This window comes from Oryctolagus cuniculus, chromosome 6 (assembly GCF_051225735.1).
Source record: "Oryctolagus cuniculus isolate XC-2025 breed Fujian yellow rabbit chromosome 6, ASM5122573v1, whole genome shotgun sequence".
NCBI lineage: Eukaryota > Metazoa > Chordata > Mammalia > Lagomorpha > Leporidae > Oryctolagus > Oryctolagus cuniculus.
In genome coordinates, this window is record NC_142872.1 from 29,229,013 (window position 1) to 29,472,583 (window position 243,571).

Sequence of the window (243,571 nt, forward strand, 5' to 3'; positions counted from 1 at the left end):
GCAAACTCTGCTGCTCCTTTTTTTAGACAAGCCCTTCGCAAAAGGAGGGGAGGAGGAGAGGGGACAATGCCTTCCTGCGGCTTTTCAAGGTACAGGATGGGAATAAATGGCTTTAAAACAGGTGTTGGGTTTTTTCTCCCGAATTAAATGAGGCAGAATTACACACGCCTCAGCCCCAGGCAACCGCACCAAAGAGGTTTTAAGACGTTGTCTTCTGTTCTTACCATGAAACTGAGCCCCTGAAGGCTCCAAACGCAACGAAATAGCTCTGGGGCTCAGAACAAACGGGTAAGCTCGCACTCGGACCCGGCCCGGCTCAACTAGCTCCCACCCAGCAAGAGCCGCTAGCTGCCCACCCGGCTCAAGGAGGCCCCGCGGCGCCTCAGGCCTCCGGGAAAACATTCCCCAGTCCTCCAGCGCCTCTTTGCTCCCGCAAACATTCAAGCCTCACTCGATATTCCTGTCCACAGTCCCTTCGGCCTCCAAAGAGAAGCCTCTGCCTGCTCAAGACCCTCTTTTACCTTCTTCAACTCCAGATCCACGGGGGCCGCCATCTTGATGCACCCCTCTGCGCCTGCGCATTGGAAGAAGGCCGGAAAGGGGTGGGGGAAGGGCGTGCGTTTTGATGGGTCGCCCTCCTAATGCGCCTGCGCCTGCGTGCCGCTAATCGGGTTTGTTTCCCTGTTGCGGAGCGGGTTACTCTAAATATTCAAGATTCCGATTCAATTTGTCTTCCCTTGCTGACCTATCAGGTCTGGCTTGTTCCTCCACATCTTCCAGACACAGCCCAACGTGTAGATTTCGCTTGTGGCTTTGAACAGTTTGATAGTTTTTCTACTCAATTGAGAAGTGCGTGGATCAGGTCAAACCCTCATCAGTTGTTCAGTCCTACAGCTCGTCCTGTGCTGTCAGAGATGAGTAAGAAGGGACCCCAGACCTCAGGCCTAACCATATGGAGAAGACTATTAGAAGGCTTGGGTTTTCCACCAAAGAACTCATTTCTACTGAATGCTCCCAAAGACTTTCTAGATTAGAGATTCTCGAGGGAGGTGATATGTTTGATTTTTGGAAAAATTTTTGGAAAAATGTTTAGTACAGTGGCTAAGACATCAGCATCTCATACTGGAGTGTATGGGTTTGAATCCTGATTAGGCTTCCAATTCTAGTTTCCTGCTAATGAACACCCTGAAAGGCCTTAGTAATGGATCGAGTAATAGGGTTCCTGCCACCCATATGGCAGACCTGAATTGGCCAGCTTTGTTCTGGCCAATCCTGGCACTTGAGGACTTTTGTAGAATGAATCAGTGGAAGGAATCAAGATTTCTCTCTCTCTCTCCCTCTCTCTCTCTCTCTCTCTCTCTCTCTTTCCCTTTCAAATAATAGTAATAAATGTTAAATAATATAGATTCTTAGGTCTCATTCCAAGCTTATTCAGAATCTTTGAGGGCTTAAAAATTTGCAATTATCCTAACTCCCCATGACCTGGTGGCGCAAAAGTTGTCTACAGAACACATTTGGAGAACCTCTGCTATAAAAGGACCTAGCATTTGAAACAGGCAATTGGGTTTGAGTCCCGGCTGCTCCACTTGTGATCCACCTTTCTGCTGTGGCCTGGGAAAGCAGTAGAAGATGGCTTAACTCCTTGGGCCCCTGCACCCGTGTGGAGACCCAGGGGAGGCTCCCGGCTCCTGGCTTCAGATTTGCTCAGCTCTGGCCGTTGCGGTCATTTCCGGAGTGAACCAGCACATGGAAGACCTCTCTGGCTCTACCTCTCTCTGTAACTCTGTCTTTCAAATTAAAAAATAATAATTCTTTAAAAAAAAAAAGAAAGAAAGAAAGGGACCAGCGCCGCGGCTCACTAGGCTAATCCTCCACCTAGTGGCGCCGGCACAATGGGTTCTAGTCCCGGTCGGGGCGCCGGATTCTGTCCCAGTTGCCCCTCTTCCAGGCCAGCTCTCTGCTGTGGCCAGGGAGTGCAGTGGAGGATGGCCCAAGTCCTTGGGCCCTGCACCCCATGGGAGACCAGGAGAAGTACCTGGCTCCTGCCTTCAGATCAGCATGGTGCGCTGGCCGCAGCGCACCGGCCATGGCGGCCATTGGAGGGTGAACCAGCGGCAAAGGAAGACCTTTCTCTCTCTCTCTCACTGTCCACTCTGCCTGTAAAAAAAAAAAAAAAAAAAAAAAAAAAAAAACCAGAAAAGAAAAGAAAAGAAAAGAAAAGAAAGAAAAAGAAACAGGCAGTTGAATAGTAATTGAATTTGGGTAATGGAAAAGAATTTGGCTATTCTAAAAACTTTAGGTATGTGAAAGCCTAACTATTTGGAAACAGCCAGATCTGGATTCAAGGCTTAGTCTACCTTCAGCCTGGATCTAGTTCCATGTAGAAGCTTTGTGGTTTTGAGCAGTTCACTCATTCCTGATGAGTTTCTGTCTTGTATTTAAAAAAAAATTTTTTTTGACAGGCAGAGTGGACAGTGAGAGAGAGAGACAGAGAGAAAGGTCTTCCTTTTGCCGTTGGTTCACCCTCCAATGGCCTCCGCGGCGGCGTGCTGCAGCTGGCGCACCGCGCTGATCCGATGGCAGGAGCCAGGCACTTATCCTGGTCTCCCATGGGGTGCAGGGCCCAAGCACCTGGGCCATCCTCCACTGCACTCCCTGGCCACAGCAGAGAGCTGGCCTGGAAGAGGGGCAACTGGAACAGAATCCGGCGCCCCAACCGGGACTAGAACCTGGTGTGCCGGCGCCGCTAGGCGGAGGATTAGCCTAGTGAGCTGCGGTGCCAGCTCTCGAATTTAATTCTGAGAATATGAATATTGACCTAACAAGATCACTATTTGGAATTAATGACATCATGAGAAAATGCTTCAAGCATTGAACTATGCACTCATTAGGTACTCAAATGATTGACATTGTCCTGTTTGTCTTTCAAAATCAGTAAATGGGGGCCTGCGCTGTGGCTGTGGCATAGCCACCTGCAGTGCTGGGATTCCATACGGGCACTGGTTCAAGTCCTGGCTGCTCTGCTTCCTATCCAGCTCTCTGCTTTGGCCTGGGAAAGCAGTAGAGGATGGGCTAAGCACTTGGGCCCCTGAACCCACATGGGAAATCCAGAAGAAGCTCCTGGCTTCATATTGGCCCAGCTCGGGCTGTTGCAGCTATTTGGGGAGTGACCAGCGGATGGAAGACCACCACCCCCTCCCACTTCTCCCTCTCTGTAACTCTGCCTTTCAAATAAATAAATAAATCTTTTTAAAAAAATCCAGCATATGGGTATCCATTCCCATCACACAGGCCAGAGATAATCTCTTCTCTGAACTCCACTCAGAACACTTGCTTCTCTCTCAAAGTACCTAACACTTACTACCTTTTCATTTTATTTTACATTTTTCTTATTAGACTGTAAGTTCCTTGAAATCAAGAACAGTGGAGGGAGAGAGTATCATTATATTCCTAGAATTGGCTTTATGAACCATAAAAATGTTTTAATTTAAAAAAAAAAAAAAAGGACTATGGAACAATGGTTGCCCCACTGCTGATACCCAGAACACCTATCACAATGCATTACAGGGAAAGAGTATAATAGCTTATACTGGGGGCCAGCATTGTTGTACAGCAAAGTTGCTGCCTGGGACACCAGCTTCCCATATGAGCACTGGAATGAATCCGGCTGCTTCACCTCTGATCCAGCTCCCTGCTGGTGCAGCTGGGAAAACAATGGAAGATGGCCCAGGTACTGAACCTCTGCTATCTACATGGGAGACCGCATAGAATTCCTGGCTCCTAGTTTCGGCCTGACCCAGTGCTGGCCACTGGGACCATTTTGGGAGTAAATTAGTGGATAGAAAGATGCAAGACCTCTCTCTCTCTCTCTCTCTCTCTTTCTGTTACTCTGCCTTTCAAAGGAGTAAATAAATCTTAAAAAAAAAAAAAAAAAAAAAAAACACCTGATGTGAATAAGTTCTTCAGAAGAAAGCTGCCATCCCTCCCTCATTTGAAAAAGGAAAGAAAAAAGGCCTGACCCATGGCTTTAGAGTCATTGGGACTTCTTGGAAATTCATTGTAAATGATCACTAAATAGTGGCTGAACACTGAAATTCAAAGCAAGTCTCAGCTACCTTCCTGTATATTGCTTGTGAGATTTTGTTTTAAACTCTGCTCTCAGAAATGTGGGAAGTATAAAAGGAGCCCGGGGCTAAGCTGTCCAACAACCTGAGTCAGTGCTGACTGCAACTACTTAAGCTCAGGGTCAGCTCAGGCCTCCTCACCACTTTTTGGTCTTTGCTTCCCTTTGCATGTCACTCCTTCCTCCTGCATTTAATTTCCTTGTTGCTGATCATTTGCGAGGGCCTGGATTCTAGTCCTGGCTCTGCTCTCCATTCTAGCCTTCTCCTGATGCAGACTCTCGGAGGCAGCAGGTGATGGCTCAAGTACTTAAGACCTGACACCCACGTGGGAGAATTGCATTGAGTCCCTAGCTCCTGCCTTCCACCTGACGCAGCCCCAGTCCTGGCAGACATGGGGAGAGTGAACCAGCCTGTGGGAGCACTTTCTCCCTCTCTCTCCCTCTCTCTATCTCTCTCTCTGTAAAAAAAAAAAATAAAATAAAAAAATAAATTTAAAAAATTTTAAAGTAATCTATCTTCTGCATGTTTTAAGACATTCACTTTGAATTCTACCATTCTATGCTGGAGTGTGTATTTTTCCTTCTTTAATCTGAGGCTTTGTGTCAGTTATGGAAAATGTTCAATGGAAGTTGGTACTCACTTCTTGTTATAGAAGTCCTAGTAGAATGTGTTACTCATTCTCTATTTTGTACTTACTATCTGTCTATTTTCCTATGCTAAATCCTAGGTTTCTATGACTCTTCTCCCATATATTTATGTATTGTCTCTTCAACTATGACTAGTTTACAGTTTAACCATAAGTTGAATTATTTCAATAACTATGATATTTGATGCTTTTTAAAAAATGTTGGGGCCGGCGCTGTGGCGCAGCAGGTTAACACCCTGACCTGAGGCGCTGGCATCCCATATGGGCGCTGATTCTAGTCCTGGCTGCTCCTCTTCTGATCAGCTCTCTGCTATGGCCTGAGATAGCAGTAGAAGATGGCCCAAGCCCTTGAGCCCTGCCCCCACGTGGGAGACCCAGAGGAAGCTCCTGGCTCCTGGGTTCTGATTGGTGAAGCTCCGGCCATTGCAGCTATCTGGGGAGTGAATCAGAGGATGGAAGACCTCTCTCTCTGTCTCTACCTCTCTCTGTAACTCTGTCTTTCAAATAAATAAAATAAATCTTAAAAAAAAAAAAAATGTGGCCGGCGCCGCGGCTCACTAGGCTAATCCTCCGCCTAGCGGCGCCGGCACACCGGGTTCTAGTCCCGGTCGAGGCGCCGGATTCTGTCCCGGTTGCCCCTCTTCCAGGCCAGCCCTCTGCTGTGGCCAGGGAGTGCAGTGGAGGATGGCCCAGGTGCTTGGGCCCTGCACCCCATGGGAGACCAGGAAAAGCACCTGGCTCCTGGCTCCTGCCATCGGATCAGCACGTTGCGCCGGCCGCAGCGCGCCGGCCGCGGCGGCCATTGGAGGGTGAACCAACGGCAAAGGAAGACCTTTCTCTCTGTCTCTCTCTCTCACTGTCCGCTCTGTCAAAAAAAAAAAAAAAAAAAAGTGACTGGCACTGCAGCTCACTAGGCTAATCCTCCACCTTGCGACGCCAGCACACCGGGTTCTAGTCCCGGTCAGGGCGCCAGATTCTGTCCCGGTTGCCCCTCTTCCAGGCCAGCTCTCTGCTGTGGCCAGGGAGTGCAGTGGAGGATGGCTCAGGTACTTGGGCCCTGCACCCCATGGGAGACCAGGATAAGTACCTGACTCCTGCCATCGGATCAGCGCGGTGCGCCGGCCACGCACGGTCGTGGTGGCCATCGGAGGGTGAACCAATGGCAAAGGAAGACCTTTCTCTCTGTCTCTCTCTCTCACTGTCCCCTTTGCCTGTCAAAAAAAAAAAAAAAAAAAGTCCCTGATATTTGTTTGTTTAATTGATTTAGTTTTCCTAAGAGACAAATAAACGAACGAGAGCTCCCATCCTCTGGTTTGCTCCCCTGGTGCCCTCAGCAGGTGGGGCAGGGGGAGAACCAGGTCTGGAACCGATGCACTCCCATATGCGAGGCAGGTGTTCCAAGCAGCAGCTTAACTGATGTACCAAATGCTCATCCCCTAGAGTCTTTACGTCTTTAAATTCCATTTGGTCATTTTTCAAATCCATCTGCTCTTTTCTTTCTCATAATGACTTTTTTTAAGCATTTATTTATTTGACAGAGTTACAAAAAGATAGAGAGAGACAGACAGAGATCTTCCATCCACTGGTTCACTCCCCCCAAAATGGCCACAACAGCCAGGACTGGGCCAGGCTGAAGCAGGAGCCCAAACACTTGGACCATCTTCTGCTGCTTTTCCCAGGTCATTAGCAGGGAGCTGGGTTGGAAATGGAGCAGTCAGGGCACAAACCAGCAGCAATATGGGACACTGGCATCACAGGCCACTCTTTCTTAATTAATATTGAACATAGTTAGAGCATAGTAAGCATAAGCATTTTTTAAACATTTATTTATTTATTTGAAAGAGTTATACAGAGAGAGGAGCAGCAAAGAGAGATCTTCCATCCACTGGTTCACTCCCCAGTTGGCCACTCTGATCTGAAGCCAGCAACCAGGAGCTTCTTCCGGGTCTTCCCATGTGGGTGCAGGGGCCCAAGCACTTGGGCCATCTTCTACCGCCCTCCCAGGCCATAGCATAAGTATTTTAAACTTTCTCTACAATGTCATCATGTGAAGGTTTTTGGATATGAATTCTTCTATAGGAGGTATCTGCTGGATCTCTCCTCTGAAACTTCCCTACGGGTGGCTTCACATTCACGTCTTCCAAAGCTCTGAGATTTATGGGTTCCAGACCAGTTTTATCTTAATTAGTGACTCCACAATAGTGAAGCCTATTTGGAGAGGAATAAAACTTGTCCTGAGCATAAAGTTGGCAGTATAAATGCATTTTTAGGGCTGGAAGTTGTTAGGCTATGTTAGGCTCCCTTTCACTTGGATCTTCAGAATAAATGAGCTATTTCCTTTCTCTCACAGGCACTTCTAAAATGACAGGAAGAAACCATGACTGAAAGAGTTTGCAGTCCTTGGACAGCTGCCCAAAGAATAATCACGATATGCTTGTTTCTATTACTCTTGAAAAAGCAGACTTTGCACTCAAGGCTTCACTAATACACAGATGTACTTTTTTTTTTTTTTTTTTTTTTTTTTTACAGGCAGAGTTAGAGAGTGAGACAGAGAGAAAGGTCTTCCTTCCGTTGGTTCACCCTCAAAATGGCCACTACGGCCCGTGCACTGCGGCCAGCACGCTGCACCAATCCAAAGCCAGGAGCCAGGTGCCTCCTCCTGGTCTCCCATGGGGTGCAGGGCCCAAGCACTTGGGCCATCCTCCACTGCCCTCCCGGGCCACAGCAGAGAGCTAGCCTGGAAGAGGAGCAACCGGGACAGAATCTGGTGCCCCAACCGGGACTAGAACCCGGGGTGCCGGCGCCACAGGTTAGCCTAGTGAGCCATGGCGCCGGCCCACAGAGAGAGAGAGAGAGAGAGAGAGAGAGAGAGAGATGGATCTTCCATGTGCTTCACTCTGTAAATGATTACAACGGCCAGGCTGCACCAGGCCAAAGCCAGGGGCCAGAAGCTCACCGTGCTGCCCTCCCAGGATGTGCTTTAGCAGGAAGTTGCATTGGAAGCAGAGGCAGGAACCAAATCCAGGAATTGCAGGAACTGCAATATGAGATGTGAGTGCCCAAGAGGTGGCTTAACTCACTGTACCACATTGCCCACCCCAATAAAGCTGTGTTTAAAAAGAAAAAAGACTCCTAGGTTTTAAATCTCAACAAATTAGTTGAATGTTAACTTTTGCTGAGAAGGAAAAGAAATTGCTATCATGTAACCTGTATGCAGTCTCAAGGCTGCTGTGCAGAAACACTAAGAATAATCCTTCCCCTTGTGAACAGACGTGTAAGTTATAATAGATATATAGCAGGTTCAGCTGCTCTAACAGAGATCCAAAATAGTAATGGCTGACCCAAGATAGAAGCTTGTTTCTCTCTACCACAGTCACCCAGGCAGAAGCAGTGTAAGGGCAAGTGGGGGAGTCCCCTAGTGCCGGAGTTCCCAGGCCCCTGCTCTCTTATCCTTCTGATCCAAGATCATTCATCACTACCATATGCAAAGTCCAGTTTGAAGAAAGGGGAAACGAAAAGGAAAGCTCATCCTTGCCCTCTAAGGGCTGGTCCCAGAGGTTGCCGGCATGGCTCTGTTCCCAGCACATCAGCCCGAACAGAATCGCGTGGCCATTTCTGGATGCAAGAGAAGTAGAGCAATTTTGTTATTGTTGTTGGCAACTGTGTGACTAATTGAACACAAAGAACTCTATTATCATGAAAGAGGAACAAAAGAAAGACATTTAGGGGAAATTGTCAGTTTGCGATGTAAGTTTTTCAGCTTATACAGCCGTTTCCCATTCATCATAACATTCAAATTCATGCTTCCCGAGTATATAGACCCTGAGCGGCTCATACCGCTTGAGAAGTTTTGTGGAATGGTTAACACTATGGACTTGGGAATCTGACCTCACAGTTTTGAACCAGATTCTACCATTTACTAGCCATGAGATCCGGGAAAAGTCGTTTCACTTCTCGGAGTTTCAACTCTTCGACTGTAGAGCAGTCACTGAGAGCCGATGTGGGGGGTGACCAGATGAGGGGTGGCTCAGCGCTTTGGCAAAATAGTAGATATCACCATGGCTGCGCCATGCAGAAGATGAGAAGCCAGCTTAGACACCAAGGGGCCAGGAGGAAGATGGTCCAGGATGAGAACAGCTCATCTGCTTTTCAAAATTTGCGCCCTGTCTTGAGCTTAAGATATCTCTGAGTTATGCCTTATGCTGCTTGTGCATCATTTAAATCACTAGAGACATTGCCGGCGCCGCGGCTCACTAGGCTAATCCTCCACCTAGCGGTGCCGGCACACCGGGTTCTAGTCCCGGTCGGGGCACCGGATTCTGTCCCGGTTGCCCCTCTTCCAGGCCAGCCCTCTGCTGTGGCCAGGGAGTGCAGTGGAGGATGGCCCAGGTGCTTGGGCCCTGCACCCCATGGGAGACCAGGAAAAGCACCTGGCTCCTGCCATCGGATCAGCGCGGTGCGCCGGCCGCAGCGCACCAGCCGCGGCGGCCATTGGAGGGTAAACCAACGGCAAAGGAAGACCTTTCTCTCTGTCTCTCTCTCTCACTGTCCACTCTGCCTGTCAAAAAAAAAAAATCACTAGAGACACACCTTCTTTGCAAATATTTCTTTATGAAGGTGATAACCATTAGGGTTTGCCCAAATCTGTCCTGGTTTTTGCACTAAAAGTGCTGCGCCTCAGGAAACCCTTCAGTCATGGACAGACCAGGACAGTTGGTCATTGAACCATTAGACAGTCAAGGGGGAATAATAGTTAAAATCAAGTTTTTGCGGCTGGCACTATGGCATAGCCAATAAAATGACCACCTGTGAGACCAGTATCCCATATGGGTGACAATTTGAGTCCTGGCTGTTTCACTTCCGATCCAGCTCCCTGCTAATGGCCTGGAAAGAGCAACTGAAAATGGCCCAAGTGTTTGGGCCCCTGCCATCCACAAGGGAGACCTGGAAGAAGCCCCTGGCTCTTGGCTCCTGGCTTCAGCCTGCCCAAGCCCTGACTGTTGTAGCCATCTGGGGAGTGAACCAGCAAATGGAAGATCCTCTTTCTATGTCTCTTTCTCCCACCCCATAACTATTTCAGAACAAATAAATCAATCTTTTTTTAAAAAAATCAAATTTTGAAGTTGCCTGGGTTCAAATCCTAATTCCATCAAATGTGAGGATCAGTTACTTTACCTCTAAGTACTCCAGTACTAAGTACCCCACATGAAAAATCAGGAGAAGTCATTGCAGTCACTAACCCACCGGGTCATTGTGAGAATTACATGAACTGATGAAAGTGCTGAGTATTTAGGGTGGTGCTTAGTGCACTGTGCTTGCTATGAACATTGTGAAATTAGAGCTGCTATAAACATGGGCCTCCCGGTTTGTTTTGCTCCAGTTGCTGCACATCCCCTCGCTACATCACTGTACCCTGGATATCTTTGTATCTTCCAAGCTTTCCATCGCCCCATCCCAGCCTGCTAAGGAAAAGCGGTTCTGTGACGCTGGAGACTCTTCCAACCCATGCGCAGCCTCTGAGAGGACTCAGCTGAATTAAACAGAACTTAAGGTTTTCAAGACTCTCTTCCAATGGGCCACCCTCTGAAATCCTTAAGAATGGGGCCGTCTGCAGCTGTTTCCTTTGAAGATGAATTCTGGACAATGGGAGAAGGATGGTGTGAGCTGGGGGCATTTGTAAGGCTGGTCTAGTAGCTCTGTGAGGGCCTCAGTGATGGGGATGCGGAAAGGACTTTCCCAGGTGACACTTTGCCATGAGACTTGAGCTAGCCCTTCGAGTTAATGAGGTAAGTTCAAGGCTGGGACCTTCCACGGCCGGAAAGGGATTTCACTGCGCCTACAGAGTCAAACAGTCATAGGAAACTCTGCAAGTAGAGGAAGTGAGTCGTTGTTAGCGGGAACTGATGCTGACTTTTCCCAGGCATCTTGCCACAGCTGATTCAACCTGATTATGAACAAATCTCAAGAAAGGTAATATTTTCAATTAATCCTGATGATTTAAGCCTGGGTAAAAGATGAAGCTATCAAGTTGTTTGTCCCATCGCTCACCAGAGAAAGTGACGGTGTGGGGCCTGCCAGAGGTGAGAGCCAAGAATGCACACTTTGCCCAAGAAGAGGAAATGAATGAAACTAGGGAAACCAAAAGTCAAGTGAGGAACCCATGCTTTCATCACCCCAGCTCAGCAAGCAGGAAAACTTCACAGCCCTTTAGAATGACAAGGGGAAGGCAATGGCGTTGAGTGGAAGTTTGGACAAAACTCCAGACATTTTATGAACAGGCACCAAAAAAATACTATCACAGAGAATGTGTCTCCACTTTTAGAGCCATATCTAGGGCAAGATAATTAAGACTTTTCCCCAAGGCACCCACTTTAACAGCTCCAAAGATTTTTTTAATTAAAATCTTTTAAAAATTTATTTATTTGAAAGGCAGAGTTAGAGAGAGGGAGAGACAGAGAGAGATCTTCCATCTGCTGGCTCACTCCCTAAATGGCCACAAGAGCTGGGGCTGAGCCAGGCTGAAGCCAGGAACCAGGAGCTTTAACCAGGTCTCCTACATGAGTGGCAGGAGCCCAAACACTTGGCACTGCTTTCCCAGGTGCATTAACAAGGAGCTGAATCAGAAGTGGAGCGGCTGGAACACAAATCAGCACCTATACTGTGGCACTTAACTGGCTACGCCACAACACTGGCCCCCATTTTTAAATGAAGGTTTTAAAAATTATAAGAAGCGGCCGGCGCCGCGGCTCAATAGGCTAATCCTCCACCTAGCGGTGCCGGCACACCGGGTTCTAGTCCCGGTCGGGGCGCCGGATTCTGTCCTGGTTGCCCCTCTTCCAGGCCAGCTCTCTGCTGTGGCCAGGGAGTGCAGTGGAGGATGGCCCAAGTGCTTGGGCCCTGCACCCCATGGAAGACCAGGAGAAGCACCTGGCTCTTGCCTTCGGATCAGCGCGGTGCACTGGCCGCAGTGCGCCGGCTGCAGCGGCCATTGGAGGGTGAACCAACGGCAAAAGGAAGACCTTTCTCTCTGTCTCTCTCTCTCACTGTCCACTCTGCCTGTCAAAAAAAAAATTATAAGAAGCTTAAAAAGTAATATTGTTGCTTTTATAAATTAGAAGAACTTGAGTGAATGTAGCACCTACTAAGAAAGGAACTCACTTGAAAAAGGAAGCCATGGCAAGAGCATTTGTTCTAACAGTTAAAATGCCCACATTCTGTATTGGAGTTTCCAGGTTCAATATGTGGTTTCATTCACAATTCCATCTTCCTGCTGATGTAAATCCTGATAAGCAGGTGGGCGGCTCAAGTATTGTGATCCTAGCCACCCATGTGGGAGATCTGGATTGAGTTTTTGGCTCCCAGCTTGGGCCTGGCACAGCCCTGGTCACTGAGGATAATAAAGGATTGAACCAGCAAATGAGCGTGTTCTCTCTCTCTCTCCCTCTCTCCTTTCCATAAAGCCACAAATCACACACCTTGTTATTTACTCTCAAATGTAACTACAAGCAACAAGCTTATATTTGACCAGTTTAACCTCCATAGTGGAACAAAATAACACCTCTTTTCTTCACAGTTCTGGAAAGTATCCCAAGATTGGATTTACCTGGCTTAGCTTGGGTCATGTGCCTAGCTTCAGAACAATCACAATGGCGAGAGACATGGAACGATCTGATTGTTCAGGTGTAGGTCATAGCCATTCCTGGAGTGTTAGGAATATCATCCCCATCCAAAAAACACATGGACTGAGGGTGAGAAAGATTTCTGGGGCCAGCACTGTGGCACAGCAGGTTAAGCCACCGTCTGGAGCGCCAGCATCCCTTATGAGCACTAGTTTGAGTCCTGGCTGCTACACTTCTGATCCAGCTTCCTGCTAAAGCACCTGGGAAAGCAATGGAAGATGTCCCAAGTAGTTGGGCCCTTGCACCCACATGGGGAACCCAGAAGAAACTCCTGGCTCCTGGTTTCAGCCTGGCCCAGCCCTGGGTCGTTACAGCCATCTGGAGAGTGAACCAGTAGATGAAAGTTCTCTCTCTCTCTCTCTCTCTCCCTCTCCCTCTCTCTTTCGTGTGTATGTATGTGTGTCCTCTCTGTCTGTAACTCTGCTTTCCAAATAAATAAATCAGTCTTTTTTAAAATGTGTTTTCTTTGGGACAGGCATTGTGGCACAGCAGGTTAAGCCACTGCTTGGGATACCTTGCATCCCTTATCAGAGTGCCAGTTTGAGTTCCAGTGTTCCTGCTCATGTGCCTGGGAAAGCAGTAGATAATGGCACAGGTGTTTGGGTCTCTGTCACCCCATGGGAGATTTGGATGGAGTTCCTGGGTCGCAGCCCAGCCCTGGGGCCAAGACTTTTGATGTTGAGTGCATTTGGGAGATGAACCAGTAGACGCAATGTGGAAGACTGATCTCTCTCTCTCTGCTTTTTAAATAATTAAATAAGTCTTTCCTTTTGGAAAAAAAAAAAAGTCTTCTTTCTTTAAGAATAAGTATAACTATCAAAACAAGTAGTAATGGATGTTGTAAGGGGGAAAAATATAGATGTCTGCTACAACTTGGCTGTCAACATTTTAATTTTTCAAATTTCTCTCCTAGTGAACAGGTTGATTTATTTTCAATGGCTACACAGACTACATGATGTTGACCTCCTATTATTCCTCAGATACTGATGATCAGAGATCTTATAGCAATAGCCTCGCTTTTCAGTGGAGCCCTTGGGTCCTACTAGCCTTCTAGCCATGGAGGGTCCCATCCCGGACTTAATCTTGTTCAGTTTCTCTAGCTCAGAGACACTGAGAGCTGCCTCTGTTTTGTAAAGACAAATTGTTACAGACGCTGCTGGGGGGAGGTGGAAGTTACCACTTCCTTTTGTCCTCTCAGCTAAGGTCAAATGCCTGCGTGTGGGTTTGGGAAGATGCAAACCTCGGCTGGCTGTGGATGAGTGGCACTCATGACATCATCAGTCTTTGTCTTTCTGACCACAGTGCATAACAGAGAACAGCAAGGTCACTACAAGCAGTGCTTATGCTGGGACAGTAGAAGCTGAATGCAGAAGGCCAGGTGGAATCGAGGGGAGAAAATTCTTCACGAGACCCTGTTAGTCCGTATGTGTCCCAGTATCTCCACTGTGTTCTGCCATGTAAGGACAGGACAGTGTATGAAATTTCCAGAAAAAAAAAAATGAAAGAACAGGAAGGAAACTTTGAGTTCCTCTTGTATGCACCTTCACTTTATAGTTAAAAAATAAGTAAGGTTTGCCGAGGAGAAGTGATTTTCCATAGTCATAGCAAATTCGTATCCAAGCCACCTAGGAGTAGCTTGGATTAGATTGGAGTAAATTGGATTAGAACCTAGGAGTCTTGGATTCTCTTCTAGAGTTCCTTGCATCCTACCCGGTGCATCTCTTGGGGAATTCTAGCAAGATTACTGAATCTCAAACAGGACAAGACATTGGAATTGAACGTACCGTTCGTTTTAGGAATACAGGAGTCCTATTTGTGGTTGTTTACCTTTGCACTTAAACCTGTGGGTCTTGGAAAGGGCCTCGAAGAGAAAACGAGGAAGAAAAAGCTGTGGAGCTCTGCTTCCCGGAGGCAGGATAAACTTGCCGCTCTCACGCTTGGCTTACCCACTAGAAATTGAGTGCTCTATCGATGCGCTGGGCTAGCCAGGATGTACTTGGCAGTCAAGGTCAAATGTGCAACTGCTGAGCGTTCTCCTGGACCAGGATCAACACAGTCTCCCTCAGCATCCCAAAGGGTCCACAGCCCTCAAAAAGTTAAAAACCACTACTCGAGGTTTTTGGTTGAGAAGTTTTAAGGCCCCCCACAACTCCTATCAGAGCTCCTGGGCTCAAGTCTCGGCTCCTGAGTACAGCTTCCTGCCAAAGCAGACGCTGGGAGGTGGCCACAGAGAAAACAGTGGGATTCAGAAGGTTGTGGTCCTGTGCCTTTGGTGGTGACATGGCTCTTCCAGCTCTTTCAGCTCTTCCAGACTTGCTCAGTCCAGGCTTTGTTCTCTAACTCTCCCCTCCAGCCACTGTCAGGTTCCATGAATCCCCTGTCCTCGGGGCAGTAGAGCACCTGTGTAAATGTATCGCTTCTCAACATTTCTGTAGTTTCTGAACAAAAAACTATTCATCCATTGAATGCGTTCATTTATATGAACCACAAGCATCTAAGTGCTTACAGGATGCTAGGTATTGTTCCAGCAGAGAACAAAGTACTCTCTCTGTCCTCACCATCCGTACAGGCCAGCGCAGGTGCTGGGTCCTTTCAGAAGCTGAGAATTGGATTATAAAGAACTCTTTTCCTTTGTTTCTGCAGCTCCAGCACCCTGGCCTCCCTTGGGTTCCCAGAACACACCACGCATTTTCTTGCCTCTAAGCTTTGTATATTCCAGAGCATTCTTCCCTGCATGCTGCTTGATCACCTACAACTTAACCTGTGGTCTCAGCTTCAGTGCCTTCTCATGAAGAGGCCTTTAACTGAATCTTCAATTTAAAGTAAAGCCTCCTGTTATCCTCTCCTGGAATACTTTCTATCTGTGACATTTATGTTTTTAATAGTTTATTTATTTATGTCATTATTTTAAAACTCTGCTTTGAAAAAAAAAAAAAGGTAAACATACATACAATAGATTGCAGTTAAGTTGCTGCTTGGGATACCCACTCGCCATATGGGAATGCCAAGCTCTGGGCCCAGCTCTGCTTCTGACCCGACATCCTGGGAATGCAACAGTTAATGGCTCAAGTACTCGGGTCTCTGCTGCTCCTGAGGGACTCAGATCAAATGCTGGACTACTGTCTCTGGCTTGGCCAGCCCTGTCTCTTGGGGCCATATGGGCAGTGAATCAGTGGATGGAAGATCTCTCTCTCTTTCTCTTTATTTTTCAAATAAAATGAAAATAAATACTTCTCTTTGAGGATTTGCAGTTCATAGAAAAAACAGTTTTGAAAATAACCATATAGGGACTGGTATTGTGGAGCAGCAGGTCAAGCCGACGCCTGCCATGCCAGCTTCCCGAGTGAGCAATGGCTTGAGCTCTGGTTGCTCTACTTCTGATCCAGCTCCCGGCTAAGCACCTGAGAAAGCAGCAGAAGAGCCCAGGTGCTTGGGCCCCTGCCATCCCATGGGATGTGCACCACAAGAATCCAAGTGCTCATGGAGTTCCAGGCTCCTAGCTTCAGCCTGACCCAGCCCTGGCCTTTGTGGCCATTTGGGGAGTGAATCAGCGGATGGAGGATCTCTCTCTGGCTCTCCCTCTTTGCCTGTAACTCTGCCTTTGAAATAATTAATTAATTAAATAAAATCTTTTTTTTTAAAGAACCATATACAAAATGCAAAGATTAAAAATGGGGAACCAGGAAAAGAAAATTCGCTTCCTGCTCCTGGCCCTCTGCTTCTTAGCTCTCCTTCCCAGAGGGGAATGCTTATCATTTAAATATCTTTCCAGAGATAGTCTGTGTGTTTTCATGGTCTTCGTGGTTGTTAAGTGGCTACCGTTCTACTAGACAGAGGGTAGTACCAGGTCTGTTCTCTCCCCTATCCCTAGACTTAGCACATGATCAGCAGTTGGTAGGTACTGGTGGAATGAATGAATGAAAGGGTGTTAAGAAAACAAGACAAAACAAAACAAGGGGCCGGCGCTGTGGCATAGCGAGCGGTTAAGCCACTGCCTGCAGTGCTGGCATCCCATATGGGTGCCAGTTGGAGTCCAGGCTGATCCAGCTCTCTACTGTGGCCTGGGAAAGCAGTAGAAGATGGCCCAAGTCCTTGGGCTCCTACACCCGCCTGGGAGACCCAAAGGAAGCTCCTGGCTCCTGGCTTCAGATCGGTTCAGCTGCAACTGTTGCAGCTGTCTGGGGAGTGGACCAGAGGTGGAAGACCTCTCTCTCCCTCTTTCTCTCTCTCTCCCCTTCTGCCTCTCTGCAATGCTGCCATTCAAATAAATAAATAAATCTTTTTTAAAAAAATTCCCTTCCTTTGAAACAAACAAACAAAAAAAGGATTGGGTCAACATCTAATCTGTGGGGTGTTGTACAGCCCCCACACCCCACTCAGGGCTGAGGGGCAGTACATTTGGTGACTTTCCTCTGCCCCCATCAATCTGTGCCTCTGCCTGAACAATGCCTCACACTGCACTGACACTACGGTCCTCTTGCCTGTGTATCTCCTCCCCATTCCCGCTTCCGTAGGCTGCGAGCTCCTGGGTGAAGGGACCACATTTGGGTTTTCTAGAATGCTGGGCTGGGCATCTCAGAGCCCCACATAGAAGGACCCCTCTTCACTGGCTGTTTTTCTTGTCTAACCGCTGGCTCCTTTGCAATTCTATTCTCAAACTCGGCCAGTCTATAGCTGCCAGAGCGGTTCATCAGAGTTGTCGTTTTCCAATAAAGACTAACACTGCCCTCAAAATCTCTCCTCTGGGGGGCTGCACCACACTTGAGCCTTTCTGCGGCTCCTCTTTCAGCGTTCAGTAGCCTCACCTGAAACCGGCCGCAAGAATGCCAGCCTCCTGGGGCTGTTGTGACTCCGCGATGTCTTCCGTATGCTGAGCCAGTTGTTCACGTCGCCATGTCCGTCAGCAAAAAGGAGCGTCTCAGTGTCTGTTTCTACTCCCAAGACGTACAGTCAGATGGACTGGACCTTTAGTTCTGACCGCTGTTCACATGTTACTGAGACAATGAGGCGAGAATCCAGCAGAAAGTCTTGTCCCTTAGGCCCCACCCGGTCGAGTCCCTGCCCACCCCTCTGTCTCTTCTTGCAGTGCCTTCTCCATCCAAGCTGCAGCCAACTGAACTTGCTTTGTGCTCTGTGCAGCCTTTTAGGACAGGCCTTTGCATAGGCTTCTCCGTGTGTTCATCACCTACCTGCCCTGTAGCTCTAAGCTGAAAAGTCTCTTCAGACCACGTTACTGTGCAACAGGCCCACCTTCCAGAGCCACACCCTTCCTGTTGCCCAGCGCCGGTCATCTACATGTTCCCCCGAAGGACTTCACACCTCTGGCCATTTTTCCAGCAATTCCTTCTAGACTTCCTGCCATATGCGAGGCATTGTTCTAAGTGCCGGGGATGGGCAGCATAGGACACAGAGTCAATGATGAAACTCACATCCCAGGGGGAGAGCAGATCATAAGTCAGTTGAGAAGCCTCCGCCTTGTTCGTTGCTGCATTTCCAGAATCTGCTATTGCACCCAGCACACAGCAGGCACTCACTAAATGCTTGTGGAGGAGAAGGAAAATGAAGAGGCGGTGAATAGCAGCCAGTGGCAGGAAGAGGCAAGGGTGCCTGGGCCAGAGCCCATGTGACGACTACTGTGGAGCCCCTCTGCCCTGATGGTCTGCTCAACTTGCAGGAGGGACTAAAATGGCCTGGCCTCCCCTGCCGGTTTCTGAGAAGAAAGGGGAAGAGGGAGGTGAGGAAAGAAGGGCAGGAAATGGCTGTCTCGGCACTTCTGCCTGCCCCATGCTCAGGCATCTAAAAATGGGGACAAGTGAACTGGTGCAAGTTCCACCCTTGCCCAGTGATTTTTTATGCCCTCCTGTGCCTTCCTGTGCCAGAATCTGGCTAGCGCTTTGCCAGATCCTTTTCTTCTTCTTCATGGACACCCAGCGAGGCTACACTTTCCCACTTCTCTGGGGGTTCGGTGTAACCACATCATGCGACTGCGAGAGGAATGGAAGCGACAGAATTTCCCATAAGTCCGAGCTGCCGAGCTCTCTCCCCATCACGGTGAACTTGGAAACCACGGATCAGAGATGGCAGAGGCGCAACATGAAAGGACCTGGGTCCCTGAACAGCTCCTTGGAGAAGAGCCCCCAGTTTAACAACTAATTGGACACCCATCTTGGACTTCACCCGGGTGAGAAATAAACAACTCCAATATGCTGGGGATTTTCAGTTAAAGCAGCTGGTGAAGTCTTTTCTTTCTTTTTTTTTTTTATTATTATTATTTTTTTTTTTTGACAGGCAGAGTGGACAGTGAGAGAGAGAGACAGAGAGAAAGGTCTTCCTTTGCCGTTGGTTCACCCTCCAATGGCTGCCACGGCCGGCGCGCTGTGGCCGGTGCACCGCGTTGATCCGATGGCAGGAGCCAGGAGCCAGGTGCTTTTCCTGGTCTCCCATGGGGTGCAGGGCCCAAGCACCTGGGCCATCCTCCACTGCACTCCCTGGCCACAGCAGAGAGCTGGCCTGGAAGAGGGGCAACCGGGACAGAATCCGGTGCCCCAACCGGGACTAGAACCCGGTGTGCCGGCGCCGCTAGGCGGAGGATTAGCCTAGTGAGCCGCGGCGCCGGCCTTCTTCTTTTTTTTTTTTTTTTAAGATTTATTTATATATTTGAGAGGCAGAGTTTCAGAGAGACAGAGGCAGAGAGAGAGAGAGGTCTTCCATCTGCTGGTTCACTCCCCAGATGGCTGCAATGGCCAGGGTTGCACCGATGCAAAGCCAGGATCCAGGAGCCTCTTCCGGGTCTCCCACGTGGGTGCAGGGGCCCAAAGACTTGCCCATCTTCCACTGCTTTCCCAGGCCATAGCAGAGAGCTGGATTGGAAGTGGAGCAGCAGGGACATGAGCCAGTGACCATATGGGACACCAGCACTGCAGGCAGCAGCTTTACCTGTTTTTTTGTTTTGTTTTGTTTTGTTTTGACAGGTAGAGTGGACAGTGAGAGAGAGAGACAGAGAGAAAGTCTTCCTTTGCCGTTGGTTCACCCTCCAATGGCCACTGTGGACAGCATGCTGCGGCCAGCGCACCGCGCTGATCCGATGGCAGGAGCCAGGTACTTATCCTGGTCTCCCATGGGGTGCAGGGCCCAAGCACTTGGGCCATCCTCCACTGCACTCCTGGGCCACAGCAGAGAGCTGGCCTGGAAGAGGGGCAACCGGGACAGAATCCAGTGCCCCGACCAGGACTAGAACCCGGTGTGCTGGCGCCGCAAGGCGGAGGATTAGCCTAGTGAGCCGCGGTACCGGCAGCTTTACCTGTTATGTCACAGCGCCGGCCCCACCAACGTAGTCTTGACCATTCACTTCCTTACTGTCTCCAGCCCAAGGACATCTTACCAGCCCAGAGCCTTCCCCAGGGCTCCAGACACAGCCCTCACAAGTACATGCTGGACACCGTCTACTGATGTGATGGATACCACTCCAAAATGAACGACCTTGCTACTCTCACCCCTAGCAGCTGTCCCTTCTCCAGGATGGCCCACCTCAGTGGGATGGCCCCGATTTCTACCTATGCATGCAAGCCTAAAACAGCCCTTTCTGCTCTCTTCCCCCATGCTCATCCCTCCTAAACCTCCCACACTTTTTCCTGCACTTTTCCCCATCGCTCTGACCATTCCTCCAATCCATTCTCCAGCCACAGTCATCTACCGAAAAATAGACCCGGTCCGCCACTCCCTATCCACCTTACCCTTTAACACCCTAGCTCGCTCTGCATCGCCCTGGGGACCCAGTCTATGCTCCTTGGCACCATCCTGAAGGCCCTTCATCATCTGGCCGGGCCTCCCTCTGCAGCCGCTTCTGCCGACCCTGACCCGGTGGTCTACCCAGCAGGCACATCAAATTCATTTCAGTTCTTCATTGACATCATTCTCCCTCTCCACTCCAGCTGGTTCCGCTGCCCAGAGGACTCTTCTTTTCCTCCCTCTTCACCTGGACCATAGCGCTGCCATTCTCAGGCCTCAGCTCGAATTTCAGTTCCTCTGAGAAGCGGCCTCCCTCACCCATCACCCAGCATAGCTCACTGCTTATTGTGACCTTGTGTTGAGCCGCCTACCTTGCCTGTTAGAGCACAGGTTCTCAGAGAGCAGGACCTGGTCCTGTTCACCGGGTGTTCCCAGCCTCTAGCACAGAGAGGAAATCACTAGATGTCTGTTAAATGACTACATGGGGGCACTGAGCTAGTTTGGCTGCCAGTTTGGAGTCACAGCATGGCCTCTCTCAGGCTTAGCGGTGTTCTTGGAAACTCTGCATCTGAGTCAGGGCCATTCGCTTCCACTTCATGAGGAGCAGGTGATGTGCCACAGGGAGGCAGAGAGGTGAGCCAGTCGCCGGGCTCCGGCTGTGGCCACGCTGCCTCCCCAGCCCCCTCCGACTTTTCTTGTTTCTGAGCACCAGGCGGAAACCTAACGTCATGACACATTGGGGGATTTCTTTCTTCCCCTGCATTTTTCTGATGTGACTCCAGCCTGGGGGGTTGGGGGAGCACAGGCTCAGGAGGGGGGAGGCGGGTGGTGGGGAGTTAGCGGCCACATTCCTGGGCAGCCTCCGTTTGCATAGCTCAGAGAAGGAAGAAAGAAGTGAGCAAGCTTTGGCAGACGCCCTGGGCATTCAGCTCCCGTTCCAGCAGCTGCAGAGGCCTGGCTGAACACAGGCTGTGCCAAGGCTGGGGAGGCAGGCCCTCTTCGTAGGCCCAGGCTGCCAAGATGAGATGGAGGGGGTCAGGACCTCTGCCTAACATGGGGGTTCACAGAAAGAGTCCCCTTTTTTCTGCCCAGCCTGGCAGCCTGTTGGCCGTGAGTCATTATGGGTATGTATGGGGGTCAGGGGGTGAGGGCAACAGTGGCAAGGGCCCCGGGCAGATCCTGCCAGACTGGGGGCCTAATGTGGGCATCAGATATCCAGGGGCTATCTCAATCTCTGCTCTGCTTCACCCTGCAGATATTGGAAGGGGCAGCCCCTGGGTAGCTGTCCCCACCCAGCTGCCAGGGCCACTGCCATCACATTCCAGGGCAGGCTGAGAGCCACAGAGCGTGGCTTGGGAAGGAGCGTGAGGCCCTGCTCACCATGGAAACCAGGCTTCCTAGGGAAAGGTCACATATTTGATGCGGCTGTCATCCGGGCACCTTAAAGGCGGCACTGTTCCTGCCTTCCCAAGGACACTGCCAGCACAGAAGTCCTCAGACAATGGGGAGGCAGCTGACCTGTTTGCCTGGCTTTAGGCAGGCCCCTGTCAGTTACCCCTTCTCACTAAAGCCCGGGGATATACCTACTTACATAGCCTGATCCCAGCTTGGGTCCGCGGGGACAGCCCTTCAAGCCAAGCCTTGAGTCTGGCAAGGACATGGCTATTTCACAAATCTAGGGGGAAAAGCTACAAACAAGATCCATGGGGTAAAAACCGACAGGAAGTTATAAGTCAGAGCTTGTTAATAAAGGTAATAATGATTATGCATTGAGTACCTACTCTCATCAGGCTCTGTGATAAATGATTTACCTACACTGTAATCCCCACAAAAACCCAACAATAAAAACCTGAGGCTTGGAGGGTTGTTAAATAACTTGCCCAAGATTATCACACAACCAGCAAATGGCATGATTGGGATTTGAAGCCAGATTTCTCTGGTCCAGAAGCTGAACTCTTAATCTTTATTCTGTTTTCGCACATTCATTTCTTCCTGCAGTAATTTATTTATTCAATCATCTGTTCATGCAGTGAATCATTAATCTTTTAGTGAGAGTTTCTTGTGTGCTACATACAGACTGGACCGAGTGCAGGAACACAGAGCTGCGAGGACATAGCCCCTGACCTCCGAGAGTTCACAGCGGCAGAAGCAGCTGAGCGGACAGAGACAAAGTGCGGGGTGATGAAAGCCATGGGAGAGGAGCACGGAAGCTGCGGTGGGAGGAGGACCAATTTTCCCTGCATTGTCCAAGGCCTGGTGCAGTGGGAGCACAGGGGAGTGACTAAGCCAGCCGGAACTAAGGGTGGGCGGCAGACTTTCTCCAGAAGGTGTCCCAGCACACACCTGGGAAAGGATGTGTGACTGCAGGGTTGAGCTTGGGTCAGACTTCTCGGGCCCAGAGTCTCAGGACCTTGAGCCGCATCTACTGGGCAGGAGAGAACAATTCTCCCCAGGAGAGAACCTGAGCAGACCTCCCTTAACCAAGCACAGTGTTTCCCAGGGCTTCAGTATTACCAGCGAAAGAGAGGTCAGGCCATCCTAGGGAGCCAGGTGCACGGATGAGAGCCTGGTTTCCACAGCTGCCCTTAACCTAGACGCCAGAGGCCCGAAGCAAGAGCGGGTAGCTTATTCCTTCTTTTGCACACACTATGAAGCCTGCCCACTATCAAAAGCTGGAGTGCAGTAGGAAGAAAACTTGCCCCTCATTCTAGGGAAACCAGCTCAGTGACTTGTCTTCTAGGTTGGGCACGGAAGTAAGGGTTGGGGAAAAGGGTGACTTAATTCCTCCCGTCTGTCTGGTTCCTACACCCACATCATATGCCTTTGGGAAGCCTCCCACACAAATTATGATCCACTAGCTACAGCACTCTGGTCCTGAAAGGAGCCCTTTTCCTTAGATGCCCTACTGGTTAGTAATAGCCAGGATGCCGGGAGGGAAGAAGAGGGCGAGGGAGGAAGGGGTATTCTCTGCAGAGCGAGAGGGCAGCTGGCTTCCTTTGCTGCTGTGTGGGTGGCAGTGAGCTAAGCGGTCCCTGTTCTCTTCTCCATCAATCAAGGGGGCAATCAAGAAAACAAATCTGCGAATTAAGAAGTTCAAAAAGGAAAACCAAGCCACAACAACCTCCAAATTACACTAATCTGATGGCGACTCAACTCTCCAGAAACCAGTACCGGGAAGAGGCAGTGCTAGCTACCTCGTGCACTCTGCGATGAGGTTGGCCTCCACAAAGCTACATTGCTCAGCACCTTGGGTCCTGGGGGCCTGGCCTAGCCTGGGTGCCTCTCCCAGCCAGGAGGAAAGTACAGAGCCTTGTCCTCTCCTGTCTGGAGAATGGTGGCCAGGAAAGGAGCTCATGGTCGTTGATGAGCCAGGACTCTCCTGGGCAAGGCTGGCCTCAAGCAGAATGGCATAGGCTGTCGGCATTCTCCTGCCAAATTGCTTTCCTCTGCTAAGCTCCAGGGCCCTCGCTCACCAACACTACGGATAGTAACACTACCTCCCTCCCTCCCTGAAGAAGATCCCATAAAAGGGAAACACAGTTTTGAGCTGTTGAGCAGCAGACAAGGGCCAGTGTCCCTATCCTTTCCTGCGTTAAGGGAAAATCTACCACCCTTGCCTCTTTTCTCCTCTGTGCCTGCCCCTTCCTCCCCCTGTCCTCTCTGTGGTGCCGTCCCCACTTGCACACAGATTCAACAGAACCCCGAGGAGGACCTGGCATCCAAGGCCCCTGTGAACTTGTTCCTGCCCCCATTGCTTTGCATTTTGATGACCAGAGCCATTGTTTACCCAACGCCCCAGACTGAGATCAGGAAGCCATCCTTGATTCCTGCCTTTCCCACGACACCCACATGCAACCCTCCAGCGCGTCTTACAGGTGACTCCTCCAAAACCCGTCCTGAATGTGACCGGCCCTCGCCGCCTCCTCTGCTGCCACCCTGGTCCCAGCCACCACTGCTTCACCCCTAGAAAACTGCAGTCTCTTAGCTGCTCCTCTTCTTCCACTTTGCCCCTGAGAACCTTGTCTCTGCCCAGCAGGGTCTCATTTCTGACACATAAATCAGACCACGCCACTCCCCCATGCAAAATACTTCATGGGCTCCTGAGTACTCCACAGCCCACCGGGCTCCCTGGGACCTGGCCCCTGCCTCCCTCCTCGGCCTCCAAGGACTGTGCTGCTGCAGCAGGGACCCCTTTCTGATACTGAGCTGATTTTTGCATCAGGACCTTGTTGTGCCTGATCCCTTCTTGTCTCAGATCAGAGGTGACCTCCTCCGAGAGAGCTCCCTCCAGCCGCCTGTGCCAGTGAACTCTGTTTGCAACCACCCTTCAGCACTTCACTGTGATGTGATGTCGTGCAGAGGGGAGTGTTACTTCTTTGTGAAATTATGTCCCACTTCTTCCTTCTTTTTTTTTTTTTTAAGATCCATTTATTTATTTGAAAGTCAGAATTACAAAGAGAGAGAGGGAGAGACAGAGAGAGAGAGAGAATCTTCCAACTGCTGGTTTATTCCTCAAATGGCTGCAATGGCCGAGGTTGGCCCAGGCCAAAGTCAAGAGGCAGGGGTTTCATCCAGGTCTCCTGCATGGGTGCAGGGGCCCAAGCACTTGGGCCAACTTCCACTGCCCTCCCAGACACACTAGCAGGGAGCTGGATTGGAAGTGGAGCACCTGGGGCTGGAACCAGCACCCACATGGAATGTGAGAGCTGCAGATGGGCATCTCTACCCACTACGCCACAGCATCGCCCCATCCCTCTTTCTTTCTTTAACCTCGGATGGTTGGTCCATGTGTCAGTGCTGTCCACTGAGAGGCGACTGGTCCTCCAGCGACAAGAATAGTACTTGGTGCATTGTAAGTGCCCAATTGTTTCAAATGAATAAAGGAAATGTCATTGCTCCAGAATTACTTCTCCTCCTTTTCTCCCTGTACCCTCACTCAGCCCAAACACCCTCTGTCAGTGTGGATCTCATTTGGAAGGTGATAGGGAGGCCTCCACAAATATTTGCTAAATGAATGACGCTGAAATGGATTACACCACCAAAGAATGCCAGCCTCTTCAGGCATAGCTATTCCCAGGAGTATTAGCATTCTCCAACAGGAAGCTTGAATTTCAGGCATTGTTGACAAAGGCAAGAATCTCAGGCCAGCAGAGTTGAAGTGATATATTTGGACAGAGTTGCTGCCCCACGGCTTCTTAAGCCCACAGCCACTTACTCAGAGCCTTCAGTGATCCTACGAAGCCAAAGCTGACATTGAAATGTGAAGTGCTGATTGAAAAGCCAAATTTGTTTCTAAGGAGAGAAATGCGGACTGAGAATCAGTGGCCTGGGTTTCAATCCTACATGCGCTGCTAATTTAATTTTCGCAGCTCTTCAAGGTACATATTTTTAGTATCTCTACTTTACAGACAAGGAGATAGTGGTTCAGAGAGGTTCTGCTCCACACATAAAGGTGATTCCCTAACAAAGAGTGGCACCTGCCCTCAGACCAGAGTTGGGATCAGCAGCCTACATTGCTGTTCCCTCCGCTGCCCCCCATCAGGTGCCTCAGCCACTTTCTGTGAATCTGTGAACTGGGGGCAGGGGAAGAAACTTTTGAGCTCCAAGGTGTTGCTCCGTCAGGTCCTTTTCATGTAATTTCTTCACGTATGGCTTCTGGATATCGGAAGAAGAGAAAAGTCAGACACAGAAATTTCATGTGGGGGTGTAGCTGAGTGGTTAGCATGCAGGCTTGGAAGCTAGGTTGTCCCGAGCTCCTTTAACAGCTCTGCGCCTCCGTGGGAGCCCCTCCCTTCCAGGCTGGGGTGAGAGTGCCCGGTGCCCCTTAGTGAGCACTCTCTGAAGGCGAAATGCTTATTCCCCTAATCATGATTCCTATGAACACGATGAAGACCACAGACAGCAGAGCTCTGCAGTCAGATCTCAGGGGCCAGATCTCTTCTGACAGCCAGTGATGTGAAGCGGATACAGCTTCGAAAGCCCCCAGGGCCACTGTCTCACCCAAGAAGATGAAGTCCCCGGAGGGCCTGTGACGCCGCCTGGGAGGGCAGCTCCCGGCAGTACCACTACCACGGGTGGGAGGAGGGGTAGCTGCAAAGCAGGAAGCCCTGAGCCTGCAGGAAGCATTGGCTGGAGAAACAAAGTCTGCGGAAAAGCCTAGCCCGGGGCAGAGGCTTGAGACTGGAGCCTGGAAGCAGGAAAGGGGGTCCCTGGGAGACATCAAAGAACTCACCACTCCGGTTATTTCTCACATCCTTACTAGGTCTCTGACTGCTAGAACCTGTCTGTAAATGTTAAATACCTGGAATCACCCAGAATGTGCTCTTGTGTCTGGCTCCGTTCACTCAACCACGTTGTGAGACTCACCCTAATTGCTACTCAGTGTTTCACGCTGTAGGTATTCCATAACTTACTGATTCATTTCATCATCAAATGCTGATGAGTACTGGGGTAATTTCCAGATATTAGTTGTTGTCAGTAAAGCTATGTTCACTCTTGCACGTGGCTTTCAGTGACCATTTGTATTCACCATGTACATCCCTAGGAGTGGAATTGCTGGCTGTGCATATGCTTATTTTTGGTAGTAATTGTGGCCCAGAGTTTTAAAGGCATATTCAAAGTACATCCAAGACCTCTGTGTGGGCTCCTGGAGAAACTTCATAGAGTATGACAACTCTCCAAGGTGAGAGGACAAGGAGGGGGAACTCCAGTGACGCTTGCCTGCTAATGGCCCTCTCTGCCTCCCATCCACCTAGAACACCATGTCACATGATATGGCCCAAATTCCACTGTCATGCTGTCATTCCCTTCCACCCTCCCCAAAGGAGGCCCATTTTGTTAAACGCAGCCACACTCTCAGGGCAGCACTGGATTGCTTGTCTGTCTACTTGGTGGTCTTAGGCTAGATTTATTTCTGAAATTCATTCATCCAACTAAATATTGAGTGCTGGGGCTGGCGCTGTGGCACAGCAGGTTAAAGCCCTGGCCTGCAGTGCCGGCATCCCATATGGGCACGGGTTTGAGACCCGGATGCTCTACTTCTGATCCAGCTCTCTGCTATGGCCTGAGAAAGCAGTAGGAGATGGCCCAAGTGCTTGGGCCCCTGCACCCACGAGGGAGACCCTGGTTTCAGATCAGCCCTTCTTGGGCCATTGAGGTCCCTTGGGGAGTGAACCAGTGGATGGAAACCTCTCTCTCTGGTTCTACTTTGTCTTTCAGATATATAAAACAATAAAAGACTATTGAGTGCCTACAACTTACTTGTCTTGTTTCAGAATCTGGTATGGGAGCAATGTTGCTAACCTTCTAATAAGAGGAAACACACAACAAACAGGAATGTGTTAGAGCTGCTAAGGTTTGTGGCGGTACATAAAGCAATGGAAGGGGAATGAGAGCCGGGTGGGGGAGGTGTGTGCTATGGTCTAACAGGGTTATCTGGGAAGGCCTGCAGAGTAGATGAGAACAAAGTTACCTTTTGAAATGATCAGTCCAGCTATTACATGAGAAAAAGGCTCCACTGAAGTAAGGGGGGACCAGAGACTGGAGGCCATTGCAAGAGTGCCGGCCTGAGAGGATGCTGCACTGCGCTGGCTGATGGCACTGGCAGTGATTCATGGTTGCACACCGCATACCTTCAACAGGTGGGGCTAACAAGATTTGCTGATGGGTCGGCTGTGCAGCAAGAGAGCCAAAAACCTCTTGTTCTTGCCAAGAGCAATATGTGCATGCTTGCACGGTCGGCACGTGTCTAGGTCCCGAGTTCAGGTTTGGCCACTTAAATAGGTCGATGTCTTTCCTGGTTGCAGCTAGCCAGACTTCCTATGTGAAAAATCTATCTTTTCTTGTCTCACAGGTGATATGATGCAAGTATTGAGACAGACTACCAGGCCAGCGCCGCAGCTCCACTAGGCTAATCCTCTGCCTGCAGTACCAGTACCCCGGGTTCTAGTCCCAGTCGGGGTGCTGGATTCTGTCCCGGTTGCTCCTCTTCCAGTCTAGCTCTCTGCTGTGGCCCGGGAAGGCAGTAGAGGATGGCCCAAGTGCTTGGGCCCTGCACCTGCATGGGAGACCAGGAGAAGCACCTGGCTCCTGGCTTTGGATCAGCGCGGTGCGCCGGCTGCAGTGCACAGGCCATAGCAGCCATTTGGGAGGGTGAACCAACAGAAAGAAGAGCTTTCTCTCTGTCTCTCTCTAACTCTGCCTGTCAAAAAAAAAAAAAAAAAAAAAAAAAAAAAAAAAAGAGAGAGAGAGAGAGAGACAACCAGTCCCAGTCCTGTCACTCACAGTATAACCTCAGGCAAGTTAAATAACCTGAGTCTGGAAAAATGAGACAGTAAGAGTCCCTCCATCACAGAATTGTTGGGAATACTAAGTATATGGGGGCTAGCAGCCCTGGCATCTCATATGGACACCGGTTTGAGTCCCAGCTGCTCCACTTCCAATCCAGTTCCCTGCTAATGCATCTGGGAAAGCAGCAGAGGATGGTGCAAGTCCTTGGGCCCCTGTACCCATGTGAGAGACCTGGAAGAAGCTCCTGGCTCCTGACCGGCTCAGCTCCAGCCATTGCAGCCATTTGGGGAGTGAACCAGCAAATGAAAGACCTCGCTTTCTCTCTCTTTCAAATAAATAAAATAAATCTTTGAAAAAAAAAAAAAAAGTATACACCCATCTGGGTTTAAGTCCAAAACTCAGAGCCTAACACACCAAAGGAGGGCTTAGAAAATAACCTATGTTAAATCAGTTTCCCATTAAAACAAGCAGAGGCCATGGAGTAAGGGTTATCTTTATTTGGATTGCAAAGTATAAATACGAACCATGTTTGGAAATACAGCTTGTAACAGTTCAGAAATGGCACCAGAAACTTCCAGAGGAACCATGACAGCATACCTTTGTAGTTTTGGTGAGCTAGGTGGGGTGACACAAAAGCCTTCCCCACCTCTAACCTTCTCTGTAGCAAGTGGCAGGTAATCCATGACCGGGAACAGTCAACTGCAACGTTCCCTGTTCCTCCTCGCCTGTTTCTGCTGCACTGACCCCTGCGTGGAGTAGCACCAGAAGAATGGCAAGAGTTGAGAGAAATGTCTTGACACAGGGTCGGGCCAGTTCCCGCTCTGTGGGGTGGGAGCCGTGGGGTGAGGGAAAGCTGTAGGCATGGAAGCCCAACCTCTTGAGAGATTTGGCCGAGAGAGGACACAGGAAACACCGCTATCTGTTATGCTTTGACATCAGCACCTTGGGCTTTCAAAACACAAATGGTAGACAAAGTTGCCTAGGCAAGGCTGCAGTCCGACTCACAGAGCGGCTCTGGCCAAGTTAACCCCTACATCCTGACCGTACACAATGCCCCTGTGGCTCGCCGACCCTGGACGATCTTCCAAAATGTGCACAGATGCGGAGTTACTACAGATGGGTCACAGAGCAGTTTCAGGACAGGGGGTATGTGGCGCTGAGCTGATGGTGGGGATGCGAGGTGGAGGGCCAGGACATTGCCGAAGTAACAGTCTAGGCACTTGAAATATTATTGTTAGATCGTTAAAAACTAAATAAATTAACATACATAGAATAAAATAAATATATAATTTAAGAGGCATTTTACAAACAAACAAATAAAAATAGTTGTTATTTTTCCATCTGGGTGTAAGTCCCAAAACTCAGAGTTCTTGGGCTTGTGGTTTTCACAGTTAGCTCATCAATTCCAGCGCTGAAGGATCCCAAAGATCAGTCCCCTCGTAGCTACTTGAGTAGCCTTCCCAGTCTTTGCTGCTTCTCTTCCGGTCCACACACATCTCTCCTTCTTCCTCTCCTTTTTCTCTAAGATCCTGGAGCATATGGAATTTAACTGGCATTTTAATCCAGAACATGAGTGTCCAAACAAAGATACAAGGGGATGCAGGGCTTGGTGGAAGGGAATCAGAAAGGCATGTAGGTCCCTTGCTTTTGCTTTCTTCTGATTCAGATCCCACTGGTTATGTTCTGTTTGGCACATGAAGGTTCTGGTCTTTTGGCAAAGCAATGATGGGAGGCCCAATCGAGACAGCAAGCGGGGACAAAGGAGTCCTCCCGGCGAGATGTGAAGGCCTTTCCCTCTGCAGAGTCCGCGACTGACCCACGCTTCTCAGACGTAGCCGTCCCCGCGATTCCTAAAGCACCAGAGGAAGGAGTTAACGCTGGGCAGAGTGAGTCTCAGGGGAGGTGGGAGGAGCATCTGGGAAGGAGTGGGAGGGGGCACGAGTGGGAGGGGCTTTCCTTTCAGGTATCTTTCTGGGAAACTCTAGCAACTTCCATCCTAAGTGGAGATGAAGCACCAACAATCTTTCCTTTTCTAAAAATGTTCATTCATTTATTCATTTACTTGAGAGACCATGAGAAAGCAGACAGAGCTCTCTTCTGCTGGTCTGTCTCCCAATGTCCACAATGGCCTGGGCTGTGCCAGGCTGAAGCTGGGATCTCAGCCCAGGCCTGCCAGGTGGATGGCAGGGACTCAACTATTCCAGCCACCATCACCCACTGCCTCCCAGGGTGTGCATTAGCAGGAAACTGGGATCAGGAATGCAGCCCGGACTTGAACTCAGGCTGCTCTAAGCAGCATCTTAACCACTGTTCCAAATTCCTGCCCCACAACAGTCTGGGAAAACCACGCTGCCGTGGGACCCTCCCTCCACAGCAATCTGCTCCCCTGACTCCTACGTCAAGAGAACTCAGCACTCACTGGGAACGACCCAGGAAAGCAGTGCCAGCGCCAGGGAGAAGGCGGCCGTTACCTTGAGCACAGGTCTTTCTCAGTGGGAATTCGTCATGCCCAGCTTCACCTTCTCTTCATTCTCCACATCGTAACCTCCTCTCCTATGGTACCTGCGGAAGATGTGTTTTGTGAGCAAGCCCTGCCTGCCATGCAAGGAGGCAGACGCCAGAGCCAGTCCTTCCAAAGAACTCGGCCACACTAGTTCCCTCCACTACTCGGAAAACCCCAGGGCACACGGCAGCCCCACGCACCTGTGGCCAAAGGCCCTGCGGCCCTGAGGGATGCCTGCCTCTCACAGCAGGCTACAACATACAGGGAGCTCCCATCTTATCTGTTTGCTGCTCACAACATCTTTATGAGCTAGGTGCACGGAGATTACCATCACCAAAAGATGACACTCCTCAGAGAGCCAGGGCCTCACAAGCAATAAACTACACTGCTTGCAAACAGGCAGATGGACTCGATGGGGCTCCTCCAACCGAGAATACCCCTGCATCGGAGGTCCTGCTGTCTCAGAACTGGAAGGACACACCAACAGCTCCACCCATGCCCTGACTACCAAAACACACACCAGTGCTTTCCAAGAACAGAGCCAAGATAAAGCAGCGTGTGAAGAGGTGGCCTCATGGCTGGCCAGCTGGGCCACTCAGGGAGGGAAACAGAGGCCTTCGGGGAGCAGAACCTGCTGTGGCCTGGCAAGTTTCACCCTGGGCTCCGGACACTGGCTTCACGCATGCCAGAGAAACCAGACTTTCGGAGAACTTGAACCCAGGAGTTAGTCCAGGATTTAGGGAGAGGGGAGAGGGCTTAGGAGAAGGAGGAGGGGGAATGGAAGTGATGTGCAGAAACAGCCCGTGGCAGCCGCGGCACTCACCTAAACATGAGAAGCCCCACGATGACAAGCAGACAGACGGATGACAGCACCACGGCCACCACAGCCAGGATAGTTGTGTGGTCATAGGTGTACAGGCGATTTTCCACCGGGAGGCTCAGCCCATGGCACCTCTCTCCGTGGTAACCCGGGTGGCAGCTAGATCAAGACAGAACAAGGAGGAGGTGGGGTTAGCCATGGCCCACCCACAAAAGTCACAGCAGCCTTGGGCCCGTCACTCTCCGACCAGGACCCTCCCCCCCCAGCCTTCTCCTTCCAAAGGAGACTCTGGAGCCCCCTGAACGCGCGGTGGCTCTCCTCCCTCGTCTCCGGCCCCTGCTTCTGCGGCCCAGGAGTCCTGCTCCAGGCAGGGAAAAAGCGAGGGAGGCTGAGAAGGTCTCAGCTAGATGTGTTCCACGTGTGCCTGATTTCTTACACGTGGGCCATGGTGTTCTGTTGCAATAGCCGTGGGCTGACTGGGCTGATTGAGGGGAATCTGTGCTGCTCTCTGCAGTGAGGCCCCTCAACATTCTGACCAGAAATAAACCCAGCCGTGCCCACCAGGGCTCCTCGCGTTCAGTCCCTCCCCACCACTGCTCAGCCTATTAATAGGCTCTGTTCCTTTGCCAGGAGTTTTTCTCAAGTTTCCTTCATTTAACTCCCAGCTCCCCCCAGGGGTCAGTGCTCAACCTACGGGGTTCTCCTTGGCCCGTGGCCCCTGAACAGCGATCTACCAAGCCCCCTTCAGCACTGAACACAGCAAGCAAACCTGGATCACACGTCTTCCTGCCCAGCTGCCCTGCCAGAGCTTAGAGCCATGTCAGAAACCAGCTCTTGGCTCTCCTCACTGCAGAAATAAACCACATGGCAACTGCCTCCCCAAACACAAAGCACTTCCTTGGAGCTCTTCGGATATTCACCTCCCTTCCCTACCTGAGCGCCCCAGATCCTCTGTTGGAGGCAGGAGCCCCATCTTACAGAAAGGGGGAGTTTTCTGAAGGTCACACAGCAGAGCAGAAACGTGCTCATGAACTGGGATTTGGAGCTTAGTGTGCTGCCCGCGTGGGGACTTCAGGGCAGCAGTTGCTGCAGGAAACACTGAGAACCTATTGGGAGCTGCGCCTTCTCTGGGAAGCAGGCTGTGCCCTGGGTGCTCCAAGGGAGGACTCCCTTCTTCCTGCTGAGAGGACACCAAGGAAGCTCCAAGGAGCAGACCCAGGCGGGCAGAAAGGTCAGGCAAGGCACCCCTGCCCCAGCAACCCCTGGATGCTTTGAGGAACCTCACTGCAGGACAAGTGAAGGTCAGGTGCGCGGTTCCTCGCCCAGCCTCTCCCTGCAGCTGTGCCATCAGCCCAGGTGCACGCAAACCAACCCTCATCCTGCCAGCATGCGAGGGGGCAGAAGCGCCCCTGGGAAGTGACCTGTACACAGTAGTTTATAGTTAACAAACATGGGCCTTAAGCACTAGCTCAGCTGACCCTCCTAACAATCTGGTAGGCGGGTACCACCTCGTTCTACAGACTGCAAGGCTAAGATGAAGGGTCACAGAAGTTAAATAATCTACCAAAAGCTTCACAATTAGGAAGCAGCAGGGCCAAGACTAAAACCTGTCCTGGCAGATTCCAAATTCATGGTTGTTCCCACTCCAAACAGTGCAGGGAGCGCTAAGGAAATCAGAGGCAGCATCTGGTCTGACCTTGCTCTCTGACTGTAGTATCATTATTATTTATTTACAGCCTAAATAACAAGTAATAACAAACAGCACACAGTAAGGCTTGCCAGGAGCCAAGAATTCCCTGTGAACTGCCTCACAGGATAATTTCATTTAGTCTTGAAACTGTCTCTGTGAAGGTCAAGTTACTATCCCCATTCTAGAGACAAAGAGACTGAGGCTTAGCTTCTGTTCAGTAACTTGCCCAAAGTTACAAAGCTGGCGCCCCACAGTCTGGATGACTTCAGAGACTGCTGTCCCAGGGGAGGGAAGCTGAAGTCCAGGCTGTTTTTCTTGTCCAGTCCATCACCCAAACCCCACAGGTAGTTACTCAGATGATAGAAATAAAGCTTGGCCTCACAGGCCCACAATTCAGTTACATAATCGCTCCACCCCCACCCTGAGTCAAAAGGATAATAATGTAAACATCCTAATATTACCCCTCCCCCTCCCCTCACTTACTTCTCCTGGCTCCCCCCTCCCTCCCGAAACAGAGGGGGATGGGTACATTCCAAGCATCCCGGGGTGGGGACAAGATCCTGTGCCTTCCCCAGAGCTAGCCTCCCATCAAAATAGGACACATTCCTCCTGCCCCGGTCTGTGACCCATTTCAGGATGTGAATTACAACAGAAACAAGGACCCACTAGGTTCCAGAGACTTCTTCAAACTCCACCCCTCCCCTGGGCGGTGGAGGGGGCACCACTTGATGGGGGAGACTCAGAGAACTTGACTTCCAGGCTGGTTCTGCTGCTATTTCCAGCCAGGTGATCTTGGGCCAGTCACTTTATCTTTCTCAACTTTGGTGTCTGCGTGTAAAACACAGACAAGAAATGCCTACCTGGCTAGAGGACTGTGAGAAGATCAAACAAGATAATGTACCTGAAAGCAATTAACAAAAGGCACAGTCCTGACATGTGAGCTGTTACACCACTGGAGTGCCGAAGGCACTGCCCATATCCTGAGAAACGGGCCACTGATGTCAGTGGCGCCAAAGAGAAGAGCGGGCTTCCTTTGCGGTCTCTGGGCAGTGGAACCCCAGGCCCGTCTCTCCTCCAGCCCTGAGTCCTTCTCAGGCCCACTGTCCCCAGGTTTCCTCCAGCCACAGGAAGCTCAGCAGCCAATTTCTGGGTCAGCAGCCCCGGGAAACTACTCTTTGAGGGCAACTTTTGGCTGGTGACACAAAAGGGTTTTCCTGTTCTTGGTAGCTGCTAGGAAAGGCAGCCAGCTAGCCTCAGGCTCACCACGGCAGCCTGGACACACCCTGGCTGGTGGTTCCCGGGTCTGGAGGAGCCACAAAGGGACCCAGATGTAGGTGTACAGATGTCACAGTGCCCCCAGCGAGGAGCTCCAAATCTTCCTGCCCTGGAGACAGGCGACAGGCAGAGCACGCAGAGAATCCAAGCCTGGAAAATCTGCCTTGGAAGCTGACACAAAGTCTTCAAGTGCAACTGCTATGCTCTCAGGCTAGGAAAAGCCTCAGAGCTCTCTAGGACAACAAGCTGCCCTCTACAAAATTCTGCTCAAACTCTGCCCGGACAGGGCTAGGGAAGAAGCATGAAAGCCAACAGCCAGTGCAACCTGGGGACGTGGAGAGCATGCTGGACTGGGAATCCGGCACCTGGGATCCTGTCCTGTTTCCACTCATTTATTTAGTAACTGACCTCAGGCAAATGACTTCCTCCTTCCTGGCTGCAGTTTCGTCATTTTTCAAGTAGAGAAAGCCAGTCCTTCCTAACCAGCAAAGGGATCCCAAAAATCCCAGCAGCCGCTATCTCCCCAATCTCTCAAATCCTCTCTGGCACCAAAAAGGTGCTCAACACACCTGCTGGGCTCAATGCACAGTGAATGTAAACAATGAAGCTCTCAGAGCAGAGAAGGAATCATCAGGCCTTCTGTCATCACTGCCCTTAGGGCACCTTATCCGGTTCTCTGAGCCCAGCTTGGCAGGACAGCAGCCTCCCAAGGCTTCTTCTCAGCTGCACAGTGGAAGCCCCATAGCCACCCACCAGAACGCCCTGGACCAGCTTGGCCCAGGCAGGCTCCTGGCCTTGATCCATCTTGACTAGGCTCAGAGTCACTCTCTCCACCCTGTGCTAATGATGCCATTTTACAAATTTAAGACAACATTTCCTGCCCTGTCCCAGGAGTTTGGGACGGATAACATGGGGTCTCTCCAGGTCACTTTTAACCCCTTCTAATCCCAAGCTCCTGGTAAGGATGTTATAGAAAAGGACACACAAATGAGTGGATGTGGTGGGAAGGGGCAGCTCTGCTACGTGCGATCAGATGGGGCCAGGGAGCTTACAAAAGCCGGGGGATCTGCACCACAAGAATACCAGGCAGCCAGCCTTTTTGACAGGCTGGGAGACAGTGTGCATACAACAGCCTCCTGGTCCTGTCCAAAGGCCCCCAGGTCACAAGGCCCCCAGAGCCTGCCCTGCTCCAGGGAAGGGAGTAGATGTTTGCAGCCTGATGCGGGGTGTTGGCCTCAGGCACAGAGGCGACATTATGCCTGCTAGTGCTGTCATCCCTGAGGGGTTGCCAAGGCAGCCGTTTGCTGGGTTCAGCTTAGAAGGGAGGCGAAGGAACCCACGGCCCCTCTGCCCACACGCCTGCCCAGGGAAGGAGTTCTGCTGCTGACCAACGGCTGACGCCTGCTGGGTTAGAGTCCATTTCCTATTAATGCTGCACAAAGGAAATGTTCACCCACCCTCTTGGCCGAAGGCCAACACCCTCCGTGCCGCCCCCGCCCCCCGGCCCTTGGTAAGGAAGAAGGGAGGAGGAACTTCAACTGCCCCATGATAGTTCCTCTCTGCATGGTCATGCCGGCCTGTAGAGTTCATCCACATCTGTTCACACACACAGTGCACGTCTAAGCGCACCGCACACCTGCCACCTGCCTGCAGGAGCCGCGCTCCACGTGGGATGCCCACTCTGCTGTGTTTCCTACTGACCTCTCCCTCCCAGAGTAGGGCATGAGGTGGGGATAAAGGACCTGCCTTCAGGTGCCAGCTCTCCCTAGCCACACACTCATTTCTGGGCAAGCAGGAAGTGTCCCCAAGGATTAAAGAGAGCGTCACAAACCCACACCACAGGAAATTGCATCCTCTTCGGTGGTGGGGAGGGGGCCCTTCCGCTGACTAAAAATATTTTCCCTCCTCCCAACTTCCGCTCCGAGGTTAAGAAGAAACTGGGTGAGATTGTGAATTCAAGGAACAGTGACAACGAGGAACAGGCACGTGGCTGACCTAGAGGGTGCTGATGAGCGTCACCCTGGGCAGGGGACACTTACATGCAGGACGGGGCTCGGAGCTCCTTCAGATATTTGCATTCTCCGTGGATGCAGAAGTCCTTGTATTTCCGAAGACATGGGTCTCTCTTCTTCCCTAACCCCTTGCCTTTCTTCTTTCTTTTCCCACGTTCCTCCTTGCTCGGTGTGGCCAGAGCTTGTGGCTTGGAGGAGAAAGCAGCTGCAAGAAAAAGGCAGCCTGTTAAGCCTTTCTCTTCGGGGGCAAGATCAGGACAGTATCGTGCGAGGTGGGAGTGCACGCCTGCTGATGGCACCTAACGTCGGAGGCCGTGGAGGCTCCCTTTGCTCGGTGCCTCCCGAGGACTGAAGAAAGACTGGGCAGAAGCCCCAGACACAGGGAACCCTGGGAGGGAGCAGAGGCTAGGGTGGGTCCCAGGGAAGCATTTCACAAACTCAGCTCAAGAACCTCATGTGGACACTGTGGAGCGACAGCAGCTCACCCCCACCCACCACCTTCCACTCCCAACTCTGGCCGCCCTGTGCCCACTTCATTCTGTGTTGGCCTGAAGTTAGCTTGTTTCCTAATGCAGCACTCAGCGACCCACTTGCAGGAAGACAGTGTCACAGATACAGACTGCATCTGGGGAAGATATTTGGAGGTTTTTGGGGTGAGAAACTGCTAAAGTAAGAACAGTGTCCATGTCTTCATGGGCACAAGTCCTCTGGGGCTCCGTCAGCACCAGGATGCCATGAGCCCACGGTACAGCCTGGCTTGGAGACAGTAAGCAGGCCATCCTGGACAGGACCTTGCTGTAAGCAGAATATTAACCTTGCTCTGTGCCCTTTACAGCTCACCTACTTTCTCAAAGATCCATTTACATCTAGCCCCAAATGTCCTACTTAGAACCCTCTGGGAAGGGGGACACAATGTGTATAAGGGGTCAAGAGACAGAAAATAAGGAACTAGAAAGAACTAGAATGATAATGACTGCTCCAGCCCACCCCCCACCCCCAACCACCACCACCAATTTTTCCAGGCTTCAATGAGAAATACAACCTCACCCAGACATCCAGCTGGGACTGGCCATGGGCCACGCCCAGGGATAAGACACCAGCCCTGCCTACCCATTCCCAGCAGGGAAACCGTGCCCACATTCATGGTTACGGCCATGCATCTAGCAGAAGAGTAAGCATGATCGTTAGACTGGACTCTAGCATCCTCAAGCTGGAAGGGACTTCGAAGAATATCATGGCCTTCTGCTTTCAGATGAAAATGCTGAGGTCCCAAAAGGTTGAATGACTTGCCCGAGGTCACGCAGGACTGGGGTTGAACTGTGGTCTCTGGACTTCACATCCAGTGTTCTTTCCCAGTAGGCTGAGTTGCCTGCCACGCTCCCACCAGTCTAGAGCATCTTAGATGTTGAGCCAGGAATGAACGGGCTCTGAAGTCAGCAGACGTGTGCTACGGTTTCAGCCATACAACCCCGGGCAAGTGGCTTGATGTGTCTGTAACTCGGGGTTCTTGGTCAAATATTGCAGAAGGTTGCAACGAGTGTTAAGCCAACCAAGCTAACACCTCGTGCCTAGAACATGACGCGTTTGTTAAATGGTAGCAGCTACTTATTTTAGCCTGGCTCTTCAGATCTGCAAACTGTCCCTTCCCAGCAAGACCAAGAGAAGGCAGAGGAGCAGGTGCAGGTGCTCCAGTCCCTGGTTTGCTCTAACCCACTCCTGGATCCCTTCAGAGCTCAGAAGATGAGGCAGGTAGTGAGAGAAACACAGTGAGCAGGGCTTGCAGGGGAGCAAGCACAGAGGGCCAAGCCAATCAGAAAGTGGAGATAGAGTGGCAGGGTGACAGCCAGGCTTCTCCTGGGGAGAGGGAGCAGTGAGTCAGGTCGGCAGAGGTATGAGGAGCAGCCGTGTGGGTGGGAGGTGAGTCACAGCCCAGCCCTGCCCAGCCTAGAAGAGGGCCAGGAGAATCCAGAGCCATGGGTGACCCCAGAGCGCCAGTGTGAGAGTGGGAGCCCAGGCCCAGCGTGGGGGCACACTCCGATTTCTACAAGGCAGAAAGAGCGTGCAAAGGAAGCTCCGGGTGAGGAGGGAGGTCAGCAGCTGAGGAGCAGGCAGGGCTGGAACAGGTGGGACGCTTTCCAACCAAATATGGTCATTCCGGGGCTCCAGGCCCGGGCCCTGCTCCACCCTGCGGAATCACTGCAGGTGGCTGGCCAGGGAAGCTGGCAGGCTCTGTACTCTGCTCTGGGCCTGTGCCCAGTGACAGCCACATAGGCTGGTTGCAGGATCTCCACGTGGCCCTTCTGTAGGGACTCACAGCAGTCAGAAGTTTCCAGGCTTTGGGTAGCCCTCACAGACACCCAGCATTTCAACAGCTCCCTAGGGACCCCCGTGCCCATCACCCATAGCCTCCCCCAGAGGTGCTGGCCTCACCTACAGGGGCCGAGAGCGCCTCATCGCCTTCTGTGTTCCCAGCTTGGATGGAGGACCTACCTAGGCAGAGGGGACCCACACTGCACATTGGCCCTGTGCCTGGGCACCTCCAGGGGTGTTATCTTAAAGTGGCATTGGGACTCGCACCCATTTCACACAGGAACCCTAGGGACAGCAACTCAGCCATTCCTAGTTCCCACCATCCAATTTCCCTCAGAGCACAAGTTGCCTGTTTCAGTTTGTCCCAAGGTAGGGAGCCACCTAGCAGGTGAGACCCAAGGACAAGACAGAGTGAGACCTGAACCCCAGGATACACCCAGTCCTCCCGTCAGGCTGATCAGCCTTTCCTCGGGGGTCCTCCTTGCATACCCTCGACCCACAGAGGGAATTTCGGATCAGCCCAAGCCGGTCAGAGGACAGCAGCCTCCACACCTACCTCTGTACAGATCTGCCTCTTCCAAGTCCGGTACTTCCGGGCCGAAGCCACCTCCTGGGGTTAGCAGCTGGTCCTGGTCCGTAGCTCCAGTGGGAGGGTCTGGGTTGCTGGTTCCAGTCGCCAACCCTCTCCGAAGCCGTTCCAAGCTGTCACCAGTCACCAACGCGGAGAGCACTGCAAGCAAGGGGCGAGGCTGCATCAGACCCCTACCCCAGACTCAGGGCCACCACGCACCGACGCCCACGCCCGCTCGCTAGCCCGCCAGGGCGCACGGGCCCCACCAAGTGGCCCGCGCCGGGGGCGCTGCAGCGACCTTCCTCCGTGCACCCAGCACAGCGCCCCCCTCCCCCACCCCGACCTCCGGGGGCGTCAGCAGCCGTCTCACCTGCAGCCAGAAAGAGCTTCAGCACCATCGACGGCAGCAGCTTCATGGTCGCGGACCGAGTGGAGGCGGCGAGGCAGCAATCACTTTGAAGGCGGCGGCCAAGGGGCCAGCAGGGGAGCCAGGCGAAGGGGCGCAGGAGATTCGCGGGGTACAGTCTGCCGCCCACCTCTGGGTGCACACCCGGCTGGGGACCCGCGCGCAGCTACCGGCTGCTGTGCGTCTGTCCGCTCGCTCCGTCCGTACGCCCGAGCCGCTGCACCTAGGTCAGGCCGAGCACCCGCGTGCGGCGCGCAGCTCCCTCGGCAGACTGAGCGCTCCCGGCGCGCGGCCGGGAATAAGGCTCGGGGAGGCAACCCAAGCTCCGCCCCGCCCGGCGCCGCCCCCTCCCCCTCCCTCGCCGGGAAGCGCGCCCGGCTCGCGGCGCCCGACGCGCAGCCCCCGACCCTGCGGGCGCGGCGGAGGCAGGGAGCGAAGGAGGAGGAGGCGGCGGCGGCGCTCACATTTTTGGGGACCAGGCCAGGGCCGGCGCGGCCTGACTGTGAGTAGGGCTGTTGGCCGGCAGGTGGCGGGAATCAATACCTACCTTTCCCCAAAAGCCTGTCGCTCTGCAGCCTTGTGACTGCTGAGCTGAGCTCTTGTTCCGGGTCTGCTCCCTTGGGCGGTCCTTACTCTCTACCAGGGGTCTCTACACGTGTCACCTTCCGAGATTCAGAAGCCCATTTTTGGGTCTACTAACACAGCAGATAGTAAATAATTATCTGCTTCTCATTTAAACATTAGGTGCCTGAACGCCAGCAGGTTTCAAGCTGGGGCGAGCCACAAAGTTGCAGGTGCTTGGTGTCAATCCAGCAAAACCCAAGGAGGTGTGAAGATTCTCTCGGAGCTGGAGTGGCTTCCCCTCACCTGTTCCCTGGGTCACAGCAGCAGGCTCAGGAAAGCCAGCTTCAAACTTTTTCTCGCGGTTTCCCCATACTTCTGCATCCCCACCCCCACCCACTCCTTTGAAAGTTCCCCTGGGACCGGGGCCTGGCTAACCTAGACTGCTGTGTTCAACAGGTGCCAGGATTTTGATGTGTTTCTCTTCCAGCCCTTATATTTTTACAGGGGTTTTCTGGAGTCACTTGTCCTGACCCAAAGAAATGACTCTCTCAGTAGATATTTCAGCTCCCAGGGACATGCTGGGAGGGAGTTGTTTGACACAGGGCTGGGTTGGCATTCGGAGCTCTCAGCTTGTGCCAGATGGAGCCCTGGCCTGATTCAGCCCTGTGTAGGGATAAAAACAGGCCTGCTATTTATATGCAGTCGATCCCACTCTCCCTCCCCCACCCCCATCTTTACAGGGGTCACTCTGGCTCTGCCCTCTTCCCTTGCCCCAGCAACCCTCCACCGTCCTAGGATTCCCCGGTGCACTGGAATCACTACAGACTTGGCTTTTGCATCCTGCCCTTGCTGCTTCCTCAATGACCTTGGATAAGATATGGAATGTCACTGAGCCTCGGTTTCCACATTTCTCAAATGGGGACAATAGCAATGATGATAAACGTGTGGAGAGCTTTTGGAGGACTCCCCCCACCTGCTGTTCATAAAGGAGTCTGTGCATACTGCCAACTGTCATCGCTGATCATTCCACTGGGACCCCTCTTTCTCTCCCTTCTCCTAGACTCCTTGCCTACCCTAGGCCAGGCCTGAGGCTGCACGCTGTAGCTGGGTTGATTTCCGACAGAAGCTCGCCTGTCACCTAGTTGGCCCATAGCCCATCCTCTGGTGATCACTATGAGGCCTAGGACCTCAGTGGATGATCAGCACCCAGGCCACACCTTTGTTCTCCTTCAGCAGCCGTCTGACCTCCTGCTCCCCCCAAACAAAGCCGCCACAGGGTCAAGGCTGTCCCCAGGGAAGGGTGGACGGAAACACTTCCTGACACATGGCCAATTCACCCCCCCTTTCTCCCTCCACCCGCTGTTCACACCCTCCTCTCCTGTTCCAGCCTGCCTCTCCCTTCGCATGCATTTTCCTTCCGCCTTCTCACCCCCACATCAGCCTCAGTCTCAGCCCAGTTCATGGGGCAACTCCAAGCTTTCATCACACCTGGGAGCCTCACCCCAGTTAGGTTTGTGTTAACCAGGTTTTACAGGAAGGGCCTGGGGAAAAAAAAAAAAAAGACATAAGGCCTGAATTGGATTTGGGATAGTCACTTCCCCTCTTGGAACCTTGACCAAAAAAAGGAATCACAGTTCATGCTGGGGCAAACTCATGAACTCACGCATTCCACAAACATTCGCTGAACACTTTTCAAGCACAAGGGATGCAGCAGTGAGCAGAACACCCAAGCACACGCTGCCCTGGAGCTTGCTCTTGGTGGTCGGGGGCAACACACACACATTAAGGAAGTGAGTGAGGATCAAGTGGTACGTGCTGGATGACAGCTGAAGTGCAGTGTTGTGCTGTGACGTGAATGTCCCGGTGCCCGGGGTGGCGCGTCCCTCTCCACGCTTGTTTGAGCATAGCCTCCTCCCAGCAGATGACAGGGAAGATGCGGCCGAAATGAGAAGGAACCATGCTGGATGTCCATGCTGGGCAAACAGTGCAGAGACTGAGGTGGAAATACGCTTGGATCATTCAAGGGACACAAGAAGGCCAGGAAAGGAGGGCTATGAGATGGCATTGGAACAAAGACCCAGGACAGGGAAGAGAAGACAGGATCCGCCTGAGGAGATGCTGGATTTAATTCCCCATCATCGTGGGAATCCAGTGTGATGTCAGTGGGAAGGCACAGGGAGGCAGGATTCATCCACTTCCACCCCTCCTTCAACCCGTGTCTCCCCACCTGCTGTCTTGCTATCAAGACCAGAGGCATAGTGCTAAGAAAGCAGAGTTCCAATGGGCTTTCCTTCAGCCTCTATTGATCATGGACAAACTGAGACTTGGAGACTCACTGGCCTGGGCTCCCAGTGAGACAGAAGGGGGCAAATCCAGAGCACAAAACCTCTTTCTTGGTCTGCTGGGTTCCCAGGTCTCTGGAAAGGCAGTCTCCATTGGATGCTGAGTGCTCGGATTCATTATAGTCAGGCCACAGAGTCCTTGATCTGGGGAGAGCACTCACAAGCCAGTGGGGAGGACCTTGGAGAAAGGGGTGCTGGTAGGGACAAGAAAGCTGAGACAGCGCTGTGTGTAGCAGGTTAAGGTACCCCCTGTGACGCCGGCATCCCATATGAGCACTGGTTCCAGTTCTGACTGCTCCACTTCCAGTCCAGCTCCCTGTAATGTGCCTGGGAAAGCAGTGGAGGATGGCCCAAGTGCTTGGGCCCCTGTCATCCAGATGGGAGACCCAGATGGAATTTGCGATGTGGCCATCTGGGGAGTGAATCAGTGGATAGAAGACCTCTCTCCGTCCATGTCTCTGTAACACTGCCTATGTCTCTGTAATGATGCCTTTTTTAAAAAAGATTTTAATTTATTTGACAGATAGAGTTACAGACAGTGAGAGAGAGAGAGACAGAGAGAAAGGTCTTCCTTCCGTTAGTTCACTCCCCAAATGGCTGCCACGGCTGGCGCTGCACTGATCTGAAGCCAGGAGCCAGGTGCTTCCTTCAGGTCTCCCATGCGGGTGCAGAAGCCCAAGCACTTGGGCCATCTTCCACTGCCTTCCCAAGCCACAGCAGAGAGCTGGACCGGAAGAGGAGCAACCAGGACTAGAACCGGCGCCCATGTGGGATGCCAGCGCCGCAGGCGGAGAATTAACCTAGTGCACCACAGTGCCAGCCCCAACAATGCCTTTCAAACAAATAAATAAATCTTGGGGGGAAAAAAGGTAGGGAGAAATGGAGATTTAGAGAGGAATCAATCTTAGTTCCTTGCCCAGGATGACTGAAGCATCTACACTAGTATATTGGCTCCCCAAAACTGGCTGTGCATCAGAATTACCTGGAAATTTATTAATAAAAAGACCTGGGGCTGACACTGTGGCATAGGTTAAGCTGCCATCAGCAGTGCTGGCATCCCATATAGGTGCTGTTTTGAGCTCTGGCTGCTCCACTTCCAATCAAGCTCCCTGCTAATGTGCCTGGGAAAGCAGCAGGGGATGCCCTAAGTACTTGGGCCCCTGCACCCAAAAGAAATTCATGGCTTCTGGCTTTGGCCAGCCCTGGCCATTGAGGCCATCTGGGGAGTGAACAAGCAGATGGAAAGATTCCCTCTCTCTCACTCTCTATCCTTCTCTCTATATATTTTTGACTTTCAAATAAATAAATAAAAAGGCCCTAGTCCTCCTAAACAAAAATCTAGAGTGGGGCCAGCATTGTTGTATAGTGGGTTAAGCTGCTGCTTGAGAAGCAGGTCTCTCATATTGGTGCCAGTTCATATTCCTGCTGCTCCACCTCCAGCCCAGCTTCCTGCTAATGCATCTGGGAAAGCAGTGGAGGGTGGACCAAGTGCTTGGGCCCCTGTACTCACATAGGAGATCTGGCTCCTGGCTCCTGGCTTCAGCCTGGCCTGACTGTGGCCATTTCAGCCATCTGGGAAGTAAACCAGCAGATGGGAAATTCTCTCTCTCTCTTTCTCTCTCTCTCTCTCAAATAAATAAATAAATAAATAAATAAATAAATAAATAAATAAATCTTTCCAAGTAGTTATACTTTAGGCAGGTCATTCTGCCCTCAGCCAGGTTTACAAGCAGTGCTCAACATAATTAGTCAGGATAACATGTCAGCCATCTGAACCGAATCTGCACCTCTGAGGCTGAGGCAGAGGCAGAGGCACTTTAAGTGATGACAGCTCCCCTGTGCTCAGCACTTCACATGCATTATCTCACTTGATCCTCACAGCAACCCTCAGAGTAGACACTGTCCTGATCATCATCCGCATTTTAGAGACTGAAGCTAAAGGAGGTAAGTAACAGCTCAGGTTCACCCAGTCAGCGAATATCTCACCTCTCTTTGAAGCCCTCTCTTTTACCTGGGTTTCAGCTCAAAACTCCCTGAGCAAACGAATGAGACAGCAACAGACAGTACCATGGGCTTTACTGAGGTTCTGTCTCTCATCTGTCCTGGGGTGCTGGTGATGATTTCTGCCTCACGAGGCTGGAAGAAGGATTAAGTACAGGCTGGTGGGCAGCTACTGAAATGGGTTCACTCTCGGAAGTCAGATAGTTATGGGTGTGAATGTTGGTTCTGTTAATTTTTGGCTCTCTACCTTTAAACATGTTATTCCGTTGCTCTGACTTACAGCTGAAGTGCTGAATAATAGTTCCAGGGTACCAATCTCTTTGTGATTAGTTGAGAATAATCAACGTTTGATGAGCATAAGTAGGAACATAAAATGACTGAACAGGTGTTAAACTGTAAATCTAAAGACATGGGTTGAGTCCTTTTATGAGCAGATCTTGCGGTGAAATATTATTCGCATTGAATTGCAAATTCACAGGAGCAGCTTCAGTTCTGTTAGGGCTTCTCTGGAAAATGGGGATAATCATAGTAGCTATTATCATAGGGCTCATTGGAGATTAAGTCAGATCATGTGTATATAGCAGATTATAGTACCTGGCACATAGTAGGTGCTTACTTAGTGTCACCTGATACATGAACAAATGCTTGCTTGCTTTTTTTTTTCCAAGTAGAAATTTGAATAAAATGTTGCTTTAAGGTGGGCAAGCTGTCCTCAGATCCCCTGTTGGGAGATAGTCCCCAAGTCTACCCAGAATTCAGAAATCTCAACCCAAGAAAACAATCCGGGCATGGAGCTCAGAGAATCACATGTCCCTTAAGCAAGAGAATTCACTTGCTGCTTTCTTCGACTTGGACAGGAAATGAGTCAGAAGCAGCCTCAGAGCTGTGCTGGGTTGGGGACAGGGCTATAGGAGAGAGCATCAGTTGACCACGAGCCCAGGATTACCCAGACTCGAAAGATCAGGCTGAGGGGTCATTGCTTCTTGCACCAGGCTGGCTTTTTTCACCCCATCTTATGCAGTTGATAAGGCAATTTTGGGGGTACAACTGGGCTGGAACACAGGCCTGCTGTTTGGAGTCCCTTTGCCCCTCCTTATGCTGGTTGGGGACACTTGCAGGTGGTGTGCTCTGTGCGCACACCTGAGGATGGGTGGGCTCTCATGCCTGAATGGGACCAGATTCCGAATGGGAATGGAAAAGGTAGGGAAAGGCTTTAGGGGAGAGAATCCCTGTAATTCCTGGGAGATGTTGGAGAAGGGACATGCATGACATGCTGGATCCAAGCCAGCGTTCTCCACTTCTGGGCCCGTTCCTGTGGCTCTGAGCGGTTGAAATCTCCAGGTCCAGGACTCGGCCTCTAGCACAGATGGCTCTTTGCCTGCAGGGAGGGAGCAAGTGACTCCTGCATCACACAGCCCACCTCCCTCTTCAAGCTTCAGATTCCTCATGGGAGAAAACGAGGCACTGACACAACTGTTCCGTATTCGGGTGCTGGCCAGTGATCTCCACCATGAATGGTCTGCCGTCAGGCTATTCTCAAAAGCCTTGCTGAAACAATTCCATGACAGTGGACCGTGCCGATCACAGGCGGCGTGATAACCTTTCTGTTTGTGCCTCAGCGGCTTCATCTGTACGTGGGGTGAACATCAGTCTATCTAAGGGGGCTCTTATTACAAGTGAAGGAGACTGCATCTCCGAAGTGTTTAGCAAAATGAAAAATTCAATGTGAATGTCAGTACTCTTGCTATCTTCTCCAGTGCTTAATCTTGAAATGTGATCACGTAACACTCTGTAACAGGAATGTGTAAGTTTGATTCTTTTAGAAATGTGGTCATAGAGTTGCAATTTAACGTTTCCCATTTGCTCTTTTTTTCTGAGGGTTGCTCTAAGTTAACCCAGTGGTTTGCAAGGAAGAGATGTTGCCCTCTAGGGGACACTCTAGGCAACTGCGGGAGAGGTTTGGGATGTCACAGACTGGGGGGTCATCCTCAGGCATTTGGGAGAAAAGGAGGTCAGGTTCATACCGCTAAGAATTCCCCCAAACTCCACACTGCTTTTGAGTGTCATGCCAGCCAGGCTCTTTTACTGGTGAAAATTCGATTATGATTACTTGAGCTGAGAACCATCTCTAATTTACACAAAAAAATAGTTTTTGCATGGATTTTTTCAGGAATAAAATTAGATTTTGGGGCCAGCATTGTGGTACAGCAGGTTAAGCCTCTGGCTGTGATACCAGCATCCCACATGAGTGCCAGTTAGAGTCCCAGCTGCTTTGCTTCGGTTCCAGCTCCCTCCAAAAGCACCTGGAAAAACAGTGGAAGAGGGGCCAAGTGCTTAGGTCCCCGCCACCCACATGGGAGACCCACTGTGTTGTCTGCACCCAGCAGAGCAGGGGCAACAAAGCTCAGGCTGAGACATTACTCTGAACACTCCTCCCCACCCCAACGCTTTTTAAAATACTTTTAGTTTCTAATTACAATTTTTTTAAAAAAAATTTATTTATTTGAAAGGCAGAGTTACAGAGAGGCCTTCCATCCACTGGTTCACTCCCCAAATGGACACAATGATCAGAGATGCACCAATATGAAGGCAGAAGCTGAGAGCTTCTTCCAGGACCCAAGGACTTGGGCCATCTTCTCCTGCTTTCCTAGGCCATAGCAGAGAGCTGGATGGGAAGTGGAGCAACCGGGACTTGAACCAGCACCCATATGGGATGCCCGCACTGTTGGCAGCAGCTTTACCTGCTATGCCACAGCGCCGGCTCTAAGACTTTTAGTTTCATTTAGCTTTCTTTTCTCTCTTCTCCTTTCTTTGTTTCCTTCTTCTTTTTTTTTTTTTTTTTTTTTTTGAAGAAGGGAGATGGTTTCCCTTTTTTTTATTTTTATTTTTATTTTTTGACAGGCAGAGTGGACAGTGAGAGAGAGAGACAGAGAGAAAGGTCTTCCTTTGCCGTTGGTTCAGCGCCGGCGCACCGCGCTGATCTGATGGCAGGAGCCAGGTGCTTTTCCTGGTCTTCCATGGGGTGCAGGGCCCAAGCACCTGGGCCATCCTCCACTGCACTCCCTGGCCATAGCAGAGAGCTGGCCTGGAAGAGGGGCAACCGGGACAGAATCCGGCGCCCCGACCGGGACTAGAACCCGGTGTGCCGGTGCCGCTAGGTGGAGGATTAGCCTAGTGAGCCGCGGCGCCGGCCTCTTTGTTTCCTTCTTAAAGATTGATTTATTTGAAAGAGCAACAGAGAGATCTTCCATTCGCTTATTCACTCCTCAAATGGCTGCAAAAGTCAGGCCAGGACAAAATCAAGAGCCAGGAACTCTTTCTGGGTCTCCTTTGTGGGAGGCAGGATTCCAAGCATTCGAGCCATCTTCTGCCATTTCCTGGAAACATTAGCAGGGAGTTGGATCAGAATCAGAGCAGTCGGGGCTCAACCAGCAGTCCAGTTTGGGATGCAGGGCATCACAAGTTGTGGCTTAACCTGCTGCACCACAATCCCCTCGTGAATTAGCTTTCTCACCATGTGCTTGTGTCTTCAACGCTTTCACTTGATTTTCTACTCCTTGATATTGGCATTCCTTTATATATATATATATATATATATATATATATAGATTGTTTGAAAGGCAGCTTTAGAGATGTGTGCATGTGCACGCATGTGCGCACACACACACATACACACACACAGATCTTCCATCTGCTGGTTCACTCCCCGAATGCCTCCAACAGCCAGGGCTGAGCCAGGCTGAAGCCAGGAGCCTGGAACTCCATCCAAGTCTCCCACATGGATGTAAAGGGCTCAAGCACTTGGTCCATCTGCCACTGCATTAGCAGGTGCATTAGCAGGGAGCTGGATTGGAATCAGAGAAGTTGGGACTTCATACTGTGCTCTGATATGGGATGCCAGCATTGTGGGAGGCAGCTTATCCCATGGTTCCACAGTGCAGCTCTCCAAGCAAAGCATTTTTGGTCGTGGATACATTTAGCACACATGAAAACACACAGGCCCCTACTGATAGGATTTTTTGTTTTAGAGGATCTCATAAGAGCTTTAGCTGCCAAACCTTTCCAGGTCTGCCCAGGCACACACCATACACAGAGTCCAGTGCTTTCCTTCTTGTAAAAAGGTAAAGAATTCTCTAACTAGGGAGCCTGGCTCTGTTTGAGGCTGTATTGTTGTGTTAGACACTGGACCATTTTGAGAGCTTCCAGATGTTGTCCTGAGACCGAGCCCTTTTGGGGTCCCTATTCCCCAGTGGTGTTTTGGGCAAGACACCTCTCTGGGCCTCAGTCTGTCATTCAGGAGTGGAAAGGATCCGGGTGGTTCTGTGGCGCAGCGGGTTAAAGCCCCAGCCTGTAATGCCGACATCCCACATGGGCGCCAGTTTGAGTCCCTGCTGCTCCTCTTCCCTGCTAATGTGCCTGGGAAAGTAGTAGAAGATGGCTCAAGTTCTTGGGCCCCTGCACCCACGTGGGAAACCCAGAAGAAGCTCAGATCAGCACAGCTCAGTTGTTGTGGCCATTTGGGAGTGAACTAGTGGATAGTAGACCTCTCTCTCTCTCTCTGTCTCTCCCTTTCTCTCTGTCTCTCCCTTTCTTTAACTCTTTCAAACAAATAAAATAAATCTTAAAAATAAAAAAAAAAGAAGTGAAAAAGGATCCGTAGCACAGGGCTACTGTGAAGAGTCGCTGAGATAACCCTCGAAGGGTCTAAGGCAGTGCTCAGAACAAAGCAGGGGCTTGGCCGGCAGCCGGGGCTCACCTGGGTCCACCCGGGATTGTCAGCCAATTGCACCTGTCAGCCTCCCTCACAGGGAGCCCCTGCAGGCTGGGGAGCACCCTGAACCTCAGCTCCTCCCTCACAAGCTTGCTGCCAGGCAAACTGCCTCGAGGGTATGAGCCTCGGGTGTTTGCTAGGAAAGTGGGGCTAATGAAATCCGCCTCAAATTTTGAACAAAATTATGAACTGGCTATTTTTAGGTAAGGACACTATGAAAGATATTTTATGTTATTTTTACTCTGATGGACATTTTTCTAACAGGCATTTTAAAGGTATTTAAAATAACTTAAAAACATGCTTTTTTTTTAAAATAGCTTAAATTTATTGACTTCTCACTGCAATTTAGGTATTACTCTGAGCACTTTACAAAAGTTGTTTGTAATTCTCATGACAGTTATCTGAGGAAGGTAAGTGATGTCACCCCACTTATAAATGAGAAAACTGGGGCCGGCACTGTGACACAGCTGGTAAAGCCGCCACCTGCAGTGCCAGCATCCCGAATGGGCTCTGGTTCAAGTCCCAGCTGCTCCACTTCCGATCCAGCTCTCTGCTGTTGCCTAGGAAAGCAGTAAATGTCCCAGGTCCTTGGGCCCCTGCACCCACGTGGGAGACCCGGAAAAAGCTCCTGGCTCCTGGCTTTGGATCAGCACAGCTCGGGCCGTTGAGACCATCTAGGGAGTGAACCAGGGAATAGAAGACCTCTGTCTCTGCCTCTGCCTCTTTGTAACTCTGCTTTTCAAATAAATCATAAAAAAAAAGAAAAGAAAAGAAAACTAAGGCTTAATGAGATTGAACAATTTCCCCAGCCTGTTATCTATACATATAATAAATTTGGATGTGTGAATCTGAGTAATGTCTGTCATTTAGTTAACTTTAAAAAAAAAAAAGATTTATTTATTCGAGAGGCAAAGTTACAGAGAGAGGGAAAGACAGAGAGAAAAGTCTTCCATCTTCTGGAAAAGTCTTCCATCCTCTGGTTCACTCCCCAAATGGCCACAATGGCCAAAGCTGAGCTCATTCGAAGTCAGGAGCCAGGAACTTCTTTCAGATTTCCCACATGGGTGCAGGAGCCCAAGGGACCATCTTCCTCTGCTTTCCCAGGCCATAGCAGAGAGCTGGATCAGAAGAGGAGCAGCTGGGACACTAACCGGTGCCCAAATGGGGTGAGGGAGCAGCAGAGAGAGGCCTAGCCTACTATGCCAAAGTGTCAGGACCCCATTTAGTTAACCTTTTATTTTATTTATTTACTTATTATTTGAAATGAAGAGTTACAGAGAGGCAGAGAGAGAGGTGTTCTATCCACTGGTACACTCCTCCAGATGGCCGCAAGGGCGGAAGCTGCGCTGATCCGAAGCCAGGAGCCAGGAGCTTCTTCCGGGTTTCCCACGTGGGTGCAGGGGCCCAAGGACTTAAGTCATCCTCCACTGGTTTCCCAGGCCAGCTGGATGGGAAGTGGAGCAGCCGGGACTCAAACAGGAGCCCATTCGGGATGCCGGCACTACAGGCGGAGGATTAGCCTACTGCGCCAAGGCGGCGGCCGTCCCCCCCCCCCCCCTTTTGAAGGCCTCTTGGGTGCAGTAGCTCCTCCTCTTCCCGCTCCGGGAGGGAGCAGCCTCCTTTCTCCTGTGTGGGTTACTAAACGCATTGTTTCATGGGATGAAGCTTAGGAAGAGAGTGCTGCTGCTTGTTCCCTTTTGCTTATGAGAAAACTCAGCTTTGGCAAAGGATAATTCTTCTGCCCTTGGCTGGAGAGTAACCCAAGCCAGGCCTGACCCGCGGCCGGCCGGTTCCCAGCCACGCTGCACAAAGGTGTGCTTGGAACCTGGGGCATCGTCCACCCCAACCGGCTGGGGCAGGGAGCGGGGAAAGGCCTTGCAGCAGCACACGCAGTAATCCCGTGGCCAAACCGGGCTGAGACCCGGGCGTTGCGCCCACCTGCCGCGTCTTTCTGGGCCCTGACTGACAGACCACTGTGCCGCTGGCACCGGCATGCCCAGCTCAGGGAAGGTGGAGCCGCAGAGAGGCCAGGCGCAGACCCCTGCTCCTCGGCAGGTCGGGCTGGGGGAGGGAGCACAGGTGAGGGAGCACAGGTGAGGGCGCGGGGGGTGGGGGATCGAGTGGGGGGAGGGGCTACCCGTGCTGAGCCCCTCAGGCTGTGTGAGTCACTTTTCCTAAGATCAGAGCGCATTCTTGTCGGCAATGGTCACGAGGGGTTCCCCGGCCCTTTCATGCCCTGGACCGGTTTCTGTTTCTCCTGGGACGGAAACAACGCCTCCCTCAGACTCAGCGCCCTCCCCAAAGGGTGACAAGGTGACTCACTTCTCCAACTCCGACCCTGGGCCGGACCCGGTGGGGAGGGCCAGTCTGGGACCCATTTCTTAGGGGTGGTCGTGGGGGTTGACCCACATTCAGATGAGTCTGATTGGCCCTCCCTTCCCTATCCTGCTGCCCTTCCACACGCACCCCGCCCCTCCCTGCATCTCGGGACCAGTCCGCGGTGCGCCAGGGCAAGGGGAAGGACCAAGGAAGAACCCCTTCTGTCCCTGTCGCCATCTCGGTGCCAGGGTCTAAGGGAGCGGCTCCAGCGATCCGGTCGTGGAGGGCAGCGCCCTCGTGTGGCCCCCACGAGAAGCGCGGCTCCTTTCCCAGATGCTTTCTTTGTATGCGCTCATCGAACAAGTATTTATTGAGTGAGAGACACTGCGTGCCAGGCGCAGCTCCAGGCCAAGGCAGATAAGATACCTGAGCAGGACATCCCAGTGCCAGTGTGTGAAGGGCCAGGCAATAAATGACAAACAAATAAAACGAACCAGTTGCTAGTAGTGATAACTGCTAGAAAGACAAACAGAAATGTGCTGGAGGGAAACAGACGGAAAAGGCAGGGCTCCTTGAGTAGGTGACTTCTGACATCAGACGTGGTGACAGGGTTCCGGTCCTGGGAGAAAACGGGGAGCAGCTTTCTTTGCAGAGAGAGTGGCTACTGCAAAGACCATTGGCCAGCACAGCCTTTGCCCTGTGCGGCTGGAAAGGATTGAGCAGGGGGGAAAGGTTTGGGATAGTTCAGAGAGGTGTTCGGGCCAGGCGTGGCGCTGAGTTTGATTTTTCTTCCAGGTCAAATGAGCATATAGTGAGTTTTGAACAAAGTAACGTGGCTCAATTGTCTTTTTTTTTTTTTTTTTTTTTTTTAGTTTTCTTTTTATTTGGAAGGCTGAGTGATGGGGAGAGAGAAGAGAAATCTTCCATTCATTTCCCAGATGCCTGTAACAGTCAGGGCTGGGCCAAGCCAAAGCCAGAAGCCAGAAGCCAGAAGCCAGGAACTCAATCCAGGTCTCCTAGTTGGGTGGCAGGGACCCAAGCACTTGAGTCATGACCTCATTACTTGAGTCATTCCAGGAAGCTGGAATCAGAAATGGAGGCAGACCTCAAACCCAGCCTCTCTAATAAAGGGTGCAAGCGTCCCGAGTGGAGACCTGACCACCGTGCTGAAGGCCCACCCCTCAATTGCCTTTTTGAAGGACCTGTAAGGCTGCCATGTGGGGGCTGGACTTGAAGCAAGGGAGTAAGAGTGAAGGCAGGGAGGTTCCTGCAGATAACTGGGGGGTTGTGGAAGCCATTCAGGGGAGCTGTGCTGGTGGCCTTGAGGACGGCAGATCCGGTTGGATTCTGGGTTTATGTTAAAGGTAGAGCCAACAGAACTGGAACTTGCTAAGGGACCACATTCTCCTTTGCTCGTTTAGTTCCAGAAAGTCCTGCACACACACACACACACACACACACACACACACACTGCTTCTTCCACCCTCACTGGGGGTTCAGTTAGAAGGCAGACCCCTGGCCAGTGCCGTGGCTCACTAGGCTAATCCTCCACCTGCAGCGCGGGTACTCCAGGTTCTATTCCTGGTTGGGGCGCCGGTTCTGTCCCGGTTGCTCCTCTTCCAGTCCAGCTCTCTGCTGTGGCCCGGGAGGGCAGTGGAGGATGGCCCAAGTGCTTGGGCCCTGCACCTGCATGGGAGACCAGGAGGAAGCACCTGGCTCCTGGCTTTGGATCGGCACAGTGTGCAGGCCACAGCGCACTGGCTGTAGCGGCCATTTGAGGGGTGAACCAATGGAGGGAAGACCCTTCTCTCTGTCTCTCTCACTAACTCTGCCTGTCAAAAAAAAAAAAAAAAAAAAAAAAAAAAAAGTAGACCCCAGGAACTAGCCAAATTGGGGAGGTTTCTGAGTGTTGTGGTACCAAGGAATCAAAGACTCTGGCATGGTGCTCTTCATAAACTACCTCTGTTTCTATCATTATCCCATTCAAAGGGCAGGGTCTCTACCTGCTGTCTCCCTTACCCAGCCTGGCTTCCGCAGACGCGGTTGTTTAGTATATTAGGTCTTTGTCCACATGCCTGTGTCTGTGGTCCCGCATGTGCTGGTGACACCCAAAACACTGTTGGTGTTGGGTGTTTGTATTTGATACAGGCCGGGGGCAGTGATAATGTGGAGGGGTTGGGTGTCAGACCTGAGACACAAGGTAGCCATCTATTCCTCTTTATTTACATAAAACACAGCAAGGTCAGACCTGATCCTACAGGAAATGGGCACATACTTTGGCCCCAGGCTGGGCATTTCTGGAGCTCCTGGGAAAGGCCAGGCTAGCCTTGCAAACACTCTCAGGCAGGCCGCAGTTTGGGGGAGCAAGGAGGGGAGAGGTGACCCGGTAGGCTCTGGAGCCAGCAGGTCTCGCTCTGTTTGTGTTGTGCTGTGATGGGGGGGGGGTGCATGATAAATACAGCCAGCCAGAGGGCCCCCAGAGCTGTGCCGCTCCCAGCATGAAGCTGCCAGGTCAGGAGGAGCTGGAAGCCGCCTGTGCTTGTGAAAATGTGCCTGTGGGACAGCTGGACAGCGGCCCCAGCTCTGGCCCCTGCCCTGATGACCCCTCAGACACAGGCAGCAGGGAACTGGGGCCTCCCGAGGACCCTCCACTCTTCCTCCAGCTGAATGAGCTGCTGGGCTGGCCCCAGACACTGGAGTGGAGGGAGATGGGCAGGTGAGTGACCCTGGGCTGGTACTAGAGCATCTTCTCCCCCAAGCTGGGGCTTCCTCCCTGACCACAGCTCCTCCTGGGGGGGCTCCTTCCCACCCAAAATCAGGATCTTCCTCTCGGTGTTCCCTTGCTTCAGGGCCTCGCCTTCCATGGTGCTCAGTATCCTCTATGGCCTGGTTTTGAGTTCCCCAAGACCAAGATGAGGGGCAACCGCCTGGGGAGTGGGAGACCTGCACTACAGGGCCCAGGACTTCCACTGCTTAGCTTTCCCTGGCTCCCCTGGGTCCCCCTCCTCTTGGATGTGGGAAAGATAGCCCTGCAAACGCTGCCCCCCCACAGGTGGGTGCTGTTTGAGGAGAAGCTGGAGGTGGATGCAGGCCGCTGGAGCGCCCCCCACGTGCCCACCCTGGCGCTGCCGAGCCTCCAGAAGCTCCGAAGCCTGCTGGCCGAGGGCCTTGTCCTGCTGGACTGTCCAGCTCAGAACCTCCTGGAGCTTGTGGGTAAGCTGGGAGCCTTTGCAGAGAGGGCCTGGGTCGCTGTGCCATTGCCCCCAGAGTCTGGGAATCTTCTGGAGTCTGCTACACCCCGCCCAGCTGAGGGGCTGTCCACCCTTGTCACAGGCTAGAAGTGGAAAAGCCGAGGGGAAGTTGCCTGGCCCCCGAGTGCCCTGCGCTCCCAGAAGGGAAAGGGGCCTGGGCAGAGAGGGGAAGAGGAGGGTGTGGGAGCAGGGGACTCTCAGGAAGGAGTTCAAGTTCCACGTCTGTTCTCCAGAGCAGGTGACCAGGGTGGAGTCGCTGAGCCCGGAGCTGAGGGGGCAGCTGCAGGCTTTGCTGCTACAGAGACCCCAGCATCATACCCAGACCACAGGCTCCAGGCCCTGCTGGGGTGAGGCCCCTCCCTGGGTGGGGAGGGGGTCCCAGATCTTCTCTGCACCTTCCAGGGCCAAGAGTGGTCTAGCCTTGGCTCCGACCTCTCCACATGGGACTCATGGGCCAGGGAAGCTGGTGGGTAATGTTGGAGGTCAGGGAAAGGAGAGAGCAGGACAGAATCATAACCTAGGCACGGTGCCAGGAATCTCATTTAGTCTTCAAAACCACCCTGGAAGGCTGTAGCACAATTATTCCCATTTTAGTGATGAGAAAACTGAGGCTCAGAGATGTGCTCCAGTTTTCACAGTCTGTCAGGGGCAAAGCTGGCCAGGGAGCCCGGTGGATCTACCCCCAAAGCCTGTGCTAGTGATCACTGCCTAATCCTGCTTCCTAGGACCTGCCCAGTCAAGGAAGGCTGCTCACAACAAGGAAGCCCCCATGCAGCAACAGGTTAGTGGCCCTGTCTTGGGCAGGGCTGGGAGAGGGTTAGGAACATAGGATCGGACCCCTTGTCAGTTGAGATCCGGCCAACTTCCCCTCTCCAAATAACCTCTCCTGTGTACTCTGTGTCTCCTTGAACTCCACCCCCATCCCAGTGTCAGAGCCCCCTGAGACAGAAGCTGCCTCCGGGGGCCGAGGCAGGGGCTGTCCTGGCAGGAGAGCTGGGCTTCTTGGCACAGCCACTGGCAGCCTTCGTGCGACTCCGGGATCCCGTGTGGCTGGGGCCCCTCACTGAGGTGCCCCTCCCTAGCAGGTGAGGCTGAGTGGGAGTTGGGGGACGTGGAGCCCCAAAGAAGAGCCTCTGTTGGAAAGGGGATTGGAGGTCTCCGGGTCCAGCTCTGAGGATGCGTGGGGTCTGCAGGAGCAGGGGCGGTGCTGCTGGGTGGGTGTGCACGTGCCTGTGTACCTGCGGGCTGGGAGGACACAGATCAGGAAGGGTAGGGCTGCCCCATGGGGAAGCAGCCTCTGACCCTGCCTGTGGCCCGCTCCCCTGCTCAGGTTTTTCTGTCTCCTCCTGGGTCCTCCCATGCTGGGAAAAGGCTACCACGAGCTGGGTCGGGCGGCAGCTGTCCTCCTCAGTGACCCGGTGAGTACGGCAGGCATGCCTGCATGTGCGTGGACTCTGCAGCAAGGCAGTGTGGCTGCCTTGTGTCCATAGCACGGGGACTGCAATTTCCTTAGCCAGTGCAGTCCTGCTGCTGATCCACTGCTGTCACACTCAACAGATACAATTGACTGAGTGAGTGAATGCATGGATGCGTGCATGCAGGCAAGGCTTGTCTGCTTATGTGTCTTGTGTGTATTCGGTTTTGTGTCACACACTGTGAAAATGCATGTACCACCCATTCATGCCCCTAAACCCAGCACTTCCAGTGGTCAGTTCGTCGGGCCAGCAACCTTCATGACCTCCTCACAGCCCTGGATGCCTTCCTGGAGGAGGTTACTGTGCTGCCCCCTGGCAGGTGGGACCCGACAGCCCGGATTCCCCCTCCCAGGTGTCTGCCCTCTCGGCACAAAAGGTATGTAGGGGCTACCACCCTCTGTTACAGACCCTTCCCCACAGCCTCTGGCTCAGTGCCACTGTTGAGGAGGGCTGGGGTCCTAGGAAAGATAGGGATCTAGCTTTGGATTAGAAGTCAGGCAGGCATAATTCTAAGTTCGGCGCATCCACTCTCACCATGAGATCTGAACAAATGGCTTCACTCTACTGTGGGAGCTTGGCTTTCCTCCCCCCGGGCACTATATGACCTTGATGCCACACGTCCGAGGTCAGAGCCAGGCCTCCCCCAACACTGAGGGGCAGGGCGCCAGGAGCTCTGAGCGGGGTCGCCGAGGGGTTGGAGATCCTTTGCCAACTTAGGGGTCTCCTTCTCCTCAGGCCACCCTTGCACCTGCAGAAGGTCAAGGGCCTCTCTGTCCCACATAGGACGCAGGCAGAGGACAGGCACCGAAATGGGCCACTTGCACCAAGCCCAGAGTTGCAGCGGACGGGCAGGTGAGGTGAGCTGGCTGGGATCATGGGCTGGGGTCCTGCTGGCTGCGTGTGGTTTTGGTGGGGTGGGGTGGGGGTGGGGAGAAGCCAGAGGGTGACCAAGGTTGCTCACTGTGGGAGGGGATGTGGGGGTAGGTGTGGGAACTGGGATCACTGACGACCCTTGGGTGGGAGGCTCTTTGGGGGCCTTGTCCAGGACGTGCGCCGGAAAGCCTCGTGGTACCCCAGCGATTTCTCGGATGCCCTGCACCCCCAGTGTGTCTCAGCTGTGCTCTACATTTACCTGGCTACCGTCACTAATGCCATCACTTTTGGGGGTCTCCTGGGAGATGCCACGGATGGTGCCCAGGTGGGTTGTGGAGGGAGGGGGCAGGTATAAGCTTTGTTGGAGTGCCCTTGGATGTTGAAGAGACTCCTGGAAGCTGGGACTCCCATGCTGGGCCTCCGGGGTCCTGTGCTGAGTCCCTGTTGGCTTCCAGGGAGTGCTGGAGAGTCTCCTGGGCACAGCGGTGGCTGGAGCTGCCTTCTGCCTCATGGCAGGCCAGCCTCTCACCGTCCTCAGCAGCACCGGGCCAGTGCTCGTCTTTGAGCGCCTGCTCTTTGCCTTCTGCAGGTAGGAGAACCCCGCCACCTCGCCAGGGCCGCACTAGCCATATTCTCAGTCTGGCCCTGGCTGGGACAAGAGGAGAGGTTGTCTGGCTTCTGGGTCCCCTAACTTGGGTTAGGTGGGGGCACAGACAGCCCTGCCGAGCCCTGCTTGTCTCTCACCCCCACAGAGATTACAGCCTGGACTACCTGCCCTTTCGCCTGTGGGTGGGCATCTGGGTGGCCGTCTTTTGCCTGGCGCTGGTAGCCACAGAGGCCAGCGTGCTGGTGCGTTACTTCACCCGCTTCACTGAGGAAGGTTTCTGTGCCCTCATCAGCCTCATCTTCATCTACGATGCTGTGGGCAAAATGCTGAACTTGGCCCATGCCTATCCCATCCAAAGGCCTGGGTCCCTTGCCTATGGCTGCCTCTGTCAATTCCCAGGCCCAGGAGGTAGGTGAAGGAAACTACTCACCCAGTAAGCAGCAGTACTCTTGCCTGCTCTGGTTCTGAATCAATTGAGAAATAAGAAAGAAAATAACAATAAAAAATGTCATGTTTACTTCTAACAACACAGAAAGAAGAACACTTCTAGAATCATGCCTAGAGGTGAATGGGCTTCTAAATATTAAGCCAAAATTAGATAGATTTGTACACTCTGTCATGGCAACACTGGACAGGAATGTCTTGCCACAGAGGAGCAGAGCTAAATGCATGCACTAGGCAGGCAGCTTACTCCCAAGAGAGGGGAGAGGAGAGGGCAGGATTGGCCATGCCCGGCTTCATCTCCCAAACCCCCCAATTAAATAAATCAGTCCCTGTCCCCTAGGAGAGTGACTGACCCGGTGGACAGACACTTGGGATGTTATACTCAAGTGGACGGCCACAATGGGACTGGGGAGGAAGCATCCTCTAATGCAGACTCTGCTGGGCCTGAGCACTCAGCTAGCGCTTGCTCAGCATCTGCTGCGGCCAGGTCCTGTGCTCAGGGGAACAGACAGGCAGAGAGTTTGAGGGGATGAGGGCAGGAGGTGATATCAAGAAGAGAGCACACACTGGACAGCAGTGGAGGTGGCAGACAGATGAATTAGAATGTGGAATGCTCTGGCTCAGCTAGACCCCTCCGATTAGAATCCCGTGGGACCTGAGAAGGTCCCCAGGGGAACACACACACACACACACACACACACACACACACACACATTCTTCTCTGCTTTCCAGGAAATGAATCGCAGTGGACAAGGCCAAGGCCACAAAGCAGAGATGACCTCTTAAGCGTGGTGAGGGCCTGGGGAAAAAAGCCTGGGGGCAAAAGCAGTCAGTGGTTCCTGGTCTCCCCACCCCATAGGTGAGGGAAACTCTCAGGGGTCACTGAGCTGGGGACCTCCCACCTGGGGCCTCTGATGTCCCTGCTGGTCCCCCTTCCCTTAAGCGGGGTCCAGGAGAGCAGAACTTATACTTCACTGCCCGTAACCCCAACCCTGACCACCCCTCCACACAGGACCTAGGCCTGGTCAATGCATCCCTGCTGCCTCCACACGAGTGTGTCCAGCAGGGCGGCTATCCACGTGGCCCTGGCTGTCATACAGTCCCCGACATCGCCTTCTTCTCCCTTCTCCTCTTCCTTACCTCCTTCCTCTTTGCCATTGCCCTCAAGCATATGAAGACCAGCCGCTTCTTCCCCTCTGTGGTGAGTGTCCCTTTTTTTCTGGGGGAGAAGCCTCGTGCTTGGGCTTGAATCCTGGTTGAAAATGGGAAAGGGTGTGGGAGGCAGGGAAGGCAGGCCTGACCCTGACTGGATGTCCCCTGCGTGACCAGGTACGCAAGGTGCTCAGCGACTTTTCCTCCATCCTGGCCATCCTGCTGGGCTGTGGACTTGATGCCCTCCTGGGCTTGGCTATGCCAAAGCTCATGGTGCCCAGAGAGTTCAAGGTAAGGAGGTGGTGTGTGTGTGTGGGGAGGAACAGGGCTGCAGAGCAGTGAGGAAAACAGGGCCAGCAGACCCTGGAGGAGGAAGATGCATAAATCCCACACACCCACTCCTCTAAGCTTCTTTACTCATTTATAAAATAGAAGTAAAATAATAATGGCCTCAGAGTCATGGTGAGGATCGTTTGAGACAGACACAGAGACATAAGTGAGTACAGAACACTGCATCACTACTATCATATAGAGGGTGGGGTTGAGAGGGTGGCTCTGGTCAGCCAGCCCTGGATCTGAGTTCCAGTTCTGCCACCTCCTAGAATGCATCTTTCTGAGCCTCAGTTTCTCCATCTATGAAATGGAAGGAAGGAGTCACAGTCATTCTTCCACCACAGGTTCTTTTGAGTTTTACAGGAGAGCATAGTGCGGTACTCCTCAATAAATATTATCTATTGCTCTGAGTCCTCCCATTTCACTACTCCCCACTCTCTTCTCTGTACCCCTCTTTGTCTGCTCTGATTCCAAAAAGCTGGAGCTCTCTCCCCAGGCCATGACTGTGCAAGACAAGGCCTAGCTGAATCCTAGAGTGTCCATTTGGAGACCTCCAACTTTCACCAAGACAGGAGAGCAGGGGGGCTCCAACTGGGGCAGCCTTGGGGGCTCAGAACCTGAAGCAGCAACTGGAGCTCCCTCCCCCACACAGACGCCTATAATCAGAGCAGACGCAGACACACCCAGCCCTGCCCCTGCCCCAGATCAAGGCAAGTCTGAGCCTGGGTTGCCCCACCCTGAATGGGGGGGCATCTAGGGAGGAGGGCCTTGTATATCAAGACATGTGGCCCTCATCCACCTCCTCCTCTTCCAGAGAGAGACCCCAACACCCAGGCTAGTCTCCTTCCTCTGCCTCCTTTGAAGGCACCAAGATGCTTTGAGCTAACTATGCACATGCACGTGTGTGCACACACAAGCACAAACACTGTGCCCACCTAGCATCCAGGGTCTTGAGCCAGGGGGTGCAATGAGGTGTGGAATTTGGGGTGTACACATGAGGTATTCTTGGGTGACCCTCTCCAACCTGGCCACGGAATTTCTTCCTCCAGCCCACACTCCCCGGCCGTGGCTGGCTGGTGCCACCTTTTGGAGCCAACCCCTGGTGGCTGAGTGTGGCAGCTGCCCTGCCTGCGCTGTTGCTGTCAATCCTCATCTTCATGGACCAGCAGATCACAGCAGTCATCCTCAACCGTGTGGAATACAGACTGCGGGTAAGGCCTATTGGCCCAGACCAAGGGGAAGAAGCTCCCTGGCAGGTTCTGGGCTCCCCCTCACCCACCCCAGAGGACAGAGGACCCAGACCGGGCTAGCCTCATCCTCATTATTCCTGTCACTTCCTGCAGAAGGGAGCTGGCTTCCACTTGGACCTCTTCTGTGTGGCGCTGCTGATGCTGCTCACTTCAGTGCTCGGGCTGCCATGGTATGTCTCAGCCACTGTCCTCTCCCTGGCCCACATGGACAGTCTTCGGAGGGAGAGCCGAGCTTGTGCCCCTGGGGAGCCCCACAGCTTCCTGGGCATCAGGTGAGGCTGCAGTGAGAGGTGGGCAGCAAGGTAGGGTGGTGGGGTACATGGCAGAGTTCTTGGTGCAGCTCATTGAGCTGTAGGCACCCCATGAGCTCTGTGGCAGGTAAGTGGGTGGGTTCTGGGCTCCGAGGTGAGATCTAATGTGTCCTCTCCTCCTGCAGCCATGGGGACTGGGAGGGACTCAAGATACAAGGGTGGAGGCAGTCAGGGCTGAAGCGGAGGGTGAGGTACTACCTAATAATCCCCATTCAATGTAGAATCACATCATTGATGTTACAAAGGAATCCATTACACAACAGCTTTGTAACTGTTGGAAACACGATCTGTCTAAAGTATAAGAAATCAGCTTTGCAAGTGGTGATATGTAAGTCTTCATGGCGGTGTAACATTATTGATTTTCCACATGGACTTGAACTGCGGGAGGCCTGGGACTCTCACATTGAATGCTCTGCACCTTCCCCTTTACCAGTGTTTCACACCAAGACAAGGTCCTTTCCCCGCCTATCAGGGGATCCCTCTACTTTCCTCTGGCTGCAGGGTCCGAGTGGTGCTGTCTCCAGCCTGGGGGCCCTAGAGCCTCACCCAGCTTCCAGGAAACCCCTCTTTCTCCTCACAGGGAGCAGAGGCTGACAGGCCTGGCGGTGTTCACCCTCACAGGAGTCTCCATCTTCCTGGCACCTGTGCTCAAGGTACCCCTCTTCCAGGCTGGGGTTAGGGACCATGAAGTTAAAATGATAGATACAGCAAGAATTGACACACTCTGAACATTTACTGTGTGCCAGGCACTGTGTTAGGGTTTCTTCCATACATGGTCTCATGGAATCCTCAAATTAACCCAGAGAGGCATTTGAGGATCCTGAAGTGAAAGAGGTAAAGTAACTTGTAAGAGCCAGCTTCTGAGATCTACCTGTGAACCCAGATTCTTTCTACCCAGCAGAGCAGGGTGTGGACGTGCCACCACCATCCCCTGGGGTCTAAGCACTGTCCAAGTAAGAGACTGAGAGTGTGATCATCACACTCCAGCAACCCTTGACTAGTCCTTCACTGGAACTCTACAGTGTGCACAAGACTGTGAGCAGTGAGGGGGCAGGGAAGTACTGCAAAGGAATGTGGCACCAAGCCCCTACCAGAAACACAATCAGAAAGTAAGTAGTAAGTATTAGCATAAAGATTCAACAAGCCACGACAGCAATGCAGTCAAGAGTGTGGAGAATGGCAGACAAGAATCGCCGGCAGATGGCAAGAAGTTAGGGGAGGGAAAGGTCACGGAACCTGGGTAAGAGTGGAAGAGTAGGAGCCAGATAGACTGGATCAGCCACTTACAGACTGGGCGGCTCTCAGTCAGCACATGTTTACCGAGCATAAGCCATAAGCCACGCAGCATTCCAGGCACTGGGGAACGTAGTGGTGATCAAAAGACATCAGGCCTTCATCTCTGTAGTCTGGTGAAAAGAAGCAGACTGTTTGCAAATTTAAATCAAGGATAACTTCAGATAGTAAGTTCTGTAAGATGTGAAAGGGCATTGGCGATGAAGAGTGCCAGGGGTCAGCACTCCCACCTTTCTGGAGTGTCACGGGATGAGGCGTGCGTGTTTAGAGGGAAGTGGCCGTGTGGAGGTGTGGAGAAGGGCATTTTAGGTGAGGAGAATGGCAAAGGCCATGCAAGGGGCAGCAACAGATGTGGACTTGTTTGCTGAGGGAAGGAACAGGAGCTCCTAGCGTACTAGCAGCATAAAGATCAGAGGGAAGGTAACAAGATTGAAGAGGTAGGCCAGGTAATGGGCAGGTTACTTAGTCTCTTTGAAATTCTATCTCTGAATCTGTAAAATGGAGCAGTAATAGAATCAACCTCATTCGATAGATATGTAGATTCAGTGAGATCAGGTATGCAACGTGGGAAAGGAAAGGCAAGGCCTGGTCAGGCTCAGATGCCGGCTGTTAGACGGCTGCGGTTGGAGCCTAAGGTGGGGCCTCTGGGTGGTAAACTCCTATGGCAGCTTTCACTTTTCTTCCAGTTCATCCCAATGCCTGTGCTCTACGGCATCTTCCTGTACATGGGGGTGGCAGCACTCAGCAGCATCCAGGTGAGCCCACTGAAATCACCCAGCACCCCAACTCCTCTTCATTGCCGCTGGCCAGCACCTCCTGCCTACACTTGCCAATTCCTCTGCCGTCCATGTTCCCTGCTTCCGTGCAGAGACTCTGCCCCACATTCTGGTTGGGAAAGAGACTTTAGGGCCTTCTGTTCCTCCCTGCATCCCCATCCTGGGCTGGGGAGCTGGCAGTGACACCCTCCAGGCTACCTGAGTTCCTCATTCCTCTTCCTCTTTTCCCAGTTCATGAAGAGAGTGCAGCTAATGCTGATGCCAGCAAAACACCAACCAGACCTGCTGCTCCTGCGGCATGTGCCTCTGAGCAGGGTCCACCTCTTCACAGCCATTCAGCTGGCCTGCCTGGGTCTGCTTTGGATAATCAAGTCTACCCCTGCGGCCATCATCTTCCCCCTCATGGTGACTTGGGGCAGGCTGTCCTGGGGGTTCCTGAAAGTTTCTGAGTCTGGGAAGTGGCCAGGGAGAATCTCCCCCTCTCACTTGTCCTGGCTCTGCCTGGTTGGAAATCCTAAGATGACGAAAGATGGCTGATGGATACCCACAGAAGGGCTCCTCCTAGGATCGATGATTTACCTCCTTTCCCAACTTGTTTGGGCTGATGAACCATAAGTAGGAGTATAAAACCCAGAAGAAAATTGAATCCCGGGAGAAAGGCAGTTCTGACACTCGTGCTACTCAGGGAGCAGACGATGCAGGTGGCGTCTGTCTGTGTTCTTACTCACTGAGGAAGTTAAGAGCCATCGGCTTTGCAGCAGGACCAGTCTGGTTCTCACGTGCCAGCTGTGTGACCTCTGGGAAGGTACTAGCCACCCACGGCTTCAGTGTCCTCCTCTGTGCAATGGGAATGTTCCGTCTACCTCATAGGAATGTGTTAGCCTTCCGTGAGATGACCCATAATGCCTAGCATGTCAGACGTGCTCGACAGATGTTCCTGTTGTGTTCCTGCTGTAGTTGCTGATGGCTCTGTGTTGTTGCTATTCCTGCAGTTGCTGGGCCTGGTGGGGGTCCGAAAGGCACTGGAGTGGGTCTTCTCACCCCAGGAACTCCTCTGGCTGGATGAGCTGATGCCAGAGGAGGAGAGGAATGTCCCTGAGAAGGGGCTGGAGCCGGGGCATTCCTTCAGCGGAAGTGACAGCGAAGATGTGAGTTCCCAGCTAGGCCCTCTTGGGAGGAACAGGGTGGGGGTAGGGAGAGCCCTCTTGTCCAGAAGCTGTCCCTCAAGTCTGTTATCTCCGTGAAACCTGAAGATCTGATCAGCACGAGTCCCCTTAGCTTTGTACTGACACAGGCAGAGTAGAGGGTGAGGGCAATCTTTCTTCCTCAAACCTGATTTTTGTTTTGTCTTGCTGGGGCTTTACAGCCTATCACTGGGTCCCTTCCTCAATGCATGTCTTTTTTTCTGTATTTGTCTATCTATTCCTGACCCAGCCTGGAATCTCTTTTCCACAGTCAGAACTGATGTACCAGCCAAAGGCTCCAGAAATCAACATCTCCGTGAATTAGCTGGAAAAAGAATCTGGGAGCGAAGACCCCAGGAAACTCAGCATGAGGTGAGGGTATGAAGGAAGTGCACCTGTTGTTGAGGAGGGGGAAGTGCAGGGTTAGGCCTTGGAAACCTCCAGTGTACCGAGCAGCCCTGTTTTCTTTTTATACTCTGTCCCTGGAGAACTCCGGCATTGGGGAATGGGTAGGTCTCAACAGGTAAGAGTACCCGGGCTTGGCTCCCTGCAGCTCTGAAGTCTGGCCGGTAGAGGGAGCTCAAGTGAATAGGGAGGATAAAACTTGGCGCTCCTTTCCCTTGCCCGGAAGGCTCCTCCCCTTTGCTGCTGAGAACCACATGAGCCAAATGCAAGGATTCCCTATTCTCTTGCCCTCTCTGCCATTCCTTCATTTTATTCATCCAGATAACATTTTCTGAGATATAGCAAACATGCATATCATGGAGTATCTGGGTGCTAGAGATAACAGTGGTGAGCAAAACAATCATAGTACCTAACCTCAGAAGCTTAAATCCCAGTAGGAGAGTTAGACCAGTAAGAGGGCTACTAGCAGAGACAGATAAGGGAAGCCACAGGCTGTAGAAACAGACTCCTTGAACCTCTCCTCAGAGTAGTAGAGATGAGGTGATGTGTGTTGGGGAAAGTTTCTAAGTGCATCAAAACTGCAGGTGTGAAGAAGGAATAGAAAGTAGCCAGGACAAAATGGAAAGGAATTGTAGGCAGAGACTGCAGCATGTACAAAAACCTGGACTGTTTGCCCTTGATGAGCAGACCTTTCTTCTGGGCCACAGAACACCTTCCTCTTCATGCCTTTCCAAGCCCAAGCGCCCCCACCACCTGCAGCAGAGAATTTGAGAGGCTAGAAGAAGAAAAGGCAGCCCACTGGCTGGCTCAGCACCAGATCTCACAGCTCTCCATAGCCCCCAACACTTCTGCCCTGATCGCTTCCCACCTGTGTCCCTTGCTCTGGCCTCACCAGGTCTTCCCTCCGTTCACAGGAATCTTCAGAAAGTCAGGACGCTGCCAGCTGCTCAGTGAGCTGGGGACCTGGAACAGGGGGGCGGGACTAACGGGCAGCTGCCCAAGACCTTGGTGCTTCCGGAGCCAGGGTGGAGACTGACAGGGAGCAAGCAAGTCTGCTGGGGGCTGAGCCGAGGGACTGACCAGGCCCTTGCACTCTTCCCCCATTGAAGAGTCTGGAGCCCTTCCCATTTGAACTTCCTGCCCTCACAGATTGTCTTTTACAGGATCTGGGGGTCATCAGGGAGCTCTTTCCAGAACAAGTATTCTTCTATTTTAAACAGTTTTTTATGTATAGAAAAATAATCTTTCGGGGTCAGAGCTGTGGCTTGGTGAAGATGTCATCTGTGACCCATAAGGGCACTGGTTGAAGTCTCGGCTGTTCCACTTCCTATCCAGCTCTCTGCTATGACCTGGAAAAGCCCAAGTCTTGGGCTCCTGCACCTGCATGGGAGACCTGGAGAAAGCTTCTGGATCCTGGCTTTGGATTGGCCCAGCTCTAGCCATTGCGACCATTTGGGGAGTGAACCAGTGGATGGAAGACCTCCCTCTCTCTCTCTCTCTTTCTCTCTGCCTCTCTATAACTCTGACTTTCAAATAAATAAATAAATCTTTTTTTTTAAAAAAAGTGAGTGAGGTTATTGGAAAACATTAAAACAATATAGAAATGTACAATTTTGAAATGAAAACCATCACAGAAATAACTAGTGTTCACATTTAGTAAATATTATTCAGATTTATTTCTATGGAAAAATCAGTATTTTAATTAAAATTATTTTGAATTAAAATTATACTATAGAGTTCTACAACATACTTGTCATTTAATATGCCTTGAACATTTTCTCCATGTCAGTACACATGTGTCTATCTCATTCTTGTCATCAACAGAGAATGAATAATTTTAGAAATTCAAAAGATACCATATACATATAAAAGAATATACAATGTATCTCTGTAAGTGCAAGAAGTTCTCCAGACTAAATACTCAGGAGTAGAATTAAAGAATAACAATAAATAGCTGCATATGCAACACTCACGTTAAGACACAGGATATTTCTTGTACCTTAGAAGCCCCTCTGTATGTCCTTCCTAGATTGAATCCCTTATTCTGGGTAAACATTACCCTACACTTCACAGTAATTACTCTCTTGCTTTTCTTTACAGTGTTTTTTAAAAGATTTATTTATTTATTTGAAAGTCAGAGTTACACAGAGAGAGAAGGAAAGGCAGAGAGAGAGGTCTTCCATTTGCTGGTTCACTCCCCAGTTGGCCACAATGGCAGAAGCTGAAGCTGGGCTGATCCAAAGCCAGGAGCCAGGAGCTTCTTCCAGGTCTTCCCATGCAGGTGCAGGGGCCCAAGGACTTGGGCCATCTTCCACTGCTTTCCCAGGCCATAGCAGAGAGCTGAATCGAAAGTGGAGCAGCCAGGACTTGAAATGGTGCACATATGGGATGCTGGCACTGCAGCTGGTGGCTTTACTCCCATGCCACAGCACTGGCCCCTTCTTTACAGTTTTAAACATCTATTGATGTATCCTTATGCATTTATTATTTTGCTTATTTTTGAGTGTTATGTAAATGGAATCGTATTATTGCTTCTTTCACTCAACAAATATTCTTTTGAGACTCAGTCATGTCGATGCAAGGAGCTGTAGTTTGTTCATTTTCATTGCTATGTAGCACTCAATTGTATAACTCTATCACAGTTCAATTCTTTATTTTTCTACTGTTAACGCCACTGGGATCTGGTGTTTACTTTTTGGAAAGGTGGTTGATTCCAATTGTTTAATTTTGGGGCTCTTTTTTTTTTTTTTTAAGATTTATTTTATTTATTTGAAAGACGGAGTTACAGAGAGAGGTACAGCCAGAGAGAGAAAGAGGTCTTCAATCCGCTGCTACATTCCCCAAACGACTGCAATGGCCAGAGCTGAGCTGATCCGAAGCCAGGAGCCAGGAGCTTCTTCTGGATCTCCCACGCGGGTGCAGGGGCCCAAGGATTTGGGCCATCTTCCACTGCTTTTCCAGGCCACAGCAGAAAGCTGGATCAGAAGTGAAGCAGCCAGGACTCGAACAAGCACTGATATGGGATGCCGGCACTATAGGCTGGGGCTTTAACACACCATGCCACAACACCGGTTCCTCATTTCTTTTTTTCTTTTTTTCCCTTAATTTTTTTTTTTTTTTTTTTTTTTTTTTGACAGGCAGAGTGGACAGTGAGAGAGAGAGACAGAGAGAAAGGTCTTCCTTTGCTGTTGGTTCACCCTCCAATGGCCGCCGCGGCTGGCGCGCTGCGGCCGGCGCACCGCGCTGATCCGATGGCAGGAGCCAGGAGCCAGGTGCTTTTCCTGGTCTCCCATGGGGTGCAGGGTCCAAGCACTTGGGCCATCCTCCACTGCACTCCCTGGCCACAGCAGAGAGCTGGCCTGGAAGAGGGGCAACCGGGACAGAATCCGGCGCCCCGACCGGGACTAGAACCCGGTGTGCCGGCGCCGCTAGGCGGAGGATTAGCCTAGTGAGCTGCGGTGCCGGCCTTTTTTTCCCTTAATTTATTGATGGAGAAAGGGAGGGAGGGAAGGAGAGAGAGTCTCTCCCATGTACTTGTTCGCTACCGCTCCCCGAATGACCTCACAGGCAGCCCCTGGGCCATACCTTCCGTCCTGTCCGCGTCAGGTAAGAAAACATGTACTCGCCCTGTCACTTTGGCTCTTCTTTCGACCACACTGGAGCACTGACACAATGCTCACAACTCCTTGATGCGAGGTGGCTGTCATCTTTCTCTCGCCACTGCTATTTTTCAGAACAATGCTCCAGGCAAGCTCCAAGGACAACTGCAGGTGGGAGTGCCTGTGACACCACACCACACAACCCCCTCATTTCATTTTTAGATATTTTTTGTGAATTATGTAGGAGTTTATTCATATTATCTAAGTTTTCGTATTTGACAAAATATTATTACAATTCTTATCTTTTTAATCTTATAGCACATTTAACTATGGCTCCTGCATCTTTTCTAATATTATATCTGTGTTTTCTTTTTTGTTCTTGCTTACTCTTGCTACAATCAGTCTATTTTGTGTCTTTTAGTATAACACATTTTGGCTTCGTTGTCCTTCTCTAGGAGTGTTTTAATAATTTCTGCTCTTTTTTATTGTTATTTCCTTCTTCCTGTTTTCTTTAGGTTTATTCTGTTGTTTTTCCTAACTTCTTAGTTACTTATTTTGAGCCTGAATTGTTTCCTATAATGTAAATGCTACTATGGTAAACTTCTTCCTAAGTACTACAGGTTTTGATACATAATATCCTCATTAACATTTCATATGTAAGTATTTTCTAATTTCTATTAAGATTTATTCTTTGACTGACAGTGTGTTGAAAATTTCCAAGATGCGGATGTTGCGGTATAACAGGTAAAGCAGTCATTTGGGACGGTTTCATCCCATGTTGGAGTGCTTGGGTTCCAGTCTGGCTCCATTCAATGTGCATTCTGGGATGGCCCAAGTACTTGGGCCCCTGCCACCCACATGAGAGACTTAGACTGAATTCTAGGTCCTTGGCTTCAGCCTGGCCCAGCCCTGCTCTCTTGCAGGCATTTGGAGAATCAATTAGTGGGTGTAAGATCTCGTGCTCTCTCTCTTCATCTGCTGCTCTGCTTTTCAAATAAATAAAAACAATAAACTTTAAAAACTTCCAAACATATTTCCCTCATTCAATTACCTTTTTGTAACTAATTTCTAACTTATTTGCATTTAGTCATTTTTCTAAGATTTAGCTATTTTTTATTTATTTGACAGGCAGAGTTGGAGGGAGGGAGAGACAGAGTGAGAGAGATTTTCCATCCACTGGTTTACTCCACAAATGGCCTCAACGACCAGGGCTGGGCCAAGCCGAAGCCAGGAGCTTCCTCTCAGTCTCCTACGTGGGTGCAGGGGCCCAAGAACTTGGGCCATCTTCTGCCGCTTTCCCAGGCACATTAGCAGGGAGCTGGATCAGAAGTGGAGCAACTGGGTCTCCAACCAGTGCTCATATGGGATGCCTGCGTGGCAGGCAATGACTTAACCCACTGTGCCATGATGCTGGCTCCAAGGGATTTTTGTTATTGTTGTTTTAATGAGAGAGAGAGAGAATGAATGAAAGAATGAATCTTCTATCCACTGGTTCATTTCACAAATGGCTGCAACAGCTGGGGCTGGGCTAGGCTGAAGCTGAGCTAGGAGCTTCAGCTTCTTCTGGGTCTCCCACGTGGGTGCAGGGGCCCAAGGACTTGGGCCATCTTCCTCCACTGGATCAGAAGTGGAGCAGCCAGGTCTTGAACCGGAGCCCATATGGGATGCTGGTGTCATAGATGGTAGCTTAACCTGCTATGCCACAGTGCCGGCCCTTAGTCATTCGTGAGGATATGGCCTGGCATGGGGTTAATATTTATAAATGTTCTATGTGTGTTTGAAAATGAAGTTTTTAAAAACCTTTTAAAATAAACAATAAAAAATAAGTGTTTTTAAAGATTATTTTTTATTTAAGGGCAGAGAGAGAGAGGGAAAGCTCCCATTTCCTGGTTCATTCTCCAAATGCCTGCAACAACTGGGGTGGAGCTAGGGCTGCACTCATGAGCAGGGAGTGAAACATGGGAGATAGGAACTTAGTTACTTGAGCCATCACCACTGCTTCCCAGGGTCTGCACTGATGAGAAGCTGGAATTAGTACTCGTGCCCAGGCACTCCTATGTGGGATCAGGCATCTTAACTGGTAGGCCAAGAGACTGCTCTCTAGAATTTATTCCCTATTCTATTTATTAGGAGCAATTTTCTGTTTCTATTAGGCTGGCCTAACTATGCTATTCAAAATGTTCTATATATTTTAGGATTTTATGTTGATATATTAAGTGACAAAGGGGGTATGTTAAAATGCCTCTTATGAAAATAAATTTGTTAATAATTCCTTGGGGATTCATCAATTCTTGCTCTTATGCATTTTTAAAAGCTTTTGTCACTGAGTGCTTTCCAGTTTAAAGTTGTTGTATTTTCCTGGCTAAGTTTTTTACTGTTTTGTAATGACTAGTAATTCTTTACACTTGTTTGCTAGAAATACAATTAAATCAGCTTCCTTGTGGTTAGAATTAACCTATATTATATATTTAGTCTTTGAAATTTGGTCTTTCCATGTTCTCATATCTTATTTTTTTTCCATGTTCTTATACTTTAGGTATATCTTTCACAACCAGAATATAGCCAAATTTATTTATTATTATTATTATTTTTGAAAGGCAGAGAGACAGAGATCTTCCATCCACCAGTTCACTCCCCAAATGCCCGTTTAACGGCCAGGGCTGGGCCAGGCCCAACCCAGAAGCCTAGAATTTCGTGTGAGTCTCCCATGTAGGTGGCAGGGAACGAAGTACTTAATCCATCATTTGCTGCCTCTCAGGATGTGTATTAGCAGCAAGCTGGATCAAAAGCAGAGCAGGTGGAACTTCAACCAGGCCATCCCACATGGTATATGGCCATGCCAAATGGCAGTTTAGCTGATGTGTCAGATGTCTGATTCTTGTTTTAGTTTTTTTTTTAATATTTTATTTATTTGAGAGGCAGAGTTAGAGAGAGAGAGAGAGACAGACAGACAGACAGACAGAGAGAAAAGTCTTCCATCTGCTGGTTCACTCCCCAAATAGCTGCAACAGCCAGAGCTGGGCTGATCTGAAGCCAGGAGCCTGGAGCTTCTTCCAGGTCTCCCATGCAGGTGCAGGGGCCCAGGCATTTGGGCCATCTTCTACTGCTTTTCCAGGTCATAGCAGAGAGTTGGATCAGAAGAGGAGTAGCTGGGACACGAACTGGCACCTATATGGGATGTCAGTGCTGCCAGCAGTGGCTCAGCCTACTGTGCCACAGCGTTAGCCCCTTGTTTTAGTTTTTAACCCAATATAACAATCTATCTTTTGGCCAAAGAATTTAGTCCATTTATACTTAATTACTATTTGATTCTTTTTTTCATTTTATCATCCTGTTTTTCTGTTTCGTTCCATTTTCTCACCTTATTTAGATTAATTGAACTAATTTTGTCTTTTTTTCCCCCATTTTCCTCCTACTTGTTTGGGATATGAGAAAAAAGGATGTCAAAGATAACTTCAAGGGGGCCGGGTCCTGTGGTGTAATGGGTTAAGCCACCACCTGCAGCACAGGCATACATAAGGGCACTGGTTCAAGTCCTGGTTGCTCCATTTCTGATGCACCTGGGAAAGCCACAGAAGAGGCCCAAGTTCTTGGGCCTCTGTCAACCACATGTGAGACCCAGAATAAGCTCCTGACTCCTAGCTTTGGACTGGCCCAGCTCCAGCCATTAAGGCCATTTGGGGAGTGAATGAGCAGATGGAAGATTTCTCTCTGTCACTCCCTCTGTAATTCTGACTCTGACATAAATAAATAAATAAACAAAAGATAACTTCAAGATGGCGGTTGGCCTCATGGTTAAGACGGTTGTATCCCATATAGGAGTGTCTGGGTTTGGTACCTGTTTGTGATTTCTGACTCCAGTTTCCTGCTAATTCAGACCCTGAGAGGCAGCAGTTGCTGGATCATGTAACTGGGTTCTTGTCACACATGTGGGAGACCTGAGTCAAGTTCCTGGCTCCCAGCTTTGGACTCATCCCAGCCCTAACTCTTGTGGATATCTGTGGAGTGAACCAATGAGTTTGTCTCTCCCTCTCAGATTAAAAATAATGCATATTTTATTAATTTCAACAGCATTTACATACTGTTAAAAATCCTTATTTAGACTTCTTTATTTAAACTTCAAAGAAGTACTTATTGAACATCAACAACATAGTATCAGATAAGGTTTCTGACCTTAATATAAACTTATTAAAGAGAAAAAAGGCAAACCAAATAAAAGTTAATTTCAGATAATGGTTAGGTACTCTGAAGAAAATAAAAGGGGTAATATGATAGGGGCTGAGAGAAGACATTACTTTAAATGGGTGTTCAGGGAAGCCTTCTCTGAGGAGGTGACCTTTAAACTGAGACCTGAGTAACAAGGAGCCAGTTAAATTATCTGCCTACAATCAAGGCGTAGTAAGCATATACATATATTTAAGTGCTCTGAAGTTCCCAGATTAAGAATCACTCCCATAAGGGAAAAGATTTTGAGGTCAGTGTGGTTTTAAAGTTAGGCATTAGCTTGTTCAGTCCAGACCACATGAGCCTGAGATATTCCTTTCCTGGCTGTAAACCACAGGCTTCAGTTTTCTGTTAGTAAAACGAGGCCGAGAGCCTGGATTTTCAGTCTGGGGTGTTGCAAAGGCTAATCAATGCCTGTAACATTCTTCAAGAGCTCTAGATGAAGGACCCAGAACTGTATACAGGGTTATTAGAGCCTCCCAAGCCCCAGGCAAAAACCTTCCAAATCAGTAACCTAGGCCTTTGCTCTCCAGTCTAACCATAGGACAGTGCTTCTGAAACTTCTGCAGGCACTAGAATCAAAGGATATTATCATGTGAGTTCCTAGGCTCTGTGTCTGAGGTCTGGATTCTCTCTGAGATTCTGTGTTCTTGCCTTCTTAGTTCTGGGTTCTTCTCTACCAGTGTCTGGTGCCTCATGTTTCCCAACGCTCTAGATTTTTGTCTTTGCAAATGGACCTGCATGCTTAATTGTCCATATATATTATGGTCAGATATCTTTGGTCCTTTTCCTGAGAGCAATCATTAGATACAGGGGACAGTAGGAATGCATCTGTATCTATCATCTGTGTCTTCTTAAATGCTGACAGATATTAGGTAGAGAATTTGGGGTAAACTTCTGGATGAAAGGAGGGAGGTGGTGGGAATTTGAGACAATGGTTAATGTGCTACATGGGATGCTCACATTCCATATTCGAGTGGCTGGGTTCCATTCTGGCTCTGCTCCTGATGTGTACCCTGGGAGACAGCAAGTGATAGTTCAGGTAATTAGGGCACTGCCACCCAGGTGGGAGATGTACATTGAGTTCCTGGCTCTTGGCTTTGGCCTGGCCCAGATTTGGCTGTTGTCAAATGGGAGATCCACTTGTCTCTTTCAAATAAATTTATTTGAAAGAGTTAGAGGGAGAGGCAAAGGCAGGGAGGGAGACACACACACACACACACACACACACACACAGATAGAGAGAAAGCGAGAGAGGTCTTCCATCTGCTGGTTTACTCCCCAGATGGCCACAACAGCCAGGGCTGGGCCAGGCCATAGCCAGGAGCCCAGAACTTCATCAGGGTCTCCTATATGGATGCAGGGGCACAAGGACTTGGGCCATCTTCTGCTACTTTCCCAGGAACATTAACAGGGAGCTGGATTGGAAGTGGAACAGCCGGAACTCAAACCAGAGCCCATTTGGGATGCTGGTGCTGCAGGGAGTGGCTTTACTCACTATGCCACAGCACAGCCCCACAAATAAAACCTTTTAAAACAGGAGGGATAATTGCTGAGTGGTGCAAAATGAGAGAAGAAGGTGTGTACAAAGAAAGCAACCTTGTGTTGAGGGCCTGTTTCACTGCCTCTTACCTCTCTCACTAGTGCTAAATCCTACTATAGGGCTATCCAGGGATCATCCATTCATTCAATATGTGTTAAATATCCATTATATGTCAGGCAGGATTCTATGTGTAGGAATTCAGTGTTAAGTAAGACAAGAAATTTGCTCTCCTGAAGTTTCCATTCTAGTAAGGGAGACAGAAACTAAATACTGAAGACAGTTGTGGGCAGTACTAAGTGTAAAGCACAGGCTAATGTGATAGGGTGGAAGGGTTTGGAGGGCAGCTACTTTAGATCATGCATTAGTGAGGACTACTCTGGACTACTCTGAGAAAATAACATTTGAGCAGAGATCCCAGTGACAAAAGGAGTCAGCCTTGGTATTAGATGGGAGGGAGTCTGGGGAGTATTCTTGGCAAAAGGAATATGAATTCAAAGTTTTTCAGGGCTTCGGAATGTTTGAGAAACTGAAAGAAGCCATGTAGCAAGATGAGATTGGAGAGGGTGAGGATTAGGGTTGTAAGCTACCGTAACAGATAGCTTGGAAAAGGCAGTGTGGGTGAGGCCTTGTCACTTGGGGTAAGAATGGTAGGGGTCAACTCAATATAACCAAAGCAATCTTAAAAAAAGAATAGTAAGGGGCTGGCGCTGTGGCGCAGCGGGTCAACACCCTGGCCTGAAGCACCAGCATCCCATATGGGTTCCTGTTCAAGACCTGGCTGCTCTACTTCTGATCCAGCTCTCTTGCTATGGCCTGGGAAAGCAGTAGAAGATGACCCAAATCCCTGGGCCCCTGCACCTGCATGGGAGACCCAGAAGAAGCTCCTGGCTCCTGGCTTCGGATCGGTGCAGCTCTGGCCGTTTTGGCCAACTGGGGAGTGAAACAGCGGATGGAAGACCTCTCTCACTCTCTACCTCTCTTTCTTTCTCTGTGTAACTCTGACTTTCAAATAAATATATAAATCTTTTTTTTTTTTTGACAGGCAGAGTTAGACAGTGAGAGAGAGAGAAAGGAGAAAAAGGTCTTCCTTCCACTGATTCACCCCCCCCCCCCAGATGGCCGCTACGGCCGGCACACTGCGCTGATCTGAAGCCAGGAGCCAGGTGCTTCCTCCTGGTCTCCCATGCTGGTGCAGGGCCCAAGCACTTGGGCCATCCTCCACTGCCTTCTTGCACCATAGCAGAGAGCTAGATTGGAAGAGGAGCAACCGGCACAGAATCCAGCGCCCCAACTGGGACTAGAACCCGGGGTGCCTGCACCTTAGGCGGAGGATTAGCCTAGTGAGCCACGGAGCCGGCCTAATATATAAATCTTAAAAAAAAATAGAGGACTTACACTTTACAATTTCAAAATTTTCTATAACTTTTAATAATCAGGACATGTAGTACTACTACCATACAGATTAACAGAACAGAATTGATAGTCCAGAAACCTTCAAACTTACAGTCAGTTAATTTTTGGAGGTGGCCAAGAAAGCCCAACAATGAAAGAAAATACTTTTTTTTTTGACAGGCAGAGTGGACAGTGAGAGAGAGAGAGACAGAGAGAAAGGTCTTCCTTTGCCATTGGTTCACCCTCCAATGGCCGCCACGGCCGGTGCGCTGCGGCTGGAAAATACTTTTCAACACATGGTGCTGGGAAAACTGGATATCTGCCTGCAAAAAGAATGCAGTTGCACCCATACTTTACACCATATGCAAAATTTAACTCAAAATGGACAAATGACTTAACTGTAAGAGCTAAAACATTTCTTTAAAGAGTGGGCATTGTTGCACAGCAGTTAAGTCACTGCTTGGGATGCCCACATCCCATACTGGAGCATCTGGTTGAAGTAGCTGTTCTGCACTGCCAATCCAGCTTCCTGCTAATGCATCTGGGAAAGCAGTGGAGGATGGCCCAAGTGCTTGGGCCCCTGCATCCATGTGGGAGACCTGGAAGAAGTTCCTGGTTTCTGGCTTCGGATCAGCTCAGCTGCAGCCGTTGCAGTCATTTGGGGAGTGAACCAGCAGATGGAAGACCTCTCTCTTTCTCTCTCTGTCTCTACTTCTCTCTGTAACTCTGCCTTTCAAATAAAATAAAATAAATCTTTTGAAAACCTTTAAAAAAAAAGCTGATTAAAAAATATAAAAAGGTAGGGACCTGAGCCTGGTATCTAATCAGCAGTCATAGACAAGGAGGCTGAAATCCTCTAGAGGCTCTAAGACCAAAGGAATTACCACTTCTAGGCAAGAACTGGGGAATTCTCCTATACCAACTCCAGGAAACTGCTAGCTAAGTGAACCCACGGGAAGGAACATGGCCTTGAGAGGTTTCTCTAGGTTGTTTTCAGAGACTTACGTTTGTTCACCTCCCATGAATATATCCATCCAAAGGGGATTACTTGCAGTGATGCAAACTAGCACTGTGTTCCTTCTCTATATACTCTGCTCATCTCAGTGACAGAATATTTACTTCAGAGTCCACAGCTTAAATCTGGACATACCTCCTGTTTATTAATAACCATTGGATCACATGGCTGAAAGGCAGTATTTTCTTTTAAATTTTTATTTATTCGAGAAGCAATGAGACAGAGAGAGAGAGAGAGACAGACAGTGGAGACATCTATCTGGTGGTACCCTCCACAGATGCCTGCATCAGATGGAGCTGAGTTAGGTCAAAGCCATGTTCCAGGAACTCAGTCCAAGTCTCCTATGTGAATGGCAGGGATATAAACACTTGAGCCTTCACCTGCTGCCTTCCAGGTGCACATCAGCAGGAGACTGGGAGTGGAGCCAGGACTTGAACTTAGGTACTCTGACGTGGGATGTAGCTGTCCCCAGCAGCATCTTAACCATGGCAACAAATGCCTGGGACTTTTCCCCATCCCCAAACCCCATTTTAAAGATGCAGAAACTGAGGGTACAGAGAAGGAAAGTTACTTGCTCAAAATCAGGAGAAGCTCCTGACTCCTGGCTTTGGATCTGCCCAGCTCTAGCTGTTGTAGCCATTTTGGGGAGTGAACTAGTAGATGCAATCTCTCTGTTTCTGTTTCTCTTTCTCTGTAACTTTGCCTTTCAAATAAATAAATCTCAAAAAAAAAAAAAAAAAAAAAAAAAAGAAATAGCCTATGGGAAGACAAAGCTGAGGTCAAGGGAAGGGATCTGATAGTTGGAGGGGAAGAGGGGTGGTGGTGAATGTAGAATGTAAGGTATTTAGTAAAGTATTAGTTGTCACTATGCTGATTTAATATCTATTTTTTTCTTTTTGAGCTGATTTCTTTCCGTGCTGGCCTATTCTGCTGAATCGTGGCCTAGAAGAATTGTTGAGCTTTACAGGTAATTTAAAGATTTAGGTCATTTTTAAGAAAAGGGCCAGAGCAGTTCCTGATATTCAGCCAGAGCAATCCAACTGTGGCCCCTGATAGCTTGTTCTAACTGTCTAATTCCAGGGTTTCTGCATAAATGCTTTAATGACTGGTAAGTCCCCTCATTCCCATTTGCCATTCCTACTTTCTCTCTTCAGCCTGTATATTTCCAAGTCTTGCCTAGAGATTTAGAGGGGCGGAAGAGAAGGGAGTGTCCTTTTCCTTTCATATTTTCACAGACACCTAGAGCACACTGCTGAGCGCCTCACTTCCACGTTTTGACTGTGGGGCTAAGGGACGAGAGATGGCTAAGTGGGAAAGGACTGGAAGCCTGTGAAGTCTCCTTAGGTCATCTCCATTCTTCTGCTTCCAGTGGAAGTGCTATAGACTACTAAGGTAGTTCTGAAACCTTTTGGTCTCAGTATCCCCTTTATTCTTTTAAAAATTATTAAAAACTCAAAGAGCTCTTATTTATATACATGGGTTATATTTATATATTTGAATTATTCCTATTAGTTTTTCTCACATCAGAAGTTAGAACTGGGACTTAAAAGGGGCCTGGCATTGTGGCATAGCAGGTAAAGGGGCTGCCTGCGACGCTGGCATCCTATATGGGCACTGGTTAGTGTTCCAGTTGCTCTACTTCTGTCACAGCTCCCTGCTAATGGCCTGGGAAAAAGCAACAGAAGATGGTCCAAATACCTGGGCCCCTATCACCCATGTAGGAGATCGGTAAGAAGCTCCTGGTTCTTGGCTTTACCTTGGCCCAGCTCTGGCCAGCCTGCCTCTCTCTCTCTCTCTTTCTCTCTTTGTAACTCTTTCAAATAAATAAATAATTTTTAAAGATTTATTTATTTATTTGAAAGGCAGAGTTACACAGAGAAAGAAGGAGAGGTAGAGAGAGAGAGAGAGAGCGAGAGAGGTCTCCATCCACTGATTCACTCCCCATATGGCCACAGCGGCAGGAACTGTGCCATTCCGAAACCAGGAGCCAGGAGCTTCTTCAAGGTCTCCCATGAGGGTGCAGGGGCCCAAGGACATGGGCCATCTTCTACTGCTTTTTCAGGCCATAATAGAGAGCTGGATTGGAAGTGGAGCCGCCGGGACTTACCGGTGCCCATATAGGACACTGGCACTGCAAGCAGCAGCTTTACCTGTTATGCCACAGCACCAGCCCCCAATAAATAAATCTTTTTTTAAAAAAAGTTTAGGGGCTGATGCTGTGGCTTAGAGGGTAAAACCTCTGCCTACAGTGCCAGCATCCCATGTGGGCGCTGGTTCGAGTCCTGGCTGCCCCACTTCTGATCCAGCTCTCTGCTGTGACCTGGAAAGGCAGTGGAGGATGGCCCGAGTCCTTGGGTCTCTGCACCCCATGGGAGACGTGGAGGAAGCTCCAGGCTCCTGGCTTAGGATGGGCTCAGTTCCAGCCATTGCGGCCTTCTGGGGAATGAATCAATGGATGGAATACTTCTCTCTCTTTCTTTCTCTGCAGCTCTGCTATTCAGATAAATAAATAAATCTTTTTAAAAAAGTTTAAAAATTAGGCTGGCGCCGCGGCTCACTAGGCTAATCCTCCTGCTAGCGGCGCCGACACACCGGGTTCTAGTCCTGGTCAGGGCGCCGGATTCTGTCCCGGTTGCCCCTCTTCCAGGCCAGCTCTCTGCTGTGGCCAGGGAGTGCAGTGGAGGATGGCCCAGGTCCTTGGGCCCTGCACCCGCATGGGAGACCAGGAGAAGTACCTGGCTCCTGGCTTCGGATCAGCACGGTGTGCCGGCCGCAGCAGCCACTGCGGGGTGAACCAACGGCAAAGGAAGACCTTTCTCTCTGTCTCTCTCACTGTCCACTCTGCCTGTCAAAAAAAAAAATAATAATAAAATAAAAAAAAAGTTTAAAAATTAAATAAAAGCCAGGAGTTTAAAAAATATCTAACTTATCCGGAAGAAGCTCCTGGCTTCGGATTGGCGCAGCTCCGGCTGTTACAGCCATCTGGGGAGTGAACCATAGGATGGAAGACCTCTCTTTCTCTTCCTCTCCTCTCTCTGTGTAATTCTGACTTTCAAATAAATAAATAAATAAATATTTTAAAAAATCTAACTTAGGAGCAAGCATTTGGCTTTCTTGCTTTAAACGTCCATGCCCCATATTGGAGTGTCCTGGCTGTCTTCTGATTCCAACTTCCAGACAATGCATACTCTGGAAGCAGCAGATGATGGCTCAAGTAGTTGAGCGTCTGCGTGTCTGCTATCTACATTGGTGATCTATCTATCTATTTTTTTTTTTGACAGGCAGGAGTGGACAGTGAGAGAGAGAGACAGAGAGAAAGGTCTTCCTTTTGCCACTGGTTCACCCTCCAATGGCCGCCGCGGCCGGCGCGCTGCAACTAGCGCACTGCGCCGATTCGATGGCAGGAGCCAGGAGCCAGGTGCTTTTCCTGGTCTCCCATGGGGTGCAGGGCCCAGGTACCTGGGCCATCCTCCACTGCACTCCCTGGCCACAGCAGAGAGCTGGCCTGGAAGAGGGGCAACCGGGACACAATCCGGCGCCCCGACCGGGACTAGAACCCGGTGTGCCGGCGCCGCAAGGCGGAGGATTAGCCTAGTGAGCCGCGGCGGTGGCCAGTTGGTGATCTGTATTGAGTCCCTGTCTCCCAGCTTCAGCTGGCCCAGTGCTGGCCAGCGTGGGAATTTGGTGAGTGAATTCAGCAGATGAGAGGTCTATTGGTCTGTCTCTTTGCCTCTTGAATAAATTTTTTAAAAGCTAATTCATTTAATAATTAGGATCATAAGTGCCATATTTTTTGAAAAAATATTTTAAAATACAAAGAAACTTTATGAGAACAGTGGCATCTTTAATGTCTGGCTTAATAAAAGACAGAAGGATTCTTATATATGCTTTTGTATTTAGACAACTACAACAGTGTTTTGATGAAGACTTTGAAGAAAATCTGTACTCATACAGCTATATAGCTGCAAAAGGAGGGAATATTTTCTTTTTTTAAAAAAATATTTATTTATTTATTTGAAAGTCAGAGTTACACAGAGAGGGGAGAGAGAGGGGGGAGAGAGAGAGAGAGAGAGAGAGAGAGAGAGAGAGAGAAAGGTTTTCCATCTGCTGGTTCACTTCCCAGTTAGCCGCAACAGCTGGAGCTGCGCTGATCTGAAGCCAGGAGCCAGGAGCTTCTTTCCGGGTTTCCCATGTGGGTGCAGGGGCACAAGGACTTGGGTCATCTTCTACTGCTTTCCCAAGCCATATCTGAGTGCTGGATCGGAAGTGGAGCAGGCGGGTCTCAAACCAGCGCCCATATGGGATGCCAGCGCTTTAGGCCGGGGCATTAACTCACTGCCCCACAGTGCTGGCCCCAGGAATATTTTCATAAAAATTTTCAGGTAATTGTGGAAATTCTCTTCAATATTAACAGTTTAACAACTGTAAGTTTCTTACAGGTTGAAATTGTAACTAAAATTGTCACAGTGTGTTACATTAAAATCCACCAGACTAAGATATCTTGTACTACTGAAAGTATTTTTTATCTGAGAGGGAGACAGAGAGCTCCCATTCAGTGGTCCACTCCCCCAAATGCCCACAGCAGGTGGATTTAGGCCAGGCTGAGGCCAGGAGCTGGGAACTCAATCCAGGTCTCCTATGTGGGTGGCAGGGTTCCAAATACTTGAGTCGTAACCTGCTGTCTCTTAGGATGCTGGAATCAGGTGTGGAACTGAGACTCAAATACAGGAACTGATATGGGACAGACTTATTTACTTATTTAGTTGAAAGGGAGAGCAATAGAGAGGGACAGCAAGAGAGAGAGAGAGAGCTATCTTTCATTTGCTGGTTCACTTCCCAAATGGCTGCAACAGCAAAGTCTGGGCCAGGATGAGGCCAGAATTGAGGAGCTCCATCTTGGTCTGCCTTTTGGAAGCCAAGGGCTCAAGCAATTGGGCCATCCTCTGCTGCCTTCCCAAATGTATTAGCAGGAAGCTGGATCTGAAGCAGAGCAGCAGGGACTTGAACCAGGCCCCAATAAGGGCTGCCAGCAGCACAAGCAGTGGCTTAACCTGCTGTGCTACATCACTGACCCTTATTTCATTCTTTTTAAATTTTACTTTTCTTTTTTCCTTTTTAAAATATTTACTTGCTATTTGAAAGAGAGAGAAAGGGAGAGCCTGCAACAGCCTGGTCTGGGTAAGGCCAAAGCCAGGAGCTTTTTCTGGATCTCCTTTGTGGGTGCAGTGGTCCAAGTACTTGGGCCATCTTTTGATGCTTTCCAGGTGCATTACCAGGGAGCTAGATTGGAAGTGGAGCAGCCATGACTTGAACTGGAACCCATATGGGATGCTGGCCCTCATCCTGATCTTTCACATGGGTAACAGGGACCCAACTACTTGAGTCATTTTCTGCTACCTTCCCAGGTGCATTAATGGAATTGGACTGCGAACAAAGCAGCCAGAACTCTGAACCGACACTCTCATATGCGATACTGGTGTCACATGCAGTGGCTTAAACCCTCTACACCGTAATGCTAGTCCCCCACTTCATTATGCAGTAAGTCATTTTACAGCTGTATCACAACTCATTAAACTACTTTTTACTGATGGACAAGTAAGGTTTTTATTTATTTATTTATTGACAGGCAGAGTTAGACAGTGAGAGAGAGAGGCAGAGAGAAAGGTCTTCCTTCCATTGGTTCACCCCGCAAATGGCCACTATGGCTGGTGCGCTGTGGCCTGCGTGCTGCGCCGATCCAAAGCCAGGAGCCAGGTGCTTCCTCCTGGTCTCCCATGTGGGTGCAGGGCCCAAGGACTTGGGCCATCCTCCACTGCCTTCCCAGGCCACAGCAGAGAGCTGGACTGGAAGAGGAGCAACCGGGACAGAATCCAGCACCCTGACCAGGACTAGAACCAGGGGTACCAGCGCCATAGGTGGAGGATTAGCCTAGTGAGCCATGGCACCGGCTGGACAAGTAAGGTTTTAAGGAATATCCATGCACACCTATTTTTGAGTTCATGTGAGAATACTTCTGCACTACTTTCCTCTTCCCTTCAGAATTAGAAATGGATTTGCTCAATAAAAAGGTATGTGTATTCTAAACATATGAAGGTATTTCCAGACTGATCTAAGACTGCATCAATTTCTACTACTGCTAGTGGTATGCAAGCAACAGGGTGTTTATGAGAATAATAGTTGGGTATGAGAATACTAGGATCTGAATAGTGGTCTAACCAGTATTCTAGTGGGTTCTAAAATATTTCTGAGTCCTTCAGTCACTCTGCAGGAATCTTAATAGTCACCTGAAATCCTTGGTACACAGAATAGAATTGCTGTTTTCTTTGTACTCAAAAGTATGGTTCAATCCTTGTTAAACATCTTGCCAACTTATGGGTAGAAGCACTGGGACAGTTTAGGGTTTTAACCAAACTTCAGAGGCCACAGACAGGCCTGCCCACTTCTCAGATGTGTATTATACCTATAGGTCTGTAATAGTAAAGCAATTCTCTTCAACTGACAAGTCTTTTGTAACAATTGAATCTCTGCTGGAGAAGTCTAACCTTGGCCACCAGTGGTGCCAATGCTAGGATCCAAGAAGGCTTTCTAGGCTATTTTGGAAGCTTGCATCAGACTCATGTGTCAACCAGATTTTTTTTCCCCCTTTAAGGTTTATTTATTTATTTGGAAGGCAGACTTACAGATAAAGAGGGAGAGACAGAGATCTTCCACACTGTTTCATTTCCCAAATGACTGCACCAGCTGGGACTGGGCCAGGCTGAAGCAAGGATCTAGGAGCTTCTGCCTGGTCTCCCATGTGGGTGCAGGGGCACAAGCATATGGGTCATCCTCTGCTGCTTTCCCAGCCACATTATCAAGAAGCTGGATCAGAAGTGGAGCTTCTAGGACTTGAATTGGTGCCCATATGAGTTTCCAGCATTGCAGGCAGCAGCTTCACCCACAACACCACAATGCTACAATGCTGGCCCCCTCAACCAGGCTTTCTGTAAATGTCCTTTTGGGGCCATAGCAGACAATATGCCACTTCTTTGGGGAAGAACACCTGATAGGTGGCACTGTTACCTGCCTTGCAGGTAAATGCTATGCTGAATCTCTTGATTTATGGGCCTGCCCTGATGAGCAAGGGATGTGGCAAACCGAGCTGAGTTCAAACACTCCACAAGAGTCTCTGAGATCAGCCTTCAGAGTGACTTGTCCTCACTTACAAGCCAAAATTACTCCCTGAGTCGGGAGTCCTCGGCCTATTCCCTCCCCGTTTTGGAAAGCAATGATATACTTCTGATTGTCACAGATAACATCAGGTGATAGATGAGGTTTGGTAGATCACCTCAGAGATTCTATGCGGAGATACTGGCCCTAATGCCTACTCCTCCAGTTACCCCTCTATTAGAAATGAGTGTGAAAACCAGAGGAACCCTTAAGGGTCTTTCTGACTCTGAAGTGCTGATTTACTTTTCCAGGCTCCATAACTTGTAAAATCAGCTGATTCTGCTGGTAGGCTTGATATCTGTTTCTCTCATTAGGAAAGAGCTCAGACTTTAAGATTATTAACTTTCACCACTAATGGTAGTTTCTAAAGTCTGTAGCAGAAGTACATGCTGCTATCCATGGAGAGCACCTAAAGAAGGTGGGTGAGGCTTCTAGGCTGCATTGTGTAAGAGGAAATGTTACAGATTGGGGATGTTTGGAGTGGTTAGCCTCAGGTTTCCCAAGGGTGGTATGGTAGAAGCAGGATAGGGTTGTGGATTTCTCCAAGGGATCTATTGATTCCAGATTCTTAGAACCCTATTCATAACAAAGAGCTTGTATAATTGTGGACTGGGGGATTCTGGGCTGAACTCTTATATACTTGTTAGTACTTATTTCACAGTGTGATTTTTAGCTTTCACTTTTAATTAGTACCAAAGTGGGGGGAGCTCACAGAACTGCTATCGCTCATATTTTCAATATGTATTTTCCAGTGGATGCAATACACATAATGTATTCACCACAGGTCAGCTTGGAGTGGGGGAGGAATGGCTTTATTTTATTGTTAACCAATATGACCTTTCTGCAAAAAGATGCTTATGTTTTGCAAAAAGCAAGGCTACAACTTCACATCTTAAAATTTGTTTCTAGCTACAGAAAAGATGTCTGTGTTTCATTCAGCACATTTTCTCCTAAGGGTTTCTGGCTGACTCAGCAAGTCATGTTCTAAGCAGGCTAAGTTCTTTCAAAGCATATTGGATGAACCCATCATGTTTTCACTCAAAAAAGAACAGCTCACAGTCAATTTCCTAATAATATCAATAAATGTCCCACTTGATCGGCCTTCTGATTTTTATACCCAGTGATTTTTTTTTCTGACCTTCACTGAACTCTTTACTGATTACCACAGTAATACATTACTTTTAGAAAAACTGAGATCAAATAAACAAAAATCACTCATCATTACTATCCATAGATAATCTGTCTCTACAGGATTTTGTGTGTGTGTACATTTTCAAATCAGTGGGTAAATAACTACAAGTGGATTGCATGGTAAGATTACGTTTAGCTTGTAAGAAAATTCTTAACTATCTTCTAAAGTGGCTGTACCATTTCTTATTCTCATCAGCAATAAATAAGAGTTCTTGTTTGTTTGCATCCTTGCCAGCAAATGATAGTCAGATATTTATATTTCATCCCTTCCAATGGGTGAAAATAAAATAATAAAAAAATTATCTTGATATATAATGTCACATTATTAGAACGTTTGTATGGGGACCAGTGTTGTGTCATAGCAGGTTAAACTACTACCTGCAATGCCTGCATCTCATATGGGTACTGGTTCATGTCCCGGCTGCTCTACTTAGGATTCAGCTCCCTGTTAATGTGCCTGGGAAAGCAGCAGAAGATGGCCCAAGTATTTAGGCCCCTGTATCCATATGGAAGACTTGGATGAAAGCTCGTGCTCCTACCTTTGGCCTGACCCATTCCTGGCCATTATGGCCATTTAGGGAGAGAACCAGTGGATGGAAGATCTCTTTCTTTCTTTCTTTGTCTCTCCCTTTCTCTGTAACTATCCCTGTTAAATGATTTTTTTTTTAAAAGTCTGTATGAATTTATCTGGAGTAACTTTTGTTCTTACATTCCTTTGTTTCCTACATTTAACAAGGCATCAAGTCATACTTATTCTTTATGCTTACTGGGAGTTCCTCTCTCTCTCTCTCTTTTTTTTTAAGATTTATTTTATTTATTTGAAAGATAGAGTTATAGAGAGAAGCTGAGCCAGAGAGAGATCGAGGTCTTCCATTCCACTGGTTCACTCCCCAAATGACTGCAACGGCCAGAGCTGAGCTGATCCGAAGCCAGGAGCCAGAAGCTTCCTTCAGATCTCCCACGTGGGTGCAGGGGCCCAAGGAGTTGGGCCATCTTCCACTGCTTTCCCAGGCCACAGCAGAGAGCTGGATTGGAAGAGGAGCAGCCAGGACTCGAACCGCCCATATGGGATGCCGGCACTGCAGGCTGGGGCTTTAACCCACTGCACCACAGTGCTAGCCCCAAGAGAGTTTCTCTCTTCTAATAGCCACTCTCCTAATCCAGGCCTTTATTAACTCACATTTAAGAGGAATGGCAACAGCAGGCTGCTTGTTTCCTAGATTCCAGTATCTCTGTTTCAACCCATTTCATAAAATGAAGCTAAAACAAAACAAATCATAATTTTCCCCTAACAATTTTTACCTTGGTAACTTGGCCTTTCAAGAACCATGATGGGTGACCTATTGAACCACCAACTTAAAGCTCTCATTCCAGTATTCAGCATTTCTTTAACCAAATTTCTATTAAGACAAGAGACATGTACAGGAACAGGGGCAGAGAATCAGTCTACTCCCTCAAGCTTGTTTTTCAAAGATGTTTGAAGAAAGCTTATCCTGCAACACTGTACTCCGAGGTGGCCAGACCTCCCCCACCCCCAACACAATCTGTGAAGACATAGGCTGCCTGAGCAGGAAGGGCCCTCCCACTCCTCTTTGATGCTCAGTAACCCCTGCTACAAAAGCTCTGGCAAAATGCTTGGGGTACAGGACAGTTTCTTTAGGGTACTTTATCTTCCCAGTCTCCTTTATTTGTTGCAAGTAAATAAAGCTTTCCTTTCAAGCAACTCCCACTTAAGGTTGATGATTTAGGGGCACCCAAAGCAAATGGAATCCTTATATCTGCTAACATTTCTATTTTATTTATTAATTTAAAATAGTTATGTATTACTTGAGATTCAGGTTTTAGAGAGAGAGAGAGGGAGAAAGAGGAAAAGACACACACACAGAGAGGGAGAAAGAGAGAGAGGGAGAGAGAGAGGAAAAGACACACATACACATACACAGAGGGAGAGAGAAAGAGAAAGAGAGAGAGGAAAAGACACAGAGATTTTCCATCCCTTGGTTTACTCTCAGATGGTCACAATGACCAGGGCTGGGCCAGGCTGAAGCCAGGAATCAGGAGCATCAGCAGGTTTTCCATATGGGTGGCAGGGGTGCAAACACTTGGCCATCTTCCACTGCTTTTTCCAGACCATTAGCAGGGAGCTGGATAGGAAGTGGAGAAGCCTGAACACAAACTGGCACCCATATTGGATATCAGCATCACAGGGGGTGACTTTACCAGCTATCCCAAGATACAAACCTCTACCAACATTTTAAATCCCTTCTGTTTTCTGTATACTGACCAGGTCAACTTTTTACCATCCATATTATATACAACTTGGAGATTTTCAACTGTGTTATCATTCCTATCATCCCCTTCCATTTGGAATGCTTTACATCTTCTATTTTCTCTAAGTGTCCTAGCTCAAAATGCTCATAATCCAAGCTTTTTCCTAAATAAACTCACCCCTTTTGACTTCTCTTTTATTTCATAACTACTCAATACTTCTGCAATATTTTGGCTGTCTTGAATTTGTCTTGAAGTTATTTATGAGTGTTTGCTGGGACAAACACTCATAAATGTGTGCGGTATATCAAGTTAAGCCACTCCACTTCCTATCCTGCTCTCTGCTAATGGCCTGGGAAAAAGCATCAGAAGATGGCCCAAATGCTTAGGCCCCTGCACCCATGTGGGAGATGCAGAAGAAGCTCCTGGCTCCTGGCTTCGGCCTGACCCAGCCTGGGCTGTTTTGGCCATTTGGGTAGTAAACTGGCAGATGGAAGATCTCTCTCTCTCTCCTTCTGTTTCTAAGTCTACCCTTAAAATAAATAAAAATAAATTAAAAAAAGGATGTTTGCTATTATTCCAGGTGCTTTTTGTCTAATGAATCATCATTCAAAAAGTATAAGTGTCAGGATAATTAGAAAGAAGTACATTAAGTTTTTGCTTGTGTTTTTTCAAAAGTACCTGTCCCAGTGCCATACAAATAGCAGGAATTAAATAAATGTTGGTTGAATTAACAAATGAAACAATTGTAACAGTTATTTCAAATATTTAGTTTAGTTTTTCTTTTTACTATACTGAAAGTATTTTTGCTGAAGGAAAACTTAAAAAAAAATAATTTCCAAAGTATTTAAAGAAAAAGTATTTAAAGAATCTCTGTAATTCCACTACCCAGAGATAATTACTATTAACATCTTGGTTTTACATGTAACCTACTATAATATTTCTTTGCAGTTCTGGTATTTGAAGTGATGACTATGTTTTGCGTTGTGAAATGCCGCTGAAGTCATGAGCCTTTATAGTGTACTTCTAAAGGTCAATGGACACAAAGAGTCACTTCCAATATAGTCAGTATTTGATTCTCAGGTCTGAGAAACGCCCATCAAATCCTACTTCCTTGTAATCCTAATGCATATTCTTGATATGCTATTCTTTATTCAACAATTCAAGGGTTAAGGAATCCTAACAGAGCTCCAAGAAAAGAAGTTGGATATTAATTGTTCCTTCCTGGCCTGTGTTGAAAATCTGAGTAATTTCACAAGAGGTATTTATGTACTCCTTAGAAGTTTGGGAAAAACACACTCTTGGCATTTAAGGTATATAATCAAAAGGAGCCATATTATTTATTTGACTCATTCTTGTTGGGCGGCAGCAGGGATAGAACTTTTAGTGGGCAAGCAGGTCACATCTGTATCTGTATCTACACACAGACACATATACATTTCCCCTTTGAAGAAGGGTGGGATCAGTAGCAGATTAAATTCTGCTAAGTTTCCTGACTAATATAATATTTTTAGGTTGCTAGCTGAGGGTAGTCCAGTTGCAGTAAAGCTCCTTGATTTTTCACATGTCTGCTTCCTAGATGTTGCTAGACATCTTGCAGGTATATTCAACTGTAACCCAAACAAGTGGCAGCCCTAAGTTTAAGTGTAATTTCATGGCTTTTCAATTAAACCATCATGTGCCCAGTACCTCTGGGGAGACAGAGTAGCTTAGAAAGTTAGGTATTATAGCACTGCTTGTTAATACCAGAAAAAGACTGGAGAGAGGAAGGGAAGGAGGGAAGGAAGAAGGGAAGGAGGGATGTAGGGAGGATGTGATAGAATTGAACAATCAACAGAATACTATAAAGTAACAGACAAAAATGATAAAGCTCTTTATATACTTCATGGAATATTTCCAGAACAAAGTAAATGAAAAAGCAAGGTGTGGAAGTGTGTATATTGTTCCATTTTGTTAGTAACAGAAAAAACAGACATGTGTGAAATTGCTTACATATGTATAAAACCTCTAGTAGACGCTTAAAAACCTTACATGGTTTGTTTATGAGAAGGGATGTGGGTATTTAACAGGCAAGTATTAAGATTGTTCTTAGCCGGCACCGCGGCTCACTAGGCTAATCCTCCGCCTTGCGGCGCTGGCACACCGGGTTCTAGTCCCGGTCGGGGCGCCGAATTCTGTCCCGGTTGCCCCTCTTCCAGGCCAGCTCTCTGCTGTGGCCAGGGAGTGCAGTGGAGGATGGCCCAAGTGCTTGGGCCCTGCACCCCATGGGAGACCAGGATAAGCACCTGGCTCCTGCCATCAGATCAGCGCGGTGCGCTGGCCATGGCGGCCATTGGAGGGTGAACCAACGGCAAAGGAAGACCTTTCTCTCTGTCTCTCTCTCTCTCACTGTCCACTCTGCCCGTAAATAAAATAAAATAAAATAAATTGTTCTTCATTGTGTGTTATTTTTGAAATTTGAACTATGTCAACATATTTACTATTAGATTTTTCAATGTGGCCTACAAAACTAACAATATAGTTGGAGAAGCCAAGAGAAAGATTTTTTTAATCATAAATTTACTTTTATTTTATTTGAAAGGCAGAGAAACAAAAAGAGAGGCAGAAAGACATCTTCAATCCACTGGTTCATGCCTCAAATGATGGCAACAGCCAGGCCTGGCCCAGGCTGAAGCCAGGAGCCCAGAACTCAATTTGGGTTTCCCACGTGGGTAACAGAGACTCAAGTATTTGAGATATCACTTGCTGCCTCCCAAGATGTACATTAGTTGAAAGCTGGATGGGAAGCAGAGTAGAAGGGACTTGAGCCCAGTGCTCTGATTTTGGTTGCAGGTGTCCCAAGTAGGCACTAAGTGCACCAATTGCCCATCACAGGAGACCAAATTTCAAAATAAATGTTTCAACTGCTATAAAATAGGAGGATACATTTGAGGACAGTCAGACATGATAAAACTGCCAGTTTTGCCTGCTAATTAGGTTTACAAGAAGGGTTTAGTGGTTGGGGTATGTCTACCTGATTGATGAGGTTTCCTTATATATGCAGGTACCAAAGAATCAGTGTGATACAGTGGAAAGAATATGGGTATTGGAATTAGGCAGAAATCAATTAAAATCCCAGCTTTTCCATATACTGGCCTTATATCCTTCAGCAAGTTATTTCATCTTTTTGAAATTTTAACTTCCTTATCTTTAAAATGGATGAAATCTAATAGGATTATCATAAAGGTTAAAGGATATAACATCTGAGAGGCAGAGTTACAGACATCAAGAAGGATAAGCAGAGAGGTCTTCCATTCACTGGTTCACCCCCGAAATGGCCTCAGCAGCCAGAGCTGGCCAGATCCGAAGCCAGGAGCTTCTTTTGGGTCTCCAACGTGGGTGCAGGGGCCCAAGCACTCAGGTCATCTTCCACTGCTTTCCCAGGCCATACGTAGAGAGCTGTATTGGAAGAGGAGCAGCCAGGATTCCAGCCGGCACCATGGGTATAGGCTTAGCCCAATATGCCACAGTGCCAGCCCTTAAATTTGTTAGTTTTACTTCCCCTTCTTTTCCACTCTGCCACAGCACCAGCCCCACTTCACCTTCTTTCCTTACATAGATGGAACTATATAAGAGAACAACTGGCATGAAGAAACTAAATACCTTGAGAAAATGCACGTTATATGTAAAAGAACTGCATGTAGTTAAAGTCTCTGTGTCTATGATTTAGTCAATCTCGGATTATGAGGAATTAAATTTCTTATTATCCCACAAGTTTTAAAAATTCTTGGGCTATAAATTCCTTTTTCTTTCCCTATCTGAAACATGGTCAAAAAGACGAGAGATCTTTCAAACACAGGGCAAATATGCCCTAGAAAACATTTTGTTCTAGTGCTCATTTCTAACAAACATAATTTTTAAAAGATTTATTTATTTATTTGAAAGTCAGAGTTACACAGAGAGAGGAGAGGCAGAGAGAAAGAGAGAGAGGGAGAGAGAGGGAGAGAGAGGGAGAGAAGAGGTCTTCCATCCACTGGTTCATACAAAATTGGCCACAATGGCTGCAGCTGCGCTGATCTGTAGCCAGCAGCCAGGAGCCAGGAGCTTCCTCTGGATCTTCCCATGTGGGTACAGGGGCCCAAGGACTTGGGCCATTTCCTACTGCTTTCCCAGGCCATAGCAGAGAGCTGGATCAGAGGTGGAGCAGCTGGGTCTCGAACTGGTGCCTGTATGGGATGCCGGCACTACAGGCGGCACTGCAGGCTAGTGTTAGGCCACAGCGCTAGCCCCAACAAATACAATTTTAAGGGGGATTTTGTAGCAGCCAGTGGTTCAGCCTTTAAAAAGTCAGTGTATTACTTTTCTTTTACTAGAAAATACCACTGTGAAAATATACCAAGACAAAGGCTACCCACTAAATCATATTTATAATTGATATTTTATGTTCAACACATTGAGTGTGATTTAATATGGTCATCAAATATACTACTTGATAAGGCAATGATTTCTCTTTTCACACTTGTAAAACCACAGGAATATCGTACATATAAATATATTAAATTGCATTTAAGCCGGCGCCGTGGCTCAATAGGCTAATCCTCCACCTTGCGGCGCCGGCACACCGGGTTCTAGTCCCGGTTGGGGCGCCGGATTCTGTCCCGGTTGCCCCTCTTCCAGGCCAGCTCTCTGCTATGGCCAGGGAGTGCAGTGGAGGATGGCCCAGGTGCTTGGGCCCTGCACCCCATGGGAGACCAGGAAAAGCACCTGGCTCCTGGCTCCTGCCAGGATCAGCGCGGTGCGCCGGCTGCAGCGGCGGCCATTGGAGGGTGAACCAACGGCAAAAGGAAGACCTTTCTCTCTCTGTCTCTCTCTCTCACTGTCCACTCTGCCTGTCAAAAAAAAAAAAAAAATTGCATTTAATACAGACTATATAGCAGTCACCAAAATCTATTAGACTGGGAATTCCTTCCATTCTGACTCAAATTACTGACAGGTGTCTCAGGCAAAGGTCTAGGTGAAACACAGATTATTGCTCAATCATATCTCTCTGACTATACTCATTGTTGGTTGCTAGGCACTGAGTAGAGTGTATTTTCCCTCTCAAATACCCAGGGGAAAATGTATCTAATATATCTAAATTGTATCTAATGTATCTAAAATTTCTTTCCCTCTGTCCTTGCGATTCATTATATTTGTTTAAAGAATTTAATGAGTTTGTTCAGGGAGTTGCATCAGAAATTGTTTTTGTATTAGTGGTAGGAATGACAAGTAGTTCTTTGTAATGTTGCACCAGTCAATACCTGTTTTTGCCTAAGGATGTATCCTTACCAATTCTGGATAATCCTGCTTTGAAGTGGGTTGGGCAGTACTAGGTTTCTTTTGTTGGTGTTCTAAGTTTGAGATGTGACCTAGGCACATATGCTTTGAAAACTTAAAGGCACTGAGGATACAGGGGAATTACATTCCACAAGTGCTAACTAAAGCCAGTGTACACAGCATTTAAATCAAAACAGTTCTATAGAATAGGTAAAAGACTTTTTTTTTATTTTTTACAACATATTTATTATCTAGAAAGAACATTTACCTAACATGTTCTGTTCATAGCAAATAATCCTTTGGATGAAAAATGTCAAAATGAGCAATTACAGCTTCAAAGAAATGTTCACGATTTTCAGAAATGTTTTTTTAAAAAAAAAATGTCTTGCGGAATCAACTTTTAAAGCTATTACAATTTTTTTATTCTTGGGCCGGGAGTTGTGGCATAGCAGGTCAAGCCTCCACCTGCACAGGCTGGTCGAGTCCTGGCTGCTTCACTTAAGATCCAGCGCCCTGTTAATGCTCCCTTCATCAAATTCTTTTCTTGTGATCTCTGATCACAGGATTGGTTGGAACGTGAGCATTTTCTACCCTCCTCTTAGAGGAGGGCAGACCCCCTCGCTATCTCTGTGCTGCATCCCAGAGACCTGATTGGAGTTGGTTCACTTGGCGGGCCCCGGGGGCAGGCCGAGAATTCCTGAAGCAAGAGGCGGCGGGATCTGAAAGCCCGAGTCTTTCCTCTCGGTCGGGCACTTTGCTATGCACAGCCAGGTCACCGCGCGTTCAAGCCCGCGGTCTCCCCACCTTCCCCGTGGGACAGTTCCCGGTACTGAGGGACGGCGCTGTCCAGCTCTCAGGCCCGCCGCCGTCCTCAGGCGTCCTCTGAGAACGGGGCCCTGCCAGGCGATCCCGCCCGAAGGCTGCAGAACCGCCGCGCTCAGCCACGTCCGGCACGCGGGCGGGTCGAGTCACCCTCAGGGGGGCCATCCAGAGGAGCTCCCTCGGTCCCCAGAGCTCCGCGTGCTGGGCTCCGCTCTCAATGGCCGGAGGCGCGGCAGGACCAGCTCCTACTACCCCTCGTCTGTCCCCTAGCCTCTCCCGGCCCCCAGCTCCCGCCTAAATTGCCAGGCGCAGATAGGTTACGCTGCCTCACCTGTCCCAGAGGCGGCGACCGCTCCAGTGACTGACGCTTTGCTCCTCCAACCAGACAATGGCAGGAGGGTGGAGCCTCGCAGAGACGGATTGCTCCTTTCTTCCAATCCCCATGCAGCTACTCCGGCCAGTCTCGGCGCCCGGCAGAGAGCGACAGGTGGGAGCTGCGTTATCTCAGCGCCTCTTGCATCCAGACGTACAAGCCTCAGTAAGCGCAGGGTTAGGTCTACTCCAGACTTTACCAGTTCTTGTGGGTCATCGCTATAGCCGTCATTTTCATCAAAAGGGGAAATCTCCCAGCCCTTTCCCGTCACCTCAGTTGGGGGCGGGACGAAGAGTATCCCGCTCCGGCCAATTGTACCACGCGACGTCCTGTGACAAACTGACCGACACTTCATGGCGCCAATGAAGTTTCCCATTGTTAGGGATCACTGTGACTGACCACAAGGCCAACTAATCCACTTTAAGGTCGTGACGCGATCGTCAGAGAGGCTGACCAATAGACAAAGAAAAAGGCCGGAAGTCGGCTCGTGGGTAGTAGAAGGCGGGTGTTCGCAACCGCCTAGGCCTGCGCGGGTCAACGCAGCTTGGGGGCCGCGAGCCAGCGAGCGGCGCGTGACGAAGAGCCTGAGCGACGGGTCACCTTGGCCAATGATCTGCTGCCGCCGGGGAGCTGCAGCCACTGGTGAGTCGAGTGGGCGGGAGGCAGCAGGTTAGGCAGTGAGAAGTTAGTGGCGCTGCTGGGACGGGGGAAAGGAGACGCTTCTTCCTCCTGCTGCTCCACTCGTTCCTGGGATCAGCGGAGGCGTTGGCCGCGAGTGACTGGGCTGCGTCTCCGGTTCCGCGTGCTAACCATGCTGACCGACGGCGGGGGCGGCGGCACCTCCTTTGAGGAGGACCTGGACTCTGTGGCTCCGCGATCCGCCCCAGCCGGGGCCTCGGAGCCGCCTCCGCCGGGAGGGGTCGGGCTGGGGATCCGCACCGTGAGGCTCTTTGGGGAGGCCGGGCCCGCGCCGGGAGTCGGCGGCGGCGGTACGGGTGCAGGCGGAGGGGACGCGGCGCTGGATTACAAGTTGGCGGCTGCGGTGCTGAGGACCGGGGGTGGAGGTGGTACCTCTGGCAGCGACGAGGACGAGGTGTCCGAGGTACGGCTTCGGGACCCCCGCCTGCCACACAAGCGTGAGGCGTGGACTCTTTTTGGGGTGGCACAGGGCTGGGGTCAGCCTCGCGCGTCCCGGGCACAGTGGTTCTCTGACAGCACTGGGCTCCATGGCGGCGCTCGCTGCGCGCGGGCCTAGTGAGCCCAGGGCTTACGCCTCAGCACGCGCGGCTCGAGCGGGACGGCTTCCCGTCCCCGTCTGTAGACCCACAATGGGGAGCCCTTCGGACTATAAGCTTCGCGCGGGAACAAGGACTGCTCAAACTACCTCCCGCCCGCCCGCCGAGCTGTGGAGTTGGGGGCGGGGGGCGGGGTCTTGCCAGAGTCCCTGCCCTTGGTACTGAGAGAGACAGAGACAGAGAGACAGAGAGACTGACCGAGCTGGCTCGCTCAGGGAGCGTTTTTAGGCTGTGCCTCTCTGCAGAGTCGAGGCGTACGTTTATTTGCCTTAGGCCTTTTACGGAGAGTCCTTGTTTAGTTTGAGGCAGGTGAGTATTAAGGAGCGCTCAGCCTTTACTCCGAAAAATCACGTGACTCTTGTTCCTGCGACGTTTTTGTGAAGTTAGACAGGAAAAGGAAGTTCTAGCGCATCTTGGCCTTCGGAATAGCTGGGTGGCAGAACTCTGAGGTTTTTCAGCTCTGGGAAGATGAGGCGTCCATTGGGCACCTTCTGCAGTGAGTGATGCTGGTTACGAGGTCCAGCATTTCTTTTAATTCTCAGGCGCACACATGGTTAGGTCCGAGCAACCAAGGATGGTAGGCACCCTTTTCTTTTAGGCTCCAGGGAACAGGGGGGGTTTATTGGCATATATAATTTTTTTCTCTTGACTCTGGCTTGGGTTTAGCCCTGTCCTGTGGTGACTGTTGTTTTAAGTGCTCATAGTATACCTTCCATTTTGGTTGTTATGTGCCTGGTTCATCCCCTGTGACCAATTATTTGAACCTCTGGTCTTGGTATTAAAGTATGGGAATTTCTCTGTGTGTACTAACAATCCTGGCTGCTGTGTTTGAGAGGCATAAGGAGAAATTTAGTGGGTTGCGGAATAGTTAGTGCACTGTCTTTTCATTCTAGTTCTGTACAGGGATTTCCTTCGATTTAAAACCTTAGCACGTTCTGATCCCGGCATTCTGCTTGGAAAAAATGCTGTTTTGAGTTTAAAGGGTTTACTCGCTTGGGTTTATTTTTGAGTTTCGCTACAAGGGAAATAGCTTATACGTCAAGACAAGACATGGATTTTATCCGAGTTGGCAGTTATGGTGAGAGTCTCCAAAGCACTTCCACTTGGGCTTGTGAAAGGCTTTTTTTTTTTTTTTTTTTTTTTTTTTTGACAGGCAGAGTGGACAGTGAGAGAGAGAGACAGAGAGAAAGGTCTTCCTTTTCCGTTGGTTCACCCCCCAGTGGCTGCTGCGGCCGGCACACCATGCTGATCCGAAGCCAGGAGCCAGGTACTTCTGGTCTCCCATGCGGGTGCAGGGCCCAAGGACCTGGGCCACAGTGAACCTTGATGAGAGACGAACCTAGAAGACATGTACTCTTTAGCTAGTAATTTAGATGGTTACCTTTAGAGTCCCAAGATTAGAATTTTCCTTTAAAACTTGGAGAATCTGAAAAGGTTCATTTTGTCAATGTGATGAAAAGAGAGTGTCCTTGATTCTCTGGGCCATTTTTACATAATTGTCATGGGTAAGGTGATGTTTGCTTTTATATGAGTGTATATATATATATATATATATATATATTTTTTTTTTTTTTTTTAAGATTTATTTACTTACCTGAGAGGTAGAGTTACAGAGAGAGAGGTCTTCCATCCGCTGATTCACTCCCAAGATGGCTGCAACGGCCAGAGCTGGGCTGATCTGAAGCCAGGAGCGTCTTCCGGGTCTCCCACGTGGGTGCAGGGACCCAGGCATATGGGCCATGCTCCACTGATTTCCCAGGCTGTCAGCAGAGAGCTGGATCCTAAGTGGAGCAGCTGGGACTTGAACTGGTGCCCATATGGGATGCCAGTACCTCAGGCGGATGGTTAACCTTCTGTGCCATAGTGTCAGACCCTATATAAGTATATTCTTAAATTTCTCTAGAGGTGGAGTGCTAGTGAGCTTCCAAAGTTATAAATCTTTCTTGTGTCCTCTCTACACCCAGGAGAACTTCAAAATGTTCACAGAAAATGGAATTGAAAGATAAGTTTATTTTGATGCAAAAATAATGAGATCCATGCATATGAGGGGACCTCAGAAAGTTCTTGGAAAACTTAAAAAGGTAGCACATTTTCCATGAAATTAAACAAATTAAAAAAATTTATCAGAGCTCTCTTTTGCTGGTTTACTCCCCAGATGCCCACAACCTCCAGCCTGGGCAAAGCTGGGAGAACTGGGAGCTGGAAACTCGATCCAGATATCCTACATGAGCCATAGTAACCCAATTACTTGGGCCTTCTCCACTGCCTCCCAGGGTCTGCATCAGCAGGAAACTGGGGTCAGGAGTTGGAGCTGGAATTCAAACCAAAGCATTATGATGTGTACTGTGAGCATGTTAACCACCTTGCCAAATACCACCCCTCCTTGAATGTTTTGAAGATTCCTTGTATTTTTTTCATTTGGAATTTCCATACTGTATTGTTAAAACTATGGGCACAGTCCACGCCTTTTGTGTTTTATTGCCGTTTAGTGTAGAAATCACGTGGTGATTAGTATTTAGGCATTATATATATATATAGAGAGAGAGACCTCATTTTTAGAATGAAGTTTTCTATTGTACTCACAGACCATTTAACCTAATCTTAGGTGATCCTCCGTGTGTATGTAGATTGTTTTTTTAAGCTGTGGAGAAAGAAAATTTTGTTTTTGTGTCCCATTTTCTCCTATATTGTATAAAGAAATTCCTGGAGTTTCTATGCTTTGCTATAAAGCATGTTTAATAGGGAATAGTCTATGTGTTTGTGAATGGAATGACCCAACAAATGTCTTACCTTTTTTGTTTTCTCTTTGACAAGATGTACTGTTTTCTTCCCTAGTATTGCCTTTGAATTTCCAATGTGAAGAGGTCATAAATAATGTTGTTCAAGAAATACTCAGACTGACATTGATGGATAATATAAAATCCTCATTTTCATCTTTCCTAAATATTTTAGAACCAAGTACCTACACATCCAGAAAGATGATGAGTTGGTGTGTAGTTTGGGAGTGAAGTTTATCTTGTTCCCCAAATGGAGCAGCAGGACCACGTGAGAAGTGAGTGAGAATTGTGGAGACCTAGTATATTTGCTGTAGAATTAAATGAAGTCCTAAACGTTTTGTGTGCAGAGGAGTAGATACTGTAAGGACTTCTATCATCAGAGCCAAGAGCTGAAAAAAAAAAAAATTACTGTGTTCTCTTGCTGGTCAAGTCAAAAGAACTTTTAGTTCAAGGAAGGGACTAAGGTATTTTAGCAAATTCTTTATATTGGAATTTTGCTATCTTAGAGAATGCCACCATTTGGGGATCATTGGATTTTGTTGCTTTATACATTGGGATAAATATTTGTTTTGTGTTTCTTCAGTCTTGCTGAGCATGTTCCTTAGCTGTCTAAGGCCTTGAATACAAGAGTCAGAGCTTGCGTTGGGTCTTATTGAAATATACCTATTGTTAACAATAGAGATCAGGTTAAAAATTCCTTAAAAACCAGTTTTTAAATGTTAATTTTTTTTCAAATTGAAACAGATTTTAAAGAAAGGACTTTAGTATGATTTATGGTTCTTAATTTTTCTGTCATAAAGAATATATGCACATACTATATGTATATCTGTGTGTGGCATCCTCCTTTAAAAATTGTTACAAAAGTATAGTCATGGTGAAAAATTCAACAGTGTAGATAATAAACATAAGCTGAAAAGTAAGTTTTTTTTTATTTTATTATTTATTTATTTATTTTTTGACAGGCAGAGTGGACAGTGAGAGAGAGAGAGACAGAGAGAAAGGTCTTCCTTTGCCTTTGGTTCACCCTCCAATGGCCGCCGCGGCCGGCGCACCGCGCTGATCCGATGGCAGGAGCCAGGTACCCATCCTGGTCTCCCATGGGGTGCAGGGCCCAAGCACCTGGGCCATCCTCCACTGCACTCCCGGGCCACAGCAGAGAGCTGGCCTGGAAGAGGGGCAACCGGGACAGAATCCGGCACCCCGACCGGGACTAGAACCCGGTGTGCTGGCGCCGCAAGGCGGAGGATTAGCCTAGTGAGCCGCGGCGCCGGCCTGAAAAGTAAGTTTTTATTCCCACCCCCAGTGACCCTTCAAATCTCACTCTTCAAGGTAACCGATATTAGAATTTTTCTTTGAATAAATTTTCTAGGCCTGTCTATGTAGATATGCGTGTAAGTTTATACACATACACTTTAAAGGCATATCAAATTAAATAGCATAGCTTTATATCAGACTTAATTTTCTTGAGGCAGAGGCTGTATTTACAATTACATAAAAGCACACAAAATTGTAAACAGCTCTGAAATTATAGCAAAACCTTTATAGGGATTTTTTTCATCCAAAAATTACTTTTAAAGGCAAAAGCACAAATCCCGGCAGGCGTTGGGACACAGTGGATTAAGTCCCTGCTTGGGATGCTTGCGTTCCCTATTAAGAGTACTGGTTCAAGTCACAGCTGCTCTGCTTCCTATTGATGTAACCTGGGAGACACAGATGATGACTTGGGTGCTTGAGCCCCCTTCCCATGTGGGAAGCCTGCATAGAGTTCTGGGATCCTGACTTCAGCATGGCCCAGCCCTGGCTGTTGTGGACCTTTGGGGACTGAACTAGTGAATGGAAGATCTGTCTCTGTTTCCGTCACTCTACTTTTCAAATACACTTTTTTTTAAAGCACAGGTTATATTTACATTTTGGATATTCTCTGTTAGTTCTTTATTATGAGGAGCTCTCCTATGCATTACTAGCATCTGTGACTTCTAACCACCAGACCCCAGTAGAACCCATCCACTTGTGATAGCCAAAAATTCTTCCAGATGTTGCCAAATGTATCCTGGGGGCAAAATCACCCTTAGTTGAGAATCACTGGTGTAGAGGCCACTGTTTTCATCAGAGATGGCAGTTTTGTCATGAATACTCTTTGTATTCAAACTTCAGGTAAACAAGGTGAGTCACAGCTTTTAATAGCATCTCAGAGCTTATATTCCTGACGAACAAGGAGAAACTGAAAGAAGGTGCTAAAAGGTTTAATGTAAAACCAGCATGTGTTACTGTCAGTTTTCTATGGTAAAAATTAATATTTTGTGGAACTTTCACTTAAAACATTATACAGTTTGTAAAAGGTTATTACTATCCATGAAAGTGAACTTAAAAAAAAAAGACCTTATTAAAAAAAAAACCTTATGGATGCTTTCAGTTTGTTCAAGGTAGAAGTAGCTTTATTCTTCAGTTATCACTAGTGGTCAAATAGGAAATATAACTTTGCTTTTTAGTGGACAAATTTTGGAGATATTAGAAATGGCGATTGAAGACAAATAACTGTAATTTGTTATATACTGCATGAGTCTCAGTCTTGCACAGGCTTCATTCTGTAAGGCATTAAGACTTTATGTATAAACTGATAATATTGATGAGTCTGATTCTATAAATAGTAGGTCGGTGCATGGTTGATTCATATGGGTAGGAGGAAAACTTTGTGAAACTTGAAGTATAAGGCATTTTTTTGGTTTTTGTTTTTTGGTGGGTGGTTTAAAACCTTTTCAGTAAGTGATTACGTTCCTATAGCTCCTAAATCGAAGTAATATGAGTAAATGCAGTGAAGTCTTGATCTCACCCCTGCTCTCTGCCTTCTACACTTTTCATATATATCATTTCAGAATTTCTTTATGAGAATATAAATATGTACTTTTATTTTCCACAAAAAGTAACATACTAGTCATGAGAAAATTGTAAATGGTAAAATTGAGAGGGATGTAGATTCTTTTTTTTTTTTTTTTTTAAGATTTATTTATTTTATTTGAAAGGCAGAATTACAGAGAGGCACAGGCAGAAAGAGAGGTCTTCTGTTCTCTGGTTCACTCCCCAGATGGCCACAACGGCTGGAGCTGCGCTGATCCGAAGCCAGGAATCAGGAGCTTCCTCTGGGTTTTCCACATGGGTGCAGGGGCCCAAGCACTTGGGCCGTCTTCTACTGCTTTCCCAGGCCATAGCAGAGAGCTGGATTAGAAGAGGAGCAGCCGGGACTCCCAACTGGCTCCCATATAAGATACCCGCACTGCAGACGGCAGCTTTACCTGCTACGCCAAAGTGCTGGCCCCCGTATTTAGACTCTTAAAAGTGATGAGTTGTGCTATGAATGAAGCATGGGATGGATTTAAGTGCATTTATTTCTGAACCTGTTAGTAGAGTCATGATGGACTGACTAGATGACCTCTGAAACCAATTCTGGCCTATTGATTTGACGATAGATAAGATAAATAGAATATGTTGATTTAAAGAAAAGCAAAGCAATTTTAAAAATCATTAGTCTTGAGTTGGCGAATATGGAACCAAAGTTGTAAGAAATAAAATAAACTTTTTACGCATTGTGAATGTACTGTTAATATAGCTGTCCTCTCAAACCTTATTGATCACATTTCCCTCTCTTGTTGCTTGTCTATATAGCCATAGAATCTTGGTGATAATCCTATCTCATCTCATTTTAGGTAACTGCTACCATTTATTGAATGCTTATTATATGCCAATACCGTACTAGATTCTTTCGTTATTTTATTTAATGGTTTCAACACCCCTTTGAGGTAGGTATTATCTACATTTTTATGGATGCATAGAGTATGTTCAGAGAAATAATGAATTCAGAAAACAAAAAGATGGTTAAAATGTTACACAGCTAGTGAGTGGTAAAGCTAGGATTTGAATCTATTATTGAATTAAAAGTCCATGCTACTATTTTGCTTCTTTACATTAAGAGCTAGGCAAAGTTTTTGGTTACTAAATACTGTTTCTGCATTATTTAAATGAAATGAGGAATATAAGGACAATGTAGCAAATTTCATCATGAAGCTAATTTTTTAATTTCTTTGTGTTTGGAGATTATACTCTTCTGTTTTACAAAATAGATGTTAAAAGTATCTGCATTTGACTAAATATCAAATTAAAAACTTTATGTCAAGATTCTGTAAAGCCTGAAAAGTGTGAGAACCACGGAACTAAGGGACTTGACCAGGATTACACAGCTAATGTGTAAGCAGTCAGCAGAAAATAGATCATGTGACTCCCATTCTAGTTATCTTTCTTGCTAGATTGTCCTGGTGACTATCTTTTTTTCTGATGCGTTGTATCTATGAATTTAATTTAATTTATGAGTACTTACCTCAAGCTGGCATATAATCAATTTATAGTTGGCCGTTTTGGAAAAATTTTATATTATTTAATTAAATTGCTGATAGCCATTAGATCAGCATATTAAGAAGATATATCTTTGAGTTTCAGTAAGTATAGGAGGGGCATTATTTGTAGGTAATTATATTACAAACTTACTTGAAAAGTTCAGAACTTATTATTTTAAAAGGATTAAGGAATAAGTAAAACCACTGATAGAGGAAAGCATATGCCTTACTTTATACCTTTGCCAATATAGGAAACAGTGGCTTTGCAATATTGTCACAGTCCAGTTCTTTTGTAAAAATTAAAATTAGTGTGTGCTGCTGTTCTACTGGCAGTTACTGACATGGTTCTTGTGAATGAAAATCAGTTGCCTTATGATTGTCTGGCTTATCTGTCTTTCTGCCCAGTTCGTCCAAAGAAAATATGGTTGAATATAAAGCACTTTTTTCTTTGCTGAACTGAGATTTGGTAACTGTTTGCCAAGAGCACATTTTGATTTTTTTTCCCATTACATTTTTTCATTCTTGCAAAATTTTCTTCTTTCTGAATAGGTTGCAATTTCAGTAGTAGAAAGGGTTTTTCTTTAAAAATCTGGATATCCCACTGCTTCCTAGTGACTTGATTTCTTTATATTAGTATGCAATTTTGAAGAGAGAAAGGCAAATGTACCCCTAGGAATTAACTCTAAGAACTAAAGAATTAAACTAGAAAACAACTTATTAAATTGCCAAGGTAAGTTTAATATGTGTGTTTGTAATGAGGATAGTTAGATTGAGAACATTTTTTTAACTGTGGTAAAGTATTCATAACAAAGTTTAGCATTTTTTATTTTATTTATTTATTTATTTATTTGAAAGTCAGAGAGAGGAGAGGCAGAGAGAGAGAGAGAGAGGTCTTCTATCTGATGGTTCGCTCCCCAGCTGGCCACATTGGCCAGAGCTGCACTGATCCGAAGCCAGGAGCCAGGAGCTTCCTCTGGGTCTCTCATGCAGGTGCAGGGGCCCAAGGACTAGGGCCGTCTTCCACTGTTTTCCCAGGCCACAGCAGAGAGCTGGATCGGAAGTGGAGCATTCCAGGTCTCGAACCGGTGCCCATAAGGGATGCCAGCACTTCAGGACAGGGTGTTAACCCGCTGCGCCACAGTGCCAGCCCCAATGTTTAGCATTTTAACTGTTTTTTTCTTTGTGCTTTTAAATTGTGACAGAATATATATAACAAAGTCTACCATTTAAACCACTTCACCTTGTTGTAACTGTTACCATTGACTATCTGTAAGATTTTTAGTCTTCCCAAAATGAAACTTTGTAGCTATTAAACAGTGATTTCCCAATTCTCTTTCCCAGCCTATGACAACTCCCCTTCTACTTTCTGTTTGTGTATTTGACTACTCTACATACTTGATATAATTGGAATCATGCCGTATTCATACTTTTGTGACTGGCTTTATTCAATTAGTGTAATATTTTCAAGGTTTATCCAGTTGTAGCATGTGTTAGAATTTCATTCCTTTTTGAGATAAATAATATTCTATTGTATATATACTCTGTTTTTTTCTATGCTCATCTGTTAATGGACAGTTGGATTACTTCTACCTTTTCCCTGTTGTGAATAATGCCACTGTAAATGCAGGTGTATAAATACCTCTTTTAGACTGTGCATTCAGTTCTTTTGGGTATACCCAGAAAAGGAATTGCTGGATCATAATAATTCAATTTTTAATTTTTTTTTTTTTTTTTTTTTGTTCTTCGGCTAGGACAGCAGAGGCTTTTTATTGTACACGCGTGCGTTACACTCGGCCACAACAGAGCAGGATTAGTCCAGAATGCCCGGCCCAGGGCGGCCTCCGGGGCCCTTTCTGTGTCAGCGGAGCGGTCTCCCAGGTGTTCGCAGTGATCCGGACACAGCGGCTCGCAGTCCAACAGCTGCACCGGCGTCCCAGGACGGGCATTCCTCCTCCTGCCCCCGGCCGTCACGCGCACAGCCGTGACAGCACCTCTGTCTCATCTTTCTTCTTTTGCGCTTCAGCCTGCGCATTTGCTTCTTCCTCCACTTGGCTCTCATGGCGCGGAGGTCTCCAAGAAGATGGCGCTAAAGCCGAGAGCCAATTTTTAATTTTTTAAAGGAACTTCCATACTGTCTTCTGTAGCAGGAATGTGTAAATGTTCCAACTTTTCTACATTCTAGTCAACACTTATTTTCTGTTTGTAGCTGTTTGTGTTTTGATAATAGCTATCCTCTGTGGTATGCAGTGGTGTCTCATTGGTTTTGATTTATATTGATCTGATGAGTGGTTAAGCATTTTTTCATGAGCTTATTGGCTGTTTGTGTATCTTTGGGAGAAATGTCTATTCACATTCTAAAACAGATTTAAAATCTAAGTTTTCTTTTTCCTAGGTTTTTATTTATTTGAAAGGCAGAGAGATAGAGACAGAGAGATCTTAAATCTGCCAACTCACCCTCCAACTGCCCACAATATCCTGGGCTGGGCCAGTCTTAAGCCAGGAGCCAGGAACTTGATCCTGGGTCTTCTACATGGGTGGCAGAGACCCTAGTACCTAAGCCATCACCCTGCTACTTCCCAAGATGAGCATCAGCAGGGAGCTGGACCAGAAGCAGATGAGCGGGAACTAAACCAGGCGTTCTGACGTTCTGATGACAGATGTGGGCATTCCAAAATCTAACCCTCTGTTCCAAATGCCTGCCCTTGGTTGTTTGCTATTTAGTTGCAGTAGTTCCTTTTATTAGTTCCTTATCAGATATATAATTTGCAAATTCTGTGGCTTACCTAGACTTTAAAATAATTTTTTCTTTTGTTATCTGTGCTTTTGCTGTTATATTCTTGAAGTCATTGTCAAGTACAATTTTTTAAAAATATTATTTCATTTATTTGAAGGACAGTTAAAGAGAGAGGTAGAGACAGAGAGAAAGGTCTTCCATCCGATGGTTCACTCCTCAGATGACCACAAAGGCCAGAGCTTCACCAGTTCGAAGCCAGGAGCCAGGAGCTTCCTCTGGGTCTCCCACGTGGGTGCAAGGGCCCAAGGACTTGGGCCATCTTCTACTGCTATCCCAGGCCATAGCAGAGAGCTGGATCAGAAGAGGAGCAGCCGGGACTAGAACTGGCACCCATATAGGATGCCGGCACTTCAGGCCAGGGCTTTGACCTGCTGCGCCACAGGGCCGGCCTGCCAAGTATAATTTTTTTTTTTTTTTTTTTGACAGGCAGAGTGGACAGTGAGAGAGAGACAGACAGACAGAAAGGTCTTCCTTTGTTGTTGGTTCACCCTCCAATGGCCACTGCGGCCGGCGCGCTGCAGCCGGCGCACCGCGCTAATCCGATGGCAGGAGCCAGGTACTTATCCTGATCTCTCATGGGGTGCAGGGCCCAAGCACTTGGGCCATCTCTACTGCACTCCCTGGCCATAGCAGAGAGCTGGCCTGGAAGAGGGGCAACCGGGATAGAATCCGGCGCCCCGACCGGGACTAGAACCCGGCACCGCAAGGCGGAGGATTAGCCTAGTGAGCTGCGGCGCCGGCTCCGTCAAGTATAATTTAATGAAAATTTTCTCCAGCATTTTCTTCTAAGAGTTTTGTAGTTTTAGCTCTTAAATTTTATATGTATGATCCATTTTGAGTTAATTTTTTATTTTAAAATTTTATTTATTTATTTGAAAGGTAGAATTACAGAGAGGGAGAGATGGAGACAGAGATTTTCTGTTTGCTGGTTCACTCAAATAGCCATAACTGCTGGGGCTGGGCTAGGCTGAAGCCAGAGGTCTGGAACTCTAACCAGGTCTCCCACTTGGTTTCAGTGGCCCAACCACTTGAGCTAAATTTTGCTGCCTTCTTAGGCACATTAGCAGGAAGCTGGATCAAAAGGTGGGCAGCCAGGACTTGAACCAGAACTCATAGGGGTTGCTGGTATTGCTGTGTTGGGTTACCCTGCAGCACTAATTCAGGCCCGTATTGGCATTTATATGTGGGTTTTCTGATATATTTCATTGTATGTTTGTCCTTATTGCTAATACCACATTGTTTTGATTTATGTAGCCTTGTATTAAGTTTTGGAATAAGCGTTATTTCAACTTTGCCCTTTTTCAATATTGTGTTGGCTATTCAAGGACTCTTGAAATTTCATATGAATTTTAGGATGGGTCTTTGTATTTCTTCAAAAAATGACTTTGGGGGGTTGGCGCTGTGGCATAGCAGGTTGAGCTGCCAACTGCAGTGCCAGCATCCCATGTGGGTACTAGTTCAAGTCCTGGCTGCTCCACTTCTGATCCAGCTCCCTGCTAATGTGCTTGGGAAAGTAACAGAAGATGGCTCAAGTATTTGAGCCCCTGAACCCACATGGGAGACCTGGAAGAGGCTCCTGGCTCCTAGCTCTGGAACATCCCAGTTGTGGCTGTTGGCAGCCATTTGGGGAGTGAACCAGCAGATGGAAGATCTCTCTTTCTCTTTCAAACAAATAAATCTGAAAAAAAAAAAAAAAAAAGGGACATTGGGATTTGATAGTGATTACATGAAATCTCTAGATCATTTTGGATGAGAACAAGTTTTGATACAAATCATATGTAATTACTTCATCACAGTAGATATAGCAAATCAAAAGGTTTGAACTTCGCAAAATACTAAAAAGCATCTGTAGCAGAAAAAGACTGCTTGACCATTACTGATGATCTCCCTGAAGCCATTAAACTCAAATAGCATGGAATTCTTTATTTGGTAGATTTTTTTTTTTAAACGGGCAGAGTGGACAGTGAGAGAGATAGACAGAGAGAAAGGTCTTCCTTTGCCGTTGGTTCACCCCCGAATGGCCGCTGCAGCCAGCACACTGCACTGATCTGAAGCCAGGTGCTTCTGCTGGTCTCCCATGTGGGTGCAGGGCCCATGTACTTGGGCCATCCTCCACTGCACTCCCGGGCCACGGCAGAGAGCTGGACAGGAAGAGGAGCAACTGGGACAGAATCCGGCATCCCGACCGGGACTAGAACCCGGGGTGCCAGTGCTGCAGGCGAAGGATTAGCCTATTGAGCTGCGGCGCCGGCCGGTGGATGTTTTGAATATTTATTTTTTCCTGATTTGTCTTTATTTCCTTGTTAGTCCTTGATTAGTTTGTGATTGATCAGAATGTTGCATGTATTGGTTATATGCTATTTTTTTTTTTTTTTGGACAGGCAAAGTTAGACAGTGAGAGAGAGAGAGACAGAGAGAAAGATCTTCCTTTTTCCGTTGTTTCATCCCCAAAGTGGCCACTTTGGCTGGTGCGCTGCACCGATCCGAAGCCAGGAGCTAGGTGCTTCCTCCTGGTCTCCCATGTGGGTGCAGGGCCCAAGCACTTGGGCCATCCTCCACTGCACTCCTGGGCCACAGCAGAGAGCTGGACTGGAAGAGGAGCAACTGGGACAGAACCGGTGCCCCAACTGGGACTAGAACCCAGGGTGCTGATGCTGCAGGCGGAGGATTAGCCTAGTGAGCCTTGACGCCAGCAATTTATATGCTATTAAGAGTACTTTTTATCCATTATGTGAATAGAGATGAGTTCATTTTGGAAAAACTATTTCAATATGATATTAAACTTAAATAAATTAACCTGTAGTGTATTCTTTAATGATGTAGAATTATTTTTAAAGATTTATATATGTATTTGAGAGGCAGAGTAACAGAGAGACAGAGAGAGAAAGAGAGAGAGAGGTCTTGTATCCACTGGTTCACCCCCTAAAGGGCCTCAGTGGCTGGAGCTGGACCAATCCAAATCAGGAGCTAGGAGCTTGTTCTGGGTCTCCCATGCGGGTGCAGGAGCCCAAGCACTTGGGCCATCCTCTGCTGCTTTCTCAGGTAGATTAGCAGGGAGCTGGATCTGAAATGGAACAGATGGGACTTGAACTGATGCCCATATGGCATGCCAGTGCCACAGTCGGAGGCCTAACCTACCATACCACAGCACTAGCCACAGTGATGTAGAATTGAGAGTTTTAACTGGCATTTTATGAAATCCCATATCTGTTAATTCCTTGACTGTTAACAATTTGAAGGGATGTTCAGCTCTTATCAGCCTCTAGTTGTATTTCTTTTCTAAGTATGTACTTATTTTTCTGTTACATTTCTACATTTTTGTTTTTGCCTTTTAAAAATAGAACAGTTGGTAAATTTTATAACGTATGAAACAAACCATCATTATTAAAGAGAAAATTCCATAAGGGGTAGTGGTCCAAATTATGTTGGATACATTCTTTTCTTTTGTTCCTTTTTATTTTGATACAGTTTTAAAGTTCCTGGAAAGTTGCAAGATTAATACAAGGAACTTTTCCCATATGTCTTTTACCCTGGTGACCTGCATTGAGTTCCTGGCTCCTGGCTTCTGTCTGGCCCAGCCCTGCATATAGCAGGAATTTGTGAAGTGAAGTAGTAAATACGAGATCTATCTTTTACTCTTTTTCTCTGCCTTTCAAATAAGTAAAAATAAATAAATTTAGAACATAAAAAATTGTTTTGAGAGAAAACTCCCATCCACTGATTCACTCCCCAAATTCCTGCAGTGGTGGCAGTTGGGCTGGGGCCAAAGCTAGGAGCTGGGAACTCAGAGTCTCAAGTCTTCCTTGCAGGTGCCAGCAACCTGGTTACTTGCATTGTTGCTGCTGCCTCCCAGAGTTTGCATTGACAGGAAGCTGAGCTTGGGCTGGAGCTGGGAATTGAACCTAGGTACATCAGTTTGGAAATTGAGTGTCTTAATTGGTAAGCTGAATGCCTCCTTGAGTTAATTTTTGTATAGAATGTGAGGTAGAGATCCAACTTAATTCTTTTGAATATAGGTATTCAGTTGTTCTAGCAGCTACATTTATCGAAAAGACTATATTTCTTTGCTAATTGAATTGATTTATCACCCTGTTCGAAAATCAGTTGACTGTAAGGGGCTGGTGTTGTGGTGAACATGTCAAGCTGCTGCCTGCAATGCCAGCATCCTATATGAGTGCTGGTTGGTGTCCTGGCTGCTCTACTTGTGCTCCAGCCCCCTGCTAATGTGCCTGGGAAAGCAGCAGAAGATTGCCTAGGTACTTGGAACTCTACGTCCCACACAGAGAACTCAATAAATTTCTTGGCTTCTGGCTTCAGCTTGACCCAGCCCTGGACATTGCAGCCTTTTGGAGGGTGGACTATCAGATGGAAGAACTCTGTCTCTCCCTCTCTCTCGCTGTAACTTTACCTTTTAAAATAAATAGATAAATCTAAAAAAAAAAAAAAAAAGTTGACTGTAAATGTGAGGATTCTTTTCTGAACTATCTTTTCTAGTCCATTGATCTATTAGTCTCCTTATGCCAGTTCCATACTCTTTTGATTACTATAGTTTTTTGTAGTGAATTTTGAGAAAAGTGTAAATCTTCTATCCTTTTTCAAGATTGTTTTGGCTATTCTGGGTTCATGGATATGATATGTTTTTGTTCTCTTGATCTAATTTCTAAGAATCATGTTTATTGGTGGTATTTAAAATGCTGCAGAATATTAAAATACACAGAAGACTCCTCCTATAACATTCTAGCTCTTAGAATTTCTTCTCCTCTGTATATGTTGAAGGTGGTTGGGTTTGGGGAATTCGTGTGATTTAAAATCTGTAATTTGCCAGACTGAAAAAAGAACAAGTTGCCATAGTATCAATACTTGTTTTTTTCCCTTGTATCCTTTCCCTGAGAAAGCCTGGGTATACAAAACCAAAGAGAGAGGAGGTGGTTGGTTTGAGTACCACAGTGTCTTAGTAAATCCTATGGGTATAATAGTTTGCAAGAGGAATATAAAGACTAAAGAGTATATTTTTTCCAGGATAATAAACAAAGGAATAAAAGGAATAGAATATAATGCACAATAATTTTTTAAAAAGATTATTTATTTTACTTGAGAGGTAGAGTTACAGACAGTGAGAAGGAGACAGAGATCTTCCTTCTGTTGGTTCACTCCCCAATTGGCTGCAGTGGTCGGAGCTGGGCTGATCCAAAGCCAGGAGCCAGGAGGCTCCTGCCAGTGCAGGAGTCTCAAGGACTTGGGCCATCCTCCACTGCTTTCCTAGGCCACAGCAGAGAGCTGGATCAGAGGTAGAGCAGCTGGGACTAGAACAGGTGCCCATATGGAATGCCGGCACCCCAGGCAGAGGATTAACCTACTGCGTCACGGCGCCAGCCCTGCACAGTAATTTTCTGACAATTCCTTAAGAGGTGTAAATTCAATAGCTAAGTAACCTGCATTTTGCTTAACATCCAAGCTGGTGTAATCCCTTGTTGGTTCAGTTACAGTATGTCACTGCTCAAGTGGTCTAGTGTTAAGATTACTAGTTACTTTAACTGTGAAAAATAAGGCAAGTACTGTGTTTTAGAACCAGTTTCACTTGGGACTAGACTGACATGTTAACAAGGAAAATTTTGTTTTCTCTTAGTTTGAAGTGACGTTGTTTAAGGCTATACTTAACTCATGGATGGATTTGGCCTCTTATCAACCTCCCAACAGAATTTAAAATAACATGATGATACAATATAGTTACTTACTATTATGTATTATCATCTTGTTGTTTATTTATTGAAATTATTTACTGAAGTCAGTTTAGTTTGAGGTAGGACTTCTTTATTAATTCTTACATGTAGAATTTCTTTGTTCACAGGTTCTTGATTAGAATCTGTTTAAGAATTTTGATTTGCAGTAAAAAAAAAATTCTGATTGGTGTTTTAGACTGGGTTTATTTATTCACATTTAGAATCTAATTTTTAAAAAAATTATTTATTTATTTGAAAGGCAGAGTTAGAGAGGCAGATGTAGAAAGAGAGGTCTTTCATCCGCTGGTTCACTCTCCAAGTGGCTGCAAAGGCCACAGCTGGGCCGATCTGAAGCCAGGAGCCTGGAGCTTCTTCCAGGTCTCCCACGCAGGGGAGGGGCCTAAGCACTTGGGCCATCTTCTACTGCTTTCCCAGGCCATAGCAGGAAGCTGGATCGGAAGTGGAGCAATCAGAACTTGAACTGGCGACCATATGGGATGCTGGCACTGCAGACTGGAGCTTTAAGCCACTGCGCCACAATGCTGGCCCCTTACTATTTTTTTTTTATTTATTTATTTTTTTTTTTTAAGAATTTTTTTTAATTTATTATTTTGACAGGCAGAGTGGACAGTGAGAGAGAGAGACAGAGAGAAAGGTCTTCCTTTGCCATTGGTTCACCCTCCAATGCCCGCCGCGGCCGGCGCACTGCGCTGATCCGATGGCAGGAGCTAGGTGCTTCTCCTGGTCTCCCATGGGGTGCAGGGCCCAAGCACCTGACCCCTTACTATTTGTTAAGCTTTGTTTTAGGCTTTGGAATGAAATAGATGAAAAAATTTATTTCTTGCTCTTAAAGACATTAGTCTCTTCAGGAATATGAACATTTCAGGGAATGAGAAAATAAGGTAAATTATTTATTCAGATTATATTTGCTTTGATCCTTTCAGGAGAATTTATTAATACATAAGTTAAATTTGAGTGTTCTTGATACTGTGCACTTTAATTGCATTACCTCATTTAATTTTCAAGCTGAGCTCATTATTTCCCTCCACCCTCAAGCCTTTCTTACCCAACCCCCATCTTTGTAAATGGCATTGCCCCCAGCTAGTTACTCTAGCCAGATATCTCAGAGCTCATATCTGCTACTGCTTCTCACCACACATCTGAACAGTCCCCTTTTCTGTATCCTCATTGTTTCTTCTGTAAACCTTGTGTACATCATGTGTATCATTACAGTGATCCCTGGCTGTTATTGACCTCCAGGATTATAGCTCTCCAATTCTTCCTCTAGCCTACTGTTAGAGTAAATTTTTCTGATGTTGGCTCAATTATATCATTCCTTTGACTAAAATCATTCTCATTCCTTAGGTAAGGATTCAACTTTTTTGGTATGGCAGATAGCAGGGGTGGAGAATGAACTGCCTGCGGGCCATGTAAGGCCCACAAAATCAGCTGGTCTGGCTTTGCCAAGGCATCTGCAGGTGGGACTTCAAATTTAGTAAATCTTGGCAGGATTATTTCAGTTGATAATTTTATATGACCCATGAATGATGTTATAAATATCCAAATGACTATTGGTGAAAAAAGATTCCCATCCCTTGGCATACGGGGTTGTTAAGGATTTGGATTTTGTCTATCTTTCCAACTGTATTCTCATTATACCATACTTCATTTGCTTTTTATATGCCAACCATACCAAATTGCTATAGTTTTGAAAATATGAAGCTGTTATATGCCTTTAAATATGTACTTCATTGCTTTGGTCTTCTAGAAGTATAACAGTAGCTGTTATATGTTGAGTGCTTATTGTCCACAGCTAATTGCTTACATATATATATATATACACACACACACACACACACACACACACACATTTTAAAGATTTATTTATTTGAAAGAGTTGCACAGAGAGAGGAGAGGCAGAGAGAGAGAGAGAGAGAGGGAGGGAGGGAGGGAGGGAGGGAGGGAGGAAGGAAGGGGTCTTCCATTCACTGGGTCACTCCCCATTTGGCCACAAAGGCTGGAGCTGTACCGATCCAAAGCCAGGAGCCAGGAGCTTCTTCCTGGTCTCCCACGCGGGTGCAGGGGCCCAAGGACTTGGGCCATCTTCCACTGCTTTCACATGCCATAGCAGAAAGCTGGATCAGAAGTGGAGCAGCTGGGTCTTGAACCAGCACCCATTTTGATCTGGCGCCCATATGGGATGCTGGCGCTTCAGGCCAGGGTGTTAACCCATTGCACCACAGCGCCAGCCCCAACCTATATATTTTATGATTTTTATGTATTCTCTTTTTTATCTGAAAGGCAGACAGAAGCAGAGAGACAAATGGAGAGAGATCTTTTATGTATTGGTTCACTCCCCAGATGCCTGCAACAGCCAGTGCTGGGACAGGATGAAGCCAGAAGCCTAGAACTCAATCTAGGTCTCCCACATGGGTGGCAGGGACCCAAGCACTTGAGCCATTGTCTTCTGCCTCCCAGAGTGTATGTTAGCAGAAGCTGGATCTGAAGCAGGGTAGCCAGGACTTGAACCAGGTAGTCTGAAATGGGATATGGACATCCCATGTGGTGACTTAACTGCTGTACAACATGCATGCCTCTATTTTAAAACAATTGTAACTATCATCTGAGGAAAGTGATGTTATTGTCAATTAATATATGAGAAAATTGAAGCTTCGAGATAATTTATAACATACACCAGGTCATATGTCTAGTAATGATGGAGCTAGAGTTCAAATCTGGGTCTCTTTGTAAGCACTTTTTATTTTATTTTTTATTTATTTGAGAGGTAGAGTTACAGACAGTGAGAGGAAGAGACAGAGAAAGGTCTTCCATCCGTTGGTTCACTTCCCAAATTGCCATAACTGCCGTAGCTGCACGGATCTGAAGCCAGGAGCCAGGAGCTTCTTCCAGGTCTCCCATGTGGGTGTAGGGACCCAAGGACTTGAGCCATCTTCTACTGCTTTCCCAGGCCATAGCAGAGATCTGCATCAGAAATGGAGCAGCTGGGATTAGAACTGGCGCCCATATGGGATGCTGGCGCCACAGGCAGAGGATTAACCTCCTGCGCCACAGCGCTGGCCCCTGTAAATACTTTTCTAACACTGCTGCTGTAACCTTTTTTCCATCCTGTTGGATACTTTTTTTTTTCTTTTAGTATTCATTTATTTATTTGAAAGGCAGATTTACAGAGAGTCACAAAGAAAGACACAGATCTTCCATCCACTGGTTCACTCCCCAAATGGCTGCAGTGGCCGGAACTGGGATGATCCAAAGCTAGGAGCTAGGAGCCAGGAGCTTCTTCCAGGTCTTCCATGTGGTGCAGGGGCCCAAAGGACTTTTTCAGGCATGTTAGCAGGGAGCTGGATCGGAAGTGGAGTAGCTGGTTTCCTTCTCTGATTTCCTTCAGTACTGCCCCAATTGAAATTGATAATCCCCTCCTCTGTGTTCCCATTTTTTGTATGTAACTCTTCTGTAGTGCCTGTAATACTTTATTGCATTTTTGTGTTCATGCTCATGTTACTGGTTAGCCTAAGACAATTATTAATGGATTCGGTAGTATTTTTTGTGGAGTGGAGAGGTAGGAATATGAAGAAGAGATCTGTAGGCAGACTTACCTTAATAATAGTAGCAGTGGTAATTTTAATAGTGATAATGTTTAGTATTTGTTGAGCAATTACAATGTGTTAAACACTGTTGTGCAATTTAGATATATTGCTTACTCATCAATGATGCTGTGATGTAACTGCTGCTATTCTTATTTTAGAGCTGAAGAAAATGAGGCTAACAGTGGTAAAATAAGTCAGCTCAGATTACGTTGTGAGTGGTGGGCTCGTATTCTAAGAGTCCTTGTTCTTGTTATGCTGTCCTCTCCTGATTGCTATTAGAGATTTATGAGTCTTTGAGGCTTTTTTTTTTTTTTTAACTCAGTGAGTATTTCTTGGGACTGTTCAATGCTCATCTTATATTTAGGATGGTGAGCAGAAGTCAAGACTTCACTGTAATCTTAACCTTACTCATTTATTAGGATAGTGGAAATAATGTTTTGTTTTTTAGCATTAAGATTCCCTTGGCTTAATTGCTGGGTTCTTCATTCCTGTGGCTTTTCTAATGTGTAATTGAGCACTCTTTTTTAAAAATTTTTTTAAGTTAAAAAAATTTTATTCATGTGTAAGTCAGAGCTATAGAGAAGGGGCAAGATAGAACAGAGACGGATCTTCCATCTGTTGGCTCACTGCCCAGATGGCTGCAACTGCCAGGACTGGACCAGGTGGAAGCCAGGAGCCAGGAGCTTCATCTTGGGTGCCGGGTCCCAAATATTCGGACCATCTTCCACTGCTTTTCCAGGCACATTAGCAAGGAGCTGGATTGAAGTGGAATAGCTGGGACTTGAACTGGCACCTGTATGGGATACTGGCTTCCCAGATGGCATCTTAATCTGCTGTGCCACAATACTGGCCCCAGTAGGAAAATTTTGATTACAATTTTGTTTTTATAGATCTATTCAGATTTTTTTTTCCTAAGTCAGTGTTTTTTTTTTTTTTTTTTTTTTTTTTTTTTTTTTGACAGGCAGAGTGGACAGTGAGAGAGAGAGACGAGACAGAGAGAAAGGTCTTCCTTTTGCCGTTGGTTCACCCTCCAATAGCCGCTGCGGCCGGCACACCGCACTGATCCGAAGGCAGGAGCCAGTGCTTCTCCTGGTCTCCCATGGGGTGCCAGTGCTTCTCTTGGTCTCCCATGGGGTGCAGGGCCCAAGCACTTGGGCCATCCTCCACTGCACTCCCTGGCCACAGCAGAGAGCTGGCCTGGAAGAGGGGCAACCGGGACAGAATTCGGCGCCCCGATTGGGGCTAGAACCCGGTGTGCCGGCGCCGCAGGCGGAGGATTAGCCTAGTGAGCCGTGGCGCCAGCCTTAATAATATTATATTATAATCTCTTATTTCTGTGTTAAGATCCTCTCTCTTGTTCCTAATTTTAGTAATTTGAGTCTTCTCTTTTTCTTGGTCTCTCCATTAAAGTTTGTCAACGTTGTTGATCTTTTCAAAGAGAAAGACTTTACCTTCTAGCCACAGTACTAGCCCCAGTCTCTCTTAAAAAAAAAAAAATCTTTGGTGGCACAAGCATTTTTTTTTCTTGTGTGTGTGCTGGTTAGAAATATTTTAATAGCTGTTACAGTTTACTAAAAGTATTTGACTCTTTGAGAACCCTGACAGCTTTGTTAGTTAACTTGATACTCAGTTACATTTAGTTTTAAATTTAAAAAGCTTTTTCTAATATTGTTTGTGACCTTAGGACAGTTGTAGATTCTCTGGTTACTCCATTGGTTTAGTAGTTGATTTAGTTACATTCTGTTGTTTACAGAGTTTACGTAGTACAATTTGTGGTGAAAAGGGAGTAGAGTCTCAGATGTATGTTCAGACTCGTTCATAGTTACGTGATCTTGATAGGTAACTAACTTTTCATTTCAGTTACTTAAAATGAAAACTATTTAACCTGTTTCATGGAGTAATTAAGATGATTGAATGGGGGCCGACGCCATGGCTTACTTGGTAAATCCTCCGCCTGCGGCGCCGGCATCACATATGGGCACCAGGTTCTGGTCCGGGTTGCTCCTCTTCCAGTCCGGCTCTCTGCTGTGGCCCAGGAGGGCCGTGGAAGAGGCCCAAGTGCTTGGGCCCCTGTACCTGCATGGGAGACCAGGAAGAAGCACCTGGCTCCTGGCTTCGGATCAGCGTGGCTCTGGCCATTGTGGCCATTTGGGGCGTGAACCAACAGAAGGAAGACCTTTCTCTCTGTCTCTCTCACTGTCTGTAACTCCACCTGTCAAATAAATATATAAAATCTTTAAAAAAAAAGATTGAATGGAAAATGCTGATACATATGAGGTATTTTATTAGTGGTGGCCTATTATTTTAAAAACTTTTTAAGCAGGTAATAGTCTTTCTTTTTAAAGGCATTGGTAGCTGTTTTTTTTTTTTTTTTTCTTAGAAAACCTTTTCCTCCCATCTTTAATTAGACTTTGATAGTTTCTGTTTTAAAACTATAGTTTAGGCTGGCGCCGCGGCTCACTAGGCTAATCCTCCGCCTTGCGGCACCGGCACACCGGGTTCTAGTCCTGGTCGGGGTGCCGAATTCTGTCCCGGTTGCCCCTCTTCCAGGCCAGCTCTCTGCTGTGGCCAGGGAGTGCAGTGGAGGATGGCCCAAGTGCTTGGGCCCTGCACCCCATGGGAGACCAGGAGAAGTACCTGGCTCCTGCCTTCGGATCTGCGTGGTGTGCTGGCCGCAGTGCGCCGGCCGTGGCGGCCATTGGAGGGTGAACCAACGGCAAGGGAAGACCTTTCTCTCTGTCTCTCTCTCTCACTGTCCACTCTGCCTGTCAAAAAATTAAAAAAAAAAAAAAAGAAATAAAATAAAAAAAACTATAGTTTAGAATGATGTATTAAAAGTGTATTATAGTTTAGATTCTGTATTAAAGCTGTAGTTTAGAATGGTGTTTTTGTAGTTGAGCAAGGTATAGTTATTGTTCTTCAGCTTTAACTTAACAATTAGGAAAAATGTGATGATTCTCTTTTGGGCTGTGGTGAAGCCAACCAATTTGGATATCCCAAGATGCTACTTAGGAACTTTGACCAGAGGTTATGGATCTGACATTGGAAATATAGTATTCTTTGTAGAAAGAAGCTTGAGAGTTGGACATTGTGGTACAGTGGATTGCTACCATTTAAGGTAGCATCATATATTAGAGAGCCTGTTTTGAGTCCTGGCTGCCTCAAGTCTGATCAAGCCCTGTGCTAATGTACGAGGGAAATCAGGAGATGATTGTTCAAGGGCTTGAGTTCCTGTCACCCACCATGGAGACCAGATGGAGTTCTTGGCTCCTGGTTTCACCCTGATCCAGTCCTGGCTATTGGGGCCATTTGTGGGGTAAACCAGCACATGGAAGATCTCCCTCCCTCTCTTCAAATAAATAAATAAATCTTTTTAGAAAGGAAGCTTAAAAGGATTTTATGTTAATGAATACAGGCTTTTCCTTGTAGTATTTCAAGATGTTGCTGATTGAATTAGAGTTTTGGTCAGAAATTCATTCCTAAATTTGTCATATTGGGCCCTGAATTCCAACTATATTACTTTGTTCAAATGGGTCTTGGGGCATGTTTGCAGTGGATGCTACTGTTTAAACTTTGAAGTTCTGTGTTTTATTTTGCAAAAAGGAATTGCTATGTAATTATGGCTTTCTCTCTTTTTTTTGCCTTTGGAGTTCATAGTTTGTGTAATTACCTTTGTTGCTCTTGGAATACTGGCCTATCCTGTTTTGCTGTTCTGGGTAGAAATCAGTAGTAAGCCACCAGCATTCTGAAAATTGGTATAAATAATGATTCCAATTTAAAGTAGAGTGCGTGGGGTGGGCATTGTGGCTCAGTTGGCCTGTATCAGAGTGCTGGTTTGAATGCCAACTACACTACAAGGATGTACTGCATAATTGGTAGAAATTATTTTCCAGTGGGAATGAGTTTTGGTTAAATCTATAGCTGGATTAATAAATGATTTTTCTTTGTTTTTTCTTTTTCTTTTTTTGCCAGGCAGAGTTAGACAGTGAGAGAGAGACAGAGAGAGAGAGAGAGAGAGAGAGAGAGAGTTATAGGCAATAAGAGAGAGACAGAGAGAAAGGTCTTCCTTTCGTTGGTTTACTCCCCTAATGGCTGCCACAGCTGGCGCTGTGCCGATCCGAAGCCAGGAGCCGGGTGCTTCCTCCCAGTCTCCCGTGTGGGTGCAGGGACCCAAGCACTTGGGCCATCCTCCACTGCCCTCCCAGGCCACAGCAGAGAGCTGGACTTGGAAGAGGAGCAACCAGAACTAGTACCCGGTGCCCCAACCGGGACTAGAACCCGGGGTGCTAGTGCCACAGGCGGACGATTAGCCAAGTGAGCCACGGCGCCGGCCTAAATTTTTCTAACTAGATTTTGGCCAGGATGACTGAGTTCTTTTGGTGGTAACAACTGAGTCTGTGGTCAGTCTCCCTTGGTAACTGTTGCCATCCAGTGGTTCATTTATGAAATGTCAAAATGGGATAAAAATGTGACTGAGTTTTTGTTCCCTTTCCCACTGTCTTGCCCTTTATTTATTTTAATTGAACTAAAAGTCGCATGCTTTTTTAAAAAAGGAAAGTTGAAAGGAAGACCTTTGAGGAGGAAGACAAAGTTTTTAGTCTTCAGAATTTCAGGAGAGATAACTGTAAAGGGAAAATACGTAGTTTTTGATTGGCCATATTCCTGACTAGTCTTTTTCCTTCATCTTTTATTCTTGTAACTAATCAGAAAAAAAAAATTCTACGATGTTTAAAACTTGAAATTAGCAAAAATAGTATTTTGTAAGTGGATGTATTTACTTATGAATATAGCTGTGGGATAGAGATGAGCTATGTTAATAGTATCATTAGGCAGTAAGGAAATTGCCGTGCTCTTTAGCTATATGTAAGAAAATAAGAGCCTTTTATATTCATTTGCATGATGAATACTAATTTCATTAGATATGCCATTTATGTTGAGCTTATCTGTCATATATGGTCACTTTTGTACTATCAGCAAGCCTTTTGTATTGAATATACATAATTGGTCATATTTAACATCTCTTGGTAGCTAGCTGTACATGATTTTCATCTTGACTGCCCCGATATATATATATATATATTATTTTTTATTAAATATTTATTTATTTATTTGAAAGTCAGAGTTGACTTACAGAGAGAAGGAGAGACAGAGAGAGGTCTTCCACCTGCTGGTTCAACTCCTCAACTGGCTGCAATGTCTGGAGCTGCGTGCATCTGAAGCCAGGAGCCAGGCGATTCTTCCAGGTCTCCCATACAGTTGCAGAGGTTCAAGGACTTGGGCCATCTTCTACTGCTTTCCCAGGTCATAGCAGAGAGCTGGATAGGAAGAAGAGCATCCGGGACTTGAACCAGTGCCCATATAGGATGCCAGCACTGTAGGCCAAAGCTTTACCAGTTATGCCACAGTGCTGGCCCCTACCCCATATTTTTTGAGGTAATGAAATGTGAATTGCAAGAGTATGATTCAGCAGGTTTATCTGGTAAGATATGAGGGATCCTCAAAAAGTTAATGGAGGGACCAGCATGGAGTGCAGTGGGTTAAGCTACTGCTTGTGCAGGCGCCCATTCTAGTCCTGGCTATTTGACTTTTGATCTACCTCCTTGTTAATGTGCCTGAGAATGAGGCAATTAATGGCCTAAGTGCTTATGTCCCTGCCATCCTGTATGGGAGACTCAGATGGAATTCCAGGCTCTTGGTTTTGGTCTGGCCCAGCCAAAGCTGTCATGGCCATTTGAGGAGTGAACCATCAGATGGAAAACTAGTTTTGTGGATATTTAAAATTTGATCTTAGGGGCAGTTAATTGGCACAGCAGTTAAGATGCCCATATCCCATATTCCAGTGTGTGAGTTCAAGTCCCAACTCTGCTTCCCGTTCTGGCTTCCTCCTAATAAACACCCTGGGAGGTAGCAGGTGATGGCTTACATGGTTGGGTCCCTGCCACCTGTATAGGATATCCCAATTGAGTTCCTAGGTTCTGGCTTCAGTCTGGTCCAGCCCTAGGGATTTGGGGAATGAACAAGCAGATGCAAGAGCTGTCTTTCTGTTTCCTTTTCTGTCTGCCTTTCCAATAAGTAAATTTAAAAACATTGATCTTGTGAGTCATATCTTTTTTTTTTTTTTTTTTTTGACAGGCAGAGTGGACAGTGAGAGAGAGAGACAGAGAGAAAGGTCTTCCCTTGCCGTCGGTTCACCCTCCAATGGCCGCCACGGCTGGTGTGCTGCGGCCGGCGCACCGCGCTGATCCGAAGGCAGGAGCCAGGTGCTTTTCCTGGTCTCCCATGGGGTGCAGGGCCCAAGCACTTGGGCCAACCTCCACTGCACTCCCTGGCCACAGCAGAGAGCTGGCCTGGAAGAGGGGCAACCGGGACAGAATCCGGTGCCCCGACCGGGACTAGAACCCGGTGTGCCGGCGCCCCTAGGCGGAGGATTAGCCTAGTGAGCTGCGGCGCCGGCCGTGAGTCATATCTTACATATAAATTGCCTAAACCAGAATTGAAAATTCAAGTAAATGTTGATAAAAATGGGTCATGCTAGATTCTCAGTCATTATGATTTTTCCTGTTTTGAAAGGTACAGAAAATAGACACTGTGTTGAGAGACTGGACAAAAGAATTGTAATTACATAGAACTACATTCTGAAAGTTATATATTTTTAAAGGATTTATGTATTTGAAAGGCAGAGTGACACAGAAAGACAGAGACCTTCCATCCTCAGGTTCACTCCCCCAAAGATTGCAACAGCCAGGGTTGGGCCATGCCAAAGCCAGGAGCCAGGAACTCTTGGACCTTTTTCTGTTGATTTCCCAGGTACATTAGCAAGGAGCTGGATCAGAAGTGGAGCAGCTGGGACTCCAACTGGCATTCATATGGGCTGCTGGTGTCATAAGTGGTGGCTTAACCCACTGCACCATAATGCTGACCCATAAAAATTATTTTTATACAGTTGGTTTTATTTCTTCCAAAGAAGCCTTTTATTTAATGAGTACAGATTTCATGAGTAATACACTGTTGTTTTTTTTATTTTAATTTTTTTTTTACTAATTTGAAAGGCAAAGAGATGGAGATTGACTTTTTATCTACTGGTTTACCCTCCAAATGTTCACAGCAACAGAGACTGGGCCAGGTAAAAGCCATAAGCCTGGAACTCGATCTGGGTCTCCATGGTGGTGGCAGGGACCCAAATTATTCAGTCATTACCTGCTGCCTCCTAGAACATGCATGGACTGGAAGCTGGAAGCAGAGTTGGGACTTAGACCCAGGTAGTCTAATATAGGATGCAGTTTTCCTAAGGGATAGCTAAACTACTATGCCAAAATTTTATTATTTTCAAAATGCTTTTACCTATGTTACCTTGTTTTACCATTTCGATAACACTGTAACATCAGAGCAGATGTTGTCTTTATTGCTGAAAAAGTTGAATGTCAGAAAGGTTGAGTTTTGAGTGATAATTAAAATAAAGGAAAGTCATGAGATACCTGAAGTTACAATACATTATGGAGCTGATACTGAACTTTTTCTCCTGCTTTCTAGTGCAGTATTCTTTCTATTAATTCCTGTTGCCTGTTGATTTATGTGCACTTTAAAGACACAGAATAATTCAGCAAATTGTCTTAGGTGTTGTGCTTTTCAAAGAATAGTTATTAGGTTTTCTGAAGACAAGGGACACATTTCTGTTTTGTGTTTTTCTTCTGAATTTGATTCTTTTCAAGCATTTAGAAATGTGTTGTTTTTTGTGATGCTGACATTATTGACACCCAGGAGAGCATTGTTACTAATTCTCCACCTAGTGATAGTGACCAGGGAGGCAACTTTTATATGATGTAATGCAATATTCTCAGTTGTTCTTTCTTGTCTAATGCCATAGTTGTATTCTAGGTACCTTTGTGTCTGTTTAAAAAACAATTATTATATACTTTAAATATCATACAAATTAGCATTTAAAGTCACATTTCAGTGACTTTTGGTATATTTGTGAGGTTATGGTTTTGTAGCAGAATAATTTCAGAATATTTTCATCATTCCAAAAAAAAACTTCAGACTCATTAGCAGCCCCTCCCATTCTTCCCTCTCTGATTCCCCAGGCAACCACTAATATAGTCTGTCTGTCTGGATTTTCCAGTGTTGAACATTTCATATAACTGAATTCATGTGATATGTAACCTTTTGTGTCTGACTTCTTTCACTGTTTTTTTGAGGTTTATCTATATTACTGCATGTATCAGTATGTATTCCTTTTTATGAATGAATGATATTCATTGTATGGCTGTACCACATTTTGTTTAGCCATTCATTGGTCAGTGGATATTTGTTTTTTTTTTTTTTTTTCACTTTTTGCCTATTCTGAATAATGTCACTACAAATATTTGTATTTCATTTTTCTTAGATTTATATACCAAAGAGTGGAATAATTGGGTCATATGGTAATTCTTTGTTTAACTTTTGTGCTGTCAGATTGTTTTCTACAGTTGGTTACACCATTTTTACTTTCAGTACTAATGCATAAGAAACTACTGTTTTTGGGAGCAGAGCATTCATCACTTCGCCAATGCATTTCTAAGCCCTAAAAAATTTTTTTTTAATTTTATTATTTATTTGAGAGGTAGAGTTAGAGAGGGAGACACAGAGAAAGGTCTTCCATATGCTGGTTCACTCCCCAGATGCCCGCAATGGCTGGAGCTGAGCTGATCCAAAACCAGGAGCTTCTTCCGAGTTGCCTGTGCAGGTGCAAAGGTTCAAGCACTTAGGCCATCTTCTGCTGCTATCTCCAGCCACAGCAGAGAGCTAGATAGGAAGAGGAGCAGCCAAGACTAGAACTGGTGCCCATATGGGATGCCGGGGCCACAGGTGGAGGCTTAGCCCACTATGCCACAGCGCTGGCTCCCACTCTGAGCATTTTTAAAAATTTATTTCATTCCTTTCTGTACCTGAAATACTTTTTTTAAAAAACATTTTATTTATTTGAAAGTTGGAGTTACACAGAAAAGGAGAGGCAGAGAGAAAGAGAGAGAGAGATCTTCCATCCCCTGGTGAGAGAGAGATCGATCTTCCATCCCCTGGTTCACTCCCCAGATGACTGTAATGGCTGGAGCTGCACCGATCTGAAGCAAGGAGCCAGGAGCCTCCTCTGAGTCTTCCCACGTGGGTACAGGGGCCCAAGAACTTTGGCCATCTTCTATTGCTTTCTCAGATCATAGCAGAGAGCTGGATCGGAAGTGGAGCAGCCGGATCTTGAACGAGTGCCTATATGGGATGCCGGCACTGCAGGCTGGGGCTTTACCTGCTACACCACAGTGCCGGCCCCTGTATGCGAAATACTTTTATCTTTCTGCCTCCTTCACCCATTTATCTGACCTCTTAATGAAGTTCTCTGCATCCTTCGAAGTTTTCAAATGCTGCTTCTTGTCCACAGTCTTCATAGATAACTAGAGCTGGTAGTTATTTCTCCCCCTTTAAATGCATATAGTTGTACTGTTTATATCTCTTTGGGGCTGTTTGTAGTACTTGTTAGAATCTTCCTTATTTCTTCTGCCACATTTTTGTATTCTCATGGTACATTGTGTAGTATAGGCCTTAAGCAAATGGAAAATTAATGGGAGAGAATTGGAAATCCTTACTTAGGTTTTTTAAATGTTACATAAGACATATTTATAAAATACAAGAGAACTTCAAAAATTCATTGAGGCCGGCGCCGCGGCTCACTAGGCTAATCCTCCGCCTAGGGGCGCCGGCACACCCGGTTCTAGTCCCGGTCGGGGCGCCGGATTCTGTCCTGGTTGCCCCTCTTCCAGGCCAGCTCTCTGCTGTGGCCAGGGAGTGCAGTGGAGGATGGCCCAAGTGCTTGGGCCCTGCACCCCATGGGAGACCAGGAAAAGCACCTGGCTCCTGGCTCCTGCCATTGGATCAGCGCGGTGCGCCGGCCGCGGCGGCCATTGGAGGGTGAACCAACGGCAAAGGAAGACCTTTCTCTCTGTCTCTCTCTCTCACTGTCCACTCTGCCTGTCAAAAAAAAAAAAAAAAAAATCATTGAAAATGGAATGAAAAGATAAATTTACTTTGGTGCAAAAGATTCTGAAAACCATACAGTTTTTTCATAATATACATTTTCCATGAACTTTTTTTTAAAGTATTTATTTATTTGAAGGCAGAGTTACAGAGAGGGAGTGGGAGAGACAGAGGCAGAGAGAGAGCGAGCGAACAAGCAAGCAAGTTGTCTTCCATCCGCTGGTTCACTCCCCAAATGGCTGCAACTGCTGGAGCTGGGCCAATCTGAAGCCAGGAGCCAGGAGCTTCCTCTGGGTCTCCCATATGGTATGCAGGGGACCAAGGACTTGGGCCATCTTCCACCACTTTCTCAGATCATAGCAGAGAGCTGATTGAAAGTAGAGCATCCCACTGGCGCTGTGGTGCAGTGGGTTAATGCCCTGGGCTGAAGTGCCAGCATCCCATATGGGCACTGGTTCGCCACCCAGTTGCTCCACTTCTGATCCAGCTCTCTGCTATGGCCTGGGAAAGCAGTAGAAGATGGCCCAAGTCCTTGGGCCCCTGTACCCGCATAGGAGACCTGGAAGAAGTTCCTGGCTCCTGGCTTCAGATCAGCGCACCTCTGGCTGTTGGGGCCAACTGGGGAGTGAAACATAAGATGGAAAACCTCTCTCTCTCTCTCTCTCTCTCTCTCTCTGCCTCTCCTCTTTCTGTGTAGCTCTGGTTTTCAGATAAATAAATCAATCTTTAAAAAAAAAAAAAAAAAAGTAGGCCGGCACCATGGCTCACTTGGCTAATCCTCCGCCTGTGGCGCCAGCACCCTAGGTTCTAGTCCTGGTTGGGGCGCTGGGTACTAGTCCTGGTTGCTCCTCTTCCAGTCCAGCTCTCTGCTGTGGCCTGGGAGAACAGCGGAGGATGGCCCAAGTGCTTGGGTCCCTGCGCCCGCCTCCTGGCTTCGGATCGATGCAGCACCGGCCATGGTGGCCACTTGGGGGATGAACCAACGGAAAAAGGAAGACCTTACTCTCTGTCTCTCTCTCTCTCACTGTCTGTAACTCTACCTGTCAAATAAAAGGAAAAAAAAAGCATCCGGAACTCAAACTGATGCCCATATGGGGTGCTGGCACTGCAGGCGGCAGCTTTACCTGCTACACTACAGTGCTGGCCATTTCTGTGAACTTTTTGAAACTTCCTCATGAAAATGTTAACATAAAAACTACCATCTTTAATAAAAAGAATTTCCAGTGGCAGATTTATATATCTACAAATATCTTATAATTTTTTTGCCTTTCAACAAGCTCTTTGTTGTACAGGGTTACCTTTCAAGGTTCTTTGATGACTGTCTACATTTTATTTGTTGATATGGAACTAGATCTAGAATGTTGGTGTTTATAATTACATGTTTTAGAAGCTGTGTTGGGGCTGGTGCTGTGGTGTTGTGGGTTAAAGCCCTGGCCTGAAGTGCTGGCATCCCATATGGGCGCCAGTTTGAGTCCTGGCTGCTCCTCTTCCGATCCAGCTCTTTTCTGTGGCATGGGAAAGCAGTAGAAGATAGCCCAAGTCCTTGGGCCCCTGCACCCACATGGGAGACCTGGAATAAGCTCCTGGCTCCTGGCCTTGGGTCATCGCAGCTCTGGCCTTTGCGGCCATCTGGGGAGTGAACCAGTGGATGGAAGACCTCTCTCTGTTTCTGTCTCTCTCTGTAACTCTGTCTTTCAAATAAATAAAATAAATCTTTAAAAAAAAAAGGTTGTGTTGCAGTATAATACATGGCTCAATGTTACTATGGCTGAAGTTAAAGATAATGTTTTATGACTTTATGGTATTTAGTATATCACTAAGTAATAAAGTGATATAAATGATATAATAAAATGATAAAAATATATAAATAAATATGTATAATATAATATATATTTTTAATTATTTCACTTTACAAATTTTATTAGGAGATCTCAATTTGGTGTCCATCGTAAAAATTCATGACCAACTAGCCAAAACATCAGACTAGATACTGTGGTTCTTTGCTTATAGATTTGTGAGATATTATGCCATAGTGGTTAAAAGCATGGAATCTGAAGCCATCTGGCCTTGGTTGAAACCTGATTTTGCCATTTATAATGGTATTACCTTAATTTTTTTCTCTTTTTTAAGATTAATTTATTTATTTGAAAGGTAACAGAGAGAGAGAGGGGGAGAGACAAATCTTCCACCTGCTGGTTCACTCCCCAAATAGCTACAATGGCTGGAGCTGGGCTGATCCAAAGCTAGGAGTCAGGAGCTTCTTCTAGGTCTCTCAAGTGAGTGCAAGGGCCTAGTGATTTGGGCCATTCTCCACTCCATTTCCAGGCACATTAGCAGGGAGCAGGATCTTAGTGGAGCAGCTGGGACTTGAACCAGTGCCAATATAGGATGCTGGCACTGCAGATGGTGGCTTTATCTGTCATGCCACAGCATTCTCGTTTTTTAAAATCTGGCATTGTTAAGCTATTGCCTGCGAAGCTGCATCCCATATGGGTGCCAGTTCGAGTTCTGGCTGCTCCTGTTCCAATCCAGCTCCCTGCTAACGCGCCTGGGAAAACAGCAGAGGATGGCCCAAGAGCCCAAGAGCCTGGGGTCCTGTCCTCGTCTCACTTGGGAGACCAAGAACAAGCTCCTTGCTTCAGCCTGGCTCAACCCAGGCCATTGTGACTATTTGGAAAGTGAACCAGCAGATGTTACAGATATCTCTGTAACATTGCCTTCCTTTTTTTTTTTTTTTTTAAAGATTTATTTAAAAGTCAGAATTACACAGAAGAGGAGAGGCAGAGAGAGAGAGGTCTTCCATCTGATGGTTCACTCCCCAAATGTCTGCAATGGCTGGAGCTGCGCCGATCTGAAGCCAGGAGCCAGGAGCTTCATCCAGGTCTCCCACAAAGGTGCAGGGGCCCAAGGACTTGGGCCATCTTCTACTGCTTTCCCAGGCCATAGCAGAGGGCTGGATTGGAAGTAGAGCAGTTGGAACTCGAACTGGTGCCCATATGAGATGCTGGTGCTTCAGGCGAGGGTGTTAACCCGCTGCGCCACAGCGCCGGCCCTAACATTGCCTTTCAAATAAAATACCTTTTTTTTTTTTTTTTTTTGACAGGCAGAGTTAAACAATGAGAGAGAGAGACAGAGAGAAAGGTTTTCCTTTTTCCGTTGGTTCATCCCCCAAGTGGCTGCTACAGCCGGCCCGTTGTGGCCGGCGCACCGCACTGATCCGAAGGCAGGAGCCAGGTACTTATCCTGGTCTCCCATGGGGTGCAGGGCCCAAGCACCAGGGCCATCCTCCACTGCACTTCTGGGCCACAGCAGAGAGCTGGACTGGAAGAGGAGCAACTGGGACAGAATCCGGCGCCCCAACCGGGACTAGAACCCGGTGTGCCGGTGCCGCAGGCGGAGAATTAGCCTAGTGAGCCGCGGCGCTGGCCAATAGAATACTTTTTAAAAAAAATTTTGTCTACAAATATGTTAACTTCATGGCCTTGCATATTTACAAATTAGTGGACATGTTAGGTATATAAATATATGTACTCTGAACATATATGCACATACTTACAAGTTCATATTTACATACACATGCACATAAAACTTTTAGCAAGGTAAACATATTTTCATTCTTGTGAATTTCACTTTATGAATACATATTTTTAAAATGTACTTATTTGAAAAGCAGAGTTGAGAGAGAGATCTGATTCATCCCCAAAATGGCCCCAAGGGCCAGAGCTGGGCCTGTCCAGAGCCAGGAGCTTCTTCTGAGTCTCCCATGTGGGTGCAGGGTCCCAAGCACTTAAGCCATTCTCCACTGCTTTCCGAGGCATATTAGCAGGGAGTTGGATTGGAAATGGAGTAGCCAAGACCTGTATTAGTGCCCATATGGGATACCCGTGTCGCAGGCAGCAGCTTTACCCACTACACCAGATCACTGGCCCCATGAATATTTTCTTGTGCCATTAAGAGTGCTTCAAAAGCATTGTTTTTAATGACTGCATAATTGTCATGTGCATGTACAAAGTACATTTACAAAATTCCCTATAATTGTTTTAATGAACACTATAATGAATTTCCTTTCATATCAATTTTTGTCTGGCTTTCAGATAAATTTTTTGTGACATACTTTTTAAAAAAATTTATTTTATTTTGAAAGACAGACCCTACATTTGTTGGTTCACTTCCCAAAGCTGAAGCCAGGAAGCCAGATCTCAATCTTGGTCTCCCTAGTTGGTGGTAGGAACCCAGCTGCTGAAGCCATTACTTGCTGCCACCTAGGGTGTGCATTAGCAGGAAGCTGGAAGTGGAAGTGGAACTAGGACTCTAACCTAGGTACTCCACACGGGATGCAGGTGTCCCAAGTAGTGCTTTAATCACGATATCTAATGTGTGCCCTAGTTTTTAAAGGATAAATTCCTTAAAATGGAATTACTGGATCAAATGGCATGACATTTTTAAAGTATTTTGATATACATTTCCAATTGTTTTGTAGAAAGAATGTGCATATTTTAAGAAAATTTGTTCATAATTGACTTGATCTGAAATTGGGCTTGATCTGAGGTCTGAAATTACATGTTTAGTTTTTGCAAGTTGATTTTCCCTTATACCATTCATTCATTTCAACAACTATGTATTGAATATGTACTATGTACCAGGTATGGTTTATAACTTCATGGAGCATTCCTGTCTAAGTGTCTAGAGGTCTCCAGATATTTGATAGTGGGTTAATGTTTTTAATATTTAAGATCAGAATTGAAGAAACTGTTTATGAGATATAAATTGGGCCTTAGCAACCTATTACATTATTAGGTTTTTAAAAACTATCTGGCAAGCGCCGCAGCTCAATAGGCCAATCCTCCGCCTGTGGCGCCGGCACCCCGGGTTCTAGTCCCGGTCGGGGCACTGGATTCTGTCCCAGTTGCCCCTCTTCCAGTTCAGCTCTCTGCTGTGGCCCAGGAGTGCGGTGGAGGATGGCCCAAGTGCTTGGGCCCTGCATCCCATGGGAGACCAGGAGAAGCACCTGGCTCCTGGCTTTGGATCAGCACGGTGCGGCGGCCATTGGAGGGTGAACCAACGGTAAAGGAAGACCTTTCTCTGTCTCTCTCTCACTGTCCACTCTGCCTGTCAAACAAACAAACAAACAAACAAAACCACAAAAACTTCCATTCCAGCTCTCTGCTGTGGCCCGGGAAGGCAGTGGAGGATGGCCCAAGTGCTTGTGCCTCTGCACCCACATGGGAGACCAGGAGGAAGCACCTGGCTCCTGGCTTCAAAGTGGCACAGCGGGCCAGCCGTAGCTGCCATTTGGGGGGTGAACCAATGGAACAAAGACCTTTCTCTCTGTCTCTCTCTCTCTCACTGTCTAACTCTGCCTGTCAAAAAAAACACACACACACACACACACACACACACACACACACACACACCAAAAAACTAACTAATCCTGTATATATCTTCCCAGCAGTTAAGTTCATGTATTTGTTTCATTAAAAAAAAAAAAAAAAAGTACTTTTCATGCTCTTTGCTAGGCACAGAAGATAATATTACTCTCCAGAAGGCTATAGAGTATTTGACTTATACCTGTAGTCGTGTCTGAAGATAAGCAGTCTGAATCTTTCCTCCAAGTCCTTTCCCATAATCCTGTGTTTCTATGGTAGTTTATTTGCTTACATTTAAATTCCGAGTAAGTTACGTTACCTTAAATTTTAGTTGTTCTTATGTGGATAATCAGTTTCATGGATATTACATCTTTCATTTATAAACAGGTTGAATCATTTATTTTGGACCAAGAAGATTTGGATAACCCAGTACTTAAAACAACCTCGGAGATATTCTTATCCAGTACTACAGAAGGAGCAGACTTACGCACTGTGGATCCAGAGACGCAGGCACGACTAGAAGCTTTGCTGGAAGCAGCAGGTACTTTTTTTTTGGTTTTTCTTTTCATCTCTTTAAAAAAAAGTCTAGATCTCCTTATGTAGTTTTACCAGATTATCCCAGAATTATGTTAGAGAAAATTTGAAATCTGCAAAATTTATTTTTTGTAAAAATGTTCAAATTTTCCTTTCTTTTTTTTTTTTTTTACAAAAATATTTATTTATTTGAAAGGCAGAGTTACAAAGAGAGGGAGAGGTAGAGAGAGAAACAGAGAGTTTTTCTATCCGCTGGTTCATTCCCCAAATAGCCACAACTCCTAGGACTGCGCAGGCCAAACCCAAGAGCCAGGAACTTTATCTGAGTCTCCAGAGAGGGTTCAGGGGCCCACCATCTTCCACTGTTTTCCTAGGGGCATTAGCAAGGAGCTGGATTGGAAGTAGAACAGCTAAAACTTGAAGTAGTGACCATATGGGATGCTGGCATTGCTGGCTGTGGCTTAGCCTACACATTTTACTTTTTTTTTTTTTTTAAGATTTGTTTATTTATTTGAAAGGCAGAGTTACTGAGAGGTAGAGGCAGAGAGAGGGAGAGAGAGAGAGGTCTTCCATCTGTTGGTTTACTTCCCATGATGACCGCAATAGCCAGAACTGGGCTGATCTGAAACCAGGAGCCAGGAGCCAGGAGCTTCTTCTGGGTCTCCCGCATGGGTGCAAGGGTCCAAGGACTTGGGCTATCTTCCACTGCTTTCCCAGGCTATGGCAGAGAGCTGGATTGGAAGTGGAGCAGCCGGGACTCAAACTGGCACTCATATGGGATGCTTGCATTGCAGACAGTGGCTTTACCCCCTATACCACAGTACTGGCCCCCACATTTTGCTTTTAAAAATTCTTGGTTGAAAGTTTTCAGTGAGGGGTCATTGTTGTGGCATAGCGTGTTAAGCTGCTGCCTGCAGTGCCATCATCCCGTATAGGCACTGATTTAAAACCCCACTGCTCCATTTCTAATGGAAGACCTCTCTCCATTTCTCCCTCTCTGTCTCTAAACTTTGCCTTTCAAATAAAAATAAATCTTAAAAGTTATCAATAAATGATTTCTAGGCTCAGCCTTGATAGTTAGAAAGTATTAAGAAAATCAGCTGGTTATCAAGGAAAACTTAACCTATTATCAGTTACTTTATAAAATAAAAATGTGAGTGATAAATTTAGTTCATCACATTGTTACTTTGTCTTAACTGATTTAGGGAATGCTGCATGTTGATTTATTGCTTATTCACTTTATGTATTATGAATAGGTGTTTTTAATAGACACTAAAATAAAAATTGAACACAAGCTTGAGATGTAATAAGCTATATCCATTTTTGTTCTGTAGCAGAATAAAATTTGGTAAGTATACTTTCTCAAAATAATACATATTTATTTACTTATATTATGCAGTCTGCACATTAGTTATGCAAAGTTTGTTATACTGTAATGGAAACCTTTTCTGTTTCCTAAATGGTTTGTTTTGAGAAGGAAGTTACTGTGATTTTTAAATAATTTTTTTTTTATTTGAATGACAGACAAAGACAGAGATTCTTGCTTCTTCTGGTTCATTCCTCAAATGCCCACAAAAGCTCTGGTTGAGTCAAGCCAAAGCTAGATCTGGGAACTCAATCTGAGACTCCCAGATGGGTGACAGAAACCCAGTTTCTTGAGTTATTAACTGCTGCCTCCCAAGGTGTGCTCAAATTGGGAGAACTGGAACTTGAGCCCAGGCATTGCAGTATGGCATATGGTGTCTTAAGCTGTGTCTTAACTGCTACATCAACCACCTGCCCCACATTTTCTGATCTTTGTTTATGGCCTCTGCAACATGTTTACTTTGTTTGACACTCCTCTTTTTAAAGACTTGTTTATTTGAAAGGTAGAGCAACAGAAAGAGTGCTTCTGTCTGCTAGTTCACTCCTCAAATGGCTTACAATAGCCACGATTGGGCAGGCCAAAGCCTAGGGCCAGGAACTCCATCCAGGGCCTCTCATGTGGGTGGCAGGGACAAGCACCTGGGCCGTCATTTGCTGGTTTTCCAGGTCCATAAACAGGAAGCTGGATTGGAAGCAGAACAACTGGGACACTGACAGTCCAATATGGGACACCAGGATTACAAGCCTCAGCTTAATGAAGTGTGCCACATGCTGGCCCTTCTCTTTAAAAGATAATTTTATCTCTTTTTTTATTTGAGAGACAGAATGTGCTCCCCCATCGCTGATTTCACTCTACAAATGTGAACAACAGCCAGGAGTGAGTCAAGCCAAAGTCAGGAACTGAAAACTCAATCCGGGTCTCCTACATTGATGGCAAGGAACCAATCACTAGAGCTATTACCTGCTTCACAGGGAGCACTTTAGCAGGAAGCTGGAATTGGGAACGAAGCTGGAACTAGAATCCAGACACTCCAACATGGGATATAGGCATCCTAACTGTTGGCTTAACTGTAGGCAAAACTATTGCCCTGACACACTTTTTTTTTTTTTTGATAGAGTTAGTGAGAGAGACAGAGAGAAAGGTCTTCCTTCCTTTGGTTCACCCCCCAAATGGCTGCTACGGCCGTAGCTATGGCGATCTGAAGCCAGGAGCTAGGTGCTTCCTCCCGGTCTCCCATGCAGGTGTAGAGGCCCAAGCACTTGGGCCATCCTCCACTGACTTCGCAGGCCACAGCAGAGAGCTAGACTAGAAGAGGAGCAACCAGGACTAGAACCCGGTGCCCATATGGGATGCTGGCACCACAGGCGGAGGATTAGCCAAGTGAACCACGGCACTGGCCCCCTGACACACTCTTTATCTGATCTCTTAATGTATTTATATGTGCATAAAAATTTAATCTAGATGAAGATACATATAGAAAATTTCATCCAGTTTCTGGGTCCTTTGTTCAATGTAATTTTATTTAAAAAAAATAAGCTTTTCAAAAAAATATTTGCAGGGACCAGTGCTGTGGTGTAGCTGGTAAAGCCGCTGCCTGCAGTGCCTGCATCCCATATAGGTGCCGGTTTGAGTCCCGGCTGCTCCAATTCCTATCTAGCTCTCTGCTTTTGCCTGGGAAAGCAGTAGAAGGTGGCCCAAGTGCTTGAACCCCTGTTCCCCATGTGGGAGACCTGGAAGAAGCTCTTCACTTTGGATCAGTGCAGCCCCAGTAATTGTGGCCAACTGGGGAATGAACCAGCAGATGAAAGACCCCTCTCTCTCTCTCTCTCTGCCTCTGCCTCTGCCTCTCTGTAACTCTGCCTTTTTCTTTAAGGAAAAAATATTTGCCAGAGGGGAAGCCTACCCATGCACTGAATCATTTCCCGAATAATTGCAGTGGCCAGGGTTGGGCTATGAGTAGGGCCAAAGCTGGGAGGCACTAATGCAACCCAGGTCTCCCATGTGAGTGGCAGGAATCCAAATAGTTGAGGCATTATTGCTGCCTCCTGGGGTCTGCATTAGTATGAAGCTGATTTCAGAGCAAGAGCCAGGAATCTCAAATACTCTATTGAAGACTATGGGAATCTTAACCAAGCTAAGTGCTCCCTCCCAGTAAACATAATTTCATAGTCACTTTTTTTTTTTTTTAAGATTATTTATTTGAAAGGCAGCGTTATAGAGAGGCAGAGGCAGGGTAGGGGGATGTCATCCATCCAGTGGTTCACTCCCCAGATGGCTGTAATGGCTGGAGCTGGGCTAGTCCAAAGCCAGGAGCCAGGAGCTTCTCCTGGGTCTCCCACACAGGTGCAGGGACCCAAGGACTTGGGCCATCTTCTACTGCTTTCCTAGGCCATAGCAGAGAGCTGGATCAGAAGTGGAGCATTCCAGGACTTGAACTGGTGGCCATAATGGGATGCTAATGCTGCACACTGGGGCTATAACCTGCTGTGCCACAGTGCCAGCCCCCATAATCACCTTTTAACATACATCTTTTTATTTTATTTTATTTTATTTTTTTTTTCTGACAGGTAGAGTTAGACAGTGAGAGAGAGAGACAGAGAGAAAGGTCTTTGTTCCATTGGTTCACCCCTCAAATGGGCGCTAAGGCTGGCCCGCTGCACCACTCTGAAGCCAGGAGCCAGGTGCTTCCTCCTGGTCTCCCATGTAGGTGCAGAGGCCCAAGCACTTGGGCCATCCTCCACTGCCTTCCCGGACCACAGCAGAGAGCTGAACTGGAAGAGGAGCAACTGGGACAGAATCTGGCGCCCCAACCAGGACTAGAACCCGGGGTGCCGGTGCCGCAGGCGGAGGATTAGCCAAGTGAGCCACGGCGCAGGCCTACATGTTTCATATTAAAGGGAAAAACCTATTGCATTTCAACAATTAATGAATAAAGTGAGGCTGGAATGTAAAGGAAATTGAACATTTTTATAGTATTCTTAGATATTGTGTTATGAATATTTACCTGATATTAATTTTAAACTCCTTAAACTTTGTGATTTTTAGATCATCTAATGTGTATTTTTGGAACTGACAGAAGCTTAGAATTAGGTTGAACAAAATCTTTAATTATCTAGTAGGTGACCGGTGAATTTAGGACAGGGATAGTAATTTTTTTTTTTTAAGATTTATTTGTTTATTTGAAAGGCAAAGGTAGGACCGGCACTGTGGCATAGCAGGTAAAGTTGCCGCCTGCAATGCCGGCATCCCATATGGGCACTGGTTGGAGACCTGGCTGTTCCACTTCCGATCCAGCTCTTTGCTATGGTTTGGGAAAGCAGTGGAGGATGGCCCAGGTCTTTGGGCCCCTGCACCCACGTGGGAAACTTGGAAGAGGCTCCTGGCTTCGGATTGTTGCAGCTCCAGCCGTTGTGGCCAATTCGGTAGTGACCCAGCGGTTGAAAGATCGATCTCTCTCTCTCTCTCTCTCTTTCTCTCTCTGACTTTCCTTCTCTGTGTAACTGTGACTTTTAAGTAAAATAAATAAATCTTTAAAAAAAATAAAAGGCAAAGTTACAGATAGGCAGCTGCAGAGCGGGGTGGTCTTACATCTGCTGGTTCATTCCCTAAATGGCCACAATAGCTGGAGCTGAGCCAATCCAAAGCCAGTAGTCAGGAGCTTCTTCTGGGTCTCCTACATGGGTGCAGGGGCCCAAGGACACGGGCCATCCTTCACTGCTTTCTCAGGTGGATTAGTACGGAGCTAGATCAGAAGTGGAGCAGCCAGGACTCGAATTGGTGCCCATCTAGGATGCCAGTGTTGCAGGCTGGGGCATTAACGCTTTGTGCCACAGCGCTGGCGCCTCTGCTCTTTTCTAGACTTAATTCTTTTTATTTATCTATTTTTAAGGATTTATTTATTTATTTAAAAGTCAGAGTTATACAGAGGGAGGAGAGGCAGAGAGAGAGAGAGATATCTTCCATCCGATGGTTCACTCCCCAACTGGCCATATTGGCTGGAGCTACACCGATCCGAAGCCAGGAACCAGGAGCTTCTTCAGGTCTCCCACATGGGTGCAGGGGCCCAAGAATTTGGGACATCTGCTTTCCCAGGCCATAGCAGAGAGCTGGATCGGAAGTGGAGCAGCTGGGTCTTGAACTGCCACCCATATGGGATGCTGGCGTTTCAGGTCAGGGCCTTAACCCACTGCGCCACAGTGCTGGCCCCTAGACTTACGTCTTTTGCCTCCCAAGTGCAGGCTTGTTTTCTGGTGATAGTACATCTTAATTCTCTGGTTCAGATTGAAACTTCATCCATATTGTACTACTTTGTGTGATCCCTGATTAAGGATTTTTAATCATTTCCATTCTTCTCGCTACCTTAGGTTTCTCATTCCAGGCTTAACTCTTTTCTGGTGCATTAAGCATTTTTCATTGCTTTTGGGTCAAGATAAAAATGACAATCCTAGATTGTTAGGGAGGAAAAAAAGCTTGAAAATAATTATTCTTGGTCTTCTAGGAAGTATCATAAACTACTTAATTTTAAATTTTTGTGTATTGGCACTTAAACTCTAGACATTTTTAGATAGGTTGAATATGATATTGTATCCAAATTGTCAGATGAGTTTTAAAATAATGTGTCTTTTAATAAGACCTGTGCAAGTCAATTATTTAATGAAAAATTCTTTGGAGCTTCAGTATTTTCATTTGCTTTATGGCCACTTTGTTGAGCCTATGGCATGTTAGAGTAATTTTTAGACTTATATTTGGGTTTTTAATTATGAGATTGTGCTAGATATTAATAGTCCTTCTTAAGCAAGATAGAGCTTATTCATTTATTTTTAAAAGATTTATTCATGTATTTGAAAGTCAGAGTTACATAGAGGAGAGGCAGGGAGAGAGAGAGAGAGGTCTTCCATCTGCTGGTTCACTCTCCAGTTGGCCACAATGGCCAGAGCTACACCAATCCGAAGCCAGGAGCTTCTTCTGGGTCTCCCACGCAGGTGTAGGGTCCCAAGGACTTGGGCCATCTTCTACTACTTTCCTAGGCCATAGCAGAGAGCTGGATTGGAAATGGAGTAGCTGGGACTTGAACTGGCGCCCGTATGGAATGCCAGCACTGAAGGTGGCAGCTTTACCCATTAGGCCACAGTGCTGGCCCCTATTTATTTATTTGACAGGCAGAGTGGACAGTGAGAGAGAGAGACAGAAAGAAAGGTCTTCCTTTACTGTTGGTTCACCCTCCAGTGGCCACTGCGGCTGGCACATTGTGCTGATCCGAAGCCAGGAGCCAGGTGCTTCTCCTTGTCTCCCATGTGGGTGTAGGGCCCAAGAACTAGGGCCATCCTCCACTGCACTCCCGGGCCATAGCAGAGAGCTGGACTGGAAGAGGGGCAACTGGGACAGAATCCGGCGCCTCAACTGGGACTAGAACCCAGTGTGCCGGCGCTGCAGGCGGAGGATTAGCCTATTGAGCCGTGGCGCCGGCCCTATTTATTTTTAAGATTTTTAATTTTGAAAGAGTTACAGAGAGGGAGAAGGAGAGAGATCTATGTGTTTGTGTACTCCCCAGAGGGCCACAAAGGCCAATGCTGGGCCATGCTGAAGCCAGCAGCCAGGAGCTCCATTTAGGATTCCCATGTTTGTGACAGGGGTCCAGATACTTTGGGCCATCTTCCACTGCTTTTCCCAGGCCGTTAGCAGGGAAGTGGTTTGGAAGTGGAGCAGCTGGAATACAAACTGGTGCCATATGGGATACTGGTATCACAGCTGGCAGTTTTACCTGCAGTGCCACAATACCAGCTTTGCCGTTAACGTTTTTAATTTGTTTATTTGAAACTCAGAGTGACAGAGAAAGGGAGATATGGGGAGGGAGAGAAGGAAAGAGAATTTTCCACCTAATGATTTATTCCCCAATTGCCTACAAGAACCAGGGCTGATCCAGGCCAAAACCAGGAGCCATGAACTCCCTCTGGGTCTCCCTTGTGGGTGGCAGAAACTCAAGTACTTGGGCCATCATTTGCTTCATCCAAACCTCATTAGTAGAAAAGCCGGATCAGAAATGTGGAATAGCCTGGACTTGAACCAGGCACTGTATTATGGGATGCCCGTATCCCATACCTAAGTTTAACCTGCCGTGTCACAATACCTGCTTCTCTTGACACCATTTTAAACAAAATAAAATTGAAAATAAATATTTTTAGAGAAAATTAAGAATATATCAATAAGAGTTTAAAAAAATTCTTTTTAAAGTTATCAGTTTAGAACATTATAAAACAAGGCAATATGAAATGTATTAATAATATTTTTTTATTTTATTTATTTATTTATTTATTTATTTATTTTTTTGACAGGCAGAGTGGACAGTGAGAGAGAGAGACAGAGAGAAAGGTCTTCCTTTGCCGTTGGTTCACCCTCCAATGGCCGCCGCGGCCGGCGCGCTGCGGCCGGCGCACCGCGCTGATCCGATGGCAGGAGCCAGGAGCCAGGTGCTTTTCCTGGTCTCCCATGGGGTGCAGGGCCCAAGCACCTGGGCCATCCTCCACTGCACTCCCTGGCCACAGCAGAGGGCTGGCCTGGAAGAGGGGCAACCGGGACAGAATCCGGCGCCCCGACCGGGACTAGAACCCGGTGTGCCGGCGCCGCTAGGCGGAGGATTAGCCTAGTGAGCCGCGGCGCCGGCCTGAAATGTATTAATAATAAAGTCTTTCCATGGTCAGGGTTTTAATGAACTTTCATACTTTCCCCCTCTTAATATATTGAAATGCGTGTATGTGTTTGAACATATTCTCTCTTTTTTTAAAGATTTATTTTATTTATTTGAAAGAGTTACAGAGAGAAGTAGAGACAGAGAGGTCTTACATCTAATGGTTCATTCCCCAGATGGCCACAACGGCTGGAGCTGTGCCAATCCGAAGCCAGGAGCCAGGAGCTTCCTCTGGGTCTCCCACATGGGTGCAGGAGCCCAAGGACATGGGCCATCTTCTACTGCTATCCCAGGCCATATCAGAGAGCTGGATCAGAAGAGGAGCAGCAGGGACTAGAACCAGCGCCCACATGGGATGCTGGCGCTTCAGGCCAGGGCTTTAACCTGCTGTGCCACATTGCCAGAGTCCATGAAATTTATAAATAAAATTATTTATTTATTTATTTGACAGGTAGAGTTATATGCAGTGAGAGAGAGAGAGACAGAGAGAAAGGTCTTCCTTCCTTTGGTTCACTCCCCAAATGGCTGCTATCGCTGGCGCTGTGCTGATCTGAAGCCAGGAGCCAGGTGCCTCTTCCTGGTCTCCCATGTGGGTGCAGGGGCCCAAGCCCTTGGGCCATCCTCCACTGCACTCTCGGGCCACAGCAGAGAGCTGGTCTGGAAGAGGAGCAACCAGGACTATAACCTGGCGCACATATGGGATGCTGGCACCGTAGGCAGAGGATTAACCAAGTGAGCCATGGCGCCGGGCCCCCATAGATAAAATTCTAAGAATGTAATACTTTGCCTCCTCCCACCCTCTCTCTTGTCCCTCCCTTCTTCTCTCCCTTTCTTCCTTCCTTCCCTCCTCTTTCCTTCCTTCTTTCTTTCTCTCTCACCTTTAAAATTCACATTATAATAAAGATTTAATGCTGCACTAAATAGTTAAAGGGGCAGGTGTTGTGGTGGTAGCTGATTAAGCTGCAACCTGTAACATACAATTTGGGTGCCAGTTTTAAGTGACTGCTTCACTTTTGATAGAGCTCCCTGCTGATGTGCCTGGAAAAAGCAGCAGAGGATGGCCCAAGTGCTTGGGCCCCGGCCACTCACATGGGAGGTGGGATGAAGCTCCTGGCTCCTGGCTTTTGCCTGCTCCAGCCCAGGCCATTGTGGCCAACTGGGGAGTGAACCAGAGGATGTAAGATTTTTCTTTCTTTCTGTTAATTCTGACTTTCAAATAAAGTCTTTAAAAAAAATAAACTTGAACAAGTAAAAAGATCATAGCTTGCTGGGATTATAGGGCAGGGCTATAAACAATGATCAAATAAAAAGATGTCCATTTCACTCATTATACAGTAGATTTTTAAATAATCACAGGTCATTAAAACTATAGTAGTATATCAATCTTTTTAACTTTTATTTTTTTTAAAGCTTTATTTATTTGAAAGAGTTCCAGAGAGGTAAAGATGGGGGGGGGGTGTCTTCCATCCACTGGTATACTCCCCAAATGGCCACATAGTCTAGAGCTGAGCTGAGCTGAGCTGAAGCCAGGAGTCAGGAGATTCTTCTGGGTCTCCCTCGTGAGTATAGGATCCCAAGGACTTGGACCATCCTCTTTTGCTTTCCAAGGTGCATTAGCAGGAAGGTGGATCAGATGTGGAGCATCCGGGACTTGAGCCAGTGCCCACATGGAATGCTGACACTGCAGGGCAAGGCTTTAACCTGCTGTGCCACAGCACCTGTCTCAAGTAGTATATTATTCTGAACCATTGGTTTGACTAAGCTATGAAAGTTTTATATTTACAAGAATACTGATACACACAGGCCTTTCTTTTTTTGTTTTGCTTTTATGATTTTTTTTTAAAAAAGATATTTATTTATTGGAAAGGCAGAATTACAGAGAGAAAGAGGAAGAGGCAGAAAAATCTTCCATAAATGTCCACAACGACCAGAGCTGGGCCAGGCTGAAGCCAGGAGCTAGGAGCTTCCTGCAGGTCTCCCATGTAGGTGCAGGGGCCCAAGCATTTGGGTCATTTTCCATTACTCTCCCTGGTCTATTAGCAGGGTCCTGAATCAGAAGTGGAGCAGTGGGACCTCGAACCAGTGCTTGTATGAGTTGCCGTTGTTGCAGGCAGCAGCTTAACCTGCTAGGCCACAAGACCAGCCCCTGTGATCTCTCTCTCTCTCTCTTTTTTTTAATTTTAGCTTCACATATAAGGGAGAATATGAGATTTAGCTTATTTCTGTGTTCATTTTATTTCATTCAACATGATTTCCTCTAGTTGCATATGTTTAGATGCAAATGGTAGAATTTCATTCTTTTATATAGCTGAATAATATTGTTTATTTTACTTTGTTTATCCATTGATCCGATTTTAGATCACTTAGTTGATTCTGTATTTTGGCTATTATCAACATGCTGCTGTAAACATGGTGGTGCAGGTAGTTCTCTGATGCAGTGGATTCATGTCTTTTGGGTATATACCCAATAATGGGATTGCTGGATCATATAGCTAGTCTGTTTCTAGTTTTTTTTTTTTTTTTTTTTTTTTTTAAGAACTCTCCATACTAAGAACGGGTCATCAAAGAAGGAGGTACCTTTCTCTGAAGGGAGGAAAGAACTTCCACTTTGACCATGGCCTTGGTCTAAATATGATCAGAGTCGGTGAACTCAGGGGGCTTCCATACCCTTGGCAGCTCATGACAAGAGCCTAGGGTGATTACTGATGCCATAAACAAGAGTGTCAATTTGCTAAGTCAACAACAGGAGTCACTGTGCACTTACTCCTCATGTAGGATCTTTGTCCTTAGTGTGCTGTACATTGAGATTTAATGCTATCACTAGTACTCAAACAGTATTTTTCACTTTATGTTTCTGTGTGGGAGCAAACTGTTGAAATCTTTACTTAATGTATGCTAAACTGATCTTCTGTATATAAAGAGAATCGAAAATGAATCTTGATGTGAATGGAAGGGGAGAGGGAGTGGGAAAGGGGAGGGTTGCGGGTGGGAGGGACGTTACGGGGGGGAAGCCATTGTAATCCATAAGCTGTACTTTGGAAATTTATATTCATTAAATAAAAGTTAAAAAAAATACTGAAAAAAAAAAAAACTCTCCATACTGTTTTCCACAGTGGTTGTGATATGTTTCCTTTTTATTTTATTTTTTTTAAAGATTTTATTTATTTATTGGAGATGTAGAGTTAGAGACATTGAGAGGGAGAGACAGAGATCTGCCATCCTCTGGTTCATTCCTCAAATGGCTGCAATGGCTGGAGCTGTGCCAATCCGAAGCCTGGAGCCAGGTGCTTCTTCCGGGTTTCCCATGCGGGTGCAGGGGCCCAAGGACTTGGGCCATCTTCTACTGCTTTACCAGGCCACAGCAGAGAGCTGGATTGGAAGAGGAGCAGCTGGGACTAAAACTGGTGCCTATATGGGATGCTGGTGCCACAGGTGGAGGATTAACCTACTGCACCACTGCGCTGGCCCCTATCTGTCTCCTTTTGAAAGAGTATAGTAGTAATTCTCTTGCTTGGATATATCTTTTTTTTTTTTTTTTTTTTTTTTGACAGGCAGAGTGGACAGTGAGAGAGAGAGACAGAGAGAAAGGTCTTCCTTTGCCGTTGGTTCACCCTCCAATGGCCGCCGCGGCCAGCGCGCTGCGGCCGGCGCACCGCGCTGATCCGATGGCAGGAGCCAGGAGCCAGGTGCTTTTCCTGGTCTCCCATGGGGTGCAGGGCCCAAGCACCTGGGCCATCCTCCACTGCACTCCCTGGCCACAGCAGAGGGCTGGCCTGGAAGAGGGGCAACCGGGACAGAATCCGGCGCCCCGACCGGGACTAGAACCCGGTGTGCCGGCGCCGCAAGGCGGAGGATTAGCCTAGTGAGCCGCGGCGCCGGCCTTGCTTGGATATATCTTAATTCATTTTATTAATTCCTTATTGAAGGATGCTTAGATTATATCCAGTTTCTCAACATTACAATTAATGCTGTTGTTATATGTTTATATATCTGCAACTTTTCATACATTGTAGAAATATTTCTATAGGACAGATATTTGGAAAGCAATATGACTGGGTCAAAGGATATTTGAATTTTTTTTAAAGATTTATTTATTTGGGGCTGGTGCTGTGGTGTAGCGGGTAAAACCACTGCCTGCAGTGCTAGCAGCCCATATGGGCAGCGGTTCGAGTCCTTACTGTTCCACTTTCAACCCAGCCTTCTGCTATGGCCTGGGAAAGCAAAAGATGGCCCAAGTCCTTGGACCCCTGCACCTGCGTGGGAAGACCCAGAGGAAGCTCCTGGCTCCTGGCTGCAGATTGGTGCAGCTGCAGCCATTGGGGCCAATTGGAGAGGGAACCAGCAGATGGAAGACATCTCTCTCTCTGCCTCTCCTTTCTCTCTGTAACTCTTTCAATCTTTTTTTTTTTTTTTTTAAGATTTATTTATTTGAAAGGCAGAGTTACAAAGATTTTTTGAATTTGCAATCTTGATAACTGGGGCCGATGCTGTGGCATAAATGATTAAGCTGTTGCCTGCAGTGCCGGCATCCCATTTTGGCACCGGTTTGAGTCCCGGCTGCTCCACTTCCAATCCAGCTCCCTGCTTATTTACCTGAGAAAGCAGTGGAAGATGGCCCAAGTGCTTGGGCCCTTGCATCCACGTGGTAGACCCGGAAGAAGCTCTGGCTTCTGCCTTCGGCCTGGCTCAGCCTCAGCTGTTGCAGCTATTTGGGGAGTGAACCAGTGGATGGAAGATCTCTGTCTCTCTCCCTCTGTAATTCTGCCTTTCAAGTAAATAAATAAATCTTTAGAAAAAATGTTGATAACTATTGTAAAATTGGTTCCCAAAGCCCCAAAGTTTTTATCAGAATACATTCCTATCACCAGTTTTTAAGAGGACCTTACACCTAAGACAACTTTTTTCTTGTGAATTTAAATTAATAGATGAAAAATAATATCTTACAATTTTACTTTGTATTCATCTTTATTTTGTTAGTAAATTGTGTGGTAGCTTTTTATAAATAATGATATAAATTCATTGTATGTAGTTGTATGACTTTCTTCATTATTATTTTGCTTTAAGTTTAGTTACAGTGTTTACAAGAAGGAACTAGTTTATTCATAGTAATTAATTACTTCAAAATGTTGCTCCAGAAATTGGCATTGTGGTGCAGCAGGTTAAGCCACTGCTTGCATTGCTGGCATCCCATATTGGGGTGCTAGTTCAAGTTCTTCCAGTCCAGCTTCCTGCTAAGGGATCTGGGAAGGCCCAGAAGATGGTTCAGGTACTTAAGCAGCTGCCACCCATGTGGGAGACCAGGTAGACTTCGTGGTTCCTGATTTTGGTCTGACCCACACTTGGCTATTTCAGCCACTGAGGAAGTGAACTAGCAGATGGAAGATCTTTATCTTTCTTTCTTTCCCTGTCACTCTGTCACTCTCTCTGCCTTTGAAAATGGTGAATGAATGAATCAGTCAGTCAATCATGGGGGAGAAAAATGTTGACCCAGAAATTGGTGCTAAGTGGGTATTTGACCAAAGGAAGAAACTGTTGGATTGTTACGTGACAGAATTTTTTTCCTTCATTGTCCATGAAAATAACATAGTTATCTAAGCGATCTTTTTGTATGTACACTTTAAGAGACACTGTATTCATTTGATAAACTTCATATTATGATAAATTTGGAATTCAGTTAAGGGCAAGGTAATATGTGCATTGTGAAGATACACTAAAATATAGGTGGTTATATCATTTTTTAACATTAGTGACAATTGAAATTATTAGACTTACCTTCTGTCAGTCTTACTGCTGGAGCATATGCCATTTTTTTTGTCATAGATAAAAGTGTTTAGAAATGTAATTACAATCTGCATTTTTATGCTTATTCTTCCCCTGCGCTACCTTATTGATGCACACGGAAGGAATTGGCAAATTATCAACTGCTGATGGTAAAGCTTTTGCAGATCCTGAGGTACTCCGAAGACTGACATCCTCAGTTAGTTGTGCGCTGGATGAAGCTGCTGCTGCACTGACAAGGATGAGAGCAGAAAACAGCCACAATGCAGGACAAGTAGACACGTATGTGTTTAATGACTTCTGCTGTGTATTAGACATTTTCTTGAGTGGATTTGGGAAAGTAGCTTTGGTATAATGTATATTTTGGAAGAGCTTATCATTTTTAGCCAAATGCCTATTATATTTAAGTGTATATATGAATGTGTATATGTTATATTATATGGTTATAAAAATTGGTCCACATCTTATTTATTTAGCATTCTTGTGGAATGTACTATGCTAGAGTCTGTGGGAAATTCAAGTTGAATAATACATGGTTTCTACACATGATTTACGCATGGATTACTACACATAATGGAATAATCTGATTGGTTATGCTATTCAAAAATGGTCTTTGGTCTTAGCAATATCAGCATCACCTCAGAACTTGATAGAAATGCAGAATCTTGGGTCCTACCCAGATCTACTGAGTCAGAATCTGCATTTTGACGAGAAATGTGAGTGATTTTTATGCATGTTAAAGTTGTTTTTTTTTTTTTTTTTTTTTTTTTTTGACAGGCAGAGTGGATAGTGAGAGAGAGACAGATAGAAAGGTCTTTCTTTACCGTTGGTTCACCCTCCAATGGCTGCTGTGGCTGGCGCACCACGCTGATCTGTAGCCAGGAGCCAGGTGCTTACTCCTGGTCTCCCATGTAGGTTCAGGGCCCAAGGACTTGGGCCATCCTCCACTGCCTTCCTGGGCCACAGCAGAGAGCTGGACTGGAAGAGGGGCAACTGGGACAGAATCCAGCGCCCCAACTGGGACTAGAACCCAGGGTGCAGGCGCTGCAGGCGGAGGATTAGCCACATGTTAAAGTTTGAAACTCATTGATTTAGTCATTTTGCAGTAAAATTGTTTTCTTAGATTTTTACCTCCATTGTTACCAAATAAAATTTTAAGCCATAGAACTATAGCTCAGAATACTTTATTACACTGATAGAATTTAAAAACTTGTGCATATAATGCTTTTAAATACTTTTTTTTAAAGTTTTGTTACATATTATTAGATTTTGAAGGGTGAAAATAGCAACTATTTTGAAATTCCCATCTGACTTTCTGGCTTGGTTGATATATATGTTTAATTAAAGTTGCAAACAAGATGCTCAGCAAGTAAGATTTGTTCATACAATTTTTTTTCTTTTTATACTTAATGTATTTTTGTCTTTGGATCCTGAGTCTTTCTATATTAGTTAATTGTTGAATGCTTTTAATTTCAGTCGAAGTCTGGCAGAAGCCTGTTCGGATGGGGATGTGAATGCTGTACGCAAATTGCTAGATGAAGGAAGAAGCGTAAATGAGCATACAGAAGAAGGAGAAAGCCTGTTGTGTTTGGCTTGTTCAGCAGGGTATTATGAATTAGCACAAGTAAGCAGAAGTAATCCGTAGTGATGAAAATTGTGCAAAGATTTTGTGGTTTTATTCATTCTTATTCTTTAAAAAGAAATTATGATTGGTTGCCAGGGTCATTTTTTGGAGTAGGTTAATGGCACAGATGTACAATGACAAATATAGTAATAAGAGATGTTAGGGGAAGTAGGTAAGAAGTATATGGGAACCGTTTATGTTACTACTACAGGTTTTGATTTGCAAATTTAAAGCTGTTCTGAAATAAAATTTTGAAAAAAACTGAGATATACTAGACTACTTGATGGGAAGGGGAATTAAAAGATAAATTTATGGACCAGCGATGTGATGTAGTGGGTAAAGCTGCCACCTGCGGCACCTATATGCCATATGGACTTCAGTTCAAGTCCCAGCTGCTCCACATCCAATCCAGCTCCTTGCTAATGTGGGGAATTCCGCAGAAGATGGCTCAACCACTTGGGCCTCTGTACCCATGTGGGAGACCTGGAAGAAGCTCCTGGCTCCTGGCTTCAGGTTGGCATGCTGTAGCTATTGCAGTCATTTGGGGAGTGAACCAGCACACTGATGGAAGATCAATTTCTCTCTCTCTCTCTCTCTCTCTCTCTCTAAATCTGCCTTTCAAATAAATGAATAGATCTTTAAAAAATATTTGTATTGGTCCAAACATTTGAAATCCATGCATACAAAGCTCATGGAAAATGTATGTTATGAAATAATTCTGTGTGGATTTCAAAACTGCTTACACCAAAATGAGTTTACCTTTTTTATTTTCTTTTTTTCCTAAGAGGTTTATTTATTTATTTGAAAGGCAGAGAGATAGGGAGAAACAGAGAATAAGATCTTTAATCTACTGGTTCATTCCCCAAATGGCTACAACAACCTGGCGTGGGCCAGGCCCAAACCATGAGCCAGGAAGTCCATCTGGGTCTTTCTCACTAGTGGACCATCTTCTGCTATCTTCCCAGGCACGTTAATGGGAGCTGGATTGAAAGTAGAGGAGCTCAACTCAAACCAGCACTCCAATATGGGATGCCCAAGCAGTGGCTCAACTTGTGGTGCCACCACACCAACACCTGCCAACTTTTTCAAGCCTCTCATAGAATTCATTTTGTTGGCTATGCACGGAGGTTCATTTTTCTGCTATGTACTTAAAACAAATCCTACTTACTTAAACATTATGTATGGGTTTCAGAAATTTTTTGTGTCATATAAACTCAATTTATTTCATTTTTTTCCACACTTTTTGAAGTACCATTATACTGTAAAGTAATAGTATCTTACCTGGCATTTTGAGCAGTAAAAACTAGCATATTTTCCCGCAATGTTGATTTTTGATTTTTTGTCACCCTTGCTGTAAAAGTATATTTTCCCAGGTTTGATATATTTTCTGGAAATGCTATTAATAGTAAAAACTGACAGTTTTTCTCCCTGTGTATATGTGTTTTAAAGGTATTACTTGCGATGCATGCTAATGTTGAAGATCGAGGGAATAAGGGAGACATAACTCCCCTGATGGCAGCTTCCAGTGGAGGTTATTTAGATATTGTGAAATTATTACTACTTCATGATGCAGATGTCAATTCCCAGTCTGCAACAGGTATGTAGATAATTATGTGTTAATTGAAAAAGAAATTAAGTTACCATACTTATTCTGAGAGCTAAAAATTTGATTCCTGAGGAAAAGCAATAGATTTCCAAAAATTTTTTGTACCAAAATAAACTTATGTTTTAATTCTGCTTTTCCACAAGTTTGAAAAAAATTATGTGTATATTTATTTGAGAGGCAGAGACAGAGCAAACGAACTGCCATCTGGTTCACTCCCTGAAACTGGGAAATCAATCTACTCCCACATGGTTGACAGGGACTCAACCACTTGAGCCATCACTGCTGCCTGCCAAGGTCTTCATTAGCAGGAAGCTAAATTCTGGAGCCTGAGATGGGCACTGGACTTGGCCAACCCTAATGTGGGATATAGATGTCTTAACTTCTAGGTTATATGCCTACCCCTGTCTGTGAACTTGTTGAAGCATCCTCATATATCTTGAGTTAAATATGTAGATTTGATAATGAGTTTCCTTGGATGTATTATGCTCTAAGAGGCAACCATATGATTTTTTAAAATAAAATAAATAATGAAAACACTGCCATTTTTCATAGCATGATATAGTCTAATTTATTTTCAAAATGAACACGACATTCTATAAAGGACTGTAGGTCATTTTGCTGTCTAGTTTGTCTTTTAGTAGTATATACTTCGATTATGTCTGAGAGAGTTGAACAGTTGAATTTTAAACAGATTGAGTTCTTTTTTTTAAAAGATTTATTTACTTATTTGAAAGTCAGAGTTACACAGTGAGAGAAGGAGCGGCAGAGAGAGAGAGAAAGGTAGGTCTTCCATCCCCTGGTTCACTCCCCAGTTGGCCGCAATGGCTGGAGCTGGGATGATCCGAAACCAGGAGTCAGGAGCTCCCATGTGGGTGCAGGGGCCCAAGGACTTGAGCTATCTTCTGCTGCTTTCCCAGGCCATAGCAGAGAGTTGAATTGGAAGTGGAGCAGCCAGGACTTGAACCGGCGCCTATATCTGATGCCAGTACTGCAGGTGGCGGCTTTAAATGCTGCACCACAGCGCTGGCCCCACAGATTGAGTTCTGAAATGATAGTTTTCTTTAAAAGTCTTCTCTGCCTAAATTTGTATATATGAAATTCATGAAACTTAGGTAAGTTAAATAAAAATTTTAAAAAAGTCTTCTGTCCCCTGCTGTTGCATGGTTAAGCGACCTCCTCCCTTCCTTTAATAAAAAGCCCACAAAACAAAATCAAGAAACAAGTGGCAGATCACAAGAATAGTGATCTTTTGGAAAAATGTTTCTTTGAAGGAGTTATGCTGAGGAGGGCATATACATGTCTTTTCTGGTTCATGTTGTAAATACAGGTTAAAGATCAGGGGAAAGCATTTCTCAACAAACTGTCTTATTAAATTTGTAAAGATAAAAGGGTGGGTAAAAGAAAATCAAGAAATGAGTATGCATTGAAAGAAAACGTTAAATGCATTTTAGAGAGAGTTGGTGACCCACTAGACCTACTTAACTTTTTTGTCTGATTATGAAAGCAGTATATGCTCATTCTAAGAATATTTAAACAATGCAGACAAGTGGAAGGGATCGAAGATTACTGTCCTATAATCTTTGTGGCGCAGAAGTAACCATTATTATGTTAATTTTTTATAATGTTTTTGGTATATAAAGGTAGGTATTGCATTGTTGTTCTTGTTTTTAATTAATTTATTTGAAAGGTAGAGTTACAGAGAGGAAGAGGCAGAGGCAGAGAAAGAGAGAAATCTTCCATCCACTGGTTTATTCCCCAAATGGCCACAACAGCCAGGGTTAGGGCATGCTGAAGCCAGAAACCAGGAATTTAATCTGGGTTTCCCACGTGGGTGCAGGGGCCCAAATACTTGAGCCAGAAATTTAATCTAGGTCTCCCACATGGGTACAGGGGCCCAAATACTTGAGCCATTTTCTGCTTTCCCAGGCACATTAAGCAGGGGAGCTGGATCAGAAGTAGAGCAGCCAGGACTCGAACCATTGCTCATGGGTTCCAGGATTTGAACCATTGCCCTTATGGGTTGCCAGCAGTATAGATGGGGCTTTACCTACTACACCACAGTGCTGGCCTTGCTATTGAATTGTCATACTGCTATTAAAAAATACATACATACATACATACTAGACACTGTGTAGTTCTGACTTCACTTATTTTCTCTTTTATCATTTCAAATATGTTTTAAAGGTTGCACAGTGTCCCATTGTATTGCTGTACCACAATTTTTGGTGTGGGAGCATTTACTGATTGCTGAAGCATAGCAAAAGATTTAAAATTAAGAAAATAGGGGCCAGCACTGTGGCGTAGCGGGTAAAGCCACTGCCTGCAGTGCGGGCATCCCATATGAACACTGGTTCGAGACCTGGCAGCTCCACTTCCAATCCAGCTCTCTGCTATAGCCTGGGAAAGCAGTAGAAAATGGTCCAAGTACTTGAGCACCTACATCCATGTAGCACCTACATCCTACAGAAGAAGGTCCTAGCTCCTGGCTTCAGATCGGCCCAGCTCCAGCAGTTGCGGCCAGTTGGGGAGTGAACCAGCGAATGGAAGATCTCTCTCTGCCTTTGCCTCTCTGTAACTCTGCCTTCCAAATAAATAAAATTTTTAAAAAACCTTTATAAATAAATAAAATAAAATTAAGATGATACAAGTAAAAAACTTTCTTTGTGCTCTTCTGTTTTAGTACAGTGGTTTGAGCTACAACTTGGGATGCTGGATTCCATATCAGTGCCAATTCCAACCAAAGCTGCTTTCCTTCTTATTTGGCTTCCATTTAATGGGTCTGGGAAGGCAGTCAAAGATAGCCCAAGTGCTTGGGGCTCTGCCACCCATTTGAGAAACCAGAATGGAGCACCTACTGTTGTAGCTATTTGGGGAGTAAAGCAGTAGATGGAAGATCCATCACTCCCTTCCTCTGTCTCCACCTCCCTCTTTCTCCCTCAGTCTGTTGGTAACACTGCCTTTCAAACAAAAAAGTCGATCTTAAAAAAAATTCTCTGTGTGTATCTTTCTCTACCTTTCAAGCAAAGAAGGAAGTAGATGGTTAAAAAAAATCACTGGCCGGCCCCGCGGCTCAATAGGCTAATCCTCCGCCTTGCGGCGCCGGCACACCGGGTTCTAGTCCCGGTCGGGGCACCGGATTCTGTCCCGGTTGCCCCTCTTCCAGGTCAGCTCTCTGCTGTGGCCTGGGAGTGCGGTGGAGGATGGCCCAAGTGCTTGGGCCCTGCACCCCATGGGAGACCAGGATAAGTACCTGGCTCCTGCCTTCGGATCAGCGCGGTGCGCCGGCCGCAGCACGCCGGCCGCAGCGCGCCTGCCGCGGCGGACATTGGAGGGTGAACCAATGGCAAAGGAAGACCTTTTTCTCTGTCTCTCTCTCTCTCACTGTCCACTCTGCCTGCCCAAAAATAAATAAATAAATAAATAAATAAATGTATTTAATTAAAAAAATCACAAAAACTTGCTTTAGTTAATAGCATCTTGCTATGTACATACATACTACTTTGACAAATGCACAGTAGAGACTAGTTGTAGTGTAGTGGGTAAAGCTGCTGCCTGTGGCACTGGCATGCCATATGGATACCAGTTTGAGTTCCAGCTATTCCACATCCAATGTAGCTCCCTGCTAATGGCCAGAGAAAAGTAGTGGAAGATGGCCAAAGTGCTTGGGCCTCTGCACTCATGTGGGAGACCTGATGAAGCTTCTGTCTTTGGCCTGACCCAGCTCTGGCTGTTTCAGTCATCTGGGAAGTGAACCAGCAGATAGAAGATATTCATTCATTCATTTTCTCTCTCATTCTCTGTCTCTCCCTCTCTGTAATTCTGACTTTCAAACAAATAAATAAATCTTTAAAAAATACACAACGAAGAGGTTGCTGCCATCAAGGAAAATTTTAATTTCTCCTTGAGAATTTTTGGAGATTATCAGATCCATTGCGTTTTAAAGTTGTTCAAAGAACCTTTTTTTTTTTTCCTAACGATTTATTTATTTATTTGAAAGTCAGAGTTAGAAAGAAAGAGGAGAGGCAGAAAGAGAGAGACGTCTTCATTCGATGGTTCACTCCCCAATTGGCCGAAATGGCTGAAGCTTTGCTGAGCCAAAGCCAGGAGCCAGGAACTTCCTCTGGGTTTCCCACGTGAGTGCAGGGGCCCAGAGACTTGGGTAATCTTGTACTGCTTTCCCTGGCCACAGCAGAGAGCTGGATCGGAAGAGGAGCAGCCGGGACTTGAGCCAGCACTGCATGCCAGGGCATTAACCCACTGTGCCACACTGCCAGGCCCTCAACGAACCTTTAAACAAAATACTATGTGAAAGCAAAAATATAATAGTATGCCAATAAAAGGGGAGTTACTGAAATTAGAGTTAGGGTGGGATGAGTTTGGTGTAGCAGTTAAGTTGCTCTTTGGGATGCCTGCATTCCATATTGGAGTCCCAGGGTTGGAGTCTCAGCTCTGCTTCTGATCCAGCTTTCTGCAGATGCACGTGTGAGGAGGTAGCAGGTGTAGCTCAAGTAGCTGGATCCCTGCCACTCTTTTGGGAGACTCAGAGTTCTTGGCTTCCAGATTCCACCTGGTGCATCTCTGGCAGTTAGAGGCATTTTGGGAGTGAAATCATGACTCTCTGTCTCTCCTTCTCTCTCTGTATATCTGTGTGTCTGTGTCTCACTCTGCCTGTCAAATAAATAGAGATAGATGGGAGCTTACATTCCTGGTCCCCAGGCTTTCCTGTCTTCTGTGGTCTCTGAGGAACTTCTTGGTATTGGGGAAAGAGGGAGATTCTAAAGTCCTTTGGAACATAGTTGAAAAGTAACAGATTGTCCTAGCATCTTTAATTTTAAAAGGAAAGTGAGACATTTTGAGAGGCTAGGGCCTGGGAGAGGTCAAGTTTGTTTGTTTGTTTCCCAAAAACAGCTTTATTCATGACACATTAAAAAAAAAAATTCCCACCCCTGGAAATGAGCTAAAAAAATAAACAAAATCCACCTTCCACCTCCCTGTTCCCACTTCCTCCCATTCCCTCCAAATAAAAGGGAAAAAAGGCAAAGGAAAAAACAGAAAAAAAAAAAAAAGAAACCAAAACCCCCCAAAACAAGTAGTGCATTTCCCCAGGGGAGAGGGGAATTTACACTGGAGCCCCTGGGAGCCAAACGGAGATCTTTGGGGCTACAGAAACCTGCAAAGAAAGACACTCAAAACAGAAAAAGAAACACAAAAGGAAACAAAATAGATCACCAGGCAATCTGCAGGGGCAGGGAGCTGGAAAAAGAAGGGTGGGGTGGGCGGCAGATCTGGCAGGACAGGAGCAGGCAGGAGGGGACTGTGAGAAGCAGCAGGAGATGGAGGGAAGGTCACAAGCGGAACAGTTTGGTGTCCTTCCAGAGCCCTGGATAAAAAGACCCTCCCACCACCCTTGCCCACCTACCCTTGAGCAGCCCCCAGGGTGGTGGAGTGGGGCAGGGAAACACTGGAGCAGCTCCCGCAGTAGAGATGTGTCCACGGCGAATCCCCAGAGTGAATGAGCAGCCCCTGCCCCACTCCCTGGGCCTTCCCCTACTCCCCAAAGCAGGCCCTCCTCAGCAGTTAGTTATAGGATTCTCCCCTCTTCCACAGTATACCTTTTTTATATATATATTTTTTTCCATCAAGGTCATCTTCTGTTTTTCTTTCTTTTTTTAATTCTTTTTTTTTCCTTCTTTGCTCTTTTTTTCCTCTCTCTCCTCCTAATACACACTTTTTTTTTTTTTAGTAACGGGAATACCATGATGTCGCTCTAGCCTGGCCCCTGTAGATGTGACCCCGGGGCCTGCTGTTAAAACCACTGTAGAATCTAGAGCGGGAACTGTTGTAGTTGGTGGTCCTGGCACGGTAGCGGGCATGTGGGAAACCCCGGTCTGTTTGTGCTGATGCCTGGTCTGTTGGTTCGTTTTGGAATCACCTTGATTTGTCTTCCTCTAAATAGGGACTCATCTAAGGCCAGGGAAGTTCTCACTGACTCTTTATCTGAGAACTCTATATATGCAAACCCTTTGGGATGGCCACTGAACTTGTCACAGAGTATCGTCACACGGTTGACAGAACCACAGCCATGAAAGTGAGCTTCCAGCTCTTCTGCGGTTGCACCATAGTCCACATTGCTAATATAGATGGAACGGGCGTCAGCCTCCATCCTCTCCTCAATAGACATGATCACTGGGCCAACACTGCCTGGAGGTGGACTCATACTCATCTGCTTCTCTACCTCGTTCTGCAGCTCTTTTAGCTTCTTAGCTTCCTCCTCCATCTCCATGACTCGGGCTTTTGATTGCTTTCAGATCTGGGTCCTCAATGGCGCTGTCCCCCGGGTCACCCTCCACCAGTCCCGGCTCCTCCTCCTCCTCCTGGTTGCCGGAGGCTCCCGAGCCAGGCCCAAGGCCCGGAGTTCCCGGGGTGTGCGGGGCTGGGGCAGCTCCTCTTTGGGCTGGGGCTCTGGCAGCAGCTCCTCAGGCTCTAGTTCCTCAGACTCCAGGCCGTTTCCGTAGTCCCCTGCGCCCCCTGGGGCCCCCTCTCCGGCCTCCCCACTGGCCCCGGGCATAAGATGGCGCCCCCGCCCTGGCCCGGAGCCCTGACCACCTGCAGCCCCAGCTGCTGCCGCCATCGCTGCTCTGTTTTTTTGTTTTAACTGAAGTGGCTACACTATGTAGAAGGAAGGAGTGATGTTATGTACCAGACAGTGTGCGCATACTCATTGATGAGAGCAGTGATTTAATGTAAGCGAATTAAAGAGGTATTAAGTAGAATGTAGCATAATCTTAATGGTATCTATTGTTTCTTATTTTATTTCTTTTTGCTCTTTGTTAGGAAACACTGCACTGACATATGCCTGTGCTGGAGGATTTGTTGACATTGTGAAAGTGCTACTTAATGAAGGTGCAAATATAGAAGATCATAATGAAAATGGACACACTCCCTTAATGGAAGCAGCCAGTGCAGGTCATGTGGAAGTTGCAAGAGTTCTTCTAGATCATGGCGCAGGCATCAACACTCACTCTAATGAATTCAAAGAAAGTGCTCTTACACTTGCATGCTACAAAGGTACTCATATATGTAAATATTTATAATTATTTTTCATAACAACTCTGAATATTTGGATGTTTGAGGATTGAGTATTTGAGTTAACTTTATATTATTTGTTTTCCTTGTACTGTAAAATGGTCTAGTTTATTAGAGGTTTATAAAAAAGTCCATTTTGGCTTATATTTCCTGTAGTATAGTTTCCCAGTGTATCTTTTTTATTTTTTTAATTCAAATTTATTCTGTTGCCTCTGAAATTAGCACAGATTTAGAGCGTTTCCATTATTTAGTAACTTTTGTTTTATTTTTCTAACCTTTATTTAAAAATATATATATACACATAATAATAATAATAATAATAATACACACTTGATGTAGAAAACCTGAAAAATACAGACTAGCACAAAGAAATTTTAAAATTACATATAATACTATCTAAAGATAAAAAGCATGTAAAATTTTACTGTGTACTTTCAGTGTGTTATATATGTTTATAAACAAATACATATATACATATGGGCTCATATTTTCTAAACAAAATAATCTAACACTATGTAATAGTCTGCTTATTTTATTTAGCAGTATATCATGAACATTTTCTACATTTCAATAAATATTCTTGCCACACAATTTTTGATGATCACATAGTATTTCAGTTAGGATTAGATTTTGTTGAATAGTCACAAAACTTAAGTTAGTTTGAATAAAAGAAAATTCCAAGGGTAAGCCATTTGATTGCAGGTATGTCAGTTCCATTGTCATCAAGATCTCAAAATTCTCTTTTTCTCCTTCACCATCCTGGTATGTGGTTTCTATGTACGTGGTTACTTCTGAGCCAAAATGTTAGAGAGGACCACAATAATCCATATTCTAGGAATGATAAAGAGGGTAAGGGCAAAATAGGAAGTGCCTTCCAGTTTAGTAAATTCTCTTAAGGGAGTCTAGAAGTTCCATCTTAAAATTCCCACTTTCATTGGCTACACATTTTTCTGCAAGGGAGGCTGGGAAATGTAGTCTTTTTGTTAAGCATGTTACCACCCAGATAAAACTGGAGTTCTGCTAAGAAAGAATGAGAATGGATATTGGGTAGGGTACTAGCTGTCTCTGCCAAATGCAACAGATGGATGCACCGTAATTGCCTATTGTTGGACACTTGAATTGTTCCCAGTTTTTCACTATTATTAAAAACACTGTGATAACATCCTTGTGCAGACATTTTTGCCTAATCTCTGATTATTTCCTTAGGATAAATTCCTGGAAGTGGAATTGCTGGGTCAAAGGGTATGGACATTTTTAAGGCTTTTGATACATATTGCCAAATTGCCTTCTAGAAAGGTTGAGCCAATTTACACTCCCACCAGCAGTGTTTGAGAGTGCCCTTTACCCCACCCTACACCCTCACCAACACTGGGTATTATCATTCTTTTTAATATTTACCATTTTGATAGTTTAAAAAAAATGGTGTCTCATTTTAATTTGTATTTCTTTAATAGGAAGGTTTAATATTTTTTTCATCAGTTTAATATTTGTTTGCATTCCTTTTTTGATCTATCATTTCATGTCCTTCACCCATTTTTCTATTGAAGTGTTTGTGTCCTTTTCTTACTGGCTATTAAGGCTTTTGTATATTAAATATATCCAGAGGATTGGAATTATCTTGAATGGAGTTTTTTGTGCCTACCCAGTGTCATAGTGAGTTTATGGTTATTTTAAAGCTATTTTCCTGGAGCATAAGATCCAAAGATACTTTACCCAGCTTTCTGTTTGAGCTCAGTGTTTTGAATTGATAGTTTATACAGATTAAAGAAAGGAAGTATTATTGCTTGACCTAACTTGAATTATGTGCTTTGGATTACTTTTCTGTAAAACCTAGATAGTAAGACCTGATGAGAGCCTGTTCATTGTTTTGGATTGGCTTTGTAAAAAATTATTGATTTATTTATTGAATGCAAAATAAGTTTGCATAATTTTTATATAGACATCTGAAAGAAAAAGATTCCCCATTTTAATACTTAAATATTAAATTGATAGTCAATCCTTTAAAAAAAATTTTTTTTTTCAAGGCCATTTGGATATGGTTCGCTTTCTTCTTGAAGCTGGTGCAGATCAAGAGCACAAAACAGATGAGATGCACACTGCCTTAATGGAGGCTTGCATGGTAATTTTAAATTGCATTCACTTGAGATTTTATGGGAAGGAAAGGTCATATGTTCTTAAGCCTTTGTGAATTATTAGCTAATGTTTGATTTCTATAGTTTCTTGATTTGATTTTAAATTAAACAGTTAATGCTTGAGTATCTGCTTTTTGAAGAGGACAGTAAAATGTACTCCTAACGTAATATATTTGGCGTTGGGGATATTATTGATTAAACTTTAATTTTGAGATCATAGACCTATTTATAATGTTTTTAAAGGTTTATGTTAAACTCTTGTGCAGATTGATGTCAAAATATATTGACTTTATACTATATGAATGTCCTAAAAACATGTAATTGATTATTAAGGATAATCTGGGATTACATTTTTAATCTACATGATATGTGTCAAAGAGCATAATCACCTTTAATGCTATCAATCCAGAAATCATTTTTCATCTTCCTTTGTAAGCACATGGATATCATACATTTATGTGAATCTGTAAAGAGTACGTTAAATCCAAAGAAATTCAGAGTGTTCTGCGAAGGTTTTAAGGCATGTTTATTTAATCATGAGAAAATTACCTGGTAGTATAAATGTTTTTGAGATGTGAATAAGTAAGTTCATTGTTAGCTGTGTTATCTTTTTTAAAGATATATTTATTTATTTGAAAGTCAGAGTTATACAGAGAGAGAGAGGTCTTCCATCTGATGGTTCACTCTCCAGTTGGCTGCAACGGCCGGAGCTGCGCCGATCTGAAGCCAGGAGCCAGAAGCCTCTTCTGGGTCTCCCATGCAGGTGCAGGTGCAGGGGCCCAAGGACTTGGGCCATCTTCTACTGCTTTCCCAGGCCATAGCAGAGAGTTGGATCGGAAGTGGAGCAGCTGGGTCTCGAACTGGTGCCTATATGGGATGTGGACGCTTCAGACCAGGGTGTCAACCCACTGCACCACAGCGCCGGCCCCTGCCTGTGTTATTTTATTGGCTACTGTTGTATAACAAATCACTTAAGACATAATGGCTTAACAACCACTTACTTTCTCTTATGGTTCAATGGGTCAATTGGATTGTTCTTTTGCTGGTCTTCCTTGGTGGTTAGTTTCTCATGTAGTTGCCATCATATAATGGTTGGGTGAAATTTCTAAATTGACTTAATTTATATGCCTGGCACCTTGGTGGAGATCACTGGAAGACTGAGACCTCAGACCAGGGGCATTCTCTTCATGTGACTTGGGTTTAAGTTTGCTGGATCCTAAGTATTAGCATTCCAAGAGGGATTGAGAACTGGCACAATATCATTTCTGCTAAATTCTGTACATTAAAGCAGTCATGAAGCAGCCCAGGTTCCAGGTAGGGAATTGGGAATAAAGTTCTTTTCTTGATGAGTGCTTTATAAAATGTACTTGTTTGTTTATTATATATTTATGAGGCAGGGCCAGCGCTGTGGCTCAATAGGCTAATCCTCCGCCTTGCGGTGCCGGCACACCGGGTTCTAGTCCCGGTCGGGGCGCCGGATTCTGTCCCGGTTGCCCCTCTTCCAGGCCAGCTCTCTGCTGTGGCCCAGGAGTACAGTGGAGAATGGCCCAAGTGCTTGGGCCCTGCACCCCATGGGAGACCAGGATAAGCACCTGGCTCCTGCCTTCAGATCAGCGCGGTGCGCCGGCCGCAGCGGCCATTGGAGGGTGAACCAACGCCAAAGGAGGACCTTTCTCTTTGTCTCTCTCTCTCACTGTCTAACTCTGCCTGTCAAAAAAAAAATATATATATATATGTATATGTATATATATATATATATATTTATGAAGCAGAGAGAACTTATGTCTACTGCCACACTAACCAGAAACCCACAGTGGCTGGGGCTGGGTCTGATTGAAGCTGGAAGCCAGGAACTAAATGCAGGTCTCTTATGTGGGTGGCAGGAACCCAGCCACTTAAGTTGTCATGTGTTGCCTTCCAAGGTTCACATTAGCAAAAGGTTGCAATCAGAAGCACAGCCAAGACTTGAACCCAGGCACTATAATATGGAACCTGGGCATCCCAGTCAGCCCCCTTAACCAAGAAGCCTATTGCCTACTCTTTGATGAGGGTGTTTGATAGAAAATTTATAGCCCTTTTGCACTATTCCTAAGAATCTGCCATCATGTAATGCTATGTTTCTGAATGAGATATCTTTGTATCCTTGTTTTACCAAGAATATAACAATATTTTATGGTAATCAGTAGAGTACATTTAGGAAAATGAGGTAACAACCTATATAAACAGTTAACAGTAGAAAGATTTAATTTATTTGCTTAATTATTCTTCTAAATAACTGATTGCAGAGTAAATTAGAAACATGTTTTTGAAAAACTTTTTCAAACTGTTGGAAATGATGGATTAAAGTATTTAATATATTTTTATATATAATATAAAATTTAATATAGCACAGGGCCGGCATTGTGGCACAGTGGGTTAGGCCACTGCCTGCGATGCTGGCATCCCGTAATGGGCACTGATTTGAGTCCTGGCTGCTCCACTTCCAATCTAGCTCCTTGCTAATGCTCCTGGGAAAGCGGTAGCAGCTGGTCCAAATACTTGGGCCCCTGCTACCTAGGCTCTTAGCTTGAGACTGGCCCAGCCCTGGTCATTCTGGCCATCTGGGGAGTGAACCAGAAGATAGGAAATTTCTCTTGCTGTCTCTAACTTTGTCTTTCAAATAATTGAAAAACAAAAAACAAAAATAACTTAGTATAATTCACGTACAGTGAACTGCTGCATATCAAGTGTATAGCTTGAAATTTTATATGTATATGTAGACTTGTAGTGACCAGATCAAGATACTGTATCCCAGAGGGCTACTTACACATCCTCTGCCTCCTTTTAAGAGTACCATGATTCCAACTTCTGTCACCATGATTAGTTTTTCTGTTTTTGATGATATAATTCATAAATATGCTTTTGTATCTGACATCTTTAACTCAACATTATATGTATAAGATTACTCATATTTCATTTTATAGTAGTTTGCCCTTTCATTTTTGTGTGGTATTGCATTGCATAAATCTGCTACTATTTCCTTTATACAGTAACTATGATGGATTTTTATTTCCAAATGTTCAGAATAACAATGTTGCGAACATTCTTGTTTATGTCTTTTTGATTAGCATAAGTGATTGTATATTTAGGAGTAAAACTGATAGGTGGGAAGTTTTTTTTTTTAATCAAAGGATTTATTTATTTATTTGAAAGAGTTACAGAGAGAAAGAGCAAGACAGATCTGCTCACCACAACAACCTCCCAGATCTCTTCTGTCTTTTAATTGTTTTGTTTAGACCATTTATATTTAAGATAATTATTGATATAGGTTTTTAAAATTTGTATTCTGTGTCAGAGTTTTTTTCCTTCATTTTTTTTTTTTAATGATTTATTTTATCTATTTGAAATAAAAGGTTACAGAGCAAGGTAGAGGCCAGAGAAAGAGGTCTCCCATCCGCTAGTCCATTCTCCAAATGACGACAATGGCCAAAGCTGAGCCAATCGAAGCCAGGAGCCAGGAGCCTCCTACATGCCCCCCATGCGGCTGCAGGGGCTCAAGGACCTGGGCCATCCTCTTCTGCTCACCCAGGCTATAGCAGAGAGCTGGATCGGAAGTGGAGCAGCCTGAACTCAGCTGGCTGCCACATGGGATGCCAGCACCACAGGCTGGGGCTCTGTTGTGCCACAGCGCCAGCCCCTTCCTTCATTTTTAATTTTATTTTCTTTAGTGTATCATTAATAGTTATTTTGAGGTCCATTTCTGCTAATGCCTATATTTGGTTCACTTTTTTTTTTTTTTTTTTGACAGACAGAGTGGACAGTGAGAGAGAGAGACAGAGAGAAAAGTCCTCCTTTGCCGTTGGTTCATCCTCCAATGGCCGCCGCGGCCAGCGCGCTGCGGCCGGCGCACCACACTGATCCGATGGCAGGAGCCAGGTACTTCTCCTGGTCTCCCATGGGGTGCAGGGCCCAAGCACTTGGGCCATCCTCCACTGCACTCCCTGGCCACAGCAGAGAGCTGGCCTGGAAGAGGGGCAACCGGGACAGAATCCGGTGCCCCGACCGGGACTAGAACCCGGTGTGCCGGCGCCGCAAGGTGGAGGATTAGCCTAGTGAGTCACAGCGCTGGCCTTATACTTTTAAAATATGTAATCGTCTATATTTAGTATTGTATCAAAAATTAAATTTAGCTATTTAGTAGATATAATGCAACTTTTGATGGCTATTGAAGTTTAACATTAAATTAAACTTTCTTTAATGAGAGAATTAACCTTATAAAGAATTTTTTTCCATACGTAGTATTTTCTTTTCAGTAGCAGTATTTTGGTTACTTTGAAATATAAAACAACATAGGGGGGCTGGTGCTGTGGCAATTTGGGCTACACCTCCACCTGCAGTGCTGGCATCCCATATAGGCATTGGTTCGAGTCCCGGCTGCTCTGTTTCCCATTGAGTTCTCTGCTATGGCCTGGGAAAGCAGTAGAAGATAGCCCAAGTTCTTCGGATCAGCCCAGCTTTTGCTGTTGTGGCCTTTTGGGGAGTGAACCATCAGATGGAAGTCCTCTCTCTCTCATCTCTCTCTCTTTCTCTCTCTCTCCCCCCTCTCTCTCACTTCTCTCTGTCTCTCCCTCTCCCTCTGTCTCTACCTCTCTCTAACTTTGCCTTTCAAATAAAGAAATAAATCTTAAAAAAAAGAAAAAAACAACAACATAGCATCATACTTTATATGCCACAGTTAACCTCATGGCTTTCATAAATATTTAAGTCAAGTATTTGAAGTTCTTTAGAGAAGAGTATTTATGGTGATGGAGGGATTGAATGGTTACCTTCCAATAGAATGTTTTATTGTTAATAGCAATTAACAGATGGGCCCATAATAAAATTATTTTTAAATATGTAAGATATTTATTTTTACACTTCTGTAAAAGCCTTTGCCTCATTGCAACAAGCTGTTGTGATGAAAAATATTAGGTAGTATCCGTTCACAGGGGTTTATCTTAGGTACAAAATTCCAGTGGTAATGACCTCACAGTACTTGTTGTATTATATTTCTTATTAAACCTTTGTTTCTAAAATAGATGTAATACAGTTTCTGTACTGGAACATGACACCTGAGTTTGATTGTATGAGTGACTATTTGACCTAGCAGTATATAAACAGTAATTAATTTGAGATACCATGTGGATTTAAGTTTTTGCTTCAAAGTTTGTGTAAATTAAGAATTATGATTGGATGACACCAAGTCCAATTCTTTGGAAGATTTTGGGCTTGCTCAAAAGTAAGGTAAAATAATTTAAAAATATTAATTGATTTTTGGTAAGACTCAGATCAGCATGCTAATAAATATGCCATGTAAGCTAAAACTTACCTGTTTTCTGTGTTCAATCTGTTCTCCCACTTAAAATATCTCTCCTTTTTGCTTTACTTCTGAAAATCTGCAGGATGGACATGTAGAAGTGGCACGTTTACTTTTGGATAGTGGTGCTCAAGTAAACATGCCTGCAGATTCATTTGAGTCTCCATTGACGTTAGCTGCCTGTGGAGGACATGTTGAATTGGCAGCTCTACTCATTGAAAGGGGAGCAAATCTTGAAGAAGTTAATGATGAAGGTTATACTCCCTTGATGGAAGCTGCTCGAGAAGGACATGAAGAGATGGTGGCACTGCTCTTAGCACAAGGTAAGGCAGTTTTACTGCTTTAGAAAAATCAATTTGTTTTGCATTTTTTTGGTCTGTATCAGTGAAGTTACTACAACTAGAATATTTTTTGGCATTGATGATAAAATAAATTCTGAAGAGAGCTACAGAGCAGAGAAAGTAGCGATGATACTCACATTTCAGAACACTAATATCCTTAGAAGTCGCCTGCAGTTATTTTTATCTGTTTTTATACTTTCTTAGGAGCAAATATTAATGCCCAGACAGAAGAAACCCAAGAAACTGCTCTTACCTTGGCTTGCTGTGGAGGATTTTCTGAAGTTGCAGACTTTCTGATTAAGGCAGGGGCTGACATAGAACTTGGCTGCTCCACACCTCTGATGGAAGCGTCTCAGGAGGGACACCTGGAGTTAGTTAAATATTTGCTGACTGCTGGTAAGTGGCTTTAAAATGTCTTAGAGTACAAAAAGACAAATACAAATAATACTTCACTTACATGTGGAATCTAAAAAAGTTGAACTCTTAGAAGTAGAGAAAAGTATAATGCTGCCCAAGTCTAAGGGTCGAGTCAAAGTGTATAGATGTGAAAAGAGAAGAGTAATTTTTCTTTAGATAGGAAGAATAGGTGTACTGATCTGTTGCATAGCATGATGTCTGTAGTTAATAACAAATCTGTCTTTCAAAAGTGCTGAAAGGGGTACTGCATTCCATTTCAGAATATCTGTGTTCTAGTCCTGGCTTCATTTCAATTCCAGCTTCCTGCTAATGCACAGCCTGTTGATGGTGACTTGACCCAGCCCTAGCCATGAGCATTTGGGGAGTGAACCAGCAGATGGAAGATGAAATGTCATTTTGTTCTTAAAGCTGTTTATATGAAATATGTTCCTTTTATTTAAATTTTTTAAAAAAGAAAGTGAGGAAGGGGGTGAAGGTAGGAGAGGAAGCTAGAGAGCGTACACTGGTTCACTCCCTAAATGGCCACTACAGCCAGGTCTGGGCCAGGCCAAAGCCAGGAGCCTGGAATTCATCCTGGTCTCCCATGTGGATGGCAGGGGCCACAAGCACTTGGGCCATCTTGTACTGCCTTCCCAGGCACCTTAGCAAGAAGCTGGATCAGAAGCAAAGTGACCAGGACTCAAACCGGTGTTCCTGTATGGGATGCTGACATTGCAGGCAGCAGCTTAACTTGCTATGCCGCTATACTGGCCCAAGTTGGAAGATATCTGCCTCTTCATCTTTCTGTGTGTTAGACAAAAATGGGGGGAAAAAAAGTAGACTGAATTTTCTCATCACAAAGAAATGATAAGTATGTGAGGTGTTGAGTGTTAACTAACTTGGTTTATTCAATCTGCAGCATATACATATTTTATAATATCTCATTGTACTCCATAAACACATGAGAGGTCTTCAAAATGTTTGTGGGAAATGAATTAAAAGATGATGTAGGGTACACATTCAACGAGCAATTAATACACTGGTTAGTACACCCGGATCCAATGTCAGAAAGAGTACCTGTGTTCCATTCCTGACTCAAGCTTCTGATTCCAGCTTCCTGCTAATATGACCCCAAAAGTCAGCAGTGATGGCTCAAGTATTTGATTTCATCCCTCTTGGGAAACCTGAATCAAATTTCCGACTCCTAGCTTCAGCCCAACTGGCCATTGTGGGCATTTGAAAATTTAAATCACTGGATAGGAGCTCTATATGTCTCTGCCTCTCAAAAAAAAAAAAAAGATTTTCCACAAACTTTTTGAACCTCCCTTGTATGTAGTTGTCAGTTAAAAATAAAAATTAAAATCACCTTTTGTATTGCTTTCTTAACTTTAACAAATTAACTTTTTCATTTTTATAGAAGTTGGAAGATGGCCTCACAATTTAACTTTTCTTCTTTAGACTCCTAAATCTCTAAAAATTGTTATTTTATTTTTAAAATTGTATTCATTTTATTTGAAAGAGTGACAGAGTGGGGAGGCCAGAAAGATATCTTAAATCTGCTGGTTTTGCTCCCCAAATGCCACAGTCGCCAAGGCTAGGCCAGACTGAAAACAGGAGTTGGGAACTCCAATCAGATACCCTACTTGGGTAGTAGGAACCTAAGTACTAGGGTCATCCTCTGCTGTCTCCCAGCATATTAGCAGGAAACTGGATAGGAAGTGTGGAGTAGCTGGGACTAAACCAGTCACTTTGATATGGTATACTAGTATCCTAAGCAGTAGCTTAGCCTGCTGTGCCACAATGCCTGTCCTTAAAAACAAAAAGTAATTTCAAGAAAGATTTTTTTATTGTTGCTAATGTTTGCTTAATGACCGTAAATTTTTTCATTCACTTGTTTCCATTAATGGTTTGTGGCATCTGAGAGGGGGAAGGTAGTTCCTTTTAGTTAGTTCCTATTAATAAGAAGTAAGAGATAACATTGTAGAGGTTATAATTTGGTATCTTTAAACCTGCTCATATTTTTAACATTTCTAAGTCATCTCAAAAAAGAAAAAAAGGAACAGGTAGAATTTTTTTTTAATTTATTTTATTTTGCAGCCTTTTTTTTTTTTTTTTTTTAAATTTGACAGAGTTATATACAGTTAGAGAGAGAGACAGAGAGAAAGGTCTTTCTTCCGTTGGTTCACTCCCTAAATGGCCACCACGGCTGGCGCTGCGCCAATCCAAAGCCAGCAGCCAGGTGCTTCCTCCTAGTCTCCCAAGCGGGTGCAGGGGCCCAAGCACTTGGGCCATTTTCCATTGCCCTCCCAGGCCACAGCAGAGAGCTGGACTGGAAGAGGAGCAACCAGAACTAGAACCCGGCACCCACATGGGATGCCGGCGCCGCAGGAGGAGGATTAACCAAGTGAGCCAAGGCGCCGGCCCCATTTTGCAGTCTTTAGTTTTAAAATATTTGTGTTTGGGGACATCATACATAAATAAATCTTCAAAAATAAATTCAGTAAAATACTGAATTTACTTTATTCATTGTTAAGTAGTGGTAAGCAATAATTATTTTTACATAAGATATTTGTAGTTTTATAAGATATGCCAGAGAAAGATTCATCTAGATGATGTAAATCTTTATATGTCCTTTGGAAATAATATAGAATTGATACATATTAAATAATATAGAATTGATATATATTAAAACTTGATAGATAAATTTATATATAAAGGAAAATATTTAGCATAACTTTATTCATTTTTTTGGGGTTTTCTTTTTTTTTAAGATTTTATTTATTTGAGAGTTAGAGTTATAGACAGAGAGAGGGAGAGACAAGAGAGAAAGGTTCCAATGGTTTACATCCCACATGGCTGCAAGGGCCAGAACTGGGCCAATCCAGAGCCAGGAGTCAGGAGCAGGAGCTCCTTGTCTCCCACGTGGGTACAGGGGCCTAAGGACTTGGGCCATCTTCTACTGCTTTCCCAGGAACAGAAGAGAGCTGGATTGGAAGTGTAGCAGCCGGACTCAAACTGGTGCCCATATGGGATGCTGGCACTGCAGCCAGCAGTTTTACTCACTGTACCACAGCACCAGCCCCTATCTTTTTATCTTTACTTTAAAATTTATTTATTTATTTGTAAGGCAGAGTTAGAGAGAGAGGGAAAGACAGAAAGGTTTTCCGTACACTGGTTCACTCTCCAAATGGTCACAATGACCTAGGCTGGGCCAGGTGAAAGCCAGTGTGGGGAGCAACTCGGACTAGACTAAGTTACTGGAACTAAGACTTATTCTATGCATCTGCTCTCCCACAATATGGCGCTGGGAGAGGAGAAAACAGCTTCTACACAGCTGCCTCCAGTTCAACCAATAAACTGTGGGACCTGCTCCTGATTGGAGGAGAGCAGCGTACTCGGCGTGTGGGTAGCAGAGTTGGGATTGGTGGAAGAGGACTATAAGGGGGGAGAGAGACGGCATGCACCAGGAACATCTAAGGGGAACGTCTGAGGGAACACCTGTGCAGCCCCCGAGAGAGCCGGCCGGCGGTGTGCCGCTCCCCTGCGGAAGTGGGGAAAGTGGCCAGGGGGAACCGCCCTTCCACGGAGGTGGAAGGGTCAGTAGCCAACCCGGGAAGAACCAGCAGCAAACCCGGGGAGGGCCGAGCAGACGAAAGAACAGCGCAGGGTTTAGTGTCGTTCCCCCACGAAGACGGGGAGCGACATAATGGTGCCGTGACTCGGATATGAAGCCTAGGCAGGGTTTAGTGTCGTTCCTCCATGAAGAGGGGGAGCGACATAATGGTGCCGTGACTCGGATAGGAAACCTAGGAGGGAAGAAACAGGAAGAAGTGGAAAATATCGGAGAGAGAGACTAGCAAACAGCCTAGGGAAAAGCCGGACGAAAAAGGTGCCGGAAGAAGCTATTGAAAGCCTAGGCATAGACTCGGATACGGACTGTGGGAAAGAAGTTAGGATTTAAAGTGAAAGCAAGAAGAAACTTAGACTCAGATACGGACTACGGGGGGAAGCTGGGAGAAATCTCTAAGGTCGAAAGTGAAAGCTAGAACAAACAGACTCGGATACGGACTGTGGGGAGAAGCCAGGAGAAATGAGGGAGGAGTATTGTTGGAGGAAAGCTTGGGGAAATATACCGGGTAGAGAAAAATGTTAGGGAAATCGAAGCCGCGGGGGCAGGCCGAGGCGGAGACGAAAGCCACTTTGGGATTCGTCGAGTTAGCCTGGGAATAAGGGGCGAAAAGTTAAAACCAGAAGCGGAAACATAAGCCAGGTTGGAATCCGTCTGATTAGCCCGGGGAGCAAAGGACGGGAAGCCAAATCGTAGGGCGGAAACGTGAGCTGGGTTGAATTCGCCAGGTTAGCCCGGGGAACTTAGATTGAATACTAGTGGCGGAGACGTGAGCTAGGGCTGTGTGACTCGCGGAGGCTGCCGCGCGCAGAGAGAGCGTGCGGGGCACAAGTAGATAGGGAACGCTGGGCTAGTGCGAGACCGCGGAGTGCGCGCGCGAAGCCAAGCCGCGCAAAGCCGGGAAGCCGCGCAGATGAGAGAGGCGCGGGCTGAAGCGGCTCAGAGCCAGGAAGCCGCCGAGAAGCAGCCTCGGGGCGGGCGCCGGGAAGCCGCAGGGATAAGAGAAACAGAAGTTTAGAAGTAAAATGAGAGAAATAGAAATGCTGGTAGATAGAAGCAAAACAGGAGAAATAGGAATGCCCGGAGATATAGAGAAAAATAAAGCCTCCCCTCAACATGGCAATGAGAGAGCTTGGATTCGGTCTGCCTGATTAGGGAGGTGGTGAGCACCTGCGGGCGGCTAGCAACTTACGCGCCGCAGGTCACCGAAGACAGGCATGAATTAACATCAATAGTCTCCCCACAATACCACAATGAGAAGGCTTGGATTCGGTCTGCCTGATTAGTAAGGCGGTAAGCACCAGCAGGCAGCTCGACCAGAGTATGAGCTGCAGGTCACCGAAGATAGGCACGAATCAACACCAATAAGTTTCCCCACAATATGGCAATGAGAAGGCTTGGATTCGGTTTGCCTGATAGGTTTTGTAAGCACCTGCAGGCAGTTCTAGCAGAGCAGAGCATGCGCTGCAGGGCACCGAACACAGGCACGCATCAGCGCCTAAAAACCTCCTCACAACATGGCGAAGAGAGGACCCGGATTCGGTTTGCCTGATTGATAGGACTTGTAAGAACCTGTGGGCAACTCTAGCAAGCAGAGCAGAGTGTGTGCCGCGGGGCACCGAAGACAGGCGCGTATCAACGCCAAAAAATAAAAAGAAAGGGGGATCTGTGGGGAGCAACTCAGACTAGACTAAGTTACTGGAATTAAGACTTATTCTATGCATCTGCTCTCCCACAATATGGCGCTGGGAGAGGAGAAAACAGCTTCTACACAGCTGCCCCCAGTTCAACCAATAAACTGTGGGACCTGCTCCTGATTGGAGGAGAGCAGCGTACTCGGCGTGTGGGTAGCAGAGTTGGGATTGGTGGAAGAGGACTATAAGGGGGGAGAGAGACGGCATGCACCAGGAACATCTAAGGGGAACGTCTGAGGGAACACCTGTGCAGCCCCCGAGAGAGCCGGCCGGCGGTGTGCCGCTCCCCTGCGGAAGTGGGGAAAGTGGCCAGGGGGAACCGCCCTTCCACGGAGGTGGAAGGGTCAGTAGCCAACCCGGGAAGAACCAGCAGCAAACCCGGGGAGGGCCGAGCAGACAAAAGAACAGCGCAGGGTTTAGTGTCGTTCCCCCATGAAGACGGGGAGCGACAGCCAGGAGCTTGGACTCCATCTGGGTTTTCCAGGTTGGTGACAGGGACCCAAACACTTGGGCCATCTTCTTCTGTTTGCCCAGGCACATTAGCAGGAAGCTGGATGGGAAATGGAGCAGCCAGGACTCCAGCTGGGTCTCATAATGGGATGCCAATGTTGCAGGCAGCAGCTTAATCACAGCATCAACTCCTCTTCCCAAATATTTTTAAAATAAGAAATAAATAAGTGGGCATTTGGCCTAATGATTAAGATATCTGCATCTCAGAATAGAGGATCTGGGTTTGATGCCTGGCCCTGGCTCCTAATTCCAACTTCCTACTGTTATATGCCCTGGAAAGCAGCAGTGATGGCTCAGATAATTAGATTTCTGCCACTCAGTGGAAAACTTGTATTTTATATCCAGCTCCTGGCTTGCCCTGTCCACGGAAAAGCATTTTGGGAGTGGGACAATAGATAGGAGTTTTGTCTGTTTCTGTTTCTTTGCCTTTCTAATAGATCTTAAAAAACAAACTAAAAGAACATATAAATGTTCATTAAGAAATTATTCATGGGACTAGGGTTATGGGGGAGTGGGTCAAGCCATCACTTATGATGCTAGCACCACATGTGTGAGTGCTGGTTTGAGTCCTAGCTTCTCTGCTTTTAATCCAGCTCCCTGCTAATGTGCCTGAGAAGGCAGCAGAAGATGGCCCAAATACTTAGGCTCCTGCCACCCATGTGGGAGATCTAGATGGAGTTCCTGGCTTTCTAGCTTTGGCTTGGCATAGCCTGAGCTGTTGTAGGCATCTGGGGAGTGAACCAGCAGATGGAACATCTCTCTCTGTGTTTCTTCCTCTCTGCATTTCGAATGAATAAATAAACCGTTAAAAATAATTCTCAATTCTTGTTACCTCTATTAATTATAGTGAGAAATACTAAACACATTCTTGTGGGTAATGAAACTAATGCAGTGCTGTTATCTAACATCCATGTAGTAACAAAGCTAATAGTGATAGAATCAGCATTTCAGCTTAGAATTCCTGTCATTGTTTTTTTGTTTTGTTTCATCACCATTGATTCTCATATTTAGTTCCTTTTGCTGATTTGAAGTATGTAGTTCTCAGAACTATCTTAGGGGTTTCAGGCTGATTTATTTACATTAAGTTCTTACAGTATAGAGCTAAAGAAAAATCCAATAGGTCTTTTAATAAATTGCTTTTACAATTAAAAACATTTTAAAAATCTTTGTTATGGCATTTTTTCCCCAAATATATAGAGTACATAGAATAAGGAATCCTAAGATCCCATTACCCACTTTTAACTGGGTGATGTTTAATTTATTCCATCTATGGGTGTTTATTATTCCATCTATAGTCCTCCACATCTCTTACTTATTTTTTAAAAGATTTATTTATTTGAAAGGCAGAGTTACAGAGAGAGAGAGAGAGAGATCATCTATCTGCTGGTTCACTCCCCAAATGGCTGCGACAGCTAGAGCTGGTCTGGTCCGAAGCCAAGAGCTTCTTCTGGGTCTCCCACATGGGTGTAGAGGTCCAAGGACTTAGGCCATCCTCTGCTGCTTTTCCAGGCACATTATCAGGGAACTGGATGATTGGCAGCAGAGCAACTGGGACTTGAACTGGCACCCATATGAGATGTCAGAACTGCAGATGATAGCTTAACATGCTGCGCTACAGTGCTGCCCTTCCCTTATTTTTATGAAGGATTTTTTTTTTTTTTTTAAGATTTGCTTGTTTACTTGAAAAGCAGAGTAACAGAGAGAGAGAGAAAGAGATCTTCCATCACTGCTTCACTCTCCAAATGGATGTAATACCTGGATCTTGTCCAGGAGCCTGAAACTACGTATAGGTGTTCCTTGAAGGTGGCAAGGGTCCAAGTACTTGGGCCATCTTCTGCCTTCCCAATACAGTAGCAGTGAGCTAGATCAAAAGCAGAGCAACCTGGACTCAAACAGATGCTCCCAAATGGAATACTGGCTTTGCAAGCTATGGCTTAACCCACTGTGCTGCAATACTGACCCTTTGAAATTATTTTGATTTAAAATAAACATTTTTGAGTTTTAATTTTGTATAATTTGAAAATAAGTTATTTTAGAGTTTTATGAAGTTATCAGCAAGGAGCCAGCACTGTGATGTAGTAGGTTAATCCACCTGGGGCACCCACATCCCATATTGTTATTTAACAACCCATATAGTTATTTAAGCAAATATCCAACCAGTTTTCATATTTTCCTGGTAGTCTTAGAAACATGTTTATTTATATGTTTGTTTTAATCAAGATTCAAGTAAAATTCACATAATCACTGTAGCTAAATATGTTTCTTAAGTCTCTCAATCTGTGGGCTTCCTTTCATCATTCATTTTACTGAAGATTTTTGGTTGAAGAATTGGAGTGCTTATCCTTTAGGCTTCCTAGAGTGTAGAATTTATTTGCTGATTATATCTCTGTGATTTCATATAATTTGTTTTACTGTCCCTTGGATTTTCTGTAGATTAGTAATTAGATATAGACTAGTCAGGTTTGATTTTTTTTTTAATTTTAATTTTTTTAAAAGATTTATTTATTTTACTTGAAAGAGTTACACAGAGAGAGGAGAGGCAGAGAGAGAGAGAGAGTGGTCTTCCATCTGATGGTTCACTCCCCAATTGGCTGCAACGGCCAGAACTGTGCCAATCCAAAGCCAGGAGCCAGGAGCTTCTTCCAGGTCTCCCACACAGGTGCAGGGGCCCAAGGACTTAGGCCATCTTCTACTGCTTTCCTAGGCCATAGTAGAGAGCTGGAAAGGAAGTGGAGCTGCCAGGTCTTGAACCGGTGCACATATTGGATTCCAGTGCTTCAAGCCAGGGCATTAACCCGCTGCACCACAGCGCCAGCCTCTGTTTTTATTATCTTAAAAATAGTATTTGTGTACTGTGTTTAGAAGATAATGAATGTTTGTTCCTCTTTTTTTAATATTATTAGCCATTAATGATTGTTGCTTAGATCCATTAATTCACTAAGGTTTACACTAAGGTAATTTTCTATTTTTATTATTCCTTTCTTGTTTATTTTCTGGAATATGTCTCTAAAGAGAAACACCCTCATCAACTATTTGTTCTTGAGTACAGATTATATAGGAATGGCAGAATAAGTGTTTGATTATTTTTCTCTTTTATTTACCAGTTTCCAAAATAATGAGGTAGTTCTGTAACATCTTCCAAAGGTGACTACTGATGTGGTTTTCTTTGTTTTTAAATTGAACATCACTTTGAACTTTTGAATTTAAATATATATGATGATTTTAATTCATCACAGTTCTTTTTGATGCAGACATCTTCTGATAAAGATCTAACAGTTTCAGTATCTTTGGTCACTGAGTTTAGCTCCTAATCATTTTGATATGACCTCATAGTGTCCGGTAGTTTGATTACTTTCTGTTATAGCAAAGTGCTCCAGGCTCATCTTGTACAGTTTGTGCTCCCTTTTTGAAATCAATCATTTCTCTAAGAAGCCTTAATTTCATTTTGTAGGAAATCGTACTAACAGCCATAATCTAAGATAGAAATGCCATTTCTGCTTAGTCTGACACTGTCTTCAGACCTTTTTAGAAGGTCAGGATTAGGAAATGTGTTTTTTCATGGATAAAATGCATCATTAATTCATGTTAGTTCTTTCAGTTCAGAATTATGGGGGTTTTATTTGTCCTCAACAGTATTTATATTTATGTTTTCTTTTATTAATTGTACCAGATATTCTGATTCACCGAGTACTCATTTGATTTATACCACATATTCACAGTAATACAAACCAGTACTACCACCAACATGATTTCTGAAAACTCTTTAATATTTTTTGCTTTTTCAACTCTTTTATTCCTTGAGGTATATCTTGCTATGGATCATAGAGGCAGATTACTGTGTTTTAAAATAATTTGGTTTGGTTCTTTCTGTAAGGCTATAAGTATTTTTAAGAAGCATATTTAAAGGAAAATTAGAATACTTAAAATGCATCCTGATGTTTTTGCATTTAGAATTTTTCAATTTCTCCAGTTTGTAAAATTGTACTATCTAATATAGTTTTACAGTTCACAAAGTAAACGTATGATTGTTTTCTGTTTGCTAGGGGCTAATGTGCATGCTACAACAGCAACAGGAGACACGGCCTTAACCTATGCTTGTGAAAATGGACACACAGATGTTGCAGATGTTTTACTTCAAGCAGGGGCTGATTTAGTAAGATATTTTAAGTATTTTTGCATAAATGTTAATATATTTAACATTTAGAAAACACTAATGAAGATGTTTTTGCATACTTCATACAAAATAGCTTTTAAAAAGCTTGGCTATTTGTCCTAGCTGTTGCATATTATTAAATACATTTTAAAATACCTAGTGTTTATATCTATTATCAGGTTGATGAACCATAATAATTTACTTAATTGTTAAACTTTTAACTTGGTTTTCATTTTTTACCATTATAAGTACTGTTAGATTTAATAACTTCATGTTCATAACTGTTTCCTTTTTCTTCTTTTGAATTATTTCACATATTGATTTTAAATTTTAAAAATAGATTACCTATTCCATACTTTTGCTATCTGTTGAGAGATGTTTCCATTTTAATATTTTCCTGATAATAAGAGGCTATAGCTGTTCTTAATAGAAAATCTAGAAAGTAAGGGAAAGTATAATAATTTTGATATTTAGAACCTATAAATAAGTATTATAACGTCAAGCTGTATTTAGGATAGAGCAAAGAAATAGTTCTCATGAAAAATAAGACATATCAGAGAGTAATCTAAGTAGATCAATCTCTTGTCCTGAGAAAAAGGGACGTAATTTTTACTAGCTTTCCCTTTCAAGGCAGTACCATCTTTGTTGTCCCCCAGTCTTTGCTGCTACTTCCTAGTATCTTTTTCGGGCTTCAGTGTTTCCTCTGTTGACTTTCAGATAGAACACTGTCCATCCCCTATGCATGGAGTGGGGATGGATTTCATTCCTGGTATCCTAAAGTGTGTTGTTGAGGTTTAGGTTTGCTAATTCTTAAGATTTGTTTTTCTGTGGAATTTTTTTTAAAGATTTATTTTATTTATTTGAAAGTCAGAGTTATATAGAGAGAGGAGAGGCAGAAAGAGAGGTCTTCCATCAGTTGGTTCACTCCCCAGATGGCCACAACAGCTGGAGCTGCACAGATCCGAAGCCAGGAGCTTCTTCCGGGTCTCCCACGCAGGTGCAGGGGCCCAAGGACTTGGGCCATCTTCTACTGCTATCCCAAGCCATAGCAGAGACCCACTGCACCACAGCACTGGCCTCTATGGAATTTTAAATGGAATTAAATGCTGTTGTTTCTATTTGTTAAAATATTCTGAACCAAGTTGAGATAGGATATTAGTTATAGTTTAGAAATATTTTATGTAACAATTTGGTTTTATTACTTCCTCAGATGAAACTGAGAAGTTTAAGGCCTTTTGGTTTGAATGTGTGGTAGGCATAATTTAGAACTTGAATTTAAAAGAAATATCTAGCAATTTTCTTAATTATTGCCTTTTAAAAATTTGTAGCCACAGCTCACGATAGACTTGAGCATTTTCATGTAGATCTTCAAAATTGGTGCATGTTCTCATTGTGTATTTGAAATGGTTGTTTGAAACTTCATTTTTTCTAGTCTAAACCAGTTTAAATCGAAACTATTTATCGATGTTTCTAGTTTGTGCATTTAATATATTTTATATATTAGAGAACAGTAGAAAATGGGTTACATTTTGGCTCATTGATGTAATAGCTTGTCTAACTTTAATAATTACATAAATTTGAATAATAAAACTCATAGTATTTAAAACTTTTGTACTAGTTTAATATTCTTCTTCTTTTTTTTTTTTTAAGATTTATTTGTTTGTTTGAAAGTCAGAGTTACACAGAGAGAGAAGGAGAGGCAGAGAGAGAGGTCTTCCATCCACTAGTTCACTCCCAGTTGGCCGCAATGGCAGGCGCTGCGACGAGCTGAAGCCAGGAGCCAGGAGCTTCTTCCGGGTCTCCCACGCGGGTGCAGGGACCCAAGGACTTGGGCCATCTTCTACTGCTTTCCCAGGCCATAGCAGAGAGCTGGATCGGAAGTGGAGCAGCCGGGTCTCGAACCAGTATCCATATGGGATGCTGGCACTGCAGCCGGCAGCTTAACCTGCTATGCTGCAGCACCAGCCCCAAGTTTAATATTCTTAATTATATCACTTTAAATGGTATTTTTGGAAATAAAAAAATTAAATGAAATATAAAGTTGCCCGTTAATTCCAGAGTTTTTTGAAAGATCTTCCTTATTAACATGCTGAATCATTTTAACTACTCTCTAGTAGAGTCTTGAACAAATTAGTCAGTCCATGCCTTCCTGCTATGTGCATTTCATATTACTACAACAGTGAGAATCATTGTATATGGAAATAAAGATTGTTCCTTTTTATGTATTTTCCATTTCTGCCTAGCCTTTGTTTACTGAGCCCAGGTTTTTTGTTTTTGTTTTTCTAGGAATTGGTGTAATTATAGGTATAATATGGTATAAACCAGTTGTAAGAAAGTTTTTATTAATGACACTTAGGCATTCCTAGTACATATTAAGATTTTATTTATTTGAAAGAGTTTGATATAAAGAGATCTTCCATTTGCTAGTTCACTTTCCAAATAGCCATAATGGCTGGGACTGGACCAGGCTGAAGCTAGGCACTTGAACCTCCATCCGGGTCTCCCATATGTGTAGCAGGGGTCCAGGCCATCTTCCACTGCTGTCTGGGGTGCATTATCAGGGAGCTGGATGAGAAATGGGACATCTGGGACTTAGTTGTTCATATGGGAAGCTGACATTGCAGGTGGCAGCTTAACTTGCTGTACCACAATACTGGCCCCAATACATAGACTCTAAAGGAAATTTTTTTAAGATTTATTGATTTTATTTGAAAGGCAGAGAGAGAGAGAGGTCTACCATCTGCTAGTTAGCTCCCCAAATGGCCGCATCGGTAGGATCTGGGCCTGTTTAAAGCCAAGAGCCTGGAGCTTCTTCCAGGTGTCTCACACAGGTGCAGGGGCCAAAGACTTGGGCCATCTTCTACTGCTCTTTAGGCCATAGCAGAGAGCTGGATCAGCAAGCAGAGCAGCTGGTACTTGAACTGGTGCCCATATGGAATGCCTGCACTGCAGGCGACGACTTTACCCCCTATGCCACAGTGCCGAGCCCAGAAAATATTTTTTAAAAGGTCTTTGTAAACCACTTGTGTTTTTCTGAAAATAATTTTACATATTATCAATGTCCTTGTAAAATTTTTGCTGAGCTACTTGATCAAAAATAACCAATAAATACCACTTCAAAACTGAAAGTGATCAACTCCCGTAGTATTTTTGAGTCACTGCTGTACTGTCCTGTATTACTCCAGTGTTTTTTTTTTCCCAATTACTGAATTTTAGGACAGGAAACAAAGTTTTGATATTTCATACTTGGTCAAAGTGATTATAGCTTAACTTATTTACCACAGTCTTTTCTTTAGTCCCTCTTCATTAAGAATTCTTGAAGTTCAAGATGGAGAACTTCCATATGGTTAACTGTTCAACAGTATAATTTGGATTAGAAAGCACTACTCTACTTCTTTCTTTTACTTGTTTTTAATTTTGACCTACTTTGACGTTCATGTTTTCCTGTTCCATGCCCAAGAATTTTATTGTTATCTACAGTAACTATAACTTGTTGATGAAATATGACTCCATCATGGCAGGTTTTTCAAAGACCCTAATGATAGTATGAGTAGTCACTTATGTTTAGGTAACAACATTGTGTTAACTAACATTTTAGAGGTGATTTCCATATTAAAACTTTGATATATTTGTTAAGAGAGAAGACATATTTGTCATCTGTAGAATTTCCTGTATTTATAAATAAAGCTGAAGTTGGAGTGAGAGGAAGAACAGTATGTAAATCAGATAAATAAATATTCCTTCCCTATAGTTTTTTGGCCTTTCATTTCTAGAAGGGGTATACCACAGTATTACTGATCAGTAGGTTTTGAACTCAAGGAGTGTTTTCCCATAATAAACAGCTAATATAGATATTAGATGAAGTAAACACATTCTAGTTATATATTCATACAAAGAAATTTTGTGATCTCGTTTAGCATTTTATAGACCTGCATTGCTATTCAAAAATACATCAACTATAAAGAAATGCTTGTGAAAAATAATCCTGTATCTGAAGATAAGTTTAATGAGTGAGAAAGACTGTACTTCATTGTTTAGAAAACACTGCCACCAAACATTAGAAAAGGCACCTAAGTGTTCATCTTGGATATCAAATCACTGACTTATGAGCGAACACTTGCCTCACTATTTTAATAAATGAAATTTAATGTAATCTTCTGGGCTATTTTGCCAAGGTCATGTAAATGTTATTAATTTAAGATTTGGAAGGGAAACAGTATAGAATAGCATTCTTGTCCTGGAAATTTCTAGAAAGTTGGATTCTTATTTTGGCTCTTCTGTTTGTCTTTGAGCAGATCTCTTAAATTCTCTAGACTTCTTTTCATTTTTTTCCTCCTCTTGATTTTTCTTTTTTAGTAAGGGGTTTGGAGCAGGTATTTCTTAATAATGTAGTTAAATTTTAAGTATATTATTTATTTATTTTTAAAGATTTAATTTATTTATTTGAGAGGCAGAGAGGTTTTTCATCCACTGGTTCACTCCCCAGATGGTTGCAACAGCTGGAGCTGTGCTGATTCGAAGCCAGGAGCTTCTTCTGGGTCTACCATGCAGATGCAGGGGTCCGAGGACTTGGGCCATCTTGTACTGCTTTCCCAGGCCACAGCAGAGCTGGATCAGAAGTGGAGCAGTAGGGACTTGAACTAGCGCCCATATGGGATGCTGGTGCTGTAGACTGGGGATTTAACCCGTGGCACCACAGTGCTAGCCCCAAATATATGATTTCTTTTTTTTTTGAAAGACAGTTACAGAGAGAGGTAGAGACAGAGAGAGAGGTCTTCCAACCGCTGGTTCACTCTACAGATGGCTGCAATGGCTGGAGCTATGCTGATCTGAAGCCAGAAGCCAGGAGCTTCTTCCAGGTCTCCCACGTGGGTGCAGGGGCCCAAGGACTTGGGCCATCTTCTGCTGCTTTCCCAGGCCATAGTAGAGAGCTGGATTGGAAGAGGAGCAGCTGGGACTGGAACGGGTGCCCCAGTGGGATGTCGGTGCTTCAGGCCAGGGCTTTAACCCGCTGTGCCACAGCACCAGCCCCAAGTATATGATTTCTAGAGAACCAGTTAACCCAACTACCTGTCTGGAATTATTAGGTAGATTAGATGATCTTGAGTTCTTTGTTAACTCAAAGATGAGTAAAGTACGATGAGATCCCAAAGAAAATGAATTTTTAAGATATCAGTACTAATAATGATAAGTGTTAAATAAGTTATTCCCTTCAAATCTTTGTATTTAGATATATTATAAATTACCCCAAACATAATTATTTTTGGAGTTATTTATAATGAGCTATTGGCAGATTTAGATTTTCTTTATTTACATGTTTAGTTTTATTTGAAAGGCAAGGAGAGCATGATCAGATCTACTATCCACAGATTTACTCTCCATATTCTCAAAAACGTGAATACATTTCTTCTTTATTTCTTTTAATGGAATGATTTCATTTTAATTTTCAAATCTCTGATCATAGTCCTTAAGTTTATTTTATCTAAAAAAATAAAATAAAATTCACTGTGTTCCCAAAGCTTCAAGGAAATAGAAAACAGAAGTAACATTTCTTTCTGGAAGAGTGTTCAGACATCATTTAGAAATTGGGGGGACTGGCTCTATGGCATAGTGAGTAGAGCTATCACGTGCAGTGCCAGAACCCCATATGAGTGCCATTTTGAGGCCCAGCTGTTCTACTTCCTATCCAGCTCTCTTCTATGGCCTGTGAAAACAGTGGAAGATGGCCCAAGTCCTTGGGCCCCTACACCCATGTAGGAGGCCTGGTAGAAGATCCTGGTTCCTGGCTTCAAATTGCTGCAGCTGTAGCCGTTAGGGCCATTTGGGGAGTAAACCAGTGGTTGGAAGACCTCTTAGTCTCTCTCTTTGCCTCTGCCTCTTTGTAACTCTACGTTTCAAATAAATAAATCAGTCTTAAAAAATTTGAGAATGTTAAATATTTTTTTTTTCCCCCACAGGCAGAGTGGACAGTGAGAGAGAGAGACAGAGAGAAAGGTCTTCCTTTGCCGTTGGTTCACCCTCCAATGGCCGCCACGGCCGGCACGCTGCAGCCGGCGCACCGCGCTGATCCGATGGCAGGAGCCAGGAGCCAGCTGCTTTTCCTGGTCTCCCATGGGGTGCAGGGCCCAAGCACCTGGGCCATCCTCCACTGCACTCCCTGGCTACTGCAGAGAGCTGGCCTGGAAGAGGGGCAACCGGGACAGAATCCGGCGCCCCAACCGGGACTAGAACCCGGTGTGCCGGCGCCGCAAGGTGGAGGATTAGCCTAGTGAGCTGCGGCGCCGGCGAGAATGTTAAATATTTTATAAATTTATATAAGAATCAAATTAATTTCAAAATTTTTTATCTTTAAATTATTTATTTTAAATTTTTTTGTATTTGAAGAACAAAGAGAGAAATAGTTTCCCCATCTGCTGGTATACACCCTAAATGTCGGCTATAGCTGGGACCATGTTGGGACCAAACCTTGAGACCTGGGAACTCAATACAAATTTCCCATGTAGGTGGCATGAATCCTGTTACTTCAGTCATTATGGCTGTTTCCCAGGGTCAGCGTTAACAGGAAGCTAAAATCAGGAGCTTGGTATTGAACTCAGATACCCTCATATGAAAAACATGTTTTGCCTGTTTTGATTTTAAAAAATCAACTAGAGGAGCCTGATGTGGCCTACCGAGTAAAATTGCTGCTTGTGATGCAGATATCCCATATAGGCACCAGTTCGAGTCCATTTGGCTAAATGCCCTTCTCTAGGTGATTTTTTTTTTTTTAAGATTTACTTTTATTTACTTGAAAGGCAGAGTTACAGAGAGAAGGGGAGAGGCGGAGAGAGAGGAATATCTTCCATCTGCTGGTTCGTTCCCCAACAGGCTCCAACAGCCAGGGCTAGGCTAGGCTGAAGCCAGGAGTCAGGAGCTTCTTCCAGGTCTCCCATGTGGGTGCAGGGGCCCAAGCACTTAGGCCATCATCTGCTGCTTTCCCAGCAAATTAGCAGGGAGCTGGATCAAAGTGGAACATCCAGGACTTGAACCAGCACTCATGTGGGATATTGGCATTGCAAGCAGCAGCTTTACCTGCTAGGCCACGTCAGACCCTCTAGTTGGTTTTTTAAAGTCAATTTTTTTTTTTTAGATTTTATTTATTTATTTGAAAGGTAGAGAAAAAGGTCTTCTATCCACTAGTTTACTTCCTAAATAGCCACAATGGCTATAGCTGGGCTGATCTGAAGCCAGGAGCCAGGAGTTTCTTCTAGGTCTCCCGCATGGGTGCAGGAGCCCAAGCACTTGGACCATCTTCCACTGCTTTCTTGAGCCATAGCAGAGAGCTGGATCTGAAGAGGAACAGCCAGGACATGAACCGGTGCCTACATGGGATGCCAGCTTAGCATGCAGAGGCTTAGCCTACTATGCCATGGCACCAGCCCCCTAAAGTCAAATTTTCAGTTAGGGTAAGTTGTCTGCATTCAGAAAGACAAGGAGATTAATGTATTTTCTACCACAAGATTTTCATGAATTACTTTATTTTACCATTGTCATAGTTTAATAACATTTAAATTCTATTTTGTCACCCTTTTTCTTAAAGTTGTTTACCTTTTTTCATTCTTTTTAAACTTAGGAAATACAGTCTTAGTGTACAGTATTTACATTTGTTATATCTGAGGAAAAAAAATGAAAAAAAGATGCGGGTGTGGGGTGCCCAAGTATTGTGGCACATCAGGTTAAGCTGCAGCTCGTGATGCTTGTTTTAAGTTCCAGCTACTCAGCTTCTGAGCCAGCTCCCTGCTAATGCATCTGAGAAAGCAACCAGTTGAAGGTGACTCAAGTCCTTGCCTCCTGCCCCCATGTGAGACTAGGTTGGAGTTGCAGGCTCCTGGCTTCAGTCTGCTCCAGCCCCAGCCATTGTGGCTATTTGTGGAGTGAACCAAAAGATGAAAGATACCTTTCTCTCTTCTCTCTCTCTGTAATTCTTGTCTTTGAAATAATAAATGAATCTTTTAATAACAAAAATTTTTTTTTTGACAGGCAGAGTGGACAGTGAGAGAGACAGACAGAGAGAAAGTTCTTCCTTTACCGTTGGTTCACCCTCCAATGGCCGCCGCGGCCAGGCGCACCCGGCACACCGCGCTGATCCGATGGCAGGAGCCTGGTCTCCCATGGGGTGCCCAAGTACTTGGGCCATCCTCCACTGCACTCCCTGGCCACAGCAGAGAGCTGGCCTGGAAGAGGGGCAACCGGGACAGAATCCGGTGCCCCGACCGGGACTAGAACCCGGTGTGCCGGCGCCGCTAGGCGGAGGATTAGCCTAGTGAGCTGCGGCGCCGGCCAATAACAAATTTTAACAAGATTTAAATAGGAGCCAACATCATGGTGTAGTGGGTAAAGCTGCCACGTGCAATGCTGTCATCCCATAGGATCCCGGTTCAGGACTAGGCTGCTTTTCTTCTGATCCAGCTCCCAGCTAAAGTGCTTGGGACCCTGAACCCAAGTGGGAGAGCTGGAGGAGGCTTCTGGTTCCTAGCATCATCCTGGCTTAGACCTGGCTGTTGAAGCCATTTGAGGAGTGAACCAGCAAATGGAAGATCTCTCGTTCACTCTGTAACTCTTTGAAATAAACAAATAAACCTTTTTTTTTTAAAGATGTAAATTTGTAATCTTAAAACCAAAGTGCTACTAAAATTCCAGATAGCAGACGCATTAAACTCAGAAGGATGTGTTACAAGGTTAAAAAGCTGACCCAGCGTCCTTTTCTTGTAAAGGTAGAGGAAAAGGTAAAGTGTAACTATACACTTTTTTAGAAAAATTTACCAGTAATCAGAACAAAAACAATCTATTGAATTCTGTTAAAGGGCAGAGACTTTTGAATAAGATTTAGAATGAAAGTCTAACAAATGCTGTTTTCAGGACATAAACCTAAAGCAAAATGAGAGTGAAAGAGTAAACAAAAAGAAGATAGAAAAAAAGTTATGTAAGGCAATATAAATATCAGACAATGGAATTTTGAGCCAAAGTATTTTCAGAGGGTATTCCTCTAACTGACAAAAGTTACTTATCGGCCGGCGCCGCGGCTCACTAGGCTAATCCTCCGGCTAGCGGCGCCGGCACACCGGGTTCTAGTCCCGGTCGGGGTGCCGGATTCTATCCCGGTTGCCCCTCTTCCACGCCAGCCCTCTGCTGTGGCCCGGGAGTGCAGTGGAGGATGGCCCAGGTGCTTGGGCCCTGCACCCCATGGGAGACCAGGAAAAGCACCTGGCTCCTGGCTCCTGCCATCGGATCAGCGCGGTGCGCCGGCCGCAGCGCGCCGGCCGCGGCGGCCATTGGAGGGTGAACCAACGGCAAAGGAAGACCTTTCTCTCTGTCTCTCTCTCTCACTGTCCACTCTGCCTGTCAAAAAAAAAAAAAAAAAAAAAAAGTTACTTATCAATAACTTAACAATCTACCCTCCAAATAAAATAGAAAACTGTAAAATTATAAGGAAAATGATCACATACATGTTTTTAGTGGTAGGATTTTTTTTCTCATTCTTCCCTATGAAACTGATAGTTCTATCAGATATAATTGTTAAAAATAGAAAAATTAGGGTTGTTATTGAAGTACAATTGGGCCGGCGCTGTGGCTTACTTGGCTAATCCTCCATCTGCGACACTGGCACCCCAGGTTCTAGTCCCATTTGGGGTGCCGGATTCTGTCCCAGTTGCTCCTCTTCCAGTCCAGCTCTTTGCTGTGGTCCGGGAAGGCAGTGGGGGATGGCCCACGTGCTTGGTTCCTGCACCCGCATGGGAGACCAGGAGGAAGCACCAGGCTCCTAGCTTTGTAGCAGCCATTTGGGGGGTGAACCAATGGAAGGAAGACCTTTCTCTCTGTCTCTCTCTCTTTCACTAACTCTGCCTGTCAAAAAAAAAAATTTTTTTTTGATGTTGTGGTACAGTAGGGTAAACAATGATCCCATATCAGAATACAAAGTTTGAGTCCTGACTGATACGCTTCCAATCCAGCTCTCTGCTAATGAACCTAGGAAAGCAGTAGAAGATGGTCCAAATGTGTAGATAGATCCCTGCCTTCCTTGTGGGAGGCCTGGATGGGATTTTAGGCTCCTGGCTTCAGCCTGGCCCAACCCTAGTGGTTGTGGCCTTTCGGAGAGTGAACCAGCAGATAGGAGATTGTTTCTCTGCTTTTAAATAATAACATAAATGTTTTTTTTTTTTTAAATAGAAACATTGTTTTAATGTTACAGAGAACTTTCTGTTTCCAGTAAATGTACTTTTTTCTAATAAATGGAACATTATAAAAATTGTACATGTTTCAGGCCACAAAAAATTCCTAAGAGACTCTCAAATTCCTTTTCATTTGACTTATATTCTCTGATCTTTTGCTTTAAAATTACCAATCAACAAAATATTTTTTGATCTGACACATTTAGAAAATGAAGAAAAAATATTCAATTTGTGCAGTTAATAGGCAATCCCAGTAAAAAAAAAATTGCAAAGTAGATATTTTGAGCAAGTGTTACTTGTTGTGGGATACACATTTTTAATTTTTGGACATAAATTATTGTAAGTACATTATAAAATTGTGGCATTATCTTAACCATTGTTATTTCAACCATTGGTCAAAACCAAAGGAATGAATAAGGAAGAAAATAATAAAATAAGTAGCTTCTCACTTTGTATTTCAGGAATTTTATTGGTATGTTGAATCTCTGAACTTCTTCTGACAGCTATGATAATATTTCAAATATGTAGAATTAGCAGTTGCTTTTAAGAGTTAATTGTAGGCCGGCACCATGGCTCAATAGGCTAATCCTCCATCTAGCGGCGCCGGCACACTGGGTTCTAGTCCCAGTCGGGGTGCCCGATTCTTTCCCGGTTGCCCCTCTTCCAGGCCAGCTCACTGCTGTGGCCCAGGAAGGCAGTGGAGGATGGCCCAAGTGCTTGGGTCCTGCACCCCATGGGAGACCAGGAGAAGCACCTGGCTCCTGCCTTCGGATCAGCGCGGTGCGCTGGCCGTAGCGTGCCAGCCGTGGTGGCCATTGGAGGGTGAACCAACGGCAAAGGAAGACCTTTCTCTCTGTCTCTCTCACTATCCACTCTGCCTGTCAAAAAAAAAAAAAAAAAAAAAAGGAATTAATTGTAAAGCAGAACTTTAAAAATCTTTTGTATTTGCCATTACTTATGGAACCTAATTGTATTAATCGGTGTTAATGCCAGGCTGAAGAGAAAAATAAAAGGTGACATCAAAGTTGCCTATCGATATTCTAATAATTTATTATCAGTTGCAAATAATAAATGTCTTACTCTCAAGTTTAGCTGCTATTATTAATTTCTTATTTAACTTTTCTTTTATTTACTAGTAAAAGCCTCTATGACGGCCGGCGCCGCGGCTCACTAGGCTAATCCTCCGCCTTGCGGCGCCGGCACACCAGGTTCTAGTCCCGGTCAGGGCGACGGATTCTGTCCCGGTTGTCCCTCGTCCAGGCCAGCTCTCTGCTGTGGCCAGGGAGTGCAGTGGAGGATGGCCCAAGTGCTTGGGCCCTGCACCCCATGGGAGACCAGGATAAGTACCTGGCTCCTGCCATCGGATCAGCGCAGCAGCCATTGGAGGGTGAACCAACGGCAAAGGAAGACCTTTCTCTCTGTCTCTCTCTCTCACTGTCCACTCTGCCTGTCAAAAAAAAAAATAAATAAAAATAAAAATAAAAATAAAAGCATCTATGAGAGGAAAGTTTGTTTGATTTTGACAGGCAGAGTTAGTGAGAGAGAGAGAGACAGAGAGAAAGGTCTTCCTTCTGTTGGCTCACCCCCCAGATGGTTGCTATAGCCAGCGCGCTGTGCCGATCGGAAGCCAGGAACGAAGTGCTTCCCCCTGTTCTCCCATGCGGGTGCAGGGCCCAAACACTTGGGCCATCCTCCACTGCCTTCCCAGACCACAGCAGAGAGAGAGCTGGACTGGAAGAGGAGCAACCGGGACAGAATCTGGCGCCCCAACGGGAACTGGAACCCGGGGTGCCGGTGCCGCAGGCGGAGGATTAGCCAAGTGAGCCACGGTGCCGGCAGTCCAAAAAAAAAAGAGAGAGGGAAGATTTGAAAGATCAGTTATGCTTTGGTCCCTGCTTAGTAAACAATATTCAGTCAGTTCCTTATTTTAGACATTAAGTGTTTAATGAGGTGCAAAAATGGACATGATTGCCACTCTCAAAGAACTTACTGTTTAGTGAGAGAGATATGTTAACTAAATACTTAAACTAACATGATTGCAGTTTATGAAAGTTCATGAAATTATAAATCTAGTAAGAGTGATCTAGTCATTAGACCTAAGAACTGTAGGTTAAAAACAATTTAGTGGAGATGTATCATAAAGAAGGGCCAGCGTAAGGTGGGGCAGGTCAGGGTGGAGAATAACAAACTGCTAAAGGTGCAGTTAAGTTTGAGGATCTGCTTGATTGTAATGATAGTCCAGAAATAAGTTGAGTGGGGCCAGTGCCGTTGCATAGCGGGAAAGCTGCCGCCTGCAGGGCTGGCATCCCACATGAGTGCTGGTTTGAGTCCTGGCTGCTCCACTTCCTATCCAGCTCTCTGCTATGGCCTATGAAAGCAATAGAAGATTTCCCAAGTGTTTGGGCACCTGTACCCATGTGGGAGACGTGGAAGAAGCTCCTGGCTGCTGGCATTGGATTGGCGTGCAACTTTGGCCATTGTGGCCATCTGGGAAGTGAACCAGTGGATGGAAGACCTCTCTCTCTCTGCCTCTGCCTCTCTGTAACTCTGCCTTTCAAATAAATAAATAAATCTTAAAAAAAAAAAAATTGAGTGGAAAAGCTGGACAATTTTCTAGATCTTTCTGACTAAGGTCTCAGGTATAGTTTATATTTTGTTTTAAATAAATTGCCAGGATGTTAGATTTACCTCCATTTAAATGTAAGTTCAAAATCTAAAGCCTTTTTTATATTACTTATATTTATTCATTCTTCTATAATGTATAGCTAATAGATTTTTGTTTAATCAGTGTGTATAACAAGTCAAAATATAAGATAATTTTTGTAGGCAGTTGAGCAGTGAACTATCAAGATGTAAAAAAAAAAAAAATACCTCTTTTATAGTGGAATTCCTGTCATTACACTCCAAAGTTCTCATTGGGTTGACATTCTACTCTTATTGTTATTTTGCCTGAGTTACAGGTAAAATACAGTTTAAAAAACACTAAATTGTATTCTGTTGGCAGAGTGCCTTTTGTTTTTAAGAAACAAGCTTTTATAATGTTTAGAAAAACTAGTAAAGCATATTGCCAAATTGTGCAGTCTCTTGATGAGAAAACATCTTTCGTATCAATATATATTTAAATAAAGTTAAATTACACTTAAATAAGGTTCTGTGGTTGGAAACATCTCCTTCCCATGCTGATTTTGGCTTTGAAAGGGAAGGGTCAGGCAGGCCCCAAGGCTCACTAGTCTAATCTTCTGCCTGTGGCGCCAGTACTCCAGGTTCTAGTCCCGGTTGGGGTGCTGTTCTGTCCCGGTTGCACCTTTTCCAGTCCAGCTCTTTGCTGTGGCTCGGGAAGGCAGCAGAGGATGGCCTAAGTGCTTGGGATTTGGGGGGTGAACCAACGGAAGGAAGACCTTTCTCTCTCTCTCACACTAACTCTGCCTGTCAAAAAAAAAAAAAAAAGAAGAAGGGTCTTTGAGTCCAGCATTAGCCTGAGGTGAAGGCCCTAGGGCAGCCTGAAACTTCTTCAGTACAGAATAGTGGCCAGAACTGACCAGAACTACCAGCAAGGTTGAGTACCTTTTTTTTTTTTTTTTTTTTTTTTGACAGGCAGAGTTAGACAGTGAAAGAGAGAGAGAAAGGTCTTCCTTTTCCATTGGTTCACCCACTAAGTGGCTCCCACAGTGGGCGTGTTGCGCCGACCTGAAGCCGGGAGCCAGGTGCCTCCCCCTGGTCTCCCATGCAGGTGCAGGGCCCGAGCACTTGGGTCATCCTCCACTGTACTCCTGGGCCACAGCAGAGAGCTGGAATGGAAGAGGAGCAACTGGGACCAGAACCTGGGGTGCAGTGCCGCAGGCAGAGGATTAGCCTAGTGAGCCATGGTGCCATCCAAGTACCTATTTTTTAAATTGACTGATCCTTTGGGGAAAAAATAATTAAAAAATAGTAAATTGACTCTGTGGTTACTAAACGATTTTCTGAATTGATTAAAAGAATAGAGCTGAATTAAAGCTTTATATAACAACCATTTATCAACTTTTCTTTATAACAACAGAAATTTGAATTTGTATACATAGTGAGAGAAGAACTAGGTGAGAGAACTTTTCATAGCAGTAAAGTATCAGCTACATTATAATACTGATTATGAATGTAATGAGAATTCATGATTGTCCTGTCAGACAGTACTACTCCTTTTAGTGGCATTTGATAAGTCACCATTAAGAAACTACTTTATCATTTGTTCATCTTGCTGGCAAACTTCTGGAAAGAATAAAAACCTTTCTGCTATTATAAGATTCCATCTTTTACTTTTGACTATATTATTCTGGTATTTAATTCCTACTATTTAAAAAATATATGCCCATTAATATCTTTTTCTTTTTCTTTTTTCTTTTATCCCTAAAATACTATAGTTTCTCCTACAGGGATTTGTTTCTGTTGAGAGAGCTCTTTTTGGCTTCTGATATCAGATCCAGGTCCTTCTAATCATAGTTCACATAAATAGTTGGGAAAACATACTTTTAGCCTTAGAATTAGAAATTTGCAGTCATTTCTAATAAGTAGTAAACATTAGTATTATCTTAACTGGTTATTGTTTGGTATATATAACAGAACTTGTTCACAAAAAGGTATACCATTAATTACAAATATTTGAAGGAATTAAGATAATATGAGTGGCTACATTGAGTATTACATTCTTATTATTTCTCTAACAGTACTAAATGTTTAAAAGGTGATTAATCAGTTGGCCTTGATGGATTATTGATTATTTTTTCTGTTTCTTTAACAGGAGCATGAATCTGAAGGTGGAAGAACCCCTTTGATGAAAGCTGCAAGAGCTGGTCATTTGTGTACTGTGCAGTTTCTTATTAGTAAAGGTAAAGAAAATACAAGTAATAATTTCCAAGAGGCTACAATTTCTAGAAATAAAGATTCAAAATGTTTGCAGTTTATGTTAAAACTGCTTTCCTAAAGTATAACTGTTGTATTCTAGTCTTTTGTTGGTTTATTTTGTTAATCTAGCATAGAATTTGTGAGGTAAAGGAATTTTAGTAGTTTTGAGTTTTAAATTTCTGTCAATAAAATGGCATATGATTATTCCCTAAAATTGGAAAAGCCAAATGTGAAGTGTCTAGCTGTGTTCACGTAAATGTTCAACACTTAATGATAGGCATTTCTTTTGGATGTAGAGGTGAAGGACAGAGAGAAAGTCTGCTATGGTGGTACTTGTTGTGGTACATTTTAATTAACTGAGTATCCAAGGATCTTATTTATTTTTATATTCCTCTAAAAAATCTTTGGTATAGGAGAATATATATAAGCAAAGAAGTTCAGGTGATGGATGAAGAATTAGTTGGAGGCTATTTACTATAGAAAAGTGAAATGATGCTGAACTCGTATTAGGTCAAGCTGTATAAACTTGTCATTTTACAGGTCAAAAAAGCTAATGTCAGGAATTTCATTTGACTCTTTGTAATAGTATCAGAAGTACTGTGATATCTTATGAAAGATCCTAGGATAGGATAGTAAAATACAGGAAAGATCTACTCAGGTGGTATCATGTTTAAAATAAAAATTTTGCATCTGTACTCTGACAGAATTCTGATATTTTATAACATTAAAAATGCAGTGTAGGGACTGTCATTGTGGCATAATAGCAGGTTAAGGCACTGCCTGCAATACTAGCATCCCATATGGGCGCCAGTTCTTGTCCCAGCTATTCTACTTCCAATCCAGCTCCCTGCTGAAGGGGAAAGCAGTGGAAGATGACAGTGGTGCTTGGATCCCTGCACCTGAGTGGAAGACCCATAGGAAGCTCCTGGCTCCTAGCTTCAGCCTGGCCTAGCCCTGGCTGTTGCAGATGGAAGATCAATCTCTCTCTCTCCCTTCTCTTTCTGCTTAACTGGACTTTCAAATAAATAAATCTTTAAAAAAAAAAAAAAAGCTAGTGTAAAACAAAAAGTAGTGTGAAATTTTATCTCTTAGAGATACTTGTTTTCTTTAATTAGATAAACTAGGTTGATTTGCTTTATATTACATTTTTATTGCCAATTAATGTATGTATTTTTACATAATGTTTTATAATATTATCTGTGAAATCTATTTACCTCAACCACACAGAAGTGAGAAATAGATGAATAACTTTTTGAGCTCTTTTATACCTCTTTACTAAAAAAGAGCATCTGATCATACCCAAACATTGATTATAGCCTTTCTAGGTTATAGTAATTGCTAAACAATACTACCTTCTAGTTTATGGTTAACAACTTTAAAAATAATCTCATGTTGCTCATGTAAGGATGTTCATTGCTTTGTCTTATTCTTTCTAAAAGGTTCTTTTGAGAAGTTAGGATTAGGTACATCTGGATGTTTTCTGAAATTTAAATAAATTCAAATAGTTGTTTCATGTATTGGCTTATTTTCCTGTTACATAAGTGAGTCTAAAATTAATGAAGAATGCATATTCATAATAAACTTTCTAGCTGAAAACTTTAGAAGTTATAGCTGAACTGAAAACCAGTACTTTATCAAGGGGTCAAAAATCAGTTTTTAAAAAAGAGGCAGGGGGCTGGTGCCTTGGCTCACTTGGTTAATCCTCCGCCTGCGGCTCCCGCATCCCATATGGGCTCCAGCTTCTAGTCCCGGTTGCTCCTCTTCCAGTCCAGCTCTCTGCTGTGGCCCGGGCGGGCAGTGGAGGATGGCCCAACTGCTTGGGCCCCTGCACCCGCATGGGAGACCGGGAGGAAGCACCTGGCTCCTGGCTTCAGGTCAGCGTAGCTCCGGCTGTAGTGGCCATTTGGGGAGTGAACCAACGGAAGGAAGACCTTTCTCTCTGTCTGTCTGTCTCACTGTCTATAACTCTACCAGTCAAATTAAAAAAAAAAAAAAAAAAAGAGTTCTGTGTGCTTCCTGTACTTGGACCTTCCTTTCTTAAAAAATAAAAATAATTAAAGAGGCTAAGAAAATATTGTGTATTTAGATTTTTCTTCAGGTCCTATTGTACAAAGCTGTTGAACAACTTACTAAATAGCCTTTGGATAATCTTCTGTCTTCTCCATATCCATGTTGTCTGGCCCTTAAAATCCATGACATAAGGAATTACATATCACTTAACTACAGGTTTAAAAACATCTGTTTCTCTACTTTCAGATCTGGCTGTTTTGCCACTTTCTGGGTCAAAAGTGTCTTTGAAACATTTTGAGAGTTACATACAATGGTATTACTTGATGCTTATGTTAACCTGTATGTATTTATCAATCTTAGTCTTTTAGATTTTCCATTTTAAAAGTGATATTGAATGAACGAGCTGCAACTGCACGCAACAATTGTGGATGAATCTCACAAATATAATATTGAGCGAAAGAAGCCAGACACAAAAGAGTACCTTGTATGATTTCATTCATATAAAACTCAAAAACTAAAACCAGTTTGAAAGTCAGGGTAGTAGTTACTCTTGTGGGGGGGTACTGACTGAAAGGGGGCACAAGATGGAACTTTGGTATGTGGAGAATGTCCTGTTTCTTGATCTGGGTGCTGGTTACACAGGTGTGTTCACTTTGTGAAAAATTTGTGAACTATTTGTGAACTTTTTGATTCATGTACTTTTTTTTTATCTGTTACACTAAAAAGATCTTTAAAATGTTACTATTTGTGCACTGGCCTGATTTTACTCTTTTCTGAGATTGTTGTTTATTTTTATTTGAAGGTGCCAATGTGAATAGGGCTACAGCCAATAATGACCATACAGTAGTGTCGTTGGCATGTGCAGGAGGCCACCTGGCAGTAGTTGAACTACTCTTGGCTCATGGTGCTGATCCTACTCATCGACTCAAGGTATTTTACTGTAAAATAGTCAATCAAGTAATATGCATTATTATAGAAACATGTTTTATTTCTTAGTACTTACTGCTGTTGTTTAAATATTTGATTTGTGCAAGCTGCTAAGAAATTAAATGTGTATATAAATCAAATTATAAGAATATATTTATAAAGAATTAATTATGATGTTAAATTTTTCTCAGGATGGCTCCACAATGCTCATTGAAGCAGCAAAGGGTGGTCATACTAATGTTGTTTCTTATCTATTGGATTATCCAAATAATGTTCTGTCAGTTCCTACTACAGATGTATCTCAGCTTACCCCACCTTCTCAAGATCAATCTCAGGTAAAATAAGAGCTTATTTGTTAATATAAATATTCTTCAAAGTGATTGGAAGTTTTTATTTGAATCTGGTTTTAAGCAAAATGAGTTTGTTTTCTGTTACATACTAAGGTGATCATGATGCTAAATTCTTTTTAAGATTTTTTTTCTTCAAGATACATGGAGTGTTTATTATCTCATTTAGTTAAAATAGGGGTTTTTAGAAATCACTTAATAGCAGACATTAATATAAATATTCCAAGTTATTGTCATGCTACAAGTAAGTTTTTTTCTTTGTTTTTTAATGAGATTTTTGAGTGTGATCTTGAACCAAAAGGAAGTTTTTTCCTTAATACCTCACAAGGGAGTTTTAATTATCTTAGTGATAGTGACTTTTGTCAACCAAGAAGGTGTAATTGGCCAGGGTACTTGATTTAAAAATATTTTAAAGTAACTATCTGAAATTATGGAAAGATTACAGAGAAAACACTTAAGTGTATTAATTTCATTGGAATCTCAAATTCTGTTCTACAGTTATTTTGAGAACTGCTAACATACCTTAAGTCAGGAAATATGTTTGTTTTTATTTTTCGTTTGACCCATGTAGAATTTGAACATGAGTAAATTGGCAAGTGAATACTGAATATTCAACTTGTACTCCAAGGTATAATTGGGACTAACAAGACATTCGCTTTACCAAGAGAGTACTATTAATTCCATTTAGTTTCATTCACTCACAATAATCTACATAATTATAGATTAAGTCTGCCCAATAAATATTTTCAGAAATTATTCCTTGCTGAAGCGAAGCTTATATTTTTAAGCTCTAAGAAATAAAGTGAAAGTGGTGGTATATGATGAAAATCTAAAACAGCATCATTGTTTTATTTATGGTTCTTTGTTTTCTTCCTTGATCTGAGATATTTTTTTGTGAGTTGATTTTTTAGGTTCCACGTGTACCAGTGCATACACTTGCCATGGTTGTACCTCCACAGGAACCTGACAGAACTTTGCAGGAGAACTCTCCTGCCCTTATAGGACTACAGAAAGGTTAGCTATTAAATTATTTTCCTTAAAATATTTATTTTTAACCGAATTAAGAAATAAAGTGCTTTAAAGTTAATGATATGCAATACTATATAGTTTTTGTTAGTTGAGGTAGATAATTCTCACAAATTAAATATTCTTAGTCTATTAAAATAGAAAAGATATAAGTACTAGAAAAAAGGCTTACTGTTTTTCTGTTAATGTATTGCTGGGTTTACCCTATATCTGGCATAGATGAAAATACTTAGGCAAACTAAGTTCCTGATAATATTAAAGTAGCAAGTATCTTTAATGATATGATTTAAGAAAAATTAAGTATAGGTGACTATTAAAACAACAAACAAACTTCTTTCAAATTATGCCAATTTTAGTAACTAAAAGTATTATAGGCCTTTGCCAAAGATTGCTTAGATTCTAGAGTATTAATTTCAGATACGAAATATCTATCTGTAGTCTCTCTAACTTCAGCTAATTCTAGCGCTTTTCTATTGGATACTTAACTATTCAAACTTTTCCTGCGTTTTTAAAATTAATCTTAACAATTTAATCATAACCAGTTGATAGGCATTATTAAAATATTTAAAACCAGATGGCCACTATTTTTGTTGTTTTTGTTTGGCTAAACCCTGTGGCTTGGGAAAAGGAAATAATTTTAAAAATGAACATAGAGTCAATAAAATGACAGAGGAATATGCTAGATAAAATATCTGTAGATAGAAAATGAAATATTTTAAAGTTAATATGTAAGCAAACTGAAATGTTTGCGTAGTGATTTTAAGTTGATACTCAAGTGTCATTTTTCCTTACTTATGTATCTTACACAAGTGTCTTATGCAGAGTATCTTATTTTCTTTAATGTTGTATTATTTGCTGAATAGTGTAGAAATGAACTAACCCTAAGGAATCTTTCATTTTACTAAATTATTAAGGAAGAAAAAAATACTTGTATCCAGACACTTGTGTGTTTTCTGTTGCCCAGCTCCCAAGTGGCATTGACAACCTAACGATTATTTATGCAGGACCAAGCTTATATTACACGGTGTTAAGGTGTCATTTTAGTACAAACCATATTTATCACAGAATATTTTGGGGCTATGAGTTAGGAAAAACCAACTGATGATTTAAAAGCACACAATGAATTACCAAGATAGGAAAAAACCTATCTAAGTAATTAAAGATATAGTATTTTTTTTTCTACTGAAATTGTCTTTTAAATCTCCAGCTCCTTTGAGCAATAAAATTGCTGCTTTACTGTTTTGAGTCTTCTCAGTCCATATATCACTTCTCTGTAGTATATATAATTAGAAATAGATTCTTATTCTTCAGGACTCTTCCTCTTCTAGCAATTAGTCCTTTCAGGGTCTTTCATTTTACTGTTGTTTGTTTCAAATAAATAAATGCTTTTATTACTTATATTCTCATCCTTTTAAAATATATTTGTACCCTTAAATATTTTTCTTTTTTAAAAAGATGTATTTATTTATTTGAAAGGCGGAGTTACAGACAGGCAGAGGTGGTGGGGGGCCTTCCGTCTGCTGGTTCACTCCCCAAATGGCCGTAACTGCAGGAGCTAGGATGATCTGAAGCCAGGAGCTTCTTCTGGGTCTCCCATGCGGATACAGAGGCCCAGGCACTTAGTCCAATTCTACTGCCTTCCCAAGCTATATCAGAGAGCTGGATTGGAAGTAGAGCAGCAGGATTTAGAACTGGCACCCACATAGGATGCTGGCACTGCAGACGGTGGTGGCTTTACCTGCTACGCCACAGCACTGGCCCCTGCATACACCCTTAAATATTACCCATGAATTTGACATACACCCTACTCAGATATTCTTTCCTTTGTTTGTTTTACTAGTCCATTCAACAAAAGGCATTATTGAGGTTGCTCATGGTGCTTGAGCAGGAGGCTACCCTGTGGGGGAGGGTCCTTATTTGACTTTGTCAGGGAGGAAGTTGTTGGTGTGACCACATTTCTTCTTGTGGCGGTTGACAGCAGAGTCGTGCAGGCAATGTAAGGCTGCAGATGATCTTGTTGCATTTATACTGCAGCATGAGCTGATGGAAAGAGGACTCGATGATGTCTCCTTAAAAGTGAAGCACTGGCTGCAGGGTGGACTCATTCTGGATATTATAGTAGGAAAGAGTGTGGCCATCTGCCAGCTGTTTGCCAGCAAATATCAGATGCTGCTTGTCAGTCAGGATGTTCTCTTTGTCTTGGATTTTGGCTTTGACAGTCTTGAGGGCGATGGTTTTGCCCTTCAGGGTCTTCACAAAGATCTGCATCTCTGTGCACTTGACTTCTTTGTTAAAAACAGATACTCTTCTTTCATGCCCCTTATATACCATTTTGTAAGCTCTATCCTTCTTGATCCATATCCTCCTGGTTGAGGCAGTTGATCTCATTTATCAATTGTTGATCTTCAAGAATTTAAGATCCTAAGGGCTGACATTCCCGTATCACCACCAGTGTGTGGTCTGGCTCTTCTACTTTTGATCCAGCTCCGTGCTAATGCTCATGGGAAGGCAGCAGAAAAGATGGCCCAAGTCCCTGGGCCCCTGCATCTGCATGGGAGAGCCAGATGGAGTTCCAGGCTCTTGGATTTGACCTGGCCCAGCTTGTGCCATTGAAACAATTTGGGGAGTGAACTGATCAATGGAAGACCATTTTTTTCTCTCTTCCTCCCTCTACCTCCTTCCCTCATTATCTCTCTGTAACTCTGACTTTCAAATAAATAAATAAATCTTAAAAAAAAAAAATTCAAGATTCTAAGTGGCATTTCACAGAGGCCTCAGCATCACCTCCCTAACAAAATATACAACTGAGAGTGGTATGTTCAGTTTTCTAGCAGTACTTAGCTTTATTAATTATAGTAATAAATATTAGGTGGGAAAGAATAAGTGAATTAATGTAAAACTTTTGCCTTTTAAAGTCAGTTGTGTAAACTTGATTGCAGCCACATTTGTTATTTATTTATTTATTTGAGAGAGTTGCCATGTACTGGTTCATTCCCCAGATGCTCACAGTGACCTGGGCCCACCTGGACTAAGGGTTAAATGTAGAACTGAAAAACTCAGTCCAGGTCTCACACATGGTGCCTTCCAGGGTCTGTTTGAAGAAAATGGAGTTAGGAGAGGAATTGACTATCGACCTAGGCACTCCAGTGTGGAACATGAGGATCTTAACCACAGGGCCGATACATACCCCTGCTTTTTGCATCTAACTGTCATTCTGGAAAAGAAGACTCATTTTGATCTGCAAAACTTACAGCTTAGACCTGATCTGCTACAGAACATTGAAATAATGACAGGAAACATAAAACATACCTCAAGCCCGCTAGAGTATTAATATCTTTTCTCTGAATTTCTGTGGTATTTTATTAGCATCCTTCTGGCTCTTGTCTTTCCCACACATTCCTTTCTCCTTTGGACCCCAAATATAGACGGCTATATCAGTTATACTCAGTTCTTGGTGCTTCATAATGATTGATTGGTTTTTGTTTTGTTTATTCTCTTTTATCCCTCTTTGCATTCTCCTACCTTTCCCATAAGCAGTCATTCTAAAGTTTTTGATGTGCACAGCCTTTTGTTCTTAAAAGTTCTTATAAAATGTTTACTACTTTGTGTATATTTTAAATTTGCATAAATGGTGTTGTGCTGTAGATACCCTTTGTTTTTTACTTTTTTACTCAACACTGTTTTTATGATCTGTCCATGTGTCTATCTCTAGATTGTTTATACCTGCAACACAATACTTTACCTTTTGTATCCTCCGTATTTTACTTTTTCTTTCTCCCGGTGATGGGTGGGTACCCAGGTTGCCTTAAATTCCTCATCAACACAGAAAGTTCTTTGATGAAAATCTTTGTATAGTATAAGGATTTCTGTGGAATGTTATCTCTCTTCTTAGACTGTAAGCTCCTCAAGGGCAGGATTTACATTGCTTGTCTCTGTGTGGTCCACCATGCCTTACTTGTTAGAGATTCAAGTAGTTGTTGAATGAATTTAGTGACAGGCCATGAATATAGATTATCCTGAAGGCAGAAGAAAATTATTAAGAATTTTTAAGAAGAGAGATATTGTGATGGAAAAAGAATGTTTAAAAATGTTAAGCAAGAAGTATTATTCCAGAGTGGTGAGAAAAAGATTGAAGATAGAAGTTTAAGTGTAAATAATTGAATTAAGGGGCCGGTGCTGTGGCATAGTAGGTAGGGCTGCTGCCTGCGGTGTCGGCATCCCATATGGGCACTGGTTTGAGTCTCAGCTGTTCTACTTCAGATCCAGCTCTCTGCTGACCTGGGAGTGCAGCAGAGGATGGCCCAAGTCCTTGGGCCCCTGTACCCGGTTGGGAGACCCAGAGGAAGCTCCTGGCTCCTTGCTTCGAATAGGCACAGATCTGGCTGTTGTGGCCATTTGGCCATTATTTTTCTATTGCAGAGTATACTGATTAGATACAAAGATGGCAGAATTAAGCTCATTTCATCAGTGAACTAAATATTGGACCTGTATATGTTCACCCCATTCCCTCATTGTGCATTTAAAAAAAAAAGCTGTTTATCTCTATGTCGTGGTTGATGCTATAAACTTTTTGTAGTTTTGTTGATGGGAGAAAAGTGAGAAGCAAAGGGAATAGAATAGAAATTTTAAAAAAGATGGTGACTTTATTCCTATTTCTAAATAATATTTTATAATGTTACTCAGTGATACTGTTTCTGTCACACACAAACATACACACGTTTTTGATTGACTTGAGAGACTGAGAGAGAGCTCCCATCTCCTGGCTTACTCACCAAATGCCCATAACTGCTGGGACTGGGTCAGGCCAAAATCTGGAGCCAGGAAATCAATCCAGGTTTCCCATCTGGATGGCAGAAGCCCAATCACTTGAACATTCATCACTGCCTGCCAGGGTCTACATTAGCAGCAACCTAGAGTCAGGAGTCAGAACCAGGTCAGAACCCAGGTACTTACTATAGTTGTCATTCTAACCATTAGGCTAAATGCCTGCCCCTGTATAGATTTATTTATTTGTGTCTGACAGTGGGAGATGTCTAGAGGAGATGGAACCCTTTTATTTTCTGGTGTGTTATATTACTGTCTACTACCTGTTGAAAATAATATTGCTTAAAAGAACACTTGTCACAATCTCTACCCAATAATTGGTGTTGTTTCAGCTTCTAGGAAAGATTAGGTGACATTCTATTTTTTTCCCTACCAACTTGGTTTATTCTTGATACTAAGCTTAGGTTACTGCTTTGATGTGTATCTAGGCAATTCCACCAACTCCATGGTTGCAGACATTCAGGCATTCACACTTTGAGGAAGAACTGCTTTTTGTACATTACTTTTCATTGTCTTACATTATTTAATGCTATGTTTGTTCTGGGAAGGTCCCCCTATCCAGTTAAATAAATTATTCTTAGTTATTTTGTGCTTCAAGCTTCTTGCATATTTATTAACAAGCTGGGTACATTCCTGTTATTATCCTCAAAATCCCATTCTTATTTTGGGTCATCTTTTTATAAAGATTCAAAATATGTAAATGTCCAATCTGGTTAGTGTTTAATGTAGAAAGGTATTTTGAAATTAACAAATGTAAAGGAATAGTCAGTTTTCTCAGAACTTCTAAAATTCTGTGTTGATGTCTGATGTTGATGTTTTATTACACAACTGAAAATTTATTTACCCTGCAAGTTGATTTATACATTGCTTTCTCAAAGCAGTGCATCTCCTTTTTCTTACTTGTTGATTGTCATTGAACACTTCAAACGAAAAAACATGGATATACGGCCTTTTTGTAAAGATTTATTTCATTTTAGAGTTACAGAGAGAGAGGGGAAGAAAAGAGATCTTCCATCTGCTGGTTTACTTCCCCAGATGGCTGCAATGGCTGGCGCTGGGCCAGGCCAAAGCCAGGAACCAGGAGCTTCTTCCCTGTCTCCCACATGGGGCCCACGTACTTGAGGCATTTTCCACTGCTTTTCCCAGGCCATTAGCAGGAAGCTAGATCAAAAGTGAAACAGCCGGAACTCAAACTGGCACCCATGTGGGATGCCAGCAACACAGGTAGCAGCTTAACCTGCTATGTCACCACACCAGCCCCAGATTTAAGGTCTTATAGAAGTAGTGAATCTAGTCTTTACCTGGCATTTTGTTCAGATAGAAATATAAAGTTGAATATAGAGAATATTACTTGGCTAAAGTTCGCTTTTAGGGAAAAATTAAGTCCTTGGATCCTTGCACCCACATGGGAGACCTGGAAGAAGTTCCTGGCTCCTGCCTGGCCTAGCCACAGTTGTTGCAGGCATTTGGGGAGTGAACCAGGGGATAGGTGATCTGTCTGTCTCTCCTTCTCTGTCTTTCAAATGAGTAAATATAAATCCTTAAACAAAAGTATTAAATTGCCATGTTATTCGTGTATCTTAACTGCACTCAAGAAAACTGGACAATTTTTTTTTTTTACCTAGTCTTTATACAGGTTTTTTTGTTTTTTGAGAGTGTTTTACATAGCATACTCATTTTAGATTATGTAGTGCAGTGAGTTTTAGTAAATTTACCAAGAAGTATAGCCATCATTATCTGGTTTTACAACTTTTCTAGCCGGTGCTGCGGCTCACTAGGCTAATCCTCCACCTGCGGTGCCGGCACCCCAGGTTCTAGTCCCAGTTGGGGCACCGGATTCTGTCCCGGTTGCCCCTCTTCCAGGCCAGCTCTCTGCTGTGGCCCAGGAAGGCAGTGGAGGATGGCCCAAGTGCTTGGGCCCCTGCACCTGAATGGGAGACCAGGAGGAGGCACCTGGCTCCTGGCTTCAGATCAGTGTAGCTACGGCCGTAGCAGCCATTTGGGGGTGAACCAACGGAAGGAAGACCTTTCTCTCTCTCTCTCACTGTCTAACTCTGCCTGTAAAAAACAGACAAACAAACAAAAAAACTTTCCATCCTTCCTAAATGAGCACTCGTTTCTGTTTGGAATTGATCCTTATTTTTACTGCTATAAACCCTGGCAACCACTACTCTACTTTCTGTTGCTGTAGATGTGCCTTTTTTACTATAAACTTGATGTAATTGGCATTATACAATATGAGGTCTTTTGTATCTGGATTTTTTTTTTAACTTTACATGATGTTTTTGAGGTCATCTATATTGTAGTATGTGTCAGTAGTTTATTCCTTCCTGTTGCTAAGTTGTCTGAGTTCTTACTAAACAAGAACCTTGAATTTTCTGCAGAGTAAGTTATTGTACATCAAAAAGCATATTTCCTTAATTTAATTCCTAGTTGTTAGGGTTGTCAATATTAATAATTATTTTTTAATGGACTTGTTATAAGGGGAGTAGTTTAAGTGTAATTTAAAACCTTAAAATAACTATTTTCCTTCATTTTTAGCCTCACTATCATAATGGGTAATCCTATATGGATTCATCATTGTCTTTCTCATAGGTAGACTTTATTTGAAGTGTTTTTATTTGAAATTAGGATAATTGTCCTTTGTCAGTAAGTTTAAAGTAATGTTTGGGTACAGAAGTGTTAAATACTTAGTGGAGAATTTTAGAAAGATACATCTTGGAAAAAATGATTTCCATTATGTTTTCATATAGTAAGAGAAATGTTTTTTCCCAGCTTGAAATTCAACACTTATGCTTACTTTGAAGTGTAAACTGAGTCTCTTGTAGTAGGCTTTACTTGTATAGTTAATGTTGTTAAAAGAACAGTTATTCTAAATGAACAGTGAAACTAACATTAATGGTATCCTCAACCCTATTTTGTTACTCCTAAATGTTCTTTTTTAAATATCCAGTCTAATCAAAAGGATTTTGAGATTGTTTCCTCTTTATTTTCCTTTCTCTGCCTTGATTTTCTTATTTTTGAAAATCCTCCTAAAGACAAGGTTTTTAAAAATTCACATTTTGAATTGGCAGCATCCTAGATTGTGCTGTGTGAAATAGCTTAGTATAGGTTTTAATTGGCCTGACACTTGTGTGACTCTTTGAACATTCATTCTGCAGCATTAGTTATAAGGGCTTTGTTGGGGGAGGTCCATATGTGTGGGAGGAGGGAGTGATTTTTTTTTTTTTTTTAGCATGGCACTTTTTCAAACATTTTTCATGTGCTTAGGTCCATCCAAGCAGAAGTCCAGTTCCCTGCAGGTAGCAGATCAGGACCTACTGCCACCTTTTCACCCATACCAGCCTTTGGAGTGCATAGTAGAGGAGACTGAAGGCAAGCTGAATGAACTGGGACAAAGAATTAGTGCTATTGAAAAAGCACAGCTTAAGTCATTGGAGTTAATTCAAGGTGAACCTCTGAACAAAGATAAGATAGAAGAACTTAAAAAGAACAGAGAAGAACAAGTCCAGAAGAAGAAGAAAATACTGAAAGAACTGCAGAAAGTGGAAAGGCAGTTGCAAATGAAAACACAGCAGCAATTTACCAAAGAATACTTGGAAACCAAAGGTCAGAAAGACACAGTGTCGCTACACCAGCAATGCTCTCATAGAGGAGTCTTCCCGGAAGGGGAAGGAGATGGTAGTCTCCCAGAGGATCACTTTTCAGAGTTACCTCAGGTTGACACAATCTTATTTAAAGATAATGATGTTGACGATGAGCAACAGCCTCCACCATCGGCAGAACAAATTGATTTTGTCCCGGTCCAGCCTTTATCATCTCCACAGTGTAACTTTTCCAGTGATTTAGGTTCTAACGGGACAAATTCTCTTGAACTTCAGAAATTATCAGGTAATCAGCAGATTGTAGGACAGCCTCAGATTGCTATTACTGGACATGATCAGGGGCTGTTAGTTCAAGAACCAGATGGACTAATGGTGGCAACTCCAGCCCAGACGCTTACCGACACTCTTGATGACCTGATAGCAGGTGGGTTAAGAAATGTATCTGTAATAGTTTCTCTTTAATCTCTGTTCTCAACTTCCTTACATGTCCCTCCAAAAACATATACTTTATACTTTCCCATTTTAGAACTATCTTTGTAAAATTACTCGTTTCTTATATTTTGGAAATGAATTTAACCAAGTTCAACAGCACTAACACACAAAAGTATGTTTCCAACTCTTCATTTTTGTCATACTGCAAAGGCAAAGAAATAAAATGGCCATACTCCTTTAGGGTTTAAGGATATTTGCATAAGATTATACATTAAATTGTCCTGGTGATTTTCATGTTTAGAAATCATAATTTTAAATAGCATTGCTTTTTCTGTATAAGTTTATTAGATGAGTTTCAATATTTCTAATTAAATGAGATGTTCAGAAAAAAGTTAGCATTGCAGTTAAAATATTTGTGGTTAGAAAATTAATGTACATTGAACTTGCTACCACTTAATGATTTTGAGAATGGGATTTTTACATTACCTTTGTCTATGAAAACACACAGACATATCAAACACACAAACACACACATACACTCCCAAACACCAACATGCATTTTTGTAAAGAATAAAAAGAAAGGCCTTATAACCTTAAAGTATATGTTTCTGTTTATTGTTGTGTGGAAAATTACAACTAGATTTGAAATGAGGTGCACAAGTTTACTTTCCCTTTCATTGTCCTTGCAGCAGTGGGAAAACAGTGCAATTAATCATTTACCTTCCTAAAGATGGCTGGTGAATGTATCACCTCCATGAGAGCCCAGTTCAGAAATGCAGCCAGAATGGCTGTTGACAGTGGATGAAGACCAACAACTAAGATGTAGCTGGAGTGATATTCAAAGGCAGGCCAGTCCTCTGTCTCTTGATTGCAACATTTTTTTTCCCTTACTGTTGTCTGTTTCCGCTTGTCATTCTCTTCCCCTCCTCCCATCCCAGTAATGCTATCCCAGTTTTCTTTCTTCTTTTGTGAGCCCTTATCTTCCTAATCTTTACTGGATCTTTAAAAATGTGAAATAAGATTGCATAAATCAGGAATTTTATTGGGCATGTGTGTGACTTCCAATGGTTATAGAATTGTGACTGCCTTTGAGGCTTCTTTGATAAGTAAGGTATTGCTGTGCAGAGGAAGAATGTCTTAGTTTCTTAAAGAAAGTAAAATGCTGTGAAGTATTTTGAAGAGTTAGGTTCTTTATTCTTTAATTCGGGTTTTTATAGCTTCAGGCTGTAGCTGCTTTAGTCATTATCATGGAAAGATGTTATAAAGTATGAATGAATTACAATTTTTATAGTTTTAATTTCTAATCTAGATAAAAGCAGATATTATAATGTTAAGCTTTATTTTGAATAATGATGAAACTGGTGAATGGGAATAATATATTTAAGATGTAGTGTTCTGTAAGTACCATCATAATATTCTTAATTAAGTTTTCAGTTTTCTGATAGAAAACTCTATAGTCATAATCTTTTTTTTTTTTTTTTTTTTTTAAGAATTAGAAACAGCTCTAAAGGGAACTTCTAGGTGTCAACTTTGTGGTAGTATTTATAGAAGGTGAAATTTTGCTTATTTCATTGGAATTTGTTCTTAAATTGAAATATAGTCTTTTTCAGAGTTCACACGAAGCTGTTCATAAATATATAGCAATAATTATATTTTCTTTGTTCAAGAAGATGGCTTCACTTAAAATTGTTTTCAAATTCCAACTTTCTTTTAAATTTTAGTAGAGAATACAATATATTTTAGGTTTTACTTTAGAGTAATTATAATATCTCTTTTACTTTTTAGAATATTATGTAAATTCCTATATATAGTGGCAATAAATTTCCTTACATTCAGAAGTGTGTTTTCTCTATTGATGTTCTACTCTAAAAATACATATCATAATGATTTGGTTTTATTCATGCCGTTACTTGATTAGCTGACTAACTTAGCCTTCTAGTATGTAGTCCTGTATGTGTTCTCTTTGATTTGGTCCCACACAGAATATATGTAAGTCTTTGATTAGGAGTAGGATTCCTCCAGTCCTTTTCTTCTGATAGTGAATGTTGAGACTTCAGTAGTTAACCATAATAGCTAGTGATTCTTGAAGTTCAAGTTCTTGAAATTTACAAAACGATTTAAAGAAATTCTGAGTAGCTTTGGTAATTGAGTAGTTCTAGAAATACTTAGTAAAATTGTTACTCTTAATACATAAACATTTGTTAAAATTCAACTAATAGCTGTTTGTTTGTACTTATATGCCAGCCTTTGTGCTGAATGCTTGATACACACACACACACACACACACACATATATTACCTTGTGAGCTACTGATATTCACCCTATAAAATAGGTCCCTGTCTGAGCTCTGATATGTCTTTTGAAAAACTGAGGTTTAGGGAAATTAAGATGCTAATAAATACCATGATTCAAACTCAGATAAGCCAGGTTAAAGAACCTGAGGTGTAATATACACTCATCTGATTCAACTTAAGTTTTAAGTTAAAGATACTGTTATTTCCTTAGCCATCTAAATTCTATTAGATAAAGATTACCTTCATTATTTTTATATTGATTTGACATACCATATAAATTTTAAAATACTTTTGTGACTTTTGGGTGTATTGTTACTGTTGTTGGCACCTTAATAGCCTTTTCCAAAAGAAGTTGCAAGTTTAAAGTGTGAGGGGCCTTCAGAAAGTTCATGGGAAGATGGAATCAAAAGATAAATGTAGTCTGCTACAAAAATAATCTTGAAATCCATGATTTGTTTTTTCATAATGCACATTTTCCATGAAACTTTTAAAGACCTCTCATATTTTGCTGGTTTAAAAAAAATAGGACATCACCAGCGCCGCGGCTCACTTGGCTAATCCTCCACCTGCAGCGCTGGCACAGCGGGTTCTAGTCCCGGTCAGGGCGCTGGATTCTGTCCCGGTTGCCCCTATTCCAGTCCAGCTCTCTGCTGTGGCCAGGGAGTGCAGTGGAGGATGGCCCAACTGCTTGGGCCCTGCACCCGCATGGAAGACTAGGAGGAAGAACCTGGCTCCTGGCTTCGGGTCAGCGCAGCGCCGGCCATGGCAGCCATTTGGGGATGAACCAACGGAAGGAAGACCTTTCTCTGTCTCTCTGTCTCACTGTCCACTCTACCTGTCAAAAAAATTTTTTTTAAAAAATAGGATATCTTCATAAATGAGATGCTTACAGTAAAATGCCTTTAGCATCTAATTAATGTTAATATTTATAGATATTATTTACATGCAATTACTTAATGAAGTTACTATTATTTATAACAGAGCAATTAAATTTCTTAATCTCACAACATATTTTATATAAATCTTGTATCAGTAAGATTTTTTATGGTAAGACTTATTATCTTCCATATTGCCTATAAAATTATTGTTCTGCAACTTCCAAAAGATTCAAGTAGAGTTTTGCACCTCATTGTTATATCTCCCGTTCTGAGGGTAATATATAAATTTAATTTGAATTATGTCTTGACTTTTGTGATAGTCATTTTCAGAAACATGTCATTCAGAGGCAGGAAACATTTTAAGATTTATGAAAATGTAGTCCTAATATAATTTTTGTAGTATAACCTTTATTCCACATGTAACTTTAAAGTACCTTGCAACTGTCTAGCTTTATCTTTTTACAACTTTTTATTTGTAATTAATCCTGTTAAAGTAATTTTCTGTGGAATGTTCCTGATTATCATTATAATAAGGAGAAAAAATCTTCTAGGATAATGTAGCTCAAAAATTGTATAGTATTCGTATTACAACACATACTTGATGAAAGAGTTGTTAAATGCATTAAAGTATATTTTAAAAGCCAACTCTGTGAAGAAGTGCTATTCTGGCATAGCACTCTAATCACCTATATAAATGTTTTAAATATCCCTTTTTCATAATGAGAAAGATAATCTGAAAAACAAAATGATATATGTTAATTATAGGGCCACTGTTGAAAAGTATTTTTTTTAGCTGTCTTATAAACAAAGCAGTTATTTTGAGGAGTAACAAAATACTGTCTGCTTTTTAATTCATTGAATAACTAAATTTTTGAAGCCCTGTTTCAATTGTCCATTTTATGGGTAAAACATACATATATAATATTTCCCATTTGTCATTGGATAATTATGTTATTTTTGTAGTGAAAGAAGCTGTAGAAATTTATATTCCCAAGATATTGGGGAGGAAGTGGAGATACTTCATGTAGAAGCATAATAAATGAGTTACTTAAGCTGGAAATATACTAAACTGAGTGATTCACACTTGTTGTGAACAGTATCCTTGATTGGGTTCCAGTCAAATAAAAATTGTAGGGGGAAAACATTTTCATTTTATAAAAATTTATTTATTTATTTGAAAGGCAGAGCTACAGAGAGGCAGAGGCATAGAGAAAGAGAGAGAGGTCTTCCATCTGCTGGTTTACTCCCAGATGGATGCAACAGCCAGAGCTGAGCCAATACAAAGCCAGGAGCCAGGAGCTTCTTCCGGGTCTCCCATGTGGGTGCAGGGGCCCAAGCACTTGGGCCATCTTCTACTGCTTTCCTAGGCCATAGCAGAGAGCTGGATCAGAAGTGGTTCAGCTGGGACTCGAACCAGCGCCTATATTGGATGCTGGCACTGCGGGCAAAAGCTTTATGAGTTATGCCACAGTGCCAACCCCGAAAACATTTTCTAACTAGTTGCTTACATTTTCCTTTAAGTCCTTGATTAACTTCTAGTCTAGGTACAGGTATAAGTTTGTAAAATAAAGAGTTATTGCTATTATTGAATCTTATATTATTAATTGTATTTTTTCTGAGTTTTTTCTTTCTTTAGTAGTTTGTAATATAGTGTAACAGTGTCGACAATCCTATAAAATATCTGCTAGCTACATTTATTTAATACTCAGCATGTGTTATACATTCTCCTCCTCGACTACTCACAAACATGCCTCTGAGATGAGTCCTGTTTCCTGCTCTGTGGGTCAGACTTTATCTTTTTTGAAACATAAGAAATATTCAGAGACAAGAAATATACAACTCCAATTAATTCTGTTTTCACACACCTAGATTTTAAGGTTCCAAATAGAAAGTTTCATTGTCAATTTTAAAAATGTTTTAATTTTCATTTATTTATTTTAGCAGATTTTCAAAGTGAACACTAAATTTAAAAACATGTACTGCGTGGTGTTTTTGTATCATGTAGTCTAGTTTGCTTTTCTTCCTTATTCCCCTACCCCCACTTTTTTCCCCACATTATCCACAACATATTTTTATCTGATTTTTGCCTTTTACAAAGTAAAATGTAAAAGATTTTACAAAGTAAAATATAAAAATGTAAAATGTTTTTTAATTGGAAATTATTTTTTCTGTGTAGACAGCATTGAAAACTACCATTTATTGGCCAGTGCCGCGGCTCAATAGGCTAATCCTCCACCTGCGGCGCCGGCGCACCGGGTTCTAGTCCCGGTCGGGGCACCGGATTCTGTCCCGGTTGCTTCTCTTCCAGTCCAGCTCTCTGCTGTGGCCCGGGAAGGCAGTGGAGGATGGCCCAAGTCCTTGGGCCCTGCAACTGCATAGGAGACCAGGATAAGCACCTGGCTCCTGGCTTCGGATCAGCTCGGTGCACCGGCCACAGCGCGCCAGCCGCAGCAGCCATTGTGGGGGTGAACCAATGGAAAAGGAAGACCTTTCCCTGTGTCTCTCTCTCTCACTGTCCACTCTGCCTGTCAAAAAAAAAAAAAAAAAAAAAGGAAAAAAAAACACCACCATTTACTGCACCATGTGTGCAGTAAATATTGGGGAGTGTGTTAAATATTTTGTATGCAAAACTTTCCATTGCAGAGACTGTAATCCACATACTGTATATAAAGAAAATTGAGACTCAGAGAAATTAAATTACTTGCCGGAGTGTAGATTGATCTGATTATCATTTAACTGTATTGTATTACTGATGTAGAAATGTCAGTTTTCTGTGTTTTTTTCTGTATACTAATGATCTTACTCTTTTAAGTGAAATGTAGCAATATGAATTTTGTTTTTCAGCTGTGAGTAGCAGAGTACCCACTGGTTCAAACAGTTCTCAGACCGCAGATCGTTTTGCACCTGAATCCTGTTCACAGACTTCAAGCAATGTGGCTTCCCAGTCTGTCCCCTCTGTGTATCCATCAGTTGACATTGATGCACATGTGAGTAGATTGCTTTACTTAAATTTATTTTATATGCTATGATTTTCTTTGAAAAGGGAAATTTTGTATCTTTATGGGGAAAAGAAATATTATTTGCTTTTCAATTGATAACCCCTTTGTAAAAACAAACAAACAAATCTAAAGGCCAGTGTTGTAGCCTAATGGGTAAAGACACCACCTTTGATGCTGGCATTCTAGTTGAGTCCTGGCTGCTCTGCTTCCAATCCAGTTCCCTGCTAATGCACCTGGGAAAGCAACAGCAGATGGCCCAGGTGCTTGAGCCCCTGCAACCACGTATGAAACCCAGTTAAAACTCTTGGCTCCTAGCTTCAGCCAGGCCCAGTGTCAGCAGTTGGGGCCATTTGGGGAGTGAACCAGCAGACGGAAGCTCTTTCTGCTCTTCCTCCCTCTCTCTCTGCAACTCTGACTTTCAAATAAATAAAATAAGTCTTTAAAGAAATTTTTTTTTCTTCTAGACTGAAAGCAATCATGACACAGCATTAACATTAGCTTGTGCAGGTGGTCATGAAGAACTTGTGTCTGTACTCATTGCAAGAGATGCTAAAATTGAGCACAGAGATAAAAAAGGTAAGAAGTAAAATCTGACTGTAATTACACCGGAAAAGAGTTGTAGCCTTTTCACTGTAAGTAAGTTGTTCCAAGACCATCTCAGTGATTAGATATATATGTACATTTCAGTTAGGACTATCCAGATTCATTAATCTGCATAGGCAAATAATTCTCCAGTAATTAAAAACATGACAGACATCAGTGAATTAGATCAATAATTGGTTGCTTCTTAACCCAAAGGCACTTCATACAGAGGCATCAAAGCTTATTATGGGCATTAATTTCAATAGTTTTTATTGACTTGCCATTTACTTTTTTCAATAGTCTATGGAGTTTTGTTACTAACAAAGGATTTAGAACAATTTTATACTAAATGGTTATTTGTATCTGCTCAGAAGGCTTTTTTTCTTTATTAAAAGGAAATTTAGGCCAGTGCCACGGCTCACTAGGCTAATCCTCCGCCTGCGGCGCCAGCACACCGGGTTTTATTCCCGGTCAGGGAGCCGGATTCTGTCCCGGTTACCCCTCTTCCAGGCCAGCTCTCTGCTATGGCCTGGGAGTGCAGTGGAGGATGGCCCAAGTGCTTGGGCCCTGCACCCCATGGGAGACCAGGAGAAGTACCTGGCTCCTGCCATCAGATCAGCGCAGTGCGCCGGCCGCAGTGCGCTAGCCGTGGCGGCCATTGGAGGGTGAACCAACGGCAAAGGAAGACCTTTCTCTCTCTCTCTCTCTCTCTCTCTCTCTCTCTCACACACACACACACACTGTCCACTCTGCCTGTCAAAAAGAAAAAAAAAAAGGAAATTTAGGCTGGCACCGGGGCTCACTAGGCTAATCCTCTGCCTGCGGCGCCAGTACCCTAGGTTCTAGTCCCAGTTGGGGTGCCGGATTCTGTCCCGGTTGCTCCTCTTCCAGGCCAGCTCTCTGCTGTGGCCCGAGAGGGCAGTGGAGGATGGCCCAAGTGCTTGGGCCCTGCACCTGAATGGGAGACCAGGAGGAGGCACCTGGCTCCTGGCTCCAGATCAGCACAGCGCGCCGGCCGCAACGCACCAGCTGTAGTGGCCACTTAGAAGGGTGAACCAACGGAAAAAAGAAGACCTTTTTCTCTGTCTTTCTCTCTCTCACTGTCTAACTCTGCCTGTCAAAAAAAAAAAAAAATTTTTAAAATAGTGGATTTTTAAGTAAGTAAAAGATGTAAATTTGTTTGACATTTGTATATTCTGGTTTAGGTTTCACACCACTGATCCTGGCTGCAACAGCAGGGCATGTTGGGGTTGTTGAAATTCTTCTGGATAAAGGTGGAGATATAGAAGCACAGTCTGAACGAACTAAGGATACTCCGCTTTCATTGGCGTGTTCTGGTGGACGTCAGGAGGTGTGTTAATGTTGACTTTAATTTTGTAAACATTTTTGCTTATATTTTTTCAATATGCATATGATTATGGTATTTTAGATACATGAATAAATTTTACATGCATTTTGACACATTCCATATACTTTCAGAGAAATGGGGTTATGTTGAATGGAAATGATAAATGCTCTTTTTAGGAATCTGTTTCTTGCCCTTAAGTCCAAATTCTCTTTGTTTTTACACTTACTGAGTTGGATGAACCCCAGTACTAATACATATGACATAAATTCATTGCTTAAAATTTGGCAAATAGGGTAGCTCGTTATTTCAATATAAGGGATTTCAAAGCTGTTAATTTGAATCCATTTCTCTAATGCTGATACTTAAATATTTAGGGCCAATGAAAATAATTAAAATGTGAGAAATTTGGAACAGAAAGTTGTAGGTTCTGTTTCTTTGTGCTTCCTTCATTATAAGTTGATCCTTTAGTGTAACCTGGCTTTCTCTGTTAACATTTTACTTTTTAGGTAGTAGACTTGCTACTGGCTCGAGGTGCAAATAAGGAACATAGGAATGTGTCTGATTATACACCACTGAGTCTAGCTGCGTCTGGAGGATATGTTAATATCATTAAGATTCTGCTTAATGCTGGGGCAGAAATTAATTCAAGGTATCACCTGTGCATTCATTTTATTACTCATGATTAGTAAATTATTACCTTGGAGTTAGTGTCTTCTCCTGGATCTTTGGACAGATATCATTTTGAACTAAGACAGTTCTGAAGTTGCAAAGTCAGTTCTTCTTATAATGTACCTGTAAGTAATATAAGTAATCTAAGCATATTTCAGTAATGTGGGTGCTTTTAATAGGTGTTGCTTCAAAAAGTACTTTGTTATATGTAGTTGGAAGTTTGTAACCCCTAAATATGAGCTACGTTTTTAGTTGTGAGATTTTCCTGTTATTTATTGTTGATCTAAACTAGGGGTGGGGAACATCAGCCCATGAGCCATATAATACCCACAGAATATTGGTCTGGTCCTGTTAGCGTAGCCACAGGCAGGACTTCAAATTCAATAAATCTGTTACCTGGCTAATTTTTAAGTTGATAATTTTGTATGGCTTACAAATGATAGTATAAATATCAATATGGCCCTTAGCAGAAAAAAGGTTCTCTACCCCTGTAAAAAATAGAAAATCTCTTCATTGGTGTTATAAATCTTTCTTTTTACTGAAACATTTTCATGTTTAATGCTTTACAAAAAGCATAAGTAACATATTACAATTTTCTGAGCACATTTTCCCTCCTAGGACTGGGAGTAAACTAGGTATTTCTCCCCTGATGTTGGCTGCAATGAATGGACATGTTCCTGCAGTGAAACTGCTACTTGATATGGGTTCAGACATTAATGCTCAGATAGAGACAAATCGGAACACAGCCCTCACCCTGGCCTGTTTCCAGGGCCGAGCAGAAGTAGTGAGTTTGCTTCTGGACCGAAAAGCCAATGTGGAACACAGGGCAAAGGTAAGCATTTTGTATCTTGTTTGCTATTTCAGATATATTTCTAGTGAAAAGAATGTGATATTTCAACTCAATTGAATGTAATTTTTATTTTTATTGAAAGATTTATTTTTTTTAATTTATTTATTTGAAAGGCAGAGTGACAGAGAGAGAATGAGATCTTCCATCTGCTGGTTAAACCCCCAAATGGCTACAATGTCCAGAGCTAAGCTGAGCCAGACCAGGAATTCCATCGTGGTCTCCTATATAGATAACAGGGCTATCTGCTGCTGCTTTCCCAGGTGTATTAGCAGGGAGCTGGATAGGAAGTGGGGTAGCTGGGACTGAAGCCTGCATTCCAATATGGATGCTAAATGGTTATTTGTATCTGCCCTGAACTGTAACACCAGCCTCATATTACCATTGTTAAGAACCTCAAACAAAAAATTAGTTCATAGATTATAAGATGTAATCTGACCATTTCAGATTCTGACTTTCATGACTGTTTGGCATTTAAAACATGGAAGTTAGTTTTAAAAAAAGTATATAGTCTTTTTTTTTTTTTTTTTTTTTTTTTTTTTGACAGAGTGGACAGTGAGAGAGAGAGAGAGACAGAGAGAAAGGTCTTCCTTTGCCGTTTGTTCACCCTCCAATGGCCGCCGCAGCCGGCGCGCTGCGCTGATCTGATGGCAGGAGCCAGGTACTTATCTTGGTCTCCCATGGGGTGCAGGGCCCAAGCACTTGGGCCATCCTCCACTGCACTCCCTGGCCACAGCAGAGAGCTGGCCTGGAAGAGGGGCAACCGGGACAGAATCCAGCGCTCTGACCAGGACTAGAACCTGGTGTGCCGGCGCCGCAAGGCGGAGGATTAGCCTAGTGAGTCGCGGCGCCGGCCCATCCTCTGGGTATCTTCTCACATGCCTCTAACAGCCTTACTTGGGCCAAGCCAAAGTCAGGAGACTGCAATTGCCCCCAAAGTGCATATTAGCAGGAAGCTAGACTCATAAGTATCCCAGACAGTGCTTGTTTTGTTTTGTTTTGTTTTTTGACAGGCATAGTGAACAGTGAGAGAGAGAGACAGAGAAAGGTCTTCCTTTTCACCCCACAATGGCCACTGCGGCTGGCGCCACTGCACTGATCCGAAGCCAGGAGCCAGGTGCTTCTCCTGGTCTCCCATGCGGATGCAGGGCCCTAGGACTTGGGCCATCCTCCACTGCCTTCCCGGGCCATAGCAGAGAGCTGGACTGGAAGAGGGGCAACCAGGACTGAATCTAGTGCCCCAACCGGGACTAGAACCCAGGGTGCCAGCGCCACAGGCAGAGGATTAGCCTATTGAGCTGCGGCGCTGGCCAACCAGACAGTGTTTTAACCACTGCAACTAATATCTGCTCCAACGTTTGGATTTCTTTGGTTAGAACTGTTGGATACTTAAACCCCTAGAAAAACAGAGCTTAAATGGAATTCCTTATAATCAGACAGCAGCTAATCTGGTAGTAATTTTCTCCCTGAACTTCATTAGTTATGTTTCTTTAAACTCAATGCAACATTTACATTTTTTTAAAAGATTTATTTTATTTATTTGAAAGACAGAGTTACAGAGAGAGGTAGAGACAGAGAGAGAGAGGTCTTTCATCCACTGTGGTTCACTCCCCAGATAGCCGCAACAGCCAGAGCTGAGCTGATCCAAAGCCAGGAGCCAGGAGCTTCATCTGGGACTCTCACGTGGGTGCAGGGGCCCAAGCACTTGGGCCATCTTCCACTGCCTTCCTAGACCATAGCAGAGAGCTGGATCGGAAGAGGAGCAGCCGGGACTAGAACTAGCATCCATATGGGATGCCGGTGCTTCAAGCCAGGGCTTTAACCCACTGTGCCATAGTGCCAGCCCCAATATATTTTTAATCTATGAAATGTGCTATTGTAGTTTTCCATCAGACTTTTCATCATATACGAAAATGAACCTTTCCTGCTATCCAGTTTGTTTTTTTATTGCAAGCATTCATTGTAAGTTATGAAATTGTTTCTTTTAGTAAAAGGTAATATAAGTGAATTTATTCTAGCATGTCTGACAAAAGGTAACAATTTCTACTTGCTGTTTAGTAAAATTCATGACTGAATATTGCTTAGCTCTTTGAGAGAAAAATCAAAAATGGAATCTCTTCAAAGTCAATTGCTTTAGTCTTTCGAAGAAATTATGTAAGAGCAGATGTTTGGCCCAGCAGGTAAGTCCCACTGGGGATGCATACATCCTGTGCTGGGAGCGCCTGGAGTCGTGGCTGCTCCAGCTTCTTTGTGGTGTGTATACCCTGGGAGGCAGCAGATAATGCTAAAGTGCTTGGGTTCCTGCCATCCATGTAGGAGACCCACATCCTGGCTCCTGGCTTTGGCCTGGCCCAGTCATTTGAATCGGCAGATGGAAGATCTCTGTCTGTCTCTCTGCCTTTCAAATAAAATGAGAGTAAGTAAATAACATTGTTAAAGGTATTTAAAAACAGGTTATGTAATTTAGTTGTGTAAATTATTGGTTTGAACAGACCGGTCTTACCCCATTAATGGAAGCTGCTTCTGGAGGATATGCAGAAGTTGGTAGAGTTCTCCTTGATAAAGGAGCAGATGTCAATGCTCCCCCTGTGCCTTCCTCAAGAGATACTGCTTTAACAATAGCAGCAGACAAAGGTCACTACAAATTTTGTGAGCTCCTGATTAATAGGTGAGTAATTTTCTATTAATATATACAGAACTTCCTGTCATCTCTTTGACTTTTCAGTCTATAAAGTTTAAATTCTTTTAGATTTTTAAGAACTTTTTTCCATGTTATTTTTAAAAAATTAAAAAAAAACCTCAAAAATGTTAACTACTTCGTCTGAGAAACAAACTATGTTAACATTCTTTGCTTATAGGGGAGCTCATATTGATGTTCGTAACAAGAAGGGAAATACACCACTTTGGCTGGCATCCAATGGCGGTCATTTTGATGTAGTTCAATTGCTAGTTCAAGCAGGTGCTGATGTGGATGCAGCAGATAACCGGAAAATCACACCACTTATGTCAGCATTCCGCAAGGTAATTTGATGTGCAGGAAAAAAGATAAAAAGTTAATGATTTTAAATCAATTCTAGTTGAAACTGTGACAGAAAGGTAGGTTGATTTTGGATAACTGAATATATTTTAAAAAAGAAAATAACTGCTGTTTTCTATTCTTTAGTGGCCAAACCTAAGAGCTGTGTGAAAGTTCATTATTAGCACCTTTTAAAACTCTCCCGTTGCAATTAAGAACAAATAATACACTATTTAATACGGGCTACAAAAACACTGCATAATATACAGTTTGTGTTTATCTCCTCAGACTCTCCTTTGCTCACTAGACTCTGAAATTACCTTGAATGCACTAAGTTTTTAACTTCCTCAGGTCTTTTGCTCACAAGTTTTCTTTTCCTGAAATGTTTTCCCTTCCTCTTGACCTGGTTTACCTCTGTACTCATCCTTCCCTTTTTTATTTTATATTGTTTTGCTTTAGTTCATATTTTAAATGTCACTTTTCAGAGTCTTTCCTGGTACCCAATTTGAAAAGGATACTTCTGATTTTCTTTACAGTTGAATTTTGACTTTGCCTATCCTGCATTGTAGTTATATATTCAAACATGCCTTTACCCTTGCTTTCATGCCTATATTGCCAACTAGACTGGAAGGTTCCAGGAGCAAGAGTCATGACTGTCTTTTTTACCACTGTTTATGCGCAGTCATTTAGGACGGTACCTGACATGCACTAGGTAGTCACTAAATAGCTGTTAAATGACAGTAATGTAAAAAAATAGTTTTTCTATACAATTCTTTAGAAAGTCTTTTTCTTTTAATAAAAGTATAACTTACATGGAGTGAAAAACATGAATCTTAAGGCATATAGTTCCATGAATTTTAATAAATGCATATATCCTTGTAGCCCATACCCCATAAAGATATAAAATACTTCCACAACCCTAGAAGGTTCCCTATTGCCCATTTTTTTATTTTTTTTATTTATTTATTTTTTTTTTATTTTTTGACAGGCAGAGTGGACAGTGAGAGAGACAGAGAGAAAGGTCTTCCTTTGCCGTTGGTTCACCCTCCAATGGCCGCCGCGGCTGGCGCACTGCGGCCGGCGTACCGCGCTGATCCGATGGCAGGAGCCAGGTACTTATCCTGGTCTCCCATGGGGTGCAGGGCCCAAGCACTTGGGCCATCCTCCACTGCACTCCCTGGCCACAGCAGAGAGCTGGCCTGGAAGAGGGGCAACCGGGACAGAATCCGGTGCCCCGACCGGGACTAGAATGCGGTGTGCCGGCGCCGCAAGGCGGAGGATTAGCCTAGTGAGCCGCGGGCGCCGGCCCTGCCCATTTTTAGATAGTGTCCTGCCCCAGTTAGTTTGGCTCCAAACTGATTTTTGAAGATGTTTTAGAACCTTAGTAAGAGGGAAAATTATTTTAAAATAGATGCGCTTAGAATTGATTATAGATTATTCAGCCCTTGATAATGGCATTGAGAAAGTGTTCTATCCAGATTCAGATCAATAGGGCTCAGAAAAATGTGCTAGTGCACCTTGCTTAGTTGAGTAATATAAAGCCAAATTAATGTTTTAAAGTTTAAACTATCCTCTTCATTTTAGGGCTAATATTTCTTTTATACTGAGTTTCATTTCATACTACCAATTTTTATTAGTTAATTTATTCTAGAAGATACTATTTTTCTCAGAAGTTTTTTACAAAGACAGTGACTGAATGACAAAAAGTGGCCACCTTCCTCCTCCCAACCCTTATTCTAGACTTTAGAGAGGATCACTTGGGCCTTGCAGTCATGCCCTGTTCTGTCACTACACTGATGCACAGCAGTAAGAGTTTCTCACATTCTTGCTATACAAAGGAATAAATGGCAGATCTCATGTAGCTTTTGTTCTCAGCTTGGCCCTTGCTTCCACGATCTGTGGTCTGAGAACTGTTTGAACCAGTGGGTACTCTGCTACTCACAGCTGAAAAACAAAATTCATATTGCTACATTTCACTTAAAAGAGTAAAATCATTAGTATACAGAAAAAACACAGAAAACTGACATTTCTACATCAGTAATACAATACAGTTAAATGATAATCAGATCAATCTACACTCCAGCAAGTAATTTAATTTCTCTGAGTCTCAATTTTCTTTATATACAGCATGTGGATTACAGTCTCTGCAATGGAAAGTTTTGCATACAAAATATTTAACACACTCCCTGATATTTACTGCACACAATAAATGGTGGTTTTTTTTTTTTTTTTTTTTTTTTTTTTTTTTTTTTTTTGACAGGCAGAGTGGACAGTGAGAGAGAGAGAGAGAGAGAGAGAAAGGTTTTCCTTTGCTGTTGGTTCACCCTCCAATGGCCGCCTTAAGAAATCTTTCTGAAGTCCTTAATGTGTCCTACCCGTTGCCCACTGCTGTGTTTTGTTTTTGTTTTTGTTTTGAAAGGCAGAGTGGACAGTGAGAGAGAGAGACAGAGAGAAAGGTCTTCCTTTGCCGTTGGTTCACCCTCCAATGGCCGCCGTGGCTGGCCCACTGCGTCCAGTGCACCGCGCTGATCTGATGGCAGGAGCCAGGTGCTTATCCTGGTCTCCATGGGATGCAGGTCCGAAGGACCTAGGCCATCCTCCACTGCACTCCCTGGCCACAGCAAAGAGCTGGCCTGGAAGTGGGGCAACCGGGACAGAATCCGGTGCCCCGACCGGGACTAGAACCCGGTGTGCCGGCGCCGCAAGGCAGAGGATTAGCCTAGTGAGCCGCGGCGCTGGCCGGCCACTGCTGTGTTATACACGTGTCACTGACATCCATTGGGTCCATTAGTGCCCTTTGCTTCCCCAGCACCTAGTGTGCTCCCTGTGAATGCTTGGCAGCTGAAAGCTGTCCTTCCTAGACCATCAGACTCCTTCATGGTGACAGGCTTAGTCTTGCCTTTGTTCTCCTCCACTCACTACCCTCCAGGAAGAACACCTTCCCCTGGTACCCAGACTGTGAAGTCAAGAGTGGCCTCCATTGTGCTTCCTGTGTACTCGTCTTGCCATCATTCTTTTGAGATGGAACATGTCGTCTCTCTTGGATGCATCTTTGAGGCTTTTTCCCACATCTGTCCTCCTCTGACTGTCCCTGTTTTTAAAAAAAAAAAAAAAAAAAAAGCTCTTTACTTTCAATGCAAAATAGATTATCTTTTGGTCTACCATAAATTCCTGAGCAAGATCTCTTTTTAGAAACTGAATACTATTTTTATTTTCGTAATTTCAATTTTAATTTAGTAAAATGTTTTTAAGCATATGAACAGAATTTCAAGGGAATTTTTTATATATTTTTTGTTGTACTCCTTACAGGGTCATGTAAAAGTTGTTCAGTATTTGGTGAAAGAAGTCAATCAGTTCCCTTCTGATATAGAATGTATGAGATATATAGCAACAATTGCTGATAAGGTAAGTCACATTTGCTATTGATGCACAATTCAGTTCTTTGTGAATTATATGCATTAAATGTGTGCAGTTAAGAACTTGATCAGTTTTTCTTTAACAGGTTGATTCACCTAATCTTTCTATGCTTCAGTTTTTCCATATGCAAATTAACAGATAATAGTACTTTTAATGAAATAGTTTAAGATTTCTTTCTTATTGTGACCATTATTGCTTATTACTAAACCATTAGCTTGGTTAAGTTTTCTAAGAACATGTGAATTTTTTTATAAAAGATGCCTTATTTTGATGGAAGATTGATATATGATTTTACTAAAAAAAACAGTGAGATTTAGTGAATTTTCAGTTGTTTGAGATTTAATGGTTTGGCATGCTCATCAGCTCAACTTTTATTTAGCTTCTTGTTATGTGAGTCTATACTTCTGTAATTGCATTTTCTCCTGTAGGAACTGTTGAAAAAATGTCACCAGTGTGTTGAGACAATTGTGAAGGCTAAAGACCAACAGGCTGCAGAAGCAAATAAGAATGCAAGTATTCTTTTAAAGGAACTTGATCTAGAAAAGGTGAGTGGGAAAAATAATTTTCCTTAATACAAATTGTTTAAAGACAGCTAGGCCGGCGCCCGCGGCTCACTAGGCTAATCCTCCGCCTTGCGGCGCCGGCACACCGCGTTCTAGTCCCGGTCGGGGCACCGGATTCTGTCCCGGTTGCCCCTCTTCCAGGCCAGCTCTCTGCTGTGGCCAGGGAGTGCAGTGGAGGATGGCCCAAGTGCTTGGGCCCTGCACCCCATGGGAGACCAGGATAAGTACCTGGCTCCTGGCATTGGATCAGCGCGGTGCGCTGGACGCAGCACGCCAGCCGCGGTGGCCATTGGAGGGTGAACCAATGGCAAAGGAAGACCTTTTTCTCTGTCTCTCTCTCTCTCACACTGTCCACTCTGCCTGTCAAAAAAAAAAAAAAAAAAGACTGCTAGAGGGGCTCATGTTGTGTCATAATAGGTTAAGCCACCACCTGAGATGCCGGCATCCCATATGGGTGTCAGTTCAAATCCCGGCTGCTCCATTTCTGATCTGGTTCCCTGCTAACATACCTGGGAGAGCAGTGGAATATGCCCCCAAGTACTTAGGCCCCTGCCATCCACATGGGAGACCCAGATGGAGTTCCAAGCTCCTGATTTTGATCTGGGGAGTGAACCAGCATATGGAAGACCTCAGTGTCTGTCTGTCTCTCTCTGTGTATGTAGATATAGATATAGATATCTCCTTCTGTGTAATTCCCTCTCTTCTCTATAACTTTGCCTTTGAAATAAATGGATATTTATAAAAGAAAAAAGTCTGCTATAATGTATGTCACCTATATTGCCAGTGATCTTAACAAAACATCATTCAAAAGAAATGGTTAATAGAGTCTCAAATGTTTTTTTATTCTGACCTATTTCATTCATAAAAAATATTTTGAGAACAAATACGTGAGGTACTTAATTTTGAGCAAAGTCCCAACTTACCAAATGACATTACTGCTTAAGTGGTTTTAAATTAAGATCTAAAAGGAAATTTAATAAAAGCATCGGAAATAATTTCTTTAAAAGAACTGGAGTAGGGGCCAGGCCAGCACTGTGGCATAGTGGGTAAAGCCACCGCCTGCAGTGCTGGCATCCCATATGAACACCAGTTTGAGTCCCAGCTGCTCCACTTCCCATGCAGCTCTCTGCGATGGCCCAAGTCCTTGGGCCCCTGCACCCTTGTGGGAGACCCAGAAGAAGCTCCTGGCTCCTGGCTTCGGATCGACCTAGCTCTGGCAGTTACAGCCGTCTAGGGAGTAAAGCAGTGGATGGAGAACGTCTCTCTCTGTGCCCCTCTGTAACTCTGCCTTTCCAATAAATAAATAAACCTTTTAAAAAAATGAACTGAACTGTAACTGATTCACTAGATTCCCAATTGCAGAGTAAGTATCTAGTTTCCTAGAATGTATGGTATATTGAAAAAGATTTAAAAGAAAAAAAAGGATTCTGAGATTCAGCCTGCTTATCTGGAAAATATGGGTATTGATTTTTGAATCCAGAATTTGTATTAAATGAGAAAATGCCACTATTAAGTGGAGTTTTTCTAGGAATGCAAGAAAAGGATAAGATGAAGATATTTTGTTGATAGTTAAAAGAGAAAAAGTATAATCAGTTTGAATGATACTAAAATTTTGATATATGCTTTCTTGGTTTAAAAAAAAGCTGTGGCAAGTGTCTGGCTTGGCAGTTAAGCCACCAGTTGAGATATTCTTGTGCAGTATCAGAGTGCCTGGAGTCAAGGTCTGGTTCTGCTCCTGTTTCCTGCTTCTTGCTAATGCATACCTGGGAGGCAGTAGGTGACAGCTGAAGTGGTTGAGTCCCTAGCACCCACATAGGAGACTGGGACTGGGTTCCCAGCTCACAGCTTCAAATTCGCCAAGCCCCAGACCTTGCAGGCATTTGGGGAGTAAACCAGCAGATGGGAGCTCTGTCTGTCTTTTTGTCTCTGAAATAAAATTAAAGTTTTTTTAAAAAATTAAAACAGTATGGTAAAAACAGAAGAAAAGATTTCTTATAAATCAATGAGATAAAAAGATAACTCACTGGGTCTGGCACTTCGGCTTAGCAGGTTAAGCTGCTGCCTGCAGTGCTGGCATCCCATGTGGACTGTTGGTCAAGTCCCTGATGTTCCACTTCCATTCCAATTCCTTGCTAATACACCTGGGAAAGCAATAGCAGATGGCCCAAGTACTTGGACCCCTGCATCCAGGTAGGAGGCCCAGAAGGAGCTCATTGGTCTTGGCTGCAGCCTAACCCAGCCCCAGCTGTTGCAGCCATTGGGGGAATAAACCAGCATATGGAAGACCTCTCTCTCTCTCTCTCTCTCTCTCTCTCTCTCTCTCTCTCTTTGTGTGTGTCTCTGTCTCTCTTACTTGATTTTTCAGATAAATAAATCTTTTTAAAAAATAACAGAATAAAAAGTGATCACATGGATAGGCAATTCACAAAAAAAGAAATAATAAATGTCTAATAAGCAGATGGACAATGCTCAACTTTATTAGTAAACAAAGCACTGCACAGTAGAAGAGCAATTTAATTTTTCCCTGATTAGCAAAGCTTAAAAGTTTAATATTTTTAATATTTATTATTTATTTATTTATTTGACGAGTAGAGTTACAGATAGTGAGAGTGAGAGACACTCACTCCTTTGGTTCACTCCCCAAATGGCCGCTACGGCTGGCGCTGCGCCGATCTGAAGCCAGGAGCCAGGTGCTTCCTCCTGGTCTCCCATGCTGGTGCAGGGCCCAAGCACTTGGGCCATCCTCCACTGCCCTCTCGGGCCACAGCAGAGAGCTGGACTGGAAGAGGAGCAACCGGAACTAGAACCTGGCACCCATATGGGATGCCAGTGCCGCAGGTGGAGGATTAACCAAGTGAGCCACCATGCTGGCCCTTTAATATTTATTGATAGCAAAGGTGTGGTGAAATTAGCACTCTACTGTGACTTTTGATGTGTAAGTCAGTATAACTGTTGGAGGGGATTTGACAAATGAAGCCATAAAAAAGTATAAACTCTTACTTCCAGCTGTTCCATTTTTAGAAATTTAATCTGAGGTGAATAATTAGACAAATGCTCAAAGATGTGGATTTATAAGGATATTCGTTGTTGCATTGCTTTTAATAGTGGATAAGATAACATTCAAATCTTACCACGAGGAGGTCAAATAAATTCTAGTACTTCTATGGAGAGCTTGATTATACTTAAAATCAAGAAGGAAAAAATTTATATTCATTTTAAAATAAGTTAGAGTTTAAAGTTAGAGAAATGCTATTGTCCAATGTCTATATTTTTGTACTTACCCAGGGATATGGGATATAATTTTCCATATAGCAGTTTCGTTCTATGCCAATAAATTAATGAAATGATTTTTAGCAGAAGATGTTATCTTTATTCCACCCTCAGCTTTTTTCTCATTTACATCAGAGATCAGTAAACTTTTTTTATGAAATGCCACATAAATATAGGCTGTGTTTGCTATGTAGTCTCTCGAAACTCTTCTGGTATTGTAGCATGAAAGGAGCCATAAACAATAGGTAAGTGAACGAGTATGGCTGTGTTCCAATAGTATATTAGCCATGGTTACTGGAATGTATAATTTCCACATGAAATTTTAACATTTTACAAAATGTTCTTTTTAATTTTTTCAACCATATAAGATGTAAAAACTAATCTTAACTTTGGGGCTATACCAAAATAGGCAACAGACTGAATATGGCACTCAGGCCATAGTTTGCCCATTCCTAATTTAATAAATAAAAGTTTCAGCATAAATTAATTTACTTAAAAGGCAGAATTAGGGAGAGGAGAGACAGAGAGACCTTTCTATCCACTGGTCCACTCTCCAGATGGCTGCAACAGCTGACGGTGGGCCAGGTTGCAGTCAGGAACCAGAAACTCCATCCAGGTCTCTCACCTGGATAGCAGGAGCCCAAACTGTTGGGCCATCCTCTGCTGCCTCCCAGGTACATTAGCAGGGAGCTGGTTTGGAGTGGAGCAACCGGGACTTAAAATGGTACTTTTAAGGGATGCCAGCATCACAGGTGGCAGCTTAACCTGCTGAGCCACAACACCTGCTCCTATGCATCCTTTTCTGAAAAGCTAATACTATATTTTCTGCTTATAACCATAATAGATATTAACAAAACCTAAAGGTACGTGTCAGGTGAGCAGTGTTGGGTTGCAGTGATTAAACCACCACTTGAGACACCCACATCTCATATCAGAATGCTGCCGCAAGTCTCTGATGGCTGCTCTGCTTCTAATACACCTTTCAGCTGATGCATCCTGGGAGGCAGCAGATGATGGCTCAAGTGCTTGGGCTTCTCCCACCCATGTGAGAGACCTGGAAGGAATTCTGGGTTCTCAGCTTTAGCCTGCCCCAGCCCTGGCTAGGTAGGTATTTGGTTAGTGAACTAACATATGCAAGCTTGTTTTCTTGCTTTTGGTCTGCCTTTCAAGTAGATGAAAATAAATATTTTGAAAAAAAATGAAGTTGGTGAGAATTCAGAATATGGCTTTCAAAGTTCTGTAAACTTAGTAAAATGATCATTTTTAAGCTTTTTAAAAATTTTTACAATGAAATCTGCATGTCTTTTTCTAAAGATCTTGAATTTAGGTCAATAAATGCTTCAGATAAGCATTTTTAGTATATGTGCTGCTGAAGCAAGCATACAGATAAGCATTTTTAACAGCTTTCCTGATATTTAATTCACCTAAAGTTAAACAATCAGTGGCTTTTAGTATATTCACAGAATTTTTCATTCCATCAGCTCAATTTTAGAACATTTTAATTATCCTGAAAACAGACTCTGTATACTATAGCTTTTTTCCTCACCTACCCTCTCATCCTGAAATCCCTCCATCTTAGTACTTTACATTTGTGAATTTGCCTAGTCTGGACATTTCATATATATGGAATCATACGTTACTGGTCTTTTGTGCCTGGCATTTTGACTTAGCAAAATATTTTCAAAGTTCATTCATCTAAAAGCATAAATCAGTACTTTTTTATTTTATTGCCAAATAAATTATTGTACAGATATATTACATTTTCTTTATCTGTTTATTAGTTGATGAACATCAAATTGTTTTCACTTTTTGGGTATTATTATAATTAAAGCTGCTATAGATAGAAGCAGACAAGTTTTTATATGAACATAATTTCAGTTCTGTTGGATATACCTAAGATGGAGTGCTGGGTCATCTGGTAATTCTGTGTTTAACTATTTGAAGAAATGGAGCATCCAGGACTCAACTTCATGCACTCATGGCATGCCGATGTTACAGGTGGTGGCTTAACCTGCTGCACCACAACATTGGCCCCTGACTTGTCTTTTAAAATATTGTATTACTACTAAAATTATGTACTTGATTTGTAGTCAAGAGAAGAAAGTAGGAAGCAGGCTCTTGCGGCTAAAAGGGAGAAAAGAAAAGAAAAGAGAAAAAAGAAAAAAGAAGAGCAGAAAAGAAAACAGGAGGAAGATGAGGAAAACAAACCAAAGGAAAATTCAGAACTACCAGAAGATGAAGATGAAGAGGAAAATGATGAAGATGGTGAGTAGTGATCTATCTGAATTGGCTGTTTATCAACTTCATTTTGAGTGTTTTTGCTATAGGTAATTCTGGCTAGATTTGATTACTTTAATTGGAATCAGAAAAGTAACTTTTATAGTATTTCTAAATGTTATATACTATATATACTATAATTCCTCACAGAGAAATAAAAAGGAGAAGGCAAAAAAAAAAAGCAAAAAAAGAGGAAATCAAATACATAATTTGAAGTTTAGTTATAATTTGTCATGTTTTAAAATACTGTGGATATACTAATAATAGTCAAGTAAGAGATTTACCAGATTTTCTTCAATTTTTCTTCTTCCCCTGATTAGAAACTAGAGAAACACGCACTCATTAATCAATTAAAATAAATTGTTAACCAAGGATCAAGACTTAGCTGTAGAGGACAGAAATGTCAGTAGAAGCTAAGATTCATTACTCTCAGAGTTGTATATTGTGTCATCTGGCAGTGACTGTACTAGGTAAATAATTTTGCTGTACCTAGATTTTAATTTGAAACAAATAATATTTGAAAATTTTCCTGAATTCAAACTATGTTATAGTTTTTGGTTAGGTCATGAGACTAGCATTTCACATCTGAAATATATTAATGAATTTAGACATCAAAATATCATATTGTATATTGTAACAATAGTAAGAATTTCTTTATTTAAATACTGGTGAAATAGGACCTAAAAGATTGATTGTTATGGATTATTAGGTATATTCTGTCATATTTGTTTTGAGATCTGTGGCTCTCAGTGTGATTTTTATCCTTTTTTATAATTTCAGTGGAGCAAGAAGTTCCCATAGAGCCTCCTAGTGCAACTACCACTACCACAATTGGAATCTCTGCAACATCTGCAACATTCACAAACGTGTTTGGGAAAAAAAGGGCCAACGTGGTGACAACCCCCAGCACCAATCGGAAAAATAAGAAGAATAAAACAAAAGAGACCCCTCCCACATCACATTTAATACTACCAGAACAACATATATCTTTAGCACAACAAAAGGCAGATAAAAATAAAATAAATGGAGAACCTAGAGGTGGTGGTACAGGTGGGAATAGTGATTCAGATAATTTGGACAGCACAGACTGCAACAGTGAGAGTAGTAGTGGTGGTAAAAGCCAAGAGTTAAATTTCACTATGGATGTGAATTCTTCTAACGATAGGAGATACCCCCCACTGCTCCTCCATTCCCAAGAAGAAAAGACAAGTTCCACAACTTCCAAAACTCAAACACGGTAAATTTGTTTGATTTGTTAACTTTACATTCACCTTTGATTTTTCATACCTAGTACAAGAATCTGAAGTACCTTATTCAAGCACAACTTGTATAAAACAATTTAAGTCTATCAGATTATTTGTCTTCAGTATTTATCAGTTACATCCCAGCTTTTGGCTCCTGAGTCTATTTTAATAGTAAAATTGATTATCTCTGTTCACTATTTGATATGCCAAAGAAATTCTTTTAAAGATTTATATTGTCTTTTACTTTTTTTTTTTTTCAAGTTTTATTTATTTAGTTGAATGTCAGAGTTACAGGGAAGCAGAGGCAGAGAGAGAGAGAGAGGTCTTCCATCTGCTGATCTACTCCCCAAATGGCTGCAACAGCTGGAGCTGGGCCAATTTGAAGCCAAAAGCCAGGAGCTTCTTCCTGTGGGTGCAGTGGCCTGAGCACTTGGGCCATCTTCTGCTTTCCCAGGCCATATTAGAGAGTTGGATCAGAAGTGGAGTAGCTGGGACTTGAACCGGCGTCCATATGGGATGCCAGCACTTCAGGGACAGCTTTACCAGCTATGCCACAGCGCCAGCACCAAAGATTTCTTTTATGTAAATGTAGAATAAAAGAGAGAGGGAAAAAAAAGACTTTCCATCTGCTGGCTCACTCCCTAAATGGCCACAACAGCTGGGTCAGGGCCATGCCAAAACTAGGAGCCATGAACCCTATCCATGTCTCCCTTGTGGGTGGCAGGGACCCGAGTACTTGGGCCATCTCCTACTGCTTTTCATAGGAGTGTTAGCAGGGAGCTGGATTGAAAGAGTAGAAGGAAATCAAAACAGCACTTTAATAATGGATGCACATCTCACAAACAGCTTAACCAGCTATGCCACAATGCTAGTCCATTAATGTGCCAAATTTTGTTTATTTTTTTAAGATTTATTTACAGAGTAAAGGAGAGACAGGGAGATCTTTCTTCCGTTGGTTCACTCCCCAAATGGCCTCAACTGCCAGGGCTGAACCAGGCCGAAGCTAGGAGCCAGGAGCTTCATTTGAGTCTCCTACATGGTGGCACGTGCCCAAGTACTTGGTCCATCTTCTCCTGCTTTCCCAGATGCATTAGCAGGGAGCTGGATGGGTAGTGGAGCAGCCAGGACTTGAACTGGCATTAATATGGGATGCCAGTGTCTCAGACAGAGGCTTAACCTGGTGGGCTACAATGCTGGCCTCAGTGTGCCAAATTTTAATTCCCTAAAGGAATAGTCACTTGAATTTCTGTCTTATAATTTATCTTTTATTGGACTTGATATTTCTCTCTTCTCAGACTTGAAGGTGAAGTGAATTCTAACTCCTTATCATCAAGCTACAAGTCAGTGTCATTACCATTAAGCTCTCCAAACATAAAGCTGAATCTCACTAGCCCTAAAAGGGGTCAAAAAAGAGAAGAAGGGTGGAAAGAAGTTGTGAGAAGGTAAGTAGAATTTGAAGATTTGTTTATTTGAAAGTCAGAGTTACAGAGAGAGAGGGGAAGAAACAGAGATCTTCCATCTGCTGGTTCACTTCCTAGGTGACCACAACGGCCAGGCTGGGCTAAGCTAAAGCCAGAGCCAGGAGCTTCTTCCAGGTCTCCCATGTAGGTAGCAGGGGCCAAACACTTGTGACATTTTTCACTGCTTTTCCCAGGCTGTTCTTGGGGACCTGGATCAGAAGTGGAGCAGCCAGAATACAAACTGTACCCATACGGGATGCGGACGTCATAATCAGTGGCTTTACCCACTACACTACAACAGCAGCCCCAGTTAATGAATAATTTGCATATAGCTAGTGTTTCAAATTCTAGTGCCTTACAAAATATATAATATGGTAAAGCAGAATATAAATTTTATATGCAGATTTGTTTATGATACATCCTGTAAATTGGCTTTCTAAAATGCTTCATTTATTTATTTGAAAAAGAGACAGATCTCATATCTGCTGGTTTACCCCCAAATGCCTGAAACTAAGTCCCAGCTCACTCTGCATCCAATCTAGGTCCCTCCAAATGTGCCTGGGAAGGCAACAGAGGATGGCCTACTTGGGGCCTTGCCACCCACGTTGGAGACCAAGGTAGAGTTCCTGGTTCCTGGCTTTGGCCTGGTCCATACTTGGCTGAGCAGCCGTTTTGACAGTTAACAGTAGATAGAAGGTGTATCTCTTTGTCTTTCTATCTCTGCCTTTCAAAAAAAAAAAAAAAGAGAGAGAGAGGTAAAAGAGGTCAGGGTTTATATATATATATATATATATATATATATATATATAAATAAAGTGTGTGTGTATATATAGTTCTAAATTTTTTTAAGATTTATTTATTTATTTGAAAAGTAGAGTTACAGAGAGAGGGAGAGACAGAGAGAAAGGTCTTCCATCCACTGGTTCACTCCCTACATGGCCTCAGTAGCCAAAGTTGAGCTGATCCGAATCCAGGAGCCAGGAACTCTTCCAGGTCTCCCATGCAGGTGCAAGGGCCCAAGGACTTGGGCCATCTTCTGCTGCTTTCCCAGGCCATAGCTGAGAGCTGGATCAGAAGTGGAGCAGCCGAGACTCAAACCGGCACCCATATGGGATGCCGGCACCATAGGCAGTGGCTTTATCCACTACCCCACATTGCTGGCCCCCAAAGAGGTCAGGTTTTACAACTTTTAATTTTCACTTTAATGTTTTAGAAATATTATTTTTTAAAATTTTTATTAAAGTAAAGAACAGATTTCATGACTGTCTTTCTAAATAAAAACATTTACTCTATTCAAAAATATTTGATTTCATAAGGTCATGTGTAGTCTTTATTTTATAGGTCAAAGAAATTGTCTGTTCCAGCCTCAGTCGTATCCAGGATAATGGGAAGAGGAGGATGCAACATCACTGCAATACAAGATGTTACTGGGGCCCATATTGATGTGGATAAACAAAAAGATAAGAATGGTGAAAGAATGATCACAATAAGGTAATTGTAAAAAGTGCACTTTAGCTCTGAGTCAGGAATTATATTTTATAATTAGCATACTTTTGTTGGGCATGGTACAATTAAGGATTTTATTTGATGCTTAAAGTTATCTAGGGTTTTTTTGGTCTTACTTTGTTTTTATTTTTTTCCAGGGGTGGTACAGAATCAACTAGATATGCAGTTCAACTTATCAATGCACTTATTCAAGATCCTGCTAAGGAACTGGAAGACTTGATTCCAAAAAATCATATCAGAACACCTGCCAATAACAAATCCATTCATGCAAACTTCTCATCTGGAGTAGGCACCACAACAGCTTCCAGTAAAAATACATTTCCCTTGGGTGCTCCAACTCTTGTAACTTCACAAGGGACAACATTATCTACGTTCCAGCCTACTAATAAACTTAGTAAGAATGTTGCAACAAATGTACGTTCTTCTTTCCCAGTTTCTCTACCCTTAGCTTATCCCCACCCTCATTTTGCCTTGCTGGCTGCTCAAACTATGCAACAGATCCGACATCCGCGGTTACCCATGGCCCAGTTTGGAGGAACCTTCTCACCTTCTGCTAACACTTGGGGACCATTCCCAGTGAGACCTGTGAATCCTAGCAACACAAATAGCTCTCCAAAGCATAATAATACAAGCAACCGTCTACCTAACCAGAATGGGACTGTTTTACCATCAGAGTCTCCTGGACTGACTACTGCTAGTTGTCCCATCACTGTCTCTTCTGTAGTTGCCGCCAGTCAGCAACTGTGTGTGACTAATACCCGGACTCCTTCATCAGTCAGGAAGCAGTTGTTTGCCTGTGTGCCTAAGACAAGTCCTCCAACAACAGTGATTTCTTCTGTGACAAGCACTTGTAGTTCCCTGCCTTCTGTCTCCTCTGCGTCTATCACTAGTGGGCAAGTTCCCACCACGTTTCTGCCTACAAGTACTCCTCAAGCACAGCTTTCTTCACAAAAGATGGAGTCTTTCTCTACTGTGCCATCCCCCAAAGAGAAGGTGTCCGCACAGGACCAACCCATGGCAAATCTGTGCACCCCATCTCCAACTACAAATAGTTGCAGTAGCTCCGCCAGCAATACTCCAGGAGCTCCAGAAACTCACCCATCCAGTAGTCCCACTCCTACCTCCAGCAACACACAGGAGGAGGCACAACCATCCAGTGCATCTGATTTAAGTCCAATGTCAATACCATTTGCATCGAACTCAGAACCTGCTCCACTGACTTTGACATCACCCAGATTGGTTTCTGCTGATAATCAGGACACAAGTAATTTACCTCAGTTAACTATACCAGCACCTCGTGTTTCTCATCGAATGCAGCCAAGAGGTTCTTTTTACTCAGTGGTACCAAATGCAGCTATTCACCAGGATCCCCAGTCTATTTTTGTTACAAATCCAGTACCTTTAACACCACCTCAAGGCCCACCAGCTACTGTGCAGCTTTCTTCAGCCGTGAATATAATGAATGGTTCTCAGATGCACATCAACCCAGCAAATAAGTCTTTACCCCCTGCATTTGGCCCAGCCACACTTTTTAATCACTTCAGTAGTCTTTTTGATAGCAGTCAGGTGCCTGCTAACCAGGGTTGGGGAGATGGCCCATTGTCCTCACGAGTTGCTGCAGATGCTTCTTTCACTGTTCAGTCAGCATTCCTGGGTAACTCTGTTCTTGGACACTTGGAAAATGTGCACCCTGACAACTCCAAGGCACCTGGTTTCAGACCGCCTTCCCAACGAGTTTCTACTAGTCCTGCTGGTAAGTTGTTATTTACTATTACAGGTTAATTTGGGGCTCTCATAGCCTATTCTCATCTTCCAAGATAATAATAAAGTGTTTGTTTTGAACCTAATACCACATGATTGGAAGAAATTGTAACATGTCTCAAGTGTTAAAGACCCTTATTGATTATTGATTGAACAAAAAAGGATGCATAACTAAATCACTCACAGACAGCTATTCTGTATTCTGTATGATCTTTTATTTCTCCTAATAAGGAAGTTATGTCTGTGAAAGTCCATTTTCTAGGATTGGTATCAAATGATGCTATTAAAAAAGATTCCAAATTCAGACTTTTCGAAATTGTACTGATTATGATTCTCATATCTAAAAAATTGGAATTCTGGGGCCAGGATTGTGGCTCAGTAGGTTAAACTACTGGTTGCAATGACAGCATCCCATGTTGGAGGGCCAGTTCAAGTCCAACCTGCTCCACTTCTGATCCAGTTTTCTGCTAATGCACCTGGAAAGGCAGCAGAAGATGGTCCAAGTAGTTGGGCCCCTGCCACCCACTTGGGAGAACAGGATGAAGTTCTTAGCTCCTGACATCAGCCTGGCTGAAGCCTTGTCTGTTGCAGATTTTTGGAGAGTGAACCATCAGAAGATCTCTGTCTCTGTCTCTCCCTTTCTCTCTGTCACTGCAATTCAAATAAATAAAAGAAAAATTAGAATTGCAGAAGTGTTTAGGCATTTCATAATTTACATAGTTTAATAGTACTCTATATTAGTTACATTAAATGCAGTTATATCAAAAGATTTAGTCATTTGTAAGCTCTTATTTCAAAGCAACCAACTTACATTTGGCTGATTCCTCAAAATTAGAAATTATCTGCTAAGACATTAAGAAAAGATACAGATCAGTCTGAGGCCAGTGTTGGCTTGGAGCTCTTTGGAAAAGCCCAATCAGAATTTAACAGCCAAATTTTAGTTCGATCTGTACCATTCTGAAGGACAAATTAGAAATGTGGCTGACCCAGAGTGAATCTTAGAAGCACTATTGCCACATAGTGTTTCTCTTCTGGTTAGAAAACTATCCCACGCTACTTTTTTGTTAATTATAAACTGATCTGGCCAGCACTGGGGCTCAATAGGCTAATCCTCTGCCTGCGGTGCCAGCACACTGGGTTCTAGTCCCGGTCGGGGCGCCGGATTCTGTCCCGGTTGCCCCTCTTCCAGGCCAGCTCTCTGCTGTGGCCCGGGAGTGCAGTGGAGGATGGCCCAAGTGCTTGGGCTCTGTACCCCATGGGAGACCAGGAGAAGCACCTGGCTCCTGGCTTCGGATCAGCGCCTTGTGCGGGCCACAGCGGCCATTGGAAGGTGAACCAACGGCAAAGGAAGACCTTTCTCTCTGTCTCTCTCTCTCACTGTCCACTCTGCCTGTCAAAAAAAAAAAAAAAAATTATAAACTGATCTGTGTTGTTTAAAATTAATTGTGAGCTATGGATATGGTATGTCTTAGCCCTCATTTTAGATGTATTTCCATTTACTTGTCTTTCCAGGAAAGCATAGCTGTTATATCATCTTTCAAACAAAAATATAAGACTGCATAGGACAGCTGTAGTTAAAATACTCTCTGGGATTTTGTTCCTTCCTACCTTTAGGCATCTGTTGTTAACTTTTCATTTTGATAAACTGGTAGAGATTTTCAGAATCCATACGATGAAAGAAGAGCTTCTTTGCCAGTGCTCAGGCTGTGATAGAAAGCATTCGTCCTTGATGTTCCTTTTTAGGCCCAGGGTTAAGAAACTCTGCCTCATTTCTTAACTGCCTTCATGGTTTCTTTTGTTGATGTTTTTCTTTCATGATTATCGTTTACTTTCATGAATATAGTTGTGTGTGTGTGTGTGTGTGTGTGTGTGTGTGTGTGTTTTTTTTTTTTTTTCTGACAGGCAGAGTGGACAGTGAGAGAGAGAGACAGAGAGAAAGGTCTTCCTTTGCCCTTGGTTCACCCTCCAATGGCCGCTGTGGCTGGCACGCTGCGGCCTGTGCACCGCGCTATTCCGAAGGCAGGAGCCAGGTACTTATCCTGGCCTCCCATGGGGTGCAGGGCCCAAGGACTTGGGCCATCCTCCACTGCACTCCCTGGCCACAGCAGAGAGCTGGCCTGGAAGAGGGGCAACCGGGACAGAATCTGGCGCCCTGACCGGGACTAGAACCCGGTGTGCCTGTGCCACTAGGTGGAAGATTAGCCTATTGAGCCGCAGCACCGGCCTCATGAATATAGTTTTCAGATAAGAAGTAGCAGTACCTTATATGAGGATGGATGTGGACAAATTGAAGTCGTCACATGCTGCTGTTAGAAATGTGAAGTAGAACAACCAATCTGGAAAAACAGTTCACAGTTCCTTAAAAAGCTAAACATACCTACAAATGGAATTATTATACATATGGCTTGTTAAGCAGATGAGGAGTAGTTATTAAACATAAACTGTGTGATCCAATAATTCCACTCCTAAGAATACTTAAGACATATGTCTGTAGAAAAACTGGTATATTAAAAAAAAACTGGTACATAAATGTTCACAGTAGCATTATTCATAATAAACAAAAAATGGAAACAATTCAGTGTCCAGCAGCTGGTGAATGAAATGTGGCACTGTTGTATAAAAGAATACTTTCTTAATTTGGAAATAAGAAATGAGGTACCGATGCATGTTCTAACATGAATAATGAATTTTGAAAACATTTTGCTAAGTGAAAGCACCAGTCACAAAAGACATATTGATTCCATTTATATGAAGATTCTAGAATAGGCAAATTTGTAGAGACAGAAATATTAGTGTTTACCTAGGGTAGAGGGATTGCAGTGTGGAGGATGGGGCAATTGATGTGTTGTATGCAGGGTTTCTTTTTAGGATAATGAAAATATTCTAAAATTGGTTGTGGTAGTGAATGCACGATTCTGGGGATATATTAAAAGCCACTGAATTGCAGAACTTTAAATAGGTGAGTAGTATGATATGAGTTAAATCTAAGTAGGGCTGTTAATTACATATATGTGGCATCTGTTTCACTTACCAAAAATGCCACTATTGTAATCTTTATAAAAGATTGACAGATTTCACTGTAAAAATAGACAAAAGGTTGGGTTTTTAAATTTTTTTTATTTTTTGCCAGGCGGAGTTAGACAGTGAGAGAGAGACAGAGAGAAAGGTCTTCCTTCTGTTGATTCACTCCTCTAATGGCCGCTACAGAGCCAGGAGCTGGGTGCTTCCTCCCGGTCTCCCATGCAGGTGCAGGGACCCAAGCACTTAGGCCATCCTCCACTGCCTTCCCAGGCCACAGCCGAGAGCTGGACTGGAAGAGGAGCAAGCGTGATTAGAACCCAGGGTGCCGGAGCCGCAGGCGGATAATTAACCAAGTGAGCCACAGCGCCGGCCAAAACGTTGTTTTAAAAATGATTTTTCCCCTACTTAGTGCAGCTTTGAAAGCCACATTGAGAATTGTTACCACCTTTAGATGTTGCTAACATCTACTCTGATTAGCACTAGAAAATACTTTTTTCTTTTTTGGAAAGAGGCACATGGTGATAGTTGCCAGTACCATAATGAAAGTCTGAAACATCAGTTTACCTAAGTGGAAAGATTAATGTCACTTAAAAGTGGGGATATAGGGATGACAAGTGATAGTGGCAAGCAATGGATATGAAGTTTCTTTTAGAGAAGACAGAAATGTTCTAAAATTGATTGTGATGATGTTTACATAGCCCTGTGGATATATGTACTGAAAACCATCAGATGATTATATGAGAGTGAATTGATTATATGGTAAGCTATTTCTTTTAATCATGGAGAAATCAATCTATTTGAAAATAAGAAAAAAAGACCTGCTTGAGAAATTTTGATAATTTTTTATTGATATTAACTACTTTTTCCTGAAACGAGCACCTATAATCACTTTTGCCCTTGTTCCTTTATCTAATAGATTCTCCAGAGAATATGGTAGAATTTGAGAATACTGCGAAGTTCATACTTTTATAATCTGAATAGAAATTTTGATATAGCTTACAACTTGATATTTTTTGCCTCAGATAGAATACTAAAATTATATTTAATAGTATGTTTTTGTTCTTTGTGTGGATATAATCATTGGGAGACTTTGTTACTTATCTTCCATAGGAAATGAATATAGTTATATGATGAAAAGCTATATTTAGAGATTTTCCACAGAAGGGAATATAGGTTTTTGATAGATACCACTGAGTCATACCTCTAATGAAAAGCTTTGAGATTTATCTAGAACATTACTTCAGGTGACTTCCATCCCTAAACATTGGACTCTATTTTTCTGTATCTAGTGGTATGTGTTGGTATTGTGGATTGTATGAAAAAAATAGATTTGGCCTTACAATATCATATAAGTGAATTATTTTTGCTGTGCTACAAAAATAAACCACATACTTTTTAAAAAGGGAATTAAAATTAATAATAATGATGGTTGATACCAATAATTAAATAAACAGGTGACTTTCAATTTTAAACCTTTGCCTAATTGTATGTCTTGCACCTGTTTTATTTCAGGGTTACCATCCATTGACCCATCAGGCAGTTCTCCGTCTTCCTCTTCTGCTCCTCTGACAAGTTTTTCCAGCATACCAGGAACAAGAGTTTTCCTACAAGGGCCAGCTCCTGTTGGGACTCCTAGTTTCAACAGACAACATTTTTCTCCCCATCCTTGGACAAGCGCCTCAAACTCATGTAGGAATCCTGGAGGAACTCTTGCCAAAGAGTCTTGAATAAGTTATTAAACTGTTTGTTTCAGGGAATACTATGTTGTTACTTTTGTAAGCTAAATGATTTGCAGATCCCCAAGGTTTGTATCGCAATCATCAGTCATTTATAGGATAGAAAACTTGAGAAGGGTCAAGCTATTCTTCCAAACCAGAAATGCTTACATTTGGATTTGGACCATGAAAAGAGGTAGTTTTACAAAAGGACCCTTTGGGGACAGTGTTGTGAGATAATTTCTGAAATCTGAAAAGAAGCTGCATTTATACATATGATTGGTATGATTTCTTATTTTTACCTTTTATGAAACTATATTGTTGATATTTATAAGTAAAAATATTCCTTTGTTCTGAGTTATTGCAATATTTAGAATAGATAAAGTATTTTTAATTGAACAGGATTTTATATTTTTAAATATCATGAGGCCCTTTTGACAAGGAAAACTGCCCAGATTACCTGAGAGGTTCTTTAAGAGACAAAGCTGTGAATGCTACAATGAATTGAATCCTGAAATACCTTACTCAGTGCTTACCCTTTCTTCCTTATAGCAAAAAAGAGATAGAAAGGAAAAAGAAAAGAACAGATATAGAGGGCCAAGTGTTTTCTTGACATTATGCTAGGTACTGTGTAAACACTGCCAAATTTTAGCTAATTTAAAATGTGACAATATATGTTTTGAGAAGATTATTTAGAACTAGAATGAGAATAAATGTGGCCTTTTTCCTTTCTAGCTTTGTTCAGTTTACTTGGGAAAAAAATTTTGGGGGTATTTGTTTATACACATTATTGACAGAAGTATTCTAGGATAATGCTTGCAAAAATTATATATTTTCATTAGAATGATTTTATAAAATGAAATTTTTCTTTACAGAATCTATGTTTTGGAGTAGATCTTTCCAACAAGGTTTCTCATATTATTATAGTTTTTATATGTAATAAAACAATAGAGACATATTTTGCCACCAGGTGACACTCCTATTCCATCTGTTTCTTCGGGATCATCTTCACCTCTTTCAGCCACTTCTGCTGCACCAACATTGGGCCAAGCCAAAGGAGGCAGTGCCAGTCAGGATCGGAAGATACCTCCCCCCATTGGAACAGAGAGACTGGCACGGATTCGGCAAGGAGGGTCTGTTGCACAAGCCCCTATGGGGACCAGTTTTGTAGCTCCGGTTGGACACAGTGGAATCTGGTCATTCGGTGTTAATGCTGTGTCAGGTACGGTTATCTGGCCCTCTCTCTAAAGGCATATCTCAAATAAGTTCCTAAGAGTTTGCCATTAAAACACAGTTCCATTAAAAAAGCAAAAACAAAACTTAGTTTCTGTGTTTAACTTTCAGTCAAGGAAAGGTAGTTAAACCTTTGAGGAATTCAGCCCAATCTAAGAGTCTAGAGTTGATTAGAAATAAAAGATTTGGGGCTGGCACTGTGGCGTAGTAGGCTAAGCCTCCACTTGCAGCGCCATGCCAGTTCCTGTCCCAGCTGCTCCTCTTCCAATCTAGCTCTCTGCTAATGGCCTGGGAAAGCAGTGGAAGATGGCCCAAGTGTTTGTCCCCTGTACCCAGGTGGGTGACATGGAAGAAGCACTGGACTTTGGATTGGCTCAGCTCTGGCTGTTGCTGTCATTTGGGGAGTAAACCAGCAAATGGAGAACTTTTTTCTCTCTCTCTCTCCCTTTCATTGTCTGTAACTCTGCCTCTCAAATAAGTAAAAATAAATCTTCTTTAAAAAAAGAAAAGATTCAAACAAGCTTCCCTTCCCTCTTAATAAGCTTGCCAGTGTAGAGTGTAACAATCATTTAAGTTCTTTCAGAGTGGCAAGATAGTCAGTAGACTTCATTGTTTTCCATGTCTCCCCTCTCCCCCCACCGCTAGTGAGATTGTAGTTTCTGTGCTGTTCCTCTTCAGAGGATTTATTTTTATAAAATTTGGTTTGAAAAAAGAATGAAGTGGTAATGCTTTGTTGTCTTACCTAAATATCGAATTATATTTTCAATTCTTTTTTCCAGAAGGCTTATCAGGTTGGTCTCAGTCTGTGATAGGGAACCATCCAATGCATCAACAATTATCAGACCCAAGCACATTCTCCCAGCATCAACCAATGGAGAGAGATGATTCTGGAATGGTAGCCCCCTCTAACATTTTTCATCAGCCCATGGCAAGCGGTTTTGTGGATTTTTCCAAAGTGAGTTGACAAACATCTTTGTGACATGTTTGACACTTTGCCAACCTTTGTAGTCACATGTTAAGGAAGTTTATATTGAAATGATTCTCTTTTCCATGACTATGTCAATTCTTTTTTGAATTTCAAGAGGAGAGAATGTTGTCTACTGTAGTTCATCCTCACACCATCCTGAAGATGTCCCTATCCTCATATTTAGGTTTTGCTACTTTGTGTTCTGTTGACCCAGCTTTGGAGATGGCTCCTACCCCTCTAAAAAGCTTGCTGTGTCCTGTTCAATGCCATCTGGTCTTTCCTGACAGCTTCCTGTCTGTCCTAAAGCTAGATTATGGCTGCAGACAATCCCTTTTCATTCTTAGGACAAGCTTATTCATGAAACTAAAATATGGGAAAGTTGAGAGTATTACATATTTTCATCAAGTTGGGGAAATTGGCTGATGATTTGACATTGGGTCTAGTTGTATTTTTGTATTTTTTCCTTCTTTCTTGTTGGAGAATGTGTATGCCAATAAACATTCAGTTTCTCAACACTTTACCATGCTGTACTTACAAGATTCTCTGGAGTTCTTTGAATTTGGGGAAGTTAAAGAGGTCTGCTGGCGCCACGGCTCAATAGGCTAATCCTCCACCTGCGGCGCCGGCACCCTGGGTTCTAGTCCTGGTCGGGGTGCTGGATTCTGTCCCAGTTGCCCCTCTTCCAGGCCAGCTCTCTACTGTGGCCCAGGAGTGCAGTGGAGGATGGCCCAAGTCCTTGGGCCCTGCACCCCATGGGAGACCAGGAGAAGCACCTGGCTCCTGGCTTCGGATCAGCGCGGTGCACAGGCCGCAGCGTGCCAGCCGCAGCAGCCATTGGAGGGTGAACCAATGGCAAAGGAAGACCTTTCTCTCTGTCTCTCTCTCTCACTGTCCACTCTGTCAAAAAAAAAAAAAAAAGGTCTAAGCTGTTACAGGAATACAGGAATCATTATTTAAAATTGCTTCAGAATTAAACTTTTTTTTTCTTTGGCTGTTTTAGGGTTTGCCAATTTCCATGTACGGAGGCGCTCTAATACCCTCTCATCCTCAGCTTGCTGATGTTCCAGGAGGCCCACTGTTTAATGGACTTCACAACCCAGATCCTGCTTGGAACCCTATGATAAAAGTTATCCAAAATTCAGCTGAATGCACTGAGGCCCAGCAGGTAAAATGTGCTTAATTCTCTTTCTGTTTTTCAGATTTGTTGTGTCATTCTTTTAATTCTGTTGGTAATGACAATTTTGAATATTAAAAGTCATGACTGACCACCTTGATCGGAATGTTTTTCAATCTCAAAATGATGCTACTAAACATTTTATTTCATGTATACGTATTCTTCCTAGGCAGAAACAGTGAATTGCCATTGCATTTATATATTCATTTTGTAAATGTCTAAAGATTCCTAATTAGAAATTCCAATTTTTCCTCCCCCTTTTCAGATTTGGCCTGGCACATGGGCACCTCATATTGGAAACATGCATCTCAAATATGTCAACTAAGTTAGAAGGTCTTTACTCTTTAGCCCTGTTTGAGAAACCTATGACCTTGGAAGAACACTGGGGATTTTTTTTCTTTAATGTGCCTAATTAAGATATTTTTTCTGAGGCTTTAGCAGTGGAAATATGATTGCCCATTGTATAAAAACAAGTTGATTTCCTATCCACCTGATTATGTTCTTTGGTTAGATTAGCCATTTTCAACTTAAGATCACATGAACGTAGTGCTTTTGGCTAAACATACTGGATGCTACTTGTATGCAGAAGAGAATTAGTTGGTTACATGTTTCAACATTTTAGGGTGGTAAATACATGTATAATTGTTTACATGCTTTAAAGGAAAAAATTGAGTAAATTTCTTGTCATATAGTAGCTCTACTTAATATAGCCTGTATTAATGTGAAATATTTACCAGAATATTCAATAAAAAGATGAACAGTGTTTAGAAGTGGGGTGTGATCCTTTCAGTGGTCATGAAGATAACTGCCCAATCCACAATCATATTGATTGTTAAAACTGTATTTGCAACAGGTTTCTCACATTTTATACTTTAGAGTTGATTCTTAAGTACTGACTTGAAAGAGCTCTTTTAAAACTAGTTGTCTGTTCTGTGTTAAACATTTCTTATTCCCTTCAGTATCATTTTACATGTAAGAAAGTTTCAGGCCTTGGCAATATGTCTTATCTGAATTTAGCAGATAAGCCATTGATAGTTTTCACTCTTTATGGATCCAAGAGTATGTCAATAAGAACAGCTGGATTCAATCAGTTTACACTGAACAAACTTGAGGACACCTAAATCATCAATTTCTAGTTCTTTTTGTGTTTCCTGAGGTTTTTTTAAGATTTATTATTATTTTATTTATTTGAAAGGCAGAATTACAGAGAGACAGAGAGGGGGAAAGACAGAGAGAGAGAGGTCTTCCATCTACTGGTTCACTCCCAAAATGGCCACAACAGCCAATGCTAGGCCAGGCCAAAACTAGGAACCAGGAGCTTCTTCCAGGTCTCTCACATGGGCACAGGAACCCAAACACTTGGGGCCACCTTCTACTGCTTTCCCAGGCACATTAGCAGGGAGCTGGAGCATAAGTGGAACAGCCGAGACTTGAACTGGAGCCCCATACTGGGTGCTAGTGCTGTGGCCAGCAGCTTAACCCACCATGTCACAATGCTATCTCCTGTTTCCTGAGTCTTTTTTCTAAAATACTGATCTTGTTATAGGTGTTTTAGTTGAGACATAAAGAGGAATGACTACTGTTAGCCTGTTGTATTGTTGAATCAGCTGAGTAATGTTTATAAATATGTGACTAATTCTGGGCTTAGTATGAGTAGAAAAGAGACAGTATGTTCAACAAACTAAAAATAGGAACAGTGAAATGGGTTGTCTTGACCAAATCATAGGCTATGCCAAGAATCTGATGCAATAGAAAAGAAAATTATTCCATTGAAAAGCACATTCATCAACTTGTCCATGTTTGAATATCTCCTGGTCTTAGATATACACAATATAAAAAAGAAAATGGGGTTGATTAAAAAGCCAAAAATATCAAAGCAAAGGAGGATACACAGAAAAAGGGTAGTAACTGTGGGTAGAACCGTGCAGGTAGCACTTTTCTACTTCTACCAATAGGAATTCTTAGTTTTCTCTGCCCAAGTCCTAAAGGCAGATCATTCACACTGTGTTTGTTCTTGTTAGACATAAGCTGGTCTTTTTGTTTTCCATATCAGTTTAAAATATGAGAGAGCTTCCTCAAGTGCAATTCTTATTTTGTATTTTTAGTAGATTTGGAAAGTTATCACTGGTGTAGAAGCTACTGCCTTTGGGTGGTCAATGACCATATCAGGCAGTCTCCAGAGGTCCCCTCACCTTAGTGGCGGCAACAGAAGACCCCTTCAATCATGTACATAATATTGCTGTTTCCACTTACCACTAACAAAAAATACCACCTAAAATTAGCAAAATAAAGAAAAAATTAAAGAAATATATAGTAGTGAGAAAAAATATGAAGTAAATGAATTCAGTGAGATGTATGTTTTGTCTGAACTATCTACAATATATTTGAATTGTCTGGAGGAGCCCTGTATTCTGTACCTTGAGGACAGTAGAATGAGAAATTTTATCTCAGGCTAAGAACTAGAACACATAAAGAAAAACAAAAAGGCAGTTATGAGAAACCTGGGAGAATCAGGAGGAAACAGGAGTTATGCAGTTGGAGGTAGTTCTTTAGGATACCCTCCTCTCTTTCCTCTTACCAGCACTGCCTTCTTTTCTTTGTATTTGGATCCCAGTAGCCTACTCCCAACCCCATTTCGCCTGATAAAATCTCTTCTTCCTCTGCCTACCTCTCCTGGCATTACTGTATTGCTATTTTACCAACCTGAACATTGGATAAAACCTAGCTCAGGTAAGAACTTGGTTACTTACAAAATACACAAGGGATATGGGGGAGGTAGCATGGGTACAATGAACAAGAGTCAGAAGTTGACATTCTGTCTTCATTTCTAACACTTAAAGCTATATGACCTTAGGCAAATAATTTCATCTTTGTGACCTTCACTTTCTTAATCTGAAAATGAGATTGAACTTAAATTAACTCAAAATGGAGTTTCTAGTTCTAATGCAGGTTTTCTTGTGTTTGTGAGTGAGAATATAAAAAAAGGGAATTAGAATGTTTGCAGTGCAGAGGTTTGAGAGCCCTTATTATTGGTTCTAACATGCAATCAAAAGGCCTGCTACTATAGGGGAGAGTATTTGAGATTTTAGTGGAGGCAGAAGAAAACCTTGCATAATCCATAGGGAGCCCTCAAGCCATTAAGAAACATCCTTCTAAGGCACAATCACACCCTGTGAGAGTAATGGCTCTTTCACGAATAAATCTATAACATCAAGGTTTCTGGACTCACTTACTTCAAGTACTGTTCAATGTAATAAAATTCCACCACCAACAAAATTATTGATGTTTTAAGACCCTTTAAACCTGTTGTGGCTACAGTGTGCTGACTTGCCCTTTTATAGGCCAGTCTGCTTCCTTCAGTCCCTGCTCTCAAAGGGGAAATCCCATCACCTCAGCTAACCAGGCCGAAGAAGAGAGTTGGACAGCCAATGGTGGCCTCTCCTAACCAGAGGTAAGAAATCTCAGGACTTGGGACTATGGTTTCCATCTGTTTGCGTAGGTTCTGGCCAAATCCTTGTCCCAACCTCAAAAGTAGTGTACAAGTGGGCCATCCTCAGTTTTGAGTTAACTTGTGAAAGGGGAAATATGGTCACATTATGATTTAAAGCCAAACAGAAAGGAGTGCTTCATATAGGTGGTTATGTCCCACTGTTTAAGACCTTTGGACCATATTGTAAACCCAGGAAGAGACAGATAAACCTGGAGTAACACTGCTTCTGAACATTTTGTTCTCTAACTAGCAAGATGCACTTCTACCAAGAAATGTGACTGGTTGTAACGTTGTTCTCAGTGGACTCTGCCCTGGGGGCAAGGGGCTCTAATAATGCTGCATTTTATTTTTTATTAATGATCGGTCTTTTGCCAAAAGCCAGGTTCCTTCACCTTCATTTCCTGTGGGAAATGGGTGAGAGCTAAAGGTTGTGTCGAAACTTAAGTGTGTTAAGACCACCTCCAATAAAGGCACGAGGCTGGACTTTAAGACCTAATTTGGAAAATTTTGAAATTTGTGACTGCAAGTCTATTTTGTGATTACTTGCTACCTCCTGTTTTGTCCTGGTAGTCAAGACTGTATTTCCTTATATGCTTAATCACAACTCTGAAAGTGGGGCCTGGGTTTAATTTATTTTTAAGCTTACATATTCTAATGGATAATTAATCTTGTCTCTGGTTTAAACTCAGTCCTTCATCCAGCTAGTGGACAGTGAGAGAGACAGAGAGAAAGGTCTTCCTTTTTCCGTTGGTTCACCCCTCGGTGGCTGCTGCGGCCGGCGCATGGTACTGACCTGAAGCCAGGAGCCAGGTGCTTTTCCTGGTCTCCCATGCGGGTGCAGGGCCCAAGCACTTGGGCCATCCTCCACTGCCTTCCCTGGCCACAGCAGAGAGCTGGCCTGGAAGAGGGGCAACCGGGACAGAATCCGGCGCCCTGACCGGGACTAGAACCTGGGGTACCTGTGCTGCAGGTGGAGAATTAGCCTGTTGAGCCATGGTGCCGGCCAAGTTTCCCATTCTTGAGTAGCACATACTTTGTCTAGGAAAGTAAGCTGCAAGCAGTAGTCATTATTGTAGTAACTGTGGCTGTTTTGTAATAGAGATTAGTAGAAGGGAAACCCATTTCCACACTGGTCCTTCGTGAAAATCATTGATATGTCTCTCCTAGTTCTATTTCTGATTCCTCTTTCTTATTCTCTTGATGAATCCTCTTCCTCTGCAACCCCTTAAACAAATGTTGATATGTCCCAGTAACCTCTTCCTGCACTCTTGGATTTCACACTGCTCAAATCTGGAGTAGTAGCCCAGAGTTCCCTCCTGAACTTCAGACTAATAGATCTAGCTCCTTCTTGTGTTCCACCTGGATATTCCACAAACATTATTCATTTCCCACTGTAAGATATGCCCCTATTCTTGTTTTCCCTGTTATACAGTATACCAGCTACCGAGACTCTATCTTCCTGTACCTCCCCCAACCTTGATTGGGTGACCTTATCCTCCCTCCTCTGTTTATCTGAATCTCATCCACTTCTGACCATCCCCACAGCTACTGCCCTTTGTCCCACCTGGTTTCACTAGGCTGTTCTCACCTTCATTCTCCCTATCCTTTACCCCACACTTCTTCCCCCAACAGACTTAATTCTTCACCTTGCTTAAAAGCTGTTTTAATAAATGGCTGTCCACAGTCTTTTCCAAAGCTTTACTCTTCCATACTATTAAGACACTTTAAGTGCATTTGGCTCAAAAAACCTTTTTTCTAACAATATAGCCTTGCTACCTGAAGTCTGTTTGAGGACCTGTAGCATCTGCATTATCTGGGATTGCATTAAAAATTTAGAATTTTTTCTTATACCTACTGAATCAGAGTGTTCATCTTTTTAAAAAGATATTTATTTTAAAGGCAGAGTTACAGAAAGGAGAGAGATCTTCCATCCATTGGTTCACTCCCTAAATAGCTGCAGTGGCTGGGATTGTGCCAGGAGCCTGATTCTTTCAGGTCTTCCACGTGGGTGCAAGGACCCAAGCACATGGGCCATTTTTACTACTTTCCCAGGTGCATCAGCAAGGAGCTGGATCATAAGTAGAGCAGCTGGGTCTCGAACCAGCCTCCATATGGGATTCTGGCATCTCAGGCATGTGCTTAAACCCACTTCACCACAGTGCTGGCTTCAGAATGTTCATTTTAACAAGATATGCATGTGATTTATGTGTACATTAAAATTGAGAAACACTGATATACACAATAATGCCTTTTTTAAAACAAATGAGTGAAGAAATTACAGCTAAAAAAAGAAAGAAAGAAAGAAATTAGAGCTAAAGGAGAATCTGATGAAGCCAGAGCTGATTTTCAAAAATGAGTGCAGTCAAGGATTCTATTCTGTATGTAATTTTGGGTTGGGAGGGGGAGCAGTGCTGATTTTGAGGAAGCCAAACAGGA

The 243,571-nt window shown here is 44.4% G+C and overlaps 4 protein-coding genes, 1 long non-coding RNA gene and 1 pseudogene across 17 annotated transcripts in view; 2 read left to right on the forward strand and 4 right to left on the reverse strand.

Annotated features, from left to right (window-relative positions):
- PFDN1 (prefoldin subunit 1) overlaps positions 1-583 on the reverse strand; it is a 66,894-nt gene extending 66,311 nt beyond the window's left edge. For both annotated transcript variants that reach the window (XM_089335962.1, XM_002710251.6), the window contains exon 1: positions 522-583. In XM_089335962.1, coding sequence (XP_089192088.1) covers positions 522-554 — 33 coding nt within the window. In that variant the 5' untranslated portion in view covers positions 555-583. The remainder of the gene's footprint in view (positions 1-521) is intronic.
- Positions 584-28,941: 28,358 nt separating this feature from the next.
- On the reverse strand, positions 28,942-40,385 carry HBEGF (heparin binding EGF like growth factor). The gene is made up of 6 exons (XM_008255124.5): positions 40,018-40,385; positions 39,633-39,806; positions 36,794-36,971; positions 31,793-31,948; positions 30,938-31,028; positions 28,942-30,316 (listed from the first exon to the last, which is right to left on the reverse strand). The coding sequence occupies exons 1-5, from the start codon at positions 40,061-40,063 to the stop codon at positions 30,956-30,958; spliced, it is 627 nt and encodes a 208-aa protein (XP_008253346.3). The 5' UTR covers positions 40,064-40,385; the 3' UTR covers positions 28,942-30,316; positions 30,938-30,955.
- A 36-nt stretch (positions 40,386-40,421) lies between these two features.
- Positions 40,422-66,968, forward strand: SLC4A9 (solute carrier family 4 member 9). Of its 6 annotated transcripts, none has more exons than XM_089334532.1 (22): positions 40,422-40,555; positions 55,103-55,263; positions 55,535-55,648; positions 56,027-56,082; positions 56,229-56,386; positions 56,632-56,719; positions 56,998-57,152; positions 57,560-57,628; positions 57,800-57,974; positions 58,105-58,238; positions 58,402-58,664; positions 59,433-59,491; positions 59,713-59,901; positions 60,030-60,143; positions 61,235-61,396; positions 61,529-61,707; positions 62,327-62,399; positions 63,726-63,794; positions 64,047-64,220; positions 64,808-64,963; positions 65,271-65,371; positions 66,740-66,968. In XM_089334532.1, exons 4-21 carry the CDS (start codon positions 56,071-56,073, stop codon positions 65,322-65,324), a joined length of 2,283 nt encoding a protein of 760 aa, XP_089190658.1. In that variant the 5' UTR covers positions 40,422-40,555; positions 55,103-55,263; positions 55,535-55,648; positions 56,027-56,070; the 3' UTR covers positions 65,325-65,371; positions 66,740-66,968.
- Positions 66,969-68,140: 1,172 nt separating this feature from the next.
- On the reverse strand, positions 68,141-94,590 carry LOC138850155 (uncharacterized). 2 transcript variants are annotated; one of them, XR_011389768.2, is made up of 2 exons: positions 94,294-94,590; positions 68,141-68,379 (listed from the first exon to the last, which is right to left on the reverse strand). It is a non-coding gene; the product is annotated as an uncharacterized LOC138850155 (long non-coding RNA). The 2 variants fall into 2 exon arrangements; XR_016236209.1 differs by lacking the exon at positions 68,141-68,379 and adding an exon at positions 87,355-91,283 and having other exon boundaries at positions 94,294-94,435.
- A 384-nt stretch (positions 94,591-94,974) lies between these two features.
- Positions 94,975-238,415, forward strand: ANKHD1 (ankyrin repeat and KH domain containing 1). 6 transcript variants are annotated; one of them, XM_051844279.3, is made up of 34 exons: positions 94,975-95,437; positions 130,667-130,820; positions 144,768-144,924; positions 146,119-146,266; positions 147,716-147,863; positions 154,707-154,940; positions 156,983-157,077; positions 162,511-162,748; positions 162,971-163,162; positions 173,038-173,147; positions 188,130-188,217; positions 191,046-191,173; positions 191,362-191,505; positions 192,429-192,531; positions 200,638-201,396; positions 207,421-207,563; positions 208,040-208,151; positions 209,363-209,508; positions 210,012-210,154; positions 210,793-211,006; positions 213,514-213,689; positions 213,880-214,042; positions 217,347-217,442; positions 217,883-217,999; positions 223,378-223,552; positions 224,345-224,801; positions 226,104-226,250; positions 227,610-227,759; positions 227,912-229,527; positions 234,069-234,245; positions 235,242-235,493; positions 236,284-236,459; positions 237,472-237,636; positions 237,911-238,415. In XM_051844279.3, the coding sequence occupies exons 1-34, from the start codon at positions 95,147-95,149 to the stop codon at positions 237,968-237,970; spliced, it is 7,674 nt and encodes a 2,557-aa protein (XP_051700239.2). In that variant the 5' UTR covers positions 94,975-95,146; the 3' UTR covers positions 237,971-238,415. The 6 variants fall into 6 exon arrangements, with proteins under 6 accessions (XP_051700239.2, XP_051700241.2, XP_051700240.2 ...); XM_051844281.3 differs by having other exon boundaries at positions 237,523-237,636; XM_051844280.3 differs by having other exon boundaries at positions 235,293-235,493.
- Positions 153,612-154,506, reverse strand: LOC100350391 (polyadenylate-binding protein 2 pseudogene; annotated as a pseudogene).
- Positions 238,416-243,571: the final 5,156 nt, after the last annotated feature.

Coding starts and splice junctions, on each gene's coding strand:
- SLC4A9 (XM_008254828.5), top strand. CDS start 54,549: ATGAAGCTGCCAGGTCAGGAGGAGCTGGAAGCCGCCTGTGCTTGTGAA. Junction 57,153..57,559: donor CTGCCCTCTCGGCACAAAAG/GTATGTAGGGGC, acceptor TGTCCCACATAG/GACGCAGGCAGAGGACAGGC. Junction 62,400..63,725: donor TCCTGGCACCTGTGCTCAAG/GTACCCCTCTTC, acceptor CTTTTCTTCCAG/TTCATCCCAATGCCTGTGCT.
- ANKHD1 (XM_051844279.3), top strand. CDS start 95,147: ATGCTGACCGACGGCGGGGGCGGCGGCACCTCCTTTGAGGAGGACCTG. Junction 207,564..208,039: donor CAGTTGACATTGATGCACAT/GTGAGTAGATTG, acceptor TTTTTCTTCTAG/ACTGAAAGCAATCATGACAC. Junction 208,152..209,362: donor TGAGCACAGAGATAAAAAAG/GTAAGAAGTAAA, acceptor ATTCTGGTTTAG/GTTTCACACCACTGATCCTG.
- HBEGF (XM_008255124.5), bottom strand. CDS start 40,063: ATGAAGCTGCTGCCGTCGATGGTGCTGAAGCTCTTTCTGGCTGCAG. Junction 39,807..40,017: donor GAAGCTCTTTCTGGCTGCAG/GTGAGACGGCTG, acceptor CCTTGCTTGCAG/TGCTCTCCGCGTTGGTGACT. Junction 36,972..39,632: donor AGAGGCAGATCTGTACAGAG/GTAGGTGTGGAG, acceptor TTTTTCTTGCAG/CTGCTTTCTCCTCCAAGCCA.